Consider the following 288,358-nt stretch of genomic DNA (forward strand, 5'->3'; position numbering starts at 1 on the left):
CTGCGATATGTCAGCAATCAGTGTAAATTGCATCATTTGTGAGCAGTGGATCAATGCCAGAGATTAATTATAGTGTTAGGAGATGGGAAACTCATTGCCATGATGTCTGCAGCAGATTGCCATGGCAATAGAAAACAATGAGCGCATGGAAGATAAAAGGAGAGTGGCACTTACATAACCAACCAAGGGCAAGACATGAGGTGGCTAGATGAGCTACAGAGAGAAAATGCACAAGAGCTAGAGGGCTGGAGGAACAAGGAGAAAGAAATCGATAAGAAGAAATCTGGACTGGAGGAATAGGAAAAAGAGAGGAGATGAAGACGGATATCGGAAATGTAAAGAAGTAAAAACAAGCCAGAGACCAAGGATATCTAATCCGTCAGAGAGCTTTTAGCCTAGTTTAAGAGGTCGGGAATTCGATAAAATATTATGATATCTTCAGAGCAGAAACATACGGCAGCATGGACAAGATTCTGTGGTGGTAAATACTGGAGAGATTATTTACTGAAGAAACGTGTCATGAAATAAATATGAGAAATCATCAGAGGTGTTCTCTTTAATCTCCTCTTTAATCCACCTACTCAAGTAGGCCATGACACTCTCGCCTCTCTTCCTGTCGCTCTCTCTCTCACTTTATGCAATTTGTATATCCTTCTGGGGAGAAGCTAAGGCTATGCCCACACTAACGGTGCTAAATCTGAAAACACCATTTACATGTACCATGTTTTCCAGCCACAGTCAGCAGACTAAAACAGAAAAACAACAGAACTGTGATTAAAAATGTTCTACTTTCATTTCTGTAAATATAATTGCAGTTGGCAAATACCAAAATGCTGCATCACTCTTATTTCTTATAGCATGGGAAGATTTTGTAATGCATTAACACCTTACCCCTCATGTGGTTTTCTAAACCATATTGAAATTCAATTGATCTCCCATTCAAGGAGTCATCTTACTCTTTTTGCTGGTGTAATAGATGTGACACAGCAGAAACATGTTTTTTTAGCCATGCTTGGTCAGTCCTTCTCTTTGGTCCAGGCTGAAATATCTCGATAACTATTGGATGGATTGCCATTAAATTTGGTGCAAACATTCACGATCCCCGGAGGATGAAGTCTACTGATTTTGATGTTGTTAGCGCCATCATCAGTTCAAAATCTGTACTTGTCCAATACTTGAGTATAGAATATAGACCAAATACCTGCAGAGCTAATGGCATTACCATTAGGTGAACTTTATGTGTAGTGTTAATTAACAAATGTTAGCATGCTAATGCAAAACCTAAGATGGTAAACATGGTAAACATTATACCTGCTAAACATCAGCATGTTATAATTACTGTTGTGTGCATGTTAGCATATTGATGTTAGCATTTAGCTCAAAGCACCGCTATGCCTATACTTCAAAGAGTCTCTAGCATGGTGGTGCATATCTTGAAATAAGTGCTTTGTGTGTCTCAAACCCCTGGTCATACTGGTCGTCAGGTTTCATGAACTATTAACTGTTCTGTACATTCTTCTGGAAAAGTGGCAAGTGGCTGCCAAAGACCATTTCATTGATTATCACTCCTTCAAGCCATTAACTACTAGTACTAGTACTTTTCCTGTTATGTCCACTAAGCGGGGAAGGTTTGAACTTTGTTTTGAACTTGTTGGTCACAGGGGAGAGGGGCAAAACTATAAGTAAGTAAGTAAGTAAGTAAAATTTATTTATAAAGTGCTTTTCACAGATAAAATCACAAAGTGCTGTACAAAAGAATAGGTAAAACAAACAATATAAAAATGTATATACATATGTAAAATTAAAGTGACACTAGTGAAAACCCATCAACCAAAGGCTTTCCTAAATAAACATGTTTTCAGATCCTTTTTAAAAGAGACAACAGAGTCTGCCAGACGCATGGACAGGGGCAGGGCGTTCCACAGTCTGGGAGCAACAGACTGAAAGGACAGGTCCTCTCGGGTCTCATAACGAGTCTTAGGGACTACAAGCAGGTTCTGGCCAGCGGACCGAAGGGTCCGGCCAGAGGAATACAGCTTCAAAAGGTCCAGCATGTACTGTGGGGCCTGACCGTTTTAAGGCTCTGAAAGTCAGCACTAAAATCTTAAAATCAATCCTGAATTTTACAGGGAGCCAATGGAGAGCCGACAAGACTGGAGTGATATGAGACCTTCGAGGAGCACCTGTTAAAAGCCTAGCAGCAGAATTTTGAACAATTTGCAATTTGTTCAGGGCAGACTTATTCAGACAAGTAAAGACAGAGTTGCAGTAGTCAAGTCTTGTTGATATGAAAGCGTGAATTATCATTTCCAGATCCTTTTTTGACAATATTTTGCGTATTTTACAGATATTCCTAAGATGATAAAAGCAATTTCGGACGAGCTGTTATGAGTGTGTCTCCAAAGACAAGGCCTGGTCAAACACAACCCCCAGGTTTCTGAGGCTGGATTTGACAGAGGGGCCCAGAGAGCCAAGGTGCTGTTTGATCAGCGGGATCTTATGGTCTGGAGCAAAGATCAGCGTTTCAGTCTTGTTTGAATTTATCTGCAGGTAGTTAGTGGCCAGCCAGTCTTTGATGGAGGACACACACTCTAGGAACAGAGACAAACGATGGAACTCAGCATCATTAAAAGAACAATACAACTGAACATCGTCGGCATAGAAATGATATGATACATCCCTGAAACAACCAATATTTTGACCAAGTGGCAAAATGTACAGTAAAAACAAAATAGGACCCAAAACTGACCCTTGTGCCACTCCGCAGGACAAATTGGTCACATCAGACTGTACATTGTTTACAGCAACATTAAATGTTCTGCCATGAATATAGGAAGAGAACCACTGAAGGACAGATCCTGATAGTCCCATCTCATTATGAAGCCAATTGATCAGTATACGGTGATCCACAGTGTCAAAAGCAGAAGTCAAATCAAGAAGTATAAGTACAGTGTAGCAGCCAGAGTCTGATGCCATCATCACATCACTAGAGACTTTGATAAGGGCTGTTTCAGTGGAGTGTAATTTTCAAAAACCAGACTGAAAAGTATCAAACAAGTTCTGCTGCTCCATAAAGGAGGTCAGCTGGTATGCCACTACTTTTTCCAAAATTTTGGAGACAAATGGAAGTTTAGATATGGGCCTGTAGTTATTAGGTTCTGAAGGGTCAAGATTGGGCTTTTTAAGGATCGGGTTTACCACAGCGTGTTTGAAGTAGCTGGGGACTGAGCCAGATCTAAGTGACAGGTTCATTATTTTTTCCACACAGGGGCCGACAATATCAAACATTTTCAACAATAAAGTTGTTGGGACAATGTCAGCGGGGCTCAAAGACAGTTTCATATTTCCTGTTATGGTCTTCACATCCTGTAGGCTGACAGGAGTGAAGGACGACCAAGACGACACCGGTGAAAACTCAGTAGAACAAACACTGATGAGTGGAGAATTAACACTGGCCCTAATCTCATGTACTTTGTTCAGAAAAAACGACAAAAAGTGGTTACAGTCCTCATGTGTGTACAAAGGCACAAGAGGAGCTGAAGGTGCAGTAAGATTTTCAATGGTGTCAAACAAGACTTTTGGATTCTTCTTATTTCCTGACACAAGGTTAGAAAAATAAGCTGAGAGAGCCTGCTTTATCAATTCCTAAGAACTTCCTGTGTGTGGCATATAAATTATTTGTGCTTCAGTAGCTAATCTACTGAGATCATGTGTGATAGATGACGGCCGTGTGGCATTTCACAAAAAACAATGGCTGCAGATAGCTGTGCAGTGTGCATACACCCAACAAATGAGTAATGGTTTTGATTATAGTAACCAAGTGGCTGCATGAACACACACACACACACACACACACACACACACACACACACACACACACACACACACACACACACACACACACACACACACACACACACACACACACACACACACACATACACACACACACATACACACACACAGAGTACCTTTGAGGATCACTCCTATGGGGATGCCAGAGGCCTCACCTACAGGCATGACAGCTAGAGTAAGGCAGGCTGAATCTATAGCCTGGAGCTGTTTTCAACAATCCAACACACTGATCATACTGATGCCACCTACACTTTTAAAGCTAATGCAGTTGGAAATCCATATTTACCATTCTAAAAAATCCAATCTACATATATGATCCACTGTCACGACATACTCTGGGAAAACTTGATATTTTATTCTGGATATTTAAGATGCGGACATGAACATTAACACAACTGTATGGGGAAAAGGAATCTTCGTCACGACATTCAGAAACACATCTTCACATCATCCTCCTCGACTGACCTCACAGTCTCCTCAACTTACGCTTTTGTAAACTCCGCAGCTGTGGTGAGGAATGATTGTGCCGTGACACCAGATTTTTTGGGAGAAGGGATCAGAGGATATTTATAAGGATTAAAAGAAGTTTTAAAAAAGTTTAACAAATTATATAAGTTATAACAAACACAATTTACAGGATATACCCTACATACAGTAGACATCTTTCAACCAAGTGATTACTTTTGCAAATGTCTTTATTGCTTTCCAAAGTATTGATTATTTAATTCATAATTGGCTTCGCTAATGGCCCTTTTCTTTCTTCTATTGCTCTTACCAAGTCTAGCTGAAACATTTTTTAATTGCAAGGTTCTCTTTTTGCAGACTCCAGTATAGCCCAGCCCCTAAGGAGCTGTACTTTCCTCTCCCCAAATATCAATCCCATGAATGAGATTGTCCCATTAAAAGAGCTTTAATGGGCCTAATCACTGAGGCGGGAGATGAATAGTGAATCAATTAAACAGATTTGTGTAAAAAGAGATGCTGGTGTGATTTCATATTTCATACATGAAGACTTTTAAAGATGATTGACAGGCTTTTGTTTATCGTAAAGGTGTGTGGTTAGATTAGATTTCCCTGTCTAACAGCTAATCAAATGCCAAAAAATGGACATAGATGGCATGCCCATGTTGTGAGTGCTGATTTGGTCTAAAGCTGTTTGTAAGAGTTATTTTTTACAAACAAGTAAATGGACTGTATTTAAATAGCGCTTTTCTAGTCTTAACAATTACTCAAAGCACTTTTACCATTCACCATTCAGGCTGAGGCTGCCGTGCAAGGTGCCACCTGCTCACTCACACACATTTACACTCCGATGCCCAGCATCAGGGGCAACTCAGGATTCAGTGTCTTGCCCATGGACACTTCGACAGGACACTGGATCGAACCACCAACTTTCCAATTAGCAGGTGACCGCTCTACCACTGAGCCACAGCCACCCAGTGCATTAATCTGTCATGTACTGTAGTGTCATCATAAGAGTGCCCCTGTGTGAGAAAAAAACGAATAAGTGGGGAAAGCTCTCACTCTCCCTTTAACTGTCATAGTTTGCTACATAAAGCTGTTTGGTTTGCTGACCCTAACAGTCCTGCTAACCACCATTAACCTGCATTACTCGTTACAGTGATCTGCCACCAGTCTCTATGGTAATACATCTGTTGGGGTCTGTACAAACTGGTCAAGACAAAGATAATCGTATTAGTACAGATAAGTGCAAGGAAAAAAATACATCAGGTGGTATGTTCTTTTTTTTAACACACCCTGGTATGCCTAGAACCATTGTGTCATCTGGATAAAATGTTATAACTCTTAGAGTTAATATGCTAACATTTACAAACAAATATATATTTAAAAAGGTAACACTTGCTGGTGTTCCAGGTATGTGTATATATGACTTTAAATTGTTGTATTGTGGCCTTTTGCGTGTCATCCCAATGATGTTTAATGACTTTACTTGATTAAATTGCAATGCCTGGCATAAAGCTAATGCCTTTTATTTATAAATCTATTTATTAGTGTTATCATCATCCATAACATGTCTATAGCTGATAACCCTGAAAATAAATACATGTATTAAAGAGGATGCCGCATAATACATAAATGTCAGTGTTGGATTTACCAGGGTCCTTCAGTCAAACAGAAAGTCAGGTTTATGTGGGTCATAGGATTTGTATGCTCACCCACCTCTGCTTGCACCACAGTCTGTATTTCTGTCACTTGCCAACACTGTGAATAATGATTCTGGAAAAGGCACACCTCAGTGAGGTAAGAGATCCCCAGTGCTTCAACACTGCAAGGCTGTCTGCTTAGACTGACAACTTCACCTGGCTTTGGTCTAGTTTTCTGCTCGGCCATGAGTGGAAGGGGGAGGACAGAAAAACAGGGGGAGTGGAGACAGCTGATGCATATTTCATCAAGGTATTGTGGACACTGCAGGCCTGAGCCTGCTGAGAGAGGGCAGAGGAGGAGAGGTGGACAGTGTGGTCTCATGCTTTTCTTATATTCCAGTACACACATTCAAAGTAAATGAGTAAATGAGTTTCCTCTAATTCCAGCTCACATGCATTACTGAGGCAGACCTTGGCATTACTCCTGTTGCCAAATGCGAACAATAGTTTCTATGAAAAGCACCAACACAACCATGCTCCATTTGCTGGCAGGGAGACTGGCTGTAAATGTCAAAACCTCACGCAGCATTATGAATTATACAACAGTCATCTAGTCACCAGGTGAAGGTCGTGGAATGTTTCTAAAGCATGTGTATAAGTTAGAAAACTCAATACTATGCAACATGCTGTAATGCAATTAGTGTAGAATAAGTTACTTGAAAAATGTCAACTGTCATCAATTGTCATCATTGAAAGTAATGGCATTCCATTACTAATTGCTCAACAGCAAAAGTAATAAGTTACATTACTTATGACGTAATTTTCTGTTACAGAGCGCAGCTCAAAGGTGCCTTTCAATAACTCTAAATCCACCACACACACACACACACACACACACACACACACACACACACACACACAGGGTATTTATTGTAATCTGTTATAATACTTGCACAACACTTGCATGTAAATGTGGCTCATTGAGGCTTAAAGAGCAGCGTATATATTGTTTCAGTTTGCATAAAACAAACCATGAAGTACACCTTATTGTCTGACCATCTCTAAAAGCAAGTGTTGTACAAATGGGGATAATGGCTCACACTTTCAGACACTCTCTTCTCATGCAAAAAAAGTGAAGGAAGCAGTTTTGTGACTTTCTTTAGTCTCGCTTTGCCAGACCTTCCTCTGGTCTAGCTAGTCCTCACAGCCGCTGGAAAATAGTCTCAGGAAGGAACTTGTTTTGGTAGACCATGTGTACGTTAAGAAGTAGTTTTAGTTGTGCGAAAAAAAACTCAGATTGGACAGATAGTCTAGCTAGCTGTCTGGATTTACCCTGCAGAGATCTGAGGAGCAGTTAACCATAGTCCTCACAAATCCACCGGAGGTTAGAATTCCAATGCAAAGAAAGCGTTAGGTAACAGAAATCCAGACAAAAAAAAAGGACATATGGCGGAATTTCCAGCGGCAACGGGGCAATCACGGAAGTTTAGGGTCGTGGATATAGATGAGACTTTCTTGCTCACTTTCTCGCCTTCACACACCTGGCCGATTGTTGCTTGAAGCGAGCATGTTGTTCAGTTGTTGGTTTAATACCGAGGCCCTTAGAGGCATGTTCACTTGACAGTCAATCACACTCACTCAGGTTGTGACTTGCTTGTTTGACCGTGGCTCAACCTCGGTGGCCTCAGATACGGACTAACATGGTGCAAAGCGGTAAACACACATCCAAGCTTCAAAAGTCCCTTTAGAAACCTACAGGGTGGCATTGGATGCTACACGCAAGCTTTTCCAGCTTTGTACCCACAAATCTAATTTTATTTACCGCTCAAGTGGCCTTTCTATTTGTTGGGCAAAGCACTCTTCCGTGAGTGAACCTTTGGCATTTCCCTTCAGAGTACAAGGACGGCTACATCTCGGTGCCACTGAACAGCAGAAAGCTTCTGTTTCGGTTCATGTGCTCCGTCCTGCGCTCCTTAGTGGGATTATGATCACTCTGTGAGATGTCAACAGGAGTTAATGAATATCCCCTTTCACAAAGCCTGGGTAATCCTGCCAACAAAATGCCGCCCTCATTGATAAGATCTGCCATAACACCAGGAGGGAGACCACTGGCATCCAGCTCTCAAACACAAAGGGATTTTTTACGCTTTGATGCCTAAGTCGCATTCCTTTATTTCTTTATTTTGTACCACTGAAATTGGGTGCAGTTATTATTGGGGGATTTGTTGCTGGTGGTGGCAATGAAACGGTCTACTTCCTGCTTAATCTACCCCTCAGCCTTCTAGCACTGTTTTTGTCTCATTTTATCAGTGTTCTTCCACTCCCTTTTGTTCTGTCTCTCTTCACCTTTCCTTCTCTGATCTCCTTCAAGGTGTGAACAAGTAATTGGCTGATCTCCTTCTTATAATCCTTTTGTTGTGGGAAAATGCCTTTTTTTTTGCATTTCCATAATGCAAAACCTGAATTAGCATTTTAAAACACTCTGCTCATTTCCCTCAAATTTTGGGAGACCAGGAACTTTAATTCTACCGTAAATCTTGAAATTTCTAAACGTGTGCCCCCGGGCTCAGTACTGCAAGATCAGTTTGTTCAAATGGGCAATCACTGGTCAGTGAGCCTTAGGGCCCTATTTTAACGATCTGAAACGCAAGTATGAAACGCAAAACATAGTAGCTTTGTGGGCGGATCTCGGGCGCTGTTGCTATGATACCGGCGGGATAAATGAGTCTTGCGTCCGACGCAAATCTAAAATGGGTTGGTCTGAAGTAGCTAGGTGTGGTTTGGGCGTAACGTGAAAATAACCAATCAGAGCGTCATCTCACATTCCCTTTAAGAGCAGGCGCGCTTGTTCCATGGCGGATTGCTATTATAACGGCGGAATTGCCTGCCGCACGCCAGTGGGAGCTGTCCGGGATGCAGCAAAGTAATAAATGTCCATCTTGACCGGGTGGCGATGTTGCTGTGGCCTCTCGGGCGCATCTCCTCAAGTCTGGAGAGGATTGCTGCAGCCATGGAGCGTGGGCCTCCAAACGCACCACCTGCACCTGTTGTTCCCCTTCCTCCTCCCCCCCACTCCATCTCCATCCACCCGCTCCATCAGGAGCACATCGTGCATTACTCCCGGACCAGATCCCGCCGGAGTGTCCAATCCCACCGTAGTTCAACATCACATCTCCTTAAGTCCTCTAATATTTCCTCATTTATGTCATCAACACATCCATGATTCATGGAAATGTTGTGTAAAACACAACAAGCCACAAAGAATGCTGGGACTTTTTGAGGACTGTACTGTAAAGTGCCTCCTGATCTATCCTAACACCTAAAGCGCATTTTCAGTAATATTTTTCTTTGTAATTATGTATGGTTTGCAAAAATGGGAACTGCTGCGTCCGTGTAGATGAGAGAAGCAAAGTGTATGCACGTTGTACACACGCTACATTATGGCCAAGCATGCGCCCCTAAAATAGCATCTGAATAACGCGCAACTGACTTTAGACTAGCACCACTGACTTTAGACTAGCACCACTGACTGTAGACTAGCACCACTGACTCTAGACTAGCACAACTGACTGTAGACTAGCACCACTGACTCTAGACTAGCACAACTGACTTTAGACTAGCACCACTGACTTTAGACTAGCACCACTGACTTTAGACTAGCACCACTGACTGTAGACTAGCACAACTGACTGTAGACTAGCACCACTGACTTTAGACTAGCACCACTGACTTTAGACTAGCACCACTGACTTTAGACCAGGTTTTTCCTGGTCAGCGGCTGAATTGTTTTCTGAAACTGCAAAATAGCACCAGGGAACTTTTGCACCTGAACACGCCTCCTCTTTTCGCTGAACCTCCCCCGCGAGCGCAAATACGTTCCCTAATTTACCGACGTGAGTCTGTGGAGGGAAAAGTCCGCTGTGCGTCGGGTACAAAATAGGAATGATACATGCGTTGGTGTACAAAGGCAATTGCGCTGAGTGCAAGATAGGGCCCTTAGGCCCGAAACGGTTTATCCTTTACCTAAATGACATTTACAAAGTATCAAATGTACTATAAGCTAAACTAAATACATATTGAACCAAAATACATTGCATACTCTGTACTGCTCACTTATTTGACCATATATGTTATATTGTGTGGATTTTTGGGGAAATACCTACAAAAGCAACTTACAAAATATTTGCACAAAGCAATCAGGATAATAAATCACACTGGGTATTATGAGCACACTAATCATCTGTTTTTTAATTCACATTTGCTGAAATTTATGGACATTGTTACATTTAAAACTGCACAATTTATGTTTTAAGTTAAAGAAAATAATTGACCATGTAACATACGCGCAATGTTTAATGAAAGAGACGGGGGATATCATCTAAGAGGACAATGTATGTTCAAACAACCTCTTGTACGTTTTTCAGTTTGTGGGGCGACCTTATGGGATGGACTGAACAATGACATCAAACAGAGCCATAATATCATTCAGTTCAAAAATAGATCAAAGATATCATTACTTGACCAATACAGAAAGGAATAGACCGAAACACAGGAATGGAATTGTAATGTAAAGGTATTGTTGTATATTGTTGTATATTTTTGTAAGTTATTGTAAGACCTGAACAATTGTATGCTGTATTTGCATATCTATCTGCTTTGTAATAATATGATTTTATGAAATAGGGCCGGACCAAACAAGCTATTTGCTTCCACCTGCTCCTTCTCGAACTAAACCATATTTTTTGGGGGGGTTTTGTGAAATTCTGATTGTTTGTGTTTTATTTTGTGGTTTTAATTTTTTTTTCTTTTGCAACATTGTTGATTGATACAAGCGGCCGAAATGGGTTTCCTCAGGAGGGTGGCTGGCGTCTCCCTTAGAGATAGGGTGAGAAGCTCAGTCATCCGTGAGGAGCTCGGAGTAGAGCCGCTGCTCCTTTGCGTCGAAAGGAGCCAGTTGAGGTGGTTCGGGCATCTGGTAAGGATGCCCCCTGGGTGCCTCCCTAGGGAGGTGTTCCAGGCACGTCCAGCTGGGAGGAGGCCTCGGGGAAGACCCAGGACTAGGTGGAGGGATTATATCTCCAACCTGGCCTGGGAACGCTCCGGGATCCCCAGTCGGAGCTGTTAATGTTGTTGCTCGAAAGGGAAGTTTGGGGTCCCCTGCTGGAGCTGCTCCCCCCGCGACCCGACACCGGATAAGCGGACGAAGATGGATGGATGGAACATTGTTGATTGTTTGAGATAAATAATAAAATTAAATTAAATGAAAAATGTAATTTAATTTTGCTAGCTCCCTTTTCATATGCCTCTCTTTGAATCAGTAGGACTACTGCACAGAAGAGTTTGCTAATTACAGGTGTTTAAACATATACACCCCCAGCATGTCAAAAGAAACCTTGTGAAAAGATAATAACTAGGTGGGGAATATAAAAACATGCATGCACACACCAGTTTGTATATGATATGTAATAAAAGCGCATAATTGGGCATATTCTGCTCAACTTCTTGTCAACTGAAAGCAAACTCAACTATGCTGTAAAGCTAAATACATTTGCAGCCAAATAATACCAATAAAGCTCAGTTATTTCTTCGTGAGCTCTTTGTGACACCAGAGAACATTAATATACACATTAGAAGCATTCAATTCCTGTGTAACTTAAAAACTAATAGATGTTCAATTAAAAGTAATATAAAACAAAGAAAAACAGCAAATGCCCACTTTGCTTCAAAGATGACTTAAACAATGAGGCCATTATCCAACACCTTTTCTGTCACTCCACTAATTAACCAACTAATGCCACAAAGGCCAATATACATTTGGTTTATAGACAGTATCTTGTGATTCATCAGTTATCAGTTGATAAAGTTTTTTTTTACATATTTGTACTACTCTTTGATTTATTTAGTTAATAAGAATAATATTTTATTTATATAACACTTTTCAGAAACAGTTACAAATTGCTGAGTACAGATACAACTAAGCAAATAAATAAATATAAATAAATCACTTAAAAAAGGGGGTTTCTAATAAGATACAGAGTTTGCTGCCCTGATCTGAAAAGGCCAGTTATTCCAAAGCCCAAAAGATATTCTGAAAAGCTTTGAAAAAGTTTGAGTCTAGATCTTGGAACAAGAAGAAGAGAAGCATCTGATGATCTTAGGGTGGGAAAGGGGACAAAAGGCAGTAAAAGGTCAGAATATAACCTGGGGCCAGGCCCGTCAGGGCTTAAAAAGTATTTGATAAGATTGTATCAACTGGAAAAGCAATATGTAGCTGGTGCAGGGATGCCAGACTCAATGACATGTGGTTTTGTCTCTGTGTTGCAGTTAAAACACTGATGGCTGAGTGAATGATGAATGACCTTTTAACAGGATAGAGTTTGTTTTGCACATGCCAGAGAGCAGGGAGTGTAGTCCAGTCGACAGGTGATGAAGGCGTAAATAACTAATTTAGGTATTCATTTTTTGTGTGCTTACATAGTCATTGTTCAAAACAGCCACATTCTCCCTCTGTTTGCAAAAGGCTGCTGCTGCTTCAGTAAACTGTAAAATACATCACCTCCAATGTGCCCATTTTTCCAGGAATATGTGGCTTTTGCCCAATGATGTGTAGAACAGCAAATGGAAAACCTTTGTTGAACTAGAATCTGTCACAGATATATGGCCATGTTCCCTCAGCCCCTTGACACGGAGGCGTTTAAGTAGAAGACGATATAGTCAGGCCATGACAACTGAAAGATGGTTGCTCTTTAGAAAATGAACATGTCAAAACCAGGAGGTCCAACAAACCTTTAAAGAACAATCCTGTCAAGCTCAGTGTGTGTTCTAGTAGGTCATTAAGCATAATGCTTGACCCTGTTTCAGTTGACTTCATCACATGGACGTGAATCTGCTTAACATAAGCAGCAGCCAGTCTCTGATATCGATCCCAGGTCTAAAGTTTGTCCTTTAAGTGTCATTTTGTCATTTAAATCACCTTCTAAGCAGACACTAATGCCTGATTCCAAATCAACTGTAGTCATTGACATTCTTTATAGGCACTCTATAGGTTGTTAAATAATACATGTAGGCAGCTTTTAGACCATCCAGATGAGTACTAGGGTTCCTTGGAGACTGACTGGGGAAAGGGATCAGTAATTAGTTCACATTCCTCTGGACAAATTCTCACAGACGGGTTTAGATCTACCTTGTCGTTTCAAAAGCATACAGGCAGTGGAGTCATTCATATTTTGTGTGTCGTAAGACTAATAGCAAGAAAAGGAGAAATGTATTTTTTTTTCAACTGGATTAATAGTGTGTCTAATTTCCATGATGTCTAATTTGATAATGTCGAGGATCTGTTTCATTAAACATAATTTCAATCCATTGTTTGGACCAAGAAAGATGCATGGCCATTCACTGGTTTTAGCACATAATCAGTAATGTGTAATTAGTGTAATCAATATTAGTGAAATAAATCCTCCGCGTATGGTGCCTGTGGGCTCCCTCAGCAATAACAAGGTTAGAAAAACAACATCATGCTTAACCGTTACCATGCCGACATGCATGGGAAATAACATTCTTAGATGTACTGAAGTTCAAAAGTCTCCAGTATTAATCCTCTTCATTTTTTCGATCAAATCAACTGTTTTCTTAATCATGTGTGCACAATTTACACTCTGCTATCCTGTTTGCTTTTATCCGATCTTAAATAGGACAAAAGCTTGTTATATTTAAAAGCGGTTGTCATTCCTCTGTACTTCCTGTCATCGTTGATGCCACAGTGGGAGTTATCTGAGTTGAGCATTGTCTGATCTGGCGTAGGCTGGTTTCCATCTGTCAGTAATAGCGAGTGATCAGAGGGAAATTTCAAGGCTTTTCCCCGCCTCTCACATCTAGTGCTAACTCATTGGCAATTTGATTCTAAAACATCTCAGCACAAATTGTTTACCCTCTCGTAGTGTTGCCCTCTGCGTTACTGCTTTTAAGATGCGGCAGGTATTTGCTTGGCTTTAAAGAAGAAGATGTTTCCTCTCTGTGTGTTTTACTTGTTAAGCTTGTTTGCCTCTGTTGTTGCAGTTCAGGTACTCAGATGAAATGCATTGACTGAAATACCCTGTGGAGTAGGACCTATGGAAAACATTACTAATATCCTGCTTGTTATTTCTCACTGTAGTAACTGAGAGACAATTAATCCAAAATTAAAAACAGAATCACAGATTTTATGCGGAAAAAAGCCAGATGAACAGTGTTAACTGGGGCAAGGCAAATGAAAATTGGACAGATACCATAGCTCTCTGGGTTTTTACCAAAGTGTGGAATGTGCTTAGTGAAATACATAATCTCACACTGAATCAGTCACACCCTGACTGGCAACTGCAGATGTAACTGTCTCCCGCTCGCGTTCCTTATGTAACAAGAAGTGTTGCCTTTCCCGGTGCTCTAGCAGCTAAGAGTTGGTGAGGCAATCTGAGCAAAGGCTTGTTAAACCCTTATCTGACAGCATGGGCCAGAGACAGGCGACACCTTCCGAACATGAAACTAACTGATTGCAACAACTCTTTATCTCCCCACAGCCCCACAGTCACAGAGATCCAGACAGCAGACCCAGGCCCTCCCCCCGGGCAGAAACCAAACCAATGCCAAGGAGTGGGATTTAATACATCTGCCTCAGGGTGAAGTAACAGCAATCCTTTTAGACATTCATTTCAGATATGTTGATATGGGAGGTTGGCACCTAATCGTAAGATTAAAGTGAGCATAGTGGGTAAAGATATAGATGTAGACACGGGCGCATGCACACTTAAGGGTTTTGCGTGTTCTTAAAGTCAAACTGGACTAGACCACATCATCGCCCTGTATGGCTCTACAAATGTGGACACTAGGGATGTTTCTACTTTATTTTGGCCCCGATCCTGATCTATATCCTCTTAACATTACTGATATTTACCTAATGTTAATGTTAATTAAATACGTGTCAGATACTTCATTATGCACGTTATTTTACAAGCTACTTGATCGAAATACTAAAGGTCCTGGTTCAAAACTATAAAGTTGTTAAACTGAAATGTTTGATATAAATGTTCAACTGGAAGAATTTGACTCCTGAAATTGACGTGATGCAATCTGCCTGAGAGAAGACATGTCCCTCTGTTGGCGTTTTTTGGAACTTCGAAGACACTCAAGCTGTGTCCCAAACCCATACTATAGTCTAACTCTATTCAATATGTACTACATACTGATCATCATAGTATACTGTTTGAGCAGTTAGTATAGAAAAACATGAAATGACACAAAAAGTGCAACATCATGTCCATCAAACTAGGACTATGAAATGCCCCAGTAGAAAGCAAATTGACTTCTCTTTTAAGCTCCAAATGATTGCAGCTCTCACTTACACAACAGCTTAAACAGTCCCAGCTTTTTCAGTCTGATTGTGTTCCTTCACACCCACGAGTGTTTTCGATGAGGGAATTTTTTAGGCATACTAAAATCAATTAATTTCCTCACACGGAGCTCTTCGCAAACCTCACACCTTGTTTATAACATTTACACTTGTCTTGGAGAAAAATGTTATACTGAGAAGCAGACAGTCCTGATATTTGTGCAGGTATGTGTTAAGACTGACAAGATTTCACTTTGTATGCATGTGTATAATAACACCGACACCTACAGTATGCCACACATCAACCCACCATACACACATAATACAATTATTAAAATACAACTGAACCGAAATCTAGAGGGAAGTGCTAAAAGCGGAGACAGATATTAAACCTGTGTATGAATGTGTTGACATGAGGTGTTTTCTTTGCCAAAAGCGAAGCGATGCATCTTGACCAAAAGCTATGACACCTATCACCATATTACCACATATATATTAGCAGCTGGCTGTGTTTGTATAACCCCACAGCTAAATGCAAGCACAGGAGTCCACAGTGAAAACAAACCTTGGCCGAGAATGAAGGAAGGAAAAATAGCTTTCAGGATGTTGCCGACGTAATTCATTAATACATATTGTATCCTCCCTCTTCTCTCAGTTTCTTTCCCGTTGTGTGTGTTACTCAGACCATTGTGCAGCAATGGAGGAAGCGCAAAAGTTATTATTCTCTGAAAACAATGGTCAATTAATTCAAACAATGCAGCTTTCATTGAAAAAAACATGAAGCAGGCCAGACTGCTTTATTTGGGTTTCTGTCTAATAGCTAAACATGCTCTTTGGCTTGGTTTGTTTTTTTAGTTGCTCAGTGGCAAAAAAAGTTCTAAAGCTCTTTGTTCAGTTCAGTTTCATGATGAAGGCTCAATTTAATTAATGGCTTAAACTTGGTCCAGTCACTTTTAATGTTATTTTGAAGCAGCCATGCAATAAAGAGTTTTTTTTCCCCCAAAGAAAGCAGATATTGTCCAATTGTGAATTGATTGTTTTTATTGTTATATGGCAGTAACTCCCAACTAGAGGTACTTGTACTCCGAGGAGTACTTCTGCAGGTACCAGTAGTAGAGTTTTTTTAGCCACATTAGTTCATGCTTGCACTTTTTCTACTGCTCCATCACCAATCTCTCCATCTGTACCACCTCTGCTCTCCAGCTCTCTTTCACTTTTCCATCACTCCATCTCACTCCCCGCTTCCCCTCCCTCTATCTGTATGAAGCTGTTCCAGTGTGTGATCAAAGCACAGTGCGCTAGAGTTCTTTCCTCCCTCTGTCAGAAGCAAAGAGATGAGGGAAACAAAGGCCCCGACTCAGCCTATGGCAGTGGTAAAAAAAGAAGTGAGTAAGGCAGATCTGTTTGAGAGCAGCAAGTGTACGCTGCCACTTGTTGGGTCTCAATAGTGATCCCCAGCATAAAAGGATGCAGCTTCTAATTATCTCCTATTCACACCAAACCGACACAACACAGAGAATGACTTGACTGATAGGAGAGCCGGCTGCCTGCTCTGTGGTGCAGAAGGAGAATTTAAAATGTGTTGCAGTTGTAATAATAGCACGAGCTGGAAAGAGCCAAAATCAGAATGCAGAGATATCAACTATGTTCAGACAGGAAAGCATGTCAGCGGGGAGAAAACAAACAATTACCACTGTCTTTGGGTTTTTTTCACGAGGGTTACTGTCATCGACCATCTTTTCTGTGTTGTGTGGTTTCTTTAGGGATTGTGTGAATTATATGGGTGAGGCTATTTGCACCCCTGGTACAATTAGCAGTGTATGCTATTCGTACCCTGGTGCAATTAGAAATGAATGCTATTCGTACCCCACCGGTGCACACAGCAATGTGTTCTATTAATACCCCATCTGGTACAAATATCAATGTATGCTATTTGCACCCCTGTGCATTTACAGTACCTTGGCATGTATTTACACACAGTTATCCATACTACTCATGTATTACAGCTTTTTGGAATATTATCGCCCTGACATTCTTACCCTAACCATAACCAATCCCACTCCTCTTGCCTAAACCTAACCAACCAAACCAGAGCAGGCATATTCATGAGTCTTCCCCGTAGACTGTTAATATTAATAATAATATACAGTCTATGGTCTTCCCCTACCACCCTGCAAAAAAAATTTGCGTTCGCGGGCTCTGACTTGTACAATTGCATGCAAATTATCCAATCCAAAATTAAAAAACCAACATCACCTCACAGGGGAAATCAAACTCCAGACTCCCAGACCAAAGCCCAGTGTCCTAACCACTCACCTAGCAGTTCTTACAGAATGTTGGACAACTTTTTACCACTTGGTGTCTTCAAGCCTCGGTTGCTAGGTAACCATATTGTATACAAAAAATAGTTACTAACTAACAAACTAACGGTTGTATGCTTTCACTGAAGACAGAAAGTGCAACTGTAGTATCCATTTTCCGCTAGAAATTCAATTGTTATAAACTTTAGAGACAAAACTTCCCTAATATGCCAGTTTCTGCGGTCGTGGAAGATGAACGCCCGCCATGAATTCGGTGCACACGAGCAACGTGTTTTTGTTGTTACGTCACAGGGTGTGAATAGCTCAGCTGTGTGGCCGAGGCTATTCGTACCGGGGGTGCAAATAGACACTCCGGAATTATATTCCAATTTTCACTGGAGACAGGCCCCATAAAGTCTCTGGATAAGGTCTTGGAAGCAGCTATGGTACATATCTACTGTGGACTAAATGCAAATATTCCATGAATTTCATTGACATTTTCTTGTTTTGAACCCATTTTCTGTCTGTCTCCCTCTGCACTGGCATCCATCTGCACTCCAGTTGCTCTCTAAATTGTCCAAACTTCCCTTAACACTTCAAGCTGCCTATATCCTACATTATGCAATGTTTTTTTTTATTCATCGGTGGCCAAATTAAATCAGATGCCTCGATCCAAGTGAAACCTGCAGGTCCAAAACCCTCTGACTGATGTTACATCTGAACAGAGTACAGAAGGCAATGGGTCTCGTAGTACTTGTTCCAATTTGGCCTCCAGCAGCGATGGAGCTTGATGAGACCTGTCTGTTACTGTGTGGATGTTTCGTAGATGTAACGACCAATAATGAGGGTCGGTTTATGACTGCTGCAATTTTTGAAAGAGTGATGCAGGCACTGAACTGCAATGTGTAACTATGGTTTAAAAAAGGGCATCTGTTCTTACAAAGAGGTGTATGTCAGGCGCACAGAAACAGAGACATCATGAACTAGCAATTTACCAACGAAGAAACACAGTTCTCGTCAGCCACATCTTTCTCTTCCATTTGTTTCTTCTGTATTGGTAGATTGTCAGGGATTGCGGCACTGTGACTCAGTAGTAACCAAGTCCCTGCTCGCTGTCTGGTAGGCAGCGGGGAAACAGTGTGGCTCATTATCGTCCATTAGGGTTTTTGGCTGAATCAGTGTGGAGGCAGCTCTGGGCCATATAATGAGAGTGGCTGAAATCACAGAGGATAGGCTGAGCTTAACAGCCTCACAGAGCAGGTGAAGTTTGAACACAAAACACACCATCCTCTGCATCTCTGCAGCATGACGCGCAAATGAATGCTGTACATACAGGTCACATGTGCATATATATGCCCTCTCATGCATATCTCTGCACACACATGCACAGACAAAAAAAAGTAGTGTTATGCCTGCACATGAATCGATTTAGTCGTTTGAGGAAGAAGAAAAGCAAAAAGAACTCCATCCGACAGTAATGAACAGAGCCAGACTCAATGTTATAATGACGCTGATGCTACCTGACATATCCTGTGAGGACTGCCTTCTTGCGCTTTTCTCTTTTCTTTTGGAAAAACACTGGCGCCACAGAGATCTCACTTACCCCCACTAAACTCTGGTGTCACATAATAAACCCATCACAATGCTTTCTCTACTATACAAAGGACACCAGTTCATCTGTCTTGATTTCTGTCCCTTTTTCGACACAGGCAGAAGCTGCCCTGAGATAGGTCTTCAGGGGTACTCCGGTATGTCCACGTTAATAAGGTGATATTGATTCGCTGTTCATGCCTCCAGTTTATTTTTGTGTAGCTTGGAAATGAACGTAAAAGCAGTTTTCTGTCCGCCCCTCTCATTCTGTTTATCTCTCTGCTCATATCAACAAATTTGTCTGGGCTCCAAATTCACATTTTGCCAGAATGACATTATCTCACATTATCACACCTTTGAAAGTGGAGATTTAGCTCCATTTACTTTCTCAGATTTTTAAATGTTATCAGTAAATTGTTTTCATGCTGTGGATTAATCTCCTGTTTTGTTCATAATTGGTTTTTATCTTGCCCATGTCTGTTTGAACAGCTATTTGGAAGCATCTATGGATATGGTTTGTAGTGGTTGTTTATTTGAATGATGACTGCAGTTACAGTGTTTGAACTGTAAACATAATTGACTGTGGAACATGAAATTGCCCATTCACTACACTTCTTCCCCAAACAGTGATTTTCCAATTATAGTTTAGCAACCGTAACTAGGCACGACAGGTCTATCAAGCTTTGGATTTATCAACATGTTGAAGCGTGGTGAGAGTGATACTAAATTATTTGGATGATGTTTTTGCTATGCTCTATTTGGGGACATTAACACTCCCTCAACCTCAGCCAAACTCATTGCCCAAGACTAGAAAAGTGCACTCAGTAGAGTGCAGATCTCTGCCAGATGTTTCTCCCTCTCCCTGGATGTGCTGTCCCACGACACCTAACGCCACAGTCACCGCCTGAAAGAAATGCTTTTTTCCCAACACTCGCTCCCTGATTGTACATTTTGGCTGCCATAGCAGCTCTACAGTCAAGATTGCGCCAAGGATAATAAAAAAGGGGATTTATTCATCTCGTATCATGCCTAACTTAAATGGATCATAACATAACGGTTATGGAACTTTTGAGCCACAACAAAAAACTAGGTAAAGCTTGTTTTTATCCTAGCCTCATTGCCAAAAAAGCCTTTTGCTATTGAAGCAGTTGTTGATCACTTGCAACCTCTACCAGTCAATCAGGAGGAGTCAGCAGTCAATGATGGTATAAAACAGAGCAACACTTTCTCATGAACCGGTTCATATGATATTGTACGAAAACTTATGCACACCAATTCGTATGATATCCTACAAAATTAGCTGACCACCGGTTGGTCACATGACAGTTAAGTTTAGCGACCTTTACAGTTTAATTTAGCCAACAAAAGTTTACTGTCAGCTGGGTACCGGTCACCATGAGACAAAAGGTAATGTCATGCGGCAACGACAGTTAAGTTTAGGCACCAATATGACTAGTTAAGATTTAAAAAAAAGATTGTGGTTTGAATTAAAACAATGGTACCGTTAAATAGTACTCCCGTGACAAGATCATGGTTTTCCATTTTTCTCTGGTGCACACAGCAATAAATACTTAGAATACATTCAAAATACAGTGCATTACTTTTCATACTTATATGTGCAAATGGTTCATGAGAACAGCCTCAACAGAGCAGTCAATAAAGTAGGTCTTTCAAAAACTATGAATCACCGCAATTACGAGAGGTCTTTCAGCATACAGTAATGAATGTGCACGTTGACGTTGTATGTGGAGGATGGAGACCTTGTGAACACATTCACCTCACCGGAGAAAGCTAGACTGGAACTAAAAAAGAAGTACACATGTATAAAATGACCTGATCTTGCAGAGCCTGGTAAGAACATTTAATACTCTTAAATCTCCGACAAAGAAATGAAACTGGACGTAAAGATATTAAATCTGAATATAAAGAATATGTCCAAATTGTACAACTAGATGGGAAAGGGGTTGTGTAATTATCTTTTGTTTAATTTTCTCCTTTGGTTCTTTTTTTTTTTTTTTTTTTTTTTTTGAGGAAAAAATATGGGATTTTGGCACAGGTTTATGTAAAGTAGATTGTTAAAATTAGATTTACTTTGGTTGTACACTCCCTTTATTAGTCATATTCTTATTTTTTCAATGGTTATTGGTTTGTCTGTGTTTGTTTGTTTTATTTCATTTTTTTCCTGTTTTATGTTTATTTTTTTATTTTTTTCCTTTTTGGGAAATTTGACAATTTGGGAAATGGTCTAAATTCGGTAAGATTTAGATTTATTTACTTACCTTTTTTATTTATTTTTTTATTAAGGAGGGGTGTATTAATTGAATTATTTGGAAGTCATTGTTTACACATCAAATGGAGCGGGGAGTTGAAGCTCTAACAAAGCATGTTTTCTAGGAAGGAGGGGAGGGGGGAGGGAGGGGTATATGTTATGTGTTTATATGTTACATGTTGGTATGGATGGATGAAGGTTTGCCAGAACTCTTTAGGTGCTTCCTACTTTTTTTGAATAAAGTTATTCAGCAGATTGGGTTGGGCTATACAGTTTGGCCTATATCATTCCACTTAAATAAAAAAATAAAAATGCATACGAGGAATATAAAAGATATATTAAATACATTTAAAGTAGTAACTTGGAATGTAAATGGACTACAGGAGGGTTTGAAAAAACACAAAGTTATTTATCACTTGGAAAAAATGTCCGCTGACAAAGTTTTTCTCCAAGAACTCCATTTTAAAGCCGGTCAAATAGACTACTTGAAAAGAAGATGGGTGGGGGTGGCTTTTGAGGCAGTATATACATCAAGAAGTAGAGGAGTTGGGATACTGATAAATAAGAGAATACCTTTTAAACTAGTCTTTCTGTTAATGATCTCCAAGATATATGGAGGACCTTACATCCAAACTCAAAAGATTACACTTATTATTCAAATCCTCAAAAAAGTTATAGCAGATTGGATTATCTTTTTGTGTCTCAAGGGGGAATTAAAAATTGTACACTATGTGAAATTGACAATATTATGATATCTGATCATGCTTTAGTTATTTGTACCATGACTCCGAGGGAAAACACCCTAAAACATAGCATTTGGAGAATGAATAGGAAATATTTAATGGATATGGAATTTGTTGCTCACGTAAAAGAACAAATTAATATTTTCATTTTAACTAATGTGGAGCAACCTCATCCTCAAGATAAGCCAAATATTTGTATTATCTGGGACTCCTTCAAAGCATATATAAGGGGAGTAGCCTTTGATAGCCTTTGCATCAAAAAGGAAAGCTAGTCTTGAGCGGAACATGGCTAAAATAAAACAGGACATTAAGTTAATGGAAACACAACTTAAAAATGGAGACCAAACAATTAAAAATAAATTGCAAGAAAAGAAAATAGAAATGGATAATATGTTAATAGATAAAGTTAAAGATTTTAGACAAAATTCAAATAAGCTTAATTATATTTTAGCTAATAAATCCGGTAAACATCTGACATCAATAGTTAAAAGGGTTACAAAGACTCAGTCTATATCTTTAAAAGAGGAAGAATCTGATGATGTTATTACAAATAATGATATTATTAATAAAAGATTTAAGCAGTTTTATGAACACTTGTATACATCAGAGATTAAAGATGATGACCCAGATTCCTTTCTTAAATCTGTCAAATTACAGTGCTTATCAGATCATCAAAAGGAAGATATATGGAAAGTCTTTACAACCTCTGAGATTGAAGCTGCAATTAAGGCATTTTCTGGAAAAAAGGCCCCAGGAATAGATGGCCTCCCTATCGAGTTTTACTTAACATTTTGGCCAAATATTAGATCTTTGTTCCTGGAAGTTGTAAACTCATTTGTTAATCAGCAAAAGTTGCCAGAGACTATGTATCTTTCAACTATTTCTGTGATACCAAAACCAGGTTGTGAATGTAATAAGCCTTCTGATTTCAGGCCTATCAGCTTAATTAATTGCGACAAAAAATTATAACAAAAGTAATAAATAACAGATTGGCATTAATTTGACCTAGTATTATCCATCATAACCAAGCTGGGTTTATTCCTAACATGGATCTTAGAACTAATGTTAGAACATGCATATCCTTAACACAATATGCAAAAAAAATATATATATAGATTTGACTTTGATGGCGGTTGATGCCGAAAAAGCATTTGACCGCCTGGAATGGTCATATTTGTATAAAGTTCTTGAAACATTTGAATTTCCAGTAGAATTCATAAATATGGTACAAACGGTGTATAGAGCCCCTAAGGCACAAGTTTACACCAATGGCGTTCTTTCTGAGGTATGTTCGTTAACTCGTGGTACTGCTCATGGCTGTCCATTATCTCCAGCACTGTTTTTGATGGCTATTGAACCCTTGGCTGAGAAAATAAGACAAACAGATAACATTACTGGTATCATTATAGGCAAAAACAAATATAAATTAAGCTTATTTGCTGATGATTTGTTGTTGTATTTAAGTGATGTAGACATTTCAATCGCGAGTGTAATTAATATAATGAGTCAATTCTCAAAAATTTCAGGTTATAAAATTAATAGTGGTAAAACTGAAATTTTGACTTTAGGTCAAAAACAAATAAACCCAGAAATATTGAAACAATTTAAAGTACAGAGTGAAATTAAATATTTAGGTTGTTACATAAGCGCAAATAAAAAACAATTGTATAAAAGTAATTTTGTAACACTGAAAAATAATTTCAAACACAATCTAAATAATTATAGTGATCTCAAGTTGAATCTAATTGGTAGAATAAATTTGATAAAAATGATGTGGCTTTCTAAGTTTATTTATTTGTTTCAGTGTATCCCGCTGACTCCACCAAAAACCTTTTTCAAGGAAATAAATTCCATAATTACATCTTTTATTTGGGCTGGGAAAACCCCAAGAATAAAAAGAAATCTATTGTCTTGCTCTAAACGGGAAGGAGGATTAAACGTCCCTAATATGGAATAGTATCAGATAGCAGCCCAGATGTTTTATATGGATCGTATTATTAATAATACTAATGAAGATCCATGGCTGGCTATTGAAAATCACCAATTACAACCAAATAGTTTATTATCCTCCTTGTTTTCCAAGAAGAAAGTAAAGACTAATAACTTTGTTATCAGCAGTACATTAAATATGTGGAAAAAAACTAAGGAGATCTTAAAAATGGAGATCAGTACTCCAACCCATATTAAGATTTGGAATAATCCGTCTGTTAAAATCCAAGGTACCAAATTAAGGTGTAAAACTTGGATGAATGGAGGTATCGAAGCATTATCGGATATCATTAGCTCAAATAATATTTCTTCATTTGATACATTAAAGGATACATTTAAGCTAAAAGATTCAGATATATTTAAATATATGCAGTTAAAAAACTGGGTCAAAGAGAACTGTGATATAGTGAATGATGTTCCAGAAAAAATAAAGACCCTTTTGGAACAAAGTAAGGAAAAGAAAAAATATATAAGTGTTATGTATGATTATCTCAATAATGTAGTAATTAATTGTAATCTGTTAACTAAAATATATGAAAGCTGGGACAGAGATATAAAGGATTTTAATGCAAAAATAAAATGGAAGGAGTGCTTAAATTTAACATATAAAGCCACAACCAATGAAAATCTTAGATTGATTCAATATAAATTAATGACTAGAACTTATTATACTAGGGATAAAATTCATAAGTTTGATGCATCTTCCCCCCCGACCTGTTTACAATGCGGTAGTAATGACTAACTCACTCATTCATTTTGGTACTGTGAAAAAGTAAAGAATACCTGGCTTGATATTGAGAGATGGCTCTTTAACATTTGTAAGCAGAAATTTGTATTTACACCAGAAGCCTGCTTACTCCAAAATGTAACAAAAATGAAATATCCTATGGGATGGCAATTAATATTTTCCTCATTAGTTTATAAGAAGCTGTTGTTACAAAATTGGAAAAATACAGATACCCCAGGGTTGGAAAAATGGAAAAATGTAATGAAATATTACCTAAACATCGAGAAAACTCTGTCAGTGGACAAAAATAAACAAAAACAATTTAACTCTGTGTGGAAATCAATATTTGACGCTCTGTAATCAGCCCAACGCTACCTTTGCTCAACTCATTCTGTATTTTACTTTATTTTGTTTGTGAATTTAACATGGAAACGTATTTATTATTTTTGTTGTTTTTTTTCTCAGCAGTTCACTTAAGGAGCACCATAGGTGTAGTTTGTGTGTGTGTGTGAATGAGAGTATGACTTGTCCTGTGTGTTGTAACCTGTCCGGAATGTGTCTAAATACTTGTTTGTTTGTCTTGTCTACTGTTTCTTTTTTTGTCTTGTGTGTAAAAAAAAGAGTACTGTATGGATAAAGTAAAAGGGGATTGAGTATTGTGAATTGTTTGTTTCTTCCCCTACTGTGAAGAGGATGTTGTTTAACACTGGTTGACACTTGAATGGACTTGGACTGGAAACCAGGTTGACCAGGTTGTTTGCCTATTTGTTTTTTGTTGTACTTGCATAATAAAAACAATTCAAAAAAAAAAAAAAAAAAGAATGTGCACAACAAATATTAGGCTGATGGGTCCAGTAGTAAGCAAGATTAGCTGCAGACAGACAGATGTCCGCACGCACACACACACACACACACACACACACACACACACACACACACACACACACACACACACGCACACACACCCACCAAACTCATCCTAAAAGCCTTAAAAGTGAAACATACTGTTTGAAGTATGTAAGCTAAACAGCTAAACAGGGTTATGTTAGACTCTTTTATTTATCTATATCGTTCTCTGCAATACAAGAACAATGCTTTACTCCAGTGGATCATCAACTGACAAGGATTCTAACTTTTTGACATGTACCTTTGGCTTCAATCTTTTAGCAAAATTGTATATTAAATTAAAGATGCAGTAGGTAAGTCTTATAAAACTAACTTTCTGTCATATTTGCTGAAACTGACCCTATGTTCCAGTAGAACTACATGTAGCAGGTCATTTAAAAATAAATCCAGCTCCTCTGGCACCACCTCCAGCCTGTAGTGCGACTTGCAAAACTCCACAGCTCCTTGTTCAGATGCACCAATCAGGGCCAGGGGGGGTGTCTAACTGCGTGTCAATCACTGCTCAGGCACACGTATTCATTCTCTCTTGTGGGGGGAGGGGCTTAGGAGACTGTTTTGGTCTTTAGCAGAAAGTGGGGGAGGGACTGAGAAGTTGTCGATGTTCAAATTGTTTGGCTTAGTCCTGGATCTTCACAATCCTACCTACAGCACCTTTAAATATAAACATTAATCTATCTCCTATCTCACACCCAGTGCAGCACAAAGCAGTCGCCAATTTCCCGTCCAGCGCCCCTGTCGTTTAAATAGCAAATGCACCTGCGCCCATCTGTGGCCCACGGGCATGCTGGTCTTACAGGGAGGTGTGTTCAGGTGCATTCTGGTCTTACAGGGAGGTGTGTTCAGGTGCATTCTCTGAGTATTGCTATCTTGAGGCAGCGGGAAGTGATCGCGCCATTGACCAACAAAAACCTGGTCTAAAGTCAATAACGCAACATTTCATTGTTATTTTAACAGCGCATTAGTAAAATGCTAGGCTCGTGCACAGCGCACGCACACTATGCTTGATACACACACAGGGACGCACAGCAGCACACACACATGCAGAAGATTACAAATAAAAATATTACAATGTGAAATAGTATTATGATATGATCTGCTTGCACACTTTCACTTCACGCACGAGCAGATCAGTTTCTTCTCCTGAACATCTCTCCTTCCTGTTTAGCAAATCCTCCATCATAACAGCAATGCTCCAAGGTCCAAATGCGCCTGGCTTTTAAAGGGAATGGGAGATGATCTCTGATTGGTTTATTACATGTTACGCCCAAAACACACCTATGAATGAATGAAGACACTAAGTACAACCCTTTAGAACCACGCGCCTGGCACACGGACCATTTTTTCTGCCATTAAACTAGCAAAAGTGGAAAAAGGGTAGTTACCCTTCTGAAAAAGGGTAACTACCCTTCTGAAAAAGGGTAACTAACCATTCGTTACCCTTCTGAAAAAGGGTAACACCCTTCTGAAAAAGGGTAACTACCCTTCTGAAAAAGGGTAACTAACCATTCGTTACCCTTCTGAAAAAGGGTAACTACCCTTTTGAAAAAGGGTAACTAACCATTCGTTACCCTTCTGAAAAAGGGTAACACCCTTCTGAAAAAGGGTAACTACCCTTCTGAAAAAAGCGTAGTTACCCTTCTGAAAAAGGGTAACTACCCTTTTCAAAAAGGGTAACTACCCTTTCAAAAACAGTAACTAATCATTAACTACCTATTTTTTTGTGTACCTTATTGTAAAGTGTTACCAATGATTGCAGTAGTGCATATTTAAGACCACTTTACAAGATTCTGTAAAACTGAAAAAAAACATCCGGAGGAAACATTGACAAGTTAGCCAGGGACTGTGTTTTCAACCAACTCATGAAGCTAGTATTGAAGTAGCTTTATTAGCTAGCTTGCCACAGCTGCTGGCGACGATTGCTGGCTAGAAATCAGTCTCTCCAGGATTAATTCACGCAAATTCAACCAATCACCGTGACTTTAGTGTGACTCGCAATTTTTCCCATTCACCACAACCTTTCCCAATCACCGCAACTTTTCCGCAAATTTGACCAATAACCAGAGATTCCCACGACTTTAACCAATCCCAGCAGTCCCACGTGCCAGACTTTACGTCAGTATAATGTGAGTGCCACTGACCAAGCGGGAGTGAGAGAGAGCTTGTTTCCGAAATTCCAATATGAAGACGAGACTCGAACATCTCACATTTACCAACAAAACGTAATGCCAAGGTGCATTAATTTACTGCAAATTGTTTTAAGACTGACTTGAAAAATTATAAATCGATTCCTTAATCCCCAGGCCGCCAATGTACGCATGTTAAAGATTGACGTTTTCAGTAGAAATAAATGGGCTTGGGAATGTTGGAAAGTATTGAGAGACAGATTTGGTCTTTTCATATGTTATAATAAAATATAACTGTTTGGGCCCTATTTTAACGATCTGAAATGCAAGTATCAAATGGCAAACGCAAGTAGCTTTGTGGGCAGATCTTGGGCGCTGTTGCTATGATACTGGCGGGATAAATGAGTCTTGCGCCCGACGCAAATCTAAAATGGGTTGGTCTGAACTAGCTACATTACTCATAGGTGTGGTTTGGGCGTAACGTGCAATAAACCAATCAGAGCGTTACCTCACATTCCCTTTAAGAGCAGGCGCGCTTGTTCCATGGCGGATTGCTATTATAATGGCGGATTTGCTAGGATAATGCACGCTCTTAATACATCCATGGGCGCACGCCAGGAGTGGTTCACAGCCAAGGAGACCGACATTTGCAATTGATTTTTCTTTTTGACAAAATGTAAATAAAGAAATGTCACAAAAACATACTTTCTGATGTTTTGGGCTCACTCTCACTGAATCACAAGGTTATGAATGCTTGGTGATATTTTTGCAATGTAGTCTAACATTAGAGCGAGATGACCTCACTATAGACGATGCAGCTCTTCTGTCTCTCCTCTCCCGTGCTGCTGCTGCTGGGGCATTTGGGTTAAGTGGCATCGGCACATGCAGTTCAACATCACGTCTCCTTAAGTCCTCAAGATTCATGGAAATGTTGTGTAAAACAAGGCCATATGCTCAAAGGGGGTCTCGCCCAGGGTGGAATTCAATTTAGAACCACCACTGAAGGGACACTACATCCTCTTGGCGACTGCAGCCACCACAGCCCATCGCCCTACAGCTCCGTCACTGTATGTGTGTGTGTGTGTGTGTGTGTGTGTTTTTTGTGTGTGTGTGTGTGTGTGTGTGTGTGTTTGTGTTTGTGTGTGTGTGTGTGTGTGTGTGTGTGTGTGTGTGTGTGTGTGTGTGTGTGTGTGTGTCGATCATGCATTGCAATCCACTCTCTTTGTTGGCTGTAGGCTTACAGACTGAGGCAGAGACTGAGGCACTCTGTGGAGGAGCTTAGGCTGAGATCTGTTCACTAGCTCAGCCATCTAAGCGCTACAAATGACCCACAATATGCTAGAGTGCCCACAGGGGAAATACAGCTTCCAGACATGAGACTCCATCACCACTGCGTTCAAGTGAGGGAATGGAGGAGCAGAGAGCGTTTAACCATGCTGGCTTCAGTGGCCTCCCGCGTCTTGTTAAAAGCCGATGGCCACTTATGACAGAAAGGACAGTTGGGATGATGAAATGTAATGGGCCACGAGGAAAGGGGCTTGGCTGAAGAGGTCTGGGAAGTGAGGGGGAAGAAGATGCGAGAGCAAAGGACAGATTTGAATGGTTTTAAAAGAAAGACGGGGAAAGTTATGCTGCGCCCACACGTAGCTGTGTTTGCTTTATTTTGTGTGTGTGTGTGTGTGTGTGTGTGTGTGTGTGTGTGTGTGTGAAACATTTGTTGGATGTTTCACAGCATGTGATCCACAACTTAGATTGCTACAGAAACTACATTATTTTCAATAACATTTACTGTTTGTACGGAGAACCATTATTCAACTATTTTATGTATCTTGTTATTGTGCTCACTGTTGATAGAGCTGGTTCCTATCGAGTTCCACATAGGTTCCATGCAGTCAGATTGTCAGAATACACATGTTGGCGGGGCCTTGTTGGTTGTCACCCTGCTGTGAGAAGGTCAGCACCTTGCTGTTCCAGAGAGCTGTGCAACTTCCTCTGGTACCAGTCCCGTCCTTATCAACATGCTTGGTAGCTACCATTTGTGACAGGAAGATTTTGACAATCGTGTCCTGCTGGCCAACTGAATGTTTATGAAAGATGTATTTGCTGCTTATTTGTTTTGTTAAAATAAAAATGCAATACCTCTCTAGTTTCAACTAAATACCATTTTGTGTGTGAGGTTGCAGCAGGAGACATAAAGAGAAACAAAGACAATAACGTGATTTTGAACGAGTATGTGTACCCACCAACGCGCTGCGTTGTATAATACACTACCCTGTGTCCTCACCCATCCTCTGTGACCACTGTTCCGGCATCAAGAGGAAAATTACATTTGTGAAAGGGGAGATGTCTTCCGGCGAAAACATCTTCCAGCCAGCCTTTGGCCTTAGCTGTGTTAGCCTTAAAGGAAGATATGAGACAGCCTTATCACTGCATGTCTTCAGTTTAATGGTTGCAGGATACGTCTTGGATTAGGATGGTAAAAAAGTGCCACCATTTCCCCTGTGACTTATTTCGGAGACAGATTTCTGTAAGGTGTTTGTCGGAGGCACGTGGAGTGATAAGTGGGGCTGCACACAAAGATCACAGGGCCATTCTGAACTAGTGTCACCTGTGGTACAGAAACAGAGGAGTACGAGGCTGTCTGATGTATCTGTACTTCTGCTGCATGCTCACTGTCTAAGGGGCTACTAGCATTCAATCAATGCCTTTCACCCTGTTATTAAAATGCATGTATTCACAGCATCAGTTAACACCAGCTGTTAATAGAGGACTGGTCCATGATGAGCAGTTAACCATGTATGACTCAGTTGGTTGATCAGGAAGGTGCTTCATTAATTCCTGATGTGCTTTACTTCATCATGATTCAGGTATTAAAGGAGCAGTGTGTAGGATTTAGGGGGATCTGTTGGCAGAAATGGAAGGAAAGGCGTCGTGTTTTTCGTAGCTTAGAACTACATATAGGTAGCGGGTCCTCTTCCACAGAGCCCGCCCTGTTGCACTGCCATGTTTATACAGTAGCCCAGAACGGACAACCAAACAGGCTCTAGAGAGGGCCTTTCTCATTTTTACGTTACCTGAAGGCCACTGTAGGTTCACACTTGGAAAGGGAGGGGTAAGTGGAGGGGTATTCAATTGGTTGCAATCTGCAAATTTACCCCTAGATGCCACTAAATCCTACACACTGCTCCTTTAAGTGTTACAGATTTATCATATTTTGTCTTTAGTGTTTGTTAAAATAAGAGTGTGTGTTTACCACTGTCACTTCCTACTGTTACTCCACATGGACATTTCTGTTCCATCTTTCTGTTTGAGGAGACAGGTCAGGGACTAATAATCTGCATTCAGTTGTCAAAATGATTCATCCAGCCAGTTGCAAACATATGAACTTTTGTGTTATTGTGTATGTGTGCAGTTAGGGGCCCAATGTGTTCCTGTAAGTGTAGGTCAGCACAAAGGAGCAGCATTGGAAAAGAAGAAGAAGAAAAAAAGAGAAGCTGGAGCTGGTGAATGCACTCATCCAAAATATTTTCACTTCACATGAGCATGGTTGTAATTTCAAGCCTCTCAGCGAGCCATCATGTGGCGCACTGACTGGGAGAAGATAACTTGCTGAGGCGAACATACGTATCTGCTCTATTCTATCTACCCTTCCAGCCCACTGCTCCTACAATATCTACGCGTGCGTACCTGCCGCGCACGTGCATGCGTGTGCATATTCGATGAGAATAAAACATAAAAAGAAGAGCTTATTGCTGTGAATGTTTTATGCATTGCACACATAATGACACAGTGTCATATCTCTCCCCCCTAGTGGATGACTTCTGTCACATCTTCAGAGTGTACACCGATATATGCCGTCCCTACAGCAAAGCCTGCTAAGCCTGGTGCACTTGCCTCAAAAGATAAACCCCCCAAGCTTGAATGACAGGTTGAGCACTTTGAGACCACACACACACACACACACACACACACACACACACACCCCTTTCTGACGCTTTTTGCTTCTCTTTTCCCTCTATCTATTTGTCTATTAATGAGTCTCCTTTCTCTGTTTCAGCTGGGTCACCTTTGACTCTTTGAATGCAGCTGAAGCACAGCTGTCATCCTGTTACAACATTTGTCTGCAGATTTTTGCCGTAGCCATAACTAACAGCTGGTATTTACTAGAGATGTTCCGATACCAATACCAGTATCGGTATCGGCTCCGATACTGCCTAAAACGCTGGTATCGGTATCGGGAAGTACTGGAGTTTATGCACCGATCCGATACCACGTAATAAAGCCCTAAAGAAAATCTACATTAAAGTAGTTTATTTATGTTCTTTTTCCGTTATAACTGTCAAACTGGAGAATAAAAGAAAGTTCTGGGGCATTCATTGTTTGTTCATGTTTCACCTGAGCCAGACCGACAACAAAGATAGAAATCATATCACAGCCATACAGGGATAGTAGTATACAGCTGTTAAAACATAATGAAATATATGACACTGTGGTATCGGATCGGTACTCGGTATCGGCCGATACGCAAGTTCAGGTATCGGAATCGGTATCGGGAAGCAAAAAAGTGGTATCGGGCCATCTCTAGTATATATCCCCTCACATGTAAAATATTTGATACAGTAAATCTAAGCAATAGAAAAACAGGAATGCCAATAGGAACATCAAAGTTTTCTCAAAGCTATTGAACTTTTTTTTTTTTGCAGTATAGCAAGGATGTGAGAGTGTCCCTTGGTCTCTGAGGGCTGCAGTGAAATAGAAGGAAGCAGTGCTCAGAGCTAAGACAACACACAGTTAATAGACTACTGTGAGAGAAAGCTGAGTAATAGCAGAGAAGAGATAGCCAGGTCTTTTATGTGTGTTATCAGGATAGAGTTTAAATTGGGTTAAAGGGACGTGAGCCTCTGGATGAATTTTAAATCATGTAGTTTTGTGTAGTTGTGTGATAGTATTGATCATTACACAGGATACATGTAACTGTGTTTTCTGCTACTTTACTTGGGTGGACTATACAAAATAATGTAAACGCTATGAAATGGGTTATAAGATACATACCATTTTTAAAAAATCAAATCCACCTTACATTTAGTTCTTTAAGGAAATAAATAGTTTGGATGAAAGAAAAAAGAAAGTATGACATTACATATACCAGCAAGGCCACAGACATTTTGTTGAAATATACCCCATGATGCAACAGGGTCAACATAAAATGTTTGCTTTAACACCAATAGTAGACTGAGTTAGAAAATAAACATTTGGCTCCCAGATGTGGACAACTGAAGCAAACAGTTGCTTGAAGAGATCAGAACAGTGGCCTCTAGGAATGAAATAAAACTCTAAATAAGTGGAGTGACAGAATGTCTGAGTGAGGAGACACCTTTCGACAAGTCACATACTGGACTACATAATCTGCACAGATCATCACGGTAAGCCCTATTGCATGTTTCCGGCATTATCCCAGCAATGGGAAATGCGCATGACAATGCTCCTCTGTCATCTTTACCCTGGTGGTTTCACAACAATTCGCAGATTCAATTTGTGTGAATCGGATGACTCTGTTACATGCGTCCCATGTCACCTCAACGACTCTCATGTACAGTATTATCAAGGTGCAAATCACCCACATGGTTTAAATTATCATCCAACAGTCAATGGAACTAACATCCCTGCTTGACTGACACAGCATCTTGTTCAGCCCAGTATCCTGAGGAACTCAATTCATTTTGCACGATTCTGCACCTCGCGATTTACTTCCATTGCCAACGTTCAGGGCCCCCAAGTTGCCTTTACAACACTCATTACCTTTGGCCAGTCAGACGACACTCTAAAACTAAAAATATACAGTGGGCTGTTTTGGTGTTGGCATGTTGCTCAAGCTACTGGTAAGAGGAGCAGAAAGTCCAGAACCGCAGACTAGCGTGTTGTCATCTCTATTGTCACACAAATGCTGACAGTGAAAGAAAGTCCAGTTCTGATTTTATTGTTATTTGCACTAATGAACTGTTCCCACATTGCAGCGCTTCACTACGGCTACATTCAGACTGCAGGCAAAAGTGGCCCAAATCCATTTTTTGGGGTCAAGTGACCAGGTCAGACTTCTTCAGAGGTAGTGTGAACACTCAAATCTAGCCCAGATCAGATTTTTTTAAATAAGATTCAGGCCACTTCCACATGTGGTCCTGAATCTGACCCAGATCTGATTTTTTTCAATGTGGCCGCAGTGTGAACAACCAAGGTGGATTTGATGCGACTTTTACCTCAATACCCCTCGCTGCGCGGGGAGGGGTGGGGCCCCCTACTCCCGACGCGTCGCATCACCAGGGCGGGGATCAGCTCACGTAAAAAGGTGATGTCGGCAACTCCCCCGACCCGTCTGTAAACACGGACCAAGGAGTTTAACGCGCTCGCAAGTCAGAGGGTCGCCCCGTGGTGCAATGAAAGTGAGGGCCGGTGCGCGCCGGCTGAGGTGGGGTCCCGGTCCCTCGGGGTCGGGCGCACCACCTTTGTCTCGCCCGCACCGCCGGGGAGGTGGAGCGTGAGCGAGGGCGAAGCCAGAGTGGTGGAGGCCCGTAGCGGTCCTGACGTGCAAATCGGTGGTCCGGTCACACAGACCTGTGTAGTGAATTTGCAGCCATAACTCCGCAAAAGGCCAAAATAGCCAATTTGTCTCTCTCTGTCTTCATTCTTCTCCTCCTCAGCACCTACTCATTAATGTTACGGCTGTCATTACACAAACATTTTGAAATAAAAGCGAAAAAGCTGACTTCCTCCATAACCTCCCTAACTTTAGTGCAACAGCGTGCTGCGTCTGATGTCATTGTTATTGTTCTTTTGCGAATGCGGGTCATTTCAAAACCGCAAACAGTTCGCACTGGAATCTGATATAGGCCACATTTTTAAAAGGTCATGTGAACAGCCAAACAAAAAATCGGATCTGAGCAAAAAATCAGAATCAGGCATTAAGACTTAGATTAGTTTTGTAATCGTTTTATTTGGAACTTGGATCATAGTGTTTGTGTTTTTTTTGTGTAGTTTTGCTGTTTAAATGTAGGCTTTTAAAACATATGTCTGGTGGTTGTTCTATATGGCTGGAATTCTAGAATATTAAAAGCCTTATTGGCTATCAAAATAAAGTCTAGCATAAACCCTGGAGTAGTGTTGGCATTTTACGCAACTGAATACTTCCATTCAAATGATGGGTATCGAATGAAAAAAAAAGGTATTAAATACTCTATTGGTATCTCTATCAAAATCAGTACATATACCTCAACTTGGGGTATGGATCCAATACCAGTGCCCTCTTTATCACAAATTTAAAGTCTGTATATCTCACTGTGTGGATCTTATTGCAATGCAGCCTAGGTAACTTGTAATGCCATTTACGTTGCCTTGAAATAAATGAGGAGGCTGCATTTTTACAGCATTGCTATGTTGGTCTGAACATGGTCTTACAGTAGTATGAAAAGTATATAAGGTCCCTCTTGTCCCATGATCACCCTGTCAAATTACACGCCAATCCATTAGACTTTTTAAGTCACTGAGACAAACTTTAAGGATGGGGTGAGGTTAGCATTGCCATAATCCTCAATACGGAAGCAATGATAAGCAACAGAAAACATCCTAAAACTTGATTATAATATCTAATATCCTGTGAGTGAGCCAGCGTGGCAGAGGAGACAGGGGATATACGAGACCTGAGGGGAAGGTGAGGTGACCCATGCTGTGGGTCAAGCATGGTCTCACACCCCATAGCATTGGCCAGAGAAAACACTACTAATCTGGTCAGCGTAGGTCAGGTCAGATATATGTGCTCTCTCAGGCACAGGCAAGTACGCTCCAACTGTCACATGCATGTGTGCGCGCACACACACACACACACACACACAGCTTACTCATTGCTTTGGCAAAGGTGCACAGGCTGCTAACAGGATTGGCAAAATGACATTCAAAGGCATGAAAGAGGGGGAGAGTCAGGGGGGCATCATTTGGAAACATCTGGGTCTGCAATCAGTATCTCCCTCCCTCTAATTAATTTCCCTGCATCCTCATTTGTCCTCTCCATCTTGCATCTTTCCACCAACAAATCTCCCCTTTGCTCTCCATCTCTTCCCCATCCTCCTCCCCTCTTTTAATGCACCAAGACGCCAATATTTCTTGGATTTGGCTTTAATGGAACCTTCTCAAATGCGGAAGCACACACGCACAGACACGAAAAAAGAAAAACACAACAGGACGACACAAATATACACACATGGTTTGATGCAAGGTTGGTTTCTAATGCCATCGTCATGGTAACGCTCCCTCGCTCCTTTGCTCGCACAAGCGAACAGAAAACGCATTTCCCAGGAATGTGTGTGGATTCTTATGTAACTCCAAAACCCCACGCACGTACAAAGAGACAGACAGAGAGACAGACAGACGGACAGATGCGAGTGAGTCAGTGCTAGACCACATAATGAGAGCATCTGTCATCAACGTTATACCTTTCACTGTGACAAGAACAGTATGTACTGCCGTGGTCCTTCAGCCTCATTATAAGACACACTCCAGCACACGCGCACACATACACCCACACACACACACGCACATGAGAGGCTTCTTCAGGGGTTCACTACACAGCGAGAGGTGGAAATAGCTGTTTAACTAGTTATGGCAACACCACTGGCTCATGTATCAGCATACTAATTGCTAGTTTTCTTCCCTGAGGGCACTGTAGATGGTGTTGGGTAGGTGGGGAGAGGAGGGCTGGAGAAATGGGGTCAGTAGAGGCATAGCTATAGATGTAATGAAGTGACTGGTAATTTCTCGCGGCAGAGAAACGTGAGGAATCATGGAGGTAACAAAAGGGGAAATAACGGCATGTGCTGGCCTATTTAAGCGTGAGGGAATGAGCAAAGTGCAAGTGTGCAAGCGCATGAGTAAATGGCATCCTGTATCAGTATCTGTATGTTTGGGAAATCGAAGGCGGTGGAGTGTTCCAGGACGTGGCTCTCCACCTTCTCGACCTCTTGTTTACTTTATGGATGGAGTATTTCATCTGTTGATTTTCATTGGCCTTGGTGCTGCACTGACATTTGTGTGGTTGGGTGATGCATTGCTATCGCTGGTGCTTAATATATCAGATGCCTGTATGTAGAGTAGAATTTATAGATAGATCAAAACAGGATACCAAATGGGTGAATAGGTTCAGATGAGTTTGATTCAAGCATCATGTTAATGGAGGAGGAAAGTTTCCACCAGGTTCATCAAAAGGTGATGACACAGATAAGAGGCTTTTACATACTGCAGGAGTTAACGAGTCGGTTTGCTTCTTTTTACACCTAATGGAACCAAGGTTATTATAGTTTTGCATTTTTCATTAGTTTTTATTTTTTATTTCGTTTCAACTTTTCCATCCATCCATCCATCTTCGTCCGCTTATCCGGTATCGGGTCGCGGGGGGAGCAGCTCCAGCAGGGGACCCCAAACTTCCCTTTCCCGAGCAACATTAACCAGCTCCGACTGGGGATCGAGGCGTTCCCAGGCCAGGTTGGAGATATAATCCCTCCACCTAGTCCTGGGTCTTCCCGAGGCCTCCTCCCAGCTGGGCGTGCCTGGAACACCTCCCTGGGGGGCGCCCAGGGGCATCCTTACCAGATGCCCGAACCACCTCAACTGGCTCCTTTCGACGCAAAGGAGCAGCGGCTCTCTCCGAGCTCCTCACGGATGACTGAGCTTCTCACCCTATCTCTAAGGGAGACGCCAGCCACCCTCCTGAGCAAACCCATTTCAGCCACTTGTACCCTGGATCTGGTTCTTTCGGTCATGACCCAGCCTTCATGACCATAGGTGAGGGTAGGAACGAAAACTGACCGGTAGATCGAGAGCTTTGCCTTCTGGCTAAGCTCTCTTTTTATCTAGCAGTGCGATAGATTGAATGCAATACCGCACCGCCCGCTGCGCCCGATTCTCCGACCAATCTCCCGCTCCATTGTCCCCTCACTCGCGAACAAAACCCCAAGGTACTTGAACTCCTTCACTTGGGGTAAGGACTCATTCCCTACCTGGAGAAGGCATTCCATCGGTTTCCTGCTGAGAACCATGGCCTCAGATTTAGAGGTGCTGATCTTCATCCCAACCGCTTCGTTTCAACTTTTTGTTTTCAAATTCAGTTTAGTTTTAATTAATTTTTAAAGCCGGTTTGCTACTTTAGTTTAGGTTTTATTTTTTGAAAATGCTTAGTTTTAGTTTAGTTTTAGTCTTTTTTGTAATATGGGTTATTTGTTGGGGAATTCAAAAAGGTCAGAAAAAGTATTGTGTAATAATAACTCAACAAAAACATCATAAAATTTTAGAAATATGTATTCACAATGTATTCAACAATAACACCGGTACATAAAATGTAGCGTACGGTCATAAATATGTAAACAGTCTACACAAGACGCCGCAGCAGCCTAAGTGCAAAATGTGTAAGTGACGTGTTCCAGGAAAAAACCCTAAATAGCCAACAGACTAAAGAAGACAGACATGAACAGGTGTTTTGAACTATGGTTTGAGTAAAATGGCAAACTTTTTGAAGTCAATCGACTCACACAGTTGTGTAGACATCCCGGTATCAATCCACATATAAACCCACACTTACTCCTGCTTGTGGTGTTCCTGCGTATTTACTAGAGATGCTCCGATACTGCCTAAAACGCTGGTATCGGTATCGGGAAGTACTGGAGTTTATACACCGATCCGATACCACGTAATAAAGCCCTAAAGAAAATCTACATTAAAGTAGTTTATTTATAAAGTTTTTCCGTTATAACGGACTGTAAAAACTGGATAATAAAAGAAAGTTCTGGTTCATTCATTGTTGACACACTGGTATTGGATCGGTACTTGGTATCGGCCGATACGCAATTTCAGGTATCGGAATCGGTATCGGGAAGCAAAAAATGGTATCGGACCATCTCTAGTATTTACTAACCAGCAGCTATCGGGTCACCGGTGAAAGCCCTCCTGTAGTGTTCTCTGTCCTGCTGTTGTCTCCGTCGTGCTGCCTGGTCCTGTACCCATACATTCATGCCCTGTACGCAAAATTACAAATCCCACTATGGCCACACCAAGACCCGCCCTATGAAGCAGCTCGATTGGTTGGGGTTAGGCATTTGACCTTGAGTGGTGAAGGTTAGGGTTAGGGGATTGGTCAGGGGATAGGACCGGAACCTGTACGCATGGATGCCTGGCCAATAGTAGTGTGTGAATGCTATTGAAGGGCAGGTCTTGCTGTGGCCATAGTGGGGGAAAAAATATTGCGCCCTGTACCGTTTTACAGTTGTGCAGAGGCTCCACACAGAACTTTCGCCGTAGCCTACGTAAGCGGCCTGATGTTTATACTTGTACGCTGGTGTGTGCGTCGAGCCGGCGTGTTTGTGTGTTTGAGGAGTGGTTGATAGAGCGAGGGAGAAGTGAGAGAGTGACAGCGATTATCTTTCGAGTGAGTAGCAACTCTAGAGTCCTAGTGAGAGAACCAAAGAGTCTCCCATGTTCTTTCTGACCATGGTGGGAAATCTGGAGCAGGAGAAGTTAACCCTCTCCTTGATCTCATGTTGTTGATGGAGAAGGAGAACCAGGAAATGAGCCAGGGGAAATGCAACGCTACCAAGCCACGGCCGAGCGACGTGCGTCGCTGCGACGTGTAGTTAAATTTTTCGAGAGGTGTACGTCAGGCTACGGCGTAGGGTCCGGCATAGACGCAGACGGGTCTGTGGGGGTCTGCGGGGCTAAGCCGCTGATTTTACGCACAACTATAAAATGGCTTCTGTTTTGGGGAAAGGGGACTTTGCGTTCTCCTTTACCTTGTTATGGTAGCTAGGTTAGCCTCCTAGCTTGTGCGCGCTACTCAAATGTACTTTCAAATTCATGGGATTTTTCCCTGTAATAAATTGTCCACATATTTTACCACCTTCCACTGCAAGGCACTTGCCATAATCATAATCAAATCGGTCTCTGCTGCTTTCTTCCAACATTTGGTACCGCCAAAGAATTTCTAATAAAGGAAGAAGTTCCACTCTCTCGTTACTTCCGGCTTCTGAACTGGCTGCAGTTCCACCAGAGTTCCATATAGGGGGCGCTCACAGGCCAGTGCAGAATGAATGGGACTCTATTGAGCTATACCCCTCAAAATCCACTTTTCTCAGGATATGATTTTTTGTCTAGTAATTTGAATGTTGCATTCGAAAGAGGAGGCTAAGAAAATACACACTGCTGGATGTTAGATTTTTTTAAAGTGGATTTTTTGTTCTAAAAAGCCTTTTAAAATGTCAGTGACGTCATACACATATACGGCCAGAGATACTGCTTTACGGCAAGCTCTGAGTCGCTTCCTTTGTTCTCTCAAGGCATCAACAACACAGCTGATAGGTTAGACTCTCCCTGTTAATACAACACAGCTGATAGGTTAGACTCTCCCTGTTAATACAACACAGCTGATAGGTTAGACTCTCCCTGTTAATACAACACACCTGATAGGTTAGACTCTCCCTGTTAATACAACACAGCTGATAGGTTAGTCTTTCCCTGTCAATACACGTGCTAGAAAGAGCTTTGCTAATGTTTTAAAGCCCACGCCGAAATATTCACTCTGACATTCTGGTTCTGCTTCGGATGCCATCAAGCGAGATCTCCGATCGTAATCAGTCCTTCACTGACCAATCAGCATCCATTAGCAGTATGCTAGCGTGTTATGGGCAACAACGACCCAACCTGTAAGAAATTCAAAGGACATAAGTGCTCGTTCATTCAACTTTTGACCTATAACCCATGTTGAACTTGCAAAAACTACAATCAAATCTGAGATTGTTCAATGACAATCAGTCCAAAGAGACACATTTAGCCGTCTAGCTCCATAGACTCCCATTCATTTTGCACTGGATCGCGATCACCCCCGGTGGAACTCTGGTGGAACTGCAACCAAATTTGGTACAATGGGGCTGAATAGGGAGTGGAAAGGCTTTCTGTAGACCGGCTTTGGTACCGCTACGATGCCAGGCAAGGGGCACGGACCATGTTGTGTTCAATTTGACGTGGAATGTCGGAATTTCTGGGTTCCCAGTCAGAAACAGAACAGAAATGTCATGGTTTGAAAGATATAATGTTATTTGCTCTATGAAAGACATTGACAAAGACGAAAACTAAGGACATTTACTCCATCATTTTATTTTATTTTAGTTAGTTTTGCAAACAGACATTACAGTTTTAGTTTAGTTATCGTTTTTTTGTAATGCTTGGTTTTTATTTTTATTTCAGTTAACGATGTTTTTTCCCACCTAGTTTTTGTTATTTTGTTCCTTTTCGTTAACGATTATAACCTTGAATGAAACTGAGTTGCAACTCGCTTACATCAGTGCAGATTTTCCACAAGGGGGAGCTGTTTATTGATCGTAGATGCCAACCTTCCCCTGCAAGAAAGGAAAGTAACAGTAGCAGCACATGAGGCAGATTTATAGTTGTGCATTAAAGGGATATTTCACCGTTGGAAAGATGACTATATCTTTAAATTGGGTCACTTATGTAGTAGAAATGTGAATTTTATTTAGAAATTGGTGACTTCTAGGCCGAGAAAAGCCAGAAAATGTTTTTGGCTCATGTGGATGAAAGACACCAAATTCCAGAATGCACTTGCTTCGCTGCTTTAGCGTCCACTCCCAAGCCACGCCTACCGTTTACAGACAGACAGACAGACAGTGAGACAGTCAACTCAACTCAAGTGTGTTTAATTGTCATTTCAACCATATATATTCGAAACAACGTTTCACCGTGGCTCAAGTGGTGTTACACATTTCAAATATATAAACACGACATTATACAAAAACGACATACGAAACAGGCTCCATTTAGTGCACACACATTATATGCTCCGTAAAGTTCAGCTAACACATACTAGCATTAGCGCTTGGTGGGCTGTAAACATAGAGTATAAACACAGTGTAATGGTCGGCATCTAACAGTCACAAACTCCACCAGCAGTTAGCAGTTAGTTGGATACAAGCACCAGTCTGTGTTAACACAGCCCACCTCCACTAGTCTTACCTGGCGACACAGCAGGGCTAGCCAGCCTGGTAGCTGGATAGTCCGGTACACTGTTGTTCAGCCATGTTTCCACAACAACAAAATCACAGCAGTCTCTGAACTCGCGTTGGGAGTTTCCTTGAAGTTGGATGTAGTCCAGTTTGTTGTCTAATGAGCAGACACTTGCAAGCAGGATGGATGAGACAGGTGGCCGGCTAGCGTTAGCTTTCCACTTTCCACTCGTTCCGCATTCCCCGCTGAGGATGTCCCTTTACCGGCCAGAGGCATCGATCGCTGGTCTCCGTAGCAGGCGTGCGAAGCTCACGTAGTATGTCGAGTATTCCGTCTGTAATAAAGTGTCCTGCATATTGTCTGATCTGTACCAATGTATCCCGGTGGTACACATGTGCGATAGTTTGAATGCACATAACTAAACACGGTAAATCGGTGAAGTATCCCTTTATGGGGTTAGAGGCAGAAATGCAGGCCATTGTGTCAAGTAAAAATCCAGCAGTAGTAATAAAACAGAAGATTTTTCTGTTACTGTAAATGTCTCTTCTAAACTTGTTTACATGTAATGCCTGCAGATGATAACACATAAAAAAAAATGTAGCTACTATTACTTCCCTTGCCTTTAGATCATCAACAAGTATAGATGTGACTGCTGTTGCTGTTACTTTGACTGTCTAAAACCTCAGATGTTTCAGCTTTGTGCAGGGATAATAATGGCTGGACCTTGTGCTCTGCATCAGTGAAACTGTGTCCTTAAGGCTGCTTACACACTGGCTGTGTAGCGCGAGCGTGTCAGCTGCGTGGCGTGTCTGTTTTTATTTGGGCTCCCATGTTAACAGGTTAGAGCTTACAAACTGCCTGTGTGACACGCACGTCTCAGGTGGCGCCGAAAACGCGTGCGTGCTAGAAATAGGACCGAAGTCTATTTTTCACGCGACATGTTTGTTGGAAGCGTTTCCAGGCAAAATAGAATATGAAAATATGTTTATATGTCATTTAGACACGAATACATTTAATAAATGACATTTTGTCTCTAGGTTTTGATATAAACGTAATTTAAAAAAATTATAATTATCAATTTTCAAATATAAAACACAATACAGAACGAAATATTCTGTAGCCTATTTTGCCGTCAACACTGCCGACGTTGTCTTTGCTGTAATCAGTATATATTTATGTTTATGGGAAACATCCATGTGTCCAGACAAGGCTAGCAGCAGCAGCAGCGCCGCATCACACATGTTTCTGGTGTGTAAAGACGTAGAAAAATCCACGCAGCCGCTACACAGCTGACACGCAACAGAAACACCACGCTCACGCCACGCAGCCAGTGTGTAGCCGGCGTAACACTCCTCCCTCCCGTTCTCTAACTTGTTTGTGTGACAGCCAGACACTGTTGTGTTATCAGAAACTCATGCAGTCCAAGCTACCACATATAACCAGGCACCAAGGCACTGATACAAGTGTTAAATGCCCTTACAACTAAAGTAAATGCAGCCATAGAAAAGTAAAGCAATTTCTTATACAAATCCAAAGAAAACATGTAACTGCTGTTCAATAAGAAAAAAGGGTGTTCCTTGTACTCTAAAGGGTGTAATTTTACAACATAGTTTTGAAAAAGTCACAAAAAGCAACATTTATCCAAATATTGTGTATTGTGTAAATGCTGAAAATATGAATCTGAGTTTTAAGTTGCTACAGTAAGGCGAGTGAGGAGGTATGGTAATCGATGGCCAGTAGCTCACTCCCAATTGGCTCCTTGAAATCGACATGTTTGTGAAAGCATCCTGGAGGAGCAGTGGGCCAATCTTCTTCTTCTGCTTGTGGCAAAGCCTGTGGTGCATGAAAACTGACTGTCAGGGTCTGCTGACGCACCTGCCTGCAGACATGCACTGACGCACTCACACACAAACCGAAGCTGGTAATTGGGCTCATGAAGCCAAAAGAAAAGAAGAGCAAAATCTCACCTCCTGCCTTTGTGTATGGGATGTGAATGTGCAAGTGTTTTTTGTGTTGCAGTGCAAATGCCCTGGCATACTCTCACCCTCCTAAAACCAGGCAATTTCCTGTGAGGCCATTGGAGTGTGACTGCAGCAGGTGCCTAATGGGCAAAGCTTAGGAAACAGGGCATTACCAAAATCCAGCAAACTCAATTGTATTAATCCTCGAGATTAGCAGCTTTAATTCTCAACACGTTTCCAGTTTAAAAAGTCTTATTTCCCTTCTGAAAATGGGAGCAGCACATGAGGTGAATATTCAACTATTTCAAGCGTAGATTTTTTTACGGTTTTACTTGAAAAAAGGTTGGTCAGACTTCGGTCTACGGCCACACTGACACATTTTGATTTAGTATCCAAGATCGAGGAGTTGTGCTGGAAAAGACCACAAGTCTAGGACTCAAATCAGAGTATCATTCCAGGGTGTTTCATTATGTGTACCTTCAAATCTCTGGTTTACCTGTTTCGTGATGAGCACAGTTCTTGCTAATTAACCCTGCAATCAATCTTGCTGATACTAAAGACCCATTATCTTAACCCCACTCTGCACATTGCCCCCAAGACCACTGAAAACTGGCAGCTGTAATCTCCCTCCCTGCCTCTCTTACATGCACACACACAGCTTTCACATAAGGGATTTAGATTACAGTGAACAGTGCTAGCTTCACGATGATGAAGTGTGTGTACTCTGAGGGTGAGCCTTATTGGAATTCATATGATGTTTGTTGACTCCCTTCATATAAACAGGTGGCTGTGCGGAGATAACGTACAGCATATTGTGCCGGTGATGATGCACATGCACACACATCTGTTGTTGAGCGTTTTTATTTTTTTTATTTTTTTTTTATCCGAAAACAGTCACACATTTATTAATCTCTCTATTTCAGAAGAAGAGCGCTGAAGCCTTTCAGGTGTATGAGCAGGGATTCCTGAACAGATGTCACCTCGTATCCACCCTGTGTGAAGCTGCAACAACAAAACAAAACCAGGTTTGTTTTGTTGCCATAGCTGCTGAAAGGGTGCACAACAAAAAAGGCTCCCTATCCCCTGCTCCTATTCTCCTAGTATATACTTATTGCTTGTTGTCATGGCTCAATTTCACCCATTTAGATGACTCAGAAGGTCAAGGTAGTTTGGATGTGCCTGACAAAAAAGATGAATACTTCTTTGAAAAGGATGGAAGAGGAGTGGTGGAACTCTGTGTATGTGGTGTTTTATTTTTCCGACTCCTCATTGTCAAGGTGTGTGTGTGTGTGTGTGTGTGTGTGTGTGTGTGTGTGTGTGTGTGTGTGTGTGTGTGTGTGTGTGTGTGTGTGTGTGTGTCAAAAAATCATTGATTACTTATCAACAATTATTTTGATAATCAATTAATTGTTTAATTCAGTTTTCAAGCAAGAATGCCAAACCTTGTTCCAGCTTCTTAATTGTGAGGATTTCCTGCTTTCTTTCAATATCTCTTAAGGTTTTGTTGATCGGACAAAAATAAGACATTTTGTAGACCTCAGGAAATTGTGATCTGTATTTTTCAATTTTCTGACATTTTATGGACCAAACAATGAATCAAACAAATTGGCACATTAATCCAGTGGTTCCCAAAACTTTTCTGCATGGCCCCTGCACACAAATATGTTGCTAGCACTGCAGCAGAACCATGCATCATTTATTTATATTTAGCTTTGCTGCCACCCCCGTAGTAATAGAAAATCTAAATTGTGTTAACTCTTCTTATAGCTTTCTGAACTGGACCACACTGTCCTTGGGCATTATTCACATTCGACCGTAAATTCAGGAGCACTGCACACACATCTCTAGTCAAATCTGTTCTTTTCAACTGACAAATACGGATTTTGTGAACTGTTCCATCTATTTTCAAGACTCTGGTGCTTTCTTGACAGATATAGGTTAGAAATCCCTCTGATACAGGGATTACAAAGCTACATTACTACAACAACGTTTAGTAATTAATTGTCAATTTAATTGCCAGTGTTGAAAAACTTTGCAACACACTCAATTTTGTATTTCTTAAGGAAAGAGATCATTCTTTGAATACCTTTCCTACTTTTAGTTTTAACAAATGAGTAAATTTGTTTTTGTTGTGCCTCATTTAATTTACTGATGCGTGGAATTAAAGGACAGCTGATCGTTTGCGTAATCCATTCAAGCCTTCAGTTGTGTGCATGCTTAATGTATCACATTTATCCCTGAGAGAAAGCAGAGGAAACTAGAGGAGGAGATGAGGAGGATGTTGAAAGGGAGAAGCTGCATGGAGGATACTTACTTTGATGTGTTAAGCCTTGCAAACAAAGCTTAAGATCAACCTAAAAGTATAGATATTTCAGAAAGAGTGTTACACACACACACACACACACACACACACACACACACACACAGAATCACCACTAAAACCCCATAAACATATTCTGACCATTATGAGCATCAAATTCAGAGATTGCCATTACTCTCCGATACCTGATAAGGTGCATTACAAACGTGTTTTTGTGTTTATAGCAGCACTCTAATCCTCTATATATCTTCCTCTCTCTTGGCTCCTCATCTCTCATCTCTGTCTCCATCTCCTCTCTCTGCTGTTTTATTTCTTCTCTTTTCATCTCTGTCACTGTCCTCTAACTGGCTAGGTGAGATAACTCCTCCACACCGAGATACTCTCAAGTCATTGGCCCGGGTGATGGAACACGGGGTACCAATCAAACGCTGCATCATTAGTCTTGGAGATCATGAGCTGAGGCAGTGTGCTTATCTGGTCTTACTGATCCAGCACTGTTCTAACTCACCCTACAAATCCCACAACTCTCCTGAAACACACTCCAGTCTTGGGTTTCTGCACAATAGCTCTATTTTGTTTCTATTCAAACGCAGAGTAATCTGATTTGTTTGAGAGATAACTTGGCACTCTTACAATGACTGACTAAGTAAAAAAGATTATTTCTGTAAGGCCTCTCCAAATCTGAGTTAGAGTTCCTTGATTCTGCTGCTTTAGGGCTGATTAAAAAAAATGCCTGGCAGCATAAAATTTGTGTGAATGGTTGGTAATTACACGTCATTCATTGCCAACACCTAATCTCATCTTCCATCAACTTGGATGATGAAAAATAAATTGACATGTGTGCATGTGTGCATACAGTCAAGGTATGTGTGTGTGTGTGTGTGTGTGTGTGTGTGTGTGTGTGTGTGTGTGTGTGTGTGTGTGTGTGTGTGTGTCTTAAATATGCCTGTTAACAGTGAATGTGTCTGAGAGATCCGCCACTACTTTACCCAAGCTTCGGAGTACAACACTGCAGCTGGCTAACACATGAACCGGATCACAAAGAGGGGGTAAATATGAGAAGTGTGATGGTAGAAAGACGAGAGTGAATTGTTAAATGTAAGAAAAACAAGACGAAGAATCCACAGACATGCTAGCGACCCTGTGAGGCTGCACTTAGACACAGTGGTGCTTTAGCTAAATGCTAATGTCAGCATGCCAGTGAGCTCACAATCACAATGCCAACCTGCTGAAACTTGGGTATCATGTTTAGGATTGTTTACTATTATACTTTAGTGTGTTAGCATGCTAACATTTGCCATCAGCTTATGGGAATGGAGGAGGGGCATGCTTATTAAGTGTCTATCCAAATTGCATGGCAATCCATCCAATAGTTGTTGAATAGCGACATTTCACCGAAAAAGCAACAACCTGTGAACCTCGTGGTGGTGCTAGAGGTAAAGTCAGGGGACCACCAAAAGTCTTTAGGATTCATCCTCATTACACCATGTGCAGTGTATTGGTCCAAAGATGTATGGCTCTCCATGCAGTAGTTGTTGAGATTTCTCAATCTAAACCGAAATGGTGATCCGACCAGTCTTTATGCCAAACTGGCTCTAGACAACACAGATGATACAGGCTGCTTACTGCATAACCCTGACATTAAGTTAACGTTGTTAACTTAGTTACTCACTTCATTACCGAGGAGTGAATTCTATCTTTGCTGACCTGTTAGCTAAAATAAACACAAACCATTACAACAAATCCACACAAACGGTATGCTAAAAAGGTATGCAATCAAATCAATCCCAGAACTGCAGTACATGATACACCCTGCATGCTTATTTGCCATATTCATAAAAGGAAATGTTGCTTTACTTGTAGCTTCACTGCTGAATTAACAATAATTTGTGGAATTTGAATCATCTCCTGTTCTCTCTTTTTGTCATGCTAAACCGCTATCTCACTAGAAACCCGCTATTAACACACAAGTATGGATGAAAATGTTTGGAAATGTGGGAATAGATCACATTAGTGAAATATGGATTCAAACTGCTACAAGTTGTTATGCTGCTTAGTGCTGAGGGAGGAGTGCACCCTGGTGGGCTCTCATAGACTGTTCATCTCAGGGCAGCTCAGTGGCTGAAATAGTTGAAATAGTCCTGTGCTGCCATCCTGTGTTTCCACCATATGTGAGGATGTTAAGTATGCACTAACAAATTCTTCCTGTAAATGTTTAATATTGCAGAATAAAGTGGAGTGAGACAGACAGATATTATAGTTATAACATCCATCCATCTATCGAAACATCTTAAAATGCACGTGGCTGCCATCTTCTGGCTGTTGCTATACATAAGTGTGTTCATCACTTACACCACGTCATTCATCTAGACACTGACAAGCAGTGTGGAGACAGACATGATCCCAGAAAAGGTTTACTGGTCTATTACAGTTCACCAACAAGCAGTGGTCTGTCTGACTGTTCTGACAGGTCAATTGGCTGCTAACTCTGACCTTTATCAGTGTTCATCTTGTCTCCAAGCTTCAAATATGATAACATTTCATACAGAAAGGTTAATAGGAGGGCTCGGGCCCCCCCACCCCCCACCCCCAAACTGTATACCAAAGAAACAAACAACTCAACAGAAACATATGCCTGAATGGCGGAGCCAGTGTGTGATTTGAAGAGCACTGACGTATAATTAGCTCCAAAGGGCTATCACATAGGTTAGTTTGCATTATGAGGTATTGTGCATTGCATTCAGCAAGCTTTATGACGAGTGAACTTTAACAAAGCTGCATGTTACATTCATTTAATTGTTTGAATGTGTTTGAAGTCCACATGCACAACTATTACATGAAGCAGTTCCAGACTTCAGCCAGCAGGTAGTGATGCAGCCTCCCTACAGAGCACTAAGAGGTATGGATGACCTCATTGTGATCCAGTAAAACCCAAAGTCATCCAGTAATATGATGTCACCCATTAACACAGCCTGCTTGCTAGGCTCATTGTATCATTTCAAAAGGTTGAGGTCCTGTTGACTCATCATCACTACTCTATTCTGAGAAAGATGCCCTCTCATCAGCAGGCTGTAACTGTACCTCTGGCAGGATTAATGAGTAAACACCGGCAAGTTTCATTATGTCAGCGGAGGGCCTTGAGCCCTGCAGGTCCTGGCTTTATTAGAGCCTGATGTAATCAAGAGCTGCTTGATCAGTTGCAAAATAAAGGATGTGACAAATAATGTTAAAACCATGGTACAGATATGTAAAAAACAGCTGTGATGCAGAACATAACCAGCTACAAAAAAAAGTTATATTGTATGTACATAACTATTATTTGTTATTATTGTTTATCCTGCTGATTATTTTCTTGATTTAATAATGAATTGTTTAGTCTATAAAATCTCAGCCCAATGAAATGCAAATTTCAAATATATAGTTTACTATCAGGGCATTAAGAAAACAATTAAATATCTACATTAACTTGATTAATTAGATTAGACTTAGATTGATTATCAAAATAGCTAAGGCGTTTTGGTTATGAATGAATCTGGTGCTTGTCGTTGAGTTTTATGGTAACTTTATTGTATTGTATCATTGTTTGTGTTTTGTTTTGTGTTTCAGTTGTGTGTGTATTTTCATTTTGAGTTTTGTGTATTTGTATAAAGACCCATCTAAGGATGGTCATTGCAATCTAGCTTGGGCTATAAATGCTGTGGTATGTGGCACTGGGCCATGCTATATACTTCTCACTATAAATATAAACATGACATATATAAATAGGGTTTTCCACAGTGATTTGACTTAGTGCAAGAAAGGGTATGAACTGTAATACTATAAATACTCCAACTCTGACACAATTTCAGCGTTGTAATGACTGTTGAGGTATAGAAGAATGGTAACAATACAAATAAATGGATCATTATGATTAGCCTGATTGAGTTTATGGAAATTTAAATGTATCATTGTTTGTGTTCATGCTGTTTTGAATGTATTTTCTTGTTACATTTGTGTATTTGTATAAAGACCCATCTAGGGACAAGCATTGGAAGCTAGCTTACTGTAGGCTATAAATGCTGTGGTATGTGGCACTGGTCAACATCAAATACATGTCCCTATGAAAATAAACAAGTCATTACATGACTTGCAATCTTATAAATACTCATAACTCCGACTCACTCTGAGCATGCAATAACTATTATAGATGTTAAGGAGTACAGTCACAGCACATACAAGGTCTCATATCGACCACTATGATTAGCTATAGAAAAAATCCTCCTTCCAGCATCTCATGCAGTGAGTCCCTGACCTACTCAGCAAAAACAGTATAATACAATCTATAATACACACAATGTAATACTCAAATAATTGATTGGAATCAATCGCAGCGGAACATAAAGAGCACAGCTGTTTCCCATCAGTGGTTGGTTTCCTCTAGTCTTTTCCCTGGAGAACATTAACTGACTGAATTAAATGCAAGGAGGAAGGCTGACCAAGCTCTCTCGCTCTCTCTCTCTCTCTCTCTCTCTCTCTCTCTCTCCCCCTCCCTCCCTCTTATACCCACACCCTGGATTCAGGCAGGCGTGCTCATACCGGCATATTCACTCAGCTTCCACATCGCTCTCCCTTCTCCATCTCTGTGTCTCTATCCCTCCCTACTCTCTCCGCTGGTGGATTTTAGCCCACTGCTGTGTGGAACACCGGTAAGAAGAAATCAATCTCTCCTTCAGTGTGTTTCTCAATGTGTCTGTGTCCGTGTGTCTCTTTCTGGTTCTGTTTTACTGGAGTCAAACAAAGGATTGGGGTGGGGCTGGATGAGCAGAGGCTGACTGCTAATGGCAGCTGTGAAAGGATGTGAAAGAGGGATGTCGAGGATGGTGATGGTGGTGGTGATAAGGAACAATAGAGCAAATGTTTGAATAATCAGGTTTACTGATGAATTGGAAAAAAAGGTGAGATTATGACTGCTGCTGTTATTATCAAGACTTGGCAGAGCTGGCTATAAGCACCATAACTAGCTAGAGGTTTATCGAGCAATGATTCAGTGTGCCTCGTTTCAAGACATTTCTTGATTCTGGCCATGTGCCCAGCATGTCTATTTCTATTTCAAAGCGATACTATTAGGCCTCATTCAAATCCATACTGGTGAGAATGATTTTACAGTAGCTTGGTTTGCAAATGACTGGCTGCAGGCTAGTGGGCTTGTCACATATGCACAGCAGTCTCTGATAGAGTAGTGGTTGAAACAGGCAGGACTGGGCCAGACTGTGCAAGACAGATCAGTCAAACATGTGGCTAGGTCAGGTATTTGACTGCAGTGGGGCATTGCCTAGATCAACGAGGCTGCAGGGATGGATGCAGAGGCAGAGGAAAGAGAGAGAGAGAGAGAGAGAGAGAGAGAGAGAGAGAGAGAGAGAGAGAGAGAGAGAGAGAGAGAGAGGATGCAGAGAAAAAGAACAAAGACCTCAGCCTCAGAGAGGGAAAAGCAAAGACAAAGGAGGGAACAGACAGCTAGGTAAAAATAGGCACATGTTAGCTACATAGGCATTTTGGAGAGGGGAATATCAAGAGAGAGCATGTGTGAGGCAGCCACCACTCTCATGTCTGAGTTGCACATGCCGTAGCCACTCCCTTTATGTGCAGTCAGTTTAAAAGATGATCTTAAATATCAGACAAAGCCATCAAGATTTCCGACAGCTCTCGTGATGACTTGTCCAAAACATTGCTCTTACACTATACAATATATCTAATACAATCACACATGTCTATTATGTTATGCTGACAGGAAAGGTCAAACCTATTAGTTTTTTTTCATCTTTCACAGCCAAAATGTCTGACAAGCCTGACATGACTGAGATTGCCCGTTTCGACAAGGCAAAGCTGAAGAAGACAGAAACAAAAGAAAAAAACCCTCTGCCCACCAAAGAGAGTAAGTGCCCTTGTGTCTTGGGTGTGTGTGTTTGTGTGTGTGTGTTTCTGGGTGTGTTGAAGCCTTGATCCCCTGCAACAATTTTCCTGTCAGTGGCTACTCATCACTTCCACTGCTGTCAAAAGACTACACGCTCAGCAAGCAGAGCAGCAGCAAAGACAATTTGCTGCAACATCAGCACATCAATGATATACAGCAAATCAAAAAGCTGCATTCCTCTCACATATCCGCTGAACACACGCCTGCCAACCTAAACTATCTTCTTCTTTTCCTCCCCAGCCATCGAGCAAGAGAGGAAAGGTGATGCCACACCTTGACTTCTGAGCACAGGAAGAAAAGAAGCTGAGATGCCACAGCAAAAAGCACTTTCTTTTAATTATCACAGTATTTCAATCCCTTACGTTGTCTTCAGAAAAGTGACTGGGATGCCGTAAGGTTATATGGCATCTTCACATGGGGGCTCTCTTACCACTCGGGTGGAAAAACTTTAGCCTTGGTGCCTGTCTTGCACTATTAGCCTATAGCTAACATGTCTCCAATATTGCCAAACTGGGGAGTGGTGTAGTGATGTAGCACAGAGAGACAGGCAGGCATCCAGGCTAAGGGGAGGTGTGTGGGGGGGGGGGGGGGGGGGGGGGGGGTCTATGGTCATGGGAGCAATTGCAGTCTAATCATGTGGGATTTTTTCTTAATAAACTTTTTACTTTTCTTTATGAAATAAATATGAAGACGTGGAACCAGTCAGTCCTGTGCATATTGCTGTCTCCTTTATGTCTATGTGCAAACTTCAGGCTCTAATACAGATACTCATGAGGCATGGACTCATCATGCACAGCCATGGAATATATGCAATCAATTATTTGTCTATACTGCTTGCACTTGGCTTGTACAGTATATAAAGTAATGCAGTAAACAACTATGTAATTCACACCTCAAATATGAGTGCATACGCAGAGCCATAGTCTTGATGTTAAACCTACATCACCAGATATTTATGATGTGGACAAACAGGGGCCATGTTCCAGCGTACTTTACTGAAAGAAAAAAAGAATAAGGGTTGGAAACACACATTTTGATACCTCAATAATAATAATTATTTATTCCAAGTGACTGATATTCAATACATGATCACAGTCAAATTCACAGAAAACCAAACCAACACATTAACAACAAAACCCAACTCCTTATGAGGACTTGTTTCATCCTCTCTTTTTAAATGGCTCAACAAGGCAGCTAGCCTGCTAACATTTTGAGCAAGCTTAGCCTGTGGGTTTTTACTTGGCATTAGAGCTTAAACGATTACTTGATTAATAGACAGAAAATTCACTGTCAACAATTCTGATTATTGGTTAATTGTTGTCATTTTTAAGCACACAAAAAAGCCCAAAGTTTCCATGATTCCAGCTTCACCAATGTAACTATTATCTATTTTTCTTAGTCTTTCAGTAAATTGAAAACCTTTGAGTTATAAAATCTTATCGACCAAAAGATTAATTGATAAAATATTTTGGAAACTAATTTGCAGATTAAATGCAGATGAAAGGGATGTGAATATCAACAGCAACATCCCAGTCGTGCAGAAACACCAGTGCCACCAAACCCAGGGCTGTGGGTTACTGTTGTTAGCAGGAGCTAGCTTGCTAGCTGGCAGTAGCTGAGCATGCCAGAGGCTGTGGAGGAATGTGGTTGGCTGAAAGGCGAGAGGGGCGGGGCTTGGTGACCACAATACCGTCATGAAGAGTGACAAAATACTAAAACAAAAGTAAAGTAAAATACCTCTTTGGAAAACAAATAGATGTTTGCAAGAGGGGCATTTAAAATAAATATAAAAAAGCTTTTATTAAAAACAATGAAGAATAACATTCACGAAAGAATGAAATGAAACTTTTCAAAACAATGCTTTGAGTTTTAACAATTTATTGATTTATTTCAATAGCCTATTTATTGGATTTGTACTGTTTTTTTCCCCTGCATTATTGATTAGATATCTTCTTGAAGTATAGCCTATTAATAATTTCCATCAAACAGCAGCTAGGGTCATTTCTATCCCCTGCTGCGGCTGACTGGTGTCGCTGTCTGGCGTCAGCAGTCCTGCCACCCTTCCTCGGCCTGTCAGAGCCGTCACCTCCGGAGCCTTGGAGGCTTCACTTCTCTCACCTTGCCCTGCCGTAAATCCCCCGTTAACGCTCCCCGGACGGCCTAATGTGTCTGAAATGTCTGTTAGAACAATTTAATTAGCGCGCATTTGGACTTCATGTTATTTTAAGCATCGTGCAACTCAAAGGTCCTGACCCTGCCTTTTCCTAGAATACACATCATACAAAGCAGGCATGAAAAATATATCCATATCCATAATGCTGAAGTCTGGAGCACTTATAGGCTGAATTATTAGTATTAACGTTTTCTTTTAGTCTATATTCCGTATGATAATACACCTTTATACGATAATATATATTTGACAGGTGACTACATTTCTGACGTGTCACCTTATTTGTTACAATAAAGAAATCAAATATATTTCTTTAAACGAATTAACAACCATTTGTCCTTTGACAGTTTCGGTGTTTATGAGACATCTAGCACCCATGCTGCATCACGCCCAGATGGATGGACTATTGTTTGCATGTTATTAACCCATTTCAATCGTTAAATGAGCCGTCGGTTAAGGACAAATTATGAAGCATCCCAGATAGATTTTAATCGCTCTGTATTATTCTCCAATCAAGTGTTGAGGGGCTCTAGGTTTCAGTCATATTTTAGAATGAATGTGAGCGATATCTAATTAGTAGGGATTATCCTCACCTACACCTCTGCACCTCGCCCAGCCCTCCGTCTATTGTCCGACGCGCACAATCAATTGTTGTTTTAAGGGATTTTGAGTGGCTTAAAGGGGATTTGACAAGTGTAAGCGATTTGATTTAAAAATAAAAAATGTAATGTCAATCACTAACTAACTTCTCTCACATCAAGTATGAAATGACAGAAACTGGCTGTTGATGATCGCAGTGATTATGGAGGCTAAATCAAGGAAGATAATCAGCAGAATGAAATGGGGTGCGACTGGATAATCCCAGATTTGTATAATTAATGATCAATATGAATTCACTATTTTCAGTTTTCAATCTACAAATTAAAACCACAAATGATTGACCATATAGTCTACTTTAAAACTTTTTAAAACGTTCGTATTTGTTTATACCCTTGTAAATTCCAGACTGTTTTCACACCAAGTTGTTTCCCAGGGAAACATCTATTATCCTATTATCACAACGATGCCAATGTCGCCGATGTGTGAGGCAGTATTTACATGACTATACCATCATCTCCTGAAAGACTTTATGGCTTTCTTTCCCCCTGGGACACTGGTGCCATTTCCCAAACGTTTCCAACTACACATGAAGCCTCACGGCAGCATTCGGTTCTGCATTTCAAGTATGATTATCATTTAATAAGGAACAATAGGCTATATAGAATGCATTTTGGTAAAACCAAAATGTGCTGTGGTATTTTTGTGGCCTCAGTGCAGCAACCAACCCCTCTCCAAATCCCCTAACAATAAATCCCTATAATAATCCTATATCAGAGGCGTATATGATTCAAGTCAATAGGCTATTCTCAATTTGACTTAAATCATAATAAACCTGAAAATAAATGAGTATGTGATTAATAAAGGATTTTATTTGTCCTGATCGCAATGCTCATATGGGATAATATATTCTGGATATGCTTGAATTCGTGGGAAAAGCGTATAAGGATCAGAGCCTGGGAACGACAGGTGAATGAATGAGAGGCTGTTTAACTGTCTGCGTCACTTCTTTGAAGTGCCCTTATGCACCGACGGCTCCTATTTGTCTATTGGATGCGGCAATCAATGTCGTCGTCGACGCTTTTTCACAGTGAAACGTTACCTGCAGGACAAATCTGTCAATCAAAGGGACAAGACCATATAAATATCATCCGCGTGGAGTCTGGCTATACAACTCCAGTTGCCTTCCTCTCTCTTGGCACTCACATCTGGAACACAAACAAACAGGCCTCGGGCTGGAATACAGCTGTTATGGGACCTTTGCATCTCCTCCCAGCCATGGTTCTTTCCATGTGCTGTCATGCTCACTTTGCATTAGCTTGGTATGTTGCTTGCTTTTGGATGAATTAATAAAAAACAAAAAAAACTAGTGTGATGTGCGTTAGCTGGTATAGTGACCTGGGATTAACGTGGTTGTCTTGTTTTCTTTCTATAGGACGGTGAATAATTTCCTCATGACTGGACCTAAGGTAAACACATTTCCATTTATCTGCACGTATTGTGTGTAACAGCTATTCTATAAATTTTAATATTTTAGGTACATTTGTAATGAATTAATACATATTCGTATTGGTTAAAGGCAATAATGACTAACGTTACCCCTTTTCTTCCAAGGCTTTTCTGACCTACGCCGGTAGTGTGCAAGTGGGCGCACAGAGTGGAATATATGAGTGTAAACACCAGTTCGCGTGGGAGAGATGGAACTGCCCAGAAAACACGCTCCAATTATCCACACACAACGGCCTTCGAAGTGGTAAGTCATGTGTATCCATATATCTGTATCATTTGCATGACTTGCAGCAGTGGGGTGGAGTGGTGGTGAGTTCAATTCCAGCAACTTTCAACTTTGCTGAAGCACAAAATTAATCCTTCAACGTACAGAGGGGGCTGCTGATTGTGCGCTCTGACTTAACCCTATTCATTCCTAGTACTGCCTTTACGCACGGATTACACACATTTTACGCACAGTATTTGAGCGTAGAATTGCGCATGTATGGTCCCAAATTCGATTGCAAACTAAAACATTGTGATATGTGTCACTTATTGTAGCCACAAGAGAGACGGCTTTTGTCCATGCCATCAGCGCTGCCGGAGTGATGTACACGCTAACCAAGAACTGTAGTATGGGAGACTTTGACAACTGCGGCTGTGATGACTCCAGAATTGGACAGACAGGTACTTACTTTTCTATGCTATAGTTGTCTACTTACAACTAAACTTAATTACTTGAGACTTTCTATTCCTAAAACTGAATAACAATGTGCGTTTTTTAATCCCCAGGTGGTAGAGGGTGGATTTGGGGAGGCTGCAGTGATAATGTGGCGTTTGGAGAGAAGATCTCCAAACAGTTTGTGGACGCGCTGGAAGGTGGGCATGACTCGCGCGCATCAGTCAACCTACATAACAACGAGGCAGGCAGACTGGTAAGCTATTATTTTACTATTATTAGTCCCTTACGTTTGTTATCACTTTTGAATGCATGTTCTCAAATTCAAACACTAACGAATAGGTCAGGGGATGTAAAAGTGATTTGTCACTGGCATTTACGCATGAGTTCAAATCCAAGGAGGAGAAAGTCGGGCAGGTTTAATATACACATTTCAAACTGACACTCTCACTCTCTTTGCAGGCAATCAAAGCTACCATGAGGAGAGCCTGTAAGTGTCACGGAGTGTCTGGGAGCTGCAGTATCCAGACCTGCTGGATGCAGCTTGCCGAATTCAGAGAGGTGGGCAACTACCTGAAAATGAAGCACGGGCATTCAAAGAAACTTGAGATGGACAAGAACCCGGTGAGGGCTGGGAACAGCGCGGACAACCGAGGAGCTATAGCGCAAGCTTTTCGAAGCATCGCTCGTACAGAGCTCGTGTACCTTGAGGATTCCCCGGATTACTGCGTCAAGAACCACAGCCTGGGATTGCAGGGCACCGAGGGGCGGGAGTGTCTGAAGGGTGACAAGAACATGTCCCAGTGGGAGAGAAAGAGCTGCCGCAGGCTGTGCTATGGATGCGGCCTCCGAGTGGTGGAGAAGCGCATTGAGGTTGTCAGTAGCTGCAACTGCAAATTCCACTGGTGCTGCACAGTGAAGTGTGACAAATGCACGAAAGTTGTTACTAAATATTACTGTGCGCGTAAAGGAGGTGGGAGAAAACCACAGAATAAAACGAAGCGCAGACACCATGCGCGCCGCCACTGACTACCATTTGTTGCAGAGACTATCCTCACACTTCATTTATTTCAACATTATGGACATCAATAGGCATTATTATGTTTACAAGAATGTTATTTTCATTTTCAACTATCACCTGAAGCTTTTTAATGCACTTGATCGTATTAATTTGATTCTGTATATTAATCAAACTCTCCACGCATGCTCACTCGTTTATGTTGGTGTTTAGGGGATGATTGGTTGGATTTGTCTTCTGTGAAGTCTGAAAAATGTGTTCTAATGTATTTTTAATTAAAAAATGTAAATAAATATTTGTATACAATATGCATGACTCAAACTGATTTTTTTTAGCGGCAAAATTTTGTATATTGGTGCCCTGGTGTCATACAGCCTCGGGAAGAAAATAAACGGTTGCCTAAATGCCATCCTTTGAAGTGCGCATATGGGCGTTTCCTGAACAAGTCAACCAATCAGCTTTCTTGGACCTCGGGGACAAAGAACAAGACTTCCATTTGTTCTTCATTCAAATAAAAGAGAAAGTTGCAGCACACAGGGCCAAAATAACTACATCTCTACTACTAGTAGGGATAAAGGTGTATAGGTGAAAATGGTGCATTCATTATTCTGGCTCCTGCCTCTTTTATACAAAATGTGTCCGGGACATGCTTGGTAAGAGACTATCTACACCGTTTGCATTTTTTTCTATATGGGTAGACTTAAGACAAACTGATCTCATTCTTTATCCTCTATCTTCTTTTCAGGGTGGCAAGTAACTTTCTTATGACGGGACCCAAGGTAAATAGAATAGATTCATCTGACAAGTTCTGGATACCATTTCTAAATGTGAAATTAGGCCACAAAATGACATTGCCTCTCCCGCAGGCCTATCTCACCTATGCAAGAAGCGTGCAGAGGGGCGCGCAGGCTGGGATTGAGGAGTGCAAACACCAGTTTGCTTGGGACAGATGGAACTGTCCCGACAGCGCAACTCAGCTCAAAGGACTAAAACGCGGTAGGTTGAGATGGTCAATTCCCTTTTCTTCATTATGTTACGTATGCGGGTCCTAAAATACTGAAGAGAAAAAGGCGTACGTAAAATATGTAAAGAACATATACAATAATACAGGACATCATAGAGAAATGGAAATACATGAATATGGGCCTATTAGTTACATGTTTATGTTGCATTATAGTTTGTAATTATAAAAAGGTTGAAGTATTTCCTAGAGATTGTTTTTATATTGGTTGATCACTTATAGAAAATGTGATCGCCACTTTTCTCTCATGACCAGCCACCAGAGAGACTTCTTTCATCCACGCTATGAGTGCAGCGGGGGTCATGTACACTCTGACCAGGAACTGTAGTCTGGGAGACCTCGACAACTGCGGCTGTGATGTCTCCAAAAACGGAAAAATTGGTAAGGTTCTAAGCAAAAACAGATATTACCGAATATTTTAAATGGTTTGCGTTGGCGTGTTGTGCCTAAACAAACGTATATTCAATCTATACAAGTTCTGATATGTCCTTTCTTTAGATTGTTAAATTTGGTGACCTGATTTAAGTGATATTTTGTGTACAGGCGGCCGTGGCTGGCTGTGGGGTGGCTGTAGTGATAACGTGGATTTCGGAGAGAGGATTTCCAAACAGTACGTGGATGCGCAAGAGACTGGTCAGGACTCCAGGGCTGCTGTCAACCTGCACAACAACGAGGCAGGGCGGCTGGTAAGTTCTATTCACAGCACAAGCATTTCTTTGACATTACACAGTTTTAAAGTTGTTGGCAGTTAATAACTTTCCCTGGTTTCCAACAGGCCGTAAAGGCAACAATGAAGCGCATCTGTAGATGCCATGGCATGTCTGAGAGCTGCAGTGTCCAAACCTGCTGGACACAGCTGTCAGATTTCAGAGAAATCGGCAACTACTTGAAGATCAAGCACGGTCAAGCTCAAAAACTGGACATCGACAAAAAGCGCATGCGGGCTGGCAACAGCGCGGACAACCGAGGTGCCATCGTGGACGCGTTTGGCAGCGTCGCCCAGACAGAGCTCATCTACCTGGAGGACTCCCCGGACTACTGCAGGAAGAACAGCAGCTCGGGACTGCACGGCACCGAGGGCCGGGAGTGCGTGCAGCACGGAGAGGGTTTAACTCAGTGGGAAAGGCGTAGCTGCCGCAGGTTGTGTCATGAATGCGGCCTGAGGGTGGAAGAGAGGCGCACGGAGGTGGTGAGCAGCTGCAACTGCAAATTCCACTGGTGCTGCACGGTGAACTGTGCAGACTGCTCTCAGGTTGTAGTCAAACACGTGTGCGCCAGGAGGGAAGGTGCCGACGGGCACGGCGTTAGACGGAAATACCGTGAACCCAAGTGAGAAAAAATAGTATATGGATCTGTTACCATAGGCTACATCACTGTAAAGTCTGTTGAATAATGGTCCATATCAAGATGTTAAATGTCTGTTTGCACTTTTCATGTCTCCTTTAAATACTTGAGTGTCTATTTATGAATACTGTGTTTTGTGTAATTAAAATAAAATAGAAATAAAGACTTCTGAATGGCACGTTTGATTATTTTACGTAGGCTCTAATAAGCCACAGGATCATTGGATTTCATGAGGGGGCACACAAGTTTAGTATAAGAATGGATCGAATACACTTAACAGAGGATTACATGGATAACATGGTGCAGTTCGCACCTATCCAAGGTGTTGATCCAGCGTTGATCCACTATCACTTTGATGTCAACGTGTATTGATTTCATTCAAGGAGCAGTGAGGCTTTGAAAGACAAATTAGGGAAGCATTTCCACCGCTAGAAGTTTATTTGGCCTGATAATCTGGGACACCCTGCCTATACCAGCCTTTGTCACATCCCACAGGCAATGCAAATGTATCACAATACATCAAAGTGTGTGAGGGGAAACGCGTTTACAGACTGGAACACGAATTGTGACCAAACTTCACTGTTTCTCATCAAAGTGGGTCACATTGGGGTCCAGATATTAACATCGGAAATCCAGTGAGGCGACAGTAAAGGCCTATAAATAAGCGTGACTCAGATTCTACATTGAAAGCAAGTGAAATATCTAATCTTATAATGTGCAAGTAATTGCCACTGGCCTATCTGTGTCTTAAGAGCCATTCATTTGCCTCCTTCTCTCCTCTACCCCCTGTATCTCCAAAATATCTTCCTCTCAGCTGGAGGTGTCATAAATCTGCCACTGTCTCAGCTAAATGAGTGATGGCATGGATATTACCTTCATGAGGGGGTCCATGCCTGGGGGAGAGGGTGTGGGACAAAGCTGTTTCACTATCTTTACAGACCAGTTAAAGCCGTAAATAACAAGATAAGTGAGACATACAGCACAGATTATCATTACATTATATAGTTGATCAATGGTATTACTTTTAGGGGAACTCTGGAAACTGTATAGTCTATTTATTTGACATATAAGCTCTGGGCACTGATAAAAGAAAAACACCCAAACTCCATTAGAAACACTTAAACACTGTCAAACAACTGTCAACACAACGCCACATACATGAATATCATATGGTTAATGTAAGACAAAATGGGTTTCCGGGGTAGGAAATGTCTTACAAGAAAGGACAGAAAAAATGAGAAACTACCACTACACAGAGTAAAAATAAAATCCTGACTGCAGAAGGACTCACAGACCAAAACACTCCCTCCCATCCTTCCCATTTGTCTGTTTGCTTCTGGGGATGTCCTGTATTTCCCATGCTGTCCTGCTGTGCGTTAATGAAGGTTTGGCCTCACTGGAAGCCCTCAGTGATCCGCCCCTTATCTCCGCTTTCCACAGAGTGCATTATTGGCTCCATATTGGTCCCATATGATGGCTGTCGCTTGGTAGTGCTTTACAAGTTGATGATAACATTTATAGGGAGAGGGTCAGTTATTTATCTTGCAACAGTTTTGAAAAATGAGCTGGACTTAGTAAAAACAACCACATCTTTACACTGATGTAATACCTTGCTAAAGGTGTTGCATCTCTTGCTTTATAATTATACTGTATTTCTTTATACATGTCTTTCATGGGGTGGGGAGTATGATTCCCAATCAGGATAGAAGAGGAAAACAGGGGAGGAGGGGGTGATCTCCCACAGGGACCCCCCAGGAGGACTCATGTATTCACCTAGACATGCCTGGGGGTCTTGGGAGATGTGAGCGTGATTGATCATTCCTTCTCTCTGCTGCCCTCCTCTCTCACCTGGGTGTGAGATACCAAGAGGCCTGTCGCAGGCCGCAGGCTGCATGCTGGCATACAAGATCTGACACACACTTCAACAATGCCATGTTAAAAAGCATGTATGAGGTCGCAACATGACTCACAAGAAACATCTCTAAGCAGCAACATCAATCTATGCATATAAATAAAACTATTTAGAAGAGTATTTCCACATTTAATCCAAATACATACAAGGTTATTTACATCTAATCATATTTAAAATAGTTTAAGAAATCTGCCTCTCACATTAAATTACACACATACGTTTGCACTAACTAAAACGATAACCACGGTATGCAGCTACAAGCCTGTGGTAGTGTACGTAGGTGTGTGAAAGGAAATCAGCAGGCTCTATGTTTAGACATAGATATAATCTGCAGTGTGCATGTGCTTAAATTAGTGCAGTGCTTTAAAACCACAGAAACTTTCTACTTAAGTCTTTTACACAAAAGACACAATGAGGCACCACAAAAATGCTTATTTAAAGGTTAGAGAGATGATACTAAACTCTCATTATGAAGGTAGGTTGAGTATGTTGAGGACTTTAACAGCAACAGTTTTGTGAGCCCAGTGCAAAACAAAAAGCTCCTGCTGTCATTAAACCCTTCATTCTCGGTGGATGCGATACCCACGAGAGACAAGCATGAGTTTAAACAATGCTCCCTCTAAAGTGGAAGTGATGGGATGGAATCCCCAAAGTCTAGCTGACTACATGAGGAGGGTGAGTATCAAAAGAGCAGCATCAAGTTGAAATAAAACATTTATACATCTTCAGGGTTTCTGCAGGTTTTATTAAGTCAAATGTAAGACTTTTTAAGACCCTTCATGAATGAAATTTAAGACCTAAATCATGACATCAAAAGTACAACAAAATGCAGAGTCACAGGTAAGTACTTGCATATTAAATAAATGTATTCAAATTGAATAAAAGCGACACAGAGTAATAATAACCTGTATATGTACAGCGAATTATATTTGGACGAGCAAAAGAAAGAATTAGGCCTACAACACCACAGAATTAAAAAAAAAACATTTCAGCGAGCATTAGCGGTAGCCTTACATGGACGTGGGGAAATTTAAGACCCGTTTGAAATTATTTGAGACCTAAGAACACAGTACTCAACAAATTTAAGACTTTTTAAGGCCTAAAATTTTTATTTAGAAATTTTAGACTTTTTTAGACTTCTTAAGACCCCGCGGAAACCATGATCCTCTGTCAAGTACTGTAGTTCCTTTTTTATTAAATTTTGATCTCAAATGGGCCTGTACAATATGCATGAAACTAAGTAAAGAATACAATACACAGTGCTTGAGTAATGTAAGCAACAGTTCAATGTTTAGTCTGTTAGAATATATTTTCTCAATTGTCAAAATAAGTTTTTGAAATGTAATGCAGTATATTTAATAATACTAAACCTTAAAAGTGCAACTCGAAGACAGGTGAATTTCAGACAATCATATAACTCAATACTATGCAGTAAAAGTTAATTTGCCTGCTCTAAAAGTGTGTGACATCTTCTCAGCTTGGGTTATCAGGCTGCGACAAATTTGTGATAAAGGGCAGCATAACTGGAGCACAGTTCATGGTAAGTATGTGTATATCTCTGGAGTCCTTTACACTTATTTACTATTCTGAAAATACACTGAGCAATTGATTTTCTATTTTTCATTTATATTGAAATCTACGTCCTCCAGCAAATGACTGCACATGAACTTCAAGGGTTCCCCAGCCTTTATGTCCAGTGAGTCTGACTGAAGATATATTTATTTCATTGACACCAAACAGTTTTCCAACTATAAATATTGTTTATAAATGGTCTTATCTTAACAGAATAATTGTTAAGATCCAAAGTGAAATCAACAAGGGGGAACAGAAGAGGGCCTTCGGTCATACGTAAGAAAACAGACTTTATTTTGCAGAAAATATGACACTGTAACTGAACAATGCATCATTTCTTTATTTATTTTTTTGTGCAGATCAAAGGCACAAAAGCACCCAAAACAAGGTAAAGAACACTTGGATTCAACTATACTACTGATGTGATAAAGCCATGATTCCTTTAGGCCTGATACTATTCTTTTCATGGGTTATTTCCCTACAGTATTTGTACAGAAGGAAGAAGTTTGGGACTCTGATGAGTTCGTAAGTAAAAACTTAAGTTATTTTTCATAAGTTTTAATGATATGATCTGTTGAAAGCTCAGAAATAGCCCCCACCCTTACGCTGAACAAAGTCAATCAACACCTCATGTATATTTTCAATCTCACAATTGCAATATTGTTATTAATATATTACCATTGCACTGAACTGCCTTGCACTATATTTATATTTAAATCTTAAATCTCAGACTATACTGATATTGAACTATTCCTTCCCTCTCTTCAATTGTTATTGTACATTATTTGTAAATTTCTAAATTCTCTTGTATTGTTTTACTTTTTTTATATTTCTTACTGTCCTTTCTGTTTTTATTCTTTATATGTTAAGTGAGTGTTGTACTTTGAGAGCAAAGATTAACTGGAGTCAAATTCCTGTTTTGTTTACGCAAACCTGGCCAATAAAGCTGATTGTGATTCTGACACAAACTTCAGGGTCAAAGTCAAAGCAAATTAATAAAATTAAGTGACAAAAGTAATAGTTCACTAAACTGTATTTTGTACTTGTGTCTTGTCACATATCTGGGCTGTGGTCAGGACAATGACAGTGATCATGACTATGAAGGTCCACACCAGGAGGGGGGGGAAGACAGCGACATCTATGCTCTGAATGAACCACAAACAGCTGAGCAACGAGACAGTGACAAGAACTATGAAGAGAACTGCGAGAGGCCTTCCTCTGAGGACATAATGAGGCCACCTCCAGCTCCAAGAGGGGATACACTTCAGAACAGTCAGTGCTAGCTGTACACAAAGAAATGCAATCACATGTGAAAACATATCAGTGTAATCTGTTGCCTTTCATTTTATATGCTTTGAAAGCAGAATTGGTGATTACATTTGCTGCAGGCCTAACTTAAAAAATCTGTGTACGTATGTGAGTAGATCCGGTTAATGAGCCAATCCCTGCTGAAAGGACCTCAAAACTTCCACACCCCCGCCCACCAAGAATGACCCCTCAGAGACCTCTAAAAGCACTAGGTGACTGTACAATTAACACCTCCTCCCCCACCCGACTTACTGATGATGATAATGTTGATGAGCCTTATGTAAAACATGTTTTTCTATTTTCCAAACACCAGCCAGCCAACCCAATCTGCATGTCGACAGGAGCAAGAAGCCTGGGCAATGTGGCCCATCCCAGACAGACCTTACGAAACCAAGTATGTGCCGCTTATTACGTAGCGTTTGGAGTGGTTGTAACAGCTGAATAGCAAAATGTCGTGAGCTTGTCGCAATATTACACATTTCTGTTTCGCACTATCCATCATGTCCACAAGAGGGCAGCGCTGTCAAGGCTCCTGGCTCATCCACAAGCGAGATCTTTAAACCAAGAGTTCCCAGACCTACAGATGTGGCCAACAGGTAGGCCAACCTGAAACAATTTGTAAGTCTAACTTCATTGTGGGTAATGAAATTATTTAAGTTGTCTTTTAATAATGTTTAATTTCATATCTCCCTCCCAAGAGCAAGTAAACTCATTCCACTTCCTCCAGCACCAACACAGCCTGCTAAGGTTAACAATTCAATACCAGGACCAAGTGAGGTGAGAATCAAAAGTGGAATCACTATTGAGCCGTGATTTTCCATTCATACTGTGCTTGCTGGATAACATGTATGATATTAGAGCTTTTCTGTGCAATTTCACACTTTTGAGTACTTTCGGAATGGAAACAGCAGATGGCGATGTTGTAAAAGGAACGTTATAGTGGGACCCTTAGGTCTCTGAACTCAGGAGATTTGCATTTTATTCACTAGGTTGGGTAATTGTGATTATCTGTTACATTTCTTTTACAATAACAACAATGTCAAACACATTTCTGTCACTGCAAAAGAGACATAAGAAATATATAGATTAAGATAAGATAGACTTCATTGTCCAAAAGGAAAATTTGTCTTGGGACACATACAGTATCTGCTGTTAAGAAAATACAAAAAAAAAATAAAAAATAAAAAAACACAGCATACGCATTCAGAATATGTACAGATTGCCACCAACCAACAAATGATTTAGTCCTTACTATGACTCAAATTATGTTGTACCCAGGGTTTGGATCCCAGCTGGTATGTAGGAAAGGTGACCAGACATCAAGCTGAAGTTGCTCTCAGAGAGGTGAACAAGGTCAGGTGCTCCCTCACAGTCTCGCATATCTCATCCTCCTCTTTCTAGAGCACACAACACACATACACAAACAGGCAGCTGAAAGGACTTTATTTGCAAAATCATTTAAAAATGTGTGTCTTTAGGATGGGGCATTTGTGGTAAGGGACAGCTCACAAGGCGCGGTTGAGCACCCCTACACCCTGATGCTTTTGAAACAAGGCAAGGTTTACAACATTATGATCCGTAACCAAGGCAACTCCTACTCCCTCGGCACTGGCCTCAAAAACACCAAGGTAAACTGAAAATGATGATGCCATTAACTACAATGTTAAAATGACAGGAAAAAGCCAGTCTGTGTTGACTTAAAGTAAACTGGAAAGTTCACATCTTGTGGCACGCCTCGGGGAGTGCTGCCGACTTGTGCTGTGCCCCTGTCATTTTGTTTGTGTGCTGCTGTGCTGTAGAGTTTCCCCGGGGTGAAGGAGATGATTACCCACCACACACACACCCCACTGCTGCTCATTGATGCCACAGACCAGAGCTCTGAAACGCAAAGCCAGTGTTGTCTGCTGCACCCTGCGGGACTCTGACCACTACCAACAACAAGCTTAATGTGTGTCTTTGCATCGGTCACTGTATGCTAATGTGTACGGCTTGTTCAGAAGCTTTTTTAAACAACCAAACAAATGTCACAATTTTCGTAAAACACAAAAAGGTCATGGTTATGTAATTCCTCTTTTTGGTAACTCCACTTGTACTTTTAGTTAACAGAATGAGAGAAAAATGAATGATTTTTACATGGATTGTATATTTTATTAAACAATGTTCTCAAGACACACAGGATTACCTCTGTTCTTCATGCCTCAAGTCAGCCTGGGGGCTGATGCTTCAGTGCCTCTTGGATTTTCCGAAAACGCCAACTTGTCAGGGTGTCCAACACAAACGATCAGATCACACTGCCTCTGCTGGGTTCGCACTGCCGGCAGAAAACAAATACCTTGTTTCACAGTTGCCACAGGTCAACACAGTTCTAAGATGTCTAAAAGTCATGTTTCAAAGTATATAAGGTTCCAAACCACACCTGATCACTGAGAAATTTATTTGGATATATCCAAGAGTTGAGTTTTCTCCCTATTCTATTCTACACATTAATTCAAAGCAGGTTTTGAATATGGTCTGCATACACTCAAGAAAAAACACACAAAAGAGTCAAGTGTGAATGCTAAATTAGATAGTGTAGTGTTGATGAACAGAATTGTTCCACAATCAAATGCACAATGAAAACAGAAGAGCTACTCACAGCTGAAACAATTTAAAAACAATTTGGGGGTGAGACAGAACCGACACACTAAATGTGTATTTTATCTTCAGGAAAACAATTTTCTTTTTGTTTTTAACAGGTTTTCAAATTTGAAACTGGCAACAGCTCTTAGAAATAACAGATTGACATCTGTTCGAGCATGTCTTTTATAATTTTTAATTAGTACAAAATGGTAAAAGAGTATAATTTAGTGTATACTACAAGCCAAAACAATGTATTAAAATATATATATATATATATATATATATATATATATATATATATATATATATATATTTTTTTTAAAGGCCAAATCAACACACCTCTGATGTTTGTTTCCAGGCTTTGAGTTGTTAGTATAAGCACTTAGTTCCATTCTAGTAAGACAACACAGTAAGTAGACCCCTTTGACTGCCTCTTTGCCCACAACTGTCCCCCCCCTGGCAAAAAAGTGTCAACATCATTCCTTGTATCAAATGACATGATGGACAACCATGTGTGTGATATCGTTCCGTTGCTCCTATCTACTTATCAGCAGAGTGTGATCTGACAGACATCATGTAGTAACTCTGCACCACTGACATCTACAAGGAAAGCTAAGTTGAGCAGCAGTTGGTGTACAATATTCCAATTTTGGCTATCACATTTCAGATCTAGGACAACAGCTACATCATGTGCTTTGCATATTTGCAAATCGATCAACAAGGCCATCTTACTGGCATAATTGATGCTTACTGACATTTTGGAAGTGTAAAGGGAGCGTATGGGGATAAACAGTCAAACATACATGCCAGTTGATCCATGCAGTTAGATAAGGAGTCCAGCCCTTTTAGTATGTTTTCCAGATCAATGCAGGCAGTTGAAATAGCTTGTTCTGTGCTCGTCTCTGTGTTTTCCATCTGAAAAATAATTGCATAAGAAAAAACTGTAATGTTAAATATAATTATATACCATACACAAAATCTTACATACTTGAAATGCAATTCTGAATGTTGATGTAACATCCTGTGGTGGCATTTCCAGAAACACCATGGTCTGGTACGATGAGACAAAAGGGAAAGCTTAGACAACCTCAGGTCAAATTCATAGGTCACATTCTCGTCAGGGGACGAGAATATTCAGCCAGTCTCTAATAACCAAACCTGTTCATGTACAATTACGTTGGTCTCTCTACAGATTCCGAGAATCTAGGCAGCCGTATGATAAGGGCATGTTTTGTTTCAGGACCGTCTCCTTTTGGAGGTCGGTGGGCCAGCCACACTTTTGCATACTTCCCAGAAAGAGAGATAGGCTGAACTAGGCTTTAGCATCTGTGTTTATTAATATCTTTGTTTACCTTAAAGGTTCAGCTAAACGGAACGCCTCCAGCACGAGTTTAAATACACCTTCAGGAGGACAAGAACTTCAGAGTTGGGACGGCACTGCACAATAACACATCGTGGTTAAACTGTACTGCCTGCTTAATTTTGTCCTCATTTGAGTATTCATTAAATGCTCCAGTGTAAGAAATCAAAATCTCCCGAATCTTGACGTATGTGAAATGAGTCTTTCCTTAACACATCCCAATTTAAACATAAAAGGATATTAATACAAGACAAAAGTAGGTGCCAGACATGCAAGTATATAAAAGACCACAAAAGAACACACTCATTGAATTTTTTTATTTTATTATTATTATTATTATTATTATTATTCAATAACAGGCTAAACAGGTAAGAAAACCTTATAACCTACAAAACAAATGAAACGTGCAGGACAATCTAACATCAACTAACAACAATCAAAGAGCTGCAGTCTTCACATTAGTGAATTAAACTGTTTTACAGCTAAAAGTATGTTACAGTGTGGCTTAGAGCAGAAACAGCAGTCCAAAGACCTGCTTCTCCATAGCACAGTAAACATTAAAACAGAGCTTTAGCATTTACTTTGAAACAACATTTACAAGCTTTATCAAGCATTTCCACTTCAGCTCAGTGATGTATTCTTGTAAACTAAAAACTCTGAAATCACATCTGAGTAGGTGTAGTGGCAGTAGAGTCAGGACACATGTCCATCTCTGGCTCCTGTTTTTGGTCTCCACAGACAACAGCAAAGCATCTAGGATAGGCTTCTTCCAGTTTCTCCATAGCGGCCCCCAGCTCAGGACTGGTCCGCAGCGCCACCAGGTCATAAGCCATCCAAGTCAGCTGCACTACAGTTGGACAGAAAAAAAGAAATAACGTTAGTTAACGTCTCCATACTACAGACACCGGTGTCCCCAATGACTGCGATATCTAACACCAGTGCAGTAAGACAAAGTTACATAAGTTAACGTTACCTGATATATTTTCAACGTCTTCTATAATTCTCTCCAAATCCTTGTTCAGCTCCAACACGTCGTCGTTGATGTTCAGCGGAAGCTCGGGGAGCAAAGATAAATCGGCCATCTGAATTTCAAACCGGCATATGGCTTTTATAAGCTGTCGGTTAACGTAGATAGACCGACACAGTAGTAACTGCTAGTCACACAGAGACTTCTCCTAAAAAAAAAACCGACTTGAGCTAGCTAACACTGACAAGCCGTTCCGGCCGTTCCTGACGTTAGCTTGTCATTGCAGCAAAGGTAAACGTTAGTTAGCTAACGTTAACGTTAGCTTAACATACAACGTCACGTCAGCAAGTTGCAATTAAAATTAAGATTTTGGCTGAGTAACAATGGTAACGTCACCTAAAAATACTAACTGACATTTTAATAAGCCGTTTATGCGGTTAAAAGGTATCATCTAATTTAAAAATGTGCAAAACTTACGATAAAGAGCTGTTCTCGTTCTTCAGTAAATTGACATTAGTTTGAAATAGAAAGTTCTTCTCGCGCTAACTTAAGAAAAAAACGACGCAATTACTTTTAAAACGTGATGATGTAACTTCCGACGTTAGCCAAGATAAATTTGACACAACAGCCTTATTTCGTAAACAGACAAGACTATCGGGCTATATATGGCTACTGTCACTGCAATGCTATTTTTTAGCCTATTGTTCCTGTTACTACAATACATAAGTATGCACTTTTCCTACTTCTATGATATAGGCCTGTATAGTGCTGTTTTTTAGAAGCCATTACATTTGTTATTGTTTTGTTCATCATAATTATCAGTCTTTATTTAGGCATATAAGTGTGGCCCAAGCTTTACAGAATATATTAATGTAATGTGATATAAATGTAACATTAAATATATATCCATAGGCCTATTTAAACACTAGTAACAACATGTTATTTTTTCTGTAGGAGGTTGTTCATCTTCCTAGTGAATAAGCTGTCCATGACAGCAGGTTATAATATGTATGATTTAAATGTAGGCTATAATCTAAATAGGCCAAACAGTATTATTTCAGTCTGTTTAAATTTGCATCATAATCATCAAAGCTTTCGATGAGTGAACTTAACTCAATTAATTTTGGAGTAACAGCTTGAGTGGAAAATTATTCAATTGAGGCTGAACAAAACCCCTGGAGGAACTGAACTAGCTGACAGCAGGAAAAAAAAGCAGAGAGAAAGCAGGAACAGACTACTCACCTGAGAAAACAACCAATCAAACGAGGCAGGGGGCGTTTCCTGGGAAACAGATAAAGCAGGTATGACAGGTGACATCTTGACACAAAGCAAGGGCAAGCAGGCAAGAAAGGGTTGGAGAAGAGCAGTCCACAACTTGGAAGTGTAGAGACCATCATTTGGATCAGCTCACATTCAAATACCTGCAAAGGTTTAAACAAGGAAAGGACTTTCGGGGGCAAAACAAAACAAAAAAAAAAAAAAAAAAAAAAAACTTGCATAGAAAGGAAGGACAACTAAAGTCAAAGGGTTGAGAGGAGAATCCGAGAGGTGAGAAAAGAATTCACAATGTCTTCATTTGAGGCCCAGGGCCAGTCTCCTCCTCGGTGTGGCCCACAGTTCCCCAGCCTCGGCCAGGAGCCCCCTGAACTCAGCATGTACAGCGAATGTTACTACCCTCCTCCTTCACTGCCGAGTCCTCAGCGCACCGCTCCGACGTCCTACGACCTGAGCGACTACACCACCTCATCCCCAAACCCTTACCTCTGGTTCAACGGCTCCGGCATCAACACATCACCGTACCTGTCTACTTCCGGCCCACCTGGTAACCCCGGTCCTCCCTTTGTCCCTCAGCACTATGGCATGCAGAGGCCTTACCTGGGTCCTGCTGGAGCTGGGGGTCCAGGAGGGGAGTTGAGCTGGTTCTCTCTGCCTTCACAGGAAGACCTGATGAAGCTCGTCAGGCCACCTTACTCCTACTCCGCTCTCATCGCCATGGCTATCCACGGAGCACCAGACAGGAGACTGACATTGAGTCAGATTTACCAGTACGTGGCTGACAACTTTCCTTTCTACAACAAGAGTAAAGCAGGCTGGCAGAATTCCATCAGACACAACCTGTCACTCAATGACTGCTTCAAAAAAGTCCCAAGGGATGAGGATGATCCAGGTAATTTTTCTTGGTTTGTTATTGGCTCTGTTTTGAATATCTCTCTCTAGGAAGGGAAAACCTAATTTGCATATACAGTTTTATTGTATTGCTTTTTGAATGTGCTGTGGTGTTTTTTTGGTGTGTTGTGTTGCAAAGCTATTTTCCCTTTTTTCAAATTGAAATTGAACCTCATCAACTCTACATTCTTGTCACAGGCAAGGGCAACTACTGGACACTTGACCCAAACTGTGAGAAGATGTTTGACAACGGAAACTTCCGACGCAAAAGGAAGAGAAAGTCTGATTTCCTGGCCGGTGGTGATGGCGGCTCAGGGGCTCCAGAGTCAGGTGACAGTGAGAGGGGCAGCCCCAAACACTCAACTGCCCTTAACATCTCTCCCACGGCGGACAGGATCCCCTCCCCTTCATCATCCGGTCCAACACCTTGTCTTAGCAGCTTCTTATCCGAGATGTCTGGAGTGTCTGCAGCTAACGAGGTGGGAGCTGACGGGTTAAGCAGGCCACTGCACCTTTCTTTAGATGGGCCTCATAGACCCACGCAACCTGGAAGCTTTGGTAGCTACTCCCCCAACTCAGGTGGCCCAGAGTGGGTGCCACAAGTGGCAGCTGCCCCGGTTCTCTCCTCTTCACCCACCCACTCTTCCCTAGGTTACACTAGCCCCATTCTCAGCCAGTACAATGGGTCCAGTGGGCATTTCTACCCTACACTGAGCTCGACAGGAATCATCTATCATCGTGAGGGCACAGAGGTTTAATAGGACGTTAAGGGGGGAAAGTTTGATTTAGAAAGACTCTTGACAGGACATTTTACTTGTCTGGTCCCTTATGTTTGAGTAAGGTTTGGTTGTGAAAGACAATACGCACACAAACACACACAGTTTGCGCTGACTTAGACCGTTAAGATCACTATAGTGTGCGAAAGCAGAGTAAAAAGGCTTTGATTCCCACAGTAACTGCTGAGTCAGCAGCAATGCACTACGAGTGTCACTCGCTGAAACTACAGTCAGCCTCGCTATCAGATCCTCAGTCAGCTTTTTATTCAAACTAAAGCTAGTCTCTATCAGATCTGACTCATTATTAACAGATCCTGGATCTGATCTGCTGACATCAGGTCATTCCACACTGCTATCTGTGATTCTTTGATGGTATCACCCACACAACGCTCACACAGCACATTTAGAGGAGTAGTTAAATTACACCAGTCGACATAGTGTGTGTAGGTAAAAGGTAAAAGGTAGACTTTCTGTCCTGTTTCTTTTTGTTTTTGTAGAACTAAAGCTAAACAATCTGATGAACTTACAGTCTTGGATAGTAGTAGGCCTAATTGTACTTAATATAAAATGTAAATATGTCAATGTGTTGTGTAATGTTATACATTTATATTGTCAGTTTGTTGGTGCAACTGTTTGTACAAAATTGATTCATAATGTATGGTACATGCTATATATGCTGTGTTTTTGATATGAATAAAAAGTTTCAGAGTTCTACAATTGGATTTCTCTTTAATTTGTTATAAGGAATAATTATTAGTTATGAGCCATTGATGATATTATTTCTCTAAAACACCCACCCCCTCTTAAAAAAAGAAAAACAATAAGTAAGACATTAAGCACTTACTGACAGAAAACAGCCCTGTCAGAAAAGCGATGACCAGTAGAGTACCTGCATGTTGGTGTAACCCGATCTTTGTGTGATGGATAGTTAACTGATTTTTTTAAACGGTAAAAAAGCACATTGCCATGCTATCCCTCTTTGCTACGCTAAACAAATCCATTTCTGTCACACCATCTATACACATTTACTGCTAACTGGAGGCAAGCAGCTTTAGAGGGACCTGTAACCGTAAAAAGCTGTAAAGATGCTGAGCATGAATTAACTGTTAAATAAACATTCACCCAACGCAGCTCACAACATTCATAAATGCCCTTGAAGCAGAATGTTAAGATGAATTTCACCGCTATTATTGAAAGTTATTCTACACCACAGACAGTTGAGACTCTGAAAGATAACCAAAACATTGTATACAGGCAATGGGTGCTTTATTGTCACATGCACAGAGAAACAGGTTTGTACTGTATAAAGAAATTCCCAGATTGCTTTCTTCTGTAACTGCCAGGTACTTAAAAGAAAGAAAAAAGATACAGTAAAATGTAATATACATAGAAGAAACAATGTAATATAAAAAGTATTATGATATAAAGACAAAGATACCATAATACCAGCATTGTACATTTGTGAAGTCAGATGTGGAACAGTTAGGTCGATTTTCAGATGCACTGCAGTAGAAAGAGTCTGAACTGTGATGTATCAATTGTAATATGCTGCTGTCTGTTATTTGTCTTAATACAGCATTTGTAATCCATACATTCATAAAAAGAATACATTGGATATCCAAACAACTGAAACACATGAGTCCATGATTCCCCCACCCACTTTGAAATTTGGGCTTTACTTTATCATCAACTAAACTAGCCAATTAGTAATAGCCATTTTCTAAACTTGTTAATTTAATTAACCCAAGTTGTTTATTGTGTGAAATAGTGGAATTTGCCAATAATTTGACTGGTTTTATTCTGTATTTTATTTATTCCTGCACATGTATGCTTTTGAAATAAATATACACCCTTTGATCGGTGTCACCCTTAGGCCTTTATTTACCCTGAAACATAGGCAGCATGACAGTCATTTACACTAAACATAGAAAGAAAGAAAAAAAGAAAGAAAGAAAGAAAGAAAGAAAAAAAGAAAGAAAGAAACCCAAAACAAGTGATTTGGCAAAGTATATTAGTGGTTGGAGGTTAGAAGGTCAACCTGTCAAAATTTGCATAACTGATTTTAAAACAAGTGAAGGGGTTGCATTTGGATGGATCGTAAAGTTTTGCTTTAGCTGAGCCAGACCTATCTGATTTAACTGTGTAAAATGTCCTGCCTCATACTGAGCCATAAACCTCAGAACTCATTCGAGGAATCCTGACTGAAATTCATATGCAAATAGATGATCTTTTCCTGGAAATATTACGTGAACAGAGTGGATCATGAGCTTTAAAAAAAGAGAAAGAGAGAGAAAGAAGAGGGAGATAAGCAGAGAAGAGGGTGGACAAAAGAGAACAGTATTGTAAATATCAGAATATCACTGTCCCAACATGCCGCACATCTTGTAAACAAGCTTAGTAACAGTGTTTGATTTTTATTCAAACTTGATTTTCTTTTTAGTTTAGAGGGTATGACTTAAATTTGGTTTCATATTTATTCTCATTATCTATCCCAAGATCTTTCTTGTTGTCCATGTTTTGGTTCTTTTGTAAAAAGAAAAGAATATGCTTGAAGATATCTTTAGAACAAAGGTAAAAATGAACCACCAAAGTATTGTTGACATGTTGTACTACCTTGTCATCTGCAGGTGCCTCTCTCATTTCAAGTGTCAATTGTAAAAAAGTTAAATGTTATGCACAAACTAACCAACTAACTCTCTGTGTCTTGTTTTTAGACTTTGTGCTGGCAGGTGAAAGCTGTGGCATCAAGAACATGGGTTCCCTTTTGAGTGTATCTGCCAACAGGAACGTTATAGGGCTCGTGTCTCAGAGACTGCATTAACAGCCATCATCACTTTCTGCTGTCTTATTCCGACATTTGACATTATTCAAATTGATGCAAATTTTGTAGCCGTTAATCACTGCTTGGGGATGACATGGTCAGAGGGAGAATGCAGATGGAACTCTCCAGATAAGAAACAATAAAACCTGAGGGATTCACCTTACAGACTCCATAAAACCAACACCAATATGCTTAAAACTAATAACACATTTTGAACTTCCCTTGTCTGTTTCTTGTATATTCTTTATTTTGAACAGTTAGCCTAACTCATACACAGATCACACTCTTGTCTAACGTGGTATAACATCCATCCCTATGTACAAACAACATTCAAACCCTCCTTAACAACTCTCATCTGTCTAAATGTCTGCTTTCTTGAACTTATAGTGCATTCAGTTTGAGAGTACAGCTGTGACACATAGGAGAACAAACTATAGTTTCAGCTAGTTTCTCTATGATTCAGGGCTACCCAACACAGCATCCATCAATCACATGTTACTGTAGCTCTGGACCTTCACTGCCTTAGGCAGTAGAATTATTGCTCAACAGAGTGATATCATTAAAATCTATAAGTCCTCATCTCCACCTGCCGCCTGGCTCGTGGCAGTCTTCCACACACCTGCCGAGCTAACGGAACGCACACCCCACACACATATTGTTAATGTGTATGTGTGTGCGCTTTAGTGCAGTGCAGGGCACACAGGCGTGTGGTGTTTATAATATAAACTCAGACAGAGAACCATTACACCAGAGCTGCTGTGCAGGAGAGATTTGTGTGTTTAAGAACTGTCCTGATTATTGCGGTGTAAAAAGGATTCCACACCTGACTGTGTGCTGGATGAAGAGTTTGTAATGTCTGACGGCTCGTAAAGTTTATTCCCTCTGAAGTGAGGAGATACTACTGCTTGACTTTGGATAACCGCTACCTGAACGGAAAGCTAACTGTCCTGGTAGCAAATCAACCCACAACACGCCACACGCACCTTCTGTTTTTACTAAAACAGTCATGTCCTATCAAGGCTGTTTAGTAAACGGTGCAAGAGAACGTCAAGCCTGGAGACATGTCGTCATGCTCAGTGCTCCAGCTCTGCATTACCAGCTTGCTGTTATGTGTAAACACACACACACACTCCAGACACACGCATACAGGTGACGAAAGGAGTGAAATACCTTGCCCTTTATCTGGAAGTCAATGAACAACCTTTTCTGTTTTTGTGCGCTTTAGAGGTCAACGTTAGAAAGTGCTAGAATTCGTACAATTTCTTACACTACAACTTGTATGGAAGTGCTGTTGACAGAAATTGAACATACATGAAATACTCTTACTTTGAAATCTCACATTTTCAACATGATAGTATTGAATGCAAGAAAAAACATTGCTCTTCAACATAACTCTTGACGACAATGCCCTAATACTCAGACACTGGCCAAGTTGCCATAATCTATGTCAAGCAATCTTAGTCCCAGTTTAAAAAGTAGAAAAAGTCCCAGTTTGCCATTAATGTTCTCCATGGAAAAGTATTAAAAAAGATATAGCAGCTCCTTCTGTGTAAAATAATGCTTCCAGGTGTCTGAAACTCCAGTGATAAGTGATCTCCCCTTCCTAAACATGGCTTATATACACGATTTGGGGAAAAGTGAAGTTTAAAGACAAACACAGAGCACAGTGAGAGTGTGTATATATGAATCATGGCTATTTCACCCTAAAATATTTTCCATGTCAACATGCAGTAAACATGGCGATATGAACAGGGCTTTGCAGTGAGGGAGGGAGAAGAAGGTGGGAATAAAGTGTATACGTCTTATTGGACATCTGCTGAACTGAATGGGGGATCTAAGACATTGAAAGCCCTTTGTAATGTAACCCTTCGGTCCTTTTATACGTTTATTGAATAATGGTAAACAGACAATTGAACTTTGTCACAGTTTGCCCGATAGGGTGGGTTAACAGGAGACGTGGAGTACTGGACACAGTCTGTGCTGTCATTCAGAATCAGCGAAGATTTAAAAAGGATTAAGAATAATCAGTCCTTTTCAGCCATGCTCTAGTGATGGCATGTAGGTCTGTCAGTCAGTTGGTCACTCCATCACTTTGGTCCAGACTGAAATATCCCAACAACTGTATTATATGAAGGAAACTGCTTGGAAAATGATACAGTAAGAGCTTAAGTGAAAGTCTTCTGTTTTTTGTTTTTTTTCAGTTATCACCTCTGACGATGCTGTGGCCCCCCAAGAATGCCTGGCTACCTTGATAAAGGCGAACAGGAAATCTAATAGTGTCATTAATATTTCTCTCAGGAAGCTTGATCTAATATTATTCCTTCTGGATTGAACAAGAAATAAAATCACTCTCTGAGTATAAAGCCCAGTTTAATGCACGCAGGTCCTCCACATGCCAGCTGAATTTATTTATTTAACGAGGAATACCTCTTGAGATGTATCCTCTCATTTTCGAGAGGGTCCTCGATAGGACTGGACAGTACAAAGGACAAGACATTACAGTACAACATACACATTCACTCACATACTAACCTCCCCCACCCCACACCCCCGCCTAGACCTCACCAAAATAATCATTACAAAATGTATGAATAGTAATTAAGAACAAAATAGAAAACTAAAAATCTGATATTCAAAAAACAATTACACCAGAAAGCAATCAAGTTTTAAGTAAAGCATTTACAACAATTGCTTGTTTGCAAATAAATGAACAAAAATGTCTTGAAGGATCTCAAATATGTAGGCTGTATTTTAGCATGCAAGGAGAGGATTGTATCTGTTTACTAGTTAAACCAGCTCTGAAACCGGACCAGACAGCGTAAGAGTGTTCCAAACTGTGTCCATTTAGAAGATAAATTGTTCAGCAGAAAAACTCATCAAAGAATGAAAGAAAAATAAACAACTAAGTTCCCAGTCTGAAAAATGTGGCCATTAACCTTCAGATATGAAATCTGCACCCGCAATTTTGCCTCTAGCAGATGTCAGCATAAGAAGGGCCATGCTCATGCTTATTATAATAGTAGCTAATTTGGTACAGACCTGAAAGAAAGTAGTTTTTCTTGAAAATGTCACATCTCTGCAGGGTGATGATGCAAAAGCTGTGGTGTTTGGACTGTAACCCAAACCTCACTGTTTTTAGTATTCTGAGAGAAAACTGTAGTTTCTTTTATATGTTTATTTTAGTTTTTAGGTTATGAACAATGATTGTAGTGCTCATAAAAATGTCTGAGTGACAGCTCTCTGCTTCCTCCTCCTCCTTCTCCTCCTCCTCTATTTGTACAAGCATCAAAACACAGTGGAAATTATTCAGTAAAGAATGTGATACAGCTAAACATACATGGTTATCTGATGATTTGCAAAAAACGTTAACAGATTTATTAAAGTTTAATCCATGTGTGGCTGCAGTATCAGGCCACACAATAAGAAATCAAAGGACTAACCGTACAGTAGGTCTTTTTGAAACTACTGACACACTATTATGTTGTAAACAAACAGAGAAGTTATTTGCAGCAAATGTAAGTGTCCACACAATCTCTGCAAAATCTTTTCACCTGGAGGCTTCATGTTGTCTTATATTTTAGAAAAGAGGGAGAGAAAATGTGTTTTTGTTTTGTGGCTGCACATTGAGAATGACTAAATATGCCAGAAGTCGTCTAAGCTTCTACTTTTTTTTTCATAGAGGACATCATAATATAAAGTTTTCAGTCTGAAGGTATTGTGTTATTGTCGGTGCCTGGAGGTCACCTGGATTCAACATCACACCCACTTGATGAATTACAGTTAACATTTTGATAAAACTGTTGGTTCTGCATGCTTGAAAACATCAGACAAGCCCGTCTCCCAAACCCCCATAAGCTGTGTGTTGTGAAGCACTGCTGTGACTTCATTGACAAAAACAAGGGTCTGACTCCACTGGTTATAGGCACTGATAAGGATTTCCCTAAAGCTATTTAGTGCCTTTTAATCAAATAATTTAAGTAAATAAGTCTTTGATGCTTTGTAACTCTTGAATTTCCCCTTTCTTGAATTTCCCCGTGGGGATCAATAAAGTATCTATCTATCTATCTATCTATCTATCTATCTATCTATCTAACTCACTCACATGATAAGTAAACTGGAGGAAGTTTAATGATCTGTATTAGCTGATTCTTGGTCAGATTCTTGGTAAGGACATTGGCTTCGGTACATCAGTCAGAATGCATTTGACAGGACCTCCAGTTCACTGCACTTTATTGCGTTAGGTGGAAGGCATGGCAATGCACAGGGCACTTGTTCACTTCAAACTCAATCTGTGAACCTGTGGTTCTGCAAACATAAAATGAAAGCACAGAGTTTAGGGCATACAATCTACAGGTATGTGGGCCGAGGAAGGTGAATTATTCACGAGTGTCTGGTAAGGTGCTTCAGGGAAGGAAAGGGTTATGGGGGGGGCAATAGAAAAAAAGGACAAATACTAATAGAAGAGAATTTGTATTGAAACAACCACTGAAGTGTGACCACGCTCAGAAAACACCAAGGAACACAAGAAGCTCCCCGAGCAGGAATAAAAGAATTCACTTTCCATGTGACAATCATTTAAACAGAATATATTTTCCCAAGACGCAAGTCCAGTGCCCACCCAAGTAGATGCACAATGACACAATGACATCCACAATTTGTATTTACCAAGCTTAACACAAATCTGCATAGAAAGCATAGAAAGTGGCTGCACATCTTTACCCATCTTCCCCAAACCATGTACAGTGTGACACAAGTCTAAGACACTGTATGAAACTATTAGAATAAAACAGTGTACATGTTTCTCATTTGCAGAGAGAACATTGTGTTTCCTAATGGCAAAACCTTGTGACAATAAACTGAAATTGTATAGCTGTTACAGTAGTGAGAAAGCTTGCCTGTGTTGATTACTGAAAAGCAAGCATATTGTTCACATAGCGGGGATGCATCACCCACATTAATTTACATATTTAGCACATTGATGTGGAAGAACCAGCAAGGGGAAATTAATTTGTTCGTGTTTTTGCATCTGCACCCATTCATCTCCGTTGTGGCCACAACACAAAACACTGTGTTTTAATGCCAGTTACCCAGTAATTGGCTATGTGGCTTAAATATCCTCAAAAGTCATTACACATTCAAGAAACAACTGTGTGGCTATTTATTCTTACTGCAGTGCAACTGTAATGTTTGCCCTTTTGAACCTTCATCTCCCCAATGGGCTTTTCTCCATGTCCTGAGTAAATGAACTGGTGCATACTAATTGGTGTGTCTTTATCCCTGTGGCAAAAGGAGGACCAGTATGTGAGAATGTGCGTGTGTGTGTGTGTGCGTGTGCGTGTGTAAAGGTCTCTACTGGACCATGCATGAGTTGGGTCCTTCAATTGCTGCAGGAATAAATCCTTTCTTTGACAGCTCACATCAGTACAGTATTAGGACACTGTCCCATCATGCGCGCACACGCACACGCGCACACACACACACACACACACACACACACACACACACACACACACACACACACACACACACACACACACACACCATGTTCTTCTGCATGTCGATCCATTACATCCATACACTTTTCTTTTTTTCAGTTTTGGCCCACAATTCAAAAACAATGCTTTTCTCAAATAATCTCCAGAAAAGGATGCGTTTGAAAATGTTTTGCACAGTTTAGACAGAAAAAAGTTTTTTCTTTAAACTGACACACAATTCTTTGGTAATGAATCATTAACCAGCGCTGCTGGTCAACCTGTGCTTGCCAGCAGTTCTGAGAAACCAACTTTGAGTTGCTTTCAACTCCCTTTCATCGCTTGAATTATGTTTAAAGCTGATAAGATGCAGCTGTTGTCGAAGACATTTTCTGTCTCTGCTGTATATTAAAAAAAATGATTTGATTGAGTGTCACATGCAGCAACCCAGAAATTATCATTAACTGTCAGTTGGAGGTACAACTTATGATTTTACATCAAGCTATTATCAGCACCAACGGCGGTATTGTGTGAGTGACTGGATTGAAATTCAAATGAAGTGAGTCCGAGGTCACAGAACCGGGTTTTGCCCTACAAACAGAGAAGAGTGCATCATCAGCCATGTTTGTGATTAAACAAGGCTAGCTGTTTCCCCCTGTCTTCAGTCTCTATGCTAAGCTAACCAGCTGCTGGCTACAGCCTATATTCAATGGACATATGAGAGTAGTATATCGATCTTATCTTATCTTACTTTTGGCAAGAAAGCAAATAAACATATTTGCCAAAATGTCAAACTATTCCATTTAACTAAAATGTAAGTCAGTGAATGAAAAAGGGGTGTAGTTCTCTTCACGACAACACAGACACAGGTTGGTTCTTTGAAACGGGCGTTTAATGCTTTGCTCTTCTGTCCTTAATGCATCCACGTCACGCCGTGAGAACTACATGAATGAACACAGTAAGCACGTCAAATTAATTATACATTAACCGAAGAAAATAAAGTACAAATTCCGCTTGCCGTGAATATAAACAAAGTTTCACATGTAAGATAAAATACCTCGTTGGCTGCTTGTCCTGAAAAGAGGTTCTTAAATCCTTTGGAAATCCTTCACAGTTGGCTTTGACCTCCGACAACAGTGAAGCTCCAACTTAATTAGCAGAGCGCCGTAACATGTGCACACGTTAGGTCTCCTTTGGTCCATCAACAAATTCCGCAGAAGTGGAAACCACAAGAGAGAACTTTAGTTCCGAGATAAACAAAAACACAATGGACTAAAATCTAACTATTACATTACATTCATTTTAACCTTTACATTAAACACATTTCCTATTTATTTGCTGTATGAGACTATGAATATAAACTATACATTTAGTATGAATTTTCCATTAATTATGCGTCATAAACACAGCACATATTTAACAACACTTACAAGGGGATACACATCTGTAATATAAGTTACAACTGACCTGTAATGACTTAGAAAATTAAGATTTTTACTGCAAAGATGAATGAAAGTTTTAGTAAAGGAGATCTTTCACGAGGCCCGTGATAAATGATAACCTACTGTATGTCTGAATGCAGGGACTCAGATTCCACTCAGCCCGAGAGTTTTTGTTCTAGGAAATGGGTCAATCCTAAATGGGATAGATAAGCACGTAAGAAGCTGGGTCCAAACTAGTTTAATGATAAGATTAAGATTAAGTGATACTTCATTGATCCCGCATTGATTACTCCGGCAGTGCCCAGGAGGTGAACTGGCACCTCTCCAGCTACCAGTTCACACTCTGTACTTGGGCTGCACGGGGACTTGAACCAACGACCCAGATATCAAGACAGATTCTTCTAAGAGAATGAAGGAATGAAGTGATTCCTTCGACCCAGAAGTGAGCTTTCGAGATGGCTAGAGTGGCGGTGGTGAAAAAAGATTACATAAACGCTTGAATGTCTACACTAGAAAATGGGTAAGTACTCAAGCTTTGTGAAGGGCTCCTAAGAAGCCAGGTGCTGTGGAGATTCATACGCTATTTATAATATGTGCTTATTATTTTATCACATGTACATAATAGTTTGTTTGGTTTACAATTGTCTATTTTGTTATTGTTTTGTTGTATTGTTGTGAATATTATGGTTGTTGTTTAATAATTTTTTTCTAAATGCTGATGACGAGTGTGTGTGTGTGGAGGGGGGGATGTGTTCATGTAGTGAGATGTATGTTTGATGTTTGGTGTGTTGATCTCAAAAAGTAAAGGAGATCTATTACAAATTAACAATAAAAAATATATAAACCATATGGTTAATATATGAACCAATTAACAAAACAGCAGAGTTAGCTAGTTTACAAGAATTTAAAAAAAGACAAAGAATCACAAAAGTAGACTTCACACATACACAACACAAATACACACACTATGGGGACCCTGATCGGCATTGTTTTCTTCTTCCCATCACAGCTGGCAGGATAAAGGTGACAAGGGAAGAAATTCCCTGCTCACCTGTCCCGTGAAATGAAATGAGATGCCACCCAGACGATAACCACTCCTGACACTCCACTCATCGGAATTTTAAGCAAGGCAAAAGGGACAGGACTTGCTCCGGGGAGAGGGGGTATTCTGGAAGGAGACTACGGGTCAGTGGACTGATTTGACAAAAGGTAAGAAGTGGCATGATAAACTAACTACAAACACGGAATTACATATTTGGGTGGTCAATACTAGAGCTATGAATACAGAGATGCAGGTCTGAAGGAAAGAAAATCAATGGAGAGAAAATTAGTCATACTGTAATTAACCTAAAAGGTGCACAGTGTACAATAAGCTGGAATAAACCCCATCAGCACCACAGATCTCTGAGTGTGTTTCCAACCTTGACATGTCCTTTTCCCCGGTCGAGATTATGGAGTCACACTTCAGTGACTCGATAAAAACAGGCCGGAGCACTCTGACAAAACACTGAACGTGACTGTCAAAAGGAGGACTGCCTGCTGATAACAGATAGAGGTAGACAACTGAGGAGAGAAGAGACAGACAGTGAGCGATGGTAAAGAGAAAGGAAGGTTTAAAAAAGAGGTCAATATAAATATGAAGCTACTGCTAGCTGTGCGTTAGCTTATAGCGCTGGGAAGACTGGAAGCAGGGCAACAGCTAGCCTGGCTCTGTCCGAAGATAACAAGCTGCCAGCATTTCTAAAGCTCACAAATTAATATGTTCAGTAAATGCCGGTAAAAAATTAACTTTGGCTGGTATAACATTGTAAAGTTACGAGCCAATTTGGCCGCTGATGAATGAAGCGAAGCGTCGGTTTTTAATCGGCCGGCTGCTCAGTCTTTACAGATGGCTCTGTTTTCCGGCAAGACATTTGGGCGGTTTGGTGTGTGTCTGGCTTGGAAAGGAATGGAACGGACCAAAACCCACCAGAGGAGCTGAAATGACGTAGTAAAATAAGTTAGGAAAAGAGTAAAGTAAATGTTTATTTGATCTACCAACCATCAACCCAAACAGATATTTTTAAAGAAACAAGGATGCTGAAATGTATTCAGCGGTTTATTTTCCATTGAAAAAAAAAATTGGCTAGATCTGATTGGCTGGTGATTAAAAAAGTGAATCTAAAGCCCTGAATATCTCATTTGTTTATTCCGTACAAAGAAACAAGGTGTAAAAAACGACACCTCGTCATTTTACAGGGTTGTTTCCCCCCTGTAAATTGACAGTGTTGTTTTTGCACTTCTGATTTGTACAGATTAAACCAACTAGATATATAGTGTTAAATATAAAATGTGAGTGTAAGAGGTGTTGGCAGATCATTTATATTATCTTTTGGACAGAGACAGGCTAGCTGTTTTCAGTCTTTATGCTAAGCTAACCAGCTGCTAGCAATAGCTTCATATTTGTCATACAGAAATAAGAGTGGTGTTAATCTTGTTTTCTAACTCACGGCAAGGAAGTGAATAAGCGTATTTCTCAAAATGTCAATAGTCAAACTAATCCATTATCCTTTTACGAGAGTTTTCTCATCGGCTTACATAGCAATGTTGGAAAAAAGAGAAAAGGAAGGAAAAGAGGCTCGTTATCGGACCACAACAATGACAACAAAGAGTGGAAACAGGAACAAAAAATAGAGGCAGAGACAGTCAATGACCTAGACTACTCAGCATGGCTAATAACGATGGAAATGTTTTTTCCTGAAGCGCCAGTCTCTATTTAGGAAGCTTTCCCGCCTTGGCGTTGCCGTCCTTGGAGTATATTCACACACAATCTCAGCTTCCACCTATTTCTCCACACTACATCCACCTGCAGTTAACGCGTCCCACTGGTGCCTTGTAGCTCAACGCTCACATTTGCGTTTCAAAGCATCTGCAAACATAAAACCCTACTTTGAAATTCTTGTCATGTTCTGTCATTATCCCATGGCACTGAGATTTATTGATTAAGTAAAAGATTGCAAACTCTAATTGGCGCTGAAACACCCTAGATGCAAGTGGTTAGCTATTCTGATAGCTTAGGGGAATAGAGAAGTCCTATAGCACTGGCTTTGTATATCCTGTCCATAGAGAGGAGCTTTCAGTCTTCTCTGCTGCTGACAGCTCTGATACCAGCGAGCCTGAGTTGACCTGAGCGCAGAGCAGGCGCTACATGGCCAGGAGAGTACGGCTCGTGCTGTTTTTCTTCTCCTGAACCTGCACTTGGCCACCATGAATGCAGTATTAGTGTAATACAGGGTAAAATCCATATTATTATTGTATCAACACAAAATTTGCCTATTACAGAGTGTGTGAGTTTATCCCTGAGGTTAAAGGGATCAATGGTAGTTTGATAAAGATAGCATTGGAGGTAGATGGGTAATTGAGTGTTATTATGTGGAGACTAAGATTACAGTCTGTTAAAATCATGCAAATTTCCTTAGCGCTACCAGCTATATTTCTGATCAAAGTGTCTAGGTCAGGCACGGCGCCAGGATTCCAGTTTTGGATGGGCCAGACCAATTGTGGGTGGGTCTTAAATTAAAAACGTTAGTTCTGCTCGTATAACATGAGGCCGAATATTTCACAATTCTTTTCAATTGTTTTAAGTTTTCAACAATATACAGATCAACAACACTGCCCGACAGTTTCAATCAATACTCGGCCACAGAACGTGTTCATTGACAACGTCATCTGTCATGTAAAACAAGACTCACGTTATTTCCTTACTTTAGTGTGATGATTCATGTTAAAAACATGTTTAACAAAAATAAATAAATCGCATTAATAGCCCTAAAGCATTATTGGCCATAACAAGAGAAAACCATGAGGGAAAAACAACTTGACAACAGTAACAAGCTGTTATAGAAATAGAACTGCGCCTGCAGCTTCTGTAGCGGGTTATTAATTGATTATTTTAATCCATAGATCTCATATAACGACATAATATAATACAGGCAGAGTAGCCACATACCTTAGTGTTATCCTCTGGCGGTCCTACACAATTAAACTCCCTAAAGCAGAAGAAGTGACCGGATACTTTAGCACTGGTTGAGTTGCGGGCTCATCCACGGAAGACCGATCCACATCCACAGGGTTATATCCATAGGGGCTATATCATCCACTCGCGAGGCAGAGGCAAAGGCACTAGCACCGGCGCTGGTCGCGCTAACGCGTTAGCATCCTGCGGTGGCCGAGACAAAGATGTGCTCGGCGTTGAGGATCTCAGCTCTCCTTCATCTCCTGGTTGCAGCGATGACTCTGAGAAACGTTCATGCACGTTTAAGGTACCTAAACAACGACTGTTGCAACCTTGTCCTTTACTGGAAATGATTTTCACACTCTCAGATCACTGGGAGCTAGCCTAGCATACCGACAAGCTACATCCGATCCGAACCTCACTGTCTGCTGAACTTGCGCAGAAACATAAAAATAGACATGACCAGTTTTTTTAAATTGTTTTCGAAAACTAAACATTTAGTCAATTTTAGCACAAATTATGAGATTATTTGCCGATTTTTAATAATTCTTCACCAAATTAGAATATATTAATTAATTAATGTTTTTTGAGGAAATGTTTTGGGTGGGCCTGTTGAAAAGTGGGTGGGCCTAGGCCCACCCACTTACCCACTTGCCCATTACGCCGTGCCTGGTCTAGGTCTTACTGGATGTCTGACTTTACATGGAGTCACAGTGTTAGTTTGCCTTTCCTGAAGATAATTATCTCACATCATTGGTTTAAAGCTTGAATAACCTCCCCGCCATTTCAAGTGGCAGCTGGCTAAAGACAGAAAATAAGATCTTAACAACCAGGCAGTAAGTAAGCATCTATTCTTATCTGGGATGGGTTACAAATTTTCATAGGCGAGTGATAAAGCAGCTGCTTTTCTAAGAAATCAAAAAACGATTGTAGTGGGGCTCTGACTGTAAAAAAAAAACCAAATAATTTTCTTTTTTGCTCATCTTTATAACTTTGGCTCGATTTAAATGACTACGTCACTCTTCAGTGTGTGTCCTGCGCTATTAATAATACAGTACATAATTAATTTTGCACACGGCATACAAGACAAAACATCATGTGCCCTTTTCATTAATTTATTTATTTTTGGGTGGGGGCAAAAAGGATAAACATACTCAACAGACACCTTAACCTACAATATGCTTTGTCAAATCCTCGATAGGTGGTAAGTCTGGACTTTATTTATGCTTAAGTCTGATTTTTGTGTGTGCTTTTAATGAGGTTTTTCACTGATGCTCCAAATGCAGTGTACAGTAGGGTAGTTTGGTTTGTGCTCCCAGTCCCAAACAGAATATTGTGCCATGCTCTATAAACATTGGCTTCAAAGCATTTTAATTATACTTTTGTGACTAAACTGTTCTTGAGGGACCATACAGCTAATGTCACACTTGTGATCATACACAGGGAAAGGATAACAAGACTAAACCAAAACTGTGACTGCAAAGAGATGAAAGGGTGAATATTGAAATATAGGGGCCAATAACGCGACAGTCTTTATGAGATGTCTGTGCCTGAGAGGAACTTCTACCCCGACAGTGAAATCAACAAGGGATCAACAAGTGCAATAAATATAATATATATATATATATATATATATATATATACAGACTGAGAAAGAATAAGAGTGTCTCAAAAGAAGAACTGCGTTAAGCTCTGCCTCAGATAAGGCCTGGGACACAAGACAACAGAGCCGGAGTGGGCAGACCTTCTGGGAAACAGAGAGTTGAGAGGAATGTTAAATTATAATTTCCCGTCCACTGAAGAATGACAACAGAAAACACTTTATCCACTTCCAGTGGACACATGGGGAGACATGACAGCTGGCTCAGAGCCGAGGCGAGCAAACAGGGCCCAGAGTCTACGTCACTTGAATTCATACATGGACATGGCAGCCGTCACAGTCACTCAGGAGAGATTTATCACTGTCCGTCTCATGAGCAGTTCTGTGACATTTCCATTTGCCACATGACAGCAAGCCACTGGGCCAAAGCGTGGGCCATGACGTTTCCTTTTCCTGGTGCCGCTGTGGACATGAACATTACTTGGTGCATCATAATGCTTATTTATTCTGATAGAGAGACAGGGAGACCCACAGATGGAGAAATGGAAATGAAGTTGAATACAGAGAGGCAAAGATATTTAGAGAAAGTAGGTTATGCAACAGGGGATTGATTGGAAAGAAACCAAAGTGCAGCATTAAGTGTTCTTGGCTGGCTGGACAGAAGATGATGGGGGAGGATGTGTCCATGATTTTTTGAGTAAAATGGATGGATGATGGATGGAGGGCTATTGAAGGAGCAATAGTAGAGATGAGTGACACACAACTAGGAAGGACACTTGCTGTGTGTATTTGTTCGCCAAGGATAACTGATTGCATTTCAAATGAAAAATGAACTAAGTGGTTAAAAGTGACCAGATACTGATTTATGGACCTTAATCAGCAAGGCTATGCCCTGCAGTGTAGCACATACATAAACACACACCTAATGCAAGCCCAGCATTAAATGCAGAAATCTGCATCCTCTACAAATGAGAAATTATGTGTAAAGTTCCTTGAAAGTTGTTAGTTATTACTAGCTTCAAAGTAATTATGTTTGGATTCAGGAAATAATTCAATTTGAGCTAGCTAATGAAGGGGTTAGAGAAATGGACAGGTGGACAGCTATGGATAAACAAGGGCATTTAAGCGGTGAGAGAATTAAAAAGGAAAACATACTGAATCCCAGGCAGATGTTACCATGCAGGCAGGTAGGCAGAGGCAGCCAGGTGGATGCTGACTAACACTGAGTTGTCTGCCCCTCCGACATCGCTTGTCTGGCTATAATTATACATTAGCCCCCTAACACACGGATCAAACATTGACATCCTCCCCCTCAGGTGCTTCACAAACGTCTCAATTTGTCTCTTTCACTGTCAGGGACTCTGACTCTATGTGCACACTGATTCACATGGTGGATGCAAATCAGATTATCTTATGTTCATTCCACAGCGCTCCTCACCATTAACATGAAATGTAAAAAGACTGTTTGTCCACGAATACAGCCACCAGAGCATGAAATAAAAAATAGGAGAGCTTTATAACTACAGTTACTGATGCACTTAATTTAGAAAGAGTTTGCTAGCAAGCAGTTATCATCAGTAGTCAGTACTGGGGAACACAGGCTGGGGAACACAATAGACTGCAGCAGGTTGATAGCCTGTGCTGAAATCTCATAAGGCGTTATTAGTCTGTAAACCCTCAAGGCTTTCTTACACATGCTGGAACTCCCAGCAGTGGGCCATCGGGGTCAGGCTGTTAGAGTAGAATCTTGAAAAAATTATGAGCATATACCAGATTAATGACAAAATGTCAAAGGTGCTGGAGCCGAAAGATCGACCGTTTAGCACAAAAAGTGCTTTGGTCTATGGGCTGCGGTTGACTGTTGTGTGTGGATAAGTCATCACCGTCACCACCACGCAATATTAAGAGGTTCAATACATTTTCAATGACCCAAATGTGGACATCAGCAGCTCTCAGGGCTAGAGGAGTAATCTGCAGGAGGGGAGACACCCCATGGATGCCATTTTCAATAAGGTTTTTTGAGAGCCAAATAGAGAAAAGTAGTCTTACTTGTTGTTTTTTATCTCATATGGGGGCCACATGGCTATTTTATGGAAGTGGCGAGAGATAGGAAACAGAGCTGAGAGGAAACTAATTCAAATGATGATACTGATGTAAGGGAACGGAGTTGGAGTTGAGGAGGGAGAGGGCATGAGGGAAGGAGACAGAGCTTTGAAGCCCAGAAGGAGGTGCAGTGTCAGAGTAAATTGGAGGGTGGGGAGGTAGATAGAGATTAAGGGCCAAAAGAATAAGAATGTGTGGGAGGAGGCGAATGAGGGAAAAGAAAAGAAGTGATATGGTAGATCAAACTGGATGTTTATGTGTGTGCATACAGTATGTGTGTGTGTGTGTGTGTGTGTGTGTGTGTGTGGAGGTAGGGGGCAGTAAAAAATAGGGGAGAGATGGAGTGCGAATGAGAGGGTGAGTGGCATAAACTAAGGAGAGAGAGAGAGAGAGAGAGAGAGATAGAGGGAGGGGGTGCACAGAGGCTCAGTGGAGAGATGAATCCAGCTGTGTAGAGAGTAGGAAGGAGATGCACAAACAAGAAAACAAGCAACAGTAGCCCCCACACCAGGACCAAATGATAGAAGCAACTGTTGTCTATCTTTAGGTGGAAGAAGCACTGCGATATTATCATTAATAACAAAAGAAGGACAGAAATCTCAGCCACTCACAACATCTGGGACAAAGGGAGACAGAAGAGTGGGGAAGGAAACAAAAGGAAGAGTGGAAAGAGAAGAGGAGTGACCAGAGGTGGAAACAGGAAACCAGAAGACTGAAACAGGTAGGAGAAAGAGAGAGCCGTGATGAGACCAAACCTGAGAATGAGAACATTGTGTGGAAACATATTTTTTTTAACAAGATGGGATGTATAAATACATATTTCTTTGGCATGTGCATGCACAGACTGAGCAAATGTAAAGAAAAGAAATAAAGAGATATATTATAAATCTATTAGCTGAAACATGGCTGAAGGAAAAGAGCTGATAAGGAGTGTGAAAGAAGAATGAGAGAAGGAAGAGAGCATGCATAAACCAGCACAAATAATCAGCTGAGACTTTAGCCGAAGCTGCAAGGCGGTAAATAAGATAACTCATGAAACATATCGTTGCGTGGATGAATCATCAACTGGCATGTGTAGAAAAACAACCGAATGACATTCTATGGCTCTTTAACTTTCATTATGGCCATTAGAAAGAGGAAATAAATAGTGTTCATATGCGTCATTAATCACATTGGCAGAGCTGTGTAAATAATACATTGGAATTTAATGGAAATGCTTTGCTGAGGTCCTGGGAGCTTTTCAATGTGATGGGAATACCTGGAAACACAAACAAATGAATGATAGATTTTGATTATTTGGATGAAAGTAACACATAAGGAGGACTAAGAATCTATTAGCCTAACTATATGCAAGAGAAGATGAGTGAGTAACTATAATAAAAGAGACAATAAAGGGGAATCCTTGATGAGTTAGAGACAGGATTAATTATCAGGGGGGCTTTGGGAATAAACCACATAAATCAGCAGGTGACAGACCATGTAAATAGGTAGGTAGGTGCACTCACGGCTTCGTTATCTCTTTCTGTATTCTTAAGCAGTCACTGATATATTTATGGGGCAGGGAGGCAGAGATTGATATATACGCTGCCCCCACATTGTTACAAGTATGAGGGCAGGGAGACAGTTTTATAACACCAGAGGGTGAGAATGGCTGCTAGGCTGCAAATTTCCCCTGAGGTTTGGGGTCACATTTGGTTAGGTGCTGCCACCCTATGGTGAAACAATGCTACCCCATATAATGTAAATTGTGCAGGAGACAGATTTGTGGGTTTATGCGTTTTTGTTTGTCAGCACAGGCGCTGATCCACGATGTCTGTACTGCTGCTGCTGCTCCTGACGCTCTGCCTGAGCTGCACACATGGGTGAGAGACCTGCGGTCGAAAACTAACGTACAGGTTTCAGAACACATGCTGACGTTGATATTTATGTATCTTCTGCTCCAACTTTTATGATCCATTTCCCCTTATATCTTTATTGACGTCAGCGGTTGTATGTATTCTAGCAACAGCTGGGGAGAATGGAACGACTCTCAGCTTCAGCCGACGATTCAGAAGTTGATGAAAGGATACAACCGCTACCTCAGACCTAATTTCAATGGTAGGAATGAGCTTGATAAGTGTTTGTTTCATTTCATTTGAAAACAGACTTGTTTCCAAATCTCCCTGTGTCTCTGTCTTGCTCGTGCTAGAGGGCCCTGTGGAAATCGGGATGAGCCTTGACATCGCCAGCATTGATGCCATCTCTGAAATCAACATGGTAGCCTACACTCGTCCTACTTTGTTTTTGTGCGAGTGGGTGAATGAATGAGAATAAAAGTCTTCTTTACAAAACCTTTTTAGGACTACACTGCAACCATCTTCCTTCGTCAGCGCTGGCGAGACTCCAGGCTGGTGTTCCCGGGAAATGAGAGCGTCAGCGTGGATGGACGCCTCGTGTCCCTGCTCTGGATCCCTGACACCTTCATCCCTGACTCCAAGCGCTCCTTCCTGCATGACGTCACAGTGGAAAACCGCCTCATACGTATATTCAGCAACGGAACTGTTCTCTACGCCCTACGGTACAGGTTTATGTTTATCGATTTAACATTTACTGACATTTGGTACTTTTGCAGATTCTGCTGAGCTCGTATGAGGAAATTGATCTGGAAGACGAGCAAATAAAAGGGTTACACTCACTGAAAAATGCAAGAAGATGAAAACAGAAAGGAAAGCAAGGGAAATGTACTCATTTACACTCACCCATTTCATGCTGTTTTCATGACTGTTGTGTTAATCAACCGCAAATTGGCCTTGGGTTCTACTAAATAAAAAAATAAAAACACTTATGCATCATCACTTAGTCATACATTAAGGGAATGCCACGGAATTTGTGTGTTTTACTGTGCCCTTCAAACTGTTCAGATTGTGTTAAAGAAGATTAGCAGATTGGCAGATGGCCACAGTCAAAATATGTCACCCTGATACAAAACAGCATTGTTATGACTAGACAGCTTTAATTAGGACAGAAAGGGCAGTAGGGTGCAATGGGTTCCTTATTCTTCTTGAGTAGAGTCACATTTTGGTTTATCACTGTCAATGGAGTCTTATACACAGTGTTGGGAAGGATACTTTCAAAACGTATTTCGTTACAGAATACACAATACATGCCCACAAATGTAATTTGTAACGTATTCCGTTACGTTACTCAATCTGAGTAATGTATTCTGAATACTTGGATTACTTCAGGATTACTTCCACATTGAATTGCGTTTTATGAGTGTAGGAATGTGACCATCCCATCCAGCTTACTAAACAGGCCTATAATGGTGTGTTCTTTTTATTCCAACTGGCTCAATGTGTACCTGAACAAGCAGATAGATTATTGTATTGGTAGTCCCGAACTGCATACTACAAAAATCTAACCGCGGTCTAAGCTACCACGAGCTAATTTTAGCTAACGTTAGTTAGCATGTCAAACGGTGCTGTCAGTCTTTAAACGGCTCTGGAGCTAGTACATCAGCACGTATACGTATAGGAGAATGTAAAGTCCCACGTCAATGTTAAAATAGCAAGGTGAGCAGTAAAACTACAGCAGACGACTACCCTCGGCTAATTAAAGAAAGAACTTACTTTAAGATGCTTCTTCAGGTCGGAGGTGGAGTAATGTGGAGCTGAAAGGAGGCTGGTTGCTGGCAAGCAGAGGCTGCACGGCCCAGTTAGCTGTATTTCATTCTCCCTCTTCCTTCTTTCATGTGAAATGCTGTTTGAATTTCCAAGATAGTGTGCCCGTTCCGACTCCATTGTGACTGATCACGCAAATAGCTATTTTTTTCTATTTCATATCGGGGCTTCTGGAAAATGCATTAAGTTGCCTTAATTTATTCAGAGTGAATAAACTCGTGAAACAGAGAAGTATCGTCATGTAATCCACTGATTTTAACAATGTAACTGTATTCTAAATACCAACTATTTAAATTGTAACTGTAACGGAATACAGTTACTCATAATTTGTATTCTGAATACGTAACGCCGTTACATGTATTCCGTTACTCCCCAACACTGCTTATACATAATGAATGCATTGGATACAGAAATGTCTGACACATCAGATATGAGTCTTTGTTCTTTTGACTGTTGTTGTCGGGAGAGTTCTTTGTGTTCACTAGTTCATTACTGCCTGGTCGTACATCAAAGGATAAACCGTGTCACAGGTTTCTAATGATCTTGCTATGAATACACAACAGCATCACGGCTACAATTGCCTGCAACATGGACCTGACCAAGTACCCCATGGACAGACAGGTGTGCACCCTGCAGCTGGAGAGCTGTGAGTACCTGGGAACTCCATCAACCCTCCATCAAGTGTGTAGATGGACATACATCACCATACGTCACATACTCATCATATCACCATCAGCATCAGCATCATCATCATCATCATCATCATCATCATCATCAATGTCGTGAGTATCGAACTGAAGAGACGATGCTATCCCCAGCAGGTCAGATTCATCAAACCTTGTGTCTGTCTGTCTCTGTGTATGTATGTATGTGTGTGTGTGTGTGTGTGTGTGTGTATGTGGTCAGGGGGCTACAACCTGCAGGATGTGGTGTTCTACTGGACCAGAGGGAATGATTCAGTCAAGGGTCTTGACATCCTGCGGCTGGCTCAGTACAGCGTAGAGAGCTACTATACATCAGTGTCAGAGGCTGTGTATGAGACAGGTAGGACACTTCAACTCCCACAATCCCCCTTACAATTGGCTTTTGCTACGCGCACTATTATATTATACACTATTTTGAAAGTTTTTTAGGTTGGTCCAGGCTTTTTCCCTTCTTTTGTTCCGTTTGGCAGTAGTTTGTTTTTGTGATTGAAATCATTTTGCTTTAAACCAGTCCTCTGGTATTGTTAGGGAACAATCCGATCGAGATAGTTTTGTGTTTGGTATCCTGTTATCTACTGGCCTTACATCTGTGACTTGATTCTGAGATCAGTGGCGAGCTCGGGGAACATAGTGACACGAAGCAGGGTTCAGCATGTGTTTTAAAGGTTTAAAGTGTAAAGTGCAGGTTAACCACCACAACCAATTCATATGTAAATAAAGTGCTCAATATGTATGTATTTAAACATTTCTGTCTTAAAATGCGTTAAAATAACATTTATTGGGGTTTCTTCAAAGGTAGCATGTTTTTTACAGTAACTGGGTGATGATGTCATAAGAGGGAGTAGCAACCCATAGCGGGACATAGACAGGCCAACAACGGGACAATTTTATCCATTTTCGACATCTTATTCATCACTAAATTCACTTCTGAGAACGTTTTAGGTTCATAGAAATTAACTGTTTAGATTTCAAATATAGGCAGTCTTCCTAAAACGGTTGCTGAATTGACAATTTGCTTAAAAGTTTTCAGAGTTGAGAAGCTCCATAAAGTAACCCGACAACCAGCAGCGCCTGCCCCGGCCGCTGGCTCGTCGCTCGGACAGTCTCGCTCGGTCAACTGTCTTTTCGGAGATAAACTCAACAAGCACCTGACAACCTCGCTGGCCAACCGTCTTTCACACACACACACACACACACACACACACACACACACACACACACACACACACACACACACACACACACACAGAGCCACAGCGCAGCAGCAGAGGAGAGAGGGGGTCCCAGAGGCAGCAGTAAAATCAGCCCACTTTGTAGCCACTAATCTCCCCCAGGCACCAATCAGCTGTTTGTCTTGGTGGACCCTCTGCCCTGTTTCTGATGTACTCGGACATCCCGCACAAACACAATAGTTTACCATTTTAGCTAGGTCTCCAATATAACTGCTAGCCTACTAGACATTAGACTAGCTAACGGTAACTCTAGTCTTGGAGTCCCTCTTATGACGTCACACCCCGCCTAGTGGAAGGGAGGGGGAGTGCTTAAAACCACTGTAAAAAATACCAACTTTTCATATTATATTCAGCATTTTGTTATAAAAAGCCATACAAAACAATGGTGGGCGGCTCTAATCTTTATGTTTAATAAACACATTGCTTAACTTCATGAAAAATTTAACCTGCAATTTACACTTTAATGAGACACACAAGGACATGTACTTTTTCTAACAATTGCTCCATTCACTTAGATCACGTGAGAGTATACAGATAAGAAGGAGGCTCCAAAGGAGTTGAGGATTGGTTCAAGGTAGTATCACAGATAAATCTTCAGGAAGGAAAAACAGTGTTACAATTTATGATACAAATGAAAACAGATGAGAAAGGCTTTATTCAGAGTTTTTCACAGAATGGAATGTAACATATTCACAACAGGTATGGTGTCCTTTAATATGTTAATGGTCACAACTGAGTTGAATTCTTTTGTTGTGGCAGTAACAGCGTTATATATAAACCTCTTGTAGAGCACAAATGTAATACGTCGTCTTTAAAATCTGTCTCTTTTTAAGAAGCTGTGTCTTTTTGGGTCTCTTCATGCAGGACAATACCCCAAGCTGGTGTTGCATTTCGCACTGCGTAGAAACGTGCTGTTCTTTATTTTGGAGACGTATGTTCCCTCCATCCTGCTGGTGGTTCTCTCCTGGGTCTCTTTCTGGATCAGCCAGTCCTCTGTCCCAGCTAGGGTTTGTATTGGTCAGTACCAGAACTCTTACTGCAATTCACTATAGGTTAAAGTATTATGATGTTAGTGCATTCATTTGAATTACTATCATAAAAATTACTCATTATATTGATTCACTGTATGACCTTATGTATGACTCAATAACATACCATCTCACAGACACAGTCAGACAATTACGCATAAAGCAGAGAGAATGTATTTGAATGCCATATATTTAAACTTTATCCTGTATTATGCAGCACAAATCTGATTATTGTCAACATTGAAAACAAATCCAATTGCTGTCTTAATAAAACATTTAAAAAACATGTGTTTACATGTTTTAACTTACAGAAAATATGAATACCCTCACCTTAGCCACTCAATAACTCCTGCAGGCGTATGTCAACTGATTATCGAATGAAGAAGTCAGCTGTAAAGGACGCACCATGTTCAGCAATGTATAACGTTTATAACTGTCCTGCATTCATAAGAATATAAATATTAATACATCATCACTTTAAAACACATTTCAACACATGATTCGACCCTTACATGGTGTACTGACACCAGTAACCAATGGGATGAAAGAGTAATAGCAGAAATAATTACAATGACCAATACATTAGAGGTTCAACCACTATCTTACATTATGAAAACAACACCAGCAACCCTGCTGTGATGTATTCTCCAGGGGTAACAACAGTCCTCACAATGACCACACTGATGATGGGCGCCCGCACCTCCCTGCCCAATGCCAACTGCTTCATCAAAGCCATAGATGTTTACCTGGGAATCTGCTTCACCTTCATCTTTGGTGCACTGGTGGAGTACGCCTGTGCTCACTTCTATAACATGCAGAACCAGACCATCGAGGATGTATACAGGGTGAGGAAAATATGAACATTTAAATATGAAGTGGAAACTAAACTTAAGACATCTAAGATAATGAAAACATTGTGATTGTCTGTCTGTCTGCATGCCTGTCTGTCTGTCAGGATCTTCTGAGGGAGTTCAGTGAATCCAATGGAAACGGCTCCATCCCCATCGTCAGCTCCAACCAACCAAACCAGTCTGTTGAGATCGGCTCCACTGCAGAGGAACTCACCGGGCGGTCAGCAAACAGTGCCACTAGGAACAATGTCTTATCTAAAGAGAAGGTGTCAGGACAGGGCTGCAGCTTGTCTTCAGTGAAGGACGTGTCACGTAGGGCAGCATCTGCCTTCACTGTGGAAAATCCGCACAACATCGATCGCCGCGCTCGTACCGTTTTCCCCACAGCGTTTCTCTTTGTCAATATCCTCTACTGGCTTTACTATCTCTTTCTCTGAGTGCTGGTTCCAAGCTGCTGCATGGTTTATTATTTCACCATCCTTGAAGCTGCTCTACCTTCTCATTTGAGAGCCAATACCAGTTACCACTGCCTGGATCTAAACCAATCTAAACCGAAGCTTTTGTATCACATATATGAAAGTGACCCAAAAGCAGTTGAGTTAGGAACCAGAAATTCTTCTTTGTATCACACTCTTTACTAAAAGCTATTTTTGATCATGCATGGATGGCTTCTAATATATTAACATGTAGAAGTGACAATACAAAGCCTGTATCTGATATTTCTCTGATAATTCCATAGGACAAATGAAGATGAGTCAATTAGTTATAAACAAAAGGCTGCCTGAACTGCATCACACTACACTGTGTTGCATTGAATTGCCTTAATTAGTAGACTGATGTAGATGTGTTTCTTTTTTGTTGTTTTGGCTTTCATACATTGTATGAGACCATATACTGTGTATTTAGTTCATAGCATATATGTGGAATTAAAAAATTAAACCAATGGCTGAGAATGCATTGTAGTTTTGTGTTGTAACAATAATTAATGATGACATGTTTGAGAATAAGACGCACATTTATTATTCCCTTATCCAGGTAGGAGAACAGTAAAGTGCAAAAGTCAAGCACAGGTTCAGCAGAAAAGTTATTAAAATAGGATATAGTGGAGATTCTCCCACTCAGAAAAATCACAATAGCACCACTTTCTTAGTCACTCAATTAACTCTGGCAAGAGTATTTGACTTTTTGAATGTGTGCGAAAGAGGGTCAAGTGATTGAGGATTATTTAGCAGATGGTTTTGCTGTTCAGCACAGCTTCAACCTGAGAGGAGAAGCTAATAAGCACAGTTAAAAAGAAATTATAAGTCACTTAGCCCTCAATGGCACATAACTGAATACCTTTGACAGGTACGTCTTTTGAGGATGATGAGAAATGGAACCTTGAACAGTATAAAAGTATAAAAGATACAAAACCATAGTCTCACGCTGTACAGGCAGATTCAAAATAAAAAAAGACATTATATAAAAGGCACATCGTGGCATAAACTACCTCCATCCTCATAGTTTCCAAACACATCTCTTTTCTCACATGGCACCCTAACAACTAAACATTTCACCATAAGCAACACTGGATGAGAACACAATCCTGTTTTGCTTTACCATTACAACGCTGTGCACTAACTGTGCTTTTCATTACACTTTGTTTCATGAACTCTCTTCTCTTTGCTGTTTGCCACATTGGAATCTGTGTCTCCAAAGACAACTGATGATACATGGATACAGACAGCGAGCAGTTCTTGGATTCCTCGTCATGGGAAAAAGTCCTTTCAGGAAGATAGAAGAGTAAATATTCAGAGAGATGTACCTCCATCTAGTGGCTGGTTTCTTTCATTACAGTTTATTTCCTCAGTAAAGATGATCGTTCTTTCTCCAGTCCTCTCCATCATGGAGAGCTGCTCTTAGGTTGCTTTCTTTAACTCCCATTCCTGTAAAGATAGAACACATGTAGGGGATTTAGTAAGTGATAAGTAATAAGCAACAAATCAAATATAAATAGCACCACATTAAACAATTTTAGTTATGCTACTGTACTGTAATAAAGAAATGTAAATACAAACAAGCAAAGATTTAACTAAAATAAAAAATCAGTAAAACAGAAAAATGTAGAGCTGGGTGAAACATAAGCCTTAATGAAATGGCTTCACAAAAATATTTTTATAGGTAGAAAAATGAGTTTCAGCTTTGTAAACAGTAAGTCACTGAGTTTTTATAAATTATTTTTAGACAAAATAAAACAAATGCAAAATAATTTAGGTTATGGCCGAGTGTACTGTTACTGTCACTAAAATCATCAAAGTAAGATTAGTCATAACCTTTTGAATATAATGCTTCCATTGGGAGATTTTGACAGTTCTTAGATACAAAATGCTTCCTGGCTGTGAATGAAATGTTATTAATTAGGTTTATTATTGAAAAAGATCAAAGAAATGATCATTGTGATCAGTGGACAAGCAGAGGTTCTGGTATTGATGAATATAGCTTTGTCTTACAATGTTTTACAAAATGGATGCATTAACTGCTATACATCAATGATTAATCAGAGACAGATTTTTTTATATGCATGTTCACTGATTCTCAAAATCCAAAGCCACTAAATTCTTTAGACAATTATTTTTGACAATTTATCAGTAGTGAACCAAACTGGCTCAGTGAATCAAAGTAAATCAATGACCAAGTAACGGTGTCATACAAGGCAGTACACTCCCTGTGATAATAAAATCAATTCCAACCTAACTAGTTCATATTGTACTCATTCACTAGATTGCCTTTACCCATTTAGGTAGAAATATTGTGAAATGTGTTGTGAAAGCAGTAGTAGCTGAGCAAAGTGATATATATATATATTAAATAACATGTAGTGACAGAATCCTATTTGATCATAGTCACTGAAAACAGGCTCACACAAGGCACTGCATTGTAAATGTAAATGTCCAAAGGGACTGTGTGAACCCATTAGAGGATGACACATGCTGCTGTGAAGCCTGAGAGAGAAATCTGTTCATATGACAGGAAGTGACTGTGAGAGTTACTAAACAGTGAGATGAGAGTTACCTTTGCCTTCTGCATGACAGTTCCTGTAGAAGCATAAACAGAAAGAGGTCTCCGACGCATCTCTGAGGCACAGTTTACTGGTAAAGAATCACTGTAGATATTCTGGGTCTTTTTGCTAGAGGCCTACACAACAAGAAAAAGTAAAGAAGTAAATAAACAGCGCGTATTCAGGCAGGTTGCATTTAAACATGTTTTTGTGCATCTTTCCACAAATGTACCTGAACTGGGGGCTTTGCCTCAACGGGTGCACCCAGCGCTCCGCCTGCCAGGCTCTTCTTGAGGTTTTCTTGGACCTGAGTGAGCCTGAGCTCCAGGTCCACCCTCTCCGCCTCTTTAGCTCGACAGGCGTCCTCCAGCTGGGACACGCGCTTGTTCAGGGAGGACTTCCTCCGCTCTGCTCCACACACACACACACACACGCACACACACACACACACACACACACACACACACACACACACACACACACACACACACACACACACACACACACACACACACACACACACACACACACACACACACACACACACACACACACACACACACACACACACACACACACACACACACAAGGATCAGAACGGTAGATGTTGTATTTTCCTGTTCTTTTAGATGGTGAAGTCTCTTAAAACATAGAACATGTACTTGAAGTACTTGGGTACTTTTTACTACTTCAGAGGTAATTATTGTTACTGTCCTACATCTATAGATACTAGTTACATTGTTATAGATTAAACTACGCAAAAGTAGTAACAAAATAATCCAATAATGTAGTATATACAAATGTAACAGTGGCAGTTGCCATGTGATACCTAATGAGTAATTTGACTTGCGATTCCTTTTGCTGGTGCTACGTTACTAGACTTTTACTTGAAATGGACTGTGTTTACAATCTGGTATGCTACTTTCACTCTTTCACCACTGCCGGCAGCATACTATGTCAAACTACAGGGAATTAATTACATTTAGAAGGAATTTTCATAACCATGTTTTTGGTTTAATAATAAAAGGAATTAGATGTTTAATTTATCCCTGTAGGGAAATAGTCTTCTCACATGGCTCTCTAATATCGGAGGTCATAGTGCAGGGTCAGATTCAGAGCAGGAACAGAATGTGCACTTAATATGCAAACCCTCTGGTTAATGTGCAGACAAATACGCTAAATATGACTTACAAAATAATACTTTTGCTTAGGAAGACTTTGTGCTCCTACAGTATTTGTCTCTCCATCCTTATGATAATCAAGGTACATAGAATAGACGTATTTTCTAGCTATGCTATTCATTTTGAGACGACTGTAACAGGTTTTAGTTTTATTGGAGCTGAGCCCAGTCATGACTGAGGAGAGTGTAGCATCTGCTTGTCTGTTTTGCTTTGTGTCTCCTTACCAGAGGCTGTCTTCAGCTCTTCCTTCAGCTCTCTCTTTTCCTTTCGGAGGGTCACAAGTGCATTTCTTATCCCATCCCTCTCACTTTCCAGCTCCTCTTTCTCGTTCAGGTAACGCTTGGCATCCTCTTCAGCTCGCGTTTTCCCATACCTTCCATATTGGTTGGCGCCTGCGTGGAGATGCCAGAGGAGAGCAGAGGTGAAGGGGTCAATTGCGCAGGGGTTATGGGAAGGAGACAGAACATCTCACAGCGATCTTTCTGCCTGTCAAGTTCCTCACGTGAGGAGTATGGTGCCACGTTTACAACTCGCACGAAAGCGTAGCACACAAATGTGAAGTTTTTCATAATTCAAACAAAGATACAATGCATGAATAACTGATAAAAACACACACACACACCCCCTGCAGAGGGAGAGGTCAGGAGCAAGACAGCGGATCTAATGTGAGTGTCCAATAAATCTCAGGTTCCATCCTGAAGCTCTCAGCCATGGAGAGCGCTGGCTCTTTGATGTGTCAGAACGTCACAGTGAAGGCCTGTGAAACAGCACCGAGACAACCGACCACGCCGATATCACTTTCCTAAACTCAGGACGCTCATCTCCTTTATTCGTAGGGCAGAGGCACACTGACACAACGGAGCAAATGGGACAGGCGAGTGTAGAAGGAAGAGATTATTATTACCGAAATTGAGAAGATGATTGAGAGGAGAAGGAAAAGGGGAATATTGAGCCAGATAAAAGCTCAAATTGTATGACTGTCAGTGAATTGGTACACCACCGAAGGGATTGTATAAAGGGTGTAAGCTACAGTTGTGCAATCTAACTCCTCTGTGACATATAACTATATTAAGAGGTGCCATCTGTATTATTCTTTTTTTCCCTTAAAGGGCAGCAGGCTGCTACCCTCATTTTTATTTCTTTTATTTTGAGAGAGACAGATGGAAAGCAGAGAGGGGCATGAAGCTGAAAAGACAGGAGGGAAGCTGCTGTAAATACACATCTCAGTTGTTTGGTTGTGAATAATATTGTGAAAAGTTGAGATAAAAATGTACATTGTGCAGCTTTGCTTATAGATCTGTCAAAATGCTTTCATACAGTACGGATCACAATATGTTATTGAAGTGCATTACACAAATTGATGCGATCAACATCAACAAAGGGGTTCCTCAATTTTAGGTGCTCTTCTCTTTACAAACTATATTAATAACCTAGGCCTGAATGAAGTCTATTCCTTCTGTATGCAGATGACACTATTTAAAAGGGGTGATAGAATGCAAAACCGATTTTACCTTGTCATAGTTGAAAAACGACAGTCTGGAGGGTAAATAGGACATACATAGAACCTCTAAATCCCATTGACACCTCTTTCCTCTGCAAATCTCACTATTTGAAACTGCTGCTGAAAACGGGCAAATCTGAACGAAGATCATAGCTGATGTCAACTCTGTGGCTCCTCCTCATTTGGCTCTCATCTCTATCTTTGTCTTCTTTGTCCTCCTTCACAGACCCCGGCCCGCTGTGAGGTAGATGGATCTCCGTCATGACCGGAAGCCCGCGGCGCTCCATACCCGCGCAAAGTCACCGTTACTGGGTTACTGGACTACCAAATGCCGAGGCCCTAATGGAGCCTGCAGCTCTCTCTCCCCTCTTCCTGCTAAATGGCCGGTGTGTGTGTGTGCGCGGTCAGTGAGCTGGATGGAGCTCTATCAATGAGAGCTAGCTAGCCTCCTCCGAACGAGACAAAACTGCATTAAATTGAAATCGGACACAAGTGTTAGCTTTGTAAGACCTTAGGGGTAGCTGTAACATCAGAAGTGAATTTAGTAACGAAACATTGCAGTGTCTGAAATATGAGACCTGCTGTCTCGTCTCCAATGTATGTGTATGTGGTTCGCTTAACCAATCAGCGCGCAGCTCATCTAAATATTCATGAGCATACCATATTTGGAAGAAAAGCTCTCGTTCCAAATAGGGCCAAAACACAGGGATGCATAAGGGCCCATAGAATAGCACCCGGGCCATTTTCAGCCCAACCAATGTTACATACCCCATTAAGAGACCATAAGGAACAGTGTGAAATACTCTATCTAATCATTCTATCACCTCTTTAAACTCAAATGCTGACACAATAAAGCATGCACATACACACTGCAGCATAGTGATTCTACACATTGAACCCTCTACAACTTCAAATTGCAAATTTCCCAGTTGTGGGACAAATAAGAGTTTATCCAAAAAAAAAAAAAAAAAAAAAGTTAACTCTTTATTCTAAATCTTGCAGAGCTAATGAAGTATGGCCATTTATCAACATACGATAAGGTTTGAAAAGGTTTCCATCTACATATTGGTTATTCAGTAAGCTATATTTTAAGTTTGACATTGACTAAATGATGAAGGAGCTAAATTATAGAAATAGTAAGGGTTTATGTCAAAACTGTAGAAAACAATTGGTCCAATCTATATTTCTTCCAATTGTTGAAAAAACTCTCCACCGATTTAGCATTGAACTCCCATAACATTGTCAGACTCACCATGGACAGTTTAAAATAATGATCAAATTAGGGATGTTAGGCTCACGCATAGATGAGGAGTGGGATATAGAGGTGTGGTAAGCTCACTTCTTTCTATCTCCACACCCCAAGATTTTCTTTTTAAACTTGTAGCCTTCAGCCAAAACCAATACTGACTCAAGGACATCGCTTGAGGCAACTTATCAGACCTTGCACCTTCTCAAGTATCAAGATTATTTTTTACACCACATGTGCAACCTGCTTTTAGAGATCCCTTGAACTCAGACCATCCTAGAGAAATCAGCTTTTAGTTGATCTGTACCTCATAAATGGAATAACCTTCAGAATACTCTTGGCACATTAATGTTTCTCGAAGTTTGTCTCCAGTCAATGTGAATGTTTTACTTGATAACTTGACATCACTTAGTTGTCTCTTAAATAGGGCACTCCTGCAAAGGATCTATCAGTATAGTTGATGAGAATAGGCTCAGCATCACTGAGAAAACTAACTAAACAAACTTACTTGAGCCTGTTCGTTTGAGGGAGACTAAAGGTTTGGTTCTGTCAGAGTCGCTGCTGGAGAAACTTGAGCGCCTCTTCCCTTGATTCCCAGACTGCTGCCTGCGGTTCTCCCATGACTGGGTGGAGTAGAGGGGGGGGGGAGGAGGAAGGACATGACAGATGTGGGAGGAAGGATGATGACAGAGGGAAAAAAATACAGCAAAGTTTGCATATTAGGCTAAACAATAAACTAATCTTCAGAGTTATTGGATTGAGACCACTGAGGTGTGTATGTTTGCGACTGTAGGTGTTGAGAGGCACATGTTGTAGAAGTGCATGTCAGTTGGGTTGAGAAAGGAGTTTACAGGCTGTAAAACTGCCATGACCTCTTGCCTTCCTGTCATCAGTTTGATTGCTTTTTCTTTTTTTTGGTCTTTTTTTTCCTCTCCCATGCCCCCACACTGCTTTTTCTCTGGCCTACAAAAAGCCGTCATTGATAGGCGCGTAACAGAGCACCGTCTGTCTGTCTGTTCGGGTGACTGATATGGAGTGTCATATTCAGACAGTGACAGTCCCCAACAGCTGCACACACACAGACATGCATGCAACTTCTCACATCAAAGTAAAGCATTACACATAAGGTTGAACTGAACTTAGAAAATGTGTGAATCTGAGCACCTGCATGTCCTCATTAGGGACCTCATCGTATGTTCTAGAGTCTGCGGAGGTGCTGCTGGAGGATGTGGCCCACCTAGGATCGGAGAAAAAGGAGAAATGAAACCTATGTGAGGGCTTACAGTCATTGCATTGGTCAGTGGCTTTGCTTTGACCTCATCCAAATATTCCAACTCCCCCCTCTCTGTCTCACTCACAGGAAGGAATGCCGCGCAGCGTCGCGGATGTTAGCGATGGTTTCCACGTCAACATAGTCGTAATGCAGTGACTCAGGATCCGTCGTGGACCCCGTCTCTGCCAAGAGGACACCGAGCCACCTTCCAAGTTCCTCAGAGCTGCTAGCCTAAAAAGAGACAAGACAAATCAGCTTTGAATTTTGAAGTGACTCAAAACATTTAAGTTAAACGCTGTAAAACCTTAACAATGAGCTGAAAGACATTGAAATGAGGTCAACTGCAGAGTGTGTTGATAAGATAAGAAGAAAGTGAGTTTGTCACTAGGAGCGACCCCTTTGCAATTACTCAAAGCCATTTGACCTACTGTGATTGATTTTTTTTAAACATGTTTTTTTTGCATTTTAGGCCTTTAAACGGTAGGACAGCTTAGACATGAAAGGGGAGAGAGAGAGGGGGGGAATGACAAGCAGCAAAGGGCCTCAGGTCGGAACTGAACATTTTGCTGTGGTGAGGACTAACTCCTATTTTCCACCAGGCGCGCCTGTGCTGCATTTCAGAGGCTCCGCTAAAGATACGGGCCAGGTCTATTTTCACGCGAGCCGCGGGCCATTTGGACAGCTGGGCAGGAATGTAACAGCTAGATTATCCAGTCAATTTACCAAAAGACACCCCCCAATATCGATTGCTCTACAAGTCGGGCGGCAAGACGCTCCGCTTCTGAGACGCTCCCGTTGTGGTATGACACGTGGCAGAGGATGGAACAAAACCAGAACGCAGCACAGATGCGCCCAGTGGAGAATCGGAGTGAGCCTCTGTATATGGGTGCCCCAATTGTTATTGATTAGCGCAGCTTTAATGGGGCTGTACACGCTATCCATAAAAAAAAAAAAAAGAGTCTGGGATTGCCTCCACACAGCTCTCACAGACTGTTTCCAAAGTCGTCAAATAGCGCTGCTTTGTCACGGCCCTCGGTGTCAGATACCGACACACCAGGCACTCACATGCATGTGCAGCTATCAAAATAAAGAACAGAAAAGCTCAGATTACAACACACATCATTCTCTGCTCAGGAGGCCATTACTCCACTATAACTTTACATAGCACATATTTGTTTACTGCTATATTAAAGTTCAGAATATCAAGTACAGCCAATTTATAATAAGGAACAAAAGTTCAGTATTTTACCTCCAGAGCAGCCACCTCTGTGCAGTTCCGTAGGATTCGAAAGGCGAAGGGATGTTTGGGTCCCAGCCCTGGGACCACCTCGCAGCCGTGGAGAGGAAGTGAAGGCAAGGAGGTCCGAGTGTCTCCCTTGTCATGGTAGAAGTGCAGGGAGCCTCTGCACATGCAACACCACTGTTCCCGCCACACCTGACTCACCAGCACCGACACGTAGCCTGCATGGTGAGGAGGGAAAGAAAAATGACGCGTCTGCAAACCTGGAGACTTTAAGAGGGACAGTGAATTGGGTTGGACCTTGTCGAGGGTCTGTGTATGATGTCCGGAGATCTCCTGGCCGGGGGGGCTTCTTCTTAGAGAAGCTGATGATGCGTGTGATTTTACGGCCAGCAGCGAAAGGCCCCCGTTTCACCTTGCCTGCATCAAAAATGGAAACATTCAACAGTTGATCACTGTAAAGCAAGGCAGGCAAGGCAAGGCAGCTTTATTGGTATAGCACATTTCAGCAACAAGGCAATTCAAAGCGAAACATTACATGAAACATTAAAAAACAGTTAGAAAACAATTAAAAACAATTTCAATGAAAATAAAATGTAAAGAGCAATTAGAAAACAATTAAAAACAGTTCAAAATAATTAAAAGACAAGAATAAAATGTACAGTGCAGTATAAGAATTTTAAAGAAAGAGCAGTTAAAAATAGGTTATTTAAAGAAAGGCAACATTAAAAAGATAGGTCTTCAGCCTGGATTTAAAAGAACTGAGAGTTGCAGCGGAGCTGCAGTTTTCTGGGATTTTTTTCCAGATATGTGGAGCATAAAACCTGAACGCTGCTTCCCCCTGTTTAGTTAAGATATGTAAGATATAATTAATTAATTTTAAATGACTTTAGATATGCGAAAACCGAGGAAGAGCGTGGACCTTAAATTCATATTTCTTTTGTCAAACTGCTGTATTAGTTTGAGGCTGTGTGTGTCTCTGTCTCACCAGTCTCTCTGCAGTTTTCTCCAGTTGACACACCCACACTGTCCGAGTCTGACGTGTTCCTCTCTGCAGAAAGCCTCTGGTGAAGAAGCACACAAACACAGGGTTAGACTTTCAACAGCAGTGTCCTACAGGTCCCACACATCTGTCTGTCTGTTTTTCTGTCTGCCTGCCAGGATTAAACTAGAGCTTGGCCTTCTACATAATGAGCTAAATAACTATACTTGAGACAATTTGTTAACAAGCTTACATGCATTTGCCTCTGGATTCTTTAATTATCTTACTTAAAGACATAATGAGACTTATCCTCTTCCTTTTACTCCTTCCAACTCTATGGTGCTGCTCTCTGCTCATCCCCTTTTGCAGTCTATGTTCCAACAGGTTGGTAAGCTTTAAAGAGGATGTGTCTGTTCCAACACTGACTCACCACCATCCCTATCATTGCTGCCTTAACACCCAATTACGCTACATATCTCCTCTTTGTTCTGCAAGCAAAACACAGGTACCACTGTGTACTGTGTCGAGCCAAGCAATTCTTTAGGAAAATTGATGGTGACAACACAATTGCTGCTTGCCACCATCCTTTCCTCACCTCACCTGTAATGATGAATTACGAATTATAAAAACGACAGGGACGTGCCGACACAAACATCCTCTCTCCTGCACTTACCTTGTCAAGTTCACTTTTTCTTGGAATGATGGGAGACGCAGATTCCTCAGGCCCCGCACTCTGACCGCTCACCTCTCTAACAACCTGTGGGGGATATTTTACATGTGTCACTCTCGACTGTATGCTTCCTCATGAGCTATGTTTTTGCACATCATCGATAAGATTGATGGCTGTGTTACCAGTCTGTTTTTATTGCAAGCATGCTCACCCTAAGCCATCTGTGGGCCTGCTCCTTGCTTTGTACCGCCAGCACCAACGCATCTCCATTGAGTAAGGTGAAACGGAGTTCATGGTGCTTCCTCTTGCTGTCTTTGGGTGCATAGACCACAGTGCATTGGGGCAGCAGCAGATCCACATAGGGGCACGTGTCCTTAGAACTCTTATAGCACTGCAGAAAGGAGGACACATAGGAAACTGCGAGTGTAAGAAGAGAAGAAGAATCGCAGAGGATGTGTATGTATCCTGAATGCATAATTGAATGCTTTGCTAAAGACTTTGTTGAATGAACAACTTCTCACCTGCAGTCTGTTGCCCCGTATGACAGTGAGCTGTTTCGCCCATTGGCCGAAGCGTTTCTTGCGCAGCAGGAAGGCACAGATGCGACAGTCCCGGGCAGAAGGCATGGAGCTCTCATCCGAGGGCCACTGATGAGTGAGTCGGACGCCAGGGCTCCGCTCTTCCTCATCCTCTTCGTAGGACTCGTAGGAACTGCTCAGAGCATCAGAGTCGTTGTCTAAAAAGGGCAAGGACAGACAAAATAAAGTCTTTCATTTGTTGTAAAAATTTTCCTGCAATCTCGTTCATTTTGGGGGTAACTTTGTTCTTAACTTACAGGAGTTTTTGCGGTGTGTGTTTATGCAGGTAGTGGGATAGTTGTTTTCAGCATCTTCATACCCATCCTCTATAGAGTTGGGAGGGCTAGGCCTGACTGAAAATGCAAGACATGAAAAAATCCCTAATTACTCCTTATGTTCCATCATGAACTTTAATCCAACTTGTACTTTGTAATTACTGACTTAGAGGTTTTTACAGCAAAAGAGCACTTAGGGCGCTGAGTTCAGCAGAGGCGGGAAGATGCTGACCTCGTGTGATGATGTATTCGGGCAACTTGCCCGGACTGAGGGGCACTGCCTCCTCATAATACTCCTCTGGGGGAGGCGTTGTGGGCAGAGGGGGAGGAGAGTCCGCTGAGTGCGCTGGGGCAGGGGAGTCTGCACAATTCTGCTAAGGGAAACACACAAACACAACTCTCTCTCAAATTTCCCTCATAACCATCAAAGATTTTTTTTTCACAGCCTCATAACTACATCATCAAAGAGTTAAACCCTAAAAATTATACCAATAAATTAGACACATGGGCTCTGTGTGGGTCCCTAAATCTGAACTCTTCCAACAGCTTGCTGAGTGTTGAGCGTGTGTGCATGGGAAACCCCCACAACATGGAATACAATCTCTGTTTTTCTTTCTTTTCTTTCTCCACAAGTCATCGCGAAGAGTAATAGCCTCTGCAAAGTTGGATTTGGATGGTGAGTGCTGAAAAGATGGGCAGCATACAATATACACACAGCATCATATATCCCACACACACTCGGCCATATGTAAATGATATCTCTGGAAAGGGATAAGTTATAAATTCACTATATATTGGCTACTTGCCTGCTTCAAAGTGTCAGTTTGTGTGCTATTTTCTTCTTTAAGATCATCTGTAACATCCTTTAGGTCTCCAAGCTCGCAGTCTATGAAAGCCAACAATATACATTTGAACTCACACTTATCAAGAAAACACATTATGTGCAGCTCATTTATATATGTGTATATGTGTACAATTTACAGCACCATTTTGAAACTCAAACTCACCAAATGTCTCAAAGAGGGACTCTACAAAGCTGGTGCCATTTCTGTACACTGCAGAGTTCATGTAGATGTAGTCGGTTCCTGAAACTGGAGGCAAGGAAAAAGACATTTTACCCTTTAAAATGTTGAGTGCATTGCACATTTTTATTATGTGGGTCTAAATAAAACACAGACAAAAACAAGCTCTCACTGACCTGATGGCTGTATCTGCTGCAGGAGGTTCCACACGGAGGTTTTCTTCTCCTGCGTGGAGGAACTGAGGCTCTCCTTGTCCAGCATCTTCAGCAGGATGCCCAGCTCACTCACCAACACCTCCATCGCTGCACAGGGGGGGGGAGTCAAGGGTTCAGAGTATCAGCAGGGAGGGCAAAGGTCAGACTGACAAGTCTAAACAAACCAAAGGGCTGTATGTGAAAGAGCCTCTTTCTGCTTTGCTTTCCCTGTCTTTTCTTTCATTTTCTGCCACTTTGCTTCACAGTTTGTATCTGTTTGGAGTCTCCTTCTCCTCCCCTTTCGGTCACTAGTCAGACTAAACAACGACGAAAGGCTGGAGTGACAGGAAACACGTCAGCTAATTGCTCATTAACCTGTCTGAAAAAAAGTGGAAGTGAAGCTACCGAAACAAAAGAACATCTTGCACAGAATTAGAACAGAACATCCTGCACAGGGAGCAAAGAAGAGCAGCAGCTCTGAAATGTTGCTGGTTCACAGACTGATGGGCACATACCCAAAATTCAATCAACTGTCAACTCTCAATGCTGAGAGGGTAAATTAAATGTTCAGCCCAGACTGTAAAGATGTTGGCAGGAATATGAGATTCAGCACCACTTTACAGAGCCCAGAGCAGGCCAAATGTACCAGCAAGCAGAGTCTTGTGGCACCTGATCTTTATCTACCAGATTTAGATCTGGACTCAACAAAAAAAACAAAAAAACAAAACAAACACAAGCTGGTTCAGACAGGCAGACCTCCTGCAATACTTATTCTTCACAGGGCTCCCCAGGTTCTGGAACATGTTGAGGACTCAGCTTATAGGAATATATGATCCACATCACATGTTGATCTGGTCCACTCCCTGTTTTCATAACAGAACTTAAATAAACCGCCTCACTCGCCCAGCTCCTGGACATCCTGAGAACAGGTCCGCAGCCTGCAGCTGATGTGTGTGTTTGGCAGAAAATCAGATAAAAGAGGAATCTAGACTTGAGCAAAAGGCTTACCAATCAGCCGCCATGCCTCTCCCTTCCTTCTGTTAGTTTCATAGCTTCTTTTGTATTCTTTCCCTCTGCATCGTACAATTCTCGCTACCTCTAGAATCCTGAAGATCCCTAGCAAAAACCTGACAACTGGTAGAGTCACTGCTGGCCCACTTGTCTGCATCCTCCAACTCTTTCTGTCACTCCCCTCCTGCCCCATTTTCACAGTCCAGCCACTAGACCTGCTGAACCGTGCATCTTGCTGGGGTCAGCCACGGGACAGCTGCTGAGCCAGAAAAGTCTTTGTTCGGTGGGCGGTCATACGACAGCAAGTAAACAAACACAAAATACACACACATAGACATGCATATATGCACACAAAAAAAGTCTAACACACAGGAACACTTGAATGATGTGTATTTAGTGGGACGTGTCAAAAGTGTACTTTGGTGCACCGGTCAACAAGCCAGCCTGCTGTGTGCATGCGCCAGCTTGAGGAGCATATTCATGAGTTTAGGGCAGAATGTTGGATGTATTACTCTGACACAACAAACTTGTATGTAATCACCACTGACAACTAGAAAGTCTTGATCATCTGGAAGATGTACAGTATCTGGTGTTTGTAAATTATGTGTGTTCTACATTTCAGAGTGCTCCCACTCCTTAAAAAGACATACATACTTTCCTGAGGTGGGTCTTCCTATGGGCTTCACAATGCCTGCCCAAGGCTACACAAGAGCAACAAGAGCTGCAGTAGGTGTGTGTTTTTCCTGTGTCTGTTTAACCACTTCTTTTCTAGTGCGGTTTCCTTCTATTGTGATAAAAGCTTGCACTCTGAGAAGTGGGCATGAGGAATTAATTCATGCCGGGACCTGGAATGTCTCCTCATTAAGATCTGATTCACCCAGGGGAAATGAAGGAAATGGGGGTCAGCGAAGGACAGGAAACTCATGAGAGTGGGATGCTTTGGCCCGGTGAGTGTTGTCTCTCTGCCAGACGTTCCAGCTGTTTAGATTCTGGCTCTAGTGCACCACTGGGCTTCCTCTAACCTAGTAGAAGACAGAACTTTATCCACAGCATGACTCATTCACAGCAGAAAAGAAACTGAAATTTACACCAGTCAGCATTAAATCAAGTATACCTCAGAAATCAAGGCGTTGCTTTCAAGGAATTAGCGTGAAGTAGGTCACAACACTCATAAAGCTATTTCACTACGTCACTTGGACCAGCGCTCTAAAAAGCTTATTATCCAATTTGACGATAAGTGTTACTGGTGCCAAAATGAGCTAAGAGGAATTACTACGTAGTATTTGGCATGCAAGGCCAGAAGACCAGCCTTAAATCCTCAGCCTTGCCTTTATAATCAACACCACACTACTCACATGAGTTCATCTAAAACAGCACATGGTCTGCTGTAATTCTGTGTGTTTGTGTGATGTGTGTCTTTAATGTTTTTAAAAGCCAGATAAGACTGTGAGCCTAGCACCTGAGGGAAACTACACACAAGCTTGCAAAAGATAATAATGCTATAACAGGTTGGATGTGGTTTGATTCAAGTCAGACCAAGGGGAAATTAGAATACTGTATGTGCAGCTAAAAGAACGACAAAGCATAACTTTAGAATCAACTTTACGTTTTAATCTATCAGAGAAAAACATCATGAGATTTTTGGCAGCACAAAAGATGGGTGCAGGCAGTGCACCATGCAGGAATGTGTAGAGCCATTCAAAGCTCAAACATTTACCTCCTCACACTTTTTGCTTTGTTGACAATTGCTGTTAAACACTAGACACATTCCTCACCTTGTTAATAGCGCAAGACTCTGCAAAGTGTGTTTGTGTGAGTGCAGAGGGACATGTTTGTTTGACAGTGCAGACTCAGACCTTTAAAAGAGGCTTGCATTAGCAGACCTTCTGTACATTCTGCTTGGGGAGTGAGAGAGGGGGTTTGTGAGAGAGGGGAGGTTAGAGTAATGTCAGCGAGTTGAGCACCTGTGCTAACATGTCCAACAAACCTTGATATGAAGAATAAAGTGACCTCAATCGGGTGCAAAGGGTTTTTCTTTTACTCCCTCCTTTATATGCCAAGGGCTTTCTTCATGCTGAGCTGAGCTTATTTATCACATTGACATATATATAATGGACCAATAGACCCCGTTGCTCTGGACGGAGACCAGTGACGGCTATTAGAAGCACTTTTCCGGTGATCTCTTGCTTTACTGCGCAGCCTCCAACTGACAGAGACAACGTAAATGTGACGTGAACAACGTGTCTGAAAGTTGGAAGTCTTCTGGTAACTGTATTTCTCAAACATTTCCAATCTTACAGAGACGGAGAGTGTAGGTATATGTAAGGAGATAACATGGGCACAGGCTAATTATTGATCACTAACATGCTAGTTAACATTAGTAATTAAACCTAAACAGATAATGGAAGTCCAAACTGCCTGTGAGCTTCTCCTGTACTATACGGTAATTCCTCTACTGTGCGACAGTAAGTCACTTGGTTATGACACAATCGTTAGCTTATTTTTACAAAAACGTCTGCTACGGAGCCATAACGTGAGGTACAAGGTAATGGAGCCTTTTATACATTGTCGTGTTTCTTTATAAATAAACAATGGACAAATAGAGTCTTTAAACGCTTCAGATGTAAAGTTATTCTCTGTCAAGTGACGTAAAAAAAAAATGGCGGTCAGTGGAATGCTAACAAGAGGTGATCGCTTTGTAGCAACAAAATGGCGCCATCGGAGGTTCGAGTTCTGAAGCGAAGCTTACCCCCTTGATTTATCATACCACCACACATCCCACACTCACTCACACATAAAAATAACTTCACAGTATGTCGAAAGTGACAAAATTTGGCAGCAACTCTGTTTCACAATATTGTTGCAGTCAGACATTCCAGCTAATCACACAATAATTTGCATCCCACAAAGAGTCTCTAGTGGCTTAAAAACTTCTGGGCAAATCTGGGTGGCAAAACTGCTGCTTTCTCAACAATTTTGCATTTCTTGGTATTTCAGCAATCTGGCTTAAGGCACAAAGAAAAACATCACCTGATGTCTCAGTCTCATGTTTACAACACCGTCCTTCACAGGCTGTGTCTTTGCATTGTTCCCTATATTTACATATCTATACAAATCCTTGCACCTTCTTTGGCTTTAGATACCTGCTGTGTTAATATCCTGACAGGCTACAAAGACCGCCCTTCAGCACTTACCTTCGACAGCGGTGGATGAGAGTCCCACCATTTTCCAAGGTTGAGAAGAAGACAAACCGGTTCATTCATACACAGATATTCCAGAGTCAAAGCCTCCCTGTGTGCTCGGTCCTGTGAAGTCTTTGTAGTGGAGGTGAGCTATAGTCTGCCTACTGCTGAATTCACACTTCTTTTACCTCTGCCTTCCTCCCTCTGATCTGTTATCTCCCTATACCGCCCTCCCACTCTGACTACCCTCTCTTTTCTTTTAGGGGGTAGGGAGATTGTGGTGGTGGTGCGCTTTGTGTGTGTGCTCTTTTTGTGTGTGTGTGTGTGTGTGTGTGTGTGTGTGAGATGCCCCTCTGCTGTAATCCTAGGGATCGTATAGCACCTGGGAAAGGCTTGCTGTGTAAACACGCACATGTCGACTAATAGCTAACTCACATTCTTTATTCTTTCCCTCAATACATTATTAACCTTTAACTAGTTGCACATAAAAGCTGCCATCCAGATGATGCCAGTGAACCCATTGACATACCAGATACAGTAAGGCATTGTACTTCTACTTTACATTAGAGCATCTTCAACACAGTTACTCACTGATTAAGATACCAGTACAAATGTTCTAAGTGAAAATGATGCTGCATCCTCTATATTTAAAATGAGTTTACTTAAAATTATAAAGTGAAAGATATAGTGGAAATTGTAGAGTGGAGGTGGAGACAAGTTGAAACTTTTCAGTTACACATGCATGACTTGTTGCCTTGAGGCAGACTCATGGGCTCCAACACGATGTGACATGCTGCTCAATCACAAGGGCCCTAACACTGCACAAGCACACACGGACAAATACACAACCATATGCACAACAATGTAGAAACGCACATGCACAGACAAAACACACTGCTTCCTTAGTGTAGGCAGAATGAAAACAGTGTCAGCTGCTTGTAAGGCTGCTTGGTGCACAACTGCACAACAATCACTGTGAAGTTAGTATGTTGAATTAATACAGAGAATGTCAAATATAAATACACCTACTGTTTTGCTCTGACCTATGGAAAACTCTTTAGTTAAAAGAATATATTTTGGGAAATCTGCTTATTCACTTTCTTGCTGAGAACCATCTGATGTGCAAGATGGTTTGCTATTAAAACCATCTTTGGTCATTAAAAAGGCAAAAAGGCAGGCACTTTCAAAAAAATACCTGGCAGGTGATTGGATGAACCATCTGTCTATTACGTCAGCCCGCTGATTGGTTTGGTTCGTGAGAATCTAGCAGCCGTGCGAGGTATAAGAAGTTCAAAACCACTCTCATGTCTGCACAGTAAATAGTAGGATAGTTAGTTTAGCTTAGCACAAAGACTTGAAGTAGGGGAAAATAGCTATCTGCCTACCAGCACCTCTTAATTAACAGGTTGTGGATTTTTTATCCAGTTATTTTATCCAGTTTTGCAAAAAATAAACATAAAACCACATCATGTTGTTTAAATGCTTTGATTTTTGTACAGATTTGGAAAAAGAGAGATATAACGTGTTGATGCTAGTCTTTATGCTAAGCCAAACTGACTGGTGCTGCTGCTTCACATTCAGCGAACACACAAGACAGTGGTATCAATCTTACTCTACCAATTACTAATACTTTTTTTTTAATAAAAATAATTTTTTTCCCCCATTTGATACAAGAAGCAAATGTTCTGAAATGCTACAGGCAAACTTGAAAAAGTAGTCTAAATTGCAAAAATGTTCTTTAAATCAGATTAAAGAAAAAGTAAACAAAGTTGGAAATATGACATTCATTTCCAGCTTTCGGTACTTGAAAGTTTCCGATACATGGTGCATAAGATACATTTTGTTTAGCAAGAAAAAGAAATTAGAGGTTTGAGAGCCTATGACCACTAAAACTTGAAAAAACTGGATAATGTATACAAAACGGTGATGATATAAGATACCTATATATATAATACCTTATTGTCCCACTAGAGCACTGCGCTCCCAGAATGCAGAGTTACTGGTGGTACCTAGAGTCTCTAAAAGTAGAATGGGAGCAAGAGCCTTCAGTTATCAGGCTCCTCTCCTATGGAACCAGCTCCCGATCTGGGTTCGGGGGGCAGAAACTGTAATCGCTTTCAAGAATGAACTTAAAACTCTTCTATTTGATAAAGCTTATAGTTAGGGAGTGAGGAGTTGCAGTGTTCACCTAACTGGCCCACCTGCTTCTCTTCATAATTGTTAGACTAATAATACATAACAAAGTAGAGGGAGGCAGGCCAGCCAAGCCCGATCCGGCAGGGGGAGAGTTCTAAGCCCGAAAAAGCTACCTCTCCTTATGACCTGTCTCTCTTAGTTACGCTGTTATAGTTACACTGTTATAGTTCTAGACTGCCGGGGGACTTCCTTCCTTCCTTTGACACACTGAGCTGCTCTCTCCTCTCCCTTTCTATTACTTTTACTATTACTATTTGTGTGTATCCAGTCCCAGAAATGCTTGTTACTAATCCTAGCTTCTGGGGAGTTTACTCCCCGAGTCCTTATGTTTTTTCCCCAGCGTATTTCCTTGGAGAACGTTGGCACCAAGATCCTGGATCCAGCTGTCGCCGTGGTCCTGCTGCACTCCCTGCCGAGCTCAGCGGTGCCCTGCAATGTCATGCTTCTTCCGGCTGAACCCTGCAGCTTCCCGCTACATCCAGTCACTGTTCCATTATTAATGTGACTATTATTGCCACTGTTCATCACACCCCCAACCGGCCCGTCAGACACCGCCTACCAAGAGCCTGGGTCTGTCCGAGGTTTCTTCCCAAGAGGGAGTTTTTCCTTGCCACTGTCGCACTGCTTGCTCTGGAGGGAATTACTGTAATTGTTGGAATTGTTGGGGCTTTGTAAATTATAGAGTGTGGTCTGGACCTACTCTATCTGTAAAGTGTCTCGAGATAACTCTTGTTATGATTTGATACTATAAATAAAATTGAATTGAATTGAACTATAGAGGTAAAGGTGATCTTGATTGAAGAACATTGCAGAAATACCACTAGACAATGAATGAAAGATAAATTAGTCATACTGTGCACATATAAAGAGGATTTCAAAATATACATTTCTGAGGATGTCAGTGTAGAAAATGAATTGCCTAATAGTGTCGACAGGAAGAGCTCCTACCATCTAATTTGATACACAGGCCAGACAGCTTCCCTGAGGCATTTCAAGTGTTTCCCAACTTTTCCAAATCCTCTAGCTGTGATAAATGCCACAGACACACCCTATATATACAAACTCACAAACCACTCCTCTCTGTGACTAAATGTGACCCTGGCCTCCTCAGTGAAGCTGTGACCTCACACAGGACCGTGGATGCCAGAGGATGGACGGGAAAGCAAACCATGTTGTAAACTAGAATTCATCCTTGAGTCCAAGTGGACGTTAGTGCCAAATCTGAAGACATTCCGTCCAGGGGGTCTTGAGATATCCCGTTCAGGAGAATGGAACGGACGGACGAATGGACAATCTGAAAACATAATGCCTCCGGCCTGTTTGTCCCCGGCGCAGAGGCATAAAAACTCCATCACTCTTCTTCACATTACCACTGGGTACAATCAGCTCTCATGCATCTAAGTAAAACGGACACATTCAAGACAGACGTACTGCTAAAACATGATGGACTATTAATCTAGAAAATAGATGCATTTTCCAGATTAACAGTAAGTACCACTAATCAAGTCCATGTTACAAAACCCAGTTATATCCACAAAGAGGTAACTCCTGCTAGACAAAGCTGCTGTGAGAAACTCAAACGACTGTACCATCTGCGACTCCACAAGAGATCAGTATCTAAGGAAAACTGCTGGGCTTTTCTTGGAAGTCTCCCCTTCTGTATTGTCTTTGGACATACAGCCATTTCCCAACCTGATCTGACATAAAAGAGCTCTTTAGGTTGAAGACTTTGAGGTGTGGGAGTCTTGTCTCATTGCTAAGGCCGGCTGAACAATGTGACCCAGCAACTTTTGAAAGGAAATTAAAAATATTGTTGTTTGTGTGAAAAAGAACAATCTTATCTCCTGTTAAGTGAGTCACATGAGAGGGTTTTCAGTTAAGAGACAGCAGGGTTTGACTGTGATCTTCATGCCGTGTGAGGGTTATCTCAATACCACCGTCTAACTCAGTCATCAAAGCGGGGACATGCGTGTTTGAAGAAAACAGCTGAATCATAACATTTAGAAAAGAGATGAAAAAATGAATGTCACATCATAATGTTCAAAAACCCACCAACGTATCATATATAGATCACTGAGGCATGTGTGGCTGTCACATACTAACAAAGGTGAGATAAACCAGATGACTAGGGCCCCGTCCACACGTACCAATACGATCTTTTTTTTACCCGTCTTCCCTGGATTCGTTTCAAGAATAGTTGTGTCCAAACGAATCCACTTGTAAATGACTCAATACGCTACTTCATATGCCAGGCCTATAGGTGGCGCTGTTTCTGCTACAGAAATTCACCAAAAAACGGAGAAGAAGAGCATGGTTGTTGTATAATGTGCTGTTGGATTGCTTTTTATTTTGCTTGATTGCAGCGCGCTAGCAGCGAGCTAACGTTAGCGCGCTAACGTTCGCTAGCTCTAACATCGGCAGAGTCAAACAAACATCAATGATCCATGAATGATGTCTTTTTAATATTCTATACGTTTTTCTTGCAGTAGCCTTTCTACAATAAGCCGTGGTAAAAGTTATTATAATCCGTTCAAGGAGTTGATAAGCAGACAGATTAGCTAGCTAGTTGATAAGTTATCTACTTCCACTTTATAAACAGATAGCCATAGCAGCTAACGTTAAGGTTACGTCAATGGTTACTTCGCTGCTGGAGCAGTCAGCTACTTTAGCGATGTTTAACGTTGGCTACATAACGTTAGCAATATATCTTGTGTAGAATCCAGAGGGAAGGGTCAGGGAGCAGAGACACAGTATTTAGATACAGTGTGCTGGTTTGACCACGGAGATGGGACATGCTCGCTTAGCTTCACCGCAGTTGTGTGCGTCAGCGGCCGTGGGAGAGGGTGTAAAAGAGGGGTGTGGCGATGACGTCATCGATACGGATCCGTATTCACCATCCATACGAAGCCAAACGAGAGCCGTTTTCAGATGTTTTCACCCTGAGACCTGGTTTCAAAAAAGTGCGTTTTTAGGCAGTGCGTTTGCAGGATTTGTCTGGACGGTCGGCCCAAACGATGCCAAACGTGCGTTTGCACAAAAAAACGTTTCCGTGTGGACGGCCCCTAAATGTGCTCGAGGCTTTTAATTGCATGCTGTGCCAACAATGCCGTCTCTCACCAGCCTGTGCCCTATCATGATGAAATCTCCTCCCACTCTACTCCTCAGATTCCAGGCATTTCCCAAGTCTGATAGTTGTCCTCTCCCCAGCACACAACATGTCTGGGCAGTCACAAACTGATAGCACCGGAGCCCACGATAGGTACACAAAGACAGTATTGGTTTATTGGGAAGATGATACATATCAGTAGGATGACTACAACTGTGACCTAATGGTCTTTTTGCTAATGTTTGGCCTTTGTATTTTTTATCTGACATTATTGCCAGAAACAATAATATTTCACGTGCTTTGTTTGCTACTGTTGATAGATTAACAAACCCTCCAGTACCAATAGCATCTGAACTGTTGTCTTCCAAGGCTTGCAATGACTTTGCCTCCTTCTTCACAGACAAAATTCAGAAAATTAGACAGTCAGTGCTTCCATATCAAGTACAGGATATGTGTTGTCATAGTGTGCACGCAAAACAAATTCCAACATGACACAATTTCATACGATCAACCTTAAAAACCTGGAAGACATTATACAACATCTGAAAACCTCCTCCTGTTGCCTTGATATTCTACCAACGGGTGTTTTCAAAAATGTTTCGAATTGTTTGGCTTCTGATCTTCTACAGATTGTAAACACATCTCTGCTCTCAGGTATCTTCCCACAGGCCCTGAAAACTGCAGTCATCAAGCCACTCCTAAAAAAGAACAATCTAGACATGACACTAATGAGCAACTATAGGCCAATATCAAACCTTCCATTTTTAAGTAAAATCATAGAAAAAGTGTTTTTTCAACAACTCAACCTTTTCTTATCGCTAAACAACAGTTTTGATGCCTTCCAGTCAGGTTTTTGACCACACAACAGCACTGAGACGGCTCTTGTTAAAGTCTTTAATGACATCCACTTAAACACAGATAGTGGCAAAATTTCAGTCTTAGTATTACTTGATCTCAGTGCTGCATTTGATACGGTAGACCATGACATATTGCTTGACCGATTGGAAAACTGGGTTGGTCTTTCTGGCTCAGTACTAAAGTGGTTTGAATCCTATTTAAAGAATAGGGACTACTTTGTGTCTATAGGTAATTATACATCTGAGCATACAAATATGACGTGCGGAGTTCCCCAAGGCTCAGTTCTGGGGCCTCTTCTGTTCAACATCTACATGCTTCCACTGGCTCAGATTATGGAAAACAACAAAATAAGTTACCATAGTTATGCGGATGACACACAAATTTACATAACCTTATCGCCAGGGAACTATAGCCCAATACAACAATTAAATATGTGCATTGAACAGATTAATGATTGGATGTGCCAGAACTTTCTTAAATTAAATGAAGAAAAAACGGAGGTGGTTGTTTTTGGAGCAAAAGAGGAATGATTGAAAGTCAGCGCTCAGCTTCAAACGACAATGTTAAAAACAACAGACAAAGCAAGAAATCTTGGTGTAGTCATGGACTCAGACCTGAATTTTAAAAGCCACATTAACATAATTAAGAAATCAGCCTATTATCACCTTAAAAATATATCAAGGGTTAAAGGACTTATATCTCAGCAGGATCTGGAAAAACTTGTCCATGCTTTTATCTTCAGTAGACTTGACTACTGTAACGGTGTCTTTACAGGTCTCCCTAAAAAATCCATCAGACAGCTGCAGCTGATTCAGAACGCTGCTGCTCGAGTCCTCACTAAAACCAAGAAAGTGGATCACATCACTCCAGTACTGAAGTCTCTACACTGGCTTCCAGTGCCTCAAAGAATTGATTTCAAAATACTTTTACTGGTTTATAAATCACTAAACGGTTTAGGGCCAAAATACATTTCTGATCTGCTACTACATTATGACCCACCCAGACCTCTCAGGTCGTCTGGGACAGGTCTACTTGTTGTCCCCAGAGTCAGAACTAAACAGGGGGAAGCAGCGTTCAGTTTTTATGCTCCACATCTTTGGAACAAAGTCCCAGAAACCTGTAGGTCCGCTGCAACTCTCAGTTCTTTTAAATCTAAGCTAAAGACCTATCTTTTTGATGTTGCTTTTCTTTAAATAATCTATTTTATTAACTTTAATTTCTTATACTGCACTGAAACTTTTATTCTTATACTGCACTATCAATTTTATTCTTGTCTTTTAATGTTTTTAATTTGTTTATTATTGTTTTTTAATTGTTTAACTGCTCTTTAATGTTTTATGTAAAGCACTTTGAATTGCCCTGTTGCTGAAATGTGCTATATAAATAAAGCTGCCTTGCCTGCCTTGCCTTGTATTTGTCATTTAAGGTAGGATTTTAAGGGGGAAGGACACCACCTGGTTAAAATATGCAATTTTAATCCAGATTTCTTAAAGCCAATCAGCTCTACGGGGCATTTTAGAGTCTTTCAGCTCACTGTTTTGGTATTACGACCTGCAACTTTACTGTTTTGGTTCACTCTCACCACTCTCATCAGTGTTGTTTCCGGACGCAGGAAGCAGCCATTCAGCCATTCAGCCAAAACCCACACTGTGCTACGTCCCCTGTACCAAACAACCCATAGATGGCTAAAAACGAGCTGGTGAACATAGTGGAACATTTAGCAGGTAAAGCTGATGGAGGGCAAAACAGAGCTAATAGCATAGTAAATGCTAATGTTGCCCCTTATCTGCTGAAATAATAATAATAATAATAATAATAATAATATGTCAGTGTTGCGTTAACAGCTTGTTTCTACTGCCCAGTTTATCTAGGTTAAAGTACTACTTTTTATTACTGGCACTTTGCATATTTGTAAAACACACAGAGTGGATATTAATGTTGATTTCCTCCAACCAACCAAATGGTCCTTAAATGCAGCAGAAACCCAGACACCCTGACAGAAACCCAGACGGCAGGTAACATAAAGTCATAAGTCAAATATACAAAGATTAAGCTGCAAGTCATCAAAGCAGACATTTTTTTAAGATCATGCTGGCTCTGATAAGCTAGCTACTGAAGACCCTTAGGGACTGATTGTGATTTTATTCTGGATTCTGCCAACAAAACACTTTTCCTGTCCTACATCAGTTAATGGTCTGCCCAACTGTATGGGGATGCCCCATATGCCCCCTATAGAGATGGACTTCCTCCCACTTCTGATGACATCACGTATCACCTCCGGCATTCTGTTTCCTCTTCCCGTCAGCTGACCGGCTCCCACTTTTACTGTACTGTCTCTGGTGACCCCATTCTCAATGCACTGTCTAGAACCTAGGCTAATAGCATTGAACGTGCCTGCTTCTATAACATATAATATATAATATTCAAAGGGATGCCAATTTAATTGGAGCTTTTCAATGTGCTATTATTACAGACCTTTGTTTAGCTGCTGCAAGTAAAGTCCCCTTGAGAGTGAGAATTCCTTTCTCATGGATTTGACATGTACATTTATTATATGGGTGGACATTTTAGACAAACATAATAATATGCATACATACCATGCACAATGCAAAACATGCAGAGGTTGAGCAGCAAGTGAGGGGAGCATGTGGAAGAGCTTATTTAGTTTGGAGGAGTCGTAAAGGCATACAAATTAAGGGAAGAGGGGGGAAAAACATGTTCTCCCCACTGTTTTTATTGTACATGGGACGGGAAGATGCTTAAGGTTATCATAAAATACAGCAAGATCTCAACCCACACCCCATGATCCTCACAAGTGTACGCACAAATACAATAAATACAGTAGAGATGGAAACAGTTTAGAGAAATAGATGTTTCAGATTTCTTTGTTGATATTAGGTAATATTCTGTCCTAGTTTTTTTACTAGAAATATTTGGCTGCTACATTGACTTCCAGCCTGACACTAGCTGATTGCTAACTTAAAAACACCATCTGATAATCTTAAATTAGGCCAGACCTAAAGCATTTGGAGCACGCATGCCACAGCACAATTACTTCCCAGCCTTACATCTTGGTTTAAATCTCCATAAAGTACAGCAACGTTTAAGTTAAATTCCCCCTCTTATATTTGTAGACGTCGTTTAAATGGGGCGTGTATATATCCTGCAGTCAATGTCTAGAACACATTTCTAGCCTGAACGTGCATCCTCACTCCTTCTTATTAGGCCACTCTAATAAGCTTGTCACAGAGAGAGAAATCTACTCAAAGTCATTAGGCCTCTGAAGCGGCTGGGACGTTTCCAAGGTAACAGAGGGGAAGAATGATGGGTTTGTGCACTCCCACTCACCTGTTTAAGCATTAACTGGCTTTTGAAGGGCAGCACTGGAGCACATAAGCTTTTGATGTTCTCACACACACACACACACACACACACACACACACACACACACACACACACACACACACACACACACAGCTTCACTGCAGTTAAATCATCTGGGAAGCAGCGGTGATAGCAGGGAGCTACTATCAGCAGTGAGAGAGAGTCAAGGGCTCCAGTTACAGATCTAACATCTACTATGTTTATTCACTGTGACTTTGTTTTAGGGCGCTTTTCACACCTGGGTCCATTTAAAATGAACCCTGAAGAGTTGGGTCTGACAGTTCCGTTTGTTTGGCGTGGTGTGATAGCTCATTCGAACTCTGGTGCCGACCAAACAACGGAACTCTGGTCCGCTTGAAAACGGGGGTCTCTGTTTGCTTCCAAGTGCACTAGAGTTCACTTCAGGTGAGAACGCGATCCAACCCAAATACAGAAAGTGAACCAAAAACAATGCATTTATTAGCCTGCAATTTCAACCTTGCACACAATTCAAGGACCTATAATGGATGATAACTTTCAAATCCATAACCTCATAATCGCTCTTGTCATCTGTGTGACAAAACATCATCATCATCTACCTCTCATCAGGGCCGCCCTCTCCTTCACTCGCTGTCTGTCTGCTGCTCACATTGTTCGCCGCCTTCTACAATATTAGAAACACTAAAGCAAAACCAGAAAGCCCAAGACGTTACAAATTTTGTGTTGAGCAATTATTTCTGAGAGCAGAAGTGTCGGCGAGTTTCACTCAGAATATTCTGTTAAATAGACCAGCGACCGTTTTGACCATGTGACATTTTTTTGCTAAAGTGCAGTGAGAATGCTAACTGAACAAAATGAAAAATACTGTTAATGTCAAATACATTCCTCCTGTAGTGCTTTACTTTCCCCTTGTCGTGTTAAATTGACTGTATCAAATGTGATTGTTTTAGCACTGTGATAGACAGGCAAACGCTGAAGGGGATTTCCCCGTCTTTTTTTCCAATGCATTATGAAATAGGCTGATCTCGCCAGTGACCCTAATCAGAAAAAAAGCAGGTATAAAAAAATGGACAGATGGCTAGAAGTCATTGAATAGTAGCACTGGCCAGGTGGCAACAGTTGCATCTGTGTATTTCTCAATATGGACTCAGGTCAAAGGTGAAAGTTCACAGAAGTGACCATGATGTAGGGGATGTCTGTCTGCTAAACCTCCTTACCCTCTCTTATTTTTCATTTTCTGATTTATTCAGGTCTGAGATGGCACAGAGGGCTTGACTCAGCCTGCTGCCAGACAAAGCCACTACAGTGCAGTCAGTCAAATTCAGATCCCGTATCTGCCCTCAGTCCTATGAGATCACCACAATGCTATGTCTCCCTCACAGAAAAGTATTCACACACTGAGAAAGTTCTGCAAGTGGAGGCACTGTTATACTGATGTCTCACACACACACACACACACACACACACACACACACACACACACACACACACACACACACACACACACACACACACACACACACACACACACACACACACACACACACACACACACACACACACACACACACACACACACACACACACACACACACACACACACACACACACACGGGAAAGGAGCTGCTTTGTTTCCATTTGGGATTTTTCGTGTTAATGGGATTTTGACCGGAGTGGAGCGCTGTCTGCAGTTGTTCATGAGCAAACTAGGACACACTCTCAGTGTCGTCTGAATCTAACCATCATGTAGAGAAAAAGTTTGTAAATTACATTTAAACACTGCAACAAATAATCAAACTTTACTAAAAAAAATACAGACTTTGCAGTTGACACATACCAATATTAATGTTTCTTTTGGATAACTTAATTGCACATCATAGATGATTTCAGCGCTAAATTATGGCTGTTGTCAAGTAACATATTTAAACTTATGATGACAGGTAAGACAAGTCTTATTCTGACTAAGACTATCTTATATTCTGCCAAGTCTCTCCAATAAATCTGAAATTTCAATATGCTTGTACCTGTATGCATGCACACCCCAGGCAGAGTGACTTGCCACCCTCTGCAACAGAAGAAAACACCTTATTTCTAAGTGCCATACACTCTACAGCTGCCTGCTGTAATGTTGTGCAGCATATCTCCACGGAAACCCTATATAAACAGCTGTGCAGAGAATGACCATTGCCTATACACAATGAACATGTGCACGCCCACACTTGCACATATAAATACCCTGCACATATCTCAGACATATAAATCATAGTGATCTTCTCATCTCACTAGGGTTAAAGAGGGGATTTCCCCTCCTGATAGGGCTGGTCCACACTCATCCCTGATTTACAGCTCATGCATGATGGGGCATATATATATATATATATATATATATATATATATATATATATATATATATATATATATATATATATATATATATATATATATCATACTGTATATATAATACTATATGTAATATAATGTACTGCACGTATGAGCATCAGCATGTCTGCACACTAATTTAATGTCGAAAAACTCTTGATAAAGATAGAGCAAGGAAAATTAGGGAACTATGAACCTTACATGTATAATTAAAAAATATATGTGGAAGGGAGATTCCCTCTCCTTATAACCCCTTATTATTATAGTTGGTGTTTCAATTGGTTGGAATAACACAACATTTACCAAGCACTGCAGAGAGAATAGACAGGAGTGCTCCAGTGAAAACAGCTTTACAAGAGAGTCTAGTGAGGCCAAGGAAACCACAGACAGCTATTTAACAGTCCAATCAAAATATGTGATTTGGATGTTTAAATGAAGGTGGACATTGAATTCGAATGGCAACAAACGATCTGTAATTACCATAAAAGTATTGTTGACATCAAACTGACCCACAGGATGAGCTTTTATTGTTGTGAAGGCACCTGTTTCCTCGGCCCCATTGGACTCCATTGGAGAGCTGCTTCCAACTGAGCATTTGCATCCAAAATCTGGACAATGACAGCATTACATTTAAGTTACATTAGCTAAAAGAAACTATGTCAGTAAGACCTAGGTTGTACAATAATGGAATAGTGTTACTTAAATGAATAGGCTACTTTCACAAACTCTGTTTTTGCAATGTGAAAATGCAGATTACAGCATACACAAGTAATAAAGCATAAATGCACACACAGTTAGGTCACTGACCACTGCTTAGATTATGACAGCAGACTGCATTTTAATTGTATTCTTTTGCCCTGCGAGCCCGTACCCACTGAAACCATGTTTTAATTCAACTTTTAACAATTCAAATCCTTGTTTATTCTGAACCGCATTCTCCACAAGCCTAAAGACTTAGATTTGTATCATTACCATTGGTTGCTTTTGTATGTGAATAACAATTACATTGTTAGTGGGAAAATACAGATTTCCCATAGGCGCGCACACACATACCAGCAAAAACACATTCACACAGATTTCCCATAGGCACACACCAGCAAAAACCCATTCACACAAACACACAGGTTCTTGTTTCATAGATTTCTCAGTGGAATGTGGTTATGCGGAGCGAGCCATCTCATTAGAGTAGGATGGAGTAGGGATTTCATGCACATGCAGCAGACGTGTGCGTACATGAGCAGTATGATACATTTATGCATCATTGTGCAGTCCATAGAAGATTACTGTTTTGTCCACAACTTCTTCCATATGCTCCAAAATATCCTGACAATAGCCACAATTCATCATATCTGCTGGTCTTAATCACAGACAATCCCATCACTGCAATGCATCTCTGTGGGGACAGCCTCTCCCCTCTCACACCCCCCTGGTGCTCTGCTTCTCACAGTGCACACGGAGGCCACCGTGGAAACAAAACCTTTATCACACTGCTGCTCCAGCTGGCTTGGATAGTGCATATTACTGTAAGAAGCTCCTACCATTCATCTCATACCTACCTTTTGACAACTTTACCAAGCTTGATATCTGAGCTTGTGTAACTCCACACAGCAAGCTTTGGGGGTCAGGAAAGGAACAACCTTTAAGACGATTGATTTGAAGCTGCACTAATCAATATTTTTTAACAATAGCTCAAATGTCTCGCCATGACCTGTGATGTGATGGGCTTCACTTGTCATGAATGATGATCAACCTTACACTTCTCCTCAGCTTTGAGGGGCTTTTTAGCTCATTGTTTTGATTTTATGGCCAGCGACTTTGCTATTTTGATTCTCTCAACCTCATTTCCACCAGCAGCAGACAACAGCAGTTTTCAGCAACAACAAAAAAGCTATAGTAATCCCACTGTACACAACAAACTAGTTAGCAACTAGCTGGTGAACATACAGCAGAGGAGCATTTAGCTGCTAAAAAATACTGGACTTAAATTTGTCAGGTGGACATGAACACGACTCAAAATAACTCTTGACAACATGTTTGTCATATCAGCTGAAAATAGGTCTAATATGTTATATATGTTAACAGCTTGCTCAATGTCCCAAAAATTGATTAATGCAGTACTACACACTGCCACTTTGGAATCTGGCAGCTTGTAAAGGGCATTTGTCCTTATTTTCTGTATGTATAGACTAAACAATCAATTGATAGAATATAATTTACTGTAGCCTTATTTAAGACAAGGAAGGAAAAGTGATTTAGCAGCAACCAATCAGGGGATTCAAAGTCCATGTAAACAGAAGGGTGCACCCCAGGGATCACCAGCCATCACCACGTGTTTTCTCCTGCAGCGTTTACACAAATACAAGCTCAGATAGAAAGTCAGTCAAGCAAAATTCCTGTGTTTGTGTGTGTGTGTGTGTGTGTGTGTGTGTGTGTGTGTGTGTGTGTGTGTGTTGAAAGAGATGGGAACGAGGAATGACAGGCAAGGATTTCTCCCAACCTGGACAAGAACTAAAGATACTCTTTAGATCATTTGTGTACACACCAAACACACTAGTAACATCCACATAATCCACATACACTAACAAGGTGAGGACGGATGGCAAATTAGTAAATCATGGATCATACTAACTGAAATCTGAAACTATAAACTGAAATCACAACTTCATATTTGAAATGCTGAATTTGGTCACACCAAGCCCTGTTAAAGCTGTTGCTTCTAACCTTGGACCAAAGCCCATGGAGGGATGTATTTGTTTTTAGTTACAATGTGGAAAAATGTTGTACTGTGCAGGGGGGCAAATGTACCCCTCCCAGATAAAACACATGGGGCGGAAACACATTTTGTATTGCTATTTCAACACAAAAGCATTGGAGCACTCCAGAGATTTTTATGAAGAATTATCTGCTGGTGGTGTCCAATATCAAACAATGATTACCATGACTGCCTAATCTGCAAATATCTCATCTCCACATCCAGATATTTGACTTGACTCAGGATGAGTGAGTTTCACTTTCTACAACAACAATCAAACTTCAGATGAGCGCTTGGTTCTCTGCCTCTCCAAGCAGCTGGGTGGGGGGGAGGCCAAAGCACCATTATTTATGTTTAAAGTGCACTACCATTGTGTCCTCTTACATTTACAACAGGAGGGGGAAATATAGGGAAAAGGGAAGTGTCTCAGACAACTGATTCCTGAAGTCACATATAGAGAATATACTTAAAGAGAATATTAGAATAAATTAAGTGCAATTAGGACAGACATTTAAAAAAATCTAATGATTATGTTAGGTGTACATTTTGCCAGCTATTATCCCATATGTCCCCAGTAAAACCAGTTCAGTGTAGAGCCTCAGTGAGGGTGCAGCAGTCAGAGCTCAGAGGTATGGGAGACAAACATGCAGATCTGAATCTACCTTTGAAAACTGCACAGAGAAGTAAAACACACACTCAGAAGGAGTCAGCGGGGCAGTCAGTCTCTTTTGAAGCAGTGTTTCAGGTTGAACGAGTAAACTTACATTTGGTGCCGTTTGTTTCCATTCCGCTGGTGATGCTGTCCATGTGAGCGCTGTTGAAATTGAATGCAGGCCCATGAGTGAGTGAGTGAGAGAGTGAGTGAGTGAAGGCGTGGAGACACCGCTGACAGATACAGTCGATACATTTCAGATCTGCTGGTCGGGAACTTGAGGCAGGCCATTTCTCTGCTGGGTCCTAGCGTCAGCTACTGCATCCAGCTCAGAGTTCGACAGCTCAAATGATTCCTAAAGTTAGTTAGTAGTATGCTTATTTGCTTTTTTGCCGAGCTAGATGGGGAGCGTAGCTAATAGCCTAGCTACAACTTTCAAGTCAGTACGATAACGTTATGCAATTTAGCTAGCTGGAGCCAGCTAGCAGTTACGTTAGCTTAGCAAATAAACACGTAGCATATACGTATATTTATCTAGTTTGCTAAATTCATACAAACAATAAAGTAAAAACGACAATTCGCTGTTATGTGTGCCGGACGCAAAATTACGAATCCCACTATGGCCACGCCAAGACCCGCCCTACGATGCAGCTCGATTGGTTGGGGTTAGGCATTTGACCTCGAGTGGTTAGGGTCAGGGGATTGGTCAGGGGATAGGACCTGTACATGTAAGCGTGGACGCCTGGCCAATGGTAGTATGTGAATGCTATTGAAGGGCGGGTCTTGGCGTGGCCATAGTGGGAAACAAAATATCGGGTACTGGACTGTAACATTAGCACTCTCCGCTGGTTGCCTGGAAACTGCTGCAGGGCAGGAAATCAACATGGCAACATGTTCTGTCAACTTCACTTCGGTTCTTGTTATGGATGCAGAAGAAGAACAAGTTAACGCTACATTAGAAACAAACGACGAGTAACCTACAGTCTATGGAGTCAATATACAGTCTATGGATTAATATACAGTCTACGGATTAATATACAGTCTATGGAGTCACTGCTGCTTGGTGGGTTGGGCTGCCTTTGGACCGAGCCAGGCTAGCTGTCCCGGTTATAGTTGTTATACTTACTCCATGGGAATGTTCTCGTTTATCTCTCAACAAGAAAGAGAATATGCCTTATAATTTCATAAATGTCAAAACTATTCCTTTAAGAAAGTATTTTAGAAGTAATTTTTTTTTACCAATGACAAATAAAAAAAGAGAATGAATTTGTTTCAAGTTTAATTGTTTAGTGACAAAATCAAAAATAACAACCCTGAATCTTTGTCAGTGAGTTAAATACCTTGCAGAGTGGATATACTATCTGTAGCTACAAAATTAATGGGCTATTATTCCTAAAAAGAATATAACTAATAGTACATTTAAATGTATGGATAAATACAGTCTTCATCCTAAAACAGTCATTCAATTGCAATGAGCTGGAAAGCATGGAGCAGGACTGAATTGGTGTTTCCTGTATGTACTTAATGTACTGGATTGCACATACTTTTAGGTTACCATACAGCTGCACAGTGAACTGTATATTGGTGACCTTTACCTATTTAACCAGAAGATTACATTGAAGTGATCTGCTAATCTGTATTTGCATTCTCACTCTGGTTTTTATTTGCACACATATCAATCAGGTCACAAATACAATTAAAAAAGTTGCGTCTATCTCAGATTGTTACTTGTTTCATTCTATATCAATTAGTGTAAACCAGAGGGACACAGTATTTCAGGTGAAAAGGAAAGCACAGGTAAACAAACTGCATTCTTATAAACCAAAGCAAAGTGATGCTGTATGCTCGCTCGCTCACTCACTCATTCTTCTCATCTAATCATTCACATTGATAAAGTGTCACAAATGATATAGTGAATCTACATTCTACTCATTAAGATTGCTGGTGCTGCACACTCATAACTAAGAGAGCATAACAAATAAGGCAAAGCCAAAAATCTCCTCTTTATGTTTTAGCACTGCGGCTCTGGTCACAGACACCCCCACGTGTGGCCTTATAGGGGCACAGCCATGCCTTCCTCCAGCCTCCAGGCTTAAGAGAAGCACATCACTAATGTACTACAGTCTCTATTGCTTACACACCACTCTGGCACTCTGCCAAAGTTACATGGACAGCCATGTAACAGTTTCAGTCCATCTGTGCATAATGTCTCTGTGGCCTTACCTCGGTAGGCCCTATCTTAGAAGTTCACGCTGGTGTGACCAGAATTTGTTGGGTCATATGAGGAGATCTAGAACAGGTTCTCAGCCATGGCAGTGAAACTGAACAGAAATCTACATATCTCTTTCTTCCCCTCCTACAGTCTGTCAAGCCTCTCGCTCTAGTTATGGCAGTATTCAACGCACGTCCATGTTATTAAAACAGTCGGGCCTGTTTCTTGAGCTCATTTCTCTTCCACAGAGCCAGCCGGTCAAAATCTTCCACAGTCATGCCAAACACTTGGAGGAACTCCTCTGGGGACAGGTGACGCTGAGAACACAATGGTAAAGAGATGACAAAGTTAATACATTATACCTGTCATTTTCAAGTTCCCAATTAAGTCTCCATTCCTCTAATGTACTATTATTTTCAACTTGGTCTTTGTTTCCATTAAGGACATTAAGGTTATAATTACAAAAAGACAAATACATTGTTTTTTAGACTAAAGTAGACAAAAAAGAAAAAGCATATAGTATTTTCAACCAGAATTCCAGAACTGGCACCAGACCATAATGTAAGGAAATACAATTGACAGAAACAGTTCAATGAATATATATTTTAAAATACTAAAACTATTTTACAGAGTTTGATTGGTGGCCTGTTCTGCAGTGGGTTTAGCCTTTGTATTTCTAAAATCTTGGCTATGGCGCTAGTTTTGAACTAGACCCTGGACCACTTCTTCCCAGCTGAGTTGTCCTAAATGGCCCATTTCTAACTCACCTCCAGTCTGGCTCTGTCTACATCTTTGGGCAGCCTGTTGCGACCTCTGGTGGTGACAATGAGCTCCTCGTAGGGGTAAATCTGCAGAGAGGGGAAGGCAGCCATGCTTTATCAAACCTTGGGCATTATTTACAATAACACTGGGATTATTCAACATATAGGCTAACATGGAAGGAATTATTCAAATGATTCATTTAAAACCTTACCGTGTATTCTGCTGGGAGGAAAGAAAAAGAATTAAGTCAGTGCAATAGAAAAAAAAAAGTAGAATGAATTGCTTCCATCTAATAAGGGATAGGTGTTTTAAAATATTACCTCTGCTTCCCCAGTTGACCTCGCTGCCACTGTCATAGTGGTACTGGTAGCAGTCAGCACTCTGAGGCTGCAGGTGTAAAGAGGGACAGCGACTTCAACATAAACAGATCCTGGCTTATTTACCTCTACAGCTAAGAAAGCCTTTATGTTTAAAGCCCCCTCAGATTGGAATAACCTACCTGTAAACATTCAATCCATTTCATCTCTCCCGTCCTTTAAAAATGCCCTGTCCTCTTATTACAGAACCAACTGTACCTGTCCATAACACCTTTACAACAACATGCTAAGTCTGGAACCACCACTTCCAATATTATTACTACTATCCAGTTTAATTCTTGCTCTGCCTCAAACTTGAATATGATTGCCTGATCCTGATGTATGTTTGTTTGTGGCTGTTTTGTTAACTGTTATGTCTAATTGTGATTGTACTGTATATTTATGTCGCTAAGGACCCCCTCGAAAATGAGATGCTGCATCTCACTGGGTTATTAAAAAAAAAAAATAAATTTACATATATTTTTAGCCAGAGATATGTAAACATATGTAACGAAATAAGGGAATAAAAACAGCTCTAACAATACTCAATCCTAATATGTCAAGGTTAATGGCAATTTCATATAACAGATGCAATTTTAAAGATGTCAGCCCCATAAAAAATAAGCCCCAAGCCTATATAATTAATAAAGCTAATCATGCTGTGTTGTGTCTTGTTTACTGTGGTCTCACCCTCTGGATGCCGTTGCGTCCGTATCCTGGCAGTGATGCGGACTTACAAACAGAATCTAAAATAGAGAAAGCAGTGATAAAATATTACAGTTTCTTAAATGTCCAATAATTTTCATGTAGTCTGGCACTTTGAAATCATATGATCAATGACAGGTCAGTGCCAGAAGATGGTGCTCATGACTAACCAAAAACTTCCAGATGTGTGCACATAATACTGAAGCTTTGTTAATGTGAGGTCATTGAATCCAGCACAAACACATCATTTATGACCCAATGCCAACCTCCAATCAGAAACTAAATATGAAAACAGCTACTATTTAAATGGCTTGAAATTTAAACCATGAACCACAAACTGAGGTGGTCTGCATGAAGCCTAAATCATATTAGAATATTTATAAAATAGAAATGACAAACTCACCACAATCAGCGCTGTACTGAGATCTGAGAGCTGTGAAATAAAGAGAACATATAGTTACATGACATCTTCCTTACTGCAAAAATGCAATGCATTTTTAATCTGCCCTACTCTAAATTTTGATTAAATTCCTCAAAAACATATTCGGCAGAAGTGGCTATAGAGTTTTGACAGCCATCTGTCTAGTTCGAGGCGTAACAAAGAAACAGAAAAGATGCAAGTTGGGTACCCATCAAGCCCTGGGAGGAACACTAAACATCAAAGGGGCAATACGGCAGAAAGAGGCCAGGCAGGACTGGTTCAGGGTGGTAGGGGGTGGGGGTGGGGGAATAAAAAAATTAAAAAACAACAACGTACAAACATGCAAGCACAAAGACACACTGCGCGCTCCACCATCTAATCGCACCACACAGCTTGTATGGTTACAAGCCTTTGTTGCCTTTCAACCGTGGCCAACAGAGTCCCGTTCAGTTGTGTCCCCACCCATCAGAGGAACAGCTTTAATGAGAGATCTTACTGCTCATAAATAAACCAGGATATGGGACACCAGCTGTGAGAGCGAGAGAGTGTGATAGGTACACAGACAGACAGAGAGATGGAGAGTTAACAGAGTAGAATATAAAGAGTGATATCAGGAGTGAGAGGAGGAGAAACAAGCACGCAAAGAAGTGAAAAGAAGAGGGGAACCATTGGATAGTGACGGAGACAGAATGAATGTTAGGGGCTAACACAGCTGTCCCAATACGCAGCTTGACCATTGAAGCTTTGTCATTACAAACAGAAACAACTCTGGTAGCTTCAGGTCTGACTTTATCACATCTGGCACACCTGGTTGAATGCTCTTCTCTCCGTAGCTTGATCAGATATCTCCACAACAATGACAGACCACATCTGCTGCTGCTGCTGCTGGCCTACCACAGGTTTGGCAGCAGCTGTTCAACTATCTCAATAAACCGTCCCGCCTGCAGCAGCCATGACCCTCTCTGACCTGCATCCACAACCTCACTGCCCTCACTCCAAACGTAAACGGCTCGTAAAAAAATGAAATAACCTTGTGGCAACATATATGATCACGCCGGGAGGGACAAAGACATGGCTGCACAGGCATGAACATGCAGAAACAGAAAGAAGAATAGACAAAGAGGAAGATGCATAGGGGGCAGGGTGGATCCTTACATCCGTTGACAGTGTTGTTGTACGCCGTGGTGCCGTAGCCTGTAGTGTTGAGTGTTTCCTTGCTCCCACTACGAGAATTCCTTGCACTGCCCCAGGGGTCGTTGTCATAGGAACCAGATCTGGCTTTCATCTCCTCCTTTAGGATCATCCTCCCGATGCCACTCCCGATCTGAGGAAGGAGGCAGAAGGGGAAGAAAAAGAAAAGAAGTGTAAGGGAAAATGGCTAATTTAATGTACAGGGTTTTTCCAAGATGGAGAAAGAAGCAAATGGTGGATAGTTCAGGCATCATACTATAAGACGTGCATTATTTATGGGTGTTCCTGAGAAGTGACTTTCTTCAACCAGATGTTGAAGAAAGAGAGAAAGAAAATAATGAAGCGCTTACTCTTTGAAGACTGTGACTCCAACTCTCTTCATCTCCTCCTGTCGAGAAGCGTCTTCTCGGCGCCCGATAGGCTGAGCGAGACAACAGATTAAAGAGGTTTTCCTTGTATGAATGTAGAGTTCAGAGTGGAACACAGTGGGTGAGTGAATAAATATGACAACACAGTTACAAAACAAACTGCACTTCTATGTCTGTGTTTGGTCCAGCAGAAAAATACAAAAAATGCAGCTTACTATCCAGCTAAACGGAGTGAAATGACTCCTACTTTTTGGCGAGCTGGTGTACGGGTAGTAGTCCAACTCTGACTGGGTGTATGGCTCAGGAGAGGAGGTGGACAGTCTGGAGGATCTGACGATGTCCTCGCTGGTCCTGCTTTTGGTGGCTGTGTCCACATGATTGTCTGTGAAGAAATGGATCAAGTTAGGAGAGAAAAACCCCCAGATAGGATCAAAGTAAGTGGTAATTCTGTTAAAGCAATAGTTTCACATTTTGGGAAATACAGTAAGTTTATTCACTTTTTTGCCAAGAGTTAGATGAGAAGATCGATACCACTCTAACAAATATACATTTGTCCGTTTAATATTGAGATATCATATAGAGACTGCTAGCTTAGCTTAGCATAAAGACTGGAAATGAGGAAAGAGCTAGCCTGTTGCTGTCAACAAAGAAAAAGAAATGCTTACCAGTATCTCAAAAGCTCACAAATTAACACATTATACCTATACCTAAAAAAAAGCCATGAGCAGCGACTTTCTGCATTCTCCGCTATCTACCTGGCAACCTCACGGTGATGAGACAAGACTCCTGGAAGTCACTGTGCCCTGTTCGTGTATGAATTAAACAAACAATATATAATATGTTAATTCATGACGTTTAGAGATGATGGTCTCCAGACCTAGCGACCTTTTTACAGAGCCAGGCTAGCTGTTTCCCCCACGCTGTATGCTAAGCTAAGCTAACTGTCTTCTGGCTCCAGCTTCATATGGAATACAGAGAGAGTGGTGTCAATTTAGTACTCAACAAGAATGTGAATAAGCCAATCCAAAATGTCAAACTATCCCTATGAGGAGAAAAATGTGTTAATAAATATCACAAGAGTACATTTACACAGTCAACATATCCACCATTCCTGTCAGAGGAGATCAGTATTTCAGCCAACTGCATGACAATGACCAGCATTAACATCAGTTCAGTTACTGCTCAGCCTGAGGCACACGGTGGTTTCATGAGCGGTGTGAGGCGATGATATTGATGCCACTCTGCACTAAAGCACAGTCAATGGGAGTCAATGGATGTGACATGCAGTGTAATTTCAGATAGATCGCTATCCACTCTGTTAGCCATGATCCATTGAATTCCTATGCACATGATGCAAGACACCGATGGCAGATATTCTCATCTCTGGGACACACACTTTCAGCTTGATGACAGGGCGAACCGCCACACACACACACACACACACACACACACACACACACACACACACATCCATTATTCTTCTTCATTAGTAAAATGTATCTGGCTGTCAGTGCTGCGGTGGTCCCCTCAACCATTCAGTTTGACAGCAGATTGAAATTTCTGCCAGAGAAAATATGACTGTGCCATATTGACATGGGATGACAAACAGAAAGAAAGATACATACACACACTCACACACAGAGATATGCAATATCTATCTACCGGCATTGAGTGAAACAGCGAGAGGAGGGAGATACTTACAGTGGCAAGGTCACCGGGTAAGGTGAAGCAGAAGGTGGAGGGAAGTGAATAAAAGTGATTGGATGCAATAAAAAAAAGAGGTAAAAAGAAAAGGGAAAAATTATTGGAACGTCCCCAAGAGAGAAGTGACAATGTGAGAGCTCCCATATGGAGAACAAGGACCAAGCCACCAAGACCTTTTCTATACAGCTGAGTAGTACATAACCGGCCTTTGATGCACACAGCAACACACCTTCACATGTGGCTTTAGATTTACATCAATCCTGTTTAGTGCTAAAACAGAAAAAAATAATCAATTGCTGTTTAGGAGGACATAAAGTACGAGAAGGATCAACACTGTTGTGTTGTGACTGTTGTTGAAGGGTGTGCAAAATGTTGGTATTAAAGGTTTTTGAACTTGCCATTTACTTTATTCTTCAGAGGCAAAAATGTGTAATGTAAACATGATGGCCAGTGATGTACTAATTACCGTATTTTCCGGACTATAAGTTGCACTTTTTTTCCTACTTTGGCTGGTCCTGCGACTTATAGTCAGGTGCGACTTATATATCAAAATTAGGGCCGGGTCTCGATTAAAAAAATTAATCTAATTAATTACAGGCTTTGTAATTAATTAATCGAAATTAATCGCATTTTAATTCCATAAATATTTGACCTGAGAACAGTGAGAAGTAATTTTTTTCACATGGATTTTTAGTATACCATTGAATAATGACTGAATACATAAGCTTAAGCAACACAATATTGTTTATTTTTGTTCAACCAAGTCCAGCAGACCAGTGCAATTTTTGCCATTAAGTGTAGCAATAGCATATTTAGAAATATAGTACATTTCAGAAATTCAGGTAGCCTATAGGTAGGTAGACCTTCTGTAAACTATGTTTTTTTTAAGTAAAACACAATACTTTCAAGTACATTCAGACTTAGTTACCCTGGTCCTTAAACCAGTAGGTTGGGTGTGGGTCCTTGTACTCGGAGTCGGGCTAACGTCCACGCTAGCTGCTAAATGTTTGGCGTCGAGGTGATACTTGAGGCTCGATGTGCTGCGGTGATATGAGGATTCCTTGTTGCATAGCTTGCACACAACCATGCTCTAATCGACGCTTCCATCCGTTCGTTTTTTATAACAAAATGTCCCATCCACGGAGCCAACCAAAGCGGTCTCGTCAGCTTCTTCGTTCATGTTCACTGTGGTTTGTTGATGTCTGAAGCATTGACATATATAAAAGGTCTGAAGCATTGACATATATAAAAGGTAGTTGGTGCTCCAGTATAATCGGTCTGCCGAAACTCATCCAGTGAGAAACATCCCGCGGTGCAAAAATAAGTGTGATTAAAATGCGTAAAAAATGTTTAACGTGTTATTTTTTGTGTAATTAATTAACGCATTAAAGTCTGTAATTCATACTGAAAACATTACCGTCTACAGCCGCGAGAGGGCGCTCTAGGCTTGTGACAACTAGAACGCTCCTCCTAAAGACAACTGAGAAAGAAAAGAGATTTAAAAAAAACTGCAGGTAGTAAAATATGCAGCCCCGAAAACGGTAATCGAGCAGCAGAAAGAGAGTTTGAAATGAGGGAGAAACTTATGAGGGAGACTGGCGAAAAGGTGACTCTTACTGCAATGAAGAAAACAAAGAAAGCTAATCGGCTAATCGTGGGCTGAAAGCAAGACGGCCAGAGCTGGAGGAAGGAGTCGGGAGGGGCTCGTTCACGGTGCAGTTACGTCTCCACGCCTTTTAATCCATCCACGCTCCACGCCCTGGTAGCTAGTTGTTCTGTGTGCTATTGTATAGTTCAATAACTGTTAATGTGTTACGTTAACATACCGGACACCTACCGCATTCAGCGTATTGTTCTGTGTGCTATTGTGTAGTTGAATAACTCTTGTATTTATATTCTAAATAAATGCGATTTATAGTCCGGTGCGATTTATATATGTTTTTTTCCTCTTCATGACGCATTTTTTGACTGATGCGATTTATACTCCGGAGCGACTTATAGTCCGAAAAATACGGGTAAGACATATGGAAGGGGGAAAGTGTCTATACACACATCCACACAGTTTACTAACTACCCACAAATACCAACACACACAGTAACATGCAGGACAAGAACAAAGAAAAACTATGCTCCTGCAGGAGGTCTTCGATCTTGTGACTCTCAGCTGAAAAGCATTTTCCAGTGTGATGTGACAAGGGGATAGAGAATCTTTTTTCTTAGGAATGTTATACTGAAGCACACTATCCAGATGGCTGAATTGCATTTCAGTTCACTGACTTGTAAAAAAAAAAAAAATATCTTGAAATAGCATCTTGTGTTAACCTTGCTGCTGTAGAGTATTTGATTGAATGACAACATAATTCCACACAAGAAATCAGACTTCTGTCTCACATACTCTGTTTTCAATAAAAAAAATTAAAAAAAGCAACACAGCAGATGTGTCTGAAGTCAAACAGTTACGATTACAGTACATCTTAAATCACACACTGACCACTGGTTAACTAGGCTATGCTGAGTCTCCACAGCAAATATAAATTCCAGTTATAATACAGTTTTCCAATGTGCTTTGGGCCGTTGTTCTGTTCTATTCTGGTGAATTGTGTGTCCTCAGTGTCCCATGTACTCAACACTTGTCACGCCTGAGCAACCTTCACTTCATTCAGGGTCTGTTCCAGCCCCATTCGTGGTGCAGGAGCTGCACGCAGAAGCAGGCATGTGCTTGTGGCATGCAACACTAAACATTGCTCTTTTGCATTGGGCCAGTTACCAATGCAATAAGTCTAACTGATCATCATCTTCAATAAAAATAAAGTTGTACAAGTCAAACTCTATTTCCTTTGTGCATTTTTAAGCACATAGTCAATATTTTCCATTTGTCTGGTTTTGTTAACGAGGGCTTCATTTTTCTATGACAACTGGAGCATCAATAGTAATAAATGCCAAATCACAGCTGTTAAAAACATCAATAGGTCAGTAAAAACATCTACATGGAGTACTCTAACACAAAATGACTAAACTGACAGGAGGACAGGCAGGCTAAGGCGGGGCTAACTGCACTGTACCCGTTCTCGAATAGATGGGAGGCTTCCTGTAGATGTTGGGGTCCCCTGTGGCTGAGGAGAGAAAGAGGAGATGGAGAGGTGAAACATGGAGGAGTAAAGGAGGAGAGGATGTGACTTTTCTGTCGGGATGATCGGATGGGGCGAGATGGAGGTAGGAGGGATGGTTGTAAAGGAAGGTAAAGATGCAGTATGAGAGGGAGAATGCGGCAGAGAAATTATGTACAGTATCTAAATACGACTTAGTCACATGTTCACACACTGATTCCCACAGAACTTAAAATGAATGATTTGCATTCGTGAGTAAGGGCAGATGAAATCTTCCCCGCGTAGTAAAAAATCTATGAGATTGAGAGTGGTGCAATGAAGAGATGGGGAGTCCTACCTGGTACATGAAAATGTTTAGGGGGCTGGTTTGTGGTGGGTGTGCTTGACCGCCCCTCTTGGCCGTAATAAGGTGAACTCCTGCCACTCTCAGAGCCTGCAGCCAGCCACAGCCAATCACAGCAAAGGAAACATGAGCATGAAGGAAGGCCTCAACACATGTCTCAACTATGCAGATAAAACGGCCTAAACATTCATTCAATTTACAAAGTGACATTGGATAACTTTTCCACTTGTGCAATTACAAAGGCTATTGACTTGCCTTCCTATTACAGTAAGTACAGTGTCAATGCACATGTGTAAGAGCTAAATGAAATGACAGCCAATGAGGAACTGCAGCACATGAGATAGCCAAACAACTCTTTTGGAGTGAAGTAAAAAAAGATTCTGCCCCAAGGCAGCGAATCTGTGTATCTTTTGTCACCACTAAAACACTTATTTATTTTAATATTGTTAATATATAAGAGTGGTGATGACATACAAATGGAAATGACAAGCAATTTGAGCTCTCTTAAAGAAATAGTCCAACATTTTGAACTATTTCAAAATAAATTTTGAGCACATTAACACATATTAGTTTTCCTTGCTGAGGTTTAGGTGAGAAGACTGATACCAGTCTCACATATTAGAGTGGTTTCAATCTTCTCATCTCGACAAAAGCATATTCCCCAACATGTTGAACTATTCCTTTAAATGACTCTTGATGAACTTCTGTAGAATCATTCTCTTAGCTCAGAAACTCCAATGGGCTTCAACTTTGTTCAAAGTGCATAAGAACAGAATGATTGACTTCTTTTATATTAAAAGACTGATATTAAACTCTGAGGTTATCAGCAGACAACTAGGTGTGAAGACATTCTGACTTACCAGGGTAGGCATAGTGCTGCGGAGAGCGAGGCATGATTGGTGACATGCCTTGGCGACTATACGTCGGCGAGTCAATATAACCTGGACTGGAGCACCGCCTCTGCTTTATATCCAGGCTGTCGTAGTCCTGAAAAGATAAAGGTGAGGTAAAAGTAGAAAAAAAAGAGCAGGGGACAACGAGGAGACAAACAGTTTAGTGACAGGTCCAAATTTCCACAGTTCACCTGTTAAAACTTGTCACTGGTCTTAAGTGCTCTGCTGTGGAGCATGCTTACCTGAGAATAAGGAGAGAGTGTCCTAAGTGACTGGAGAATCAGTGGAGAGAGAAGAGTTACCATTTACACTTTAGCACCGTGGTGAAACAAAAACAATATTTCATATTTCATGTATTTACAGAATTGCAAGAAAAGACTGGAGAGTCAATCAACCAAACTCAATCTATGTTTTGTTTAATCCTACATGGATGATTGGTGGGGGTTTATGCATGGGACAAAGTGATGACCACTGTACATAATTATTTATAATATATAATATATTATTTATAAGTCAGTTAAAGGAATAGTTCCGCATTTTGGGAAGATGGATACCACTCTAATGTCTGTCTAAAGCTCACTAAGTAACAATGTGTACCTCTTTTGTCTTATTTGTACACTTTTTTAAAGAAAATTGTTTCGGTCTCAGACCTTCATCAGGTAAAAAAATTAATTATTTAATTTACCTGATGAAGGTCTGAGACGGAAACATTGTATTTTTCTTAATAAATTATTGCTTGCGTAATTGGCAGTGTGCGGGATTTTCTTTAAACATTTTTGATCTGCTACTTTTGATCATATCCTACACACATGCCTGACAAAAGAGGTGTGCAAAAAAGCTTTCCTACGTTTTATTTGTACACAAAATAAAATGTAAAAAATTGATTGAACTATTCCTTGGTTTGGCTTGGCTAGTGAGCAGCAGCAAGCGGATTCCGTTAGCTTTGGACAGAGCCAGGCTAGCTGTTTCCCCTTGTTTTTATGCTAAACTACGCTAAGCTAATCACCTGCTGGCTCTAGCTTAATGAACAAACAGATCTCAAGAAAGTGAATACGTGTAATTAAAATTTTTTTGAACTATTCCTTTTATTATGGTGCTTATCGTCACTGTCAGTTGACAACCTTGTATGTCCAAAACCGTTTTTTGTCAAGAAATGAAAAAGGCTAATTTGAAAACCTTATATTGAGCTTACCTCAAACAAAGCCAGTTGAAATTGCCTCGTCACTGCTTGAATATTTGTAAAACTCACAGACAGACGTAAAGGGTGACATAGATTTATGGGGAAAAATGAACGAAATATGGAGATACGATGTTTCTGGCCGACAGCAACGATATGTAAAAAGACATTTACCAGAAACTGATGTGAATTATCTGTATGTTGTAAAATCCACCAATCTGTAACGTCAAACAAATGCTACAAAATAGTCATAACTACTAAATTAAATTTTACTGAAAATTCCAACGACTTTAAAATTAAGTTTGGTTTTCTAAAAAAAAAAAAAAAAAAAAAAAAAAAAAAAAAAAAAGACTCTCTTTCTCTTTGTAAAAAAGACAATTATCTTTTTATATTATCAAGTGTTTGCTCTGAAAATTGTTTCCATTCAAATTTCTAATTCCTTAATCACATTTTACCAAATCAAAATAATGCATCAATTTTTTGAAAACTTAAAAAAATGAAAACAATGAGACCTATCAGCACAGCTCCATCTAAATACTAAGCAAAGTGTTTCTCCTGAAAAGAGAACAGCGATGAGAGCAATGTTTGGCCTGGAGTGTGTAGCAGCAGTACCTCCCCATAGCCGTAAGTTTCTAGCCTGTCATCAGAGGTGTATCTGTTGTAGGGCTGGTATGAGGAGGATATGAGATCTGGCTGTTGGACCTCGTATATGGCTTTGACCTTTGGCAGGGCAGCTAGGTCCTTATAATCTAGGATCTGATTCGCCACTCTGGCCTGGAGAGAGGACACACACATACACCCACCAAAGACAGACACAACAGCAACAAGACCCAACATCAACCAAATGGACAATGCACAGTAACAAAGCAGAATGGAAACTCCAGCAGTGGCAGTGAGCAGTGAGCAGATCATGCAGCGGTAGGGCTGGGGATCGTTCAAACTTTTTACCCATACCAATACAGTGACTTTGATACTGGTTCCTCAACAATACTTTTTTCAATACCAATTTTATAAAATCAATTTTAAAGGTTAAGTGCTTAACTTCTTTATATGAATGAACGTCCGTTACATTCAAGCCGTTGCCAAATGAGTTGCTACAAACTAATTAAGACTATCAGCTCCCCACAACTCTCTCTGGATTTCTCAGTAGGACTATGTTCACAAGATTGTGGCGTCCGGTGACTTTCTCGCAGAAATCGAGTGAAGATAATGACCTCTTCTGAAGAGTCCGTCATGTTTTTTAATCCTCCGTGTCCTCCTTGGCAACTAGCAACTGCGTGGTGGAGGGGTGGGGGTGAAGTGCAGCAGAATTGTTGTCATTACTTAGAATTCCTTATGGGGGAGACAGAAACTATGCACTATAGCTTTAACAAAAAGAAATTATAACATTACGGCAAAAATATTTTTCAGCTCTTACTAGCTGAAAAAGATGTAACTCTGTGTAACGGAGAGGTTTTCCTGCGCGTCTCTACGACGTGTAACTTTAGACAGCCAATCACCAGCATTAGTAGATCTTGGTAGAAGCATGCTGCATGCTTATTGGCTCACTGACGCTGATGAGGTTTACTCCTTACGTATTAAAATTTGGTATTGAATAACAACGCATTTTTCGATACTCGATACCAGAGACGGTTTAAACCGAGACGCCCCAACTCAGAGTAGTTTCCTGTCTCGGTGTCACGTGGGCTCCGCCACGGCCATGCCTCTTCAGGAGACTAGCGGCAGGTCTGAGTGTGTTGATTCCAACGAGAGAAGTGAGCGTGAACACAGATTATGAGCGATTCTTTCACCCCGTAGTCACCAAAGTAAACATTGGAGCCATTTTTTACAAGCCAAATATCTCCAGGACATAGACACATCAGGAGAACATTAACTTTGTTTGAGACCTGTTTCTGTCTCAGGACCAAACTCTCGCCAGATCTGGCAACACAGAGAAGCTAACGTCAGCTAACGTTTGTGAACGCCCTAACAAAACTAATCTCCGTGATGCTAAATATGTCTTTTAGCTGTGTAAATATCTAACGCTAGCTAAATAAAATATTAATAAATAATAAAAATATAACTTTTCATCTATCCACAAGACATTCACTATACTTTCAAACGAGGCCACGCCCCTTTAGGAGACAGGAAGTATGTGCTGTTTTATACCATTGGCGCTGCTTGAAATGGTGTCAGTACTTGATCCGTTCCACCTGCACAATCCGTTCTGCGCATGCGCAATATGTTCACGCATGCGCAGATAATAATACCGTTTTACGACCTGCCCGATCTGTTAGTTTAGCTAACAGCTAATTCGGCTAAGCGCTAGCCGACAAATAACGCATGCGCAGAACGGATCGTGCAGGCAGAACGGACAGCTAGATTCAGTCTAAAATAACATTAAGTCAAACATAATGGGAAAAGTAGGCTACAGCAAAATGAAGACTTTACAGTAACAATAAAGACAAGTATTGAGTGATTGTATTTTAAATGAGCACAAGTAAAGTAGAACTGACGTAACAGCTGTTATATATGTTAACGTTTGTTTTGAAGTTTTATTTTGAGGGTCTTTTAAAAGTTTGCATGCTGTCTCAGCTAGCGGTTAACCGAATTAGCTGTTAGCTAAACTAACGTTAGCTTAACTGTGGAGGCTGACGGATGGCAGACCGCTACAATCAGCTAGCGGTTAGCCAAATGAACAGTTAGCTAAAGTAACGTTAGCTTCCCAGTGGAGGCTAACGACAGACCGCTATAATCACCTAGCGGTCCGCCCAAATTAGCTATTAGCTAAACTAACGTGAATTAGCTATTAGCTAAACTAATGTTAGCTTCCCGGTGGAGGCTAGTGTGGGAACAGATCGGTAGTGTCGTAAATCATCGTACCACAGCGCATGCGCGAACATCTTGCGCATGCGCAGAACGGATTGTACAGTTGGAACGGATCGGGTACTGACAAATGCGCTGTATCCAATCTTTAGTATAGAGGATCTTTGTCAATACTAACGAGGCAATTCGGCCGGTGCCTAAAAAGTATCAGATTCGGTACCCAGCCCTATGCAGCGGTGAGAGGAGTGAAAAAGAGCTGATGAAGCACACACAAGACTGCACACGCACATACGTGTGCATGTGCTCATCAAAAGTACACGTGTGCTGCAGAACCTGACAGCAGTGTACGTTTTTGACCCTTCTGGGGCTCAGCATGTTTGAGAAAGAGAGCAGATGAAGCAAAGACAGCTAGCTAGCTAGAGAAAGTGAGGGAGGGAGAGGAGGCAGTATGGAGGACAAGTGTGCTAACGCTGCATTTCTCTCTCATCCATCACCTTAAACAGAAAGGTCATTGATTATGAGATGAGAGCAGAGCGGGGCAGGGCTGAGCAGAGAGCTGTGACTCCTACTTACATGCAGGCAACCCTTGACATGCTAATACTGCCAACATGCAGCGGCACTCAGCACACTGCCAAGCAGCATGGTTGGACACTGGACACTAGGGCTGCTCGATTATGAGAAAAAAAATAATAATCACGATTACTTTTGGTCAATATTGAAATCAAGATTATTTAACACAATTACTCATTGTCTTTTGGAAAGATGTTGCAATTATTGAACTTAAAAAAGCAGTGAAACTGCTAGACAAATCAACAGTGAAAACTTCCCTTCATACTTTTGCCGTTTGAACATTTTCTTTTCCTTCAGAACACAAGACAAACGCAAAGTGCAATTTTTTTTTTTTTTTTTTTTTTTAATATATCTGTTTTTGTGATCATTAGGAGCCGAAATTGTAATCACGATTACAATTTCGATTAATTGCATAGCCCTACTGGACACCATATCTGGCTGAAGTCAGGTTTTGAAATGCAACTGGTCCAACTCTGCAGTCACAAAGTGACAACTTTCACATAAAGCTGGTATGTTCCCCATAGTCAGTCTCTCTCTCTCTCTCTCTCTCTCTCTCTCTTTATATTGTACTGTATATAGAAAGCACTGGTTTGGTGATTTGCACATCAAAACATGTTTAAGTGTTTAGTTTAAAATTGGGTTTTGGTTGAAATGTGAGTTTTTTTTTGTTTTAGATGTGTGGGTAACATTTAACAATTTTGTTCAAATTTCACTTTAATGTGCCTTGTTTTTTTGGGGGATTTTATTCCCATTCTTGTGGACAGTTCAAGTGCATTAGAAATACCTTCTTTGTGACCTAGACACTCTGTAAGTACTGTGAGCTAAATGCTAACATGAGCATGCTAACATGCTCGCAGTGTGAATGTTACCATGACCTGATGGTGGTTCTAGATTAATGTCAATGGATCACCAAAGTCCTTAGGATTCGTCCTATGGGGACCTGGAATATCTGTGCACAATGCCATGGTCATTTATCAGATCATTTTTGAGATATTTCACTCAAAACGAAAACTTCCTGGAATTGTTACAGAAAAGTCAGGGGATCATCCAAAGCGTGAGGCTACATCGTCCTGGAGCCAGGAATGTCTGTACAAATTGTTGTGCCAATCCATCTAATGAAGCTCAGCGCAAATTCTTTCAGGAAGACGTCATTACCCCAATCACTACTCATTCTTAAATCAAATCAGCTGTTCAAGAAGTGACGTGTCAGTTAAACCAATCAGACTGGCCACGAGATTCAAGGGCCAATCACAGCCTTACAACTCTGCTTTAAATCTGTTCTCTTCTTGTGCTGTCAGCTGTCGTTTCAGGCAAAGCGCTCGACTTTTGTCTGTCGGACGGCTTCATGGATCACTTTCCCTCTCTGTTTGGTGTGTTTATTTTGGTGATCGCTATGTCGGATTCCGAGCCTGCTCTTGCTTCGGACCCGTTTCCTGTACTCTGCTCGTCACCGGAGGCGATTCCTGGTACTCCGGACGGCATTCGCAGGAGCTCGCGGCTGGCTTCACTGCCCGGCTCCCACTCGGATGGGTCGGAGTTGCTCCTTTGGCGGCTCCGTGATCGCGGCGTCGTGCCGGCTTCGGGTTTGCCGTCTCCTGAGCTCCGCGAGCTGGCCGTCCAAGTCGGGTGCGTCTCGCCGGATCCCTCGCCCGCGCCCGCCGCTCCTGTGACTGCCCGCGGTCGGAAACGGGCCAGGAAGGCGGATCCCTCCCTCAGCGCCCCTGCGAAGACCCGCAGCGCGGGTTCCCTCGGCCGCGCTGCTGCCCTGGACGTTCCAAGTGGGTCGTCGGACACAAGACTCATTCTCGCTTCTCTCCAGTCTCTGGCCGGCTCGTTGCAGTCAATGGAAGCACGACTGCAGGCCGTTGAAAGCATTCCAGCTGCCACTGGTTCCGCGACCGTCGGGGCTGCTCTCTCCTCCGTGGCGCTGCCGGCACTAGGCTCCGCCCAGACAGGCCCGTCGGCCCCGGCCGACGCTGCCTTTTCTCTGGCCACTGCTGCTTTGGCTCCGTCCCCCGGTAGGCCTTACATTCCAGCTTCTGCCAATATTTCTGCCCGTCTGCGTGCTAACATTTTGCAGGGCGAGGACGTCAATTTCGTTAGCTTAATTTTGCCTTCCCCCGAATGTGACCAATCCGTCGTTTCCGGGGTGGGGTTCTCCGCCGTGCTTAAATCTGCGGACCCTCGGTTGTGCAAGGAGCTTTCCATTGAGCAGTTTTTGGTGGCTTTCGGCATATTTAGAGATGTGATTTGTTCAGTGTACCCGGAACGGCAGCAGGAACTTGATTCCTACCTTGCTCTGATTGGCGATCTCAACTTGAAGTATGGGAGGAACTTTTTCTACCGCTATCACAAGGCTTTCTCTAGTAAGGCTGCGCTGCACCTCGCTCGGTCCAATGTCCGGCTGGACTGGTCCGTCGTGGATCTCGAGCTTCTGGTCATGCTGGTGGGCGGTGCGCAGGTTAATTCCTGTGCCACCTGTTGAGTCGCGGGCCACGTGGCTTCTCTGTGCCCCATGCTGCCGTTTCGCCAGGTCCCCGGCCCCTCCTCTCAGTCTCCTCGTCCCCGTTCCCCTCCCAACGCTGCTGCGCAGGGCCGCCAGCTTCTGCCGCGATGCCCACCCCCGGTCTGTCTGCCCTCGGCGCTCGCGTCTGCCTGCCGGCCGCCTCGCCACGGCTCAAAGACATTTTGACTGTTCACCCATTCACTCCATTAAAACAGTGTGCATTGGCATATGAACTGTCTTCGCATCCTGATTCAGTGTTTGTTGATCACCTTCTCACTGGGCTTTCCCAAGGTTTTCGGGTGGGCGTGCTTACAGCGCCAACTGTTTCTTTCGTGGCTAAAAATCTCCTTTCCGCCACTTCCGATCCCGACACAGTCTCTCGGTTGTTGGCGTCGCAGGTGGCTAAGGGCTACGTCATTGGGCCGTTCAAGGCGGACATCACCGACACTTTTAAAATCGTGCCCATCCATCCTTCCCAATGGCCTCTTTTCGGAGTTAAGTGGGACTCAAACTTCTATTTCGGTGTGCGCCTGACCTTTGGGTGCAAGAGCAGCCCTTGCATTTTTAATCACGTGTCGGAGGCGCTTTGCTGGATCCTGCTTAACAGGGTGAGGGTGCCTTCGGTGCTTCATTTGCTGGACGATTTTTTGCTTATCGACCCCCCTCACGATAGCTCAGGGTCGTCTCTGGGGAAGCTGCGGAGCTGCTTTCGTTCCCTGGGCGTTCCTTTGTCTGACGAAAAAACTTTAGGTCCTGCCACACGTCTGGAGTTTCTCGGGATTACCCTCGACTCCGTCGACATGCAAGCGTCTCTCCCGCTCGACAAATTACAGCGCAATCACGAGATCGCTGCGTCTTTTTCAACCGCTGTTTCCATAACCAAACTCCAGTTGCTTTCCCTTTTGGGCCACCTAAACTTCGCCATGCGTGTTATCCCTCAGGGGCGTTCGTTCATATCCAGGTTATTGGATACGGCATCTTCAGTTTCCCAACTGCAGGATCTCGTATCCCTCGATGACGGCTGCTGTTCCGATTTGTGTTTTTGGGTTCACCTTCTCGAACATTGGAATGGGGTTTCGTTTTTTTACGATGATTTGGTGCATTCTTCTGACTCCATGCTGTTCTTCACAGACGCTGCCCCTTCTGCCGGGTTCGGTGGATTTTTTCCAGGGGCAGTGGTTCGCAGGTCACTGGCCTCCCACCTTCTCCCGGCTCGATTCGTCGGCCTTGCATTTGATTTACCCCATCGCCGTAGCTTGCCGCGTCTGGGGCTATCAATGGCAGCGCAAACGTATCTCTGTTTTGTGCGATAATCGAGCGGTCGTCGACATCTTAAATAGGGGGCGCTCTTCATGTAGTGCAATTATGCCATTTGTGAGAAGCATCACCTGGTCTGCCGTCATGCACAATTTTCTCATCACTGCCCGTCATGTTCCCGGTCATTCTAATGGTGTGGCTGATGCTCTGTCTCGTTTTCATTTTCAGGCCTTTCGGCGCCTGTGCCCTACCGCCAGCCCCTTCCCTGTCACTCTGCCTTCTCTCCAGGAGCTGGCGCTGTATTGAACCTATCGCCCCTGCATCATTATCTACATTCCTCTAGGGAGTATATGAGAAAAGGCTTGGCTGCGTCTACTTTGAAAACCTATGATTTTGCTTGGCGTACCTTCTGTTTCTTTTGCGTTTGTATTTCTGTTCCTCTTAAACCCGTTCTTACAAGCAGCATTTGTGCATTCATTTGTTATTGTACTGACACTCGCAAATTTAAGTTGCAGTATACTCAAGGTTTGCTCGCCCATCCTTCTCCCCCCGATCCGAGGCAGACTATCACTCTCGGTATTTTGCACGCTATGGTCTCGGTTCTTCGGGCGGGGGTGGTTTCTCCCTACGTTGACTCCTTACTGGAGTCCGTGTTTTTGCTGGCTTTTTATGCCTTTCTCTGATGCGGCAAATTTACTACCCCTTCTAAATCTTTTAACCCTGATAGTGATGTCACTTTTTCTGATTTGGCTTTTTATCCTGGTCATTATCGCTTATCTCTCAAACATTCTAAACGCGGTGGCGCTTGCTCGGTCCTCGTCGCCCGCACTGATACTTGTTTTTGTTCCTTCAAATCCATGCTAAACTATTTACTGTTGCGGCCTCGGACTGGCTCCTTAGCGCCTCTGTTCCTCGTCCCCGGGGGATTTCCCCTGTCGAGAGCTTGGTTTGGGCTTCATCTAAAGCTCGTTCTCCTTAGAGCTAATATGTCCCCTCAGCATTATTTGGGCCATTCATTTAGGATCGGGGCTGAGACGACGGCAGCTAACCAGGGCCTATCTTGTGCTTCCCTGCAACTGCTGGGTCGCTGGTCATCTGCTGCTTACTCCTCATTCATTCGTCCTGACGTCGACGACCTTCTCACCATCCAAAGATCATTGAAGTCTTGATTCTGGCGAGCATGTATATAACTGGTGGTGGTGTGTTTTCACGTCTCTGTTATTGTGTCTCATTTAGGATGTTGTCCTGCTTGTGTCACATTTATTCTTTGCTTGTCATGGTTCATGGCCTGCATTGCACTGCCGGTCATCGTGCCGTGGTTCTTCAGACTGGTTAGGGTTTTACTTTGTTTGGCCAGTATCGCCATTCCAGTCTCCGCGCCGAGGTTAATAAAATCAGTTAGGCTAGGGCTTTATTTGGTTTTGGCCAGTATTGCATTCCGGCCACATACCAAGGTTACTAAACATACCTGGGACTTTATTTTGCTTGTTGCTGGCCTGAATTGCCACCCAGGCAGGTATGCCGTGATTCGTCCTGCTGGTGCAAGGCGTGGAAGTGGAGTTAATTCCTATATGTAGTGGTAGGGCTCAGGGTTTCGTATCGCTTATGTTTGAGTAATTGCTAGAAATGTGTTTTCAATGTTTAGTCAGTCGATCATTACTTATTTCTGTTGCACGTTTCTTTGTTACATATTTTCTTGTTTTCATATTTACCTCCGAACAAGGTGGTGTTGTTGTTGTAGGTGCCCAGTTACGTACCACTCGAGTAGGTCCTCAGTCTTGGTCCTGCTGTTGTCTGATAGGAGTGATTCCCCTCCATATACCAGGCCCTCGCGGTGCACGGGCCTGACTTGCCTCTCCGGCGGGCATGCCGTGCTTGTCTTGCCGTACCGGCAGATATGCCTGCCTGTGCTGCATCCCAGGGGAGATGCCGTTGATATGGCGGCCTGAGTTGCCGATGCCGGCCGGTGTTGCCGATGCTGGCCGGTGTTGCCGATGCTGGCCGGTGTTGCCGATGCTGGCCGGTGTTGCCAATGCCGGCCTGAATTGCTGATGCCGGCTGGTGTTGCCGATGCCGGCTGGTGTTGCCGATGCCGGCTGGTGTTGCCGATGCCGGCCTGTCTTGCCGATGCCGGCTGGTGCGGCCGATGCTGGCTGGTGTTGCCGATAACTGACTTCCAAGATGTATTTTGCCTGCTGTATTAGGGATGGATCAATGCATTTGTTTTCTACTTCCAGATCCATGGAGGTGCTGTGTTATGCCGCCTGATTTGCCGATGCCGGCCTGAATTGCCGATGCCGGCCTGAATTGCAGATGCCGGCCGGTGTGGCTGGTGCGGTCAATGTCCGCTTGAGTGGCCGATGCCGGCCCGAATTGCCGCATGTCATGCCTCAGTTTTTGCCTTTCTATGTTACTCCGTGCCTGTGCTGCGGGAATTATTTGCTTCCGTTTTGGGGGTGTATCATTTAACCGATATTTTTATTTTCAGATCAGTTGTTGCAAGAGGTATGTATTAAAGTGTCTATGCTAGTTTGTATGTAGCCTATACCTTTAAGAATGCATGTTACAGTCTACATATTAAATGTTTTATATCTATAATCTATAATTCCCGTCACATTTTTTGGGGGTTATGTTCCTATTCCCTACCCCTTTAAAAAGATTATTTCGATGGAGTGCAATCTCCAAAAGACTTTGTACATCCAATATCATACAGTTGTACAATAAATATCTTTGCATATCTGCAAACGACGTCTCTCCTGATTGAAGTAGATGTTCATATATTTTACTCGATGTTTGATAGATTTTTGACCTGCTGGGGTCGCTAATTGGGGATTCATCCTCTCAGGAACACGAATGTTTGTACATTTTGTGGCATCCATGAAATAGCTGTTGAGAATTTGTGGTGAATGTGGTGAACTGCCTGACTCTGCCATCCCTGAACCGCCTGATGCTGCTATCCATTGTGCATCCCACAATGCTAGTTGCTGAACATTTGTAGTTTTGTATCAAATTGAGCCCAGGTTTTACCCATACGTAACCTAACCTACACATGTTTTTCGACGTGCAAATCACTATATATCAGTACTTTCTGGGAACTGATGACTGAAGATGGTCATCCCAGATACAAACCATATCATTAACATTGTATCATTTCTAACTTCTTTTTAACTGCTGCCACATCACTGACAATAGAGTTGAGGACAGAGACAAGTGAACAGGCCAAGGGAGTGAGCGACCTCTCGGGTTGGTGCTTAACCATTTAAGCATATGGGTAGTGCTAGTGTTTCTGCTGTAGAATTTAGAATTTGTGAATTTTTTTTAGGGCAAGCTTGGTGGCAGTGGCAGCTAAAGCATGCAAAGTTATAAGCTACTCACACATATAACCCTGCTGGGAGAGCCTATGGAGGAGCCCGGTGGAGAGATGGAGGCCTCTGACAGGCGTCTGTGCTGTGAGGTACAAAAAGACAAAGAATAAAGGAGAGCGGAGAACGAACACAGTGAGGAAATTACAGTTTTCCTTTATCTCAATGTTTTCATTTCAAACTCTAATAACTCACCCTGAGTCTCCTCTCTGCCCTCGCTGCCTGCTTGCATAATGGGTGCCACACCTCACATCCTGAAGAAGAGAAGACGGATTGGCTTTTGGTGTTCGCACACGCCATGCATTCGTCTACATCCGCAAGCCTCAGTGTGGATGAGTGTGTGCAATGTACTGGCATTAAGTTTCACCTGTCAGGTACATTTCCTCTCCCTCTTTGAACATCATGTTACAGCGGGAGCATCGAGCGCAGGTCGGATGGTAGTGTTTCCCCCCCGCCTGTGAGGAGGAGAGGAGTAAAAGGTGTGACGGAACATAAATTACCATCATAAAGAGTTTCCCAGAGTGAGGGCTAATGTACAAATGAGCAGGGCATTATCTCCATATGTTTTCTCCTGTATATCACCTGACCACCAATGGCCTCATAATGTACTGAGACAGCATAGCCTGTAGTTCATCAGCATACAGCAATCACATGGTAGCCACCACCCATTCTCCCCCATGCCAAAATTAGAGCAAAGATCCCTGTAGGTCAGAGAAAAAGTGTTGGAGTGTGTGAAAATATCTCATTGTGATTATTTTGACTGATATTGCGATTGTGATGTGATTGCTGATATTGGAGGGAATGTTCATTTTTGTATCACTATTCTAATTTTCCTTAATAAATATTAAAATTAAAAATTCTAATGATTATAGTGTACATTTTTGTGAGGCTCTGTACCAAACAATGATTTTGTCACGGCCCGCTGGCCGTGACCCTGACCTCCTTCATGGTATGTGTGTGAATGTAGTTTTGTGTTCTTTTTCTCCTTTTTTGTGTGCCTGCTGTGTGCTTGGTGTGTTTTTGTTTTTGTTCCGTCTCCGTGTTTTTGCTCTCTCCCACATGCTCTGAAGACAGATGGTGGGCGTGGCCACTCAGCTCAGGCCTACACACCTGTGGCTCATCAGTCCACTCAGCACTCCTGTTCCTCATCTGCCATTTCCTCCTTTCATAAGCCAGGCCAACCCTCCAGTCCCCGCCGGATCGTTTGCCTTACTTTTTCTGGACTCCTGGAATATTCGCTGTACCTCCGCCTAGCTGACTACTACACCAGTATACTGGATCTTCACAACCCTCCAGCCGGCTCGCTTTTGCTCCACCAACTGCACAAGCCTGTTCATTTTTCCTTCGTACAATATCCAAATAAAACCTCACCTTGTTCAATCTTCTCACCTTGTCTGGGTCTGCAATTGGGTTCAGTTCATGTGAAACCTGACAGATTTGTTTTCTTTAGTCTGTAGGATGGGATTTGTAGGCTGGGACGTCTCTGCAGCACCACAATACTTGATTCAGAATGAGTTGACACATATTTTGCCTTTAATAAATATGGCGTCCCTCCCTGCGATTTGGATATTGCACTAGTCCATATTGCGATTTCGATAACACTGCGATTAATTGTGTAGCCCTAGTGTGTAAGCTACAGAGAGGGAGAGGGAAGTAGGTGGTCATGTAAGTGAAGGACACAAGAGTGCGATTCATGTCCTTGGAGGTTCAGAGCACTCCTGGGGAACACATCCAAACAGGTGAAATGGACACATGAAATGATGCAGTATGATGTCACCGCGCTGGCTCCTTGCATTAATCCAGTCCAGTTCACGGTCCTGGGGCCTGTTTCACAAAACCAAGATAAGGGATTAAGCCGGGATTTCCTGGTTATCCTGGATGAATTTAGCCTTGACTCGGTTTCACGAAAGCAGAGGCACATAAATCACCATGGAGATTTATTCTGTGCAGCTAGCCTGGTCCCAGGCTAACAGGCTAACAGCCAGGGTTTATTTAATCCTGGAATCCTGGAACTTTTTGTTCACTCAGCAGTGGTTTTACCCTTTTCTTATCAGCCTGGATTAAAATACAACAGGTGCATATTGCTGTTCATTTGAGTACTGTTATTATTTAAAGTTGTGACCATTATTTTTTTTATAATTATAAATTTGTCATTGTTACTGTTATATTGCTGTATGAAGACTGCTGTTAATATTGTTGTAAGAAGTTTGATGAATATATTATGGCAGTTGTTGAGATAATTAGAAAAGGCTGATAAAATTTCAAATGAGTTTTAAATGAAGTCTGTTACTAAGGGCAATACATACAATGCTGTACATTTCTATAGTTCCCCAATGCACCTTAAATTATTTTAGTTTATAATTTCTTTTTTTTTTTTTTTTTCTTTAACAATAAGGATCATGTTTGTTCTGCTTCCATGTGCATTGTATTTGGCATTCTTAGCACACAATTTGTGTTGTCCAGTAAACTGGGACTATAATTTGGGAGGAATGTACAATTTTAAGAACATATCCTAACTGTACAATCCTCCCAAATTATAGACTTAGTTCACTGGACCAGTAACTATCTAGTGATGTAGGCTACTGTACATTCATGTTACAACAGGGAGAGGACACCTCAATGGTTTTTGACCTTATATTTTGCCTGGGGGGAAATAACTGATGAATATACTCTGTTCCATTCATGTTTATAGTGTGCATGGAATTTATCACTTTATTATCTTTATAGTTTTTAGATTTTACAGTGCAATTTCTTCAGTGTCTTTATTTTTATATGTCCATATATACCAGGGAGCAAGGCATATAATTTGTAGAGAAGGAAACTCGTCCTCTATAAAAAATAAAAAAACGCGAGAAAAAGCGTGACAGATAATAGCGGACCGACTAAATGATAAAAAAAAATATATAAAAATGCCGGCTGGTGTTGCCGATGAACATAAATGTATGTTCATAAAAATATACATTTATGAACTACTGCTCTTAAATGAAACCATTCAATGTGTCACTTGTCATTTGCAAAAACGAACACCTGTACACTTTTGCATTAATATTTTAGCCAATGAGAGAGAGAGAGGAACATAGTGAAAGAGATATTTACGCTTCATATTCTAGCGTTTTAGAAAATGGATCTTCATGGTAAATTTCCTGAGTTATCTTCTGCTTACTTTTAAGGCAAAGAGTACAATTGTTAATTTGTGCAAATGATTAGTAGCCTAATCCTTGAATGGTAGGATTGTGATGGTTTCCATTCAGAGCAGAGGTCAGTTAATGTTTATATTTAGGCTGCTTACGCATTCAGTCGGTCCGTGATCGTCTGCTGCTTTCTCTCGCTGTTTCGTTACAGCGGCCGTGTTATTTTCTTTTTATTCAAATAATGTGTTTCACGTCATCATACTTCCACAAGAAGCTGCTGCTCACTCTGTATAAAGTATGAACAATGCGTATTCTCCATTTTGGCATCAGTAAATCTGTGATCGACCTCGCGGTCTTTTGAGGAAATCCGTGGACGCGCATCTATCTGAATTAGTTCAGCCTGACTCGACCTAGTCTCTCCTCCTCAGCTCCTAGTCTCTCCTCCTCAGCTCCTAGTCTCTCCTCCTCAGCCTGGCTTGGCCTTCGTGAAACGCACCAAGCCAGGATGCACAGATTAGACTAGGTCAAGCCTCACTTTATCAGTTATCCTGGATTTATATATTCTGCTTTTGTGAAACAGGCCCCTGATGTTTCTCCCGTGTCCCCGCAGGGCTGATGGCTAAGGCGCGGCCATCCCGTCATCTCTGCCTTCCTGACACACAATTAGAGAATTTCTATTTATAGAAGCACTGCTGACATGTGGCCTGTGTCGAGGAGACCTGTTTCATGTGAACACAACCAGCAGCATGTGTGTTTTAGTATGTGTGTGTGTGTTGTATCATGTTCTGCTGCATTGACTTCCCCTGCTTTTCATAAAACTGATACTTTCATGTGATCTGCAGGAAACCTCTTTGATGAATGTGCTTCAAGAACTGCCAGTGCACAGTATGGTTCTTAATAGTATCTAAGCTGCATTTGAGCCAATCCCTGCTCTCCTTATCTGTCTCAGGTTACTCTGAAAGGAAAGCCAGGAGAGGATGCTGCACTTCCGTCCCGTGCTTTCTGAACAACGGAGCATTTACCGTCTGTGGTTATACGCTATCACTTCAACGACTGCTTTTACCATTTCTTATGAGGCCCCTATACTCTCACTTCCACGTCTTTATTTCTGCCCTTCTCCATATATTCTGAACTGCTCATTAAACTAACAACCACTGGCTCTGGAAAGTTGGACTGAAGAGGGTCTCTGCGGAACGAGCCTAATCATCAACACAGACACAGACAGACAGATTAGTATGGCTTTTCAATGTAGGAGAGAAGAGAAATCAGTTTGGCAAACTGTACCGACAATGAAACGGTACTTTTAAACAGATCAATTGATGATTTATTGGCTTCTGTGCAGCGTTATTTTCGTCAATGAAAACTATTTAAAAATGTGTTGTTTTTTTTCACAACAAAATCCACAATGAAAAAAAACAAGAACCATGACACAATGTATAATATTGAATGGACAAATTAACTAATTACTACTTCAACGACCTGCATGCATCTGGAAACATCAGCAGAAGTCTAACTCCTATGTAACAAAGAAACGTGCAACAGAAATAAGTAATGATCAACTGACTAAACATTTAAAACACATTTCTAGCAATTACTCAAACATAAGCGATACGAAATCCTGAGCCCTACCACTACATATAGGAATTAACTCCACTTCCACGCCTTGCACCAGCAGGACGAATCACGGCATACCTGCCTGGGTGGCAATTCAGGCCAGCAACAAGCAAAATAAAGTCCCAGGTATGTTCAGTAACCTTGGTATGTGGCCGGAATGCAATACTGGCCAAAACCAAATAAAGCCCTAGCCTAACTGATTTTATTAACCTCGGCGCGGAGACCGGCAGTGCAATGCAGGCCATGAACCATGACAAGCAAAGAATAAATGCGACACAAGCACGACAACATCCTAAATGAGACACAATAACAGAGACGTGAAAACACACCACCACCAGTTATATACATGCTCGCCAGAATCAAGACTTCAATGATCTTTGGTAGTAAAATCAGCTGGCAACTTCCCCCAGATGTACTTTTTACTTTTTTCATTTTAACTAGAACAAAACAAAAGATGACATGACTACAATTTGACTAAAACTAGTACTATTTTTGTCGAAAAAATAAAATGAAGTTCAAATCAGGTGCTAAAATGAACACATCACCCGTGAAGTACCCAGATAGAATGTATGTGTTATTCTTATCCTAAATGCATACTGTTTGTGTGTGGAGTAAGTGTTTCTGGATCTGTCTGTAAGTCAAATTAGGTCTTAAAGAAGCAAATCATTACGATATAAAAATTTGACAGGAGAAAAGAATAAATGTCATGCTTGCAAGCTCATGTGATCAGAGAAAGAGAGAGAGAGAGAGACAGACAGAGAGAGAGAGAGAGAGAGAGAGAGAGAGAGAGAGAGACTCCCAGATGAAGGCTGACATGTCCCCATGTCTATAAATAGCCCAGGGAGGCTGACAGTCAGGAACAAAACACTTTACACCAGTCATTCTGACAAGCACAGCAGCACAGGGACAACAAGGCCCTGTGTGTGTGTGTGTGTGTGTGTGTGTGTGTGTGTGTGTGTGTGTGTGTGTGTGTGTGTGTGTGTGTTCTTGTGTGTGTCCGATAAGGTTTTACTACAGCTGTTCCCTTTTCCTCAGATCCCAACAGACAAGAGACACCCACCAGAGACTCTTCCAAAACATTTAATTAGCATGTGCAGTCTATCCCTTTCATTATTTTCAAACCTAGTCCCCTCATTATTCCCCCTTCCCTTCTGTCTTCCTCTGTCCGCCTCAGCTCCTTCTCCTCTGCTCTCCTTCTCTCCACTGTTGACTCCTTCTTCCGTCTCTTTTTAAAAGTGCTTCAGCGTAAGAGCACGCAACGCACAGATTTCTATCAGAGCAGAATTTTCTTTCCGTGTCTCTCCTGCTTCTATCTTTTCCCTTCACTTCTCCCCCATTTGATCTTTTTATAACTCCCTTTTCCTCTCAGCTCCTTACATGTTGTTATGATTCAATCTAGCTTTTTGATTCCTGTAGGTGCAAGTAGGCCTGTGTTCTGCTCAACCTTTTTTTCCCAAAGAAAAAAAGTGGCTATGCACCTACGTTTGACCAGGCTAACACACTGCAGCTGAATTTGTTTTATGTTAGAAAAGCAGCACACACTTTCTATCACCGCCAATCTTAAGTCGCTCACTCCCTAAAGCACAACAGGGCTTAAACGGTGGTGAGGATGAAATGCAACTGCTCAATTCTGATAACGCTGATTACACGCAGTCACCACAGTCAACTCCCAATTTGGATTTCTGTGTTACTGCAGAATTACGTGCGGCTAAATCTGCGATAACTCATGTGGAAATCTGAGTTTCATGTGGAAATCTGATCCCGTTCTCACCTCCAGAACCCTTCCACTGATGTATCTGCTGCAGGTCTCACATTTCACCCCATACTGGGCATGGTAATCTGCCTCACAGTATGGCACTCCATCCCTGCAATAGAGAATTCAGAAAAACTGCTGTAGCGTGTTGAATGCACAGTTTAGCCTATCGTGGATATGAAAAATCCAGTATGCCTGTTTATATGTTTCTTCTGAGTGAGACATGAGACTCACACATGCTTTGATATGTTGCGTTTCTCATTACACACTCACTTGCTGATGTACTCTCCGGTGAGGACCATGTTGCAGGTCCGACATCTGAAGCAGCTGACGTGCCACTGTTTCTCCAACGCCAGGAGAGACTGACCCTGCTTGATCTCGGCTCTACACCCGGCACAGTCTGGAGAAGGATAGTGTGTGAGAGAGAAAGAAAGAAAGAAAGAAAGAAAGAAAGAAAGAAAGAAAGAAAGAAAAAGAAAGAGGAACGGGAAAGGTGACAGGAAGAGGGAAGGACGGGACAGAGAGAAGAGGAAAGAAGTGGAGAGGGGGGAAAAAGTAAGGAGACAGAGAAAGACAAAGTGAGCCAAGGTGTAATTGTACATCTTTAAACACCCACTGTGCTCATAAGTGTACTTTCTACCCCTTTGGCACAGCCACCTTCTTGCATAAAATCCCCCTCACAAGACATGTATGAATCTCTCTCTGTCTGTTTCTCTGACACACACACACACACACACACACACACACACACACACACACACACACACACACACACACACACACACACACACACACACACACAGGGCAAGAAAGAAGCAGGACAGCAAAGAGGCTACAAATGATGCATGGCTGCAGAGGGACAAAATGCTGAAAAAAGGTCAGCACTCCATTTGTTTCCATTTGGAAGACGTTTGGCCAAGCTTAACCTTTTCTGACCCGGTCTACTGCCCCTGAGAGAAGCCTGGAGTCACAGGGGGCCACTTCACTTTGCCCTGTCAGCCAAGACAAACTGTGGTTTACAGTAAAAAAAACTGCAATGTATTGAGTCGGGTTTCTGTAGTCCAAATAAATCTTAACTGTCATTCGGTGGTGATAGAGCTGAGTCTATAGCCCCAGACTGTGACTGTGCACAGGGATTTTCTTCTGAGTCATGATACAGTTCCCATTTTAGCCACCGAAAGAAATTGGCATTAGAACATCTAAAGATTCCTTAAAAACTTGTGACAAGAAATTGTTACATATGGTTGTATAAAAAACCACAATGAATGACAGAGGGAAGAAAACTGAAACTACACTGTTCTTGCATTTCTGGCCACACCCCAGTCTGTGATGTCACAGCATGGGGTTTTCATCACCAAAAGGAATTCATGACATCACTAATTGCAACATGTTTGTAACCTGCGGCTCCATCAGAAGAAAAATAAATAAATAAAAAGACTAATAGTCCAGCATATAGACCCTGTACAACCACAAATTGCTGTTTTTACACTTTGGTTTTTGCGTGGATTGAAAAAACAAGATATAAGATTGAATGAATGAATGAGTGTTTTACTGTTTGACAGCCCCGCTTCCAGTTTTCATGCTAAATTAAGCCAACGGCATCTTAAATCACTTGGCCAAAGGATTTGTCTTTATTATATTTATGTGTGTGTGTATATATTGGGAGCATTCATTTCTTTAACTGATACTATATTGGTATATATAATAGTTGAGATGCAGATGGAAAATGATGTAGGAAGAGAATGAAGGGAAATAACAAGCAACAAATGTCCCTGAGCGGATTTGAATGGGAATGTTGCTGCTTACATGGTACTCCTCTCAACCTCTCGGTCAATGTGAAGTCGACATGTAGTTGTCATACATTGCAGATTTACATTCAGCAAAGTATTCATCCAAAAGGACAAATGTGGGGTGTCATCCAAGTTTCAAGTTTGTAGGATTATTGAATATTTCTTCCCCTTCAGAGATCATTTTCTGTTGCATCAATACTACATGAATACTTGTAAAGACTGGAAACACAGGAAAAAACAGCTAGCCTGGCTCTGTCTGAAGGTAACACAATCTGCCTTACATCACCTCTACAATGACACACTACATCTTGTTTATTTAATCTGTAAAAAAGTAGAAGTAGAAACTGTGCTAAGCTGAGCTAGCAGCCTGCTTCATATAACAGACATGAAAGTGGCATCAGTCTTTAAAATCTAACTTCTAACTCCAAAGTCCAAATGTTGAACTACTGTTTTAGGTTAGACCCACAAAGAAGGATTTCGACAGGAAACTAAAACTTGGTTAGGAAACCATATTTCTCATTGATGTGTGTAAAAGCAAACGTCCATCAATAATACTTTCCACCATGTAATCTAAAGCCTGCCTGAGCCTTTTACCCTAAAATAATAATCATTTTGTACTCTACTGGCTAAATGGATTTCTACCACTTTTGCACACAGAGCATATATTTGCATTCTTAAATATCACAATGACAGAGGAACAGGCTGTAAAAGCCAGTGCATTACATTTAGTGTCCCGTCTCGTAGCCTGCATCCTCATAAGACGGAGTGATGAACACATACCTGGGGAGCCGTTTGGATTTCATTCCTCTGAATGGAGCGATCTGGGGAGGGCAGTTATTCACTGCCTCTCCACCATCTGTTATCACTGCACAGCCAGTGAGTGGCAGCCTGCTGTCTGTATGCCACACTTCACAAATGATTCACTATCATTCACTATTGCTCTTTTGTGGGTTCATAATTTGTCATGTTCCTGCTTTATTCTGAAAGGATGAGAGACTCATTATATACTTACGTTCATATGGAACAATGTGACCAGATGTACACTAATTACATAAAATGCTCTATTCTCTGCATGTGTAGTGCTGACAGTAATGAATGAATGATGTGTCTGTTTGTGTTGCATAATTCTCAGCTGGCAGATCAGCGCGACAGGTTGGACCACTGATTTGACAGACATTTGATTAGCTAAATGAGCTAAATGGGCGTCGTGGACACATCGCAGCGCCTGGTGGCCCTAAACAGAACGAACATAGTGCGGTGGCTGCCGGACTTACGGCTGGGCCCGTGGATCTTGATCGGTTCATTTGGCTTGACGAGTGTGCGAGAGCACTGCTGGCACACGCAGTCCTTTCCACTGAATGTCACTCTGTCTCCAATGGGGAAGGGTTTACTGAGGAGGGAAAAATAGAGCGAATTAGAGAAAACAAACACATAATAGGCGATAAAATGCCTGCAGTGACTCTGTGTGTTTACATCACAGCCAGCTGTACGCACACTGCACGGACATAACAAATGGGTGCTGGCAGGAACATGATTGGGTGACAGACAGGCCATAATCCTGCTGACACAAGCTAAATACAGTCTGACACCCGCTACGAACCTGAAAATACATTTCCAAACAGTTGAGTCGATGTGTTCATGGGGGCGTTGATTGTTGCAGGAGCACCTGGCTGCTCTGTGATTAAAGAGGAGATAATGTGACGCTGCCACAGGCTTCTAAAAGGAAAACTGTCTCTCTCAGTGGGAATGAAAACTTATTAGGGAGACTATGTGGAGTGCATACTGATCTTAACCGCCTCGTTCTTTCTCAGTCTGTCCGCCCAGTTCGCTCTGCCTTGCTCACTTCCCTACACAGCTGGGGCCACCAGGTCACTGTTTTCTTCACCGCTTTAACGCCAAACTAAGATTAGGAAGAGTAAATACACACAAACAAGCGCAGCACATGACAGCAAAGCAGCACCCATGAAATTTAATTTACCACATCATGATGCACCGTTTTGTCTCTCTTTCCTCTTCTGTAGCATCTTCATAGAGACGGATTGATTTCTTTATGACTGGGCAGGATGTGAGAATGAATGGGGAGCTAAAAGGCTTAGAGAAGGCTGTTTAAAAGACATAGACGTCAGTAATCCTTTTACAGCCCCGCCGAGGCCTGGAGCCGGAGCCAATACCCAGAGGGAGGCTAGAGTCTCCAGCAGACCTCACAGTCAGCACACAAGAGTGCAGTACATCCATGTACGCAGTTAGAGATGTACAGAGGCAAGCAAAGGCTTGTGCAATATATACACATAGCTGCGGAGGTTATGAGCCCTAGAAAGTGTGTTTCTAGGGAGCTATATTAAAACTGCTACTGTGTGTGTGTGTGTGTGTGTGTGTGTGTGTGTGTGTGTGTGTGGAGGAAACTGGAACATACAGTATTCTACGTAGGCTCCTTATGCTTTTATAATATTCAAAGAAGGGCAGCATCCATACATAAAACAGAAAGGACGGACAAGTGAGCAGAACAGATGAGCCAGCAGAGATGTTTCATTACACAAATATAATATATAATATTCAACAAACATCCTTGTAAATACTGAAAGGGACACAAGTCAATGAAAACTGATAAAGGGTATAATTCATTCAGGCTCATTTATAAATTCACCCATCGGTTGATTCCAAGGTTAACCACCTGTTTGTAAACTTAGACACTCTTTTATTTAACTGACAAGAGCAAAAAGTCTGTATTAGACACGTGAAGCCTGTTTTCTGAGTTTGTGTCCACTTCCAAGCATGACACGTTAATCTTGCATGTACTGTATAAGCACCTGACCTGAGATATCCCAGTCTGTAGTCCCTTAAACACAGGAAATGCTGTGATGGTGCAGAAGAGTGTTAGTCTGTCTGACCTTGTCTTTACCTGTGTGTTGCTCTCACTCCCTCAAGACACTCATGCCTTGTCAGCCTTTCTTAGTGCTTTAAAAATTTACTCTGTTTACATATTTAATGCACGTTCCCTCCCCCCCAAACTGGCCACAGAAGTAAAGCTATTTCTGGCTTTAGAGATATGCCCTTTGGTTTTGATCACTTTCTTAAAAAAACATCAGCACAGGAAAGTAAACCCTGCAATCTGCCTTCATTATAGCTGGGGCTGTGTTGACATAGAGAAAGGGAGGGATGATGATGAACACATAAAGGAAGACGATGGCATGAGGACGGTGATTAAGAGCGGGAAGATGATGACGGGTGATGATGAGGATGAGGGGGAGCAGACAGAGGAGGAGGAGAAGGAAGACAGGATGGGGGAAAATAGAGAAGGTACAAGAAAGAATTGTGAGCAATGTGACAGAGGGCAGACAGAGCAGGAAAAAAGACATTCACCCTTGGGCTTCTCGCTGTCTCTTCCAGTTGACTCCACACACACTGACAGACACACACACACACACACACACACACACACACACACACACACACACACACACACACACACACACACACACATACGTAACGTCCCCGTCACCGCCAGGGCTGGTCCACTGGCCAGTCGGTGTCAGTTTGGCATGTTTATCAGCCAATAGCAAGCCGATACACAACAACAGACAACACTACTCTCCTGGATTGAGGTAAGGGAAGATCGCATTTACGTAAACCTTAAACAGTAACACATCGAAAAAAACACATTGGGCATGAAAGAGAAAGAATGGAGAGTGACAAGAGGAGTGAAAAGGTGAAGTAAAAAGAGGAAAAGCGCCAACAGGGCTGACTCGTACTTTGTTCAGGAGGAGATTAACACGAACACTGATGGAGGTCAGAGGAGAGATGGCCTACTTTTACTTAATCTAAGCGTGAAACACCAGGTCAGCTCTCTTTTTGGAAACGTGTCTCGACTAAGCAAAACGAGCTTTCCAGTCAGACTGACTGACATGCAGGACCCGAAACTGAAACAAGACTGAATCATGAGCTGATAAAGAACTTAGTCACATTTGCATACAGTATATTTTTTGAAAGATGCAACTTGTGTAGCATCATTTCAGGAAGGATTGCACGGTCATGAGGCAGCAAACAGTCATTCATTTTATTTTCAGTAGCTCCTCAATTCATCTCCTGTTCTCTAATGAATCAGAACTGTTACGCTTTATCACACTACAGAGAGCAGTACAGATAAAGAAGTGATAAAAGTAAATCGTACAGCACACACACACTGTTAAGTTTAAGGTCTAATCCATTTTTTTCCAATCTTTGGTTCGCCTGGTCTCCTTGTGCAATAATGCTCGTGTGTGCTTGTGTAGGGCTGGGGACCGAACGTCGATACTTTTATGGCACCAACCGGAATACTCCGATCCTACGACTATCGAAAAATTATTTATCTTTCGGTTCCAAAAGCGTCTGAGCGCGTAAGCGCAAGCTTATCTGTCCTCTCTGCATATTGACAGAGAGCAGAGCTCCGATACACACACACACACACACACACACACACACACACACACACACACACACACACACACACACACACACACACACACACACACACACACAAACAGAGGTGCAGATGGAGTAAACTACGTGGGCTCTGCAGTGAGTCACGGCGATGCCGATAAAATGGTTTCAAGTGTGGTTACAGTTTTACAAAACTTCACGCAGACAGCGTATGATATTAATGGAGAGCTGAAAGCAGTCGCCATGCTGTTGACGTTACACTTCCTCTGAGACAAGCAGGCACAACAGTGGTTTCTGTGCCCTGATGACTGACTGACAGGCTGAGGTTGTAAGGCAAGTAGGGCTGGGCGATATGGACCAAAAGTCATATCCCGATATATTTTGGCTGAATATCGATATACGATATATATCCTGATATTTTTTTCCGCAAAGTGAGAGCAAATGTTCAGTCAAAGCCAAAATCAAATATGACATGTCACATGTAGTTTCATAGAAACAGTTGCAAAATCAAATAAATAATAAACCGGTTTCTTCACCTGGTTCATGATTAAATGCTCAGCTGTTCAAATAATAAAATGTAAACCTAAATACTGTATAACAGGAGTACCTTTTTTGAAATCAAAGCTCCATATTTGTGATTCGTTCCAAAGGTCAATTAAGCTTTTGATATTAATATAATCTACTTTGTTCAAAATGTAATGCCTCATGCCTGTAAGCCTAGGTTTATAGTCCCATTCTTCCACTTGATACTGCTTCCACTTAAGAAAACTAAAAGATGAACTATCGACTACAAAACAAAGAAACTAATTAATGTGTTAATACAAAGAATATTTATTATGATCGGTTCACAGATCTGAGTTCAAACGGAAACTTCACCCTTCTGAACTAAGAGTTTCTGCTTCAAGGTGAAGTTTAAAACAGACTGAAATGTCCAGGCTCATTCCTCCACTATTTATTTCTGTATGTATTTATGCGTTACATGTCATTTTAACGGGCACTGAGCTCCAGATCCTGCAGCTGCAGACGGTCTCTGCTGCCCCGCTGTAGCTTCTCTCCGTCCGCCTGCCGCCGCAAACTTAGTGGAACTTTCCGCCGATATCGACATACAGGTCGTCCTGGACTACGTGTAAGATCCTACCGATCACCACTCTGTCTTTGGCTGGTCCGATCTGGATCAGCGGGGACCCAGCAGCAGCGAGGCAAAGCTGTGTTTTTCCCGGGGGAAGAGACGCTGCGGCCGGCCACGGAGCTCTCCGCCTCCCGCTGCCGCCGGAGCTCAGATTGCTGGTCGAAGGCGGCATACATAATCATAAAACACATTGTCACCTGTTAAATGTTATTCATTGCTGTTTGTTCTTTTCATTTCCTCTATCGAACATAATTAAGCAGTACAAAAGTCCGGCATCTTTAGCGTTGATCTGAATGCTTCGGACCCCTGTTCCAAGATGGCGGCGGTTTTGACGTATGTTTAGAACCTCAAGGCGACATCTGTGTATATATCTATGGGAGCAAGGATCACATTTGAACTATATCGATATATGCGATATGGTCTAATTCCATATCTCATTTAAAAATATATCGATATATTTTTTATATCGATATATCGCCCAGCCCTAAAGGCAAGGCAACTTTACTTCTACAGCACCCTTCAGCAACAAGGCAATTCAATGACATTCCTTTGCACTTCAGTTAGTTCTTCATTAGTTCAATGTTGACAACAATCACCAAGTTTATTGTTAAAGGTTTGTGTCATTTTGCAGTTTGAACTAAAAAGTCTTTGTTCTTTACATTCCTTTGCATTTTAGTTAGTTCAATATTAGCCTGTACACAATGTCATTTGTTAATTTATTTATTATTTATAATATGTTCATGTTGTGGCAAAAAGGTTTCTCTTTTTTTGTTAATTTTGGGTTAATTTCTGTTCAATCCTGAGTATCTGACTGGTGCACCCCCCCTATCCAAAACGTAGATCTACACTGTACTGATCTGGGGATTTTAAATATGACATAAAACACATAGTTTCAGCAGGCAGTGTGTGCAGATGAACGGTGTGTGGCTTCCCTCAGTGGCGCCAGTGCATGGAACTCGGAGCAGCCGAGGTCTGCAGAGATTCACTGGATCTCAGCGTACCTCTGTGACACGTTTTGCGTCATCCGGCGGATCTCAGCAGACCTGCGCTGCTCTGCTCAGCTGGGAGCTCCGTGCACTGCGGCCACAGAGGAAAGCCACACACCATTCATCTGCACAAACTGCCCACACTGCCATGACACAGAGCTGGATGAAAATCAGCAAAATATCTCATTAAATAGCATGGGTAACTATGTACTAGGAGTAGTGCATAAAACCCTTGGTGGCTAAGCCAACATTTTAAAGCTGTACCAATCAATATTTTTATATTAATGATGGATGAATAGATATAAAAAGTGTTGCCTGTTGTGACAAACTCACAGACAATTATTCCCCAACTGCACTTGCTCTGAGCTCAGTGGTGTTTTTTAGCATTTTTCAGCTCATTGTTTTGGTTTTAGGGCTTGTAATGTTACTGTCTGGGTTCACTCTACAGCGCTCCCACCCTGTTCCCAGCCACAGCAGGCAGCAGATGGTGGAGTAGGTGAAGACCGAAATAGAACCAAAGGAGAGTTTACAGTTTGTTGCACTGCCCCCAAGTGACCAAAGAAAATATCAAGTTATGCATGTTTAAATACATAACAAATCAAGAGACTTTATCACATTAATAAAAAAATCATACAAATGTATATCATCTTATACCAAATGGCAGAGAGAACCTAGCTGGTGAACATAGTGGAATATTTAGCACCTTAAAGGACAATTCATCAGCTGTTCGCGCTAGCTTGTTTCAAGCTAGAGACACATTGGATTAGCATGAAAACAGATCCCAGAGAACGGTCGACTCGGTACACAGATGTTATTAACCCCTAGGTTCATTTTGCGCCGGAATTGTCCTTTAAGAACCAGATATTTTGGTCAGGAGTTGGTGAAGACCAAAACAAAGCTAAAAGTAGAATTAATATTGGACTTACTTTTGCCAGGGGGTTAGACACTCCAAAACAATAATATTGCTGTATTATTGCCCAACCATATGTAGCCTTCTACTGTAAACATATATACAGTAGGAGACTGTGTGTGTGTGTGTGTGTGTGTGTGTGTGTGTGTGTGTGTGTGTGTGTGTGTGTGTGTTTTGTGTACCTGCAGACACTGCAGACAAAGCACATGGGGTGGTATGTGCGTCCCAGAGCGGAGACCACCTCTCCTGTGATGAAGCTGTCACAGCGGTCGCAGCGTGTACCGTAGAGCCGCTGGTAGTCTGCCGTGCAGATGTACTCTCCTTTCTTCTGGAAGAAGCCGGATCGTGCCAGATCACAGTTACACACTGCGGAGAGAAAAGGTGAGAGAAAGTGAGAAATCAGGACACTCAAAGAACAAAAGCACATGCACTAACTTGTCATGTGATTTTAAAAATCACATGAAAAAACAAAACAGTCAACAGCATTAAGTGTTTTATGAATTGTTTTATGAAATGTTTTGCCATGTTTCTTGCATTAGACATGAGACATTTTTCTCAGTCTAAACACCCTCCCTTTTACCTGTGTGGGGATATGTGCTTATTTGTGGTGTGTGTGTTTGTGTTCACACATGACTGCTAGGGAAGTTATTCAGCTCCAGACAGTGGTGAGCCAATTTGCTCTGATGGGAATATAATGATATAATCAGTGGAAAAGTAATTTTGTGCTAAACAACGTGAAGAGGGAGACAAAACGACAGACCGCAAGTTCCCCGCATCATCAGAACACCGACTGCAGTCTCATTAAGTACCGATGGAAAAGGCACCAAAAGCATTTGCTGTGAATGCACAAGGTGCATGCTCAGTTTTGTGTGTGTGTGTGTGTGTGTGTGTGTTTGTGACTACATTGTGTATCCTAAGCAGACAATGTATGCTACAGCGCTTTGCCATGTAACAGAGTAAATTCCAGTGGGTGTAATAGTATAGCTAAGAGGCTTTTTCACTGGGTCAGTGGCCAGTCTGGTTGCTGGTCTCTGGTTTCTCCCAGTCTATGCGCAAGAACACACATGGCACGGATGAAGGTCACATGCTGTGTTAAACAAATCCAGATTTTCGCATGATGTGTCTAGTTACCCATTTTCCAAAATTGTATTAAACAAGTGAGACTTTCTTGAAACTACCATCAAGAGAACGTAACCTTCACCACTGTTGAACTTCACCCTCTTTTTGGGCATTATAGCCTTGACCCAATTATCACTTAAGAGAATTACAACCATCATTTAATTGCTCAGCTGGTAATGATATGTGTAACATCCGACCAGTTCTGCCCAACAGAATATGAGGTGGGGGTTGAGATTTTTGGAAAATATGCTTATTAACTTGACTAGGCAACTGGTTAGCATAGCTAAGCATAAGGGTTGGAAACAGAGGGACACAGCAAGCGTGGCTTAGAAATATAATCTACGTGAAACAACTGCTCATCATGAGGTTAACAATATTAGGTCCAACTGACAATGCTGAAAGCTGCTTGTGCCACACTGCCAGTGAATGAAGATGAATTGTGCCACAGTAAATAAAGCAGAAAACATTTTAAACTCAACAATGCATCAATCTGAAGCACCTCAAATACCAACAACTTGCTGCTAACAAATGGCTTCATCCTGGCCATGCTATAGAGACTAGAGGTGCTGCTATACAGGCTAAATTTGGCTCCCTATAGCCACCAGTTTTCAGTGTATGCTGGCAGGCTGACAGTTCATAGACAGACAGACAGACAGACAGACACACAGACACAGACACACACACACACACACACACACACACACACACACACACACACACACACACACACACACACACACACACACACAAATGCACACACATGCACATAAACCCTTCAAAGGGGCTCATTTAATCTCAAGCTGTTTATGAGTGGAGCGTATTGACTTAATGGTGTAATAAAAGATCAATGGGCCCTCACTTAAAAACAAACCAATCTCAGCTCCCACAGGAGGTTGGAAACACATAAATCCATCCCTGATGAGATGGCATTGTGCGTATGCAGAGATAGGATGATGAAATGGGACAGTGTGTATGGTGAGATATGATGATGGATCTTTATCATTGTGACAGGTCATTGGCATCAAGGCAAGGCGGCTGTGGGAGAGCAGAAGAAGGGAGGAAAGTGAATAATGAAGAAACAGGGATGCATGAGGAAGACCAGAGCTAAGATTTTAAATGGCCTGTTTATAAAAAATTGTTTGTGTGTGTGTGCAAACCACATTTCCAGAACCACTGAAAGGCACAGAGCTTCAAAAAGTGTCCCGGCTGCATTTTAAACCAGACTAACTAAGGCTCCTACCATAAACCCAAACCACAGGCTATCTGATGCCTTCATGGAAAAGGGGAATGGGAGAGTAAATATTTCCACATCTACTACATCACGGAAAAAAATGCTGTGTCTTGAAATGGTCCAGTGCATTAATTTAATAAAAATGTGTTTAATCTTTTAAAACTAAATTGTAGAAATATTCAGCGCTATGATTTTCTTTTTTTCTCCTCGCTTTCTCCCTCTTTGCTATGCCTCTCTCTCTTTGGAAATGATTTGCTTTTCATTCTGCACACAGATTGATTTTGAAATGACTGGAATCTGCTCAATTAGCCTAATGCGCTTCATTAGCATATGGAGGCCTGACCAAATCACAGCCGGCAGACTGGATCTGCTCAGACTGGATTGGATAGGCTGGCTGGATGGTTCACCTGTACTGGCTAATCATATTTTTTTATTCTGACTGGACAATTGGCTGGATGCCTTGCGAAGGACATCCCCCTTCCTCAGTTGCCATAGGAGACGTAAACCTTCCACAGTTGCCCTAGAGACAGCTCGGTCCCTGAGACTGAGCGATGTGGTGGTGGCACATTTGGTTTTGTTGTGGTAGAACTGGTGGCTGTAAATACGAAATGTTGTTCAGTGAGGATGACTTTAAATCACTTTGAAACCTTTTGTCATGGCAAAAACATTTAACTGACATATTCCAATCATGTGACAAAAACTAAATGGTCCAATCATATTTAATTTGTTAAGTTCTCACTTTACCAGCAAATGTTCAAGGAACATTTCTCAAAGCTAATTAAAGGCAATATACGTAAAAAAAATAAATCCATGTAAACTCAAAATATATTTACATGAACTGTATATATGTGAAGTATATTGTCAATTTAACTAAGAAAATAATGTCACAACCAACTATACTTTTCAGGGCTCCAGATCGCGACCAAATGGTCGCATTTTGCAACCAAAATTTGAGAGTGTGCGACTGAATTTTACATCCAGTCGCACATGTGCCTGTCCTCTCTGAAAATTGACAGACAGCAAAGCTCGCACACACGCAGAGCTGCAGTCGATGCAAACTACGTCGGCTCTGCTTTTTTTGTATGTTTTTCATAACTTCACGCAGACAGCGTTTGCTGTGATATGATATTAATGGCGAGCCGAAAGCAATCGCGGTGCTGTTGATGTTACACTTCCTCGGACACGAGCAGCAGGCACAACAGTGGTTTCTGTGCCCTGGTGTATGACTGACAGGCTGATGTTGTAAGGCAAGGCAACTTTATTTCTACAGCACCTTTCATGCTTTACATGAAACATTAAAGAGCAATTAAAAACGGTCATGATGAAAATAAAACAATAATAAACAAAATATATATATATATATATATATATATATATATTTTTTACTGTCATGACAGCGATGGGGCTGTCAGTTTACCTTATATGTTGCATCTTCAAAAGTGACACTGAATTTGAAACAGCACATTGTCATTTTTTCATCTATTATCAAAGTATTTATTAGTAATACAGTGGAAATTAGTGGAAATGTGAATATTTGGTTAGCATGTTGATTTACGGTGTGTGCCCCTAAATGTTATGGTTGTGCCTCTAACATTTTCAGTTGGGGGCCACTGTGCTCCTAGTGAAAAAAATTAGTCTGGAGCCCTGCTTTTCACTTCAAGAGATCATCTGAAAGTTCAACGTGATATTCATAGACACATACTCTACATATCAGACTCCAAGCGTTCCTTCATTGGTTTACAATGTCCATTGGATAAGCTAAATAAAATGCATGATCATGTAGAAAAAGGTTTGTTGGGCACCTGGTTAACTCACCTGGTAGAGCAGGTGCCCATATAATAATAATAATAATAATAATAATAATACTACATTTTATTTGTAAAGCACTTTTCATAAAAGAATCTCAAAGTCCTACAGAAACCACATTAAATGTTTTCTGTATTAAAAACAGAAAACCAAAAAAATACAAGCGATAAAATACATATGTAAAATACGCATACAAAATAAAATCTGCAAAGCCTAAGGACAACTTAAGAACGCCTGCCTGAACAAAACAGTTTTAAGCTCTTTTTTAAAAGTGTCCACAGACTGGGGTTTTCTCAGATGTTCAGGGAGGGAATTCCAGATGCGAGGGGCAGCGATGGAGAAGGCTCGATCTCCCATGGTGCGGAGTCTTGAGCGGGGCTGATAGAGGAGGTTTGTGCTTTGGGACCGGAGGTTACGGGTAGATGAGTGAGGGATAATGAGGTCTATGAGGAATTGCGGGGCGTTGCTGTAGATGCAATGGTGGGTGATGAGGGCAATCTTGTATTGAATTCTTGAGGTTATGGGGAGCCAATAAAGGTTCTGAAGAATGAGAGTGAAGTGGTCATATTTGCGAGTTTTCAGCAGAGTTCAGGCAGCACAGTTCTGAATGAATTGACGTTTCTGAAGGTTTTTATTTGGTATACCAATAAGCAGGCTATTACAGTAATCAAGCCTGGAGGAGATTAATGCGTGGACGAGTTTTTCTGCGTCAGAAAAACTTAGGAAGGGGCGGAGTTTAGAAATGTTTTTGATATGAAAAAAGCAGGTTTTATACAGATGTTTCATGTGGTTTGCAAAGGTCAGTTGTGGGTCCAGCTTCACACCGAGGTTGGTGACAGTAGTTGAGAGGGGTATGTCTTGACCGGAGAAAGAGATAGTGGTTATTAGTGATGACTGGACCTGATGAGGGGTGCCGATTTGTATGGCTTCAGTTTTAGAAGTGTTCAACTGGAGGAAATTATGACTCATCCAAGCCCTAATCTCTTCCAGGCAGTTAGAGAGGACAAAAGATGATGGTAAAGAGGGAGCAGCTGATGATGAGGGAGCCGATGATGCTGAAGGGACCGGGATGGAACATGAATCGGTTCGCAGGTATAACTGAGTGTCATCAGCATACCAATGAAAAGAGATGCCGTGTCGGTTGATGACATGACCCAGTGGCAACATGTATAGAATAAAAAGCAGGGGTCCCAGAATAGATCCTTGAGGGACACCACAAGTGACAGGGGCTGTTCGGGACCTAGCAGATCCCAAGCTGACATACTCTGTCCTGTCAGCGAGGTATGAGGTGAACCAATCCAGTGCGGAGTGACGAAGACCAATGTCAGTGTGGAGGCGGCTTAGGAGGATATGGTGGTCGACGGTATCAAAGGCCGCTGAAAGGTCGAGTAGGATGAGCACAGAGGTGGATCCAGAAACAGTGCTGTCTCTGAACTATGGGCAGGACGAAAACCAGATTGGAATGTTTCAAACAATGAATGACGTTGTAGATGTTCCTGTAGCTGTGTAGCAACAGCTTTTTCAAGCACCTTGGACAGGAATGGAAAATGTGAGATGGGCCGATAGTTGGAAAGGCATTCTGAGTCAAGGTTGTGTTTCTTCAGGAGAGGTTTGATAACGGCAGTTTTGAGTGGGGGTGGAACAAGACCAGAGTTTAATGACTGGTTTATAATTTGTGTGATAAGAGGACTAATGGCCGACAGGTTTGATTTGATGAGTGGTGTAGGGAAAGGGTCCAGGGGAGAGGTGGAAGGCTTCATCTTTTTGATGAGATCCTCGACTTCGATCTCTGTGACTGTAGTGAAAGTGCTGAAAAAAGGAGGTTGTGAGCAGACAGATGGTAGAGACGGATCTGGGGAACTAGAAAGCGGAGACCGTATGGAGTTGATCTTATCTTTGAAAAATAGAAGAAAACTGTTGCATTGTTCTGCTGTGGGTTCGGAGTGGGTTTGATTTTTGGGATTTAGGAGTTGATTTATAGTGGAAAAAAGCTGTTTGGAATTTCCAGGACTGTTATTGATAATGTTGGAGTAGTACATGGACCTAGTTTGTTTTAGTCGCTGCATATATATATAGAGGTTTACTCCTCCACGCAGCGGCCCTTTGCTGCACTTTTAAGTCTTCAGCTGTCCTCTATACATAAAGGCTTAAAAATGCCCCAAAAAAATCTTTAAAAGAAAAAGGTTTGTTTTTCTTGCATTTGCACCTGACTCAAAGATAAATGCAACCTTTCGTCAAACCTCCCAATTATAGCCTCAATTTTTAACACTCTACTTGCAAGCAGGCCCTCTACTTTTCAAGCTCTCTCATTTCAGCCATATCCATTAAGTTTTAAACTTCTCCCTCCACATGTTGTAGTTGCCAGCACAGTGGGTGGAGTTGGGTCAGAGCTTGGTGTCTCTGCTACCGCAGAGACGTGGCTTAGTTTGGCTCCGAGATGAAAGGCTTTGGTTACAGCCTCACAACCAGCTCCACAAAAACAGCAGCCCAATACAACCAACGTAGAACCAGCCTGGTCTGTCTTACTGTCCTATGAATGGCCTTTGGGGATTTATACTGATGCTACTCATGGGAATGAACACACAGTTAGAGTGGGAAATCATTATTATGTAGAATTCCCAAGTTAATGAAAAGTTAGAACTATGTGTAATTTCATGGAGACATAGTTAGATTCCTCATCAATTAGCTTCCTAACTCAAACATAATCAGCTTTGCAAGACTACATCAAAGACTTTATTTCACCTATTTGCACATTCTATGATCTTTTCCTGAATGGCGCTCTAATGAGGAAAAATAAAAGATGCTGCTTCTCTCCTTCATATTGCTCTTTTTTTGGCAACGCAGGAAGTGAGCATCTAGATCACAAGTGTAGTGATTAGAGGTTAGCATGTAGGCCGCTGTCTGCAGCTTTGGTCATTAGAACTGCACTGATTAGGCACCTACAGGGGGTCCACATGATTGGGTATTTATCTCTAGCCAACAGACGCAATTAAAATTCCCTTCTCAAAGTCGGCCCAGGCTGGAACCCCAAAATAGTGCTGACAACCCCGCCTCCTCCCTTCATCTGTCTCTGTCTTTCCGTTTCAAGACTGCTTCCAAATCTTTGTGGCTCTGAGCACAAGGTCTCCACTTTATCTCAATTTGCACCCTCTTTTCTCACTCCAGGACTGGACCTCCATGCAACCTTCCCTTTCTTTCACTTTGTGACTCTTCCCTGAGCTCATTATGTTACTGTTAGGTCTTCATATAGTGCTATTAAGCAAATGGACATGCTTTGTACAGTACTTCAAAGTAGCCCCGCAGCACATTCTAATTGTTTTAGCGCTGCTGTCAACATTATGCTAATTGCTGAGGCTTTTTCCCCAAAATAATAGGGATAGCCACAGTTTAGCAGAGAGGCATGTATGTCGTGGGGCAGTGACAAGTCTCAGCAGGGGAGTAGTCACCTATTCATCCCCACATCTGTGCTACCAACGTGGGGCCCAGGCTCACCCTGTCTACCAGCTCTTAACTCTTATGACAAGAGGAAACACTTCAAGAGTAAATAATGTATTTTCTAAAGTTGTGCCAAATCCCAGTGGGAGAGAGGAAGCGGTCAGACAGAAAGGAAGAAAAGTGAAACAAAAGTCTACAAACACACTAGCAAGCTTTGTGAGGCTGTGCTCGGGCATGGTCACAATGACAATGCTAATATTCTAATGTTAAGCAGGTACAGTGTTTATCATGTCACTATTTTAGTTTAGCGTGTTAGCATGCTAACATTCGCTAATTAGTACTAAACAAAAAATACAGCTGAGGCTGATGGGAATGTTAAATTAATTTGGGTCATAAATCATAGTGTGACACGTTAACCTGATGATGGCACTAGATGAAAAGTAAGGATCACTAAAGTTAATACAATCCTCTGGGGAACATGAATGTCTGTACCAAATTTCACGAAAGGCCATCAAATAGTTGTGACATTTCACTCTGTAACAAAATGTCAAATTGCTGGCGGCACTAGAGGAAAAGTCAGAGAATCACTGAAGTCAATAGCTGTGGCAACTGCGTCCCATGCCTTCTCCTTTTTTTGTGGAACTTTATAACAAGGATCCTGTGTATTGTACAGTTGTCGGTGTTTCTCCACCTCTTAAATTAACCTGCTGTCGTCCATCGTTGCAAACTTGAAGTGTAGACTGACACGCTCGTGCGACGCGTGCAGTGTGTAACCGGCCTTAGGATTTATCATCTGGTAACAATGAATGTCTGGTCAACATTTTGTGTCAATCCATCAAGTAGATATTTTACTATAAAACTTTTACCTACTGGTGGCGCTAAAAGAAAGGATCCAGAAACCCACTTCATTGTTAGGATATTCTACTCATAACCAAAAATGTCAACCCCATGATGGCGCTAAAAGAAAAGTCAGGCTATCACCAAAGTCAGCAGGGTTTGTCCTCTGGGAGCCGTGAGTGTCTGTACCAAAGGTATTGACAATCCATCCAATAGTTGTCGAGATCTTTCAATGTGGACCGAAGTGGCCAACTGACCGACTGACATTGTCAGACATTGCCTAGAGCAATGCTACATGCAAGGCTATCTAAAAGAAAACCAGTAACAGAAAACAGATGGGGATATGGTCGTAGAAAAAGGCAAGAGGAGAGAGAGAGAGAGAGAGAGAGAGGAGAAGCAGCTAAAGGCTAAAGCAGAGAGAAATTGTGCATGAGTGGCAGGGTTCCCCGAGCATTTGGCAGCAGTAGCTGATGGAGGCAGATGGTTGCCCAGTGGAGTCCCTTCATACCAGCAGACCAGCCCCGATGCTGAGGCCTTCAGCTTTTAACCCTCTGAGGGCTGATAAGACACTCAGCTGAGGGGAAAAGGCATAAACAAAAGCTCTCACACACATGGGGCCTTTTGATAAGCAATAAAAATGCTCTACAGCTCCAGCCCTATGTACAGATGTACCGGCTTAGTGTGTGTATGTGTGCGTTTGTCCAACACAGCAGGGTTTGTCGCTTAATGATCCTCTTTCTTTATCATTCAGAAATCACTCCTTCACTGAGCCAGACACTTACCACCTCACCGTGGCACACACACACACACACACACACACACACACACACACACACACACACACACACACACACACACACACACACACACACACACACACTTAAACATAATAGGCAGGGCGTCGGTGTGTCAAAATCCCTCAGGACAGTGACGCTTCAGAGAGACAAGCGGAGGACTAATCCCTGCCATCTATCCTGGATCCTAGAGAGTCGTCGGGGAAAAGCGCCGCTGCCTGCCACGCTCCCTTCTCTCTTCGCCGGAATCTCTCCCTAGCAACCAGGCATTGGCGTGGTGATTGGACCAGTGTGCCAGTGGTTGCTATAGCTACAGGAAGCTCCCCTTCCCTGTAACCCCCCACTTTTTTTCTGTGCAGTGTGTCTCTTTTTCTATAACCTCTCTTTCTTTTTCCCTTCATCCTCTTGCTATTTGTCTTTTTTCTCTGCCTCCTTCCCCTCCACTATCTATCTCAGTCTGTACCTCGCTTTCAGAGAACAGAGTGGCGGCACAGTACAGTAGGTCTGTGTTATTAACGCAGAGGTTGAGTGATGGGGGCTAATGGCATCCAAAGGGAGGCTGAACTGAGTGAAAAAGGTCTGCAGAGAAAAAGACAAAGATGCTGCAATTTCACAAGAGCCATGGTGAGAACAGAGGCTGGAAATGGAGCATTAGCAGAGCAGTCAAGTATTTATCTGACCCGTCTGTACAAATCTGCTATTCCCTTTAGCACTGTTTTATGAGAAAAATCTGTTATTGTCTCTGAAAATAAATAACTACTGGGAGCGGCTTGGCAGTTTATGTGTGAAAGTGTCTGTGTTTGCATCTGTCTCTGTCTGTAGTTGTATATTTGTTTCTATGTTTTCTGATAGTGAGTTGGCTGCACGGGGAAACACGTGCACATTTTGCCTTTGCGTGTGATTTATTTGTGTGATAGCTTTGCGCTCGTGCCACTGACAGGCCCTGCTGTTTCTGTTGGAATCCAAGAGTGCCAATTATGCTTCAGAGGCTGGATAAATGTGGTCACTATGTCATTAGGCCAGTATGCACGAGTCAGCCCGTCCGCCGGTAATACAACACCACATTATCCATACTGTACAGCCCGCTGCTACACTGAGAAGTGCTACGAGATCCACACATACACCCCCACTGCCTTCTCTATGTCTGGAGTTGATGCATCAATCTGTGAGCTGGCTTCTGTCTTCAGCATTTTCCACAGACTTCTTTCTTGACCTGAATGCACGGCTGTTATTTCGTACTGTTATCAGCTGCAGAATAATGGGTTCAAATGAGTGGTTAAATGCACATGATTAGTGATCTGTGCTTCTTCTGACTAATGCATGAGAAAGGAATTATGATAATGTGTCATAAGGATGTGGCTCGATAAAGTGTGGGGAAAGACAGGAGGAGGATGAAATGATGGATGGGATGGAGTGATGTATTTCTACATCCTTAGTGAATGTGTGTGCTCACAGAACAACTCTGAGTGTGTCTGACTGTTTGAGACTGTGATTGTGATTTATTCAGAGGGGCATAGTCAGCCCTTTTGAGGGAAAAGGAGACATAAAGAAAAAAAGAAAAGAACATATGTATGTCCTGGTTTTTCAGTGTAAATGAATGGACTGAGGCACACACAATATCATTGATCAAGGTCAATAACATGAGTACACAAGCTTATTCTCTTAAAAAGCAAATAATGAAATCAAATGTTGACACACTCCAGTCATACAGTTCATAAACACATCCAACAGATAATGCAATTGGCAGCTGACAGCGGATTGTTACTCTGGCGCAACGGTATAATACAGTTTAGCCATTAGCCTCCAAATTCACACCCCGAATGCCAATGTCATCCTGTCCCAAGATGAAAAATTGATTTCATGCTTGGACGACTGTCATCAGGAAAGAAAGGGAGAAAGACAGACTAAGAAACAGAGAGAAAAAGCAACAGAGAGATGGAAGACAATATAGAAATTTGATCTCAAAACCTGCTACTCCATTTACAACCATTAAGCCTCGGAAAATATACAGGGGATGTAATGAAAAGCAGAGAAGAGAAGCACAGAGAGAATAGACTGAGTTTATGAAGTTCAACAGAACATGCAAGATGTTTGTTTGTGAGGCAGTGAACAATAACAGCTTTAGAAAACTGCTGGCTCTGCAGAGACCCATACAGGAGAGCATATTATGGACTGGGATGTGGCAGAGTCTAGCCAAACAATACTGCCACATTGCCTCATGGGATGAGGAGAGCTCTCTGGAACCTGAAAGGGGAGGGCTGTCTGATGGGTGTATCTAACATGATGCTGATCAGTTTTCCATTACGGTATCGCTTGTGCGAGTAAAAGGGAAATAAAAAAGGAAGAAGAGCAAATGAACCAGATTGGTATTACACTCGAGTGATGATGTAATGTTTAAGCGACACAAACAGCACCCCCATCCCCCCTTTTCTTCTCTTTTCTGCTCGCTTCCTGTGTTCACCCCCCTTTTTCTCTGGGGCACAGAATAGAGCCTTACGATTGGTTAATAGCACCATAGAGATGCTGAGAATATCCACCAACCAGGGCCAGGGTGCCCCTTTACACCGTTACCACAGCAACCCCTCACAACCACAGCAAGCGTGCACGCATGTATGGATGTGCACACTCATATGGTTGAGTGCAGGTGTGTATGTGCGCACTGTATACAAGTGTTTTTAATGTGTGTGTGACGGCAACACGTAGAAACCATGTAACAACAGCCCCCCAGTGAGTTGATCTACTGCAGCTCATACAGTAATAAACCCAACTTCCTCAGCTCCTTCTCCTCCACAACAGCTGCTGCAGGAACGGTGTTGTGGACTTCTTTCACTCTTTGTTTTGTATATGTATTTGGGTCCGATTGATTTATTAAGATGGAAATTTGAATGAAATGCAGTATGTGCAAAAATATATGTAACAGTATTACAAAGTCTAATGAATATAATTTATTATATTATAATTTTTTAATTAAACTATTAAATTATTACAATTATTGTCCATTAGCAGTGAAAATGTGATGCAAAAATTTAGAAGATAGATAGATAGATAGATAGATAGATAGATAGATAGATAGATAGATAGATAGACAGATAGATAGATTGATTGATAGAAGTAATTTCAAGCTTTCGGATACTTTTACCTATACCTAATTTTTAACATTCATGTCTGTTTAACGTACTTTAAGGTAATACATGTTTAGTGCACTTAAAGTGATGGTTGGGAGTAATTTCTCCCTAGGGTCCTTTGCACCATGACCTCGAGCCAAACAACCACCCAGAAGCTTTTTTCACCTGGCTCTAACATTGGGAGAGTTAGCGTGATCACCTGAATAGCTTAGTGCAGGCGCTAATGGATCCAAGAGTGTATCTTATACATTACCCCACTAATAATGCCCGAAATGATACCAAACTTCTACACTAGTACAAATAGGTTATGCACTCATAAAACGATGGATTGTAAAGTTTGTAAGTACACCAGAAGTTTATGTAAATAACACTTGCCTGCTGGCTTCTGCTCTCTGCTGCTGCTGCTGCCGGCAGTAAGACAAGTGCTTAGGGACATCTACAAATTACAACACTGAAAAGAGATACAACACAAATATTTATTGCACTAACCTATTCAGCTGATAACGCTAACTCGCCCAATATTCGACCCAGGTGAAAAAAGCTTCTGGGGGGTTGTTTGGCTCGAGGTCATGGTGCAAAGGACCCTAGGGTGAAATTACTCCCAACCATCACTTTAAATTAGAGAAATATAATGCATTTGCCTTTACCTATACGCCAGTGTGACATAATGACAACATAACTCAGTTGAGCCCATGAGAAATATAATGGCTGGTGAACAAAGTGAAGAGAGATTTGTTGGAAATTATGTCAGAGAAGCCCATTATAATGCAGACATGAATGCTTTTTTTTTTAAATAGTCTGAAAATTACTGAAAGTAACCATGACTGACTGTCTTTGCTTTAGCAACTGTATTAACATAAAACTGAGTACAGTTGCTCCAGGCTGTACAGCAGCAGCGTGACAAATACAATTCCTCGGATCTTTGATTTCTGATTGGCACATGCACAAATACGTGACTGTCTTAAACCCCTTTCAGACTTGTACTTAACTCTACACATGTACAGAAGTTTTTTCCTTTCCTTTTTTTTTCTTGAGTCTTGCTAAGCAAAGAAAACATAACATCCCATACATCGGATCGCCAGTTTCCCAAATTTTACACTTTCAGTGCCAACTGCTTGCAGCATGAAACTCCAGAAAACGTTTTGCTTGCACAGTTGACAACGTTAGCAACATACGAATAAAAAAAAATTTAAGTTTATTAAGTATTGTTAGTTTTACTTGAGGCATCTTGGGCTGTAAGAAAGGCTGACTAATGATATAGTCTATATAATAATTTCTAACAAATTACCTATATTTTGCCTACATTATTAGATTGACTATTTCTTGGCTCCGCATGTAATCTCCACAAATTATTTCTTTTAAACAGATAAATAAATTCCTTTTTAAACATTACAATAGTGAAACACATGACACACCAGGGCTCCAGACTAACTTTTTGCCTTGGTTGCACTGGTGTGCCTAACTTTTTTATTTAGGTGCACAAGCACAAAATTTAGGTGCACCCAAATTTTTCTTTGCGTCGCCATTAACGCTGAATGGCGATACACAATATATAGCTCTGTATGTTTTTACAAAGTGGGCTAAATGTTCAGTTTTAAGTCAAAGCCACTTTTCACAAGCTCTTTTATTAAAACAGATTGTGATTCAAATAAAATGCAAAGACAGGGTTTCCTTTACCAGTTTGAAAATATACAGCTGCAACACATGTAAATGAAAGTTATCTGAAATAAATAAAAAAAAGAAAATATATATATATATATATATATATATATATATATATATATATATATATATATATATCTCTGAGAAAGCTCCTTCACTTGTTTTCAACAACAATAACAGACTGATTAAAAGAGAAAGAGGACGCCCGGATAGCTCAGTTGGTATAGAGGTTTGACTCTGACCTGCGGCCCTTTCCTGCATGTCATTCCCCCCCTCTCTCCCCTTTCATGTCTTCAGCTTTCCTATCAAAAAAAAAAAAAAAAAAAACAGATGGAAAGACATAGGGAGACATAGGGAGAGAGGGGGAGTGTGATGGACTGAAGCGTATACTACTCCCAGAGTGACGGCTGACTCATTATGAATGGGTCCAGCACGGGTCGAATGCGCTTTGGCGGGTCAGCAGTGCTACACACGTCTTGTGTAGGCTATGAAATGTCTGTATCATCACTGCGCTGCATTTTTATGAACCATGATATTCTGGCCATGGGTCACATCTCTCGCCCAGGTCCAGCAGGCTCCGTCTTACACGCTATTACTCAACAAACTGAAGTTAGTTGCATTCAATAACTTCTAATGTGTTTTTCGCCGTGGCGGCCGCAATAACCGAGAGTTACCAGCGGAAACACTGGTACCAATACAGGTTTCCCTCTCATAATTAACACTATACAGCTGTGTTAATAACAATTCAAACTGTAGACAAATGTCAGCATGTGGACCGGCGGCGCTGTGTCTCTCCATGTTGCAAGGGAGCTGTGTGTGAGTGAATGGGGGGGGAGGGGCTGTGCGGCTTTCCAGAAGGAATGGGTCATGTAACACAACATTAAACCATATCCATATAAACGACATCGCTTCGTTCGTGGAGAGGCAGCGGATGCGAGGACGTTAGGTGCACCGGTGCGACCTGGGAAACATCTTAGCCGCACCCTAACAAATGTGTCGCACTCTAGAGCCCTGCACACTGATGTGAGATGATGTCACCACTGTATCTATTGCAGGTCACCAGTGCTCACCTGTAGCACTGCAAAGCTAGTTGACACAGTCTCATTAGACCATAGCGTATAACTGAAGGAAAATCCTCTCCAAGTTGGCAGCGCTCCCTCTGCCGGTCTGCAGGAGCCTAAAGCTGCAGACACACCAACCAGACAGCCGACTGTCGGCAGAAAAGGCAGTTGGACTGATCAGTCTCCCCGAGTTGGTCCAAAAAATGCCTCGGAACACACCAAAGCGACGAGACGTAATACGTCTCCATAACAGCAGGTGGCGCTAATCTATATTGTCGCCCCAAAAATGAAAACAGCAGCTGATTGGACGAACGCGTCACGTGGGTCTAGTTTCTCTGGAAATTCAAAGCCAGACTGTCATGGTGGATCGTACAGAATACAATCTCATATTGTTCCAAAATAGTTCACCGAAACGTGTTTCTGAAAGCATTTTAAGAGAGAAATAGGCTGTGCAGTTTCTGAATCCGTCTTCATTTCAGATCCGGGTTTCCAGGTTAGCACTCCACCAATCAGATGGGTCATTTGCACTGCCGGCAGTGCCCGCTCAACCGATTATACGTGTCAAATGAAGGCCGACGGCCCCTCGGACGGACAACAGCACGGAACACCCCGAACAGACTCCCACCATGGGCTAACAGTTGCACTCAGCATTTATACTAGGAGATTGATGAAGAGTGTGTGTGTGTGTGTGTGTGTGTGTGTGTGTGTGTGTGTGTCGAAGGTGTGACCAGGATGGATGTCTTGTTTGTATTTTTCTACTGCTATCTTAGTCCCATTTTATTTAACTTTAATAACATTTATGACCAGGACCGCCCACGCCTGGACACTTTGTAAGACAACACCTGTTTGTGTGATCACTACAGCTGGTTGTCTACTTTAACACTTGCTGTGTGGAGTTGTTATGGATCGGGTTCCCATGTCTTACCGGTGCAGGTGAAACACTTGACGTGAAAGTGGGTGTCTTGCACTCGTACCACCTCTCCTTTGCATACTTCCCGACATCGCTGGCACCGGATTGGTCCAGAACTTTGTTCACCACCCGCAGAGCCTTGGTGATAAGCTGCTGAAGACAAAAAGACACACATTTATTATTCTATTTTTTTTCTAAGCCCCCCTTAGTTACTATTGCTACACCTGTAAAGCTTTTCATTGCACAGCACTACTGCAGTTTATAATGATGAACAGTGGTAGATTACTGCTTGAAATCCTTAGTCAATAGTTAATATAATATTGCAAAAAAGACTAAGGCTAAAGCTAACAGGTCATAGTCTGAAAGTCAGAATGCTTATAGTTGATGATCCATATTTATATCCATACAATTTTGCTCTTGTATTTTTTGTATTGGAGATAGTTAAAATAAAACTAGAGCTTGCACAACGAAACTTCCTTGTGTCTCACTCACATGTAGCTGAACTAACCAATCAGACACTAGCAGAACTTAGACTGAGGTAAATGTGAGGAAACCCACAAAGGTAGCTTCATAACTGCTGATGTAAATAATGAAACATGTAAATATGCAAATGCTGACTGTGTAAACACAAACTTGTAAATAGTTAACTGTATAAACATTGTAAATATATTTTCAGTAAATTTACTCAAATATATGAATTAACATGTAAACCTTACACTAGCTTACTTAATAGAGGCCCATGTACACCGCCTCAACATTCAGAAAAATCCAAAGGTTGACGGGCCAGTTGTGCCTCGTAACGGTTGCTAAGCTATGAATGGACAATCATAGCACAAATAGTTTCACCTCATGTACAATTAAAACATAATTGGATGATCACATAGCCTGAAACCAAGGTAGCCCACTGCCTACTAATGAAGGTAGATACTGACATTGACCTGACATAGATGTGACTCCGACTAACCAAAATCAACATTTCTGTGTCTTCAGCCACAGCAAATGTGCCATCCACTTTAATGGACATAATAACATCGTATTCATTCAAATCACAATGGATTTCAGCATTACGCTCAACAAAACTGCTTTTCAAATGTAAAGGTTTTTCCACTGTATGCAGCAATCCATCACCAGAACTGGGGCTCTGAGTAAAATACCGACTAATACTATGTGCGGTTCACACAATAAGACCAGTGTGTAGCTCTGTCAACACTTGTTCCGAAGCTGTGAGGTCTGACACCAATGTAAGACGGGTAAGCTCCAGGCTTTCTCTCCCACTGTCTCTATCTTTCACACACTCATAAGGCTGACACACACACACACACTTCTGCGTCAGGTTAGAAAGTGGATGGATCCCCTTACCTCGTTATGCATTAGCTTACATGTCAGACTCCTGCAAGCCCTGTAGCTATTTCACATTGTCAGGAAAGCAAGTTCTCACATACAGCCTTAACAGTAATGGAATACATGATCTCAAAAGCAAAAAGGTCAAAATTATAGATTAATTTGATCTTAAATGAGTGAGGAAAATGAATTAATCTAAAACCACTTAGGCTTTTAGAGGCTCTTTAAAGGTCCATCTTCTCCTCAAGGCTATGAACAGTTCTCTGGCATCCACAAGCAGAGACAACCAGAATCCTCATACTAAGACTGTGCCAGAACAGCTGGACTTACAGTCTCTTATTTTGCTCCATCTTCCATAAGGAGCATCTGAGTGGTCCTACACTTTGTGGAAGGGGAATAATGGCAGGGTGACCAGCTGTCTACCTGAAGAGCTGACTGAAGGACTTTGCTGCTTCAGTCAGAGCAGCACCAGCATTTGGGCTGGCGTGACAGACCTACTGATTCCATTTCTCTGGATGAATCCCGACAGACTTGCAGCACTTAAAAAGTCTAACAGTCACGCACGCTTCATAGCCTGAGCACCCTTTGCACGCACCGAGTTTGACAAAAGTATGTGTAGGCCTACACAGGGTGAGGGAATATACATCTATGGGTCCAAGACAAAATGAATACATGGCTGTTGTTTATTTTCCTGTTCAGTACAGGAGTGTGGGCACTGGAAATATGCAATCATGATTAATTCCCACACCCAATCTCCCACACTCAAGTCTCTGTTAGTTCATTGTTTCCCTCACAATGCTGGCAGCACCACTGGGACCCACTACCCTGCCTGATAGGTACCCAGCCACTGGGTCAAATAATGACACTCCCTTGGTTGTGGATTGTGTGTGTGTGTGTGTGTGTGTGTATATATATATATATATATATATATATATATATATATATATGTGTGTGTGTGTGACCAGGCAAAGGGAGTCTTTTTTGTCATAAAACCAAATAAACAACACTGATCGCATCAGTGTTGTTTATTTGGTTAGGGGGTTCACCCGTGTGAATGAGAGATAATGGGAACTAATGGCAGAACATGCAAGCCTGTGCCAACACCTACTGGAAACACACAGGACATTTATTTACAATGCTGACCTTCTGAAATAGGGCTGAAACAAACCTCTGCCACAGTATAACCTCCTTTGCTTTCACAGCCAGGCAAAGTTGTACAAAAGTAACATACATACCGAGCAAGGTGCTGAATGAAGATTAAATTAGACAGGCAGAGGCGCAGCAAATAGCAAAGATTCCTGCTTATTGTCAACAAGTATGTTTTAACGAATGAGGTGCTTATTGAATGTCTTGAATGTGCATGCCAAAAAGCTGCACCTATGCAGACAATCCAGGTACACAATCAGCTCAGGAGCTGAAGCATTACGTAACTCTATCTAATTGTGTCAGGGCGTTCATTCTCATTGAACACAGCCATGCTCTCCCTGTCTAAACCCATTATAGAGCTTTCAAACAACCCTCCATCCTCTCCCATGCTGAGGTGTTGAGTCATTCTTGTCTTGTCTAATGATAGCCATCAGACTACAGGTGTGATCCACCGACTCCAAATCAGTGGCGAGTGCCCCTGGAGAAAACAGCCTACAGCAGACAGGTGATAAGAACAGGGCCAGGGTCGGAGAGGCCGACAGCGTCCCCAGGGTCTGACAGGCTGCTGCTATTTCTGCCCCTGACATGACAGCCCAGGGGAAGAACATGCTGGGAGCTCAGTCACAAGGGATGCTGGGAGATCAGTGGTGACGAGAGAGAAGCGTGCACAAAAAATCAAAGAGAAGAAAAACAAAGACAATGTGGATTCAAGGCAAATTATTAAAGGACAAATATTTTTACTTTTCATAGTCTACTTTGTAGTTAGTACCCAACACTGGGTCTAAACAGCTAATATAAGTTGAAAACACAGTGTTTCCTTAAAAATCTCATAATAACCTAAGATCCATAGGGCTCAGTCCATTTTCTGAAATAAGATTTACTTGCTGCAGAAATTAATGAGAAAACCCAAATCCAAGCTTCACAGCATCTCTTCAGGTACCAAATGAAAATAATCATATCACTGTTACTACATTCATGTTTGCTGCAGGTTAAAGTGCAGTGAAACGATCCGGTTAAAGGTCTATCTACCTAAAATATGTTATTTGTATTTTAGGGTAACATACTCAAACCTCATACTAAAAATCAGCACTTTATACTATATATTGTCACAACAAAGCAACACCTTGCCTTCCCTGTCTGTAATCTAATGCAGCCAATGATCAGGTGTCTCCCTGCCATCCCCCAGCCCCTCTCTTTATCTCCCTTCATCTCTGTCAGGACCTTGGCCAGGAGAATTCATCAGAGCAACTATGGTGTCCAGTGCTATCACAAACATACTATCACTCTATGGAGAGAGAGAGAGAGAGAGAGAGAGAGAGAGAGAGTGAGGTCAGACTGTTACTGACATTCTGAATGATCACTCAATCCCACCAGAAGCCAAGGTCATGCAGACAGAAACCTTGAGGACACAACATACAATATACCCACAATGGTGTAGCTATGAGCTAGATGAGTCTCCTTTTCATTCTATTCATTCACATTAGATTTAAAAAAGAGCGTATAGATGAAATGGAAACTGAATGTTTCCATGAAGTACATAATTCCCTTTCCACAAGGGCTTTAACTGTTCTAGACAAATCAAACTGAATACCACTGTAATAACCTCAATGGCTGTAGCTGCAAATGAACAAGAACATGTGCCAAATTTAATGTTGAACTGTAAATACATTCCAGTTGTACATGACTGTGTACTATGAATATTCATGTGTGCATCCAAGCATCTGTGTTTGCATCTGCGCAACTTTGTCTCCCACCTTTGTTCTCTGTGTTATTGAACTACGGCGTCTGGTAGGAGGAGTGATAAATGGTGTTTGGCTCTGGTTTGGACTGCTCACCAGAAGAGGCAGAAGAGCAGGAATCATATATGATATCGCTCACCTCCCCGTCTACCCTTGTTCACACTCATTCCTCCCATAAAACTGAAAAAACACAACTGACATAGAAACGGCACAGAGAATATCCATCATTTCATCTAGTGCTGCCCTGTGTATCTATACATGTATTAATCTTTTCCCTTGTAGAAGCGGGGCCTAAGGAGGACACTGTCTGTCAGTGGGGCATTGGATCATTCTGTTCATTCATTCCTGTTGATCCAGACCAAATTTAACATGGATATTCATGGCACCCAGAGGACAATTTCTTATGTTTTTGTGGACATTTTGCCTTTCATCATCATAAAAACAAAATTTCCCTTTGACAAACACTTTGATCCATGACAAGGTATCTGGAAAAGGCTGGATTTCCATGAACATTGCTACTGGTGTCAGCGGAAGTCATTAGAGGAGGAGTCATAAGGATCCTCTGGGTGCAATGAGTATCTTTTGGAAAAACCCATGGCCATCCATCCAACCATTGTTGAGATATTTCAGTCTTAACCTAAGTGGTGGACTGACTGACTGACTGACTGACTGCTGCTGCTGACTGACTGCTGCTGACTGAATTGTGGCTAAAAATAATATGCTAGAGACTACACAGCAAATTGGACAATACTTCAATGGAGAGTGCAACTAGCTGGTGTTGATTTCCATACTTATGCATTCAAACCATATCATGTCTTTATCATTAGGTTGCATGAGACACACACACGCTTTTTGAAGTTAAGACGCCCAAATGGGAATGCCTTTTGGATGTACTTTGTTTGATACCTGAGAACTCTCTGCTATATAGAGAGGGAGAGAGGGAAGGAGAGAGGTGTCAGTGCTGTCTGTGATGTATGGCGCTGCAGATCCCCTCAGGTCCCTGAGCTCAATGATCAGTATATTGATCAACATGTGTTTTATCGCTCCCCTGAAACACACATACTATACACTGCATCTCAGAAATGGCCTGATTTGTCAGTTTGGTTACAGTCTGCAAAACTCTGCAGGAATATTTCTTAGTGTGCATATAGTGTATCTTAAGTATGTAAAACCAAGGTTCTTTCCACCTGAAACTAACCTGCTACACCCACAGTCCTCGGCTGGCTGCCAGCCAAGCAGAAAATAGGAGTCCAACCAGACACACACACGCACAAAACCCAGTGACCATGTTAGATAGAAGGCCCAGAAGATGAAGACAGACAGTCAGAGCCGTGTGTAATTACTCCGTGCGTGTCGACGGCCTCTGGGCTATCACACCCAATGCAGTGGAAAACACTGCACACAGCACAGCATAACAGGCCCATTCATGTCCAAACATTGAGAGTGTTGAGAGTGGAGGGCACCATATGTTTGACAGACTGGAGGAGAGGAGAGGAGAGGAGAGGAGAGGAGAGGAGAGGAGAGGAGAGGAGAGGAGAGGAGAAGAGAGGAGAGGAGAAGAGAGGAGAGAAAAGGAGAGGAGAGGGTCTTTCCTCAGCTCTGATGCCTGCTGTGTTTTTATGCCTAAAGCCATAGTACAGACACATGTCACACCATCATCTGCCTGTTGTGACAATGCTGACACACACACACACACACACACACACACACACACACACACACACACACACACACACACACACACACACACACACACACACACACACACAGTTAAATGCAGACAAACACAGGTTTACACATACAGGCAAACAGTATACCACAGGTTGACATGCTGATGTGTGTGTTTGTGTGCAGTTCCTGTTGAAGCACATGCTTTTAAATCACAAGAGCTTGTGACAGCTCTCCACATGCTGGCTGCATGCGCTCTTCCCCCTCTGTGTCAGCTGAGAAAAGCATTATGAAGCTTAACAAAAGAATTCTACACATTTTCTGTGGAGGCAAGGAGCTGAGACACCACTCCTGGCACGAACGGCACTGGAACTGGCAGTCAGGCAAACAGCAGTACCAGAGGGTTAAGAGCACAGGATGAATAATGTAGTGCCACACAATGACTAGATTATGAATGATGCAGCAATACCCGGTTCCTCCTGTAGACACAGAGGACAGGGGAGGGAGGACAGGAAGCACATGACACCATCAGTTAACGGAGCAGCTGGTGCACATCAACTTCACCTGGCCTTGCTGACAGCTAAGAGACGGGGCGGGGGGGTTCTCAAAAAGTCTCACCCAGGAGATCTAAGCCTTGCGAATCAACCAGTGATAACTTGTAAACAACAAAGTGGAGGCACACATACAGACGTGCACATGCTCAGACAGCTGAGCAGCCAGCCCTGCAGGGGAAAGCCCTGATTCAGCTGACAGAGGATCAGGGTCACAGTCAGCTGATACAAAGTCAGTTCAGCATCATGGCAGGCCCCAGGCCGGTCTAGGGTAAGTATGACAGAAGCCCTCAGGTTGTCAGACTTATTCGTCATGTGCTGCATCACAGTGAACTAAAGTCCATGAGACCAACAACAGCGGTCAGGTCAGAAATCTCCAGCTCAAGGGTTTCTTTCTCCTGCACCCAAGAAGACAGGTGGACTTTAACAAAGAGGCAACAGCTGAAAGCCTGGGTGGTCTTCCAGGAGAGGTCAAATGTACTGCTGGTGGTGGCAAAGAGGCAAAGAAGGAGAGAAGAAGATGAAAGAGATGTGACAGAGGAGGGGAGCAGACACTAGGAGGGCCCAAGCAAACAGCTGCTAATATAGATGAAGAATCCCAAAAATGCTCTTCTATGCATGAACCATGGGCAAATGCTACTTTGACCCCCAGATACTTAGCTCTCCTGAACCTGCTCCAAGTCTATAATAGGGGCTTGATACACACTAAGCAGAGGCATCAGTTCTATAATTTTTAGTACAGTACAAGGAAATTACAATATAATATAGCTATGCAATTGAATATTATGGTACAATCAGGTGAAGTGAAATTGCATGGATTAAACCTTAATGTCAGCCTCATTTATGTTGGCACTTTCTGTAGTCTCTTCCATCATATATAGACTGTTATTGTTCTGTGGTAGTTCTCTCTGCTCTCACATGTATTGTCCTTGCGCTTCAAGTGGAGAGCTAAAGCGCGCAAGAATGGACTTACCACTGGAACTCATGATGCCCGATGTTGATCTTATCCAAAACAAAGCGTCTTCGTCGAGAATGATCCCATAAAGCGAGAGAGGAAATCTTCACGGAGCAGTTTACTCCTTCCAAATTGTGTAATTAAAAATAAATATCCAGTGAACGTAAACGATGCTCCTTACTCTCCGCAACACTGCTTCCAGTATAATATCTGAGGTGGACAGAGACAGAAAATAAGAAAAGAATATTTCCAGTTTTTATAAAAATCCAAACTAAAGCTCCTGTTCCTGCTGTGTGAGAATGTCAGTTGTGTCTTGTTCTTCTTCAGAGAAACCCAGTGCTGCTGCTGAGTCGGATTGATTCCACCTTCACATCTTCACTCCGCCGCGCTCTCCCTGGCGGTGTGCTGCTGCTGTCACCGTGCGCCTCTCACACACCGCGCACACAGCCGCAGCACACCTCTTCCGGCCTTCCCTTTCAAAATAAAACATAATAACGCGAGTCTCATGACCCTCTTTTTCCAGTGTGGCCCTTAGTGAAAATGAGTTGGACACCCCTGATTTAAATGGATTTTAGGGGTACGAAGTATGAGTTTTTCCTTAACCCCTTTAAAGCTGTCGTATACAACATAAAACTAGTGGTATAATGTAATGTTTAATATAGATCAATACAGTGTAGACTTACTTTTGTTTAGAAGCAGAGAAATTGTAGGCTACCCAGAAGCCTTTTTAATCCATCGTGGAATTGCAGTGTCTTTTTAACATAAATAAATAATTATCAATCAAAAAATCTAAATCTGCGTTTTGCTGAGCAACCTTTCAACCCAGCGTCACGTCTGTTTGTAGCTGCAATAGCCATTAGCTCCAGCTTTCCAGGAATATGTTTGGTGTCTTTCCTTCTAGAAGATTTAATAATCCGGCTGGGACTTTTCAGAGACTCTGAAAAGCCTAGCAGGGTGGGCATTGTATCCAGTGTGTATGTTTATTCAGAGCTGGTCCACGGAGAGCCATTTCACTCCCTATTCAGCCCCATTGTACCGAATTTGGTTGCAGTTCCACCAGAGTTCCACTGGGGGTGATCGCGGTCCAGTGCAAAATGAATGGGAGTCTATGGAGCTAGACGGCTAAATTTGTCTCTTTCGCCTGATTGTCATTGAGAAATCTCCGATTTGATTATAGTTTTTGCAAGTTCAACATCGGTTATAGGTCGAAAGTTGAATGAACGAGCACTTATTTCCTTTGGATTTCTTACAAGTTCAGTCGTTGTTGCCCATAACACGCTAGCATACTGCTAATGGATGCTGATTGGTCAGTGAAGGACTGATAACGACCAGAGACCCCACTTGATGGCATCCAAAGCAGAACCAGAATGTCAGAGTGAATATTTCGGTGTGGGCTTTAAAACATTAGCAAAGCTCTTTCTAGCACGTGTATTGACAGGGAAAGACTAACCTATCAGCTGTGTTGTATTAACAGGGAGAGACTATTAACAGGGAGAGACTATTAACAGGGAGAGACTAACCTATCAGCTGTGTTGTATTAACAGGGAGAGACTAACCTATCAGCTGTGTTGTATTAACAGGGAGAGACTAACCTATCAGCTGTGTTTGTTGATAACCTATCAGCTGTGTTGATTAAAGGGAGAGTCTAACCTATCAGCTGTGTTGTTGATGCCTCGAGAGAACAAAAGCACTCATCTCTTGGCAGTATCTCTATGTATATGTATGACGTCATTGACATTTTAAAAGGCTTTTTAGAACAAAAAAGCCACTTTAAAAAAATCTAACAGCCAGCAGTGTGCATTTTCTTAGCAGAAAAGTGGATTTTGAGGGGTATAGCTCCATAGTCCTATTCATTATGCACTCACCTGTGAGTGCCCCCATATGGAACCAGAGTGGAACTGCAGCCAGTTCAGAAGCCGGAAGTATCGAGAGAGTGGAACTTCTTCCCTTATTAGAAATTCTTTGGTTTATTGGAAAATAGTGGTTACTGGATGTAAACCCAGTTCTATGAGTATGTATGCGAAGGCCAGAAGCCTGAAGGCTGAAATGAGTGTTGGCCTTATGATGTCTAATAGCAGATAGAAAATGAATTGAGATGAGATAACTAATCTTTTGCGGTAAAAGCGTATGGACTTTTATGTGGAAAAAAAACTTAAATAGTTTAATATTTTTGTTATTTACAGAGATTATTTTTGTTTCCCCTGACTGCCAAGAATTGCCAGAACAATTTTCAAAAGCCAAAAGGTTTAGTTATTATTGTTCTCTGGCTTACACCTGAGAGGGTTAATTTACACATTGATTTGATATATTTGAAAAATCCACAAATCAGTTTCAGGTGTTAATAAAAATAAATTAATTATAGACGTATCCTCTGGCTTTTAAATTTGGAGTAATGTTATGGCATTAGTTTATACGTGTTGATAAGTTTTCAACCCTTTGTTTTGTTGGTTTTATTTATTAATTTTTGAACATCTATTATCTGTTATAGTCCGTTCTGTGAAGCACTTTTGGCTGCATGCTTGCATGAAAGGTGCTATATAAATAAAGTTGAGTTGAGTTAAACATAAAATAGAAAAAATTAAACATAAAGTAGATTTTAAGGACTATGTGCTTTTCAGTTAATTTACACATTAGTTTAAAAATATGAGTCCATCTGTTAGTTATTAATTTAAGGTGTTATTTAGCTAAAAGGTTCCCTTAAATAACCCATTCAAATTAAATAGATTAGAAGAGGCATATGTACATGGCATTTAATAAATAATAATCAGTTTAAAATGTTATTAAAGGATTAAGCATGTGAAAATACAATACAAACACTTATGTTGTTTTTTTCTCCTACACACCAAATCTGCATTGAAACACCAGCTCAATCCATTGGACAGTTTCAATTTGTGAAATTATAGCTGGAATATTGAAATATTTCTCGCTGCTCACTGTAGCTGTCATAAGATATGTACTTTCATGAGAGTGTCAATAAGCAGACTACTTGATGTCTCTTGGATATGGAAGCAAAGTAGCTGTTAACACATTTATGATTTTATTGTGAAACTAAAATTGCCTTATTTCCGGTTTTGCTCTGCCTCTCTGTGGGTGATTTCACTGCTCTCTTTTTTTTTTATCCCGGGTTAAGCGACGTCACTCTGGGCTGCTTGTGAACGCTTTGGGGACACTGTAGCCTACATCACACTGCAAGAAATGTTCCGTGTTTAAAAGTCATCAGTCCCAACAGTCTTAATTCATTTTACATCACACGATGTAAGAATATAAATATTCTGTCTCTGAATATTTCTAAAGCTTTTTAAATTAATTTAAGAATTCTTCTAAAGTTCTAACTGGGCAGAACAATACGGATCACATCAGTAGCCTTTTAAGAGAACTACAAAGAATAGGCTACTTGAAATAAATTGATTTGAAGAGGAGAGCCTTTATGAAAGTGAGACTTGTTGTTTTTTTGCAGTGCGTGGCTGGGCTTGTAGCTAAAACTGTTCTGACACCGCCCTCTTCTGGAAAGTCGACGTAAGCAAATGACTTAATTGGATTATTAACGGTGGAGCTGAGGAGAGGATTAATTGGGAAGCTGTTGACAGATTTAGTATGCAGTGTTTGGTTGTAGAATCCCAACACTACAGAACATGCATTAGGACTCAGGGGTGTGTTTGCATTCAGTAGGCTCAGTGGTATCAACGTGGAGAGATTTCCATCTAATGGTGAAACACCCATCCGCTGTTTCCCAAACAGTCTCAGTCATCTAAAAGTAATTGAAGTTGGTCAAATGCAACAAAAGTCAATGACCCGACAAATTAAAAGACTTCAAGACTACAGTGAAAACAATAGGCACATTTATTGGACCTAAAACAGAAGACAATATATTACAATTTAAAGCAGGTACAAATAAGCAGTTGGAAAAAACTGTTAAGGGAGAGAGAAATAGTCAGGTCTGACTGAGCCCACTTGATAATATTTTGGTCCCATGGCACCCTACGCTGTTTTTATGAAGCTGTGTGCACTGTTTTATTGTCCAACTGCCTTGTCCCGTGTCCTGAGGAAGCCCTGGTTCTGAATCCTGGAGGAAGCTGGACAATGGGGGGATGTGAGAGGCGCCTATCTCTCTCTCTCTCTCTCTCTCTCTCTCTCTCTCTCTCTCTCTCTCTCTCTCTCTGCTGCCCTGTCTTACCTCTTTGGTTCTGGAGCTCAATGGTTCTAGGTTTAATGATTAAAAATCCTTCTTTGTAGGATGCCCTGCTGGCGAAGCGAGCAAACATTTGTACCGTGTGACCTCAGTGCCCTAGATTTGAATCGTCTTCTTTGATCTTCCATCCTTTCACTGTCCAGCAAACGTACAGTAAATCATAATCAAAGGCTGTCTGTACCAGATTTGTGTTCATATTCATATACTGAATTCTTAATGTTGCTTTGATGGCAAATCAAATATAACACGCCACATTATGAGTGCTCTTACATGTATACATGTATATTTTATACTGAATGTACTACAATATGCTTACTGACCTGACCCTAGTCAAAGCTGATTATGATCAGTATGGATAATGATTGACTTCAATGAGCCGTCTTCGTCAGAGTGTGTGTATGCATGTGTGGGTGTGACAGTGTGTAGGTGGGTGCCCTGTTGGCCTGACATGTGCCGTGTGCTGTTTGTTCTCTTGTGTCAGTCCTGCGTTGTGCTTTTGTCCTCCAAACTGATGGGGCAGAAAAACAGGAAGCTGGCCTTCCTGTGCATTGAAGGCTGCGGGGCAGGAGGTCGTCAGGTCAACACAGTATTGTCACTGTCTGTAAAGGAGCCAGTGCCCCCTGATCGACAGCAAGGCAAACATCTCCTGATGTGTGTTTTTACTGGAAAAACCTGCACCCTGTTGACATCACTCATTGCCTTCTGATGGGAAATCTTTACTTAAGCAGTATAAAACAGCAACACTGAAGACAAATTGTGCTTTTTATGAGCTGCTAAACAAATGACAGAGATAATGTTTTTGTTGCAGTCCAAATGTGGTATGGTCTAATCATCCACTCACTGTTTTTCTGTTGAAGCTAATGTGTCTTTTGTTTGTCAGTCACACTCAGGCCACGTGCCCAGTATCAGTTACACTGATCAGCAGTATGCTGCATTCTTCACTAACCCTCACAATCCTTGCCCTTTGTCCAACCACATGGCCAATGGAAAGTATAGGACACTATTTACCAAATAACACTATGCTGAAATCTCCACCCATTCCTGTCTATTTCTAATTTACACACACACACACACACACACACACACACACACACACACACACACACTACTTTGCAAACAGAGCAGAATAAATGGACTGTATCCTGCAGTCTTGCATAGACAATTGCATGATCACATGTGCATTGCAGGGCTGATATTGTGTGTTCAGGGTGACTTTGTCTGGTACACTGGGGGCTGGGGATCCACAATCAGTTCCAGAGTTTATATTTAACTAAGCAAGCAAAAAAACTAAAAACAAAACACAAGAAACCAAAGCAACGCTGGCCTGGAGATTATTATGTCCCCAAACACAGACAGGGATGGACATGACCCAGAAAGTGAAGACGTGTCAATGATAGGAAGAGGTCGCTGTTATTGCACTTGAGGGTAAATACTACCCATTTCCAGTGGATTGCTGGCAGTGTGTGTGTGGCTTGATGGGCAGGACAGTGAAGGCTCTGCACTTCTGGAATGAAAATGAGTGATGTATCGGGTGGTAACACAACAATTGTACAGACCAGCTGATTGTTTGTGCCTCATTACAAACTGGTGTGACTGGTGTTGTAGAATGGGGAAATAGACTGACTCTAAATGGTAAATGGTGTCAACTAAAAGCCAGGGTTAACTCTTAATAGCTTTTAAAATAGATTTAAATACAATTATAACCTGAACTCTTTTCACTAGTTAAGACTCCTTTTAGACTTTATAAATTTTGACTTGAAAGAGGAAGAGTGTGTATGTGTGTGTGTGTGTGTGTGTGTGTGTGTGTGTGTGTGTGTGTGTGTGTGTGTGTGTGTGTGTGTGTGTGTGTGTGTGTGTGTGTGTGTGTGTGTGTGTGTGTGTGTGTGTGTGAATGGGGATAGGGGCGAGTGAGAAAAGCAGAGAGAGAAAAGGGGGAGGTTGTGCCCTTGTCCCAAAAAAATCAGGGGAGGAGTTAACAGCAAAACTTCCTCAGTCAGTGACAAGTCGACTGGGATAGCCTCTGTAGCGCTCAAAGGCACACACACACACACACACACACACACACACACACACACACACACACACACACACACACACAAACACACACACGCTCACAAACTCTCAGTGACTTACACACTCTTACTTTCTGTTTTTCTGTTTCTGCTCTCCTGTGCTTTTGGGTTGACAGCGGAGAATTACAGCGGTGTTCGGCAGCTGTCCTGAGATGCAATTCACCAGTTAAATGGTGAAACCACCCACCCACCCACCCACACACACACACACACGCACGCACACACACACACACACACACACACACACACACACACACACACACACACACACACACACACACACACACACACACACACACATACACATACACATACTTACATAGATACACACTCATTCTGCCACGCACATGAGGAATGAATTGAGAGGGGAGAACTGGCAGCAACACAGAGGTAAGAGTTGTTTTTTTAACTTTCAATATGCCTGACTGCTCTCTAAGTCTTACTGTGTCATACACTTTCTTCTATTTAGCAGCTTTAACACTGCTGCACTTTGTACTTAGTCACATAACCATGAATTCGCTGTCAGTCAGGGTATACAATGGACAGTGAAGCTGTCATGTAGTGATTGCAATTCCTTAAATTTTTCACTAGTGGCTAAAGAGCAGAAATAAATACTTAAACTGTACATGACCAACTAAAGTCTTGTTATGTCTTCATTCTATTAATCATACTATTATACTTCCACAATGTTTGTTTCAGTGTTGTACAAATGCCGCTATGCAACAGTGAGGGAATCTCCCTGCAGGGAGCTCTGTCCTAGACACACAGGCATGTGAGTGAGCAAACAGGGGGTTAGTCTAAACTTAGAGTCCTTATTCCCTGTCTCATATTACTCCCCGCTAACTCTTGTACCACATTTTCTAAATCTACAAACCCTGAATGTACACATACAGGGTCACACACACCTCAAACAACCCCTGCTTGTCATGCTTTTTAACACAGCCGTGCACTGCTAACACCGTACAGTATGTTTCTCATTAGGTTGAATGCTATTGTCGTGGACTGCCGAGTGTCACAGTTGTAGGCTAGGTTTTTTTTCTCCTGTGGTTTCAGACTGCATGGAGACTGTACGGTTGTTTATGGTATATAGTGATTGGAATTGTCAACTCCCGCCATTACAGGCAGTGCCTACTGTGTTTGTGGCTTAACATATTGCTTATTTGAGGCTTTAGTAATGCTGTCCACAGTGTGCAGTCGTTCAGAGGAGGAAGGATTATAACCTTCCAGCTGACAGGAAACAATAGCTAGTTTAACAGGTGTTAAGTAAAGAGGGTATTGAGACTTGTAACATAGGCAGCATCCCCAACATCACATTGTTTTACAGACAATCTCTGTATGTTTTGAAGTGGATGTCACCATAGACAACTAGTGACCCTTGTGCAGCATTTGGTGCAAACAAAGGCCTAGCATGTGACCGCACATATCGGCCTTGAGCACTCTGTGTTTATTAGATTAGACAGAATCTGTTGCACTGTGAGAAATAAGCAGGGGAGTCTAAAGAGTGTCAGGATATGCCCTGACACGCCTTTAGCCTGTTTACAGCTTACTGCCTCACAAGATATACACGCGCAGATTCAATCATGACCATTCAGCTGCCACATAAACAAGATGACTGGTCTCAGAGAAGAATAGATCAGCGTCTTTGTCTCCAGTATGTTTAAGCAATGGAACGATCAGAGCACAAAGAAGGAATAAACTTTATGCATTTGTTTTTCGCTAGCAGTGATTAAATGCAATGACAGAAGTCACATAATGCATAATGCATAGAGCATCTCTCCCTCTGTACTAAATTGTTTCCATCACCACATCAACAGCCATCAATTTCTATAGAAATTTCTATCTCGCAGAGACTTTTTTCCGATCTAGGGTAAGCATGAAAAAAGTCCCATTCTCCCAAAAATGAACAATCTCTTGTTTGGCGTCCAGTTTGAGAATGGTAGCGTTGGAGTTTTAAAGATGTGGGAATTTATTAGGCATGGAAGATCTCATGAACGATGCTATCAAGTTGCATCATGGGTATTCAGCATCCAGGGTTTTGGGGTTGTAACTCACATAAGGGGCCTACAGTTCACAAAATATCTGCCTCTACTTCTTCAATTTTGACAATTCTTTCTTTAATTGGTTTTTCACAAGCTTCCCAAATGTATGGAAGAACAAGGCTAAATCCTGAAGTACCCTATGAAGGTTGTTCCCATCAGTAGTTGATATTTAGCTGACCATACAGAGTTAGTCAGACATCGGCCTAGTAAAAACTGTCTCCTCTACTTTCAAATCTACAGTAGTTCATGTCTGAAGTGGCTTCTTAGTGCAAATTCCATTTCCTTTTACATGTAAATCAATAAAGCTTGACATTCAGTTTGCCAGGGAGATGTCTTCTTTAATACAGCAAGAACAATGCAACAAGAACAATGCAGTTTTTTTAAAACACACTGGTTCAGTTTGTGTGTCAGATGCAAGCATAATGGGTAAGGAAAATGCAATTTAAAAAGTACTGTAATATTTCAAAACAAACATTTTCCCTTAAATTAATTATTTCAAGCCCAATAATATTCCGATACTGTGCCTATACAGATATGGGTACAGTTTTGACAATATAAACTAAGCTAATCTTGTATTAATCTGTTCTAATGAATTATTTTCTAATTATTATATTCTAAACATTTCTGCATTACGGGTTTATTGTGTTACAGTAAACTTTCAGTTATTTGGAAATGTATTTATATCTTGTGATGTTGGTCAGCTCATTTTTTTCTTTATCCTATATTATATAATTTCTCTTGTTGCTACAACATCGTTAGAACAGTGTGATTGATATAGTAGCTATCCTCTTGTATTAATTGCAGATTTGTCTTTCAACTCATTCTTCACATTCTATTGGGAGTTTCTCTAAATAAAGAGGAAAAGATTTGCTTTCCAGTTGGCTGCTCCATGTTGTTGTACATATCATTATGACACACCCAGATCAGAAACACCCGACACAGATTTAAAATCGGGCACGATCAGGGCATTTCCTTACCGCCTGAGTGAGCACATTGTGCCGGAGCAATACTGACCGCTTAGGCCAGTTTACCTCCATCAAACTAGAGGGCCCTGTCTACACTCTGTGTGCTGTAGAGAACATAATCCGTTTTAGAAATGTACACCCTTAAAGGGACTCTTTGCTGCATCGAAGGCTTCTTCCTTCTCATATGGTAAAGGTAGACTTAAGCTCAATAATTCTTCTTCCCATTACAGCACATTTTGTTGTATACACATCACTCTTTAAATCATAATGAACCCATTAACCGTCAAAACCTTTATGGACTCCGTCACCATCCAATCTCCATCCTGGATCTCCACCCTCTTCTCCATGGTGCCCTTACAGTGTAGGTTGATGCTGTCCTGGTGCGCTCACTTCATCTCATCTGTCTGCTACCCATCTGATGGCAGAGAGCAGAGTTGTGTTAAACCGTGTGATGTGGATAACCTGATCTTCGATCTATGCCACTATGGCAACCCCCCCTCCCCTCGCTGTGACCTTGCAGCCTCTCCCTGTGTGGCATTGCCTTACAGCGGATTGTCTCATTGGAACTACAGCTCGCGCTACCCAGCAATACACACTACTCAGCAATACATTCTCCCAGCAACACACACACACACACATACACACACACACACACACACACACACACACACACACACACACACACACACACACACACACACACACACACACACACACACACACACAAACACACATATTGTCTTTGTGACACACATTCTGTGCATATTTTCACTGGCACACATAACGAACATACAGGGAAACTCTCACTGAGGCCTGTCTACCCCCCACACACTCATACCAATCGCAGAGAGTGCTTTGTGCATTCACTGACTGACTGGGCAGCTACTGAAGAGAGAGAGGGAGGCTGGTGGGAGGAGGGAGATGGAGACAGCAAGAGGCAGAGGGATTACAAAAAGAAGCAGACCCAGGCAGATAGAAGAGAAGAACAGATAAGACTTGCAGTGTGACAGAAGAGACACATCCAGTAAACACTAACTGGTGGAAAGACAGAGTGAACCGTACAGGAAAGGCAATACAGAAATAGGAAGGGAAAGGGGCTTGTCCAACAGAGAGGAAGAGAGTTGTTGTTAAAGAGGCTGGGGGAACTGATGGGATGGCATTGATCTCTGGGAGCTGCCGGCTCTTGGGCCAGATGGCGTCTTGTTGCTGCAGACCGCTGCTCAACTCCTCCTGCTGTGGACCCTTCATCAAAGTCTGCCTCTCCTCCTTCACAGGTCTGTCCCAGCCCGCTCTCTGCGCTACTACTGTACATGTACGGTACATGTCATGAGACGGACCGCTACATTCCCATAGACAGGAGCATAGCTCTAATACACAACATGGGTAACACACTTAGCCAAGAAGGTAAAAAGGGCATGGTGTGTTTCTGTATTGTAGCAGCATGACTGTGCTTGTGTTGACTCAAGCAATCCTGTTGGTGCTAACTGTGCTCTGTGTTGTAGGATGGGAAAGAATAGGCTGTTGTCCTCTTCAGCCTAATGTTCATGTTGCATTGTGTTGCTAAGTTGTGTGCCCCATTGTCTTGTTGTGAATGCTCTGCATCAAGATAATACTGTTCTGCTGTGTTTTTGCACTGACAAAGCATGTGGAAAATAAAGAAAAGTGGCATTTTAATCAAAATGATTACTTTCTGTTGTTAACTGGCAGTTAACAGTATGTTCTTTTTTTATTTTAAATGGTGTGTGACTTTGTGTCTGAAAATATGTGACCATGCTGACATAGAAGCGGAGGAACCTTGAAGTTTATTTTATGATGTCAGTGCAGCTGTGTGTCTGTGCCGGCCCTGTGTGTGTGTTCAACGTCATTGTAGTCCCCCCAAACCCTGAGAACTCCTCACACTAACCAATGGCTTGATCATACAAGCACCTCTAAAGCCCACTAATTGACATGTTTTATCTTGTTTGTTTAATCCGTACAAAACCAAAGTATAAAAATTCGAATCACTGTTTTACGTCTCCTCGTTTGCTGGACTCCTTCTTGGCCAGAAGCAGTAACTTCACCGAATCTCCGCTGGTTGCTCCCAGCCAAGAAAACCGGGAAAATGGCAAATTGTTGTTTTTACACTTTGGTTTTTATAGTTTAATGTGTTCATTTGTCAGCCTTTTTTTTTTTTTCGGACAGAGCTGGTTTCCGGTCTTTATGCTAAGCTAAGCTAAGACAACCCACAGCTGACTCCAGCTTCACAAATGTGAGAGTAGCGTCAATCTTCTTATCTAACTCTTGGCAGGAAAATGAATGTGTATTAATCTAAAGGACAAACTATTCCTTTAAATTAATTTATATGGTATTTGAACTGTATTCAAAACTTTGGAAGTATTTGATAATTACATTATTTAATTAAAATGGAAGAAAGAGGGCTAAATGTGTTTTTCACATTTCTGTTCATGAACTGATGTGTTTCCATATTTACAGACATCTCTCCTGCTGAGCTGGATGCTCTTTGGAGGGAACCACCATATGCTCTCGGGGGAGCAAATGAACACTTCTCAGGAAATGACATCATGACTGAAGGTAGATTATTGTGAACCGAACATCTTAATCAAGCTGAAATCACATTATTATAGAGTCCTCTATTACTTTGGAGCTCAAACAACACCACAAAACTTATTTGAGCTGTGCTGCTTTCTGTGTGGTCACAAACTGAGGAAGTGTTTGGGACATCCTCCCTGCACAATAGAACAAACCAGGGGAAGCCCGTCACCACTATACTGCAAAACCCAGCTATTATACACATCCATCGGGCTGATATTTATAGGTTTTGCAACTTTTAAGATCCTGTTAATGTGTTGAGATAAACACTTAGTCATCATTTCCAACCACGGGTAGGCTACTTTACAGTTAGCTAAAAGTTAATGGATAAATAGCTTAAATAGAGAGCTAAAAGTAATGGATGAATAGTGCAAAAGCTAAAAACTATGGATAAATGGTTACATAGTTTGCTTTAAGTAATGCATAAATGGCTGAGACTTACTGTAGTATGAATACATTGACAGTTTAGTTACTCCTCTCTTACTGTATGAACCCTCTCGGCCTTTCAGCTCATTCCCAGAGTACAGCTTAAATATGGAGAAGCAGCATTTAGTTATTGTGCACCACAGAACTGGAACAAACTTCCACAGGATATTAGACTGGCACCAACTTTGACCACCATGAAATCCAGGTTAAAACCATTTATGTTCTGCTCTGCCTTTGACTGAATCTTAAATACTCATCATGAACCATCTTCATATTTTTTTCTTCTTTTTTTTAAATGCATAACGTGAAGCACTTTGAATTGCCGTTGTGTGTAAAAGGTGCTACACAAATACCTATAAAAGAAACATTCTAACAATTTGCACTTGGGTTAGGAACCACTGTTCTAAATCTAAATCATATGTTCAACCTGTACTACACTGAATACATGTAACATTTTCTTTTAAATCTCCATTACAGTTTGGAACTGTAATAGTTGGTACTGTAATTGCAGCTTACTTTGAACAACCCTTCTGATGTCCCTTTTGATAAACTTGGTTCTACATACACACCTGTATTTATCATAGAGAAACCCTAAATACTATATGCTGTTTAGGAAACACTGGCTTAACACTGGATTGAGTTTTCTAATAAAGGGTGCATCAAGAAAAGTCATTTATGTTCTACTTTAGGCATTGAATCACAAAAGATGATAATCTAAACTTGATCCAGTAGCTTTTCTTGTGACTTTGTCTCCTCTTTCAGGTGTTGTTGAGGAGGAGGACGGTCCGGTGGTGGAGTCAGGTGCAGGAGGGGTGGAGCCTGACAGCTACTGGAAGAAAAGAGAGGCCTTCCTCAGAGGAAGTACTGTCACACTGGGAGAGAAATTCTCCTCAGGTACATTTAATAATGCTTTTCGCCCGAGTCCATTACCTGACTTGTACTATGTTTCTAATGAAAAACTAGCTTTTACATTAGCCAGTGTAAACTAGTTATAGAAGCATTTCCCATGAATTATATTTATGAATACTGATAAGGCACATTTCCCTACTAATGTTTTTACTCACTCAGCAGTTCCATCCTTCACATTCCTCCAGGTTCTTCCTCTCAAATGGATTTAAATAGCCACATTGAGAGTCCAGTAAGAGGCCTAATAGCTTTGTTATTCCTCCGGGGACTAGCATACTCACAGAACATCTCGCTGAAATATGAGCTCTTGTAGAAAATCTTTAATGAACTCTTGAAAGTTTTGTCTCTCTCTAGATTCTTTACGTTTTACTGAGTGACTACAAAAAGAAAAATATAGCAACTTTGCGTTGAAGTGTGATGAATTAGCAAAAGGATTACAAACACATTATTTATGAATTTATTCCTTTAATTTCACTAGACAATGGATCATAGATCCTCTCTCTCGTTCTCTAAGCTATTTTTTCCTTCTAAGTTCTATTTTGATTGGATTTGTTTGTAGTCCACATTATTCCACTAGATTCGGTGTCAAACTCAATTTCACTGAGGGCCACACTGGAAAATGAGAATCACATCAAGAGCGATGCATAGTTTATTGACATGCTTTTATTTAATGGAAAAAGTTAAATATTATTGACTGTATTATTGCATGTCTCATACAGCCTTTCTTACAGTTTGGTCCACATAAAGCCATAAAAAAACTCAGCAAAACAGTTCCTTAGCCATCATAGAATTAAGCAAATCAAGCAAAACAATTATCACATTTTTAACAGCAGGCTATCACATAGCCACTGTTTCACAGGTCTTAATATACAAAATCACTGGTTGTGTAGGAATTACAAAATAATATAGACCATAAAATGGTCGTGATGATGAGAGGCATGATCAGACGACAGATGAGACAGACTAATACTCTTCTACGGACAGTTGACTCAGAATACTGGTAGAGAGAGTGCTGGAACCTCACCATTGTTTCTCTCTCTCTGAACAGATACAAAGGACTCATGTATGGTTGGAAACACACAGAATACAACACCATTTTTTTTTCAGGTTTATTTGACTAGGGACATATGCTACGGCATAGACATTTGTGCAACACATCTCCAATGTACAACATCACAGCATTTATAGCTATTGTCTAATGTCTGTCCCTAGAAGGGCTTTATAGTAGTAGGCATCAGACATCACTTGACCATAACAACTTTGTACTAATATGGTGGAAACACTTTTAGCTGACACAGCCACAGTGGCATCCATCTCAGCTATCTTACTGTAGTCAGAGGTCAAAGATGAACAGATAAACTTGAAATAATAGTGGCCTCTGTCTCACACTAGTAGTGTACACACATGTCCAGCTGTCATCCTCTCTCACTACAGTCTAAACTCACTTGCACATACACTATGTCAACATCATATCTAAAATGACAACTGTCATCATAAATAACATAAAATGATAGGCAGAAGAAATTATTTCCCACTATCAGTCGGCAAATCTGCCAAATTTTGCTTTGAGTGTTGCGTAATAAAAAAAAAGTTTCCCGTCTTTTTCGGTCTGGTGCACAAGTAGGCGGGCCAACATTTACTGTGAACCTAAATTGATATGCGGCCCGGATCAAAATTTGCCAGGGGCCGGATTTGGGCCGCAGGCCTTGAGTTTGACACATGTGAGAAGAAACAATTTGAAGAGATAATAAAAGAGTGAATGATCACAGCGCTCTTCTTGTCTTTTGTCTAGAAATTGTGCTGCTGTTCACCGGGCGGAGGCGCTCCAGCGTGGATCCTGACCGGGCCCTACAGGAGGCACTGCGCACCCGACTGCGGGTGGTGGAGAGCAACAGCCAGGACGTCATCCAGCTCTTTAAAGTGAGTGACAGTCAGACCTCACAATGCAGATTACAAAGGTATTATTGTAACATTACTGTCTGATATCATAACAAAGACTAAGGTGCATTATGATAAGAATCCATATATTGCAATATGATATGTATATGTGTCGTGCACTTAATGGAAATGGATGGTGGTTCTTTGTTTCTGCAGGACTTGTCTGCACGTCTGGTGTCTGTCCACGCTGAGAAGGATAGCTTCGTACTCACATTCAAGACTGTGGAGGAAATCTGGAAGTTTTCAACTTACCTAGCATTAGGTAAGTAACTACGACCATGTCATATCTTACAGGCCTACGTGAACACATACTTTCTTCCAAAGTTAAAGGTATAGTGCGTAACTTTTTGATATTAATGAATGTCCATTACATTCAAGCCATTGCCAAATGAGTTGCTATAAAGCTAATGAAGACTATCAGCTCCACACAACTCTCTCTGGATTTCTCAGTATGACTATGTTCACAAGATTGTGTTGTCTGGGTGGGGCCGATGCACGGACTCGCAAGGCTTGTATCACGTGGCATGCTGACAGTTTTGTTGTCATTACTTAGAATTCCTCATGGGGGAGACAGAATCTACGCACTATAGCTTTAAAAACTGTTTTGGTTATTTCCCATGAGAGATTTTTCGGTATTTGTGTTTTGTTTGTGCTCTTCTCACTGGTTTGAAGTACATTTATATAAGGTTGGAACATGTCATGTACCTTTGGAACCAATCAGGATTTAACAACATTTAAATTAGAACCTGATGACAGTTGTGGGGTTGTTTGGTTATGTTGCCAGGTCACTCAAATCTCAACAAACCACAACCACACAGGCCTAAATAGGCAGACTGGTTGAGGTGTTGAATGTTAAAAAACTACCTAAGGATGATTTATTTCAAATCTTTGAAAATGTAATGTTGTAGAGAAAAACATAGAACTTGAAACCCAGATTTCAGGTACATCACAAACACATAAATGGCTCTTTGCTTTACCATTTTTCCTGTTTATACATTTATTTTCCTATTTTTATTCTTATCATTATAGTTGTATACCAAGTTTTTGTTGGTTAGTGATATTAGCATAAGGAGTATTAGTAATATTTATATCTGAGTTGCACGTGCTCTGTCCCAGGTTATGTTGCTCGCTGCTTGGAGAACTTCCTGTGCGATCAGTCCTTCTGGCTGGACCCAGAGCTGCTCAGTGACCTGCAGATCAATGTAACTGTGGACGAGGAACATTTGGCCACCCTTTACCTGGGACTGTTACTCCAGGAGGGTAAGTCAGGTTGTGCTGTGTCATTTTATGGAAGCTCAGTGAGCCTTTTATGAGCACTTATTACTGTAACACAAGAGTTAAGAGAGTGAAAAATGAGGAATGAAATCTAGTTTACTGCCATTTGATCCCGTTGCTATAAATCCATTTTCATTGACCCCAATTAACACTATGAATGGCTAAGGATTATACTGTCACACATGACTTTGGATAAATTATAGCAATGCTTTATTGCCATACAGTTAGAAGACCTTATGTGCCTCACTGTGTACAGTCAATGTCTAAAGTATAATAGACTTCTAATTACAAGTCAGCAGTATGACCCCATTGGACATCAGTGAATTTTAGCAATTAGCTCTAATTTTTTTGAAGCATTATAAAATAAGTGTTCTGCTAAAGCATAACCATTATACTACTTCCCTGTAAAGTATGCATATTGATTTCCTTCGGCCTGGTCTACACAGACGTCCCTACTTTCTCCTGAACATTCACGGGAATGTATAATAAAACTGCAGTGCTGGCAAATAGTCATAAGAATTACATTAACTTAATAGGGCGAGGATATAAAACGTCCATCATTCACCCAGTGACAGAATGAGGGTGCACACGCTGTAGCACTTCTGCTGATTCTTTAAGTGTGGTGACTTTTTATCAACATGAAAACACAGATTTGTATTGTCTGTATATGTTTGTGTGTTTTTTTTTTAGAGATTGATACTAATGAACCAATCTCTTTGCAGGATCTTTCTTTGCAAAGGCGCTATTCACAAGAAGTGAGCAGGATGAGGACGACGAAGAACAGCTGTCATTCAAAAAGAATGACTTGCTGATGGTGAGGGACACAGGGCAGGACGACATGTGGGAGGGCACCCTGCTCTCCACAGGAAACCATGGCCTGGTGCCAGTCAACGCCATGCAACCGCTGCCTTACCCCTTCTATCAGTGAGTCACTCTGTGTTCCTCAAATCCCTCGACTTACCCTGCAGGCAACAGTATGATTAACATGTTCTCTTGTCAAGACTTTTAACTGAATGAGCAGAGCAGCAATACAGATGGCCGACATGTGTGCACATGAGCTAAACTATACTTCCTGTGTGGTCAGGTGGTTCCTGAGGAAGTACCCAGGCAATGTTGGATGTTCGCCAGCAGAAAAGGAACCGTTTGAACATGCTATTGGTAAAAACATTCAGCATATAAAATATGTTCACACATAAAACTGTACAGCGTCGTATACTGAACTCAGACTCAGATATTCAAAACCAACTCTTCCACTGATCTGAACCTGGCAAGCTGAGATTAATTGGCTGAAAGCAGCTCTCAAAGTGTTGTTTTCGGACACAGCTGTTTCTAAAGAAAACACGGTACACTACCTGCTCAGCAACAAACAGCAGACAGACAACGTTAGCGACTATAGTGGCCAGATATTTCCCTGTGGAGTTTCTGGAGACCAAATCAGAGCTAAACTGGAAGTCAATATTGTATTTAAATGTATCAGTTGGACACAAACATGACTCCAAATGAATGCTAATTTTGCTAAATGTCTGCTGTGTGAATAGGCCACTATTTGGGAAAACATTTGCCATAAAGGAGATAAAATGTAATTGTTGTCTTTGTTGCCCCTAAGTGGCCAGTGGTGATTGTAGTAGTGATTGTTTTTGAAGTCATTTCACTACTTATCCAAAGTCAGACACACTCATGGACACCTTTCATGTGTCTGCATGCAGTCAGATGGTACATAATGTGTTGAGGTTAGCATAGTTCAATTTTTGGATATGTATGAGATCAAGTAGAGGTTCCTCACCACAAAAATCAAGAAATAAATTGTTTGAATGTGTAGTCTAGCATAACTACATATTGTGTTTGTGAAGTCAGCTATTTTACTGTCATACAAAGACTTCCTATTTACCGGAACACACAGTAATGTACAGCCACAGCGGATCAATACTAATATGGTAATGCATATAGTTGTAGCTCCAACCTGTGTGCACTTTATTGTATTATATCCTGTCAATTCTTTGTCAGGATTTTAAAAAATACATAAAAAGTATAAAGATATACAGTATAATCATATTCATGATCAGACAATGTTATTATATATTGACCTCGTAAACTCTCTTATCTGTGTCTGGTTGTCCTCATCAAACCCCTCAGTGATGGGTTCCTGTGTAGCAGTGGTCGACTACAGTCCAGTGGGCCCCGATGAGCTTCTGCTGAGTCAAGGGGACATTGTGGAGATCCAGGGTCTGCTAGTCCGAGGCCTTGACATGTTCATAGGAACACACACTTCCACAGGGCATAATGGTTTCGTACACAAGGCCCATGTCAAACCTCTGGACACCGTACCCCTGTAAGAAAGTTAACTTTTCCAGTTGTATTATGCATGGCTTGGTTTGAACATACTGGTCTGATGATGTTGTGCGTCACTAGTTGCCTCTTGTTTATAGTCTTGTGCTGATGTTTTATGAAATCCTATTTAGTGTATCTGCAGTCTGGACAGGGTGAGGGTGCCACGGAGACAGCAGCAGAAGTGATAATGCTGCCTTTGTTTCCCTCGCAGAGACATACAGTTGGTCTTTCTGACTGAGAAGGAGAGAGCCAGCCTGGCTCAGGTTAACCCGTGTAGCTCTGAGCCAAGTGACAGTGGCCTGCTGGAAAGACTCTTCTCGTCTGACATCAGCTCTGTGTACAGGCTAGGTAAAGAAAGCACCTGGCTGATCAAATCGTCGGGTGGAGGAAAGGGAGGGGTTGTGCCACCGAGCCATGGCTGAAATATAGGTCATGTTTGGTTTGATGTGCAGCTCCTGTTAGCTTCCTAAATATTGGTATTGTTAGTGATTCATTCTGGGAAGAACAATGTTTACATCTTTATCCACAACTGGAAAATTGACTCTTTAATTGATTTACCTTGTGTGTTTCCAGACAGACTGGATGAGACTGATTTCATGTACATCAGAAATCGTCCAAAACATGGTAATGCTTTACACTTAATTGACGAAATCAGCTGCTTATAAACTTTATTCACTAAAACAGCTTGAATGTGTTAATCCACTCTCTGTATCCGTCCTCTTCCCAGATCATAAGATTGCTGCAAGCGCCCGTCAGAGCATCATGTCAGAGAAAAGTGGAGGGACACCCCCGTACCACTCCTCTCCTCGAGCTTCTCTGTCTCACTCCTCCCCTCGTCTGTCCCTCTATCAGTCCCATAATCCTCTGCCACGCGAGGGAGAGCGCCTTTCCTTCACTCTGGATGACACATTCAGAGAACTGGACGAGTTCCAGGAAGACCCACCTCTCTTCTTGGAGGAGAACAGCTGGGAGGGGGAGGACTCTGAGTTCAGTGACCCCACACTGACCCTGCTCAACCATGAACACTTCCAGGTCTGCAGAGTCCCAGTTTATTCACTGATTTAATTATTACAGGGCCAAGCAAAGAAGCAAGGCAACAGATATGTCCATGGCAGCTAATAGAAGAAATAGTTTTTTGTTTTTATGAAAAGTGCTACCTTAAGATGTCAAGAAATGTAGGTTCATATTGTCAGGGTCTTTGAAAAAATCTAAACGTGATGGCAGAGATGCAAAAACAAGAAGCGACCAGTTTCTCTGCATTGCTTTTTCATTTGATTGCATGATAATATTAGTCAGAAGTAAATATATATATATATACTGTATATACATATATATCGAAATCAAAAGCATCCTCCAGGATCGGCGAGTCCCCCAGTAGTTTATTTTTTCTCTCCCCACCTCCGCCTACTTGCGTATGTCCGAAGAAAAAGCCGGCAGACATAGCGTAGCTTACCTGCAGGTAGCATGCAGCTTACCAGTAGCCCCGCAGCTGCACTTTTCCAGACACCATGGCCACTGCCGGATTCGGAGATGACAGAGAAACAACAGAACTGGAAAATCCTCCTGCTTCCCTAAAGTCACCGCTGTGGCAACATTTTGCCTTCCCCATGAGTGGGTAATGTAAACAACCAACTCCGACAGGGACTGTATGGGGCATTCAGTTGCACCTTGTAAGCTCTGAGAAACTCATACTGTTGTTGTAGTTATAAAGTACCCTTCTGCCATCTAGTGGCTCTTATGGTGGCATTGCCGTCCCAAAATGTCTAAATCAAAATTTTTATTGAATCGTGACCTTAAAATTGAAAGTCTAATCGATCATTGATTTGGAGAATCGTGACACATATCAGTCAATCATATATCAATGTATACAACAGTTTCCCTAGCACCACCATCATTTTATTTGATTCTTATTCTTATTTTCATTGGCTTGAAACTTCTCTTTTCATTCATCAAAAAAAGCTCCCTAGGTCAACTTGAGTTTAACACATATCATGTGGTCAATTGGTCATATGAGTGATTAATTAAAGTGATGGTTCGGGGTAATTTCTCCCTAGGGTCCTTTGCACCATGACTTCGAGCCAAACACCCCCCCAGAAGCTTTTTTCACCTGGGTCGAACATTGGACGAGTTAGCGTGATCGGCTGAATAGCTTAGTGCAGGCGCTAATGCGTCCACGTTTGTATCTCATAAATGACCCCGCTAATAATGCCCAAAATGATACCAAACTTCTACACTAGTACAAATAGGTTATGTATTCATAAAACGATAGATTGGAAAGTTTGTAAGTACGCCAGAAGTGTATGTAAATAACACTTGCCTGCTGGCTTCTGCTCTCTGCTGCTACTGCTACTGGGCAGTAAGAGTGCTTATGGACATCTACAAATTACAACACTGAAAGGAGATACAACAGAGAATATATATTTTTTAAAGTAAGTGCTGTAATACAACTAGCAGGAGATAAGTTATAATTGAGGTAAGTTTGGAGACATTACCTTATATAATCATTAAATTAATAAATATTTGTGTTGTATCTCTTTTCGGTGTTGTAATTTGTAGACGGCCCTAAGCACTTGTCTTACTGCCCAGTAGCAGTAGCAGCAGAGAGCAGAAGCCAGCAGGCAAGTGTTATTTACGTACACTTCTGGTGTACTTACAAACTTTCCAATCCATCGTTTTATGAGTACATAACCTATTTGTACTAGTGTAGAAGTTTGGTATCATTTCGGTCATTATTAGTGGGGTAACTTATGAGATACAAACGTGGATCCATTAGCGCCTGCACTAAGCTATTCAGCTGATCACGCTAACTCGTCCAATGTTCGACCCAGGTGAAAAAAGCTTCTGGGGGGGTGTTTGGCTCGAGGTCATGGTGCAAAGGACCCTAGGGAGAAATTACTCCCAACCATCACTTAAGCTGGGTTTTTACTGACAGTACTCTATTGCCACCATAAATGAAAAGACAGATCTTTGGCATGCCTTTACTGTATTATGACACAATTCTGATCACTAAAAGCATTTGGTTATTATATGTAAATTGATTTGGCAATATTTTCCTTATTTTCCTGTGTGTCCTCTCAAGAAACTCTTCTTAATTAGTTTGTTTGTTATTTCTTGCAGGAGGACTTGCTGCCCCTGTACGACCTGCAGTATTCCTTCCTGTGGGTGAACTTCAGTGGTAAGACTGAGGACGAGCTGCCAGGGCACCTAGAGAGTGTCAGGGAGTGTGCTAAGAGGATGGGCTTGCACTGGGCACATCGACGGGCATGCTTCCTCCTGGGAAGACTCTGTGCCCGGAAGCTAAAGTTCTCCCAGGTTTGTACTTCATTTCTAGCATTAATGTGTTGTTGTGGATAGGTTACTATTCTTAATTCCTCCCTAAAAAGACAATATAAAGCAAGTGAGTCTGTAAGAAGACACCACAACATACAGAATATAATCATTCATATAATATTGAATATTAATACATGTTTCCTCCTCTCCTCAGGCCCGTGTGTACTATGAGGAGGCTCTCAGTGTCCGCGTGGACAGCTTCTCGGACACACCGCTCCTCGTCGCTCTCTTCACAAACCTCACCGCTGTCTACCTGAAGCAGCGTATGACAGACAAGCTGCCCCAGACTCTGGAGAAGGCCGGTGCCCTGCTCCTCTGTCTGCCCTGCCACACCTTCACCTCCACGGACGAGGTTGAACTGCTGCAGCTGCTCCTGAGGAGATCGGTGGTGATGGGGGACAAACACCTGGAGGCTCGCGTCTGTTACCTCATCTCCAGCCTCTTCCTGCTCCTCAGGAAGACTGACGACGCTCTTCCCTTCGTTGAGCGACTGCAGTTTCTCTCAAGGACGCTCTCTGCCGCCGAGGGACTTCCCATAGTTCCTTTGGACCTCAACTGGCTTTTGAGCTGGCTATATCATCGTAAATACATGCCTTACTTAGCCCTGGCCTCTCTGAGTCTAGACTCAAGACAAGACCACTCCCTCCACGATGCTTTCCTGAGGATTGAGTTGTTTATCAGGAACTCTGTTCGCCTGAACCCGTGCTGGAAGGAAGGAACCTCCCTGCTCCCTGCCCAGATTGTGATTTACCTTCAGCAGGCCCTGATTATAGCTAAGCAAGGGGAGGACATGAAGACCCAGAGGGACCTGTGTCAGGGCTTGGCCACAGTCTACCAGCAGTATGGTGCTCTGGATGAGGCAGTGCACTGTGCTCAACAAGCTGTGGAGACAGGAGGCCACATCATTGAGGAGGAGGGCTTTGAGGCCTCTGTGCTTCTCGGGTGGCTGCTGGTGTTGACGGGCCAGGCTGAGAGGGCCCAGAGTGTCCTACAGCCACTGCTCACATCTCTCCAGGTACAGCAAGCACTGCTATTCATCTAGATCAGGGGTCTTCAACGTTTTTTAGGCCAATCACCCTCTTAGCTAAAAGAGAGACGGAGCAGGGACCCTCTACTACATATTTTGTATCAAATTTAGTTGCATTAAACTGGGCTGGATGGATGAAAATGAATGGATATTCCTTTATTATTTATACATCATGTTTTAATGTTAAACATGTGTTGTTAATCATTAAGCTTAAATGTGTCTTTAAATTAAAAGTTTTTTTTCCACAAATAGACCGATTTATCTTTGCTGATAATATGTTGGATTCATGTTAATGCATATTTCCAGACAGTTTTTGAAAAAAAAAAACTTTTAAAAAATTCCAACACTAATTTGGCGATGCCCCTACAGTAACTCTGTGGACCCCCTGCTAAAGATCTCGGATCTTAATAAATGCGTATCAATGTTTGTAGAAGCACTTGGTTTAAAACGTATGTTTTCCTCTACATGAATATCACGTGTAATCTCTCCAGGGCACAGACAGTCCCACACAGCGAGGAGTGATCCACAACCTCTTGGCTTTGTGTCTGAGGCGGCAGGGCCGCATCCCAGAGGCAGGCTGGAATCTCCACTCTGCCTTGGTCATCTCCAGGGAAAGTGGACACCAGAGGAACCAGGCCCTGGCATTGGCCAACCTGGGCTGCCTGGCACTGGATGTGGGGGCATCTTTGGTGGCAGAACGCTTCCTGGTCAGGTGAGATATCAGTCTTAACATGTAGAAAGAGTTTACAGAGAGTTATTTATTGTGATGGATGGTGATTGTATCCCCAGATCCCTGCATCTTTTTCTGGAGCTCTGGGAAAGCCCTACAGATGAGGAGCACGTTCAGGCCTACCTTTGGCTGGGGCGGAGCTACAAAGACAGGAGGAAGAGTCAGGACAGCAGGGCGTGTTATGAAATGGGGCTACTTATTGCACTACATGCCAGAAATTTACACAGTGAGTACAAGTTAATACATTAAAGAATAGTTTGACATGTTGGCCTTATTACCCTTATTGACTGGTGTCAATCTTCTCATCCAACTCTCGGCATTTCCTTAAATGTTGAACTATTTTTTTTAAATGTGCGCACAGTAATATAAAATCATTTATAAGGTAACATGATAGCTAAAAGTGACACAATTGCCTATATCTGTATAGATTTTTCCTCATTTTAATGTGATTAAATTAGAGCACAACCAATGCTGCATGATTGAGGCTGATGTAGATCTAATTGTTTTTAGAGAGAAATATATTTGCCTATTTTCAATTTTTTAAACAACACATAAGATATATGTTCTGAGAGTGAGACGTTTTACAGTGCCCCCGGTGGACAAATTATGTAATGGCAAAACTATCCCAAATATATCATATTTTCTTACTTCTATGTCGATACCAATACTGTATATCTTTAAAAACTAAAATTGTTAATTTTAGCCATGCTCACGTACAGTAAAGGTCAGACTTAATAGTTATTATTTAATATCACAAAGATATCACAGTGTACTAAGTCTCAGCAGCAGCTTGTAAGATACTTGCTGTATTCTCTCGTAGGTCAGATGGTGGTGGCCAAGGTGCTGAGTCGGCTGTATGCTGACTTGATGCTGTACGGCCAGAGTATCGTCTACTACGAGCTCTGTGTGTCCGTATCCAGAGAGCTGAAGGACAAGAGACTGGAGGGAGAGTATCTGGAAATCCTCAGCAGCGTCTACCTCTCACTCAACACTGAAAGGTGAGCTTTGCCTCCCCTTCCCGCTCCCTCTTATTCTCTATCCATCTTTGCCATATCTTTGGTTTCAACCAAAACATTTTACAACAATTCTGGATTGTGGACTGCAGATCATCTCGTAAATCTCTGGACTACACCAAGCAGAGCCTGAGGATTTCTATAGATTTGGGCAAGAGAGAGGAAGAGTCAGAGACGTGGCTGCAGGTGGGACGCATCTATTACCTCATCCAGGAGGACGAGCTAGCTGACATGTACCTGCAGGTGAGTGTGTGATGGAGTGGTTACATGAGGGAGGTGCACATTTTTTGTTGAGTTGTAGCAGGGAGGAAGAGGAACCGGAAGCAGGACAAACAGACAAAACATGACATAACCTAAATACAGACACTTGATACAACACTAGACAACACCAGGGATAACAGACGACAGGAACACAATTCAGAATAACAAAAATGGGAAACAAACACACAAAATACAACACGGTCAAAACAGGGTAAACAGAAATATACAAAACAGGATAAATACATACAAGGGAACAGAAATGTCCATAACCACAACAGAACCCCCCTCAAGGGGCGGATCCCAGACGTCCCAAAAAAGTAGAACCCGGAGGGCAGAGAGGGACCGAAGGGGGAACAATCAAAAGGAGTGCAAAAAGCACCCGGGGAACAAAAACCAACCCAAGGAGGGCGAAAAAGGGGCCAGGTAAGGCCGAAAAGTTACTGGGGTACAGGGGAGCAGAGAGTTCTGGGGCACTGGGAACACAGAGGACACTGGGGTCACAGGGAACACAGAGGACAAGGGGCACCGGAGAGGCCCAGGGAAAACAGATGCTCACTAGGGACAGGGAACTTTGGGACTGGGGACCGAGGGAACACGGAACTGGGCAAACTTTGACAGGACAGGCTCGGATGGGACGGACTGGGGCAAAACATACGCGGACAGAACAGACTCGGACTCAGACGCAGGGAAAGTAATAGGGACACAGATAGTGAAGGGGACAGAGATGGGCACGGTGACAGGGACGGAGACGAGCACAGTGACAGGGACGGAGACGAGCACAGTGACAGGGACGGAGACGAGCACAGTGACGGAGACGAGCACAGTGACAGGGATGGAGACGAGCACAGTGACAGGGACGGAGACGAGCACAGTGACAGGGACGGAGATGAGCACAGTGACAGGGACGGAGACAGGCACAGTGACAGGAACGAAGACAGGCACAGTGACGGAGACAGGCACAGTCTTAGGGGCGGTCTCTGGGGCTCCGAAGACCGGCAAAGTCCCAGGGGCGGTCCCAGGGGCGGTCCCAGGGTCGGTCCCAGGGGCGGTTCCAGGGGCGCCAGAGACCGGCAAAGTCCCAGAGGCCAACAAAGTCCCAGAGGCGGTCCCAGAGGCGGTCTCATGGGAGCCGGAGACCGGCAAAGTCACAGGGGTGCTGGGCATTGCTGGGACACTGGGCAGCTTGGGGACACCAGAGAGCTCGGGGACACTAGGGACACCAGAGAGCTCAGGGACACCAGAGAGCTCGGGGACACCAGAGAGCGCGGGGACGCTAGAGAGCTCGGGGACATTAGAGAGGCTACCAGCTAGCTGGGAATCAGGGGGGCTGTTAGCTAGCTGGGACTCAGGAGAGCAGCTAGCTCGTCTGGGTTCAGGGGTGCTGCCAGCTGGCCTGTGTTCAGGGGAGCTGCTAGCTAGCCTAGAGTCAGGGAGGGTGCTGGCTAGCCGGGGCTCGGGGAAATTGCTAGCTGGCCTGGGCTCAGGGGGGATGCTAGCTAGCCTGGACTCAGGGGAGATGCTAGCTAGCCTGGACTCAGGGGAGATGCTAGCTAACCTGGACTCAAGCAACTCTGGGGGGCCGCTACACGGCCGGGAATCTGGGGAACTGCTAGTCATCCGGGGCTCAGAGAGGCTGCTAGCTAGGCTGGAGTCAGTGGGCCTGCTGGCTAGTAGGAAATCAGGGAGGCTGCTAGCCAGACAGGGATCAGGGAGGCTGCTAGCTAGCCTCGAGTCAGGGGGGCTGCTAGCCAGCCTCGAGTCAGGGGGGCTCCTAGCCAGCGGGGAGTCAGCAAGGTTGCTAGCTAGCCTGGATTCTGGGGGACTGCTAGCTAGCTTAGATCCAGGAGGGTTGCTGACTATCCTGGATTCAGGGGAATCACTAGCTGGCCTAGGATCATGGAGGTTGCTAGCTAGCCGGGGCTTATGTAGGCTGCTAGCCAGATGGGGCTCTGGAGGGTTGCTAGCTAGCTGGGGCTCAGAGAGGTCGCTAGCTAGCGGGGAATCAGGAAGGCTGCTAGCTAGCTGAGAGTCAGAGAGGCCACTAGCAGGACGGGGGTCTGGGAAGGGACTGCACGCCAGCCCAGAGTCAGGAGAGCCGCACGTCGGCCCGGGGTCAGGAGAGCCGCACGTCAGCGGCGACTCTGGCACACAGGTCGGCCCAGGCTCAGGTACCCAGGTTAGGTCAGGATCAGGTCCGCTGGGCAGCTTGGGCTCAGGCCCAATGTGAGGCTGATTAGGGACATGGCGCTGAGAGCCACAACATCCCTTCCTCCGTCCACGGCCTCCACGGGTCCCTGTAAAGACGGCCAGGCGGGTTCCTTCATAGGACTGCTGGAGGTTGGGGGCATACGCTGACCGGGTAGCGTCTGAGCAGTCTAACGAGAGTTCTGGGGAAGCCGGTAAAGTGGCAGGCTGGCTGACAAAGCACACACCGATGGCTACGGTGTTGGCCGACTGGGGAGGAGGCAGGCTGGTGGTGGGTGAGTCACTGGAGGTGGCTTGTAGAAAACACTCCAGCTGGTGCTTGAAGCCTTCCAGCTGGGGAACAAAGTGACTCACCCAAGGTCTCTCTGACAGCCACTGCTGCAGAATGGCAAGCTTCTCCAGGAGAGGAGGGTGCCGGTCCGGCTCAGAGCAGAGCAAACACCGCACAATCCAGCCGAACTCCAACACCTTCTTAGTACCCAGAAGCCTGTCCGCTGGGTCCATGATGGTCAGATCGTTATGTTGAGTTGTAGCAGGGAGGAGTAGGGAATGGTGGACCCAAAGTGCAGAGAGAGCAGGCAGGCAGGCAGGGGGACGTTTGAAGTGGAGGATTTAATATAAACAAAAAGTGGCAGTACAAAGACTGGAAAACACACAAAAATGAACTGACGGGAAAAACATAAGCACGAGTTCACTGACGCAGGCACAGACAGAAGGCACAGGGAGGAAACACAAGGACATGGCTACAAAACGATCTGACACAAGACAAGGGGAACACAGAGGCTAAATACATGAGGTGATGGGTAAATCAGAAACCGGTAAGACAACAGGTGAATAAAATATACAAAACAGGATAAATACATACAAGGGAACAGAAATATACAAACAGGCAACAGAAATGTCCATAACCACAACAATTTTTCAGCCACTGTTTTTTTCTTTTCCTTGTTCTGCCCTTTGTCCCTCCACAAAACTGGAATTCCTTGTATGTAGTGTGTACACTCCTCATTCCTGCACAGCAAAGATGTTTTCATTATTTCTTTATTTTATAACACTTCCCTGACAATCCTTACATATAGCTTAGTCTCACATTCTAATGGTAGATATGCAATCAATATTGATTGACAACATAATGTGATAAACAGGCAGCAGTGAAGACAGCCCTGAGGATGAATGATCATCACTTTGTCATGAGCATCTACGAGGAGGCAGGAGACGTCTACTTTAAAGGCCTCAGGAACCGCATGGCTTCACTGCCTTTCTACAGGGTAAGAGGACGCAATATACAGCTGCAATGTCATGATGCATTTTTGTCCGTGCTAAACATTGATTCCATTGAATGATTATTAAATTCTTGGCACTAGCTGATAACATTTAACAGATTTTTTCATGTTTGGTTGCAGGACGGCAGTCTGCCATTTGCACGGAGCATCAAGGATATCCATTCAGAGTTCCGTTTGTTGAGTAAACTGACGGAGCTGTTAATGAAGCAGGGAGAGCAGGACGAGGCTCTGCAGTACGCAAACCTGGCTGTTGAGATCGCCAGCAAAACAGGTGCAGAGTACAAGCGTGGCCTGGAGTACAATCAGTGCCTTATGACTGTTAGGTAACTAACAGAGACCTTTGTTGTTTTTCTTCAGCTGTGCAGTTGAATGAGAGGACAGCCTACCACCGACTGGCTACAGTCTACTACAGCCTGCAGCAGTATGAGATGGCAGAAAACTACTACCTGAAGTCCCTGTCCCTCTGTCCGCCCGTCCTGCAGGACCCCATGGAGGCTCGCTACTACACCAAGGTGTACTGCAGACTGGGCAATCTCACTCTACACAAACTGAAGGTACAGGAGACCAATGCATTTCTGTTTTTGCATTTGTATAAGCAAACAGAATATATAGAGCATGTTTTGAAATCTCCATTTTAAAGACACAATCTCTGGGTTTTTCTCCATAACCCAAAATAAAAACACAAGATTAAAACCTGCACTTCTTAAAGGTTAACTGACAGGTCTTTTAATACATGGAATAACTTGAGAAATCAACAAAATCTTATTTATGTTAGTTATTAATGTTTTGTGATAGGGTGCCCTCGTTGCCTGAGCTCTCTCTCCCCTCATTTCCTGTCATCTCTTTAACGGTAATGCTCTAATAAAGACATGAAAAAAAAAGAAACTTGAAAAGAATACTTTCAGGTTGTTGGTTATTTGTGTAAACACAGCAGTTTTCTAAAATCTAAATCTCTTTATAAAAAACAAATGCATACATTTTCACAATATGCTATAAGGTGAAGTGGTTGGCAATTCAATTTTTGCAGATCTTTTCCCTGTCCTGCAAAAAAATATATAAAGAAAATACTGTAGGCAAATTTTCTTTTTTCTGTATCTGGTGGCCTTTTCACAGTAAATAGCATTGATCAAAGTCAAGTCTTCAAATATGAAGCTAGAATGTTTAATTCAGATGATATCTGTTCTGACCTCTGCTCTGTTCACTCTCTCCAGGATTCTTTTGATGCAGTGGGCTACTTCCAGTTAGCTCTGGCAGCGGCCGTGGAGGACCAAGCTAACCCCGAGGCTCTGTATGTGGTGTACATGAAGCTGGCCGAGATCCACGGCAACCACATGCCCGATGCTCAGCTGTGCCAAGTTTACAGAGACAGAGCTCAGAGTCTGAAGAGACTTCTGGCTGGACAGGAAGGCGGTGCTGTTGGAGAGGAAAACATGGAGGATGCAGACACAGAGCCTGGCCAAAAGAAGGAGGAGGACTCTGATGCTGATATGGAACATAGGCCTACCGAAAGTTTGGTTAAGAAAACAACTGAAAATGAAACATGTGAAGATAACTCAATTCCAAGAACTTGTATAATCCATGGAGATACAGAGGATAGATGTGCCGACACTAATATTGGAGATGTGAACAGGAAAGAAGATCACAACACTAATCTTGATACAGATGGCCCTTTTATGAACGCCTTTGGATCCGAGACAGAAACCATTGCCAGTCAGTCGTACAGTGACAGTATTCTTACTGAGTCCTTTGATACAGCCAAGGAGGATATCTCAGACTCCAGCAGCTCCACTGACACGTTACAAACATACCAGAATCAAACAGATGGGAAAGACTTTGATACTGATCACGGCATGCCCAGTCCAATACCTGATAATTACACCAGTGACATCACAAGACACACAGACGCCCAAAACACAGATTCTGATATTCAGGATGGACAAAACACAACCGCTAAAGAAACAGATGTGCATGCAGATCCTCTTTAAAAAAGATGCTAGTGGTGAGGACAATCAGTCTCATAGACACTGATAAAGCTGTAAGACTGGTGACACGCATACACACACACACACACACACACACACACACACACACACACACACACACACACAGTGAACACATGGTTTTTGATGATGTCTACACATAGTCTCTCAGTGGTGCTTTATGTTCTTCACTGACATTTCCTCAGTCTGGTTTCTTGACCAACACATTGACTCCAACGTTCCAGCCACATGGCACTTATTGTAGGAAAGATGAAGTTTTTTTTAGAGATCTAGTGACATTAAAGCATGTGCCTTTTGTAAAATATGTTCTGTGATTATTACAGTGCATTTTGCTTGTATGTGTTTTCTAAATGTATGTTGTTGTATCTCTGGAAGATATGACTCAAACATAAAGAATGTTATTTTGTTTGCTGAGTGTTTCTTTGTGATTTTGTTCATTCAAATATGGGAGAAATACTGTACGGTGGCCTTGAGGTGCCAAGGACTGTGTTGTGGCTTCACAAATGCTTTGCTGCATAACTCGGTTTAACGAGTGGTTATTTGAGTCAAAGTGGATCTTCTATCAGCTGGAATCAGTCGGACCATTCTCCTCTGACCTCTAGCATCAACAAGGCATTTTGGCCCCCCCAGGACTGCCGCATACTGGATGTTTTTCCTTTTTCAGACCATTCTTTGTAAACCCTAGAAATAGTTGTGCGTGTAAGTCCCAGTAACTGAGCAGATTGTGAAATACTCAGACCAGCCCGTCTGGCACCAACAACCATGCCACGCTCAAAGTTGCTTAGATCACCTTTCTTTCCCATTCTGACATTCAGTTTGGAGTTCAGGAGATTGTCTAGACCTGGACCAAACCCCTAAATGCATTGAAGCAGCTGCCGTGTGATTGGTTGATTAGATAATTGCATTAACGCGAAATCTTACAGGTGTTCCTAATAATCCTTTAGGTAAGTGTATAGTGCAGGCACGAAATATAGGCTACTTGTAATTAAAATACATTAGTTTGAAATTTGTGCTGAGATTTCAAATACTGTTGATTTTATAATTAATAACATACAATAATAAAGTACAACCCATTTCATCCACATTGCAGTTCTTCTCTTTAGTACCCCCCCTCCCCATGGGCATTTGTTTCTCAAAACTCTGGCAGAATCTAGGCTACCTGACAGTACGTATTTGTGACGCTGCAAAAAAGTGGCCAGAGGTACATGTACCCCTTGAGACCAGGTTAAAAAACATCCATCATCAGGTTCAAACTCCTCTTCTGACAACCTGCTGAACATCAGTCTATTACTGAGATAAAGGCCAGTGAGGATGTAAAATAATTTAAATGTATAAACACTGTTTTATAATTATATATTAAATTATATATATTAAATGCTCAAATGTAAATGAAACATTTTAGATTGATACTGGTACAGGATATAATATAGGAAACTGCACAACTATAATTCAATCGTTACCCATAATATTACTTATGATAAGTTGGCAATAATAAATTACCCAGAAACAGTCTGAAAATAATGAAAAAAGTAGTCTGTCCAATAACTACATAGATTTAAAGAGGACATATTCAGAAACTTTACTTAAGGAAAATACCACAAAGCAAAAACACTGACGTATAGAATGCTACATTTAAAGTTCAAAGTATTAGCAAAATCTACTCATAGTATCCTAGGTCAAATGACTCATCCAGAATTCAAATGTTTTGTTTTCACTTGTTCAGTTTGGTTTGTTTCCCTGTGTGGTTGTGTGTTACCTGTGTTCTCTTTTTTGTTATCCTTGTTCTATCCTTGTGTATGTTTTATGCTTCAGTTTCCTGTTTTACTTTGTAGTGTCTGTTTTTCCTGTGTCATGTCTTGTTTTACTTCCTGCCTTATGTTTTCCCGCCTCTGTGGCTGTCTGCCCTGCCCTGATGTGTTCCACCTGTTCTTCAGTCCTCATGTCACCTGTCCCTCATTACTACTCTCGTTACTCTCTGTGCTTTCTTTGTCTGTTGTCTGTTCATTGTCTTTACTCCCTGCGCATTTCCAGTGAGTTGCTTCTTTGTGGTGTATGCTTCTCTTACTTTTCAGTGTTCCCCACTTTGTTGGTTTTTGTTTGGATCTCGGTTGCCAGTATTTTCCTGCCTGCTTTAGGAAACCTTTTGTTTGGAAGCTGTTTTATTAATTAAACATTTATCTTCCTGCTGCCTCTTCGCCTCCACACTGCGCTTTTGGGTCTAAGCCTGCTATTCTGTAGACGTGACAGTTTTGTGGGTAATAGTTGGGTCATCTATACCAGTTCCGTGACCGTGGAGAGAAAAGGTTTGTTTCTCACTGGATTTGTCATCTATGAAGGTTAAAGAAAGAAATTAGCTGGAGTGCCCCTCTCAAAAATGTGGGGAAATTTTTTGGGAGCCCTATATCCAAAATGGCTGCCGTCAGCCTAGCTGGAAATTAACTTTTTAATGGTTTTGCCCACAGTACTGCATAATACATGGTTTCTGAGTCTATTTGGGTCAAGAAATTCATAAATGATAAAGATTTATTGATTTGACCTATTTTTGACCTTCAAATTCAAGATGGCCACCGCTTTTTGGCTATTTAAATGTCATTTTTTCAAAATCGTCATAGAGCCTTAATATTAGGCTCAAATGAAAGCTCTGCTCATACTGAGTGCAGTTATGGACAGCAAAATTAAAACATACACATATGTAATCAGATGTCTGGGTTGGAACCAATGAAAGAGAGGAGATTATTAGGGCCCGAGCGCCAACAGCGGCGAAGGCCCTATTGAAACTGAAGGAAGTATTATTATTTTCTGCAAATTTATCGCCTTTTTGAGGGGCTTAACATATTACAAAACTCACCAAAATTGGCGGTCTCATTAAGTCTGGTGAAAATGTACGTATTTTAAGGGTTTCAGGAAACAGGCGCGCAAAAATGGCTCGCTAGCGCCCCCTACAAAGTTAAACAAAATGGAGCCCTTGCAGTGTGTTTAACGTACACTCACGGAACTTGGTGCACATATGTAACATGTCAGGATGTACAAAAAGCTTCATTGGAGCCATACCCTAAACCCAACAGGAACTCCGCCATTTTGATTTCAAAATTTGAAATTAGTGCAATTTTGGCCATTTCCACATGTCGTACTTTAACAAACTCATCCAAGAGATTTCATCCGATCAACTTCAAATTCGGTCTGTGCCATCTTAAGACCTTAAATGGTTGATAGAATGATTATATAGGGTATTTCACACTGTTCCTTAAGGTCTCCTAATGGGGTATGTAACATTGGTTGGGCTGAAAATGGCCTGGTTGATATTTTATTGGCCCTTATGCATGCCTGTGTTTTGGCTCTATTTGTAACAAGAGCTTTTCTTCCAAATAGATTGGTTGAGCGAATCGCCATACACACACATTAGAGATGAGACCGCAGGTCTCATATTCCAGGCACTGCAATGTTTCATTACCAAATTCACTTCTGAGACATTTTTATGCGAGAAATCAACTAGATATTAAGCTCAAATATGGGCCGTTTCACAAAAATTGATAGCTAATTGCAAATTTGGTAAGAAGTGTCGGACTTTAGGAGCTCCACACAGTCTGACGAGAAAGCGGCAGCCTGCTGGGCTCCATACCCAGGGCAACGTCAGCCTTTGTGGATTCCTCAAAGTAGCCACCCTTTGCTTTTTTGATAGCGCTGCAAACCCTTGGTGTTCTCTCAATGAGCTTCATGAAGTAGTCACCTGAAATGGTTTTCACTTCACAGGTGTGCCTTGTCAGGGTTAATTAGTGGACTTGTTCCCTTATTAATGGGTTTTGGGACCATCAGTTGTGTTGTGCAGAAGTCAGGTTGATACACAGCCGACAGCCCTATTGGACAACTGTTAGAATTCATATTATGGCAATGAACCAATCAGCTAAGTAAAGAGAAACGAGTGACCATCATCACTTTAACAAATGACGGTCAGTCAATCCGGAAAATTGCGAAAACTTTGAATGTGTCCCCAAGTGCAGTCGCAAAAACCATCAAGCGCTACAATGAAATTGACTCACATGAGGACCGCCCCAGGAAAGGCAGACCAAGAGTCACTTCTGCTGCTGAGGATAAGTTCATCTGAGTCACCAGCCTCAGAAATCACAAGTTAACAGCAGCTCAGATTAGAGACCAGATGAATGCCACACAGAGTTCTAGCAGCAGACACATCTCTAGAACAACTGTTAAGAGGAGACTGAATGAGGCCTTCATGGTCAAGTAGACCGAATTTGAAGTTGATCGGATGAAATCTCTAGTAGGAGTTTGTTAAAGTACGACATGTGGAAATGGCCAAAATTGCACTAATTTCAAATTTTGAAATCAAAATGGCGGAGTTCCTGTTGGGTTTAGATATATATGGTATAGATGACCCAACTATCATGCCTCATTTTACAGGTCTAAAATTTAGATACATAGATAAATTTAGATTTAAATCCAAATAAATATTTGTTCGATATTAGGTTATAATTGGAAACCTAAGTCTGCATATCTGTTAAACTATTTGCTTGCCTTTAGGCAACATTTTTGCAGCTGACCTGCTGTGTCCTGACTACAAGACTCTCTGGGTTACACTAGCATTTAATTGGAATTAATTAAATGGAGGTTTACCAACTGAACATTGTCTCTGTTTTCCAAATAATTAGTAGCTACCATACTACTTAGTTATGGGAAGGAAACTTCTCGGAAATTGTACTGAAATAACACTCCTATTAAGCTCATAGTCCTGTAAAACTTCCCAAAAAAAGTCCCTATACTCCAACAACTACTGTACCATAAGTGGGGCATGCTGCTTCCAGTTGTTGCTATGGAGCCATTAAAATAGAGTTCCACCAGGAAACTCCCAGGTGTGACTGTGTAAAGCAGATTATTACTCTTCACTTCTCTTCTTAAATGCTAAATATTAACAATAAATCATCTTTTAAGAAATGTTGCTGCCGCAAGGACTTGTGGGACGGCATTATCTCCTTTCCTTTCATGAAGGATGGTCCAGTGTATCCTATGCTAAAGGGGGTAACAAAGGAAGCATTGAAGCATCTTTCCTTCTCACTTAGACTATTCCAACGGCTGTTATTATGCCAGCCACTTAACTACTTCTGGGTCATTTCACTCCGTTTGACTATTCGACCGCAGGCCCGGAGTTGAAATTACGAATCCCACTATGGCCACGCCAAGACCCGCCCTACGAAGCAGCTTGACTGGTTGGGGTTAGGCATTTCACCTTGAGTGGTTAAGGTTAGGAGAGCCGATTGGCCAGGATAGGACCTGAACAAATGGGGTTACGTTACCTTGCGTAAGCATGGATGCCTGGCCAATAAATGTTATTGAAGGGTGTATAGTGGGATTCATAATATCGCGGCACGGAGAGCATCATGGCAAGGATGACAAGGGGGCTCACTGATGTCACTTTTATTTTTTTCAATAAATGGCTTTTGAAGGAAAGGACAATTTCTTCCCACAGTACAAACTAAACATCATTTCTCCAGTCCTCTGCCACTGGAGCCACAACAGTGGGGAGAAGGTGATTTTTATTTCCAATGTTTTGTCCAGTGTTGTTGTGCTTGGCATCTAAGAGCCAGAAACAGAAGCAGTACATTTGTTTGGACAATAATGCCATGTCTTGAAAGTACCACAAGAGAGAGCTAACAGGTTGAATTTGGGTTTTGCTGTAAAAAGCCATGATGGTGTTGTTTTTCAGTTTAGCCAGAGGTGGGCAGTGAAAGACAATCCTGAGCTGCAGCCTGTGTTGCATTAGCTGCTGCAGCAACTTTTATAGTTTTTTCCAACTGCTTACACACGTTTGCAAAACCATGTCTCCTTTTTTCAAAACTCTACACACAATTCCCAAAACTGCACACACAAAATGCAAAATGCCTCACATCTACTTCAAAATGAAACACTGCATTCAAAATACCATAAACACATCTCAAAATGAAGAACACCTTTTTCATAATAGTACATTTTTGGATGTACCATGTACACACTGTTGTTCTAAATCTAAAGCTCTTTTGACTTTCTCATAGACTTATATCTACATTTACAATGTTCTAGAGAGAAAGTCATCTGCTGAAAGTGGTTGAAAAGTGCACTGTAAAAAACAATGTAATGTTGTATTGTTAATTGTGTGATGTATGTGTTTGTACATGTTTGTGTACGTGTGTGTGTGTGCGTGTGTGTGTGTGTGTGTGTGTGTGTGTGTGTGTGTGTTGTGTGTGTTTGTGCGTGCTTGTGTGTCAGGGGGGGAATTGTATGCACTTTGTGCAAAACAAAGTCTGATTGATTTGTAATGCTGAAATAGTCATTAGATAGTTGCATGCAGTATGAATGCCACTGTAAAGCTACTCAAGATGGGCTTCTCTCATTGGTCAATCCATGGTTGATCACATAATGAATAAGTGTGGACCTGATCTCATCAGAGATGGCTCTCCTTCTTCCTCTTCTTCCCTCCTCCTCGTTGTCGTCCCCTGTATCTCCCTCCTCCTCCTCTTGCTCTCTGTCTATTGTTGGCATCCATTGTTCAAAACAGGTAATCTGACCTTTGACCTCTGTATAGGCCTATACTAAAGCAGTGATTGGTTAGTGTTCAGTTATGACATAATGTGTTTGCACATGTGAGGAGTGTGTGTGTGTGTATGTGTGTGTGTGTGTGTGCCCTGGTAAATAAGTGTAGCATTTTCATTGGTTGTGTTTAGAAAAGGAAAGCAAGTCACTTCCATTTTTGTGTCTTAGGTAGAGAATTGTTGGGCCCACCACCTGTGGGAGGAACCGCTGGGGTCGGGTGTGCTGCCGCATGGGTGGCAGTGAAGGTCAGGGGCCTCGACGGACCAGACCCGGGCGGCAGACGCTGGCTCTGGGGACGTGGAACGTCTCCTCTCTGTGGGGGAAGGAGCCGGAACTAGTGCGGGAGGTGGAGCGCTACCGGTTAGATCTGGTGGGCCTTACCTCTACGCACAGTCTCGGTTGTGGAACCGTACTCCTGGATAGGGGTTGGACTATTTTCTTCTCCGGAGTTGCCCAGGGTGTGAGGCGCCGGGCCGGTGTGGGGATACTAACAAGCCCCGGCTGGCGCCGCCACGTTGGAGTTTACCCGGTGGACGAGAGGGTCGCCTCCCACGCCTGCGGGTTGAGGGGGGAAAACTCTGACTGTTGTTTGTGCATATGCACCAAACAGGAGTTCGGAGTATTCGGCCTTCTTGGAGATCTTGAGTGGAGTCCTGCATGGGGCGCCAGTGGGGGACTCCATTGTTCTGCTGGGGGACTTCAACGCACACGTGGGCGATGATGGAGACACCTGGAGAGGCGTGATTGGGAGTAACGGCCTCCCTGATCTAAACCAGAGTGGTTGTTTGTTGTTGGACTCCTGTGCTAGTCATGGATTGTCTATAACGAACACCATGTTCGAACATAGGGATGCTCATAAGTGTACCTGGTACCAGAGCACCCTAGGCCGAAGGTCAATGATCGTTTTTGTAATCATTTCATCTGATCTGAGGCCGTATGTTTTGGACACTTGGGTGAAGAGAGGGGCAGAGCTGTCAACCGATCACCATCTGGTGGTGAGTTGGGTCAGGGGGTGGGGGAAGACTCTGGACAGACCTGGTAAGCCCAAACGTGTAGTGCGGGTAAATTGGGAACGTCTGGAGGAGGCCCCTGTCCGACAGACTTTCAACTCACACCTCCGGCGGAGCTTTTCGTGCATCCCTGTGGAGGCTGGGGGCATTGAACCCGAGTGGACAATGTTCAAAGTTTCCATTGCTGAAGCTGCGGCGAGGAGCTGTGGTCTTAGGGTCTTAGGTGCCTCAAGGGGCGGTAACCCACGAACACCGTGGTGGACACCGGTGGTCAGGGAAGCCGTCCGACTGAAGAAGGAGTCCTTCCGGGATATGTTATCTCGGAGGACTCCGGAGGCAGTTGCAGGTTACCAAAGGGCCTGAAAGGCTGCAGCCTCTGCCGTGAAAGAGGCAAAGCAGCGGGTGTGGGAGAAGTTTGGAGAAGACATGGAGAAGGACTTTCGGTCGGCACCAAAGTGCTTCTGGAAAACTGTTCGCCACCTCAGGAGGGGGAAGCGGGGAACCATCCAAGCTGTGTACAGTAAGGATGGGACACTGTTGACCTCAACTGAAGAGGTAATAGGGCGGTGGAAGGAGCACTTTGAGGAACTCCTGAATCCGACTAATACGCCTTCTATGTTAGAGGCAGAGCTGGAGGATGACGGGGGATTGTCGTCGATTTCCCAGGCGGAAGTCACGGATGTAGTCAAACAACTCCACAGTGGCAAAGCCCCGGGGATTGATGAGATCCGTCCAGAAATGCTCAAGGCTCTGGGTGTGGAGGGGCTGTCCTGGTTGACACGACTCTTCAACATTGCGTGGAAGTCTGGAACAGTGCTAAAGGAGTGGCAGACTGGGGTGGTGGTTCCCCTTTTTAAAAAGGGGGACCAGAGGGTGTGTGCCAATTACAGGGGTATCACACTTCTCAGCCTCCCTGGTAAAGTCTACTCCAAGGTGCTGGAAAGGAGGGTTTGGCCGATAGTCGAACCTCTGGTTGAGGAGGAGCAATGCGGATTCCGTCCTGGTCGTGGAACAACGGACCAGCTCTTCACTCTCGCAAGGATCCTGGAGGGAGCCTGGGTGTATGCCCAACCGGTCTACATGTGTTTTGTGGATTTGGAGAAGGCGTATGACCGGGTCCCCCGGGAGATACTGTGGGAGGTGCTGCGGGAGTATGGGGTGAGGGGGTCTCTACTCAGGGCCATCCAATCTCTGTACGACCAAAGCGAGAGCTGTGTCCGGGTTCTCGGCAGTAAGTCGGACTCGTTTCAGGTGAGGGTTGGCCTCCGCCAGGGCTGCGCTTTGTCACCAATCCTGTTTGTAATATTTATGGACAGGATATCGAGGCGTAGTCGGGGTGGGGAGGGGTTGCAGTTCGGTGGGCTGGGGATCTCATCGCTGCTCTTTGCAGATGATGTGGTCCTGATGGCATCATCGGCCTGTGACCTTCAGCACTCACTGGGTCGGTTCGCAGCCCGAATGTGAAGCGGTTGGGATGAGGATCAGCACCTCTAAATCGGAGGCCATGGTTCTCAGCAGGAAACCGATGGAATGCCTTCTCCAGGTAGGGAATGAGTCCTTACCCCAAGTGAAGGAGTTCAAGTACCTTGGGGTTTTGTTCATGAGTGAGGGGACAATGGAGCGGGAGATTGGTCGGAGAATCGGGCGCAGCGGGTGCGGTATTACATTCAATCTATCGCACAGTTGTGATTTAAAAGAGAGCTGAGCCAGAAGGCAAAGCTCTCGATCTACCGGTCAGTTTTCGTTCCTACCCTCACCTATGGTCATGAAGGCTGGGTCATGTCCGAAAGAACGAGATCCAGGGTACAAGCGGCCGAAATGGGTTTCCTCAGGAGGGTGGCTGGCGTCTCCCTTAGAGATAGGGTGAGAAGCTCAGTCATCCGTGAGGAGCTCGGAGTAGAGCCGCTGCTCCTTCGCGTCGAAAGGAGCCAGTTGAGGTGGTTCGGGCATCTGGTAAGGATGCCCCCTGGGCGCCTCCCTAGGGAGGTGTTCCAGGCACGTCCAGCTGGGAGGAGGCCTCGGGGAAGACCCAGGACTAGGTGGAGGGATTATATCTCGAACCTGGCCTGGGAACGCCTCGGGATCCCCCAGTCGGAGCTGGTTAATGTTGCTCGGGAAAGGGAAGTTTGGGGTTCCCTGCTGGAGCTGCTCCCCCCGCGACCCGACACCGGACTGCACTTTGAGTGAGAGGTTTCAAAAATCGTGTGACATAAAAATATTTTGTGTGTAAGCAGTTGGTGTTATGGGTTTGGGGTGTTTTGTCTTATTTTGGTAATCTGTTTTTTCTGTTTTGTATTTCTGCTCTGTTTCCTGTTTTATTTTGACAGTCTTGTTTTCTGTCTTGTCTTGTCTTGTTTTACTTCCTGTGTTTTCCCGCCCTTGTGATTGCCCTAACCATTGACATATATATAATGGACCAACAGACCCCGTTGCTCTGGAGGAAGACCAGTGAGGCTATTAGAAGCATTTTTCCGGTGATCTCTTCCTTTACTGCGCAGCCTCCAACAGACAGAGACAATGTAAATGTGACGTGAGCAACGTGTCTGAAAGTTGTAAGTCTTCTGGTAGCTGTGCCAAGAGAAATCTCAATCATTCCCAATCTTATAGAGACGGAGAGTGTAGGTATATGTAAGGAGATAACATAAGCACAGGCAAATTATTGCTAACTAACATGCTAGTTAACATTAGTAATTAAACCTAAACAGCTAATGTAAGTCTAAACTGCCTGCGAGCTTCTCCTGTACTATACGGTAATTCCTCTACTGTGTGACTGTAAGTCACTTGGTTATGACACAATCGTTAGCCTATTTTTACAAAAACATCTGCTACGGAGCCATAACGTGAGGTACAAGGTAATGGAGCCTTTTATACATTGTCGTGTTTCTTTATAAATAAACAACGGACAAATAGAGTCTTTAAACGCTTCAGATGTAAAGTTATTCACTGTCAAGTGACGTAAAAAAAAAATGGCGGTCAGTGGAATGCTATCAAGAGGTGATCGCTGTGTAGCAACAAAATGGCGCCATCGTAGGTTCGCGTTCTGAAGCGAAGCTTACCCCCTTGGCCCTAACGTGTTTCACCTGTTTCCCAGCCTTCTGTCACCTGTCTTGTGTTGCCTCGTTACCCTGTGTATTTAGTCTTTGTCTTCCCCCTGATCCGGTGTCAGATCATTTTGTGTTTTTGTTTGTTCCTGTCAGTTTGTTCGTTCCTGTCAGTTTAGTATTAGTATTCCCTGTGGTTTCTGTGTTTGGGTTTTGGACTTCCTGTTCTTTGGTCTCTCTACTTTTGGACTAAGTTTTTGCCAGTTTTTGTTCTGGACTCTTTTTGTATGAAATTAGTTTTTTCTCGCAAACAAATCTACAAGCAACTAAATCCTGCCTGCCGCTCTCTGCATTTTGGGTCCACCATTCCGTGCTGCAAATAACAGTTGGAAAAAACTGTAATGGGGGAGAGAAGATTTCTGTTATCTGCCTGACAATGGCAGCAATCCAAGCTGAGCACAATGGAAAGTTTCCTCTGTCACATTTTTTTTGGCTTGGGTTCACCTAAAGTCCAATCATGACATCCATTTGTGCGTGAAGGTCCTTGTATGTAACTGTGAGGACGAAACCAGTGTGGATTTCATATTAAAATACATTTCCTAACAGGATACATTTTTAAAAAACAGACAATGACAATAGTGATTTGGTCAGTATGGTGCAGCTTGAATTTCACACTTGAGAAAATGTCTTGAATTACAGTAGGAGGTATTACAGTAACTAGCCTACATTTTAAGGAACTTTCACAATGGAAAATGGCAGAGAAAAAGCTAGCTAGTAAGGGTAAAAGTTCAGGCAAGGCCAAACAAAGAGAAACTGCTCAGGATTGGCTTGTTGTAAAGCAATGAGGCTAAGGAAGGAATGTTTTGCATACATGGCCTGCATGCTGAATAATCTTTCTTCCCCCACAACCATAAGCACAAGTTCAATACACGTCCGCTCAGTACCAAAACAAGCACTGCATTTTTCTTCCTTTTAAGTATTCCCAAGGTTACTTTCAAATAACCTTTAGGGACTTTTGCTTAACAAGTTTTTCCGCTCTTCACTTTGTTGAACATGTGGAACAACAGAAGCTGATAAATATCTACAGAAGAAAAACACAAGGTTAAATAATCTCATGTGACCCAAAAAACAAAACAATCTGAAACCCTGAATGCATGGAGATTAATTTGGCACAGGAGAGAGTAAAGGTTAAAAAAAAACTAAATAAGTAATTGACTGGTCTGGTGAATTAACTGGTCTTCCAAGCCTGAAACAAGGTAACAATAGAATGTTACAGCTCATATGGCAAGCGACTTTATGAATAGTTTCTTTGATTTCCTCCTGAAACAGGAGGACCGTCAATAGGCCTCATTCACCAATAGCTTAAATTTTTTTTCTTAAATTTGTTCTTAATGTTCCCAAGAAAAGTCTACTTCTGATTCATGCTCTTAAACAGCAGAATTGGTTGCAGGTGTGTTCTTAGAATGATGAATCCCAATGTTTTCATGAATTGAAAGCTTGTGCCTGTGGCTCCTATTTAGCATAGGTAAACGGCCCGTTAGTTCCTATAAAAGGGCATGAGATGGCAGGGCCGTGTGCACACTTAGAGACATGTCAAAGACGTAACGATGGTGGAGGCCTTGACTCCAAAACAAAGAGAGAAACTTTAGTCATTCTGAAGTGGAGGTACTGCTGCAAAGAGTAAGCGAGAAATGAGACATCATATTTAGTAGCATCAGCAGTGGATACAAAGCAGCAAATCAAACAGATGTGTGGAATGCGGTTACTCATGCAGTGAACGCTGTATCTGGAGCAAGGCACAGAACTGATGTAGAAAAGAAATGGTTTGATCTGAAATCTGAGGCAAAAATAAATAAATACGCCATTGTGTGGTGTAGTCCTAGTCTGCGTATAAATATGCGAGCAATCACTTATTGGATGGCAAGGTTCCCCGTTTACATAATTGATGTGATGATGTTTATTTATATAGGCCTGACACAAGTCATACACAATCGAGATTAAAATGCTTTACAAATGAGCAGAAGTGTAAGTGTAGTGTGTATTTATTAAAACAAACAATTATATCTAAAAAAAAGACAAAATAATTAGGTACAAAATTTATAAAGTAGAGACCTATGGTCATAAATGCTGGGTCATGACCGAAAGAACGAGATCCAGGGTACAAGCGGCCGAAATGGGTTTCCTCTGGAGGGTGGCTGGTGTCTCCCTTAGAGATAGGGTGAGAAGCTCAGTCATCCGTGAGGAGCTCGGAGTAGAGCCGCTGCTCCTTTGCGTCGAAAGGAGCCAGTTGAGGTGGTTCGGGCATCTGGTAAGGATGCCCCCTGGGTGCCTCCCTAGGGAGGTGTTCCAGGCATGTCCAGCTGGGAGGAGGCCTCGGGGAAGACCCAGGACTAGGTGGAGGGATTATATCTCCAACCTGGCCTGGGAACGCCTCGGGGACCCCCAGTCGGAGCTGGTTAATGTTGCTCGGGAAAGGGAAGTTTGGGGTCCCCTGCTGGAGCTGCTCCCCCCGCGACCCGATACCGGATAAGCGGACGAAGATGGATGGATGGATGGATGGAGAGAAATGTTAAATTGGAACGGACAGAAATTGGTATAACTACTTGTTTTGCGTAAACATGTCGGCCCTCAATAGTGCGTAAGGGCCTGTCCCGTTTCTCCCCCCTTAAAACTTCCACTTGGTTTTGAGTGCCCTCGACAGCAAAGTCCCCTCGACGAGGGAAGTGGGGGTGAAGATCTTTCCCTATGAAATGGGACACTACTATATACAAATTAGCGTAGCAAACGTGCTCAGCTACGTCATGCGCAGCTTCAACGTGCTCTGCCGCTAGTAGCCTGTACCAAAGCTGTACTATTTTCGTTCAAGAAAATGCCGGTTCCAGCGGTTGTGTTGGCTCTTGTGTGGGCTGTGTTGCTTTATTTACGTCTGATTAGTCAACGGAGAAGTCATGTGCAAAACAGAAGATGCATTCGCCGTCTTCTTTCCCTTGTGGACTTGTTTCAGGTATGTTGATTTGTTTAAATATTTTGACGCTATGTTCAACTCAGCTGTTGATGATTTAAAGCTAGCAGCTAGCCCAACTACAACTACCTGTTGTTTGTGTCAATAAAATCAAAGACAACCTGCACATTCAGATCGTATAGTTAAATCCAGTCTATGGTTAAATTTAACGTACATTATTTAACGTAATGTAGCATTTAACTGTTTTTGATAGGTAGTCACAATAGTCCTGCTAGACCAGTGTACAAAACTTTCTGCAGTCCTCTGGGGGGAGGCGTGTAGCTATTGGAGACCTCTAGGTTGAGGTTACATATTTCAAAACTGCTGTTTACTGAAAGCAAGATTGTTATTGTAAATATCACCAATCTACACTGACTGTGGAATGTGTTTTTATTAGGCTACTAGATCAAACTGGTGTTGTTGGGCCATGACCTATGCAATAATGTTGATTGTTGTTCATTGTTTTCCAGAGTGACCGTCCAGCACTGCAGGTTGAATATGGACGTGCCCCTCCTACGCCTGTGGTTTGATGTTGAGTTAGAGACCAAACAGGACTTCAGGTTAAGTAGGCGGGCCATGCATGCTCTGCAGCACCTGATGCGGAGAGAGCAGGACCACAGCTGGGGGAATGATTTTGAAGTCCTGATCTACGTCTATTGACTTGCCCATGGACTTTCCTATCGTGTGGTGTCTCGAGTTTTCAGTGTGCCCAAATCCACTGTTCACAGGATTATACACAAGGTGGCACAGGTTCATTTGGGACAATCTCCATAGAGGCATCGCCTTTCCGAAGCCTGCAGACCTGGACACTGTGGCTGACGGATTTGCCCAGCTTTCTGGGACACCCTTCCTCAACAACGCTGTTGGTGCTATTGATGGTTGTCACATAAGAATCAAGCCCCCATCACATCATCGCCTGGACTATCTAAACTACAAAGGGTTTTTACTCAATAAATATGCAAGCCATCTGTGACTCTACTGGAAAGTTCCTGGATGTTTTCGTAGGCTATCCAGGTTCCGTACATGACACACACACCTTAAAAAAACTCCTTTTATCTGGCCAGAAAGTATCCACCCAATGGATACTTCATCCTAGAGGCCGATTTTTGGCATTTTTTTACATAATCAGCATTGGCCAATATCCCAGTATATCAAGCCGATTAATAGGCAGGCGCATCTGCGGGCAGCCTAGTGTTAAAAACATGAATAGGCGACATATTTTACAGCGCACTCAGACCACCTGCCTCCAGCCCCTCCCCTCGTGAATTCTTGCGCTGTGTGTCTCTCACAGTCGCTTCAGGCTCCGACGCTACCGTTAGTAGTAGCTAGCATATTGCTGGTGTTCTTGCCTTGGGATTAACTGTACTAATAAAACCGTACAAAACACCGCGGCCACACCGCTGTGGAAGCTCCCCGAATGTCATTTATCAAAGCCTGGTTGTTACCCCTGTGCGTGGCAGTCTCATCCACTCCTATAACAGAGCTAACTGGAGCTAACCGCTAACGGAGCTAACCGCTAACAGAGCTAACCGCTAACGGAGCTAATCGTTGCTAACAGAGCCTTCTTTTCTCCGTGCCTGTATCCATTAACTGCATTTATGGACTCGAGCATGAGAAAACCCTTAATTTTATTAAATTGGCTGGACGAGTTTTAAATTACAACTCAGAGTTTTGATCCTAATGAGTGCAACAGGACATGTAACAGTAGGATCCCCAAAACACAGATACAACACTTCAACAAATGAACAATGATCTAACAAACAAGGTGAACAAGAATTGACTTTAGATAACCCTAGTCTGATTTGATTCAACAGGAGTTAGGAGGAAATAGTGTTGAGATTAATAATAACATGTCACTTTCTGTGAAGATGTGCAGATTTGTATTCTCAGAATTTAATAAATGCTGCTAAGTGCACTAAACTTTATTTTTTCATTTACAGGTTTATTTGACAAAGTTTATTTTCTTCTTACCTGTTTTGTTTATTTAATATATTTTTCATATATTATTTATACAATATACAGTATGTTTTTAAATTATACATTTTTAATTGAAGTATACAAGTGTAGATTGGTGAAGTGTTCAATAAATGTTTTTGTTGAGAAATTCTGTGTATATTAGTGTTACATTTTATCTTTCAAATAGAGGTTTAAAAACAAGCACATATTGGCCAAATATCGGGCAAAAAAAATCGGCAGCATTTATCGGCCATCGGCTGACCTTGATTTCTAAATATCGGCATCGGCCAGAGAAAACCCATATCGGTCGACCTCTACTTCATCCTGGGAGATGGTGGATATCCTTGTTTGGAGACACCAATGTGCCTCATCACTTCATATAGGGAACCTGTGAATGGTCGGGAGCAAAGAAATTGTAACTACCATCAATCAAGGGCACATTCCATTGTGGAGAGAGCCTTTGGCATTATCAAGACTCGTTGGAGGTCCACACTTTACAGGGCACTGGAGGTCAGTCCTACATTTGCACCCCAGGTCATAGCATCCTGTGCCTTCCTGCACAATGTTTGCATTGACAATGGAGATGTCCTGGAACCAGACAATGATGTGGCACTGGACATCCTGGACCCTGAACCCCCTACAAGAAGCTCCTGAGGCACACAAAACACTAGGGAATGCCACAAGGGACATGCTTGCTGCCCCTGGAGATATGGTTCATTTTTTAAATTTCTATTAAACTTATTATTTTGTATTTTTATACCTCGTGCCTTTTCTGCTCCTTAACTGATTCCGCTAATAATAATTTATTTTTAATAATTTAGTGTTTATTGATCCCCAGTGGGGAAATTACAATTTACACTCTGTTTGTTAGAAATCACTACACACAGGCCTGAAATACACACAGGCATGCTCAGGACCTATTCATGGGGGGTTATGTGCATCAGTATTGCACATGTTATAGGATATTTTTGAAAATTTGATAGTTCCTACTTCTATCAACTTACCATCAACAATGTTGTGGGGTCCTCTGATGGCTTGGAAGAGGCCACAATCACCGGAGGATCTATCGCTGGCCTTCCCCCCCCAAAACGGCATGCATCGCCTCATAGTATCGCCAGTTGGATACAGTTTGTTTGCCGCTGTCTGTACCTGAGCCCGTCTTCGGTTGTTTCAGGTTCTACAATAGCAACCACACACACACATGAGAGAGAGAGGATCTTGGAGAGAAAGGGAAGGTTAGATATAGGTCTATAGTTTGCTAAGACCTCAGGATCGAGGGTGGGGTTTTTCAGAAGAGGTTTTATCACAGCTACTTTAAATGACTGCGGTACATGACCTGTTAATAGAGACATATTGATCATATCTAGTAGAGAGGTGTTAACCATGGGTAATGCTTCTTTGAGTAATCTCGTTGGGATGGGGTCTAAGAGACAGGTAGATGGCTTTGCTGAAGATACCTTTACCATTAGTTGTTGAAGGTCTATAGGATAAAAACAGTCTAAGTATATGTCCAGACTAGTCGTTCTTTCTAGCAGTCCTGCGTTGAAAGGTGAACCATTAGAAGTTAGAAGAGCAACAGAGTCTAAAGTAGTCCGTAGGCAGGCCGTAACACCATCTACACAATTGTCGATTTGAGAGGGACTAAAGTTTACATAAAGGTCCTCTGTAAGGTAATGAGTTTAGTGCTGTTGGAATGTCTTCCTTATATTTAGCTATAGCACTGTCAGATAGGCATCTAGTATAGAAGCTTTTATCTAATTTCGTATAATTGGGTATTAAGAATTCGAAAGTAATTAGGAAGTGGTCTGATAATAAAGGATTTTGCGGGAATACTAATACATCTTCAATTTTGATACCATATGCTAGCACGAGGTCGAGGGTGTGGTTAAAACAGTACGTGGCCTCATGCACACTCTGACTGAAGCCAATAGAATCTAGTAGTGAGTTGAAAGCAGTAGTAAGGCTATTGCTGTCAACGTCCACATGGATATTAAAATCACCTACAATAAGTACTTTGTCTGATTTAAGTACTACACATGATAAAAACTCTGAGAATTCAGATAAAAATTCAGAATACGTACCTGGAGCTCGGTAGACAACAACAAATATAATTGGCTGTACTGATTTCCGTGTTTGATGTTGAAGATTAAGAACAAGTCTTTCAAAAGAGTTATAATTTAGTTTGGGTTTAGGGTTAATTAACAGGCTTGAATCAAATATGGCTGCAAGTCCCCCTCCTCGGCCTGAGCCTCTAGGAATTTGAGTATTAATATGACTGGGAGGAGTCGCTTCATTTAGACTAATATATTTTTCATGGCCCAGCCAGGTTTTAGTGAGACAGAATAGATCAATTTGATTATCAGATATCAATTCATTTATTAGTACTGTTTTAGAAGACAGAGATCTGATATTTAGTAATCCACATCTAATTTTCCTATCCTTTTCTATCATTGCAGTGGTAGTTTTAATTCCAATTAGGTTGTTAAGTATTGCCCCTCTCTTGGTTACCTTTGATTTAACTGATCTGAGTCGAGGAACAGACACCGTCTCATTTTTTTTTTGGGACAGGCTGTGGCTGACGTGAACTGGATGCTAAATTGACTATGTTTGCAGTCAACTTATTATTACTTAGGGGCTTCACCACTTTGTATGGTCTGTTGTTGATTATAATTGGAATAGTACTAGTACTACATGTTACTGGAATACTACTAGTACTACATGTTACTGGAATAATACTAGTACTACATGTTATCCTGCAGAAAACATTTTTTTTCATCCACTTGTATAGTGCTATCAGGATCAATACCTCGGGGACATGAATCTGTGATATTTTCAACATAATGTCAATACTTGCCTTTCAGTGTGGTCGTTATGTTGTCAGATAGCATCCTGGCTCCGTGTCGGTTTGGGTGGAGACCATCACGCTTCAGCAGGTTGGGCATCTCCCAGAACAAGTTGAAGTTGGCGACATATGGAATGCTCAGGGAAGTGCAGAGTGGTTCCAGCCAGGTGTGGAGCCAGAACAGTCTGGACCATCTCTCCGCACCCTTCCTGTAGGTAGGTAGAGGCCCAGAGATGACAATCCGTTTACCTGTGCCCATCAGGGTGGAGAGGAGAGTGGTGAAGTCTTCCTGGAGTGCTATCGACCGTCTCTCTCTGATGTCGTTTGTGCCCACATGCACGATGATGTTGTAGACCTTGGCGTGGCGGGCGAGGATTCCGGGAAGTTTGTGCTGGATGTCACGGACCTTGGCATTAGCAGACATTGATATTGTTATCAGTTACTGAATAGTACAATCTGGTCACTCACTCCCATAGCAGTTTGGAGGTAATTTCTTTTTGTAAACCTCTCCTCATTTTCTGCCCTGAATCTGATGAAGCCAAAGGTCTGCTCTACAGTCCCTTAAACATAGGACACCAGTTGCAGCTTTAGGTGAATTGCAAATTAACAAGAGAGAACAAGACGGATGGTTTTGAATGGTCAATACGATCTGATTAGTGCGTTTACATGTACATAACTATCCCAGTTACTCTGAATGCAACCGGGATCGCCTACTGTTGCATCCATGATCCGGTTTGTAACAGAGCAGCGGTCATTAGAATAGACGTTAACTTTCCCGTAAACTTTACCGTAAACTTTCCCATTAGCTTTCCTGTTAGCTTCCCCATTAGCTTCCCCTTTAGCTAGCTTCGTGAGATATTTTTTAACATTAGTGTTCAAAACTCAACAGTCCTTTGGATGTGCATCAAACTAACACATTCCAACATATTTTAACATACTTATTTGCGAATATATACTTACAATTAAATTGTTCCTTGCCAGCGGTGTCCGCCATCTTTGTTGAAATATTTTGGCCAGCTCGCTGAGTTCGAAAGGTATCCTGGGTAATTTCATCTCCCACTTAATTTTAAGCCTGCATTGGACCTCACTATGTGTTGAGGGAAAATAGCACTCCCCCTTGCTCCGTAAAGTATTGGGACACACTACCCCTAAATGAGAACGCGCAAAAACGAGGGCAAAAATCTAGGGGAAGGGGAGGTATTGGGACAGGCCCTAAGAGTGCTCTTGCGTGTCCGTAGATTCTGTTCTTACCTAAGACCAAATCTCAAATAAGAAAACATTGGTGAATGCCAGAATCTTTGTGAAAACTGCATACCTGGGGTTTACAAATAAATTTGTTCTTAAGAACATTTGGTGAATGAGGCCCATTGTTCTTTTGTCCTAGATCAGAGATCTTCAACACGGAGTCTACAAGTTTACACATTACTGTATTTAGTGAGGTAAATGAGTACAAGACACTGAATATGTATGTTTCACATTTTTACTGCATATGCTCTTCACAGCATTGTGCAAAAGAAAAAATACACCCTTATTTATAACAAAAAACTCCCTTTGGGTACAGCTGTGCACAACGGTAAACAATATTGCAGTACATATTTGAAATGAACATACAACATACATAGTACTGTAATCATTCATGAACATCCAGACGTTCCTCTCTGTCTGGCCACATATTTTCATCTACATCACAGCGAATATCATGTCTTGCAATGCAGCGAGGAAAGTATCTCCTCGAGTGGCGAATCCACGAGCAGGACTCTGCTGTGATGTCATCACATGCTGCATCCATCGCCAGTAGCAGGGCCATTTGGGTATGTGGATGCCGGTCCACATTCCACCTCCAGGAAGAGAAAAACTCCTCTATTGGATTTAGGAATGGTGAGTAGGAGGGAGATATTCCACCAGCATCGTATTATGTGCTGCAAACCATTGTCTAATGACATCTGAATGGTGAAAATATACATTATCCAAAACAAACATGCTTGTTCAGATGGTCTCCAGTTAGACCCCTCTCATTCTCAGGGATTATGTCCCTGTAAAGAGTGTCTAAAAAAGTCAACAGATGTTGTGTGTTGTATGGACCAAGACAGGGGATATGGGTGAGGATGCCGTTTTCTGAGATGGCGGCACACATAGTAATATTCCCTCCTCGTTGGCCTGGGACATCAATGGTTGCTCTCTGTCCAATGTGATTCCTTCCACGTCTTCTACCTTTTGCCAGATTGAAACCTCATCAAGGTATATGAATGTGTGCAGCGGTTCCCTAGCCTCCAGCTCCAGTACATGCTTTATTACAGAAGAGGGAGTGAGAAAAACTATAACAACTTTTCCTGTGTAACATAATGCATTTTGGACAACATATTGTACAGTATGCACTGTGAATACACATACAGAGAACTGTCATGTAAGTGTAGTGCATGACACTACACAAAGTAAACAGTTTACAGCACTGAACATTAGAATATGCATAGAACACATACATGTTTTACCTGTACATACTGGTGACGGATCTCCTTCACTCTGTTGCTGTTCTGTTCAAATGGCACATTGTACAATTGTTTCATGCGCATTTCATTACAGGTGTGCGTATATACGGTTTTTGGGCGTACAGCCATTTTTGACCCCTGGGGTCTTATTTATAAAACTGTGCGTAGGATCCTTACTAAAAGTGTACGTACGCCCAAAAGCCAAAAATGGCGTACGCCAAAAAAAGGTCAGATTTATAAAGCTGTGCATACGCGCACCTGTAAGCAATGTTCCCTTTAAAAATCACAGATTACCTACATGCATGCGTACATGGATCAGCCTCTTATCCCGCCCTGTACACACCCATTTTTAACCATAAATAGTCAATGCAAAGCACCTCGTGAATGCTGATCAGGATATGAATGACACTGGCAGTTGTTACACCAAATCATGACTACTGGCAGGGAAAAAGCAAAAAACGTCTCATTCAGGAATTGCTACAAATTGAATTATAATTTCGGCCTGTTCTCGCACAGTGTATGGAAACCTGATCTATAGACTACCTTTATTAATAATACCTTCCAAAGCGGCAGGCATTACGGCACTCGGGTACAGCTCCGATATACCAGACTTATATGATAAGATTTAACAGAACTATATATTATATCCAAACAAGCCTTCACAGCATCAACTGTGATGATACAATTTGAAGATGAAAGAAAGTCTAATAGGCAAACACACTTTTCTTCATGCAGGTTTTGTCACAAATGGTATTAAAGTTTGGACCGATAACAAGGACATTAAGGGTAACGATTGCGCGAGATCTTAACGGCTGTATTTCCAGACTTTGACATTTGATGATATATGCACAGCATTAAAGGCAGATATTTAGTTATTTACACTGTGTTTTGCTGTTATCTAATGCTAGCTAGCATTAGGAAGGTATTAGTAAGGTTTAGGGCACGTTTATTCAACTAAATTTTAAAATGTTTTGAAGCAAAGCTCCGGAAGATCATAATGTCTAACAATTTAATGTTATATATATTTAAGTAGCCTAGTAGTTGTATCAACATCTGAATGTAATCAATAACTGACCATCAAATTAATTCAGTACAATTCCAAAAACTTGTTGACAATATTTATTGTCACCTAACATAGAACTGAACATATATGTATGACTGTATATATGTATATTGTTCTCTCATTAACTAAATAAAACTAGGGCTACATTTCAAAATACAGGGCTTAAAGTGAAAAAAAATCCTGAGCCTGAAACTTTTTTGAAGGGGTAAAGTCCTTACATTACACATCACAATCACAACTTTAGATTGTTTAGCTTTTCGTAAACTCTTGGACAAAGCCGTTATGTTTAAATAACTCAGGCATGAAAACGGGTCAGGGGTGAAAAAGGTGAGAAGGATGTTAACCCTCTAGGGGGGTCCGGGGGCATGCTCCCCCAGAAGAAAATTTTAAATATTACATATGTTAAAACATCAATCTGATGCATTTTGAGATGCATTTTTTGCCAACCAACAGTGTAATATTTCAATATGCACTCATTAAAGTTAATTTGACTGGCAAAACAGTTAAAGTCCTTCTGACATTACACAATAATAAAAGTCATAATTTATAAAACTAAAAGGTTTTGGATACATTTTTACTTCTTCCAACCATATGTTAAATTAAGAGTCAATGTGGATTTACATATTGCAAAAATATCATAATCCTACAATGAATCTTTGTGAAAACTAAACTTTACTACTTTGGCCAGGTCATCATCAAAAAAGTGAATTAGTACATTCATGATTTTGTCCATGTTGATATTAGCTGCTTTATTTAAATTTATTAAAAACGTGGCATTGTTTATCTTTTCATATAGCTAGCTAGACGTCTAAACTCTGGGACAAGGCCGTGATGTTTAAATACCTGCCATGCTGACTCCAAACAGACAGCTTTGTCAAGGCAGTTTGGATTTCAGATAGCTACAGTACCACGGTCGGTCAGTAAAGGAACAGTCTTATTGGTAGCCGCCGTTGCCGGTAACGTACTCGTATGACAGAGTGCATGGACCGAAGCTTTGTGACTAGCATCTAATGACTAGCATCTAATGACTAGCATCTAATGACTAACCAGCCCTGTCTTACCGCTGCTGCCGTCCGGTATCCTTCAACATGTGCTGCAGAAGCACCCGGCTCCCTCAGTTTGAGGCACCAAGTGCTGATAACAGCTTCCCGTCTCCATCCTTTTCCTCTTGTCCTCTATTCATGTCCAGCGCTATTTGTTTTAACTCCTTTCTCAACTAAAGCTGCCTGTATCAACATGCTTTTTGGTCAAAACTTTGCATTTGATTGGCTAGAACTCGTTTCATTGGTAGGTGGAAGTTCGATGATTAAATCCAGTGCATCAAAACAAATCCCATGTGGACTTTTTAATTTATTTATTTTTCTAAAATATTCATATGCCAGAAATCCGGCACCAGGCCCGATTACTTTCAACTCTGTGTTAGTTAGAGCTGCGTTCCTCTTATATTGGTAGGTGAAATCAATTGACTCTTTGAGTTAGGCCAGCTGATACCGATTTTAGCCGATCCCGATTTCATTTTTTCTATCCACTTTACAGCACACACAAATATTTATTTTCTGTCTTTTTTTAATAGAACATTTTGCACAGAACATAAAACACTTTTTGAACAGATAATGGATCACTATAAAATAGAACTAAATTACTCCTGGTGTGGGAAATTCACACACATCTAAAGTACAATGTTAGAACCATTTCCTTCTTTTTACATCTAATATCCAACTTAATATAATAAATATAGTCTTGCAGTATAAAGATATTTCTCAAAACACACACACAGGCCTGTTTGAACGTCAACAGTAACGTTACCTGAAAACATAAACATCACACAGATGATTTAAGGTCACCACTCATTTTACACACAGTTTAGCAACAAAGCTAAACGCTGGGTGAAGATTACTACGGTTTTAATGTTGGTTTGGAGCGGTAGACTAGGCATCCCCACTAACCTGGAAAGCGTTTTAAACAGTAACGTTAATACAGCGTGTCTACAGCGTCTCTAGCAGCCGGAGGTCAGAGACAGAGGGACAGTCACCGCAGCGTTAGCTAACGTTAGCTTCTTGTCTCATCTGGGGTCTGATAAACAGCAAATTCATCAAAGTCAGGGTGCCCGACGCTATTTTCCGATAAACTGTAGCTGTCATATTTCACGGGACCCGCGGTTTTCATGTTCCACTTATTCAGCCTCAGAGGGGAGAGAGAGAGCGGCTGAGATCAGAGCAGACGGCTCATGTATAATTACGACTTTATGACATTTCATAAACAGCTGACTCGTCTATCTCCCCCTTTCTCCATCTCACTCGTCTATCTCTCCCTTTCTCCATCTCACTCGTCTGTTTTGCTCCCTTTCTCCGTCTCACTCGTATTTTCCTCAACTTTCTCCGGCACACTCGTCTGTACCTCTCCCTTTCTCCGTCTCATTCGTCTGTTTTCACTCCCTTTGTTTTCTACATGTATCGCTATCTTTTTAATCCAACTTTCTTTTCCTGTGTAACTTGCCTCTAACTCTCTCATCTGTCTGCGCTCTGTAGAGTCCCAATGTTTACCCCCCGGAATGCGAAGACTTCATTGGCTGAGTGGTATCACGTGGGCTGGCTTAACTCACATGCAATTGGTCTGTGCGTTTCCTCATCCACTAAACCACTACCGTAAAGAATACAAAAGCTGCGCATATTAAAATAGAAGTGCCCGTCAGGTTTTAATTCATAATCTTTTGTTTTGGTCCGGGTCCGGATGGGACGGCTTCTAGGTCCAGATCCGGACCGCGGTCCGCCAGTTAGTGACCTAAGGTTTAGGGTATTTGATGCTATCCTGTATTCCATACAGTTGGGCCATCTCCTCCTCCTGCGCTCCATAGCGGACAATGTGACGGTGAGACAGCGCCATTAAATATTAAAGTTTAAAGATCATTAAAGATTTGAGTTGGATTTTACAAGGTATCACTCAGTACAAGCGTAAATAACACTGCTGGATTTCATCTTCATGGTAACGTGGATGATATGGAGTGAAAGAATGTGCGGGAGGCATCAATACTTGAAAATATTACAAGTCATCGTTATTCCCACATTTAGTTTCTGCCGTCTGACTTCAGTTCACCACCTCACCATCTGTGTCGCCAATTCCCAGAGTTTGCTTGGAGGACCGCACATTCTCGCGTCAAGTTTGTTTTTATAAATCACAACCTTTGCGTGGGAAGTGGCGTACGCACATGTTCAGCCCGTTGTGTGCCTTGTCTTGGCCTTGTTGTATGGAGTTTTTATAGCCAAAGCTTCTGATGAATGGTGAGGTTGAGATGTTTGTTGTCCTCTCTCAGGTGTGGCTGTGCACAGCAGATACGTTACATATTACGTATGTGGATTATAGGTCACGCATGGAGGGAAATAACATTCATGACACTCATTTCCTAAAAATGAAGATTGTTAACGAGTCCTGCATTTCAAGTCCGAGTAGAGTCTGAAGTCTTTTGAGGACGAGTCTCAAGTCAAGTGTAAATTGTGTGTGTGACTCTAGTCCGAGGCTCAGCCATCTCTGACGCGCACGCACACACACTATAAACTTTTTCAGTTTGTTCCATAATGGGTGACTGAAGACGTCAGTAAGGTCAAGGTGAGTAACTATAGCAGCTGATGATGAAAGCAGGATCAACTCTGGTTTCACTCTGTCTACAGATTTTCATTAGCTGAGGTTCATGTTGGCGGAACTGTCTGTCCCCGCTCACTGGTCATGACCTAAACATGAAGTTGTAAATGTCTGGAAAGGTAAATTGTTCTGACAACAGGTTTTTCAAATTCCCTGCACTTGAACTGGTTTGCACAAAGTTTGCAATTCAAGTTCAACATGAAGGTTGATGAACTTATAAATAGGGAAGGAAAGAGTCCACTATAAGGAAAGAGTCCACTATGTTATACATAAGGACATAAGGAAAGAGTCCACTATGTTGAGCAGCAAATGACATACAGCAGATGCATAAACACAATACTGCTACCCCACCACCAAGTATTTACTATCGGCCTGAGATGTGTTTTAAATACAATTCATAGCTTTCATTTCACATTTCACGTGATCCTCTGTTGAATCACAGAATACACTTGTCTACTTCTCTGCCACAGGACATGAACCATAAGCCCATAAAACCACACAAACAAACATTACACACTTAGACACACTTAAGTTTCCTTGGCACTCAGGCATGTCACTACAGTATATCCATATCTGTAACACCTTATTAGGTTTCTGTTTACTCAACTAACAAGCGTCTTTGTCTCTCTCATTATTAAACACTGTGAGTATGTCAGGGAATGTTGAGATCATTCATCATGTCAAAGGGATAAAGTCTCTAGTCGTGACGAGGCCTGACGAGTCTGGCTGCAACAGGTGCGAACAGGGAATTCCCACTCTCGTTAGAACCTGTGAGATTTCCAGTAACCTAAAAAGAGGAACATTTCCTGATGGAAGCCACCCATTTACGCACATCCACAAGTGAGTGACAGCCTGTGTTTCGTAAAACTGCTGCCATATATCAATATTTCAACTTGCTTATGAGTGTACAACAGGGAGGATTGCTGGTTGATCAATGTGTTCTTCAAAAGTCAATTACTGAAGTTTAGAACTCACTATACCATACAACACTGCTCATCTTCTCCCAGGACTTTGTATTTAAACCTAACATAACTATTCTTCAGCGTTACATAAGGCACTGCAGTGGCATTAGAAAGGTGCTAAAAGTGATGCTTATCAAAGCCATCTACAAATAGCTGCCTCAGAGTCAAATTGATCACTTGGAAGCAAATGATGACTGCTATTCAGTCATATATTTGAGCCATAGGAGAGAAAGAAAGAGACATTTTAAATGGTATTATTACAATGCATCCTCCTTGACCTGTGTCAGTAAGCCGATATATTCAAATTTACAAAAGTCATCCACCATCAGCAGCAAGATGAAGAAAAAGATTAATGAAACTAATGAGTATAAGTATGATGAGGCTGACACTTGAAATTAAGTACAACACTCCCTGCTTCCTGTAAGCATTTATGTTATTGCGTGTGTCTGCACTCAGTTAGAAAACGTTCCTGACCTTTTATAAACCAAAGCCAGAATGCATTTTTCATCATAGAAAACCACAAACAGATGGCGTTTGGAGGAGCTGCTCTGTACATACTGTCCACAAGTGCAATGGGCAGCATCTGTGTTCTCTTCCTTTGGTCTCTGGGAGAAACACATTTCAGGAGAACACCTTATTGACTTAATTCAGTACGCTTGCACACCAATATTCCACTATTATTCTGACTATGACAATATTCCGAATTTGATACATGTCATGTAAACAGCATATTCCTTTTGGGTATTCCGACTAAGGCCTTTTTCCGGATATAGCATTTTCCGATTAAGACATGGGATATGCCGGTATTATTTGGGTTTAGAAGCATTTTTTAGACATGTATACAGCGCATTTGGAATCTGCTTCTCAATCAGGGTTTTTACTGCAGTTTGTGACAGTTTACAGCCTCTTGCCTTTTTACGGCTTACAGTCAGCTCTGTACGTTGCTATGGTTGCTGTAAACAAACCAACCAGCCAACAGTTTGCGAGACCCGATAAGAAGGACAAACACAGCTACTTTTAAACATTATCAAAGACTTGGATATCAACAGGTTTTTGGATATGAGCACATATCGCTATGCCGACTTTTTCAAGAAGCTGGTTGAAGGAATGAAACAGGGACGCTGTGTTCACACAGTCCAACAAGTCCACCGCTGGTAAACTTTGAAAAAATACTCTTTTGCACGGCTACATATAAACGGGAATATTACTGGAATACTTACTTTCATTAGTCATGTAAACAGCTTAGAGAGATATCTTCTTTTTCGGAATTAGGGCAAAAACCGGAATATTATATGCATGTAAACATAATCAGTGACTTACAAAGAGTAAAGCAGCAGGCACAACAAAGTATGAGAGAGTTAGAAGAAAAATCACAAAACAGGAGAAGTCTCCACACCAGCATTTAAAACAGCAACATTTGAAATGGAATCAGTGATAACATGCCACTGACCAATGGCAAGATGGTTAAACTGTATTTTTTATTTATTTAAAAAACTACTTATTGTCCAATGAGTGACTGAGCAAAAAGCTTTTCTTTCTTTCTCTCTTATCTTATCTAACTCCTTATTATCTTAATTAAATCAAATGATGTACAGCAAAAACAGAGAGAGGTTTAAGAGCAGTTGTGACGCGGGCTGTTGTGCCATAACATTTCTGCTAATGTGTCCCAGAGAGCTCTAGAGGCATCATTGGTTACATGATTAACCCTTGACCCTTACATCCTATATTGGGTTCAAATCACGAAGCTCACGTCTATCCCATTGACATCTTAGTATTTAGCCAATTTATTTGCCAAAGGCTCCATAATTTTGTTGAGGCACTCAAGGACTAAACCGGACACTGCACAATCCAGACTTCGCAAGAATCAACTGGAAAAGAAAATGTTATCTTATATTTTGAGCTTACATGTGGTTGCAGATGGGAACAAAAATGAGTTAGACACACTGACAAATGACACAATTTACAACTGTTTAGAGTAAATGTAGTGGCATGATTAGCAAACAGTAACACTGACACACAAACACACACACACACACACAAGTAAAAAATGTTTAACTTGTGTTTTATTGCATTTTCTTTGGCTTTGAAAACAAAATGAAGAACATTTTTTGAGTCATATTTGCTTTTATAACCCCAGGTCGGGTGGAGCTAGTTCTACAGATGTGGACAAGCTATGATTTGAGATGTGCATATGCACACGCAGACATCTACACACTCTTAAATACACACACACAGACAGATACAGACACACACACACACACACACACACACACACACACACACACATGCTACTAAGGCCCTTGGGAGTGAGGGGACTGCAGACATCGTGGTGCCTTGGTCACTCTAGTCACCAAAGTGCCAGGGGACTTATCGATCTATCAGTGACAACATTTTCACATGCCCGCACCCTGTAAGCATCACAGCAATGATTTAAATATCTGAGAAAACTGTCATCCAAAGCCGACCCTCTTCTTCCCAGAGTTTTCCCTCCCTGATTCTTAAAAAAAAGAAACTGTGACTCAGACAGCATGGTAGGTCTAGATATGGGAACATTGCCTTTTATCTTGCTCTTGAGGATCTGAAACACTGTTGAAGACTGATGAGAGATATTACCGTGCATGGACTTATATTTAAAAGCCTGATCAGGCTGTTGGCAAAATAAGTTGGACGTGCTTTCTTGAGTATAGAAAATTGGCTACGAAGCTCCAGAGAGAACGTGGCAGATCTCACAGACTGAAGTCTGCACATTTCCCTGTGGATCGCCCTCAGCGCACGTCAAAACCCCTGAAAGACATGGTGCATTTGACACAAGACTTGAACGGAAATTGCAATGTCACACTGCAGGGGGAAACTTCAGTTTTAAAGGATTAGAGGGTGACGGGTGGTGAAGAGCTCTTGTCTTCAAAAGTGTCTGCATTTACACCTATTTTATACAGTCTGTGATTTACACTGAAGATGCCTCTGCATAACTGAAATTCAACTGCAGGAGGAAGGCATGACAAACAGCTTTTAGGCTGATTATAAGTAGTTCTGATTCTTCAGAGTTTACAGTAGCCCATAGACTAGGGTGACCAGACTTCCTGGTTTGACCGGGACAGTTCCGATTTTGATTTGCTTGTCCCGAGTCCCGACAAAAGCCTGTCGGGATGCTACAATGTCCCGGTTTACACCAGGAGCGGCATCAGCCGATTTTGCCGGGTCTTCAGCCCCGAACGTTTTGAGTGTAACCTCGAATGTAACTTCCAACCATACTGTATTTGTTGCTATCACCTAGCAACCGTCTCTCCTTGAGGAAAGCTTTGAAAGCCGAGTGAAATTTTCAGAGGAATCCTAGCCAAATCAGTCTAATACATTGATGCCATCAAAACACAGTTTAGGAGCGCAATACTAATGATTTAGTTTGAAGTTCCCTTTACGTGACGTTTCCAGTCTACGGTTCAGACTCAGACACACGGAGCTCTGAAGCAGACCTGTTTAATGTCCACTCTCGCTGTAAAATGCTGGGCAGCTTCAGGTTTATGGATGTGCTCAGCTGTGAACATGCTGCGACAGATGTGTTGCGTTTGTGCTCTGTGTATTTCTGCAGTTATGGAGTAGTTTCGGGTTTCCACCTCCGATGTAGAGCAGCGTACAACCACTTCTCTAGCTAAACTCTTTGTCTCATTCAGAGACCAAAGACCCAAACGGGGCTCTGTGTCTGTCAGAAGGTCTGAGATCTACCGTATCAGCAGAGCAATCACGTAATGCACAGCAGACTATGGTGCAGGTATAGATTATTTTCTGAAATATAGTGACTTTATTCTTGTAATAGCCTATTATAACTTTCTCAAAATATCACAACTCCTCCAAATCACAGAGAACACAGATATACTGTATTTTGAATGTGCACAAAGTTTTGGACATTGCTCAAACACATCTGAAATATTACAGTCCAGGGACAACAAAAGACGCAAAACAGGAGGGAAGAGTAAATGATGCCTCTAGGCTACATGTGTGCTGACTAAGATATAATTAGAAAAGTCGATCCAAAGGAGAATAAATAGTTGAAAGCAATACAAAATGCCTGAGAGCCTTACTGCAATATATTCCATTATGTTTTTATGTTTGGATTGTAATCTATGTTTCTCTTCACATAAAGATATTTACAGCATACACTGATTCAGAAAAAGGTAGAAATAGGTGCATACAAATTAACCAGAATGCTGAAGTGTTTAATGCGCAAAATTTTCAATAAATCATTTTAGTTCTTTTGGTGTTATTGGAATAAATAACACTTCAAAGAATCTTTTTAAGAAAAAATAAATATAATAAATAAATCTCACACTAAACTGAAAAAGGCTGTTGCTGCAATTTTGTTAATTTTTCATGATTAATGAGGAGCCTACAGTCAATATAATGAAGTAACTGTCTGTGGATATGTCTGACCTGGGCTGGCACATGTTCACGTTAAAAAGCGTGTGCGTGCACGAGCACTACGGTCACGCGCAAAGTGTCCTGGTTTTAGCTCCGGGAAATCTGGTCACCCTATCATAGACCAAGACATGCAGCTCTTCTAAAATGTTTACAATGATAAGCCTGATTTTGAAATCCATTGACATTTTTAGTATTTCTTTTTATAATGGGTCATGATTTCAGACAAATGTAGACAAAAGCAGACTTCTCACTTGTAGCCGTCAACCTCTGATTTTCCTGACTGAAATCACAACTTTTGCTAGAAGGTTTTATCAGCTGTACCTTGCTAGCTAGTTAAGCCAACATTAGCTCCATGAGTTGGTTTGAAACGCTGTCTCGCTGGCTGACCTTTTATTGTTTCCAGCTGACTTGTTTTAAATGGGAACACTATAACAGGGTCATTAATATGGAGTTGATGGCTAAGTGCATGATATCAGACTAAAAGACAGGTCCCAGGTTAAAAGTCACCATGTTCACTAGTGAAATAAAGATCTGCATTGTTTTTGTGTTGCACTGAAGAGTTTGACATCTGTTAGACTCTTGTAACACAGAGTTTAGATTTATGTTTCATTGTTTATATTTTCAAGCACTCTTGTATCATTCATTTTAATGTTACAAGAGAAAAGGCTTTTAGGATGAGAACTTACTGTACCAGTGTGTTTGGCAAACTGTCTCAGGCTATTGAGTTTGGCTGGGGTTGCTGGAGTGTTGTCTCACTTGCCAGACCTTCCTCCACAGCGCTATGGAGGAGGGTCTGACTAGTCCACACAGCATTCTGGGATGGGAGAAAAATGTGCTCTGGTTTATTGGCATTTCTTTAAACCAATCACAATCGTCTTGGGGCGGCCCTAAACTGTAACACAAAAATGTAGGTAGTTACTGAGGAACAAATGACGAACGCATGGCTAGTTAATGATTAGTTACTGATTGACTGATTCAAGCACTAATGATTAGTTACTGGTAAACAGACAGACAGGTAGCTACTGTTAAAATGAATAAGTAATGAATGGTAAGCTAATGATTATTTACTAGTAAACTACTAATCCACATTTGTTTCTCATCATTCCTCATTCGTTCCTCATTCGTTCCTCATTTGTCCCTCATTTGTTCCTCATTCGTTCCTAAGTAACTACCTACATTTTTGTGTACCTTATTGTAAAGTGTTACCTAGCTATCTGTCTGGATTTACCCTGCATAGATCTGAGGAGCAGTTAACCATAGTCCTCACAAATCCACTGGAGTTTAAAAGGAAGCCCAAGGCAATGGATATCTGGCCTGAATGAGTGAAATCAGGCGGAATTTCCGGTGGCAACGGAGCATTCCCGGAAGTGGAACGTCGAGGATATAGACTACTGGAGTGTTAACTTGCCCAGATCCAAGTCTAGCATAGCCTACACCATTCTATTGTGAACCCTAACCCTGGCCCTTTTTCATGCAACCTGTAACCTGACAAACAAATGTGCCATAGTATAAAATATCCCTTGGCTGTGGTAATATAGCACTTGGTTAGTACTGTAGGATAGTTAGCTTAACTTTTGCAGAAGTCCTTACAGCAGTTAACCATTCAGAGAACAAAACAAATATCAATTCCCAATCATCTGGTAAAAATTGTACATAGATTGAAAGTAGGAAAGATAAAGAGATGGAGAGGGTAAAGTATGTTAATAAAAGATATGTTCTACCCAGCCTAATTTTGCACCCTACTCTGTCACAAAGAAGAGAAGCATGCAGTAGGCTATTTTAGAGTGTGTTTAAAGCACATTATCTCATTTAAAAAAAAAACTCTGTGTCCAATACCTTTCTTCATGATGAAATCCTGATCTATAACTGTAACTGATTTACAAAAGCTATTATGTTTTTCTGGTCTTGATCTTCTGCATTCCTAACAATGATAACTACTCTAAAGGTTTTTAATCTTAATTCAGGAGATGAACATATTTCATGCTTTAAAAGAAACATGAAAAATGCTTTCAACTCTTAGTGCCAAATATCAAGGCATATTGATGGCTCTATATATCTCCACTGCCCTCCTCCCTTGTATTTCTGGAATAGAATTAGGTGCTTTTTTTGATCTATGATTATTTGGAGCATTGGGCAGACTCAAAAGGAGAATGGAAACATTTTCATAATATCCAGATCTCCTTCCTTTCCATCATTCCATCTAAATCACATGCCAATGACTGGTTTTCACATACTGAAATAGGCTTAACTTTTGTCAGAGTGCAGGCCTGATACAGATGGCTCATACCTTATTCTTCAAATTCTTTGTATTTTAGAGTTATAATCTACCACTTACTGTTACGAAATGTAAATGACACATCAATGAGGACATTACATGCAACAATAACATTGTTTATTTTAATACAAATGTTACAGCACATACACTTTTTCATAAATATCACAGGACACAACATGTTGTAACAGGCTTCATTACCTCAACAAACAGTGACGACAACTTGTGCGAAAAGGGTTTGCAAACGTTGAGTAAACATTCAACTGAGTGACAACTTTTTTCACTCGAAAAAAAGGTTCACATGTAATTGGTTTATTTTTCAAATGACGGCTGAAGCAATATTCAACTTTCCTAAAAAAATAACATTCACATACATCAATTTATCAGAACAGTCCACCTTTGACAACGATCTGTGCTGAGGTTCTGCCGTTTCTCATGACTCTTCATTCTTACTCACAAACAGGAAAGAGGACTTCCACAAAAATATTATGGAACAAGTGAACTCTCAGCCAGTTATTGTTTATAGTTCATGAACTCAAACTTGGATTCAATTGTTCAAAAATTCTACAAATGTTTCATGAAAGTGCAAAACAGTGATGCTTTAAGTTAGTGAATGACCTAATCTAAACCATGGGAAGCAGTTCAGGGTAAAGTGACTTTTATTAAATAGGAACATGAATGGATCAGTGAGGACAGCATTAGCATTAGCATTAGCCCACCTAAGCCTTGACAATATTAAAATGGTCAATCCATGACATAGATAATATTCTTTTACACTGAAAATATACGTGCCACATTGTAACATATCATCTTAAACTTAAAATAACCTTTTATGTTTTCAGAATTAAACATACCAGTGGGTAGGAGTGGTAATCTAGAGCCAAACTTCATTGGGAGAACTGAATGTTCATTGTATGCATCAGTAGACATGATATATGGCTCCAAACTATCAGCTGTAGGCCTACTTGGAATGTTGTAGTGTCAGTTAATCATTCAAGACTCATTTCACATAACTACGTTGTGTCCTCCAGCATGAGAAGGTGAAGACATGAATTACATTCCTTATTATACAGGCGTATTGATGAAACCGTAACCATTAATAACTCTGAGACAGCTGAGGTGCAAGGAGAGGCCACTGCCAGGAGGGAGCAGTGTGGATATATATAGTTCACAAACTGCTCCACTTAAACAGATCACTTCGAAAGGAAATGGCACCACAGTCCACAAACACATCACCACAAGTATATATACAGCATAGCAGGCATGCAAACGATCACTTGGAAAGTGCTTCTGAAAATAACAGATGTTTCAAATACAGACCTTTTTTTTTTTTATCCAACAGTGACTCATTAATTTAGCATCAATGCGTCAATTAATTGTGAGTGAATAAATACAATGTATCAAAATCTTGGTCTGGAATCATTATCTGTTTTGTGCTTCGTGCATTATGTACAGTTTTGATTAAAGAAAAAAACCTGGAGAACGTTTGTTATGACAGCCAACCCCTGCATTTACTTTGCAGTAAATCCATGAAATAGAAAAACAGAAAAAAGATCAACACACTGGAAAGCTTGTTTTTCACATGGCAAACATTGACGTAAGATGACACCGTATTTACGTCTATTCCTAAAGTCTGTGACAGCAGTGCTGGCCAAACCTAGCATTACAGTACATATGGATTCCTCTGAGGGAACAAAGTTCACAGTTTTGACGGTGCCAGCTGACCTTACTACATGCACTAAAACACAGGTCACTACCACTGATTTAGACTGGCAGAGAATCCCTGCTCCCCCTCTCAACGTCAGTAGCCACATTTAGCATGCTCACTATTTGATCAGAACATAGTGATCACCAAACTGACGGTGGGAAGGGGGTTACACCTGCAACACTTATCATATAGTGTTGGGAAAAGTGGGTGAATTCTCCAATTCAAGCCCCTACATTACGAGCTCATGTTCCATTAATGCATGCCTATGTCAAAAAAGTGATATTTCCAATAGCCTGTGATCTTAAGACAGGCGATTAAAAAAAGAGTATCTCATTTCAGGTTAGCCATTTGGATCTCATCACATCTCATCATGCAAATTGTGAACTGTATACTATGTAATGTATCTATCTAGTTCAGAGTTCCCTAAGAGAGGGAGTTATCTGATTCTCCAGCTAAACGGCAGAGATAATGGATTTATTCATGTTTATTGTGCTGGGCTCAGCTGGATTTGGGGCATTTCCTGGAGACTGCACACTGAGCAGTGTCTAAAGTAGACTGACTGAAACAACTGGAACAGCTGAGGCGCTGCTCAGTGGACTCCCGAGTGTCTTATTCAAATGTTAGACTGATTTCATAAAGATCCAGAGATCCGTTTACAGTGAGAGGAGACTCTGGGACTTGTCAGGGAGCATTGACAAAGGTGCACAACTCAGGACTGTTTTTCTCATTGTTTATTGGCTTCTGAATAATCTCCACCACCATAGTCTCGGGCCTGGAACTTTGTTATCGCTTGGCTATTTCGACACACTGTTTATTCTTGTGGGTAGTTTGTACCCTTGTGCCATGACTAAGGAAACGGCTTCTCTGGTTTCAGTAAACACTGTACATACTGAAAGACAGCAACTACACATTGTAATAAACAAATAGAGCATGTGCAACAAAAGTGTTACTACCGGCACATAGATGGGATAGGAAGGACTTATACTTATGTATTGGCTATATAATGTACCAGATATTGGTTTACATGTCTCACAAATGAACCAGCGGACTGAACGCAAGGTATGACTGTTAGGCTGTGTAGCAGCACAGTTTAAAACAAGTGCATTTATTCATATAACAGCTGCAAGCTTTAAAGGTTGATACCCAGGATTAACAACATTAATGCAATCTGCTTTCCACTAAATGCCATTATATATCTTCAGGGCTGATAATGGAATCTGGCTGATACAACGTATAGAAACTTGACTAACAGAGGATGGCCCCAAACGTTTTGGCAGCTTGCACCAGTGAGATGTAGATAACTTCAAATCTCTGATGCTATCTGCAGGCCACAGAAACACTCATGCAGCATGCTGTAAAACACTAGAGCAGGACCTCACCACATTGCTGAGCAGTGAGGAGAAAAAGACAGGTTCTGCCACACATGTTGATGATATTTCACACTAAGACAATCCATAAAAAAGAATAAAACAATCTGGAAAGGAAATTTAGCCAAATTATTATATACATTATATTATTTGTATTGATTTGGAATGTATTTCTTCAAAGAAAGCACCAAAGAGGCATTACGTTTATGCCTTCCATGCTTCTCATCCATCTTCTGATGGAAATAAGAACTGTGAATTGCCATGCCCGTATGGAATTTATAGCTTCTAACAACATTTACTTTGAATTTCAAAAACATTTTTATGCTAATAAATTGTGGGAACTTTTGCCAAGAACTATAAAATAAAAGCAATTACCACAAACTCAATGTGGGCCTGATAGGTAGAAATTCTATAATGCACAGATCATATAGTGAAGTACAATACTTACACGGCTGAGATACAATACTGCCATAGTGTAACTTCTGTGGACAGTGAGTTAATGTAAAATAGTCAGTTAAGAAACACATGTTTAAAAGATGTGATGAGGTAGATGGAAGTTAAACATGAGAAATGTAACAAAAGGAAAGGTGATCTACCTACAGTTTTTATTCAGTGTTGAAATTGGAAGATAGTTTCCTCAGCTGAACATGATTATTACAGTTTCTGTTAAGCGGTCTCTAGCCGTCAGTTTGACTGGCCTTACCTTCATTAGTCAATTGGAAAAAGGTTTATGATAACAGTGTAAACATGCCTTGATCACCCTGCTAACAGAAGTCTCAGGGCTCCAGGTTTAAAGGACAGTCGTTACAGTCGATAGGCCTTTGTTGCAATTCCCGCTGGGGTCCACTGATCTATCCACACTGCCGCAGACCCCCGCTCCCTTTCCCACACACCCTTCATTAGTGTCACTGTCATCCAAGCTGCCCTTACTTCTTCCTTGCTGTTCGCTCTGCCAGCTGTGCCTGCTGTAGACATATCCATTCATGGGCCCCGCATTGCTGAGGCTGTTCCTCTTCATGCAGAGGATTTCCTTGAAGGCATACCTGAACTCAGGACTCCGGCAGTAAATGAGCGGGTTGAAGGCAGAGTTTGCGTAACCTATCCAGTTAAGTATCCTGAAGGTAAGGTCAATGTCCTCCACCTTCCATATGGCCACCACCACGTTGAGCAGAAAGAAGGGCAGCCAGCACAGAGTAAAGATCCCCATGATGATGCCCAGTGTCTTTAGGGCTTTGTGTTCCCGTAGGCAAAATTTGGCCTTCTTGTTGCCACGCCCATTGTTGGCCTCCAGAGATTGGGGGTTGCTGTTGTCGCTGTTGTGAAAACGTCCAACGCTTAGGTCAATCTTCTTCAGTTGGCGCTTGGCCTCCTGGAAAACGCGGCTGTAGACAAAAACCATGATGACCAAAGGGATGTAGAAGGAGATGATAGAGGAGGTGATGGCGTAAGCCATGTTGGTGTAGAACTCACAGCAGCTACTGTCCTCAATGCAATCCTTAGCTTCCTTATCAACTGATATCCACCACTTCATGTGGATGGGCAGGAAAGATATCAAGGCGGCAATCACCCACACCAGCACAACCACAATGCGAGCCTTGCCCTTGGTCAGCATCGACTGGTAGCGGAAGGGAGAGGTAATGGCTAAATAACGGTCAATAGCTATGACACACAGGGTCTCGATGCTTGCAGTCACACAGAGCACATCAGTCGCAGTCCAGAACTCACACCAGAAACTACCAAAGTGCCAAGTCTTAAAGATGATGTAGCAGGCACCGAAAGGAACCACAATGAGACCCATGACTAGGTCAGCACAGGCAAGGGATGTGATGAAACAGTTGGTGACATTTTGGAGACGCTGGAAGCGGGCGATTGCTGTTATGACCAGGATGTTGCCAAAGACAATGCACAGGACGAGTAAGGACATAATCATACCCAGCAGGATCATTGTTGCCTCACTGTAACCCTCCTCAGTCTTAGCTGGGTCCGATGACGAGTTGATCGTCCCCGCACTCACATTGAGGTACACTGGGAGGGTTGTACTTCCCATCTGAAGAGACCATATGTAGATGACACACACACACACACACACACACACACACACACACACACACACACACACACACACACAGGTGAAGATCACAATTTAAATCTAAAAGTGGCCTAATAAGAACAGAGGAAGATATGCCTAAACCCTCGCACTAAATACTGTAAATTCATTGATGTGTCTGTTGTTGGTTGTATTTCCACACAAAAAAGGAGAGCAACATTTGCACCACAAAACAAATTCATTACATCCTGCTTGGCTTCAACAAGCACAGTTAAAAAAACATGTTAAACAAGCCGAGCAAAAATAAAAGTACAAACCTCCACAGGTAGTTGTCTTGTTTCCTGCCTCCCATACAAAGTAAAAATGTCACTGTTCTCATGTCCTTTTTTCTACTGTCTGTTTGTCTTAGTCTCCTTGTGTCTCACTCACTCAGACTCCCTCAGTTGAGCAGTATTTCTTCTAATGTGTCTCCCAGGCTATTTGTCAGAGCTCTTATAACGTGCAGTGATGACATCATGGTCAGTGCTCAGCCAATCAGACAGCCAGCCTGCGGAGGGTGCTGAGAGCACCCGAGACTTTAAATACATTGTCCATGCAGCCGTTGCTGCTGCAGGGCTGTGTGTGTCAAAAGCTGCAGACACAAGGGCAGACTTTTCTTCTGACTTTTAGTTCTAGCTTTACATATTTTAAACAAATACAAGCAATACAGTATCTTAAAAGCCCCGTATTTACACAAACATGATAGAAGCAAGCATTGTGTTGAACATTTAGTTCAGTTGCGCAGTCCAAGCACTGAGGAGGTTGTACAGCTTTTGCTTGTTAGTCCGCATCATATTAAAAACAGGTGAAGCTTTCCTTGACTCTTTGAGGAGAAAGTTTGAAGCACAAGTGATCCAACGGGCACGTTAAACCAACTTCAATTTCATGATTTATTGTGAGGTGAATTACTACTGCCTTGTCCTGCTAAAACCTTGGTGTGTTAATGCTTATCCTGCCATAATGCTAAATGAAGACTATAGCATACACAAAATGTTGAGAGTTTTTTAGATACATTAAATCAAAAACATGTGTTTATGTAATGCTACATTGATAACTATCTAAAGGTTAAACTGCACTCCTATTTCTGGATATGAATCTGCACCCACGGCCCTGAGAGTGTATGCTCCAGGACACGAACAAACTCACCTTATGCTGCATCAAAATAGAAAAAAAAGTTTTTTAGGATTTAAGGCAAATTTGCATTGCTGTAAAGCTTATAGAGTCTATGCAAAGACAGTAAAATGCAGCTATTCATAGCACAGTTTCTGCATCTGGAATATTCAAATTCTGAGATAGAGCAAATTGTATTATCTATGTATTAGCTAAACAAACAGAGATCAGTGTTGGAACCAAAATGCTACCAGTGAAAGATAAAAAAGGCAGAGGGTTGAGAAGAGATCAGCCACTGTGGGGTGTGACTGTTGTTTCTCTGCTTCAGCTTGTGCCTCAGCCCTGCTTGTACTGAGTCAGCATGATGGCACTTACACTAAATAACTATCACTATGAGTATGTATAGAAATGCGTTTCTGTATACAAGAATAAGCTGAGTGTGTATTTAAAGAGTTAGAAAGTTAAGAACCACATCATCCTATTTGCAGTGATAACTTTGAGACCATTTGGACTTGGGGAGCACTTGAGAACTAAACTGGCTGTGGAAAGATTGCACACGCAACACACAAATGGTATTCACAGATTTATTCTGGGAATGAACATTTTACAGACACACTGGACAACAACTTAACCACTGCCTGAGTTCTGACACCACACAACTATCCAAAATCTAACAGCCATGTGCTGTAAATGGAGAATTCTCCATTCAATATTTACTGCATTTTTGTCCATGTTTTGTGCTTAGCTGTCTCTGCTGCTCACACCAGATTACTGCAGTAAAATGATCAATGCTCTTTCACACATCCGCCATTAAGAGATAAACACATTTTCCAGGCTTGTTGTGCAATGATTTTGGATGAGTTCTCTGATGATAATCACATGCTGAGGCAATTGAGATGAAATACAGTATGATGGGAGGTTGGGCTAGTTTTGTGACCAATATAACAATTATGATAGAGGATGGATCATAAACTAAGTAGGTTTGTTTGGTTCTCTATGGGTGCTATGGGTGCTTGCAAGTGTGTTTGTGCATGTATGTAAAACAAAACACTAGAGCTCAAATGCATACATTACCTCCTGCTATGCTTTCTCATATTGCATTTCAGCCTTAAAGAATTTGACCTTATGTTGCCCCTTTAGTGGAGGTCCATCCATCCAGCTCTTTAATCCATGGCCAAATTCCAAGGCAGATTACCATAAAATGTGCTATATATTTGTTAATTGCACCCATAGAGCAATGGCTCTCTGGGCCCTATTTTAACGATCTTACCGCACGGCGTGAAGCGCCTGGCCCAGGTGTGTTTACGGCATGTAAGAATCCATTTTTGCTAGTTTAATGGCGGAAAAAAGGTTCTGTGCGCCAGGTGCATGGTTCAAAAGGGTTGTACTTAGTGTCTTCATTAATCAGAGGTGTGTTGTGGGCATAACATGCAATCAACCAATCAGAGATCATCTCCCATTCCCTTTAAAAGCCAGGCGCGTTTGGACCTTGGAGCATTGCTGTTATGATGGAGGATTTGCACCTTAATATTTTTATTTGTAATCTTCTGCATGTGTGTGTGCTGCTGTGCGTCCCTGTGTGTGTAACAAGCATAGTGTGCGCGCGCTGTACACAAGCCTAAGAGCATTTTACTAATGTGCTGTTAAATAACAATGAAATGCTGCGTTATTGACTTTGGACCAGGTTTTTGTTGGTCAATGGCCTCAAGATAGCAATACTCCAAGAATGAACCTGAACACACCTCCCTGTAAGACCAGCATGCCCATGGGCCACAGATGGGTGCAGGTGGATTTGCTATTTAAACGACGTGGGCGCTGGACAGGAAACTGACAACTGCATCGGTCTTAAACTAGCAAAGACACTTGCATCAGGCTTTGTGCTGCGCTGCGCCGGGTGTGAGATAGGGCTGTCTGACCTATTGTCTAGTTAAACACTTTGTTGCATGACAGCTTTCATTTGCAGGACGAACATGGATATTCATGATCTCTGAATGAATATATATCTTTTGATTATACCCTTGACCTTTCTTCAAGTGCTACCATTTGGATGAAATTTCCACTTAATAAGTGTAATATCTACTGTATATCTTATGTACAAATTGCCCTGAAATATACAGAGCACATAACATCTAACTAAAGGTTACAGCCTTTTCACTTGAGCTTTAGTCTTGCATCAATGAGGTAGAAATGTCACCACTGCACATAAGATTATCAGTAAGACCATCTTCACACAGCCTGTTCAAGACTAGACTGTTTAGGCTTTATCCGCCTCGACCTCTGTGTGAAAGTTACAATAATAAGGGGACAGAGTTGTTGCGCTTTTGGCATTGGAAGTAGTCACAGAACCATAACAGCGCCAAACCGGCATTTGTGTGAAAGGGATTGCAGGCATGGTGGGACTGCCCGCAGTACGATGAGCGAGTCGACCCACAGGAGGATGAAAATGTAGCAAAGCTGCAGTCTGAGTAGACAAAGTTATGAATAACTTACAGACATTGCGTGCAAAAGTCAAACTTCTCTTCCCCTCGCTCTCTCCCTCTCTTAAACACATTCACACTGTGGCGCTGCAGCCGTCAAGTCACATGATTTTAGTCAACCACATGGCCTTACCTGTTACACAACTACAGGACAACCCCAACATGTTTAGCCTCATTCCTGAAAAGGTTAGTATGTTGTCTGTACAATCCTACACTTACAGTAGCCTACGGACTGTGATGAACATTGGACCCTTTGTGGGCTCAGTTGTACAAAGCCATTTAAAGAGACTTTGCATGTCTCTGCATTATTATAAATAATGAAAAAAGCTGTTGATTTCTTGCCTACACTGTATGATGACACATGATCTTTTTATTTCATAGAGTGATGAGCTTCAGTAATATCTGTAGATGTGGCTTTGAGCACTAAACTCCTTAAAGGTCTGGGTTTCTACTAGAACATGTGTACATGCTTTAATGTTCAAAAACACTTTATTTTTTTTATCATACTGTCTGTCTGAATATACCTGGATGTTTCTTTAAGCCCTCCTCCCAAAAAAGACCAGTCTGCTTTGATTGGTCAGCTTTCCAGGTCTTCTGCATCTGTGCTCTCTGAGTCTCTGCACTATCATTGCAGCCGGGGACTGATTGTAAGGGCACTGTAGCAACACTTTCTACCTTTATATAGTATAGCTGTGACATCACAACCGTACGGAAGTGCTCGTTTAAAAGCACTGTTTCTGAATACAGGCTCTCTGTAGATTAAGTCTTTTGATACTTTCACAGTATTTATATAGCATATCGACCTATATAATTAAAAAAAGACATGGAAATCTCACCTTTTACAATATGGGACCTTTAATATTTGATTCTTGGAATAATTGTATGCAGTCAACTTCTGCATGTTTTGAACTTCACACTGTTTGCATAGTATCCTAACTGTAATGTAAATTACATTTCTGTTCAGCACCCTGTTTTGGAAAGTGTGAGTCTGCATGTTCGATTAATGATGACTGGTTTCCTCAGTCTGTGACATCTGTCTTCCTGTATCCTGTCACTCCCAGGCCAAGCCAGTTCACATTTGGATAACCCTCTAATGTCTTGGATCCTGTCCCCAGATAGATATTGCACACCGCTCTGTTTATTCAAACACTGTTACAATAAAACCACACCATCTCCTGTTGGAATCACACTTCTCTTCTTCATAGAAAGTTGTGATGATGACCTAATGAGTCAGCATGGACATCCCACCTCCCCCCACTATATTTTTCCTGTAGTATGTGAGGAACAATACGTGGAGGCATTGCTCCGCCAGGGAAAGCTCTAACAGGCATGAGAGGAAATGAGAGAGCCTAAATACTTTCTCTTACTTGTTTTCCTAAATGACTAATTACTAGTATTACATTTGCCCTGTTTGGGAAAAATAAATGCAACCAAGGAAATTCTTGAGAGTTAGATGAGAAGATTACAGTTCTTTTTGATTGCTAAACGATACTGGTCACAACTGAAACCACGTGCAAAACTCTAACTACAGTCTGTACTACCAACAGTCACCTGAGTTAAATAGTTCACATCACCTGCTAAACTCATTCCTAACAACACAACTCTTAACACACGTCTCAGAACAGTCCTCACTGAGACACACACATTGTCACTCAGAACACACTGAGACACACACTGTCACTCAGAACACACTGAGACACACACACTGTCACTCACAACACACTGAGACACACACACTGTCACTCACAACACACTGAGACACACACACTGTCACTCAGAACACCAGAGACACACACTGTCACTCAGAACACACTGAGACACACACTGTCACTCAGAACACACTGAGACACACACACTGTCAATCAGAACACACACTGACACACATAAGCTGTCACATAACACTGTCACTCACAACACACTGAGAGTTAAAACACTAGCGTCAAACACCATTACAGAAAATATAAACTTTTCATCTTTACAGTTTGTATTATTTAAGTGACTTTACACCAATCAATAGTTTCTATAAGAAAATTATTTTCTTTCCTTTTTTATTTTATACAAGTTTTGAGGTAAATAAGAATGAATGGAAATCCTCAGTTTGCTTACCTACAGTAAATACATCTATACTAAAATATATATTTTTATTTTTAATTTTGTCTGTAGTAATTTATGTAATTACTGGAAATGTTTCAAACTAAAGGTACGTAATCGATAAGAAGTTTTTTATCATCGCATTGGATGTCCTCTCTTGACATGAATCTGCATCATCTCTAAATACTAATGAATGGGAAGTTTGCATTGCTTTCACCTCCATTACTATGTGAAAAACAGTAAGTGTGCAGTTTTACTATCATAAAGGAAGTGTTTTTCACATTCTCACAACTCTGTATGTAACGTCAGACATCTTACTGGACATATTGGTATCTTTGCTCTTTTACCTGTTCACTGTTTCTCTCAAACGGTACAATGTATACCTGTTTCATTCTTACTTGCTGTTTCTTTTTTTTTCCAAACAAATCTTTCAGAGCTTTCCCTATATACTGTATCTACAGTATGTGTTCACTAACAAGTCTAAAACAAGAGACCATCCCAATCAGCAGTGTATGATTAACCTGACTCGTCCAGATGGCTTGCTTCACATTTGCTCAGCATATCCATCTGTTAACTTACCGTTGGAGAACTTTTGGGAAGGGGCGAAAATACTGGTTAGCTGATTGGATAAACCATCTGTCTATCACTTCCAAGGGCGTAAATCTGATCTAACAGTGGTGGGGGACAATAAACATAAAATTTCTGAAGAGCAATTTTTGAAGGGGACACAAATGATACAGCCACAATTATACTCGTAGAAGACATGCGTACACAGAGGAAAGCCTTAATACTATCATTAGTGTAGCATAGAGACTGTACCATTATCCTTCTTTTCAGTGTTTCTCGTGATTCAATAAAGCTGACTAAATTGACCGAAATATTCTTCTTTAAAATCATGTATTTATTTTTAAGTTGTTTATAATCAAAGATACCTTAAACATAATGAATTATTTTGAAAAAGTGTCCCCTTATAAAAGAAATGCAATACTTTTGTACACTTGTTAAATTAGCTGATCATAATGTAAATTAGTGAGCCACTGGTAAAGCTCATCTGCTAACCCTGACAGCCATACACCTCCAAAAATATGAAATGAGCTCAACACACTTACCTGAGACTCTCCACCTGATTGTCCCTGGTCTCCCTGTCCCTCAGTTCTTTCTGTCTCCTTTGCCTGTGACATAGTGACGTTAGTATTTCCATAAGCACCCATTCTTATAAAGATGTTACCAAATTGTCTTTATCCATCCATCCATCCATCTTCATCCGCTTATCCGGTGTCGGGTCGCGGGGGGAGCAGCTCCAGCAGGGGACCCCAAACTTCCCTTTCCCGAGCAACAATAACCAGCTCCGACTGGGGGATCCCGAGGCGTTCCCAGGCCAGGTTGGAGATATAATCCCTCCACCTAGTCCTGGGTCTTCCCCGAGGCCTCCTCCCAGCTGGACGTGCCTGGAACACCTCCCTAGGGAAGCACCCAGGGGGCATCCTTACCAGATGGCCAAACCACCTCAACTGGCTCCTTTCGACGCGAAGGAGCAGCGGCTCTACTCCGAGCTCCTCACGGATGACTGAGCTTCTCACCCTATCTCTAAGGGAGATGCCAGCCACCCTCATGAGGAAACCCATTTCAGCCGCTTGTACCCTGGATCTTGTTCTTTTGGTCATGACCCAGCATTCATGACAATAGGTGAGGGTAGGAACGAAAACTGACCGGTAGATCGAGAGCTTTGCCTTCTGGCTCAGCTCTCTTTTCGTCACAACGGTGCAATAAATTGAATGTAATACCGCACCCGCTGCGCCGATTCTCCGACCAATCTCCCGCTCCATTGTCCCCTCACTCGCGAACAAAACCCCAAGGTACTTGAACTCCTTCACTTGGGGTAAGGACTCATTCCATACCTGGAGAAGGCATTCCATCGGTTTCCTGCTGAGAACCATGGCCTCAGATTTAGAGGTACTGATCCTCATCCCAACCACTTCACACTCGGCTGCGAACCGATCCAGTGAGTGCTGAAGGTCACAGGCCGATAATGCCATCAGGACCACATCATCTGCAAAGAGCAGCGATGAGATCCCCAGCCCACCGAACCGCAACCCCTCCCCACCCCAACTACACCTCGATATCCTGTCCATAAATGCTACAAACAGGATTGGTGACAAAGCGCAGCCCTGGCTTTATATGAGGACTTATTGTACTTACTCAGCGTTTTGGTGTAGGCTACTGAAAAAGGATCTTATGTCTGTTATTCTTTTCTCTGTCATTTTATCTAGACAACAACACAAATCTTAAGCTAACGTCAGATGTGTGAATCTGAGTTAGGTTCATAGATTCACCACGCGGTCATATTATAATTCTAATGTGACTGTGAGTCTAGCGCAGATCCTACAGCCTGCAGTGGACCAAACCATTCTGAGGCAAGGGAGGGGGGACTCAAAATGTTTCTAAACTTAAAAAGCACTTTTTGGGGTTTGTATTGTTTTACTGCTTACACAAATATTTTATGTGTACATCATTATGTTATTTACAATACTCAGCATTGTTTTAATGATATTTCTAGGGGGGGGACAACCCTTAGATGGGGGATTCGTGACCTCCCCGACCCCCCCTGGGATTTACGCCCTTGATCACCACCTATGTTGGTGATAGACAAATCAACCAATCAGATCAACAAAGCGTATGACAATACATCCACAAGCCCCTGCTGCTGCAGGCAAAGCATAGCTCGTTAGCTCAGCAAGCAAGCAACATGTCGGTGAAGGATATTTGCCATTTATGTAACGAGAATTTACGAATAAAAGACACCATTTCAGGTTCCCAGTCCATATTCCAAAAGAAGGATCCAACAGAAAAAAGGATTAGCGAGCGGCTAACAGAATTAGGGCTACCGCTATCTGAAAATACTGCTTAGCTGATTGGATAAACCATCTGTCTATCACCACCTAAACCCGCCTCAAAACCAACACTGATTGGTCGGTCATTTGGCGAACGGCTCCAAATTTTCTCAAGATGCCAGACTGATCTGCGAGTGGAAAACTGGAGCTCGCCAGATCAGGATGGTCTCACGAGGCTAGTGTTTGATAGGCATCAGACTAAAATCTATTCTGTGTTGAATGTGTGGTTAACAGTTCTGACAGCAGTGTGTTAGCATCTGAACAAAGTGCTGTAAATCTACAGTGTTGTGCAGGTTGTGGTTAAAGTCATGGGATAAGTGTGTAGAGTTTTGAAACTATTCAAGCGATGAAAAACAAACTAGAGTCTGGTCTACATGAACTGCTGCTGTGTAGACTGTAGTTAGAGTCTGGTCCACATGAACTGCTGCTGTGTAGACTGTAGTTAGAATCTGGTCTATGGAGTTATATTACTGTCATTAGTCAAGAGCGCATTATTTCAATTTGAGAGCATTTCTCACTGATATTACGTTCAGATTTCTTGCTCTCACACCCAAATAGTCACTGCTCGCACTCAAAACCTTGCTCTCACACTCAAATATTCACTGCTCGTGCTTGGATTTGCTCTGCTTGTGCTCAAACTTTCTGCTTGGACTCAGATATGTTGTTGTTTGGACAGATTTCCTGCTCTCAGCTTTGAACCTTCTCCTCGCACTTCTGCTCGCTTGCAAAGTTTCTGCTCTCGCATTTCTCCTGCGCGCTTGGATTCTTTTGTGTTATAACCCTGCCAAAAGTCAACAACCAATAGAATGCAGCTGTAGTGTTGACCAATGAAATGATCCCTGCCCCGTTGAGGGTGCGTTTGTTTTACTTTAGAACGTCTGTTGAGGGCGGCTGCTCTGTAACCAAGTTTATATACCCCCGCGCCATTTATAGCTTTATTATAAGTATATGTCAACAATGTGCACAGAATGGTCAACGCACTTTCACCTGCACCCATCAGGAGATAGCTAGAATTCACCCTGCTGCTCCAGATCTAACTACTGTATGGCTCACTACAGACTACAACCATCTGGTCCAGATCTACCTACTGTATGGTTGACTACAGACTACAACCATCTGGTCCAGATCTACCTACTGTATGGCTGACTACAGACTACAACCATCTGCTCCAGATATACCTACTGTATGGCTGACTACAGACTACAACCATCTGCTCCAGATCTACCTACTGTATGGCTGACTACAGACTACAACCATCTATTCCAGATCTACCTACTGTATGGCTGACTACAGACTACAACCATCTGCTCCAGATCTACCTACTGTACGGCTGACTACAGACTACAGCCATCTGGTCCAGATCTACCTACTGTATGGCTGACTACAGACTACAACCATCTGCTCCAGATCTACCTACTGTATGGCTGACTACAGACTACAACCATCTGCTCCAGATCTACCTACTGTATGGCTGACTACAGACTACAACCATCTATTCCAGATCTACCTACTGTATGGCTGACTACAGACTACAACCATCTGCTCCAGATCTACCTACTGTATGGCTGACTACAGACTACAACCATCTGCTCCAGATCTACCTACTGTGTGGCTGACTACAGACTACAACCATCTGCTCCAGATCTACCTACTGTACGGCTGACTACAGACTACAACCATCTGCAAGTTTTGTTTGTAGTGAACATCATTAAACAGCTGCAATAAAAGTCTCTTGGGTTCATATGGGACTCGGTTGTTCTCCATACTGCATCAAACACTATATTATTTTTTTGTTTTGTTATATTAGTACAGACAACAGTATCATTACGTAATCACAGTATATATTATTCTGGTGTACACTGTTGACTCCATGCTATTGACTATACACCACTTTAGCTTGCCACTACCTCATAACTTTACCTTAATTGATCTTGTGTAGTTAATTTATCTTCTACTAGTTGTATATACCTCCTATTTAATTGAATTATTCTTAATTTGTGTTGCAATACCTGAATCATCCCTCTTATGAACACTAGGCTTACAGTATCTTTATTCATAACCCTGCTCACAAACTCACCTGAACCTGGGTCATCTGTTTGCCAATATCAATGTTCCTGCTACAATAAATCCTACAGGCAAAGTGTACTGCTTCACCATAGTATGAACCATACACTTTTTAGGTTTTGTGTCAAATATTGTGCAATTTGTTATGAATTACTCATTGTTTTGACAAGGTAAATTAAAGCTATTTACCAAGTGTCAGCTCTGGTTAATTTAATTGTACTGTTTTTTTTTATAAATGTTATGGAAAATGAAAAAAACTATTTGCCTTGATCAGGGTTTTAATTTGTTGCAAATATAAACATGGTTTTAATCTGTATCTTATTGCTCTGAAAAACTACAATGATTTAAGAAATATCAGTGATACTTATCAACATTTATTGAATTGATTGAATATATGGGCAGACATTACAGGCACCTATTCATGTCAACAGAGAAAACAGTAGTTTGTTCTCTCTTTTATCACTTTGATTATGATGTGATGGTGCAGAAAAGGGTGAAGTCCTTGTAGATCTCTGGCACTCTGAGGACAGACTGATCCAGGAACTCTCCACTGTTGTCTTTGTATAGTGTGCTCCTATTAAAGACAAATTCATAGACATCAACACATAATATATTAGGTGTACATAGCTTTCTTTAACATCATTACTATCTTAAAAACCCTATGAGTGATCGAGGTAGAGATGGAGTGACCCTGCCCGGAGGAAGCCCGGGGCCCCCGTCTGGAGCCAGGCCCAGACGGTGGGCTCGTCGGCGAGCGCCTGGTGGCCGGGTTTGCCACGGAGCCCGGCCGGGCACAGCCCGAACAAGCTACGTGGCTCCCATCTCTCCAGCCCATGGGCCCACCACCTGTGGGAGGAACCGCTGGGGTCGGGTGCGCTGCCGCATGGGTGGCAGTGAAGGTCAGGGGCCTCGACGGACCAGACCCGGGCGGCAGACGCTGGCTCTGGGGACGTGGAACGTCACCTCTCTGTGGGGGAAGGAGCCGGAACTAGTGCGGGAGGTGGAGCGCTACCGGTTAGATCTGGTGGGCCTTACCTCTACGCACAGTCTCGGTTGTGGAACCGTACTCCTGGATAGGGGTTGGACTCTTTTCTTCTCCGGAGTTGCCCAGGGTGTGAGGCGCCGGGCCGGTGTGGGGATACTAACAAGCCCCCGGCTTAGCGCCGCTCCGTTGGAGTTTACCCCGGTGGACGAGAGGGTCGTCTCCCTACGCCTGCGGGTTGAGGGGGGGAAAACTCTGACTGTTGTTTGTGCATATGCACCAAACAGGAGTTCGGAGTATTCGGCCTTCTTGGAGATCTTGAGTGGAGTCCTGCATGGGGCGCCAGTGGGGGACTCCATTGTTCTGCTGGGGGACTTCAACGCACACATGGGCAATGATGGAGACAACTGGAGAGGCGTGATTGGGAGGAACGGCCTCCCTGATCTAAACCAGAGTGGTTGTTTGTTGTTGGACTTCTGTGCTAGTCATGGATTGTCTATAACGAACACCATGTTCGAACATAGGGATGCTCATAAGTGTACCTGGTACCAGAGCACCCTAGGCCGAAGGTCAATGATCGATTTTGTAATCGTTTCATCTGATCTGAGGCCGTATGTTTTGGACACTCGGGTGAAGAGAGGGGCAGAGCTGTCAACCGATCACCATCTGGTGGTGAGTTGGGTCAGGGGGTGGGGGAAGACTCTGGACAGACCTGGTAAGCCCAAACGTGTAGTGCGGGTAAATTGGGAACGTCTGGAGGAGGCCCCTGTCCGACAGACTTTCAACTCACACCTCCGGCGGAGCTTTTCTTGCATCCCTGTGGAGGCTGGGGGCATTGAACCCGAGTGGACAATGTTCAAAGTTTCCATTGCTGAAGCTGCGGCGAGGAGCTGTGGTCTTAGGGTCTTAGGTGCCTCAAGGGGCGGTAACCCACGAACACCGTGGTGGACACCGGTGGTCAGGGAAGCCGTCCGACTGAAGGAGTCCTTCCGGGATATGTTATCTCGGAGGACTCCGGAGGAAGTTGCAGGGTACCAAAGGGCCGCAGCCTCTGCCGTGAAAGAGGCAAAGCAGCGGGTGTGGGAGAAGTTTGGAGAAGACATGGAGAAGGACTTTCGGTCGGCACCAAAGTGCTTCTGGAAAACTGTTCGCCACCTCAGGAGGGGGAAGCAGGGAACCATCCAAGCTGTGTACAGTAAGGATGGGACACTGTTGACCTCAACTGAGGAGGTAATAGGGCGGTGGAAGGAGCACTTTGAGGAACTCCTGAATCCGACTAATACGCCCTCTATGTTAGAGGCAGAGCTGGAGGATGACGGGGGATTGTCGTCGATTTCCCAAGCTGTAGTCAAACAACTCCACAGTGGCAAAGCCCCGGGGATTGATGAGATCCGTCCAGAAATGCTCAAGGCTCTGGGTGTGGAGGGGCTGTCCTGGTTGACACAACTCTTCAACATTGCGTGGAAGTCTGGAACAGTGCTAAAGGAGTGGCAGACTGGGGTGGTGGTTCCCCTTTTTAAAAAGGGGGACCAGAGGGTGTGTGCCAATTACAGGGGTATCACACTTCTCAGCCTCCCTGGTAAAGTCTACTCCAAGGTGCTGGAAAGGAGGGTTCGGCCGATAGTCGAACCTCGGGTTGAGGAGGAGCAATGCGGATTCCGTCCTGGTGGTGGAACAACGGATCAGCTCTTCACTCTCGCAAGGATCCTGGAGGGAGCCTGGGAGTATGCCCAACCGGTCTACATGTGTTTTGTGGATTTGGAGAAGGCGTATGACTGGGTCCCCCGGGAGATACTGTGGGAGGTGCTGCGGGAGTATGGGGTGAGGGGGTCTCTACTCAGGGCCATCCAATCTCTGTACGACCAAAGCGAGAGCTGTGTCCGGGTTCTCGGCAGTAAGTCTGACTCGTTTCAGGTGAGGGTTGGCCTCCGCCAGGGCTGCGCTTTGTCACCAATCCTGTTTGTAATATTTATGGACAGGATATCGAGGCGTAGTCGGGTGGGGGGGGTTGCAGTTCGGTGGGCTGGGGATCTCATCGCTGCTCTTTGCAGATGATGTGGTCCTGATGGCATCATCGGCCTGTGACCTTCAGCACTCACTGGGTCGGTTCGCAGCCGAATGTGAAGCGGTTGGGATGAGGATCAGCACCTCTAAATCGGAGGCCATGGTTCTCAGCAGGAAACCGATGGAATGCCTTCTCCAGGTAGGGAATGAGTCCTTACCCCAAGTGAAGGAGTTCAAGTACCTTGGGGTTTTGTTCGCGAGTGAGGGGACAATGGAGCGGGAGATTGGTCGGAGAATCGGCGCAGCGGGTGCGGTATTACATTCAATCTATCGAACCGTTGTGACGAAAAGAGAGCTGAGCCAGAAGGCAAAGCTCTCAATCTACCGGTCAGTTTTCGTTCCTACCCTCACCTATGGTCATGAAGGCTGGGTCATGTCCGAAAGAACGAGATCCAGGGTACAAGCAGCCGTAATGGGTTTCCTCAGGAGGGTGGCTGGCGTCTCCCTTAGAGATAGGGTGAGAAGCTCAGTCATCCGTGAGGAGCTCGGAGTAGAGCCGCTGCTCCTTTGCGTCGAAAGGAGCCAGTTGAGGTGGTTCGGGCATCTGGTAAGGATGCCCCCTGGGCGCCTCCCTAGGGAGGTGTTCCAGGCACGTCCAACTGGGAGGAGGCCTCGGGGAAGACCCAGGACTAGGTGGAGGGATTATATCTCCAACCTGGCCTGGGAACACCTCGGGATCCCCCAGTCGGAGCTGGTTAATGTTGCTTGGGAAAGGGAAGTTTGGGGTCCCCTGCTGGAGCTGCTCCCCCCGCGACCCGACACCGGATAAGCGGACGAAGATGGATGGATGGACTATCTTACCTTACCTTCTCTGATTTGGTTTTGTGGACATCAGTAATTTTCTCTCCCAGGCCTGGTTGTGCACCCTGTGAATTTAAGCAAGAAACACAAATGATAAGTGTATGTAACATGATTTTACTATTATATTATATTTTTTTTACAATTACATTATTATCAGACTTTCCAACCTTCTTGGTTTGTGCCTTTTCTGCTGCCTGTCCTCTGCACACAGGTGAGTAATGTACTGACTGGAACAACACTGGTCCATGCACATAGTGCAGCTGTGATGCAGCTCAACAGGGGTACTTCAGTCACACCTGGAAGAAGAGAAACAAACAAACAAAATACTTGTTCTTTTCTGCTCAGTTTGCGTTGTATCTATTAAAAAAATCTATTTTATAAACTTGGTTACAGAGCAGCCGCCCTCAACAGACGTTCTAAAGTAAAACAAATGCACCCTCAACGGGGCAGGGATCATTTCATTGGTCAACCCTACAGCTGGCATTCTATTGGTTGTTGACTTTTGGCAGGGTTATAACACAAAAAAATCCAAGCGCGCAGGAGAAATCCGAGAGCAAAAACTTTGCAAGCGAGAAGAATCAGCCTGAGTGCGAGGAGAAGGTTCAAAGCTGAGAGCAGGAAATCTGTCCAAACAACAACATATCTGAGTCCAAGCAGAAAGTTTGAGCACAAGCAGAGCAAATCCAAGCACGAGCAGTGAATATTTGTGAGTGTGAGAGCAAGAAATCTGAACGGAATATCAGTGAGAAATGCTCTCAAATTGAAATAATGTGCTCTTGACTAATGACAGTAATATAACTCCATACTGGTCTACATGAACTGCTGCTGTGTAGACTAGTTAGAGTCTGGTCCACATGAACTGCTGCTGTGTAGACTATAGTTAGAGTCTGGTCTACATGAACTGCTGCTGTGTAGACTAGTTAGAGTCTGGTCCACATGAACTGAGTTAGAGTCTGGTCTACATGAACTGCTGCTGTGTAGACTGGAGTTAGAGTCTGGTCTACATGAACTGCTGCTGTGTAGACTGGAGTTAGAGTCTGGTCCACATGTGGCTCCAGTTGTGCCCACTGTCATCTAGCAATCGAAAAAAAACTGTAAGTGTTATCACTGAAGCGTAAAGATCCCATCATAACTGCTATGCTCTTTCCTCTCTTTCACAGTAAATGCTTCTCATTCCTCACTCAGTGGACAGAGAGCATTCAACACTGCAGCTATTTATACAAGTTGAACATCTGCCAAAAGTTGTGGCGAATGACAAAACCCAGAGATAGCCTTTGGTTACACATCTTATATTCACTTGGCATGGAACGGGTCAAAAGTTGCAATGAATCATTGTAACAGAGAGTAACAGAGAATGTGATGAGTTGTTTAGAGGATGGAGTTGCTTCCTTAAGTGGCAATGAGAAAGAAGTCAGCCCTGTTCATTCTCACATTACTCATTGGAGAAGAGGGAAGAACAAAAGGACTGTAATTCCAAAGGGTCAGGCCCATCTCAGTTCTTCAGATTTGTACACTCTTGACTAATAAGGGTTCTTTATTAAGGAGAGAAAATTAACACAAATGATGTGTTGAAAGGTTACAAGTGGTGGTAACAGGTCAGAAATTATGAATCAATTTTTCGTAGGATCAAGGACAAAGGACACAGTGTGCTTACTGTAAAGTTTGACCAGAAGGCTAAACATGTAGGCATTAAGAGAAAACGGCTTGCATCCTTATTTCAATTCAATGAATACTAACTGGTGTCCAAAAATTCATATATGATTAATATGGTTGGAAGCTGCAGGATAAGTCCTAGATGCATCTTATCCATCACTTTCATTCAATCTGTTTGGGAGACAAAATGGTAGCTATTCATTTATTTATATCTCTATTTACTGTACTGCCATCACCTGGCTTTAATCACAGTAAATGAGACAACTAAATAATCAGAATTCAAATGGCACCATCCAAAACTTAGGATGCTATAAACATTTCTTGAACTATTAGAGAAACGTCAGATTTATTTTTATTTTTATTAAATTAAGTTAGGGTTGAATTACAGTGTTTTTTTAAGCAAAGATGGATTGGAATTCCCTTCTGTGCTGACCAGAGGTCTAGAGGGACTTTTTTGCTGAATAGTACAGATTTGTTCACACTAATTAAATCCTCACAAGGACAGTACTTTTCTTCCCATAGGGGTAAACAAAGGTAATAATTCAGCTCAGGCCTTGACTACTTGATTTGCACTATTAATCTTGCCTTAAAAGGAACACGCCGACTTATTGGGAATTTAGCTTATTCACCGTAACCCCCAGAGTTAGACAAGTCAATACATATCCTTCTCATCTCTGTGCGTGCTGTAAGGCTGTCTGACGGCTCCAGCGGTATCAGGCCAGCACAGAACATGCAGGTGAATGGTACCAGTAATCCTACTGCTCCGAATAAGTGACAAAATAACGGCAACATGTTCCTATTTACATGCTGTGAAGCCACAGCCCAAACGTTGTTGAATAGTACAGTGAAGTGTTTTTACAACCTCTTCCTCCATCTGAACTTTATCAGGAGCAAACTGAGTGAACAATGACTCCCGGTCAGTAGCTGCTTAGTCTATATATGGTCAGATCCATTCAAAATATACAAACTAGTTTTGTCTCACTGTTTCTGTTTATCTAAACAACATGTAATACCAACTTGAATACGTTCCACTAATAACAAGAACACACTCTGCCTCTGTAGATGGCAATGCAAACAGTGTGGGAGTTTTGGTCTTTGATGGTCATACACCCATTTGTTTTTGGGTGGACCCCTACCCCTAGTCCCCCAGGGGCCTTTACAACAGAACCAATTAGTGGTTCAGATTCTGGGTTAATCCCAAGGGGAATGTCTTTGTTCCAATAAATTAAATAAGGACATGATTGGCCTGAAAATAATTCCTTAAATCAGACAGAGATTGAATGGATTAGACATGGCTGGACAGTTAGCAGCACAGATGTTCCCCCCATTATCACATTTAATTTCAAATTAATGTTTGATGTTTTTTATTAATTTCTGTCTATGGAGGAAATTATGGTTTAGGAAACATGCACATGATTTTGTGTGTGTGTCTGTGTGTGTGTTTGCAGGTGGATGCAACACAGAGAAATTATGTATTATTTGAACCTTGCCAAAATATTTACAAATACATATACTGTACATCTGCAATACATCATTACCTGTATACAAGCTGCATAATATTTGTCAGTGTCTATTTCATTACATTGTCAAAAATGTTAGTTCACTTCTAATGACTTACAGTACTGTATATAATAATATAATATGGGTCTGTGGCAGGTTTTACGCACTGTCTAGAAAAGTAAATGTACTCTGCTGGCTGTCATAGTTTTAGATTTTACTTTGATTAATCAGAATTAGAATCAGAACAGGATTTATTGCCAAATAAGTAACACTTACAATACATTTGCCTTGGTGGTTGGTGCATATATAAACATATTAACCATTGATATGAAATAAACAATAAGTACAGATACACATATCTACAATATAACTGTTTAGCATTAAGAAAAAAGAGACAATTGCCTGTAAGATGTAATTAGTCGATAATTAAATCATCTGCTTACATTTTGGGACATATTCCTATTCAGTTTCTTGCTGATACCAGTGGTATTACGACAGTGGGCACAACTGTAGTAACATGTGCAAAACTCTAACTCCAGTCTACACAGCAGCAGTTCATGTAGACCAGACTCTAACTCCAGTCTACAGAGCAGCAGTTCATGTAGACCAGACTCTAACTCCAGTCTACATAGCAGCAGTTCATGTATACCAGACTCTAACTAGTCTACACAGCAGCAATTCATGTAGACCAGACTCTAACTCCAGTCTACATAGCAGCAGTTCATGTATACCAGACTCTAACTAGTCTACACAGCAGCAGTTCATGTAGACCAGACTCTAACTAGTCTACACAGCAGCAGTTCATGTAGACCAAACTCTAACTCCAGTCTACACAGCAGCAGTTCATGTAGACCAGACTCTAACTAGTCTACACAGCAGCAGTTCATGTATACCAGACTCTAACTATAGTCTACACAGCAGCAGTTCATGTAGACCAGACTCTAACTATAGTCTACACAGCACCAGTTCATGTAGACCAAACTCTAACTCCAGTCTACACAGCAGCAGTTCATGTAGACCAGACTCTAACTAGTCTACACAGCAGCAGTTCATGTAGACCAGACTCTAACTAGTCTACACAGCAGCAGTTCATGTAGACCAGACTCTAACTATAGTCTACACAGCAGCAGTTCATGTAGACCAGACTCTAACTCCAGTCTACACAGCAGCAGTTCATGTAGACCAGACTCTAACTCCAGTCTACACAGCAGCAGTTCATGTAGACCAGACTCTAACTATAGTCTACACAGCAGCAGTTCATGTAGACCAGACTCTAACTATAGTATACACAGCAGCAGTTCATGTAGACCAGACTCTTACTCCAGTCTACACAGCAGCAGTTCATGTAGACCAGACTCTAACTACAGTCTACACAGCAGCAGTTCATGTAGACCAGACTCTAACTACAGTCTACACAGCAGCAGTTCATGTAGACCAGACTGTAGTTTGTTTTTCATCGCTTGAATACAGTTTCAAAACTCTACACACTTATCCCATGACTTTAACCACAACCTGCACAACACTGTAGATTTACAGCACTTTGTTCAGATGCTAACACACTGCTGTCAGAACTGTTAACCACACATTCAACACAATAGATTTTAGTCTGATGCCTATCAAACACTGCTGATTGGAATGGTCTCTTGTTTTAGACTTGTTAGTGAACACATACTGTAGATACAGTATATAGGGAAAGCTCCGAAAGATTTTTTTGGAGAAAAAAAGAAACACCAAGTAAGAATGAAACAGGTATACATTGTACCGTTTGAGAGAAACAGTGAACAGGTAAAAGAGCAAAGATACCAATATGTCCAGTAAGATGTCTGACGTTTCATACACAGCTATAAAAAAACGTGAAAAACAACTCAATACCTTTACTACTGTAAAACTGCGCAAGTTTTTCAGAAAGTAATGGAGGTGAAAGCAATGCAAACACCACATTCATTAGTATTTAGAGATGATGCAGGTTCATGGCAAGAGAGGACATCCAATGTGATGATGCTGGAGAGAGGCTGGATTAGCCCCACAATTCTTTGTTATATGTACCTTTAGTTTTTTATCAGTTATTCCATAAATTACTACAGACAAAAAATAAAAATATATCTATTGACGCAAACTGCTGATTTTCATTACTTTTTGTTTACCTTAAAAACTGGTATGTTATAAAATAAAAATATTTATGTGAAAGAATTTCACGCTTTTCTTTAAAGAAACTATTGATTTGTGTGAAGTCATTGAAATATTGAAACTGTAAAGATGAAAGTTTGTAATTTGTGTATTGGTGTTTGATGCTAGTGTTTTAACTCTCAGTGTGTTGTGAGTGACAGTGTGTGATTGTTCTGAGTGTTTGGCTACACTGAGTCTGTTTTGAGACGTGTGTGAAGAGTTGTGTTGTTAGGAATGAGTTTAGCTTCTCATCTAACTCTCAACAAGAATTTCCTTGGTTGCATTTATTTACTTTTTAGGCTTACCATTCTTTTGGCACTGTGTAAACTGAAAATAGATGAATGGAATCACACAACACAAGCTTAGTCATTAATCACTCATTTACCACCCTTCCACACACACATATGCAAAATTGGTATCTGTGGCGTTTAAGATGCCATTATCAGCCACTCTCTCCCTGCCAGTCTGTGTGTGTGTGTGTGTGTGTGTGTGTGTGTGTGTGTGCGTGCATGTCCTATGTCCGTCCTGCAGCTGCAAACATTAAACTGGTGTTTGTCTTGCCAGTTTTATCATAACAAATTATACCTTCTGGCAGTATCATATCTTCTGGCAGCGTAAACACATATATTAGATCTACAGAGATATTTACAAAGCTGAACTGAGGGATTACAAAATTGGATTGAACACTAAAATGCTAACCAAAGTTATAGTATAATTTTGTAAAGGTGAAACATTGTTTAATCGGCACATTTTACATTTCCCCTACCTTGTCATCACTCTTTGCCATCTGAGCTGTTGGACTGAATAACAAGGTCACTTCTTCTTTTTTCCATTTTATGGCAGGTGGCAACTAGCGTTACAGTAAGGTGCATTACTACCTGAGGTCGTTGATCTGCTATAGGCAACTTTTAAGGAAACCCACCTCATTAGTAACCAGTCACAACAGTGACACAGCTATTGTTTTTAACTTGCATGTCTGTGTGTGTTATCATAGCAACATGTGGTCCTGGAGACACTATGCCTCTGTTGTAGCTAAACTACCACAAAGGCAGTTATGAAATACTGAAAGACTGGTGTGGTTCTAGGAAGGGACCGCCTCCCCCCACCCACTTTATGCCCCTGGCCTGACATTGTCTCTTGTTTAGGACTATTTTTCTTACATCTACGAAGAAAGCTTGATTTAGTCATTGTTGGGACAAGTGTCCCCTGAAGACATAGAAGAGCGTAAGCCTATGTACAGGGGCTGAGCTAGCCTATTGGCCCCCTGGTGATAAGTATAAATAGATAAGGATATGCACAGACTTAATCTGCTTTTGGTCTTAGTTATCAAGGAGTGAACCTGAAGTCCTCCCATCAGCAGCTGTGTTATCAGGGTCATCTACAGCTAGAGTTCCTGTTGCAGCCACACATGTGATTGCAGATTTCAGCAGTTGCACTAAACAACAGTTAATTTGTGTTTTCATGAGGACCATTCACTCAAAGCTCGTAAGGACTGGTAATATACATTATAATATATAATATATTTGTTTTTTTCAGTCACTGATGCATAGCAATTAGCATTGTTGGGTAATATATCAAACATGTAAAAGCTGACAATAAGCCTAGAAATCCAAAACATAAACTCAGGAGAGAACAACTATGGTATTCCTCTCTGAGGGCTCATTGTTTCTTCTCTACTGCTGCTTTGCTTTTATCTTGGATTCATGAGTATATGGTGACATCTGTCCTTAGCTCAATTTTTGTAAACCTGTGGACGTCATATTTTTCATTCAGAATTTTGCTTTAACAACTCAATGGCATGGTCACGAGATGTTTACTCCCTTGTTGTATTTTACCGTTGCAGTGCAGAACCACTGGCCCGTTTTTAAAAACCCACCAGCTATAAGAATACCCATGATTCATGATCCAGGGCCTACACACAGATGTACACACACTCGCATGTGTCTTCCTGTGCTACTCGTTTCTTTCCTCCAAACTTTATCTTAATATTTAAAAAGTAGTTCAGCACATTTCCTTCAATAGAACAAGTCTTTTAACTTTTATCGTAAGGTTAATAGAAAAAAACTCAATTTACATTCAAAGGTATATTACCATAGAGTCCACTGAGGAAGCCTAGTCTGATCAGCTGTCTGTACTCACAATTCTGCTAATAGAGGACTAGCACTATGTCTTTACACAATGAGGCACTATGCCAGTGAGTCACGCTCCTGTCTAGTATTCAGATCAAAATGCATGACCAGGTCCTCTATCCCTCCATTCATTATCTGTCACTGCTTATCCTTTACAGGATCGGTCGGAGAGGCCGGGTACACCCTGGACAGTTCACCAGACAATCACAGGCTTGACACATGGGGACAGACAATCATTCACACTCACACTCACACCTACGGGTAATTTAGTGTCAACGGTTAACCTAACCTGCATGTCTTTGGATTGTGGGAGGAAGCTGGAGATCCCAGAGAAAACTCACACTAACACAAGGAGAACATGCACATCACACAGGAACTCCACACAGGACCAAGGCCAGCCGGCTGATCCGAACCAGGAACTTGTGCCGTCCCATTACAAGGTCCTACCATCCAATAAAAAACAAAACAAATTCTCAATAGTTGCTAGAATTGAAAAACATATATTTGGTTGCTTCTCTGCAGGTTATGTATCATAAAGCTAAGTCTGGTGATGGTTAATTGTAAATCCAGTCTCTGAGTCTAGCCAGAATAATCATCCTAACATTTAATTATTGAAAGATGGTATCTCTGATAGCATAAAGATTGTAAAACTAGCTGTGACTAGCAACTCTCTGTTGGCTTGCAAGTTGGAAAAACCAAACTCTGGTCAAGCCAATCACATTGCATATAGAGTCGGTGGGTGGGCTTATGGCTGCTGCTGCTGCTGCTGGGAACAGCGGTCTTCTGGAAGACTTGGAGTTCAGCTTTTCCCCTGGCTCATTTCCTGGTTCTCCTTCTCCATCAACAACATGAGATCAAGGAGAGGGTTAACTTCTCCTGCTCCAGATTTCCCACCGTGGTCAGAAAGAACATGGGAGACTCTTTGGTTCTCTCACTAGGACTCTAGAGTCGCTACTCGCTCTGAAGATAATCGCCGTCACTCTCTCACTTCTCCCTCGCTCTATCACCCACACACACATGCCGGCTCGATGCACACACCAGCGCACAAGTAAAAACATCAGGCCACTTACGTAGGCTACGGCGAAAGCTCTGCATGGAGCCTCCGCACAACTGTAAAACAGGCTTAAGCCTGCAGGATGAGGCTAATTAGATCTGATCTCATTATCACACTAATGACTTTATGACACAATAGTACGAGTACAGTCACCCATTCTGGTAAATTAATGTTAATATTTCCCGTCTGAAAAAGGACAGCTTTTTTTCGTCGCCAAGTTAATCATTTGGGCAAAACAAGAGAACAGCATGTTGTCTTCATCATCATAGATACCATCAATTAATCTTGGACCCATTTCTGCATACACTCTCTCTCTCTCTCTCTCTCTCTCTCTCTCTCTCTCTCTCTCTCTCTCTCACACACACACACACACACACACAATCAGGGTAATGAGGTGATATACAGTACAGTAGTGTATAAAATGAAGCGATTGTTACATGGGTTCACACATCAGAAGTGAGGATGTTAATGAACAAAACCTCTACCACATACACACACACACACATACACACACACACACTGCAGTTATTGTGTTATATTAGTGACAAAAAGACCTCAATGAAAGAAAACATGGTTAAAAGGTGATGCTTTACAGTCAGCCAGCATATTAGCTCTGCAGATCCCCAGAAAGATTATAATATACTGTGAGTATAGTTGCTGGCCACCGACATTCTTGTTAGGCCACCTTTTCACAGAGCTTTTATGTCAGCTCAATGGTGAAACTTTATATACAGTCTATTACTATTTTAATGAAAACAGCTGGATAAGGCACTCCACAAGCTTTTTCCCCAGGTCCATGGCGAGAGAGGCCATCTGATGTGATGTTGAGGAAAATGTGTAGCCTGATGCTGGAGAGAGGCAGGATTAGCCCCACAATTCTTTGTTACTATTATGTACCTTCCTTGAGTTTTAACGTTTTGTGTGTGTTCTGAGTGGCAGTGTGTGATGTCTTGATGTGAAGTGTTTGGCAGCACTGAGCCTGTTGTGAGACATGTGTGAAGAATTGTGTTGCTTGGAATGAGTTTTTCAGATGATGTGAACTGTTTAACTCAGGTGACTGTTGGTAATGCAGACTGTAGTTAGAGTTTTGGACCTGTGGCCTCAGTTTTGAACAGTGTTGTTTAGCAATGGAAAAAAAATTAATTAAAAATTATTATTTTGTGTAAAATAAAGCTGAAGAAAAGGCTGTATAACTACTATCTGATGTAGCTGCATTTTAACAGAACAACACTGTAAACATCCACAAGTTCAGGAAGGTGCCACATTCTCTGCTATACAGTCTGCAAGAGCAAGAGAGATATCAGATAGCCATCTACAGTATCAATATTCACCATGTCCTGTGTGTTCTGTCTGTCCCGTACTGTATGGGTTAAAATGTTGAGGCAGGAATGAAAAGCCATATTTAATAATTTAATGGAAAGTTAAACTCAGTACTGCTGAAAGATTATAAATATTTAGTTTTATGACATAATGGATTCTTGTAATAGCTAGATTGCAAAGATACACATGTGCTTGTAGAAATGAAGACTCTATGCCATCCTCAAAACAGCACACTTACACTTGTAAGTTGTTTAAGGCCACCTTAAAACAACTCAGTGGCTAACAATAAGAGGAAGTGAAAATTACAATGTAATTGGATATGACAATGAAAATGTCACTTTACATCAAATTACAAAAGACCATTGTATTACTGAGACAGAACAATTGTTATCCTCGTACTCGTAGAACACGTTGCACAAGTCTTTTCTGATACATAATGGAAGAACTAGATTGTGTTGTTGTCTTCAAATTTTTTAAATGACTGTGAGACACGTTAAAAAGAGTTCAGTAAACAAGCTTGCATGAACGGAAAATGTACAAACTGCCTTTTAAATCTTTTAAAAACTCAGTTTTTGGTTGATTTTATTGATGTTTTATGACATTTAAGGATATGCACAACAAGTGAACATGAGTTCACTTGTTCACATGTTCTGTTTTTACTGTAAAGCACTCTGCAACTGTATTTTGAAAGGTGCTATCTGAATCAAGTTTATCATTATTATACATTGTATATAGTATGTCGGGAAAAAAAAAAAAAATGTTAAAGCCCTTTTACATTAAAACAAAATTTCACAACTATCCATACAACAGTTGAGATAGTCAAGATATTTCAGTGTGAACCAAAGTGGTGAACCGACTGACCGACACTTCCACGCTGCTAGCCTGGCTGAAAGGAATTGACTTATTATAATGGAATCAAAGAAGAAGGAAGTGTGGAGGGGTACATGAGGTGTGCTTGTATGTTTGTATGTTTGTGTGATCCCCTTGTGAACAGCAGAAGATTGTGTGTTGAGTTGCGGAGATAAAATTATATAGGATATATATTGTTTGATGATGTACATTTGCAAGACTACATTTCATATTTCTCTGCACCCCTAGTTTTAGGTTTTAGTGAACTATACAGTATGTTCTTAAACCCTATGAAATTACACTTTCTTGGTGTAAATTTTCGGACAAATGTAATTCAAATGATTGAACAAACACACTGTTCAGCACTTATCAGATACCACCCAGAGGACGAAGCAAATTAAGGTTGCATAACCACTTAGGAGCCATGAATGAGGTCAGTGACTTGCTGCTTAGATTGGCTACGGTCAATCACCCATGTTTTGTTGAACAGATCCAAATATTTCATATAACAATGAATGA

The 288,358-nt window shown here is 41.8% G+C and overlaps 10 protein-coding genes and 2 long non-coding RNA genes across 26 annotated transcripts; 6 read left to right on the forward strand and 6 right to left on the reverse strand.

The window, feature by feature from the left end:
• Positions 1–50,854: 50,854 nt before the first annotated feature.
• On the forward strand, positions 50,855–52,814 carry tmsb2 (thymosin beta 2). The gene is made up of 3 exons (XM_028589579.1): positions 50,855–50,980; positions 52,102–52,206; positions 52,486–52,814. Exons 2-3 carry the CDS (start codon positions 52,107–52,109, stop codon positions 52,521–52,523), a joined length of 138 nt encoding a protein of 45 aa, XP_028445380.1. The 5' UTR covers positions 50,855–50,980; positions 52,102–52,106; the 3' UTR covers positions 52,524–52,814.
• A 3,476-nt stretch (positions 52,815–56,290) lies between these two features.
• LOC114562470 (protein Wnt-8a) lies at positions 56,291–58,208 on the forward strand. Its single transcript, XM_028588842.1, has 6 exons — positions 56,291–56,334; positions 56,448–56,481; positions 56,627–56,765; positions 57,062–57,187; positions 57,293–57,435; positions 57,642–58,208. Exons 1-6 carry the CDS (start codon positions 56,291–56,293, stop codon positions 58,206–58,208), a joined length of 1,053 nt encoding a protein of 350 aa, XP_028444643.1.
• A 513-nt stretch (positions 58,209–58,721) lies between these two features.
• On the forward strand, positions 58,722–60,740 carry LOC114563066 (protein Wnt-8a). Its single transcript, XM_028589845.1, has 6 exons — positions 58,722–58,850; positions 58,943–58,976; positions 59,064–59,193; positions 59,474–59,599; positions 59,762–59,904; positions 59,994–60,740. The coding sequence occupies exons 1-6, from the start codon at positions 58,789–58,791 to the stop codon at positions 60,549–60,551; spliced, it is 1,053 nt and encodes a 350-aa protein (XP_028445646.1). The 5' UTR covers positions 58,722–58,788; the 3' UTR covers positions 60,552–60,740.
• A 9,086-nt stretch (positions 60,741–69,826) lies between these two features.
• Positions 69,827–70,917, reverse strand: syce3 (synaptonemal complex central element protein 3). 2 transcript variants are annotated; one of them, XM_028590042.1, is made up of 3 exons: positions 70,778–70,917; positions 70,307–70,448; positions 69,827–70,180 (listed from the first exon to the last, which is right to left on the reverse strand). In XM_028590042.1, exons 2-3 carry the CDS (start codon positions 70,413–70,415, stop codon positions 69,996–69,998), a joined length of 294 nt encoding a protein of 97 aa, XP_028445843.1. In that variant the 5' UTR covers positions 70,416–70,448; positions 70,778–70,917; the 3' UTR covers positions 69,827–69,995. The 2 variants fall into 2 exon arrangements, with proteins under 2 accessions (XP_028445843.1, XP_028445842.1); XM_028590041.1 differs by having other exon boundaries at positions 70,307–70,415; positions 70,778–70,902.
• Positions 70,603–73,891, forward strand: foxi3b (forkhead box I3b). 2 transcript variants are annotated; one of them, XM_028590040.1, is made up of 3 exons: positions 70,603–71,026; positions 71,882–72,467; positions 72,665–73,891. In XM_028590040.1, the coding sequence occupies exons 2-3, from the start codon at positions 71,954–71,956 to the stop codon at positions 73,222–73,224; spliced, it is 1,074 nt and encodes a 357-aa protein (XP_028445841.1). In that variant the 5' UTR covers positions 70,603–71,026; positions 71,882–71,953; the 3' UTR covers positions 73,225–73,891. The 2 variants fall into 2 exon arrangements, with proteins under 2 accessions (XP_028445841.1, XP_028445840.1); XM_028590039.1 differs by lacking the exon at positions 70,603–71,026 and having other exon boundaries at positions 71,793–72,467.
• Positions 73,892–82,586: 8,695 nt separating this feature from the next.
• On the reverse strand, positions 82,587–87,001 carry LOC114562954 (uncharacterized). 2 transcript variants are annotated; one of them, XR_003693560.1, is made up of 5 exons: positions 86,965–87,001; positions 84,398–84,539; positions 84,028–84,144; positions 83,100–83,169; positions 82,587–82,725 (listed from the first exon to the last, which is right to left on the reverse strand). It is a non-coding gene; the product is annotated as an uncharacterized LOC114562954 (long non-coding RNA). The 2 variants fall into 2 exon arrangements; XR_003693559.1 differs by lacking the exon at positions 86,965–87,001 and having other exon boundaries at positions 84,398–85,213.
• Positions 83,952–99,011, forward strand: gabrp (gamma-aminobutyric acid type A receptor subunit pi). The gene is made up of 11 exons (XM_028589666.1): positions 83,952–84,185; positions 91,221–91,394; positions 92,465–92,535; positions 92,676–92,770; positions 92,862–92,929; positions 93,013–93,230; positions 94,896–94,978; positions 95,239–95,376; positions 97,133–97,285; positions 97,948–98,141; positions 98,252–99,011. The coding sequence occupies exons 3-11, from the start codon at positions 92,483–92,485 to the stop codon at positions 98,582–98,584; spliced, it is 1,335 nt and encodes a 444-aa protein (XP_028445467.1). The 5' UTR covers positions 83,952–84,185; positions 91,221–91,394; positions 92,465–92,482; the 3' UTR covers positions 98,585–99,011.
• LOC114562952 (uncharacterized) lies at positions 88,585–94,320 on the reverse strand. Its single transcript, XR_003693558.1, has 5 exons — positions 94,282–94,320; positions 93,412–93,472; positions 93,268–93,314; positions 93,005–93,159; positions 88,585–91,931 (listed from the first exon to the last, which is right to left on the reverse strand). It is a non-coding gene; the product is annotated as an uncharacterized LOC114562952 (long non-coding RNA).
• A 132-nt stretch (positions 99,012–99,143) lies between the features above and the next one.
• Positions 99,144–131,472, reverse strand: afap1l1a (actin filament associated protein 1-like 1a). 3 transcript variants are annotated; one of them, XM_028590003.1, is made up of 19 exons: positions 130,958–131,472; positions 111,329–111,454; positions 111,138–111,221; positions 110,937–111,016; positions 110,363–110,501; positions 110,113–110,208; positions 109,799–110,013; positions 109,489–109,668; positions 109,281–109,364; positions 108,614–108,689; positions 107,926–108,045; positions 107,635–107,846; positions 106,471–106,616; positions 106,277–106,349; positions 105,621–105,735; positions 102,590–102,757; positions 101,417–101,592; positions 101,199–101,321; positions 99,144–100,072 (listed from the first exon to the last, which is right to left on the reverse strand). In XM_028590003.1, exons 1-19 carry the CDS (start codon positions 130,998–131,000, stop codon positions 100,046–100,048), a joined length of 2,283 nt encoding a protein of 760 aa, XP_028445804.1. In that variant the 5' UTR covers positions 131,001–131,472; the 3' UTR covers positions 99,144–100,045. The 3 variants fall into 3 exon arrangements, with proteins under 3 accessions (XP_028445804.1, XP_028445803.1, XP_028445805.1); XM_028590002.1 differs by having other exon boundaries at positions 110,363–110,504; XM_028590004.1 differs by lacking the exon at positions 130,958–131,472 and adding an exon at positions 115,552–115,799 and having other exon boundaries at positions 110,363–110,504.
• Positions 131,473–132,107: 635 nt separating this feature from the next.
• ablim3 (actin binding LIM protein family, member 3) lies at positions 132,108–194,111 on the reverse strand. 6 transcript variants are annotated; one of them, XM_028589297.1, is made up of 22 exons: positions 193,712–194,111; positions 186,309–186,443; positions 170,496–170,679; positions 164,147–164,262; positions 161,356–161,482; positions 161,101–161,194; positions 154,952–155,039; positions 154,780–154,838; positions 154,598–154,669; positions 144,697–144,858; positions 143,150–143,179; positions 142,875–143,001; positions 142,009–142,104; positions 137,108–137,242; positions 136,843–136,913; positions 136,457–136,625; positions 135,284–135,313; positions 134,866–134,921; positions 134,140–134,206; positions 134,031–134,041; positions 133,825–133,905; positions 132,108–133,374 (listed from the first exon to the last, which is right to left on the reverse strand). In XM_028589297.1, the coding sequence occupies exons 1-22, from the start codon at positions 193,722–193,724 to the stop codon at positions 133,261–133,263; spliced, it is 2,037 nt and encodes a 678-aa protein (XP_028445098.1). In that variant the 5' UTR covers positions 193,725–194,111; the 3' UTR covers positions 132,108–133,260. The 6 variants fall into 6 exon arrangements, with proteins under 6 accessions (XP_028445098.1, XP_028445097.1, XP_028445096.1 ...); XM_028589296.1 differs by having other exon boundaries at positions 134,031–134,038; positions 186,309–186,446; XM_028589295.1 differs by having other exon boundaries at positions 186,309–186,446.
• Positions 194,112–200,222: 6,111 nt separating this feature from the next.
• sh3tc2 (SH3 domain and tetratricopeptide repeats 2) lies at positions 200,223–224,683 on the forward strand. Of its 5 annotated transcripts, XM_028589555.1 has the most exons (23): positions 200,259–200,344; positions 204,233–204,362; positions 205,431–205,529; positions 206,736–206,867; positions 208,672–208,799; positions 208,974–209,079; positions 209,934–210,077; positions 210,815–211,016; positions 211,177–211,250; positions 212,226–212,421; positions 212,632–212,768; positions 212,994–213,044; positions 213,148–213,452; positions 215,538–215,732; positions 215,905–216,765; positions 217,269–217,489; positions 217,567–217,733; positions 218,328–218,505; positions 218,613–218,763; positions 222,132–222,254; positions 222,390–222,540; positions 222,627–222,823; positions 223,481–224,683. In XM_028589555.1, exons 2-23 carry the CDS (start codon positions 204,269–204,271, stop codon positions 224,252–224,254), a joined length of 4,686 nt encoding a protein of 1,561 aa, XP_028445356.1. In that variant the 5' UTR covers positions 200,259–200,344; positions 204,233–204,268; the 3' UTR covers positions 224,255–224,683. The 5 variants fall into 5 exon arrangements, with proteins under 5 accessions (XP_028445358.1, XP_028445356.1, XP_028445357.1 ...); XM_028589557.1 differs by lacking the exon at positions 204,233–204,362 and having other exon boundaries at positions 200,223–200,344; XM_028589556.1 differs by lacking the exon at positions 200,259–200,344 and having other exon boundaries at positions 203,975–204,362.
• Positions 224,684–257,723: 33,040 nt separating this feature from the next.
• Positions 257,724–263,092, reverse strand: adrb2a (adrenoceptor beta 2, surface a). The gene is made up of 2 exons (XM_028589404.1): positions 262,967–263,092; positions 257,724–262,649 (listed from the first exon to the last, which is right to left on the reverse strand). Exon 2 carries the CDS (start codon positions 262,647–262,649, stop codon positions 261,393–261,395), a length of 1,257 nt encoding a protein of 418 aa, XP_028445205.1. The 5' UTR covers positions 262,967–263,092; the 3' UTR covers positions 257,724–261,392.
• Positions 263,093–288,358: the final 25,266 nt, after the last annotated feature.

The sequence above is a fragment of the Perca flavescens genome, chromosome 10, assembly GCF_004354835.1.
Source record: "Perca flavescens isolate YP-PL-M2 chromosome 10, PFLA_1.0, whole genome shotgun sequence".
Taxonomy (NCBI): domain Eukaryota; kingdom Metazoa; phylum Chordata; class Actinopteri; order Perciformes; family Percidae; genus Perca; species Perca flavescens.

Coding starts and splice junctions, on each gene's coding strand:
- tmsb2 (XM_028589579.1), top strand. CDS start 52,107: ATGTCTGACAAGCCTGACATGACTGAGATTGCCCGTTTCGACAAGGCA. Junction 52,207..52,485: donor CCCTCTGCCCACCAAAGAGA/GTAAGTGCCCTT, acceptor TTTCCTCCCCAG/CCATCGAGCAAGAGAGGAAA.
- LOC114562470 (XM_028588842.1), top strand. CDS start 56,291: ATGGTTCTTTCCATGTGCTGTCATGCTCACTTTGCATTAGCTTG. Junction 56,335..56,447: donor GCTCACTTTGCATTAGCTTG/GTATGTTGCTTG, acceptor TTCTTTCTATAG/GACGGTGAATAATTTCCTCA. Junction 56,766..57,061: donor ACACAACGGCCTTCGAAGTG/GTAAGTCATGTG, acceptor CACTTATTGTAG/CCACAAGAGAGACGGCTTTT.
- LOC114563066 (XM_028589845.1), top strand. CDS start 58,789: ATGGTGCATTCATTATTCTGGCTCCTGCCTCTTTTATACAAAATGTGT. Junction 59,194..59,473: donor GCTCAAAGGACTAAAACGCG/GTAGGTTGAGAT, acceptor TCTCATGACCAG/CCACCAGAGAGACTTCTTTC. Junction 59,905..59,993: donor ACAACGAGGCAGGGCGGCTG/GTAAGTTCTATT, acceptor GGTTTCCAACAG/GCCGTAAAGGCAACAATGAA.
- syce3 (XM_028590042.1), bottom strand. CDS start 70,415: ATGGCCGATTTATCTTTGCTCCCCGAGCTTCCGCTGAACATCAACGAC. Junction 70,181..70,306: donor AGACGTTGAAAATATATCAG/GTAACGTTAACT, acceptor GTCCAACTGTAG/TGCAGCTGACTTGGATGGCT.
- foxi3b (XM_028590039.1), top strand. CDS start 71,867: ATGTCTTCATTTGAGGCCCAGGGCCAGTCTCCTCCTCGGTGTGGCCCA. Junction 72,468..72,664: donor AAGGGATGAGGATGATCCAG/GTAATTTTTCTT, acceptor TTCTTGTCACAG/GCAAGGGCAACTACTGGACA.
- gabrp (XM_028589666.1), top strand. CDS start 92,483: ATGTCTGTACTGCTGCTGCTGCTCCTGACGCTCTGCCTGAGCTGCACA. Junction 97,286..97,947: donor CCCAGCTAGGGTTTGTATTG/GTCAGTACCAGA, acceptor TGTATTCTCCAG/GGGTAACAACAGTCCTCACA. Junction 98,142..98,251: donor CCATCGAGGATGTATACAGG/GTGAGGAAAATA, acceptor TCTGTCTGTCAG/GATCTTCTGAGGGAGTTCAG.
- afap1l1a (XM_028590002.1), bottom strand. CDS start 131,000: ATGGACAGCATCACCAGCGGAATGGAAACAAACGGCACCAAAT. Junction 111,455..130,957: donor GGAAACAAACGGCACCAAAT/GTAAGTTTACTC, acceptor CCCCCTGTGCAG/CGATGGAGGTGTTGGTGAGT. Junction 111,017..111,137: donor GTCCCTCTTTGAGACATTTG/GTGAGTTTGAGT, acceptor TGGCTTTCATAG/ACTGCGAGCTTGGAGACCTA.
- ablim3 (XM_028589295.1), bottom strand. Junction 161,483..164,146: donor CAAGATCCACGGGCCCAGCC/GTAAGTCCGGCA, acceptor ATCCTTCTCCAG/ACTGTGCCGGGTGTAGAGCC. Junction 143,002..143,149: donor CACTCTCTCCTTATTCTCAG/GTAAGCATGCTC, acceptor TTATCTTTTCAG/GACTACGACAGCCTGGATAT.
- sh3tc2 (XM_028589554.1), top strand. CDS start 204,112: ATGGCATTGATCTCTGGGAGCTGCCGGCTCTTGGGCCAGATGGCGTCT. Junction 209,080..209,933: donor TTCAACTTACCTAGCATTAG/GTAAGTAACTAC, acceptor GCTCTGTCCCAG/GTTATGTTGCTCGCTGCTTG. Junction 222,541..222,626: donor TGAGATCGCCAGCAAAACAG/GTGCAGAGTACA, acceptor GTTTTTCTTCAG/CTGTGCAGTTGAATGAGAGG.
- adrb2a (XM_028589404.1), bottom strand. CDS start 262,649: ATGGGAAGTACAACCCTCCCAGTGTACCTCAATGTGAGTGCGGGGACG.